At 47.1% G+C, this 288358-nt stretch overlaps 2 protein-coding genes and 2 non-coding genes across 7 annotated transcripts in view; 1 reads left to right on the top strand and 3 right to left on the bottom strand.

The window, feature by feature from the left end:
- The window catches only part of LOC115098175 (cathepsin L1-like), a 21715-nt gene extending 3256 nt beyond the window's left edge, over positions 1-18459 (bottom strand). Inside the window, exons 1-5 of one of the 2 annotated variants that reach the window (XM_029614565.1) lie at positions 18326-18459; positions 12305-12440; positions 11097-11219; positions 10085-10234; positions 3165-3389 (exon numbers count right to left, since the gene is read on the bottom strand). In XM_029614565.1, coding sequence (XP_029470425.1) covers positions 3165-3389; positions 10085-10234; positions 11097-11219; positions 12305-12440; positions 18326-18456 — 765 coding nt within the window. In that variant the 5' untranslated portion in view covers positions 18457-18459. The remainder of the gene's footprint in view (positions 1-3164; positions 3390-10084; positions 10235-11096; positions 11220-12304; positions 12441-18325) is intronic. The other variant, XM_029614566.1, reaches the window with a different exon arrangement.
- An 8132-nt stretch (positions 18460-26591) lies between these two features.
- Positions 26592-226290, bottom strand: DPP9 (dipeptidyl peptidase 9). 3 transcript variants are annotated; one of them, XM_029614571.1, is made up of 21 exons: positions 226109-226290; positions 222463-222552; positions 218040-218293; positions 193934-194046; positions 162358-162531; positions 161859-162027; positions 161670-161783; positions 150286-150414; positions 123613-123674; positions 123287-123387; positions 122541-122718; positions 122244-122409; positions 122071-122150; positions 93660-93812; positions 93377-93512; positions 92696-92841; positions 92046-92192; positions 91766-91918; positions 76554-76696; positions 40151-40262; positions 26592-27922 (listed from the first exon to the last, which is right to left on the bottom strand). In XM_029614571.1, the coding sequence occupies exons 2-21, from the start codon at positions 222516-222518 to the stop codon at positions 27830-27832; spliced, it is 2679 nt and encodes an 892-aa protein (XP_029470431.1). In that variant the 5' UTR covers positions 222519-222552; positions 226109-226290; the 3' UTR covers positions 26592-27829. The 3 variants fall into 3 exon arrangements, with proteins under 3 accessions (XP_029470431.1, XP_029470432.1, XP_029470433.1); XM_029614572.1 differs by lacking the exon at positions 226109-226290 and adding an exon at positions 225818-226089; XM_029614573.1 differs by lacking the exon at positions 40151-40262.
- A 301-nt stretch (positions 226291-226591) lies between these two features.
- Positions 226592-226663, top strand: TRNAG-UCC. Its single transcript has one exon. It is a non-coding gene; the product is annotated as a tRNA-Gly (tRNA).
- A 280-nt stretch (positions 226664-226943) lies between these two features.
- TRNAV-CAC lies at positions 226944-227016 on the bottom strand. Its single transcript has one exon. It is a non-coding gene; the product is annotated as a tRNA-Val (tRNA).
- Positions 227017-288358: the final 61342 nt, after the last annotated feature.

A 288358-nucleotide genomic window follows, 5' to 3' on the forward strand; every position in this document is an offset into this window, starting at 1 on the left:
TAAAGAGCAGGCAGCAAAACACTGCACGGAGCGGCAGTAGCCAGAGGCATTCACGGAGCGGGATGCCAGAGGCCAGTGGTTGGTGTTCCACCTTCACGGAGCGGAAGGATGGAGGGCTGCCATCTCCCAATTAAAAAAAGAAAAAAGAAAAAAAACAGGGATGGGTTCATGGGCTATAGGTATTACCAATTATTAGGCTTATTCAATTACCAATTATTAGGCTTTTCAATATTTGATAGTTAATGTGACTTTCAAGGCATACTTCACTTTCAATGCATATCCAGCATAGCTCCCTGCTTCAATAGCAGGGGAGAAGAAAAACTAATACTTCACGCATATCTCTGCTTCAACGGCAGAGAGCTATGCTGCCGCTTACCCAACTAATCAAACTTAACATTTCACTTGGAAGCAGCTCCATCACTGCTCTCTACATTAATAGTGGGGGTGAAAGGGAAATAGAACCTAAGGTTACTAAGAGCCAAGAGAAACAGATAAGTATGAGAAAAAAGAAGTGTGAAGCTTGCTGGGCAGACTGGATGGACCGATTGGTCTTCTTCTGCCGTCATTTCTATGTTTCTATGTATTATATTTACATGCATTGCTGTGGTGCCAACCAGAAAACACTGCAAAAAAAAAAAAAAGACACTTGGAGCTCCTATGTAATTAGACTTTTTGTAATGCATGCTACATGTGGGCTTGGCCCTCAAAAAGCCATGAATAAACAAAATTACCACTACAACCATAATAACCCTCCCATACCAAAACAACCCTAATTGCCAACACTCAAAAGTAACAACCTCATCTATGAAAAGGCAATACTGCACATATTACACCAAGACCTAGAACACTAATACACCTTCTATTAGGAAAACAGCACAAATCAGACTGCTACAGATCCCTACAGATAAATTATTTAGTAGCAGAATACTTCACCTCAGTCACACATGGAGAACAGAGAGACCCTGACCAAATACAGACTAAAGAGACCAGAAAGATAAATAAAAATGTGCTGAAAAAAACTGAACTGGAACCCATAACAAGCCAGCTTCTGTGAGCAGAGCAACAGTGGAAAAACAGAAACATTACATTCTTCATAAAACATTAAATAATAAAATCAAGAAATAAATTATAGTAAAATCATAGTCATAAAAAGAATATTTCAAACCAGTTAAATAGAATATCCAAAATTTCCCCAAACACCAATAAAATATTTCAAAACATCTGACGAATAAAAAGAACATATTTTAGTTATTGGATTTATTTCCCAAAAGCACAAAATATTCAAAATAGCAGAAACATCAAATTACATCCAATAATTAAAACTAATAAGGATTAAAAAATCTCCTGCTCTCCATACTTGAGATCTTATGATTTCCAGTCACGCTGATATTGTCATGCATTGGGGGAGGTAGGGCCACACAAACATTATCGTCAGACACACACATACATGCACACATTAATTCTCACACCATCTCTCATATACATGCCTATGCTCTCACACACATTCCCTCTCTCTCCCTCACAGATACATTATGTGTGTGCCTGCCTGTGAGAGCCTATATGTGACCCACAGGCTCTAACAGGTACACACAAACACAAGCTCTACACAAGACAAATACATGCACACAAGCTGACAGACACACACAATCACAAATGACAGGCACACACTCAAGCTCTCACACAGACACACATACACATGATCACAAATGACACAGGCACACAGACATGAACACAAGCTCTGATACAGACACATGCACACAGGTTCCTTCACACAGTCACACACACATGGCCTCCTTTCTCCAGGCCACAATGTGATGGGCTCCACCGCGGCCCCCTCCATCCTCCTCTTCACATCAGGCTGTGGTGGGATGAATTCCACCACAACCCCGCGGTCTAGTCTTTCCTTTGGCTCTGCTGACCTTCTCACGATTGAGGGTAAGGGTGGGGGCAGGAAATCTGTGAGCGTAGACGTGCAAGCTAACAGGGAAAACTGCCACGGCCTCTCCTCACTTTTAGCCGCCAGCAGGTTGAGCTCTGCCGGCGGCCCACCCCTCTTCTTCCCAGCCTTTTCTCATTTTCAGCCACCAGTGGGTTGAGCTCCGCCGGTGGCCCCGGGTCCTCTCCTGCTGCCACCACCTCCTCAGGTGTGCCGCCCCGTGCAAATGCATAGTGTGCATACCCGGTCGGGCCTGGCCTGGCCAGCCTCGGGGTCTTCAGGTACTTCAGCGAGGCTCTCATGCACCACAAAATTCTTAAAATTCCACAGAATCAAATGAAACTAATAATTTCAAGATTGCAATGAAGGGAGTATGTGAATGGAGCTCCTTAAGATCCAACTCATTGTTAAAATGTCTTATGGAGAAGTAAAGCCTGAATGCCTTGTAGTTATATAGACCTTTCCACCCTGTGATTGCATATCTTTAGGATTTAAAGCAGACTGACTGGCCCAGAACTGCAGCCCTTTCTAGTGCTCTTCTGTTGTCAGGGAATGTTTAAAGACTTCCCATGTGTAACAATTTGAGCCTTTCTGGCTTTTGCTGTGGGCTTAATTAGGCACACCTGAACAGATAAGAAGCCCTTGGCTTTACCTTTGCAAGTAAAAACCAAATCCCCCAGTGCACCCTGGTAAACTCCTGGTAAAAAAACAGCCTGGCTCAGACTGCAGCAGGGAGAAACATTACGTTTTTACATTTGGCTAGATTTGTCTAAAAGTATCATGACATTCCCTCACTGATTCTGTAAACAGTTCAATTCTTGGTCAGACCTAAGACAGCAAGGATCCCAACACCTCCTGTGGCTGAAATTGTCAAGAACATTCAAGCCATACAGAGGCATCACTGCTTCTGCATTGTTACAAACCAGCATTTGTGACAGACGAGAAGGAATATATTTTCATGATGCAACCTTAACCAGTATTAAAATTATTGTGTGTGCCGGGGCTTTATTTGTACAATAAATCCATTTACAGCAAACCTTGGTTTGACGTTATAAATTATAACAAACTGAAGCCATGACCTCCAAAGGGAAATCTGGTACAGCATTTGTTTCAATAGTCAAATTCTGCTGTAATAAATCTGTTTAATCACATTGGATAGTTTCAAGCCTGTTGTACAAAGGATTCACTCTTACATTTATTACTGTCACAAGAAGATGTAGTATCTTACCCTTTCTAGGTAGGGGTAGGCGGCTTCTGAATTTATACCTCCATTACTTTGTACATACATGAAAGCTTTAGTTATGTATCCACCACAGCAGCCATGGTTCCCCTGTGGCTTGGAGCAATCCACAAGGTTTTGTTCACTCAGAGAGGTCAGTTGGCCTGTTTTCTTGAAGACCTGCCCCTCCAGAGCACCAGTGGCACTGAAAGCCCAGCAGGAACCGCAGTGACCCTGGAAACAGCAGCAGAAAGATGTGAAAAAAATATATCTATATAGATAAGATATACCTAGATATTTATAATTTTTCCCTGCTCTTAGGAAGAAATAATTAGAGGACCTGCCAGAGTAAATCCTGGAAAGAGCCAAATAGAACAGAATAGTGTATTTAATGTTGAGATTACTTACCTGATAATCTCCTTTTCCTTAGTGTAGACAGATGGACTCAGAACAAGTGGGTATAGTGTGCTCGTGCTAGCAGTTGGAGACGGATCTGACGTCAGCACGGGTACATATACCCCCACAGGAAGTGAAGCAACTCAGTAATCTTCCTTGCAAAAGCTGTTATGGATATATGTGTACTGACCGATCAATGATTTAGTGAAACAGGATTCCCCTGACCGATTGATAGTAGCTGGAGACCGCCAGCGTTCCCAACCGGAAGGCGTCGACACCTGGCAGAGTGGACGCTCTCGTGTAAGAAAGGACATGGCTTACCTTGAATCTGTGAAACCCATGTATACTGGCAGCCGGGTGGGATGCTGAGTCCATCTGTCTACACTAAGGAAAAGGAGATTATCAGGTAAGTAATCTCAACATTTCCTAGCATGAAGCCAGATGGACTCAGAACAAGTGGGATGTACAAAAGCTTTACTCCCGGACTGGGCGGGAGGCTGCCTGAGGACCGCGTAGCACTGCCCTCGCAAATGCTGTGTCCTCCCTGGCCTGGACATCCAGACGGTAAAATCTGGAAAAGGTATGGAGGGAGGACCATGTCGCCGCCTTACATATCTCCGCGGGCGACAGCATCCTAGATTCTGCCCAAGAGGCCGCCTGCGCTCTGGTGGAATGAGCCTTGACCTGCAGAAGTGGTGACTTCCCGGCCTCTACGTAGGCCGCTCTGATAACTACTTTGATCCAGCGGGCGATGGTGGGCCGAGAGGCCGCTTCCCCTTGCTTCTTCCCGCAGTGAAGGACGAACAGATGGTCCGTCTTTCGTACTGCTTCTGTCTTTTCCAGGTATCTGGGCAGCAACCTGCCTATGTCGAGATGGCGCAGCAAACGCCTTTCTTCTGATTTCTTTAAACCCACCGTGGTTGGCAAAGATATGGTTTGGTTGAGGTGAAATTGTGAGACTACTTTAGGTAAGAAAGAGGGAACCGTGCAAAGATGGATAGCCTGTGGAGTGATTCTGAGAAAGGGATCACGGCAGGACAGCGCTTGTAGCTCTGAGATGCGGCGTGCGGAACACACTGCCAGCAAGAACACCATCTTCAAAGTTAGTGAACGGAGAGATAGGCCCCGAAGGGGTCTGAAGGTGGATCCTGCGAGGAAATCCAAAACTATGTTGAGGTTCCACAGGGGCACTGGCCACTTCAATGGCGGACGAATGTGCTTGACTCCTTTCAGGAAGCGGGAAACATCTGGGTGCGTGGCAATGGTCTTGCCATCCCTCCTGGGACCGTAGCAAGACAGCGCAGCCACCTGAACCTTGATGGCCTCTGAAGCCCATCCTGCAGGAAATCCAGAACAATAGGGATTGTGGTCGCATGTGGATTGGTGCCATGAGTGTTGCACCAGGCTTCAAATACTCTCCAGATCCTTATGTAGGTAAGGGATGTGGAAAACTTGCGAGCTCGGAGGAGTGTATCTATCACCGGCTCCGAGTAACCTCTTTTCTTCAGTCTAGCCCTCTCAAGGGCCAGACTGTAAGAAAGAATTGAGCCGGATCCTCGTGGAGGATGGGACCTTGACATAGCAGGTCCCTGAGAGGAGGCAGGGGAAGAGGGTCCCCTGTCAGTAGTCTTCTCATGTCCGCGTACCTGGGTCTTCTTGGCCAGTCTGGTGCCACTAGAAGAACTAGGCCTCTGTGCCTCTGAATCTTGTGTATAAGAGCGCCCAGCAGGGGCCATGGAGGAAAGGCGTATAGCAGGGTCTCTGGAGGCCATGGCTGAAGCAGGGCGTCGATCCCGTGCGAGAACGGATCTCGCTTGCGGCTGAAGTATCTGGGTACTTGCGCATTGGACCTGTCCGCTAATAGGTCCATGTCCGGAGACCCCCACTGATCCACAATCATCTGGACGGCTGTGGGGGACAGCTGCCATTCTCCCGGATTTAGGCTTTCCCTGCTGAGGAAGTCTGCTGCGGTGTTGTCTCTTCCGGCAATGTGGACGGCGGAGATGTCCTGGAGATGCACCTCTGCCCAAGCCATCAGCGGGGCTATCTCTAGGGACACCTGTTGGCTTCTGGTTCCGCCCTGTCGGTTGATGTATGCCACCGTGGTGGCGTTGTCGGACATCACTCTGACTGCTCTGTTCCTCAGTCTGTGAGCAAATCGCAGGCAGGCTAATCGGACTGCCCGTGCCTCTAGGCGGTTGATGTTCCACCCAACTCTTCTCTGTTCCACCGCCCTTGGGCGGTGAGCTCTTCGCAGTGTGCTCCCCATCCGCTCAGGCTGGCATCTGTGGTGAGCAGAGTCCACGTGGGGGAGGACATCTTCGACCCCCTGCTCGTGTGGTTGGACTGCAACCACCACCGTAGCTGGGTCCGCAGTCTGACTGGTAGAGGTAGATGCACGGAGTAATTCCGGAAGCGTGGGCTCCATCGAGAGAGGAGGGAGCGTTGTAGTGGTCTCATATGGGCCCGCGCCCAGGGTACCACTTCCAGGGTGGATGCCATGAGACCGAGAACCTGCAGATAGTCCCAAGCTATGGGCCGGCTGGCTCCCATCAAGGACCGTAGCCGGGTCTGGAGCTTTAACCTTCTCTTGGTGGTTAGGCTGACTTTGTCTGCTGGGGTGTCGAACCGGACTCCCAGGTATTCCAGTGATTGGGAAGGCTGTAGGCAACTCTTGCTTAGGTTGACTACCCATCCCAGGCTTTCCAGAAGGGTGATCACTCTGTTGGTTGCCCGATGGCTCTCCTCTCGTGATTTCGCTCTGATCAGCCAATCGTCTAGGTAGGGATGGACAAGGATTCCTTCCCTCCTGAGCGCCACTGCTACTGCTACGATCACCTTGGTGAAGGTCAGCGGCGCCGTGGCTAACCTGAAGGGCAAAGCCCGGAATTGGAAGTGTTGTCCCAGAACCTTGAAGCGTAGGTAGCGCTGATGATCCCGATGGATCGGGATATGCAGGTAGGCTTCTGACAAGTCTAAGGCCGTGAGGAATTCCCCTGGCTGTACTGCGGTCTTGACTGAGCGCAGAGTTTCCATGCGAAACCTCGGGACCCTTAAGTATCGGTTGACTGACTTGAGGTCCAATACGGGCCGGAAAGTGCCCTCTTTCTTGGGTACCATGAAATAAATGGAATAGTGCCCAGAATCCATTTCCCATGCAGGTACTGGGACTATGGCTTTCAAGGACAGGAGCCTCGCCAGGGTAGCTTCCAATGCTGCCTTCTTGTGGATTGGACACGGAGATTCCACAAACCTGTCCGGAGGGATGTGATGGAAGTCCAGATAATACCCCTCTCGGATGATGGCGAGGACCCACTGGTCCAACGTAATCTCGACCCATCTGGGGTAGAAGAGGGTTAACCTGCCCCCTATGGCTTCGTCCCCCGGATGGATCGGCTGATTCTCATTGTGGGGTGCGGCCGGGACCCGAACCCGAGCCGGCTCCCTTCTTGTGCTGCTTGGTCCGAAAGGACTGGTTCCTGGCCTGAGGACGAGGTGCCTGATAGCGACTCCTATAGGGAGTGAAGCATTGGGAGCTTCTACCTCTGGAGGGCCTCGGAAAGGTGCGCTGGTTCCTCTTGGACCTGTCTTCCGGCAGTCGAGGTACTGGAGAGGCGCCCCATGTGCTGGCCAGTTTATCTAGGTTGCTGCTGAACAGAAGAGAACCCTTGAACGGCATTCTAGTGAGACGTGTCTTAGAAGGGGCGTCGGCTGATCAATTCCGAATCCAGAGCTGCCTCCTGGCTGCTACTGAGGATGAGACCCCCTTGGCTGTCGTACGGACTAAGTCGGAGGCAGCATCCGTAAAGAACGAAAGAGCTGACTCCATGTCTGCTGCCGGCGCATTGTTCCTGACCTGTGACAAACAGGAACGCGTTACCACTGTGCAGCAGGTTGCGATTCGCAGAGACAGAGCTGCCACCTCAAAGGTTTGTTTCAGGATGGTGTCCAGGCGGTCATGAGCCTCCTTGAGGGCCGCCCCACCCCCTCCACTGGAATGGTAGTGCGCTTGACCACAGCGCTAACCAAGGCGTCCACCTTAGGGCATGCCAGCATATCCTTGATTGCCGGGTCCAGGGGGTACATGCCGGACAAGGCCCGACCCCCTTTGAATGAGGCCTCCGGCGCATTCCACTCCAAATCGATCAGCTGTTGCGCCGCTTGCAGGAAGGGGAAATGGCGGGCTGTGGGACGAAGACCCTCCAGCAGGGGGTTCTGCGCAGATGCCTCCATGGTGCTGGGACCTGGAATAGCCAACTCCGTCAGGCACTGAGAGACCAGGTCGGAGAGATCCTCCTTGGGAAAGAACCGCCTCATAGTTCGATATGGCTCTATCCCCGAGGGAAGTTCCCCCTCTTCGGGGGGTTCGGACTCGTCCTCCGAGACATCAGGGTCCGCAGGAGCCGGACTGCCCGGAGGTGGGTGCCCGCGGTAAGGGCGAGAAGGCCCGGGGGCAGGGTCAGCCGGGGCAACAGGGCCTGGACGGGAAGCCGACTGCATCTGTACAAAGGCGTGAATCCCCTTAAATAAGTCCACCCAGGAAATGGAAGCGGTTTCTAGCCGTCGGGGTACCAAGTCCCCCGGAATTCCTGGCTGTTCAGGACACCCCGCTAAATCCGGGGTGGCCCCTGGGGAACTGTCGGTAAACCTCGGTTGAGACTGGTCCTGGCCCGAGGCTCCCACGGCCTCCTCACATTGGGCACAAAGGGAGTCTGGCTCCTCGCTCTGCGTGACTCTAAGCTGGTATGCTGAGCACAGGCCAAGAGCTTTCATGCCGGAGTCAGGAGGTGCCGCCTCTGGAAACGCCGGGGCGTTCAAGTGTTCCATCGCGTCTTGCGAATGCAGGGCACCGGCTTATGCCAATAATATGCGCTTAATAATCTGCGTTCAGCAATATGCGCTCAATAATATACAATATGCGCTCAAGAATATGCGTTCAGCACTATGCGCTGAGTAATATCCAATATGAGCTCAAATATACAATATGCGCCCAAGAATATGCGTTCAGCACTACGCGCTCAATAATATACAGTATGCGCTTAAGAATATGCGTTCAGCTATATGCGCTCAATAATATACAATATGCGCTCAAATATACAATATGCGCTCAAGAATATGTGTGCAGCACTATGCGCTCAATAATATACAATATGCGCTCAATAACATACGCTTAGTAAAGTATATGCTGCGTTGTGCGCCCATCCACAGGCGCCTATCCGTGGGCGCTCAATACCTTAACAAGGCAGACAAAATGGCAACGCCGCCGATCCTCGTACCTCGGAGACCAAAAGGAAGAGATGTACGCCTTACCTGATCTTCGGCGCTTCCCGGCTGTAACCCGAGCGGTCTCCGGCTGCGGGGGGAGAGGGGAAATACCTTCACCGCCTCGCTCGAGGAGGTGCACCCGCTGCCTCTAAGCCGCCGAACTCGTCTCGCTCGGGGCTAAGTCCACGCCAGGACCGAGGCGCCTCTCAGCCAAGCCCGAGCCCTTCTCGCTCGGGGGCTAGATCCCTGCCACGACTCAGCCACCGGACCGAGGCCTAGACCTCCGAGGGATCACGGAAATCACCTCGGGAAACTCAACTGGGGGAGGGACCCGAGGGTATCACCGCAGGAGTGCGGGGCTCGTCTTCTGGTATCTTCTTAGAAATTTAGAAAGTAGAAAGTAGATTTGGAAAACACGCTCAGCGAGCGTGCAGGAGCTCCAAACTGCTTTGGAGATGGAAATTACTGAGTTGCTTCACTTCCTGTGGGGGTATATGTACCCGTGCTGACGTCAGATCAGTCTCCAACTGCTAGCATGAGCACACTATACCCACTTGTTCTGAGTCCATCTGGCTACACGCTAGGAAATGTCCATTTTATCCCTGAATCTGTTTTCAGGCTCTTCTGTCCTCCATAGGCAGGAGGATCTGAGAGATGCTCAAATATGCTTGAAACTGGTGGATTTTTTAATGCAAAAAACAAAGTAGTCAAAACCATATGTGTGAAATTTGCAGCACTTTTCAACTTCTTCCTGATATGGTTCTGGTGAATTTCCACAGGTTAGGGTAAGGTCCAGAATGACAGCTGACCTTCACTCCAAGTTTGAACCTGATCAGTTGTTGCACCTCTGCCTAGACCAGATGACTGCATTTAACCACCATATAAGCTCTTTCCAGACAACATTTCAAGCGGTTTTCAAGGTAACTTCCAAATGCACTCAAAACAAAATCACAAATAGCCCAGGGAGAAGACTTTAAACATTGTCAAAAGCCAGATGGTATCTGCTGCTGCATCCATCAGCAGATTGACACCATAACATAGCACTCCTGCACGTTCCTCGTGACCTTGAATAAGACACTTAACCCTCCCTGCACATATATATAGCTTGTAAGCATTTTGTGGGTAGAGGCATTCAGAGGGTGTTAATGTTTAAAACTCTTAAGACAGTGCTGACAATGTACACAGCACTATTTAGGTAGAAATCTTATGGGGCAGTTTCATAAGGTCTGCTGCCCCGTGGGATTTACGTACGTATAGCCTCTGCTCACCTGGTTCTTCACGGGTGTTACGTATCCCTTCGTACGCCAATCCACCTCCTTTGGAACTTCAAAAGCACCTGATTCCTGGAACAAGGGCACCTTTTCCTCCTCCCAGTGCTGGAGGAAACCGTTTAGCAGCTGAGCAAACTCCTCATCGGTCTAAAGACAGTAAATGGAGTTTTCAGCAGGTGAGGCATGCGCAGGGCCTCACGCTTTTGTTTGTGCCCCTCTAACGCACAGAGAAAAAGAATTCCCTAAGGGTATACTATGGAAAATAGGTCAAGTCTGGAATCCGTATTGTGACTGATTAACGGGTTCATACTAGACAGTCAAGAGAAATACAAAAGCAGCTCAGAATAAAAAGGGTTGGGTTTTTTTTTTTGGGGGGGGGGGGGGGGGGGTTGCCATCTATGCTTCTTTATCTAAACTCCACAGATCAAGTCCCAAATATTCATATTACACAACCAAGAGGTGAATGTGAAAATCATTTAGCACAAAGTCTTAACATCTATAAACGTGCAAGCATTTCCATCTGTAAGATTGTAAGATCTGTTTTCCATGTTAAAAAATAAATAAACTTGCTTGACAGGTTTTGGCCAATGCACTGACCTGCATCAGGGGATTATGCGGGACACAAGAACGGGTAGAAGGACTGAGCTGGGTTTTGTGACCTTTGTGGAATTTTTTATGGCCCCGTCGAATAAGTTTGGTGCTATCCCCTTCGTGTTTGTCAGAAAGACGCTTTCATAACTGCTCTGCCCTCCATAGGAAGGAGTGGCCTAGGGGTGAGTGCAGTGCTCTGCACACCAGGGTGCAAGCACTGCTCCTCCCACTGACATTCCCTGTGATCTTGGGCAAGCCATTTTGTCTCCTGTTGCCTCAAGAACTTACTTAGATTGTAAGCTCTTTAGGGAAGGGACTTATCATACCTGAAAGAAATGTTGTAAATCGTCCTGTGCTAAAATTGGAAAGGTAGTCTAGAAATACAAAAGTTATGATGACGTTTTAAGGCTTCTGTTACCATGTCACCAAAGTGGTTCATCTCCAGGAGGTAGCTGTGCTCTCCCAGCGAATGCTCCAGGTTGTGCTGTTCAATCTTCCACAGGTTCTTCTCCCAAACCATCCTGCGGAAAGCCTCCAGCGCCTGCACAAAACAAAAAAGGTCAGAAGCCTGATAATAGTTTCTTCCATGTGTAGTACCCAACGAGAAGGATGGGGTGAGTATGGCTATCGCCAGGGAGACCTGAAGAAGGCAGGCCTGATGAACTGTAAGACAGAACAGTCCAGCCAGTGAAGACTGTTCAAAAACACCTTCTCAAAGTTTTTGCTTGGTTACAGTGACACCTTGTGGGTGTTTTCTTTTATTTTTCACACATAAGTAATAAGATTCTATATCATCTGTGATGGCTCTTTGACCCTTAAAGTAAGCTGATTGACTGGGCAATGCCTTATAGGGCATTACAGATGGCACCCAGACAAGAGGAAGTGGGATGGACACATATTGCACAGAATTTCTGAAAAATAAAGGGATAAAACTTACTGACATTTTTAAACTCTGTTTAAAGCTTTTTCTCAAATCTTTTTAACACTCCACGTAAATGCCCACATCACAAACTGAAGGGTTTCATATTTGATGTTTCCCAGTTGATTTTTTTTTTTTTTTAGTGCTTTTCAACTTCAGACTGGAAAGCACTAATGTAATGGTTATATGGCCATCTGGAACTACCAGAGTGAAATATGGGGGCAAAGTTGACCATTTATTTTTTTTATTTTAAAGAATTTATCAACCATGGCTATCCAGGCGTGGAAAAATATTTAGAAAACTTAGGTGCCAGCTAAAATTCTTAGGTACTGGGAGGAACCTTCATCATCATAATAATAATAATAATAAAAGTTCAATGAAATTTAAATTTTTTTCAGAGATTCCAAATTAATGTACTGTATGGGGGAAGTTTTGGCTTTGGTTTCTATTTACCTGAGAGAAACTTGCTTCAAAATGACTTTGATCAACATCCTGTTGCTTAACTAAATAACCATCCAGCTTGAATGACCATATAATCCCTGCTCTGAGCCTGTGGGAGTCAGTCCCCAAGCAAATATTTCTATAAGCCTTCCCTCCCTCCCTCCCTCTACTGGTAATTTGTCCTCAGTGCCTTAACTTTGCTCAGTGATTCAGCCTGATAACACTTTTTCTTCCTTTCACTCTCCTCCCTCTTCAGGCCTACTTACCCCGGGATACTTTTTTCCATGGAAGGTCTTCCAGTTTCTCCATCCTTCTTCCAAGGCTGGATCTAGAGCAACAGATGGAGCCACCAATAGTACCACAAAGGCAAAAGCCAAATCCAGCTTCAGCATTGCCTTCAGTCTAGGCAAGGGAATAGTTTTAGTGAGAAAAGGAGTTGTTCTAGGTTTTCTCAGTGATTTGTTTCTAGATGTGCAATGCATTTTTGCACTGCTTCTAATAAATGGACTAATACACATTGTGCAGCTGTCATAATAATTGTGAACCTAAATGCTGTCATGTACTCTAATCTGAAGTATTGGTGTCATTCAAGCTTAGAGATTCTCATATCTGTGTAAATAATAAAATACATTCTTTCAGTTAGTCGTCTTAGACAAATATTTGAAAATAGTTATTAAACATTTTCTTCCAAAATGGAAATATGGGTACTGTACCATATTCAGATTGTTCCAGGCCACAGCCACACCCATTCTTTTAAATCCTGGAACATACAGTATGTTCCCATTGCCTAACCAGTAAGGATGAGAAGAGAGAGAGAGTAGAAATGTGCCAGAGAAGAAATGGAAAGGAACCTGGCAGCTCCAGAACCAGACCTCCGTGGAATGGACCAGGGAAAGAAAAATGCTCCGAAATTAAACCCTAGGAGGCCCTTGTGCATTGAAAATAGACCATACTTTTAACCAATGAATAAACCATGGCAGAAAAGTTTATTCACTCTTGGGCAGGGTTTCCTAAACCTATCCTGGCCGCCCCATAGCCAGGTGTGCAGGATATTTGCATATACTGGAAACCCTGTAGAAACAAATTTATCTCATGCATAGTTATTGTGGATATCCTGATCACTCGACTGGCTATGAGGTGGGGGTCACCAGGAAAGGTCCAGGAAACCCTACTATAGGAAGTGCCTTATTTGGGGGAGTCAAGCCCGGTTCTTGGAAGGCAATGTCTCCCTCCTATGTCCTAGGCCTCATGTAACAGCAATTTTGGAATTTGAACCTTTTAAACTTGCAGACTTAATATATAGAAACATAGAAATGATGGCAGAAGACGACCAAATGGCCCATCCAGTCTGCCCAGCAAGCTTCACACTTTTTTTTACTTCTCATACTTATCTGTTTCTCTTGGCTCTTAGTAACCTTTTGGTTCTATTTCCCTTCCACCCCCACCATTAATGTAGAGAGCAGTGTTGGAACGGCATCTAAATGAAATATCTAGCTGAATTAGTTAGGGGTAGTAACCGCTGCAATAAGCAAGCTACACCCATGCTTATTTGTTTAACCAGACTATGTAATTCAGTCCTTGTTGTTGTTGTCTGTATATAGATCCACTTTTCTTCATGCCCCCTGCCATTGAAGCAGAGAGCTATGCTGGATATGCATTGAAAGTGAAGTATCAGACTTATTTGGTTTGGGGTAGTAACCACCGTAACAAGCAAGCTACTCCCCGCTTTTTTGTGAATGCAAATTCTTTTTTCCACATTTCCTCTTGCCGCTGAAGCTTAGAGCAATGTTGGCGTCATATTAACCATGTGTATATGTTTATTGAATAAGGTTATTATCTCCTGGTAGTAGCCGTCATTCCTGCGAGCCTACAGAGATGCACAAGACTCTAATCTTGTGCATTTCTGTAGGCATCTCGATATGGCAGCAATACTCTCAAGCCACAGTTTTAGCTTTACCTTCCTGGGCTGTTCCTGTTTGCCATGTGCAGCAGATAGCACATCCACCCACACTGTTGCATTAGCCCACAGCTATTACCGCCCTTCTGAAACCCTAATGATGTGTGCAACAATGGAAAAACTGAGAAAGCTTGAGGAGAGCAGAGGTGTAGTGTGTCTGCTTATTTTGGGGGCAGAAAGAGGGGTGCCCAATTCAGCACTAGCACCTGGAGCATTTGGGGGTCACTACGTCCTCCAGATCCCCTGCTCTCATCCCCACCCCCAAACTGCTGCAAAAGCAAGGCAGGATGGTACATATAACCATGGCATGTACCAGTCTTAAATAATTTTGTCAGCAAAGGAAACACGTAGATGGATCGGTGTAAAACAAGGTATTTATTGAAGCTTGCCCAATACTTCAATAAATACCTTGTTTTACACCGATCCATCTTCGTGTTTCCTTTGCTGACAGCCATCTTGGATCGGCTACCGGTTTGTTTTCTTAAATAATTTTGTTGCAATAAAAAAACACTGTATAAAGATCTTTTTTTTTTAATCATGGATTTCCAATGCAATTAAAATTACTTACCTTGCACATATTGTAGATTAACATTGGTTCAGTCAAGCATAAGCTATGGCGGATCTGCCAATTGCTGTAAGTTGCATATCTGGATCTATGAATGGTAAAGATGCCAGACTAGCAGTAGAAACACGCTGGCTTTCAATATCTGCCTGACATGGTAGTGTTTTGGCGATTAGGCAGAGACAAAGCCAGCATGCTACTACCGCTAGTTTGTTGCCTTTACCATTCATATAAGACAGCTTGCCTAAGATTCAAATATGCATCTCACAGCAACTGGCAGATCAGCTGTGGCTTATTATTGACTGAACTAATCTTAATCTACAATATGTGCAAGATAAGTAATTATAATTATATCAGAAACTCATGATAAAAAATACAATCTTTATACAATGGATTTTTAATGCGACAAAATTATTTAAAAGACTGGCACCTGGAGAATGGAAAATAAAACAGATCATCATAATGCCTCTGTATCACTCCATGCTGCAACCTCGTCTTGAGTATTGTGTGAAGTTCTGGTCACCTCATCTCAAAAAAGATATAGCAGAATTAGAAAAGGTACAGAGAAGGGCAACCGAAATGATCAAGGGGATGGAACGATTCCCAGTGAAGATTCCTATTCAGGCCTCTCTTCGGTATCTCACACCAAAAGGCTATCCCCTTCTCTACAGGTACCCCTAGCAAAAAGATTCAGACCATCATCAGTCATTCCACCTTCACCTCAACTCAAGCGAATAATGCCTCAAGACATATTATTGCCTGCAATACCTGCGAGGTGGATGGTCTTCATCAAATCACTTATGAGGAGAGATTGGAGAATCTAAATATGTATACCCTGGAGGAAAGGAGGAGCAGGGGTGATATGATACAGACTTTCAGAATGTTAGGAATTATTAGGAAGGGAATGGTTAATAAAACGGAAAATGTCATAATGCCTCTGTATCCTCCATGGTGAGACCGCACCTGGAATACTGTGTACAATTCTAGTCGCCGCATCTCAAAAAAAAATATATTTGGGATGGAGAAGGTACAGAGAAGGGCAACCAAAATAATAAAGGAGATGGAACAGCTCCCCTATGAAGAAAGCTGAAGAGGTTAGGGCTGTTCAGCATGGAGAAGAGACGGCTGAGGTGGGGATATGATAGAGGTCTTTAAGATCATGAGAGGCCTTGAAAGAGTAGATGTGAATCTGTTATTTACACTTTGAATAATAGAAGGACTAGCTGGCATTTCATGAAGTTAGCAAGTAGCACATTTAAAACTAATCTGAGAAAATTATTTTTCACTCAATGCACAATAAAGCTCTGGAATTTGTTGCCAGAGGATGTGGTTAGTGCAGTTAGTGTAGCTGGGTTCAAAAAAAGTTTGGTTAAGTTCTTGGAGGAAAAGTCCATTAATGGCTATTAATCAAATTTTCTTAGGGAATAGCCACTGCTATTAATTGCATCAGTGGCATGGGATCTTCTTACTGTTTGGGTAATTGCCAGGTTCTTGTGGCCTGGTTTGGCCTTTGTTGGAAACAGGATGCTGGGCTTGATGGACCCTTGGTCTGACCCAGCATGGCTGAGGAGAGATATGATAGACATCTATAAAATAGTGAGTGGAATGGAACGAGTAAACCGTAACCAGTTGTTTACTCTTTCACAAAGTACAAAGACCAGGGAATACACAATTAAGTTATTGAGTAATACATTTAAAACTAATAAAATATTTTTTTATTCAATGCATAATTAAGCTCTGGCATTCATTGCCAGAGAATGTGGCGAAAGCTATTAGTGTAGCTGTGTTTAAAAACAGTTTGGACAAGTTCCTGGAGGAAAAGCCCATAAACCATTAAGGTGAAGTTGCAGAAATCCACTTCTTATCCCTGGAATAAGCAGCTTGGAATCTATCTACTCCTTGGGATCCTGCCAGGTACTTGTGACTTGGATTGGCCACTGCTGGAAACAGGATACTGGGCTTGATGGACCTTTGGTCTAACCCAGTATGTTAAATTCTTATGTATTATAATTTGTGCCATCCAGCCTTGTCTTATGAAGCCAGTTTCTTTGTACAAATGTGTTTTAATGACTTCATGGTATTGTTGCACAATAAGAAATAAGACAAGTATATTCTGTTCTGTTTGATTGTAGCTATAGGGAGGAGTTGGGCTTGTTTTGGGGTGTGGTAGTATACTAAATTTCTTATCGATAAGGGGCATTCCCTGTTAAGCTCAGGCAAGAAGCAACAAGAGCAGCTTGAGGGCAGAAGCCAGATGGACATAGGGAAAAATGGAGATATTCAAGAGCAGCTGCCAATGGTAATATTTTGGTACGGAGGAAAATAAGTAAGACTCAGGCATTACATAAGGATTGCCAAACTGGGTCAGGTTTCTAGTCATAGGTTTCTAGAAGTAGGTCATGTATACAGTGGTTCATCTCAACATACATTTCTTGTTTGTAGCAGTTAAGGGTCAGGGATGTACTGAACCCAGGCTGACATCCACAAATGGTTTGTTAAAGAGCCTGGGGCTTGATCTCTCTTCCAAACATTCATCTCATTCTTTTTCAAAGTTATAGTGTTTGCCTCCATCTTGTCAGTTAACAATAAGCTCTATAATTTAACTTGCTGTCTGGATTGTCATATACAGAACAAGGAAGTAGCAGCTGTAAGGCAGAGGTGGCATGGATAGAGGGAGAAATTCTTACAGCAAGGAATAGGGAGATCTTTAGGTGACATAATGGTTCTTGTCACAGAGGAAGAAGAGGCTGTTCAGGACAGCAAGAGTGATGTAGCAAAAGTTTTGTTTGCTAGGGCTTATGCACAAAAAAATAGAACACAAGATATGGCATGCTGAGTCAATTCTGTTGTACCTATATAGAGTCTACCAACTGGTACTGAAGAACAAAAGCACTGCCTGGCAGCAAGAAAGGCTATGGCTCTAGCAGAGGTGCATTAGGGTGTAAGAGATTGAACTGTCTTATTTGTGATGTGCAGTTTGCTTACTGTATTTTATGTTACTTTTTAAGTAAATTTAGATGGTCATAAACCACGTAGGGCATTTTATGATACAAGTCTAGAAATCCCAATGAACTAAACATGTTCACAGCAGATTGTACTAGCTTGTGACAATTTATCAATTCCTACTTACTCCATTCTATATGACATACTAAACATATGTGACATAATAGATGTAAGCAGAGGACCACGTAGCCCACCCAGTCACCCCTGCCTATGCTAGCTCTGGGTCAGGATATCTCCCAGCTGTACAAGCTTAACTGCCCACAGATACAGGCTTGCCCTATCTCATCCAACATGCAGGATTCCCTGCTGCGCTTCCCCCAACCCATTTTGTACCCCGTTTTCCCATCTGGTCTTATGACTACCCTTTGCATCTGTCCCAAATACGCTCAAACAAGGTCACAATTTTCTTACTGCCCATTTCTACTGGCAGCTATTCCAGACATGGTAAAGACGTATTTCCACAGATTTCTTTTGAGCCTCTTCTCCCTCCAATTTCATGTCTTGAATCCTTTTCCTTGAATTACTTGTGTGCAATATTACAAGATGGGCAAGTTATTACTTAAAAAATGCTAGCTCCTGCTGTAATCTCTTGCTTAGAGAAAATCCTGCAGAAAATGCCTGGAGCAGGAGCACTTGTAACCTAATTTTTTTTTTTTTAACTGATCCTTTTTTGATCCTCTGTCCTATGGGGAGGAATAGAAGAGCAAAGGCAAACAAAGCTTCGCAGAAGACTAACAATTAGAAGCCATCACCCATCCCACCTACCTTTTATTGACCGCCTCTGCAGAGGACGAGCTTGTCTTCAGAGCTGTGGTCTCCTCTACTGTGATATGGGTACAGAAGAGAGACCTGGCCTCTACACTCAGAAAAACAGTTGTATATACTTCCCCCATCATACCACAAACCCTTTCCTGCTTGTCAACTACACTGACAAGCCTTTGCAGCAGAGCAAGAACTTCCTGTCTTGTTCCCCCCACCACTCTCTCTCTGCCAAAGAAAAGATGAAAAGGATGCAGAAAAAGATAAGCATGATGCCATCCTGGACTGTCTGAATAGAAGATTAGTGGCTTTTTCTTATGACACCTTCCCTTACATCTTGCTTATAACAAAATAGGAGCTTTATCCCCTCTGCCCCTACATATAAACATTGTACAGTATTTATGGTAGTCAAATTTCACTGTACTAATCTGTCCAGAGAGGCCATAGCATAAAGGCACAGGCTGAGGCAATTCAGATCTCATCCTTGTTTCATCTTTGGACTTGTACAGTTTGTGCTTCTCAGAGAAATTGGAACCGCAACTCCACTGATGTAATAAGGTAAAAACCAGGACCGGCTCAGCCTACTGCTGCTTATGACATGGGGATATCTGATCACTTTATGAAGGTGACAGCACAGGAGGATTGTAACCATTTCAGGAAAGTTATCTCATGATGCTAGGGCTATAGTAAAGTTTCAGGGCGATGACTTCTCAGCATGGAGATGTATAACCAGGCAATATGGAGTTAGTATAGTTCTGGTGTTTAGAAAGGAGTCCTTTATGTTGCTGAACCAAAGTTAGAGAGAGAAAATGTAGGCATATACAGCACAGATATACAGGGGGCAGCGACCAAGGTACCAAGCATTTTACAAATAGAGGCAGTGTTTCGTCTCTTAAATTCTTTTCCCGTGCACACAAAGGAGCATTCACAGCCTCTGGGGGGCAGTGGGGTGTGTGCGCCAGTGGATTCCAGGTCATCATTAATGGCGATACCAGATGGTTGGATTTAGAGCCAGGGTCCTGGTGAATGGCTTCCAGCCTCAGGACTCATCGCTGCAATGACACTAGGAATAATGAGGGGTTCTATTAAAACAGGGGAACCCCCCCCAGATAATTGTGAACAAAGTCTCATAGTACCAGAATCCTGGCACTGGTTTCGATTGAATCAGAATAAAAAATAAATAATTAAAAGGAGAAAGGAGGAACTACCGAGTGAATACAATGGAGAAATTACCTGATAATTTCATTTTCCTTAGTATAGACAGATGGACTCAGGACCAATGGATTGTGCTCCCAACAGATAGAGATGGCGTCAGGTTTCAAAGCTGACGTCACCCTAGACACACCCCTGCAGTGACCTCAGTTTTTCAGTACTCTCCTCAAAAGCCACTGTGGACATACCATTGAAAAAACGTTATTAAAAACCTTGATTAAAAACTGATAACCGTACGCAAACACTGAACCTCCGTAAGATTATAGATGCCCTGATCAAGGGACTGGATGACGGCCTACTCGTAATCTCTTGGAATTGATGTCCACTCCATGGGTGAACCCTTGGCACTATTCTTGGGCAGCGTGAGGCGGGATGCCGAGTCCATCTGTCTACACTAAGGAAAACAAAATTTTCAGGTAAGTAATTTCTCCATTTTCTAGTGTGTAACCAGATGTACAAATCTACTCCCAATTGGGGCGGGAAGCTGCCCACGGTCTGGTTCATACCGCCCTTGCAGAAGCTGCGTCTTCTCGGGCCTGTACATCCGGGTGATAGAACCCGGAGAAGGTGTGTAAGGAGGACCATATTGCCGCTCAGCAGATATCGATGAGGGACAGCAATCTAACTTCCGCCCATGAGACTGCCTGAGCCCTGGTGGAATGAGCTTTAACCGGAGAAGGTAAAGGCTTTCCAGCCTCCACACAGGCTTCTGTGACTACCTCCTTAATCCAGCGAGTTATGGTAGCCCGTGAAGCTGGTTTGCTCTTTCTTCCACTGTAAAGGACAAACAGTCTTTTGGACCAGTTCTGAAACTTCCAGATATTGCACCAAAAATCTACAGACATTCAAATGTCCTTCATGTCTCTGTGCTTATCTAGGAAAGGCAACGAAACAGACTGATTCAAATGAAACTCTGAAACTACCTTCTGACTAAAACAGAAATTACAGTGTTGGAGAGAAAAACATCCGATGAACTATTACCACCTTTGATACTGGAGGACAAGCAAACAAGAATTCAGCCTATGCAACAGGTCCGTGATTTGGATTTCATTGTTGACAATGAAGTAAACTGTAAAGCACATATTGCAACCAAAAACAAAGAAGGGTATCACAAATTATCAATATTAAAACAATTAAAACCCCTCTTGGATCAAAATGATTTTAGAACTATCCTTCAACTACTAATTTTTGCTAACCTTGATTATTGTTTCTAGGCTTGTTTCTAGGATTACTGTTAACAACAATACGTCCACTACAAATTCTCCAAAATACAGCAGCAAGAATTCTTATGGAAACAAAAAAGCATGACCACATCACGCCAGTCTTAATATCACTGCACTGGATTCCTATAAAATATAGAGTTGAATACAAAATTCTAACAATAACTCACAAAATCATCTATGGAGATAAAACAAACTGGCTCAATACAGCCATAAAAATACACATACTACTGCGTAATTTATGATCTACGAATCAAGGACTTTTACCTATTCCCTCTATAAAAACTGCCCAATTAACACAAGTAAGAGAGCGAGCAATCTCATTAGCAAGCGTGAAACTATGGAACTCACTACCTACTGAAACTCTCTTACAACAAAACAAAAAGCTTTAAAAAAAAAAAAAAAAAAGATAAAACCTGGTTGTTCAGGAAGGCATACTCAAACTGACATTCACTCTCAAGCAATATACCGTTCAGTTAATTCTTTTATGAGCAAAAAGATTACTGACTCATTTTATCATTGAATTGTCTTAATTTAAATTAAAAAACTGCACTATTTATTAGTTTTATACAGAAATTTTATTTGACCATATATTTTTTATCTCTGATATTTAATTGAGTTTATATTTCATTTATGTGCTATTAATATTTTTTTATATATTTTACTGCTTTATGTATGATTTATGCTTTATGTATTTTATGTATGATTTTAGGAATTGAAAATGTATTAGAAGTTTTATGCAAATGTTGTAAACCGTTATGATGGAACCCACCAAATGGTAAACAAAAACTTGTAAATAAATAAATAAGGAAGGAACGGTACGAAGCTGTAACGCTCTTGGAGTCATCCGGAGGAACGGTTCACAACACGAAAATGCCTGCAGTTCAGAGATGCAACGCACTGAGCATATAGCCACCAGGAACACGTTTTTCAAGGTTAATAAACGCAAGGAAAGACTGCGCAGCGGTCGAAAGGAGGGCCCTGCCAAAATTCCAATACTACATTAAGATTCCACAAAGGAACCCTTCACCGTAAGGGTGGCCGAAGGTGCTTCACCCCTTTCAGAAAATGGGCTACATCCGGATGAACCAAAAGGGAGGCTCCGTTCACCTTGCCCCTGAAACAGGAGAGCCACTACCTGCACCTTCAAGGAGTTAAGGGCCAAACCTTTATTCAAGCCATCCTGCAAAAATTCCAGAATAAGTGGGATTTTGACTGCCCAAGGGGGAACACAGTTTTCCTCACAGCAGTCCTCAAATACTCTCCAGACCCGTGCATATGCTATGAAAGTAGAGAACTTCCATGCATGGAGTAAGGTGGCAATTACCGCCGCAGAATATCCTCGCTTCATCAGGCAAGCCCTCTCAAGGGCCAGACCATAAGATAGAATCGAGTTGGATCCTCGTGAAGGACCAGTCCCTGGTGTAGCAGGTCCCTGTGCGATGAGATGGAACAGGGGGTCTCCACCAGAAGTCTCTGCATGTCCGCATACCATGGATGCCTGGGCCAATCTGAAGCTACTAGTAGGACTAATCCCCTGTGGTGCTCGATTCTGCGAATGTTCCTGCACAGCAAAGGCCACGGAGGGAAAGCATATAGCAACTCTTCTTCTGGCCAGGTCTGAACGAGAGCGTTGATATCCAGGGACCACAGATCTCTTCTGCGACTGAATAATCGGGGAACATTCGCATTGTGAGATGCGGCCAGCAGGTCAATGGATGGGAGGCTCCAGCGATCTACTATCAGTTGAAAGACTTCGGCCGACACCCACTCTCCTGGATCCAGACTCCCCCTGCTTAGAAAGTCTGCTCCAACGTCTTTTTCTGCGATGTGTGAGACAGACTGTCTGTAGATGTATTTCCGCACATTCCATAAGGAGGTCTTTCTCCTGAGACACCTGCTGGCTCTTGGTTCCTCACTGGCAGTTGATGTAGGCTACCGTGTTTGTGTTGTCCAACATTATGTGGACTGCTTGACCCTGGAGTCTGTGGCTGAATTGCAAGCATGCCAGCCTCACTGCCGGGCTTCCAGGTGATGTGTGTTCCAGAGGGCCTTTTCCTCAGTCCAATGTTCCTGTGCTGTGAGTTCCTGACAGTAAGCTCCCCAAGCCCTGGAGTCTCGCATCCATTTTAAGAACCAGCCAGTTCAGGGAGGACAGGTACAACCCCCTGTTCAGATGAGCCTCCTGCAACCACCACTTGAGGTGAGAGCAGACTCCCATCAGTAAGTGGAGCCGAATTGAATAGTATTGAGACTGTGGGTTTCAACGTGTCAGCAGCGAGCGTTGAAGTGGGCACAAGTGTGCTCTCAACCATGACACTACTTCCAAGGTTGCCGCCATCAAACCGAGAATTTGGAGATAACGCAAAACCATCGGGCGTATTGTGTTCATCAACTGACGCACCTGGGACATCAACGTCTGTATCTGTGTGGTCGGGAGGAAGACCTTGCCCTTCCAGATGTTGAACCAAACTCCCAGATACTCCGACTGGGAAGGCTTGAGACTGCATTTGTCCAGGTTTACTACCCAACCGAGTTCCTGAAGCAAGGAGGTCACCCTAGTGGTCACCCAGAGACTTTCTTCCACGGACTTCGCCTGGATCAACCAGTCATCCAAGTGCGGGTGTACCAGGATTCCTTCTCAATGCTGCCGCCACAACCACCATAATCTTGGAAAATGTTCTTGAGGTGATGGCTAGGCCAAAGAGCAGTGCCCGGAACTGATAATGGCAACTCAGTATGGCAAAGTGTAGGAAGCATTGGTGTTCTTGACGGATTGGAATATGTAGATAGGTCTCGGATAGGGTCCAGGGAGGTTAGGAACTCTCCTAGTTGTACGGCCATTATCATGGAGGGTAAGGTTTCCATGTGGAAATGACTCACTTCTAGGTGATGATTGACACTCTTGAGGTCCAGGATGGGGCGAAAAGAAAAGAACCTTCCTTCTTGGGTACAATGAAATAGATGGAATAACGCCCCGTGTTTTCCTGGAGTGTAGGTACTGGAATTACAGCCCTCATCCTGACAAACCTTAAAAGAATAGTCTCTACTGTCTGCTTTTTGTGCAGGGAGTGGCAAGGAGACATTATGAATACGTTCCTAAGAGTGCTGCGAAATTCCAGTGCATATCCTTCTCGCATGACTTCCAGTACCCACTTGTCTGAAGTGATCTCGACTCACCTTTGGTAAAAGAGAGACAGTCGACCCCTCCTATCTCTTCGTTCCGAAGATGGGTTGGTAAAATTTCATTTGGAGATTCGGGATGATCCTGAACCCAAACCTGTCGACTATGAAAGAATAGAGTTCTTCCAAAGGGCCAAGACCTCTGAAATATCGAGTTTCTGTAGGGGCAGAAATGTTGAGAGCTCCTGGACCAGCCCCTCGTAGGTGAGAAGCGCTGCAACTGCTTCCTCTTATCTTCCGGTAGCCAGCGGACTGGAGATTCGCCCCATTTACTGGCCAGTTTTTCCAATTTATGTTTCCGAATAGGAGTGATCCTTTAAAGAGCATCTTTGTAAGGTTGATCTTGGAGGTTGCGTCGGCTGTCCAATTCTGCAGCCATAGCTGTCTTCTGGCTGCCACCACTGAAGCCACTCCTCTGGCTGAACTACAGACTAAATCCGAGCCTGCGTCTGCTAAAAAGGCGGCATCAGGTTCCATAGCCACTCCGGGGTTCACCCTTGAGTCATTCACCTTCTGAGAGAGAAGTAGACACAACCTCGCTACCAGAGTACAACAAGAAGAAATCTGTAAGGTCACTGATACTGTGTCCAAGGTTTGTTTAAGGATAGACTCAGTCTATCATGCGCATCCTTTAAGGCCGCTCCTCCCACCACTGGGACAGTTGTTCTCTTAGAGACAGTGCAGACCAGTGCATCCACTTTAGGGAAATACAAACGTTCTCTCACTGCTGGATCCAGCGGGTATACAGCTTCTAATGCCCAGCCCCCTTAAAACTTGCTTCTGGGGCATCAAATTCCAGGTCAATCATAAGAACATAAGAACATAAGAAAATGCCATACTGGGTCAGACCAAGGGTCCATCAAGCCCAGCATCCTGTTTCCAACAGTGGCCAATCCAGGCCATAAGAACCTGGCAAGTACCCAAAAACTAAGTCTATTCCATGTAACCATTGCTAATGGCAGTGGCTATTCTCTAAGTGAACTAAATAGCAGGTAATGGACTTCTCCTCCAAGAACTTATCCAATCCTTTTTTAAACACAGCTATACTAACTGCACGAACCACATTCTCTGGCAACAAATCAACTCCTGGATGGCTTCCAGTATTGAGAAATAGCAAGAGGCTTTACTTCTTCTTTGGTTCTGTCGTTCCGTCACAGATTCTGCTCCAGGAACTCCCAGCATTTTCAGTGTCTGGGAAAGCAAGGCCGACAACTCATCTCTATGAAAGAACCATAACATGGTTCGATATGGTTCTAATCCTGGAGGAATTTCACCTTCTTCCAAAGGATTTTGCTCTTCATCTGTGCCATCAGGGTCCCCCACTAGGGATACCCTTGGTCAGGCAGGGTATACCTCGAGGTCTGTCATCAGGAATGGGAGAGGGAGAGAGGGCCAGCTGGGGTTCCATCCATCCGGAGTTTTCCTCTTCCATGGAATACCCAAGCCAAGGGGTTACTCAGATCCAGAGTACTTCCAGTTAAGGCTGCCAATCCATCATATGAACGGGAGGAGCTGGGCTCAGGGAGGCCAAAACCCCTTGGCTTCCTCACAGTGCTGACAGATGTTGGAATCCAGGTCAGGCTAAGAAGCCCTAATATGACAAGCAGCGCAGAGAGCAAGGCGCTTACGCTTCTTGGCTGCCGGCACCATTGGTGGCGGTAACTGTGCATTCGATTGGCTCGCGCTTAAAAATTTATGCTCACAAATTTTGAGCTCCTAGGCGAATCGAGGTGCACGCACCCAGTCTGTGCGCCCGGCTTTTCCTGTATTCTGTACTTACTTTATTGCACACGTGAGTACGTGCATTACGTTATCCACGCAGCGCGTGCGCAGAGCCGATGCACCACACATACTAACATCCTATGGTGGGCAATAAGACGCACAAAGATGTGCGCAAGATGGCACCGCAGTGGCCTACCACATAGTGTGCAGACCAAGCTTAAAGCGAGGCCAAGCCCACCTGGGGGGGCCACTCAACCCACTCGCAAGCCCACTTCCCTATGCCCTAATGGGATCGGGAATGACGTCGGTACGGCATGCCGAGCAAAGAGACAGGAGAAAGTCTTACCAAAGCCCCTCTTCTCTAAAGATAAATCTTCATTTTTTTTTAAACTTGCCTGGGCTCAGCGCTTACCAGCTGAGTACAGAGACAGTCTCCAGCTGCGGGAGGAAAGGGCTTTGGCTGTCATTGCCATGCTCAGCTTCCTGCACCCACTGCCTTTCAGCTGCTTGAGCAGCAAAATCCACACCAGGAACCAGCTACCTGACCAAGGCACACTTCTGAGAGATCTCGGAAATCACCTCAGGAATTCTCAACTGGGGGGAAGGACTTTTAGGTATCACTGCAGGAGAGCAGGGCTCAATCTTTTCTCCATTTTAAAAGTAGAATTTCTTCTTCCAAAAGGTGCACTAATCCCCATAGAGAAAGCATGTCTACATCTGCTGGAAACGGGGAAATATTGGAGGGTTGAGGTCACTGCAGGGGTGTATCTAGGGTGATGTCAGCTTTGAAACTTGACTTCATCTCCATCTGCTGGCAAGGGAGCACAACCCATTGGGTCTAAATCCAACTGGCTACAGGCTAGAAAATACAATTTTAACCTCCTTTACAAGTTATATTTAAAAACTGAGAAAAACAGCCTCTGAAGAGATGCACATTCAGTTTCCAATAGTTTAATGAGTTGCTACATTTTACACTCATAATTACAAAATAAGAATCCATAAAAATATTTTCTTTTCATAATACGCAATTAAAATACTTGGGCAAGTGGGTGTAGTTTGTTGTGACCCCAGTAAACCCCTTGCTGGGGATGGGCAAAGAAAAAGGGGGACTGATGAGGTGAAATTAGCTGAGCTCCCCACCCCCAAAAGCAGAAGTAAATAAATTTGAAATCTGAAGGTGCAGGGAAGGGTAGCAGTCACTGACCCGCAGAGAACTGAGACGGGGATTCTTCAGAGCGCATTCAAAAGCTAAGGGGAGGAGGTGTAAACCACCTTAAAGCCTAGGTAGAGTTTGGGAATATGGATATTGGGGGGGGGGTGGGGGGGGGTGGGGAAGAGGTGGCGGTATTTAAGTGGGGTGAGGGCTGATGCAATTAGCCATCACTCAAAACCTAAAATAATCCTTGCCACCAGAAACGGATGCTGGGTTAATGCTGCTGCAGCCACTGGATTCAAACACCATGCACTCTACTGGCACAATTTTGTCCAGACTGGACTACAAAGGAAGTGGTACGGACATCTTGCTCCTCTTTCTATAGCGGATATGACCATTGCCTCTAACCCCTACACCCATGTGCTTTTTCTGCTCCACCACTCTCTCCAACCTCTAGACTGGCCCCCGCTTAGAACATCCTGTTAGATGCCACAAACGCTGGGCTCAAGACCAGTAGATGGGAATCCTAGAGAAGAAGGGGGGTGTGGTGGATAATTCTTCCCTGCCTCTTTCCTCCCACCTCTCTTTCATTAAAACCTGTGCAGCTTGTACATGTCTTAATAAAGGCTCTTTAAATTCTTTCTGCTAATGGCAGAAAGCAGAGTGACGAATGCCACACAGAGCTCCACCTTCACATAACAATGTGTTACAGAAGAACATAAGATTTCCCAGTCACAAGGGAGCAGGAGCAGCAGCAGCTGAACAAGCAGGCCACAAGCAATCTGACTGCCAGCATGGGAAAACGGAGGCATCTGACCCAGGTGGAAGAAAGCACAGCGCTACAATCCAAACCAAGGGAACTGTATGCCCCCACTTGTCTCAAACAATTGTGGCAGGGGGAGGACAAAATGCTCTGGGCACATTGCAGTTTATGTTCTGGATAAGAAAGCTGTGGAAGGATAGGGGTGGGGGTTCAAAGATGAGCTGTCAGTGTCCAAAGGTTGGCCAAGGCTCGTATTCTCAGAGGTATTCTTGTAGAAAGTGCAACAGTGTTATCTCGTAGTGCTCGCCCGACTCTGGGCAGCGAATACTGTGCCTCTCGTTGGGGTAGATCTGTGCAGGAGAAAATAAGAGAAGCATCACCTGGAGACCAATGTTGAGTATCTTTCTCTTTCCCCCATCCCTGGATGAATTTTGGGGCTCCCAAGGGAGACCCAAACTAATCATCCCAAATCATGGTAATTACTGGCTGCCAGTTCACAGCCTGACTAGAAGCCCTATTGTATAACCCTGTATAACTAAGCTATACTCAGCATAAGCACATATAACACGAACATATCACTGCAGATTTCTTCTCTTCCTTGCAAACCCTTAGCTTCTTCAAGACAATTCATTGCTGTTTACAAACTAGAAAGACTGAAAGAATCTCAAAGGCTCTCTTAGTACAATGAAGAAATAATATAACATGCAGAACCCATGATTTGAAGTTTCAGGGAGATAGGAAAATTGGTTCTTACCTGATCATTTTCATTCTGAAAGTACCACAAATCAAGCCAGACTCCTGGGTTTTGCCTCCCTTCCAGCAGATGGAGACACAAAATTTCGCAGACACTGTCACATAACCTAGTGTGCCACTTGAAGTCCCTCTGTATTGATAAAGTACCCAAGCCAAGATAACAATACTAATAGCAACAACTAAATAATATCCCTCTGAACGAGTAGCGGGAAATGGAAACAGATCAGATAAACTTATCCACATTAAAAATGTGAAGGATTAAACAAAACCTGTGCCATTCTTCAGATTAATTACAATAACATGTTATGACTGTCTGTCGCAGATAGCTGCAACCGCGTGTACTTACTGACTGCACTGCTTTCCTCCCCTCCCTGGGACTGCTCGCGGTTCGGGCCAGCTTTCACCACCGCATTCCCCGAGACTCCTCATGTCAGCCTGGACGCCGCCGCCATCTTCCTAGACTTCGGGCCTTCCTAGGCGCATGCGCGCCACCAGGCCCTCCTTTCGAGCCTCCTCGGCAGGAACCTCGGGGGATTTTCTGGTTGATGACATCATCAGACCGGTGTATTTAAACTCCACCTTCGCCCTCAGCTAGCCAACTTGGCAACAAGTTCCAAACATCTTCAACTACTGCTTCCTGTTCCTGAGACTACACTTCGTGCCTTGGAATTGAACCCTGTCTGGTACCCGCTCCTCGGGGGCCAGTGCACGCACCGGGGACTCGCTCCCCTTGCCGACACTGCTCTTCAGGCTGACTCCGCGTCTCCTGGGTTCTTTCCTGCAACAAGACTTCTCATTCCTCAGGACCACCTCTGGGACACCAACTATTTGTGAGTTCTAAGGGACTTTCCCGCTCCTTGGGGTTGCATCCGCTTCCTGAACAGGACTGGCTGCACCTCCTGCTCCTCAGGACCGCGTCTTCATATTACAGTGATTGCCAGAGCTCCCCTCTTCCTTGGGGTAGTGCTCTCCGGCTTCCCTGGGACTTGTGCGCTTCCTCGCTCCTCGGTACCCCTACGAACAACATTGGGACTGCTACATCATCATTAGAGGCTCCGCTCGGGCTTCCCTGTCCTGGGGGCTGGCCTACGGCATTACATCATCATCCTAAGCTGTGCAGCTCCTCCCTTTGGGGTTACCCTCTGGAGTACCTCCTGATTGGTCAAGCCTCACGCCCCCTGCTCTGCGGTCTGTCTGGTATCCCTTCCCTCAGGGTCCCTGCCCAGGTATTGCCTCCAGTCTACTCTCACGGGGGTCCTCTCCTGGTGCCGCGGGATCTCTATTACCTCACCCAGAGCTCTCCACTGTCTCTGACCTCGCCTCCCGACGGTGCAGACCTGTGGGGGACCTCCCCACAGTTAGTAACAACTTGCATCTCAGGCCAAGGGCCCACATACCCACAAATCATAACATAACAGTTCAAGCAGACTCTCCAAACCTCCCTACCTCAACTGGGCGGGACTCTGGACTGATCTGTGGTACTACAGGAACAAAAATTAGCAGGTAAGAACTAATTTTCTTTTCCCAGTACGTACTTAGATCAGTCCAGACTCCTAGGATGTACCCAAGCTTCCCCTAAATGGGATGGGACTGTGAGAGACCAGCTCGCAGCACACTTTCACCAAAATCAATGGCCTCTGGGGCCTAGACATCCAAACGATAATGCCTGGTGAGTGTGTGCAAGGTCTTCCAAGTAGCCACCCGACAAATCTCTTATGGAGACATATGCTGACATTCTGCCCAGTCGGCCACCTGAGAATGAGTGGAGTGAGCTTTTAGCCCCTCTGGAACAGATGATCCTAACAGATATACGCAGAACCTAAAGCTTCCTTCAACCAACGTGCAACCGTAGATTTTGCCGCCTTATGACCCTTTTTTGCACCACTCCAAAGTACAAAATGATGGTCCGACAACCTGAAGCTATTAATGACCTTAAGATAGCGCAACAACGCCCGCTTTACATCCAAAAATCACAACTCTCTCGTATGAGGCACTGTAGCCTCCAAATTCAGAAAGGCCAGGAGCTCGACAGATTGGCTTAAATGAAACGACGACACCACCTTCAGAAGGAAGGAACCGTCCTCAATGAGACTCCCGAATCTGTAATTCTCAAAAACAGGTCCCTACAGGACAAGGCCTGAAGTTCCGAGATTCTTCTCGCAGAGCAAACTGCCACCAAGAAAACCACTTTCAAAGTGAGATCTTTCATAGAGGCTCTTCTAAGAGGCTTGAATGGCATCCTTAAGGACCAAGTTAATCTTCCAAGTGGGATATAACTTCCAAACCGGAGGACGCAAATGTTCTGCGCCCTGTAGAAAACTTACCACATCTGGATGTGCAGCTAGGATAACTCCTTGCACCTTGCCTCAAAGACAGCCCAAGGCTGCCACCTAAACTCTGAGGGAGTTAATGGCCAAACCTTTCACAGACCTCTCCGCAAGGAGGACAGGGTATTTGCTATGGATGCCAGAGTAGGATCAACTCCCTGCTCCGTGTACCAAGTCTCAAAAACTCTCCAGACCCTCACACACGTCAAGGAGGTGGAAGGTTTCCTAGCTTGCAAGAGAGTAAAAATGACATCCTCAGAATATCCTCCCTTTTTTTTTTGTATTTAACATTTTTATTTGGATAATGCAAGATATTATTACAAGCCATGTATTTCTTCATACAGCTGTGTCTCCCCAGAGACATCCACATTATCCAGTTTTTCCTGGTATACCCTTCCCCCTCCCCATTCCCCCCTTTCCCACAACATTCCTACAGTATGTAACATCGAAAAGTATACAAGTGATACCACTTAACAAGAAACAATAAACAAAAAAATCATATCCAAATAATGTCTGTGCATTATTGTACTACAACAGCTGTCTAGCCGTGTCCCCCTGGGGTGGGGGATCCCCCATTTCTCCCATAACAAGTTATGTGTAATGATCTCATGTCCACTTTTCAAAAGGGTCCAAAATCTTGCCATACTTAGAGTCTCGGCGATATGCTGTGATTTTTTCCATGGCTTTGAAGCCCACTAATTTGGTCACCACCAGACTCCGAACCGGTGCTTCCCTCCTTTTCCACCACCCCGCCACGACCAGCCTGGCCGCTATAGCCAGGTATCGCACGCACCAGTCTCGTGTAGGATAAGTGGATATCTTCATTCCATACCCCCAAGAACCACAGCTCCGGGAGCAAGGGTGGCTCCTCCCCCAACATTTCCTTGGCCAGCACCTGAATTTGTACCCAAAAGTCATGAATCATTGGACAAGACCACCATATATGGAGGAAGGTTCCAGGAGAAGTATCACATCTCCAACATATATTAGGAATTGTAGGGTACCATTTTGCCAATTTGTAAGGGCTCAAATACCACTGGAACAGTTTATATTCATTCTCAATCATCGCAGCGGACATTTGAGTGCCTCCCCAAGACTTGAAAGCAGTCGTCCCATCTTTCTTTATCCCATTGGCCTCATAAGTCCGCTTCCCATGCCCGAATGTGTGTGGCTGTATAATCTCTTCACCATCTAGTAGTTTATATACTTTAGACATTAATTTGGGAGGTTTCTTAGCAGCGACACAGAAGCCCTCCATCAAGAAATGCCTTTCACGATATCTCTATGAACCTTAGAGCTTTGTAAAAAGTGTCTTAATTGAGCATATGCTAAAAAGTCAGCATTAGGAAGAGCATACTCCCTGCAAGATTGGAAAAGTCTTTATAGTCCCGGCAGTCCAGATTTGGTGCACCTGAGTGAGCCCCTTCGCTTCCCATGTTTGAAAAACCAGAGATTCTCGTCCTATTAGAAAGTCAGGGAGTGAGCGGAACCTCGCTGGGAAGAAATAAACTTTTTTTTCCTGTCAAACCCTCCCTCCATTTGTACCACAGGGTCACTGTACATTGCAGAGCTGGTATGATGTGCTACCCCCGAAGGTCCGGTCTCTTTCTATCCCAATATAATTCCTCAAGAGTTCCCCTCCCTAATCTGCATTGTTCAATATTCGTCCATTGCTTTCTACTACTTGGGATATGGCACTCCACCACCGCTTGAAGTTGGGAAGCCCTTCCTTACTCCTAGTTCTATAAAGGACTTGCTTGGCCACTCTAGGGAGTCTTCTTTTCCAAATATATGAAAAGAATCATTTTTGTAGGGACTGAAACCACTCATCCGCAATCAGACAAGGTAGTACTTGAAACATATAGCTGAATCGTGGAAACAAATTCATTTTCACAACTGCAATCCTACCCATCCAGGACAATTGATATCTTTCCCATTTCAGCATATCTTTGTAAATATTGCGAAGTAATGGATCAAAATCTGCCTTAAAAAGATCTTTCTGGTTTAATACTATATTAACACCCAGATAATGTACTGGACCTTGCGTCCATCGATAGGGGGAAAGCTGTGTTAATCTAGAGCGTTGCTCTATTGTGAGGCCAATAGGTAGAATCTCAGATTTATCCATATTGACACGAAATCCGGAGACCACACCAAACTGCTCTAACGCTCTCGTCAGCGTCCTTAGTGACACATCAGGGTCTGTGACTGTGAAGATAATATCGTTGGCATATAAGGATATTTTATATTGGTCCGTGCCTAGCAGTACTCCGTGTATATCCTCTGAGTTTCGTATCAGTTCAGCCAGGGGCTCCACACTCAGCGCATAGAGGTGAGAGTGGGCAACCTTGCCTAGTTCCCCGATGGATAGGAAAAGCATTAGTATATCCTCCATTTATCTTAATACGTGCTTTTGGTTCCCTATAAAATTCTTTTACCCACCCCAAAAAATGTCCTCCCAATCCCATCTTCTCCATTACCGCAAACAAAAAGGGACAGTGGACTCTATCATATGCTTTTTCTGCATCAATAGTCAGTAGTACTGATGGAATCTTCTCCTGTTGCACCACAGAGATGAGATTTAGAATCTTACGAATATTGTCAGAGGTGGTCCTCCCCGGCATAAACCCTGCTTGATCTTCCTTAATCAACTCTCAGATCACCGACCGCAGTCGGTTGGCTAAAATCTTGTCCAATAATTTTAGATCTATATTAATCAATGATATGGGGTGATATGACCCACATGTCTCATCTTTCCCAGGTTTCGGAATTATCGTGATCCCGGCTGTATTACCATTGGGTAGTAGTTGTCCTCCCTCCTGCAAGGCATTAAACATATCCCTAAGAGGATTTGTCAACACTCCCTTATATTTTTTATAAATAAGGGTGTAAACCCATCCAGTCCGGGGGCTTTCCCTGTTTTCAGGGCTTTAATAGCCTCTTGAACTTCCAACACCGAAATTGGGAGTCCCAGTGTTTCCTGTGCATGCTGTGGGACAGAAGGTAATGTCACCCCTCTCAGATATCTAGTGATATCATCGGCTGATACCTCATGATCCATAGTATATAGGGCCTCGTAAAATTTTGCAAAGCAGTCCTTGACTGCAGGAGATTTGACTTGCATCTGTCCTTGCTGATCCTTAATTCTATGAATATGGGATCGTGTCCTTTGTCCCTTAAGTTTGTGTGCTAATAATTTGTTCGGTTTATCACCCTGCTCATAATATTCCTGCTTCACTAAATCTAACTGATGTGCAATCTGATCTGCATTTAATTCTTTCAATGATTGACGAGCCTCATCTAATTTTATGATTGTTATAGATCCCGGATTCTGTTTATGAGCTTGTTCTAGTACCTTTATTTGGTTTAGTAGCTGAGCTCTTATCACGCCTTTCTGCATTTTATGGTAAATCCCCAGACTGATGAGGTTGCCCCTCATAGTTGCTTTCAACCCTTCCCAGATTGTCACAGGGGAAGCATCTTCCATAGTATTAAACAGTATATACTCCTCTATCTGTTTTTCACCTTGGGGGTATAATCTTTATGCTTAATTAAGCTGTCATTTAGCTTCCAAAACCTCGAACCGGGATCAAAGTTCAGCATTTCCACCTCCCACCAGATAGGGGAATGGTCGGACCAAGTAATACATTCGATATCAGCTTTCCGAGTGTGATCGCACAGAGTTTTATCTATCAAAAAATAATCAAAACGAGAAATCCTCTCTCCCTTAAGCGTTTCCTCTCAAAAGCCAAGCCGCGTGATAGAAGCGAGCCACCTGATCGGAAAATATGGGGCCTTGATACAGAAGCTGTGGTAGATGAGCGAACCTCAATGGCCTGTCTCGGCCACTCTGGCGCTACCAGAATCTCTTCTCCCAGATGGATCTCTATACGTCACAAGATTTTGCCCACCAGTGGCCACAGTGGAAACATGTACAGAAGAATGCCCCTCAGCCAAGGCAGAACCAAGGCATAGACCTCTTCTGCTCCACGCTCCCTTCTTTGACTGAAGCAGCACGGGACCTTGGCTTTTCAGCGAATTGCCATTAAATCCATGAGGGCCTGCCCCATCTGCAACTGATGAGGCACATTGCTTCCTCCGACAACTTCCACTCTCCAGGATCCAGCCTTTGACAGCTGAGAAAATCTGCTTGAACAGTGTCCGTGCTGGCGATATAAGAAGCCACTGATAGCGCCAGACCCTGCTCTGCCCACTGGATTAGTTCCTGGACTTCTTGAACCACTACACGACTCTTGGTGCCAATTCTGTCGGTTGATTTAAGCCACTGAATTGTTGGACAAGATCCTCACTGGCTTCCCCTGCAATAGAGGTAGGAATGCATTTAGCATCTGCTGCACCGCTCGTCTCTAAGTGATTAATGGACCACGCCGCTTCCTCCGCTGACCACTGGCCCTGCACAGACTGGTCCTAGCATACCACTTTCCACCCAGAGAGCCTGGCATCAGTGGTAACAATCACTCAGTCCAGAACCTCCAAGTCCACTCCACGTCTCAACTGATCCCGACCAAGCCACCACAAGAGACTGGACCTGGCTAACCCCGTAAGGGGTAGAGGAAGTTGAAATTATTCCGATAATGAGTCCCAGCACGAAAGCAATGCTGACTGTAGAAGACACATATGAGCAAACACCCAAGGAACTGCTCCAAAGTGGACGCCATGGACCTGCAAGTAATCCCAAACCCTGGGCACCTGCTTCTCCAACAATCCACGAACTTGCATCTGCAATTTCGTAATGCGCTCCTTGGTAAGAAAAATCTTCCCCACCTTGGTATTAAAATGCGCCCCCAGAAATTCCAAGACCTGAGTAGGGGAAAGATGACTCTTGGGCAGATTTACTATCACCCCAGGGTTTTCAAGCTTTGCAGTATCAAGTCCACTGCCTGCAAAGGACTCTGACTTTACATGAATCAGCCAGTCATCCAGGTACAGGTGAACCAGGACGCCCTCTCTCCAGAGGGCCGCCGCCACCACAACTATCACCCTTGATGAAAGTCTTGGGAGCTGTCGCCAGACCGAAAGGAAGGGCATAAAATTAAAAATGAGTTCTGAGGACCATGAATTTTAGATATCACGGATGACTGGACCCTATGTGCAAGTATGCCTCAGTCAAATTCAGGGAAGCCAAGAACTCCCCTTTGCGCACCATTGCAATTATATAGTGCAGGGTCTCCATCTGAAAACAAGGAACCTTGAGAGCCACATTTACTCTTTTTAAGTTCAAAATTGGGCAGAATGTTTCTTCCTTTTTGGGCACGATGAAATAAATGGAATAGCGACTTGTCCCCCATTCCTCCAGGGGGACGGGAACAATGGCTCACAGCATATGTAGGCAGCTGCACCACCCGCCTTTTTTCCTCATAGGCGCACTGGGAGACCATGAATAAGTCTCTTAGGGGACGAACAAATTCTAAAGCGTAACCTTGTCTTAAGACGCTTAAGACTCACTGGTCAGATGTGATCTTGGCCCACTCCTAGTAAAGAGAGTCAACCGAGCCCCTATGTCCAGAACTGGCCTCGCTTCATTTGGCTCCACCACCACCCTGGCCAGAGCCATCTCTGCTCAGCTTCCACCCACGAAAGGACTGGTTCCAAGACTGCTTCTTCCCAGAGGACTGCGTCTGGATGCCACCTGAAGCCCTGTTCGGCCAAAAACAACTATTCCCTCTGAAACAAGAGTGTGAATTAAAGGACCCTTTTACCTCCTTTAGGTTTATCCTCAGGCAATTTATGACCTTTATTCTCCCCCAGATGTTTGATCAGCTCCTCCAAGTCCTATCCAAAGAGCAGCTTCCCTTTAAAAGGTAATGCTCCCAACTGAGACTTAGAGGAAACATCCGCCGACCAATTTCTCAACCAGAGAAGCCTCCTGGCTTATACCGCTGACATCCTCATTCTGGAAGAAGTCCTAATGATGTCATATAGTGCATAGATTCCATAGGCCACTACAGCCTCCAGCCACTCCACCTGCTTTGCCTCTGAATCAGACAGATGTGTCAAACTGCTGCACCCATCGCAGGCCAGCCCTCAGCATAAAATTACTGCACATTGTGGCACGTATACTAAGGACAGACACCTCAAAAATCTTCTTGAGGTGAACTTCGAGCTTCCTATCCTGATGATCCTTCAGCGCTGCAGAATCGGCCACCAGAATGGTCGTCTTCTTAGTAACAGCAGACACTGAGGCATCCATCTTTGAGACATTCAGGAGCTCAAGCGTGTCCTAAGGCAAAGGATATAATTTATCCATCGCTCTACTAACCTTCAAGCCAGTCTCAGGAGTACCCCACTCCCTGAACACAAATTTTTTGACTGACTTATGGAACTGAAAGGCCTAAGGTTCTTCGAGAGGAGTCAGATCAGGAGGATCTATATCCTCCTGATCTGACTCCTCTCGAAGAACCTTTATCTCCAACTCTGCCAGGACATGGGGAATCAGGGGACCCAACTCCTCCCTGTGGAAAAGACAAACCACCTTTGGGTCATCCCCTTCCACAGCCAGGACTTTCCCCAGCCCTTCTACCAGGTCCTGGTCCATCAGAGCTGGATCTGCGTCCTGGGGGGTCCTGTGCAAGTGGATCCTCAGCTTCTGAAGCCTCAGAGAAGTTACCGCTCTGTTAGTCTGTGCAGGCATCTCCAGGAGTCGCCGAACCCTTGTAGCCCATAAGGGTCTGGCCCTCTTCCCAGGCCATGGACCTATTTAAGCCCCCTGCTTGGCCCTGTGCCCCACTGTGCAGCAATAGGCCAAAACTGGAGAAAAAAGATGAATCGTCAGAAGCCTCCCCCCAGGACATCCTCTTCTCCTCCTGACTGAAGCCCCCGAGCCTCCTGGTCTTTTTTTTATTTTTTTTTATTTTTATTGCATTTTAAGTTATTTACACAACATATCATTGTGAAATGAAAATTTAGAATGATACATAACAATTATACCAGCAACTTTAGAAAAACCCCCAAAAAGGTAAACTAAATAAACTGTTTATATCATCCTACTAATAAGAAATTATGGGGGGGCAGATACATATACATTCTCTGAGCGAGAGAATCTTAGGAAAACTGAAACAAGAATTTAATGGCGAATATGAGGACGCCTACTTATTCCTACTGCATTGCTGGTTCAGCTGCCTTATGTGAGTCTATGAAAAATCTTAATTGAGAAGGTTCAAAAAATACATAAACCAAATTTTGAAAATTTACTACGCATTTACACGGGTAACGTATAACAATTTTAGAGCAGATAGTTAAAGCTTCATTTCTTAATTCAATGAACTTTTTTCTCCTCTCCTGGGTCGACCGGGTAATGTCGGGAAAGATCCAGATTTTCTGGCCATAGTATTTTTCCTGTCGTTTCCGAAAGAACATTTTCATCACATTTTTTTCTGAAGCAAAAGCGAAGGTCACAAATAATACACCTCTATTTGTAACAGTGTCCTCTGTGGATAATTCTAACAAGTCTGATATATTCATCTGTGCCGAGGGCTCTTCTTCCTCCTGGCCAACCTCACTTTTTTTCTTTGGAGGTAAATAATAAGCTTTAACAATTAACGGCAAAGCTTCCGATGGAATTTTCAATATCTCTGTCAGATATTTCTTAAATATATCAATTGGAGGCAATATAGGTATAACCGGGAAGTTTAGTACCCTCACATTTAAACTCCTAAGAGAATTCTCAATGTTTTCCACCTTTTTATTTAGCACGGTCTCGTATTGCATCATAGTTTGCTGTTGTTTCTCTATATTTTTCATCTTATTTTCCATCTCACTCATTTTATTTTCTTGAACCTCCATCTTTTTCTCATTTTCAATACTTCTTTTGTTTGAATCCATGCATACTTTAGACAATTTCACAATGGCAGACTCAATGGCTGCCATTGCTTCCCAAAGGCTTTCCAACGTTATTACCCCTGGCTTCACCAGAAAGGGAGTTATTTCTGGGTTTGACTCACCCTTTTCAGCTGCTGCAAATGCAGTGTCCCTTTTTGCGCTCTGCGATGGAGACTCGGGGCTTTCTCTCAATATCGGAGGTATATACCCTCCTAACTGAGCAGTTCCTCCCGTTTCTACCAGGAACTCTCCTCCTTCAACTTCCCGGTTCGACGGGGGGCTTTTTGGTGTTGACTCCCGATATTCACCCTCTCGCCGGGGCGGAGTCCAAGATGGCGTCTGAGTGAGCAGCAGAGGAAGTCGCGCTGAGGAGCCCGAATTTTTCAGCTTCTGAATTTGATTCCTCTTACCGATGCTGCATACGAAACGGAAGGCCCGACTCCGAGAGAGCCAGGCAGATATGGAGGCTCGACAGAGTACAATCCCGACCTTCTTTGCTGCGACGCCGAATTTGCCGGGAGCGAGTGCCACGACGGTTCGGGGTGAGGAGCGAGCGTCCCCGCCCCAGGCAGATGAGATATCGCTCAGCCCTGGCGCTCCTGAAACGCCGTCCCCGCCCCGGCGAGAGCCTCCTGGTCTTCTATGGGGCTCATATCTGCTGGGGTACAGTGGAAGAGGGAAATCCTCCTCCCCCCCCCCCCCCCCCCGGGGCCCGCGAAGCAGCCGCAAAGGTAGACAATACGGCTACTGTTCCCGCGCTAACCAGGAAGGGAGTCTGCTACTTCCACTACAGCACTGGAGAGCCTCCTAGACCTGCGCTGCTTCCCAGACATCTCCGCCACTGTCTCCGAGCTGCCCTCTCCCCTCTGGAGAGGCAGCGAGAACATCTTTTGCGAGAAATACACGCGCACTGTCACGTGCCATGCAGCTGGAGCCACGTGGCATGCTGTCAGGATGCCGGAAACGCAAGTGCAGTCAGCTGCCTTAGGAGCGCCAAAGAAAGAGCCCTGAGATGCTTAAGCACCCCTGCTAACCAAATAGGAAATCATTTCACAAAACTACTTTTTTTTTTTTTTTTTTTTAATTTACCAGAACAGATAAAGAGGACAGAAAATACTTCCCTGCAAAATGAAGAGTGGCAGCAGGCTCAGCACATCCTCCTGAGGGAGCAGGCACTGGCTCCACCAGCTTTTTACCCCCGGTGGTGAGGGACTGAGCAAGAAAAGGGTCCCCAACCCCCTGCTCGTCTGCCTCAAAAACCAAGGGGGATGGCCCCACCAGGACCTTCCAAATCCCCTGAGAGGCAATCTTGGAGAAACTAAATTACTCTCCTTCTCTTTCTTGTCTATTTTTTTTTTTTTTTTTTTTAACGAGTCTCAGACTGCAGGTTTTGCACCTCCATCTGCTGGAGACAGAAATACTGAGGAACTGCAAGTGGCACACTAGGTTATGTGGGAGTGTCTGTGAAACTTTCTGTCTCCATCTGCTGGAAGGGAGGCAAAAACCCAAGTGCCTGGACTGATCTGGGTACGTACGGGAACTGGAAAACAACCTAAAATAGCATTGATGAGCAACTGGAAAGATTGGATTTTCTGACAAAGTACCCATAAATCACACTAGTTTACAAGACTTGCCCCTCCCTTCCAGGGAGCCTCCTACCTGTAGCTGATAAGGTTTCCCAGCCCTGATCAATTGGGAGACCAAGAAATTGGTGTGAAAAAAGTGCACGTTTTCATCCAGGAATCCGTGGAGGATAAGCAAGCGGTTTGGCCTGCAAATGAGATGAGAGAGGACACGATGAGCTCACACATCATTAAAATTTCCAAGAAGGCCTATCACTATGCAAGAAACTCAACCTGCTTCTATCGCTTCACACCTAAGCTCTTAATCACTGCCACCATAACCTGCCAGATATCAGATGATATAGCTCAGCAAGTCTTCCATACCTCAACACTGTCCATTAAGGCCCTGGCTCCAAAGAGAATTTGGGAAAAGCAGCTGGTGGTAATCTAATGTAGTGTTTCCCAACCAGTGGGCCGTGGCAAATTACTGTGCCATGGCTGATGTGCAGGTGTACCATGGCTGCAGGCTTTATTTGCCTTTCCCTCTGGGCCTGCAGGATGTCCTCCCACCAGCAGGGGGCTTAAGAGAGCAGAGCTTATTGGCAACTGCTCTCGATTTCTCTCTGCTGGCTCTTTGCAATGGAAACTGCACGTGGCTCCCATAGGCTTGTGAGACCTGCTGGCCCCTTGCAGTTCAGATTGCAGAGGGAAACTGGCAAAGGTGAAAGTAGCAGCACTAGGTAAGTCAGCTCCCAGACTTCTGCATTGGGGGTGAGGTGGCATGGGGAAAGGGACAGCTGAATGTGCCAACGGGTCTGTGGGAGAGAGAAAGGAAGCTGATGCCAGGAAATCAGGGAGAAGGAAGATGATGATGCTTCAAAGAGATGAGGAGGAGAGGTGGAGGGAGAGGGAAGACTATGATGCTAAGGGAGTGAAGTTGAGGGAAGGTGATGCCAGGGTGTTGGAAAGAAAAGGAAGAAAAGATGAAGACAGGGGGTGGGGAAGATGATGATATTGGTGGGGGTGGGGGAGAGAAGGAGAGAGAAAGGAAAATTGGTTCTTACCTGCTAATTTCCATTCCTGTAATACCACAGATCAGTCCAGACCAGTGGGTTGTGCATTCCTACCAGCAGATGGAGTCAGAGAACATAGCACTGCTACTTAACGAGAATGCCACCTGCATCCCCTCAGTATTAATCTGTACCCAAGCCTAAACAACCAAACTTTACTTACAAGTTTAAGGGGGTTGGAACCAAAAAACGTAACCACCAACCTCTTGCCCAGAACAGATAAAACAAAAATACCACTAGACCACCTCGGAAATTGCCCCTTCTGGAGCATTTGCAAAAAGACCAAATTGTTTCTTTAAGAAATATCACCTCTCAAGGTAGTCTTTCAGAATCTGAAAAGGGGGACGGGTCTCTGGACTGATCTGTGTATTAGACACCAGAAATAGTCCAAACATTTCTTTATTTGAGTGGAGACAAGAATTCATATAAACGCCCGACTCGGGCCGAGTTTCGTCCCACTTGGGGCTGCCTCAGGGGCTAGAATGACAAATACGACATGTAAATAAACATACATACACAAATGGTTAAAATTAATTAATTACAATCAAGAAATCATGAGGTTACCACAGAAATAAATGAAACATAAATGCCACTTGATGAATAAATTATATACATTAAATTGCAAAGATGTTTGTACCTGTGTGCAGATGTTCTCTTTTTATAATAAAAAGGTATTCTTATATTAGACTTCGAATATATGGTAGTCTGGAAATAAATGTATAAAGTGTTATGACTTACAAGTTCAATAATACAGACAAAAATGTACATAATATTGTACATAAATTATGGGCAACATATTAGGTATTGAATGCATGTAACTAAACCATATTTCAATACATCAACATAAAACTATGCAAAGATAGGTAAAGAAGAACAGTACACAAAAGAAGCTTATTTAAGCAACTAAAACAACTAAAATAACTCTAAAGTATTATTTTAATAAAAGACCTTTAACGTTGCTCGATACAAGCTTACCTCTAACCTGGCATTTGGAAAATGTTAACAAAAAATTAAATTAACACGAGATACATGACTTGGATTTGTAATGGTTTGAAAATACCAAATAAGTCACTCCATGTTAATTGAGGCATTAAAATATTGCATATAATTACATTGGATAAAAAAATGGAACTCCCTTTAAGTATATATGCAGTGCTGCTATGATAATTAGAATCTGAAATCTGAATCACAAATTAATCTAATTTATGACTTAATACACAAAATCGAAATGGACAATATTTCTGCTGTAATATAGTTCTAATACTAGTTTTATGGTAAATCTTATTATTTTTATTTCAATTAGCACTGTAACGCGGCAAATACTTAAGATACATTTATCACTGATACGCAAATTGCGATGCCAATATACATGTGGTCTGCTTAAAAAAAGGAAAATTAGTTTCTTACCTGATAATTTTCGTTCCTGTAGTACCAAGGATCAGTCCAGGACACCTGGGTTGTGACCCCGCACCAGTAGATGGAGACAGATTAAAACTTGTGGGCGGAGCCATACATGCTCCTGTGCCAGTCACAGCCCCTCAGTCATACGTAATGTCAAAGTAGACAAAAAACAGAACAACCAAACTAAATAACTAACCTTAACAGGGAGCTATTCAAGGACCCCCAACCGGAACAGAACCCCAAAACGAGGGAGCAAAGCAATAACCGGAATAGTTAACAAAAGAGATGAGCGGACTCTCCGATTCTTCACAACAGCACGGGCGGGATCCTGGACTGATCCTTGGTACTACAGGAACGAAAATTATCAGGTAAGAAACTAATTTTCCTTTCCCTGTACGTACCAGGATCAGTCCAGGACACCTGGGATGTACCAGAGCTAAATTACCGAGGGTGGGAAGCAGAGAGTCCCGCTCGGAGTACCCTCTCTCCAAAACCCCCGGAATCCGCAGCCTGAACATCCAACCGATAGTGTCTAATGAAGGTATGTAAGGACTTCCAGGTAGCTGCCCTACAAATCTCTTGAGGCGAAACCTGAGAAGATTCCGCCCAAGACGCAGCATGAGCTCTTGTCGAATGAGCCCTGAGACCGTTCGGAATAGGCTTTCCTCGTAACACGTACGCTGAGCCGATGGCCTCTTTAAGCCACCGTGCGATTGTCGTCCTGGAAGCCGGACCTCCTTTCTTTGGGCCCGAGAATAGAACAAAGAGATGATCCGACACCCGGAAAGGGTTAGTGAATTCTAGATAACGGAGGAGAACCCTCCGCACATCCAACTTCCGCAATTCTTTCCATTGCGGGTCCGAATATTCAGCACCTGCGAAAGCAGGAAGCTCAATAGACTGGTTCAAATGAAACGGTGACACCACTTTTGGCAAAAAAGACGGAACCGTCCGCAGGGAAACTCCCGTATCTGAAATCCGCAGGAATGGCTCCCGACAAGACAAAGCCTGTAATTCAGAGACTCTCCGAGCCGAGGTAATCGCAACCAGGAAAACGGTCTTTAAAGTAAGATCCTTAATAGTAGACCGTTTTAAGGGTTCGAACGGAGCCGTAGACAAAGAAGAAAGGACCCAATTAAGATTCCAGGAGGAACATGGATGATGTAGTGGTGGACGAAGATGTTTAGCCCCCCCGAAGAAAACGAGAGACATCGGGATGCAGGGCCAGAAAGGAACCGCGAACCTTACCCCGCAGACAACCAATCGCCGCCACTTGTACACGAAGGGTACTACAAGAAAGCCCTTTGGCTAGACCGGCCTGAAGAAAAGCCAGAATATCAGAGACGGAAGCGGAAATGGGATCTAGCCCTCGGCTGATACACCACTCCTCAAAAACTACCCAGACACGTACATAAGCCAAGGACGTAGACTGCTTTCTGGACCGCAGTAACGTGGCTACCACCACATCTGAATAGCCTTTTTTCTTTAGACGTTGCCTCTCAAAAGCCATGCCGCGAGACAGAAGTGATCCGCATCCTCCAAACAAACGGGGCCCTGACGAAGAAGCCCCGGAAACCCCTGTAGCCGAAGGGGAGCATCCACCGACAGCTGAACGAGATCCGCAAACCAAGGGCACCGTGGCCACTCCGGCGCTACCATGATCACGTTGGACGGGTGCAACTCTATGCGCCTTAAGATCTTGCCTATCATTGGCCACGGAGGGAATACGTACAACAACACGTTGGTTGGCCAAGGAAGAACCAGCGCATCGACGCCCTCGGCACCTCGCTCCCGACATCGACTGTAAAACTGAGGAGCCTTCGCGTTGTGCCACGTGGCCATTAGGTCCATGTGGGGCAGCCCCCAGCGATCGCAAATGAGATGAAAGGCATCTTCCGTCAGCTCCCATTCTCCGGGGTCGAGGTGGTGTCGACTGAGGAAGTCCGCCTGAACATTGTCGACCCCGGCTATGTGAGATGCTGCTATGGAGTTGAGATGGCACTCTGCCCAACTCATCAGAAGCTTTGCCTCTTCCGCCACAAGTGGACTTCTTGTCCCTCCTTGGCGATTGATGTATGATACTGTTGTTGCATTGTCCGACAACACACGGACCGCCTTCCCTTGGACCAACGGGAGGAAGGCTTGCAGAGCCAGGCGCACCGCTCTGGTTTCCAGACGGTTGATGGACCACTGCGACTGGACGGAGGACCATCGGCCCTGTACCGACTTGTCTAGGCAGACCGCTCCCCAACCGGAGAGACTGGCATCCGTCGTCACCACTGTCCAGTCGGGGACCAACAGAGACACTCCGCAAAAGAGATGGCCCGGATCGAGCCACCAGTGAAGACTCTCTCCCGCGCCTGAGTCGTGAGTGGAAGTGGTAGGTGGAACTCTTCTGATACCGGCTTCCATCGGGAGAGCAACGCAAATTGTAATGGTCGCAGATGAGCAAAAGCCCAAGGAACCAACGCCAGTGTGGACGCCATAGATCCCAGAACCGTCAGATAATCGCGAACCAGCGGCAGCTGAAGACTTAATAATCGACGCACTTGACACTGAAGCTTGCGTGCACGATCCGCGGACAGAAAAACCTTGCCCTGCTTCGTGTCGAAAAGAGCTCCCAGGTATTCCAAGGACTGGGTAGGAACAAGCTGACTCTTGTTGAGATTGACAACCCAACCTAAGGTCTGCAACAACTGGAGGACTCTGGCCACCGCCTGACGGCAACGGGTCTCGGACTTGGCCCGAATCAGCCAATCGTCCAAGTAGGGGTGTACCAGGAACCCCTCTCGTCGAAGATGAGCCGCCACTACTACCATTACCTTTGTAAATGTTCGCGGAGCTGTGGCGAGGCCGAAGGGAAGAGTCCGAAATTGGTAGTGTCTGCCCAAGATGCAAAATCTGAGGAACCTCTGGAAAGACGGCTGAATTCCGACGTGGAGGTACGCCTCCGTGAGATCTAAAGAGGCCATGAATTCGCCTGGACGAACTGAGGCAATCACTGACCGAATTGTTTCCATCTTGAAGTGTGGAATGCGCAGACATTTGTTTACCCCTTTGAGATCCAAAATTGGCCGGAACGTGCCGTCCTTCTTTGGCACGATGAAGTAGATGGAATAACGACCTGCGCCTTGCTGATCGGGAGGTACAGGGACGATTGCTCCTAAGTCCTCCAGACGCCTGAGAGTGCTTAGCACTGCCATGGTCTTTTTTTGGGGCACTTGCAGGGCGACATCAGGAACTTGTCCGTTGGAGTCCGTACAAAATCTAACGCGTAACCGTGCCTTATTACATTGAGGACCCACTGATCGGATGATATTTTGGTCCATTCCTCGAAAAATAAAGTCAACCTCGCCCCTACGTTTGGAACGGAGGTTCTTGGTTGCCTTAAGGAATGGACCCGCCGTATCTCATTGAGAGGCTTTGGGACCCGTGCCGGACGGGGTGCCTCCCTGTCTGCCGTAACGTTTCCCACGAAAGGACTGTGGCCACGAAGAGGCCCGGGAAGAAGTCGAGCGATAAGAAGGAGCCGAGGACCTCTGAGGACGAGATCTCTTGTTACCTCGAAACCGGGACCTGGACGGATAGGAGGATCGGGCTCTGGACCTGTCTTCTGGGAGTTTAAAAGCTCTGTTCTCTCCAAGAGAAAGCATGAGATCATCCAACTCTTTGCCGAATAACAACTTCCCCTTGAAGGGCAGGGCTCCAAGGTGAGCCTTGGAGGATCCATCCGCCGACCAATTGCGAAGCCAAAGTAAGCGACGCGCCGAGACTGCAGAGACCATGGATCTTGCTGAAGTACGTAGTAGGTCATAGAGAGCATCCGCACTATAAGCAATGGCAGCCTCTAGGCGATCCGCCTGCGTGGCCTCTTCAGGAGAAAGACCTGCATTCGCCTGTAGAACTTGGGCCCAGCGCAAACTAGCCCGCATGGCATAGTTGCTACAAATGGCAGCCCGGACTCCCAACGCTGAGACCTCGAAGATCTTTTTGAGCTGCACCTCAAGCTTCCTGTCCTGTATGTCTCTAAGGGCTGTGGCCCCAGTGACCGGAATCATGGAACGTTTAGTTACCGCCGACACCGCTGAATCCACCTTTGGAAGCCGAAGAAGTTCCAGTGCGTCTTCTGGCAAAGGGTAGAGCTTATCCATTGCCTTAGATACCTTCAGACCTAGTTCAGGAGTATCCCACTCCCGAAACAAAATGTCAGACGCCGAGAAATGGAATGGGAAGGCTACCGCTGGACCAGTGAGTCCTAGCAGGACCGGGTCCATAGTTGCTCCGGGGCGCGAGACTGTCGGTGGGGGCTTCAACCCCTAACTCGCTGAGGATTGCCGGGATAAGCGGGGACAGCTCGTCCCTTCGGAAAAGGCGTACCACCTTTGGGTCGTCCCCATCACCGGCTTGCGAAGGTTTGCTCAGCCCTGTTTGGGCAGAATTGTCCCCTGACGCGCCATCGGCCCCCATCAGGGGCTCGTCGGGCGGATCTACCTCATCTTGTGAGGTGGACTCTGATTCTGTATCCTGCGGGATACCTCTTGGTGTCCGAGTTCCTGTCGCAGAGTCATCCCGAGATTTTTTCTTCCTTGGAGTATCCTTTTTAGAGTGTCCATGAAGTTCCTTGCGCCTGCGGCCCTTATATTTTAAAACTTTTCGCAGCAGGAGGGCAAAATCCGCCGAAAAAGACGACCCCGAATCTGAGGAGTCCGATTCCTCGCCAGCCTCATCCGGGGACTCAGCCCCCCCAGCGGAAGCCCCCCCCGAAGGCCGTTGTTGAGGAGATAACTCGGGAGGCGCGGCAGAAACCCCTGCAGGTTCCTGCACAACTTCGTGAACTGATGCCAAGATGGCCGCCGCTCCTGCACTAAGTGGGAAGGAGTCAGCTGGCGCGATAGAAGCGGCGGGAGTGCACGACGGCGAGCGCACCGACCGGGAACGGACCCCCTTACCTGACTTAGACGGTCCCTCCCCGCCCGGGACGCATGCAGAACAAATTCCCTCACGAGAGAGCCGCGCGCGCGCAGAGCCGCAAGCGCGGCAAGTTGTGCCTCTAGGCATTCTCGCGGCCGCGGCGGGAAAACGTGAAGAAAAAATGAAAAATAAAATTAAAGAATTGAATGCCAAAAAACTCCCCTCCCCTTGCCGAACCGAGGACCTTTTCTCCCCCCCCCCCCCCCCCCCCCCGGCGAAGAAGAAACGGAGAGCCGGCACAAACAAAAGAATTTAAAAACACTTTTTTTTTTTTTTTTTAATCAAACCTGCCGCTGTCCAAGGTCCTGGGGTTCCTGCTCCTGTTGGGGGTGAGTGAACCGGGCTCCCCGGTGTCACCCCCGACGCTGCTGCTTTAGTAGTTCGGGTCCTCGACCCTCAGCAGCGGCCTCAACCAGGGGGGGATGGTCCTCTCAGAACTTTCCCACCCCCCTGGGAGGCAGGACGGACAGCTTTTTTTAAACTACTCTAAGCAGAAGTAGAATCAAAAATACAAACTGAGCTTAAAATAACCAAATTAAGTAAAATAACCCTGACTAAAACTAAGTATCAGTCCTCAGGGCACCCAGAGGCTGTGACTACACCTGCACCACCTACTGGAGACAGAGTAAGACTGAGGGGCTGTGACTGGCACAGGAGCATATATGGCTCCGCCCACAAGTTTTAATCTGTCTCCATCTACTGGTGCGGGGTCACAACCCAGGTGTCCTGGACTGATCCTGGTACGTACAGGGAACAAACATTAGTGTACTCGACCACGTAAAGACTGCCATAATTAATCATGAGAGGAACATCATTTGGTATCTATATCGGCATATTTAAAAGAAACTGTGGCTGAAAACCACAATATATAAACCGATATTGTTGTATTTTACTAGTACCGAAAATGAAAACCTCACTTCTCTATAAGAGCACTTGTACTTATGCATTTTTACCAGATGAATTTAAGTGCCACAAATATATAATATTAAGATTATGAAACGCCTAGCAAATAAATAAAGCACTTATATAACTCCACTGCAACATTTCATGTTAGCCACTACAATAAAAGGATCTATAGAACTGTTTCTAAAAAACATTTACTCGCTTAACTATCAAGATGGATGTGCACGGTCTCCGCTCGAATGCATAACAACTCGCTACACTGCAACGCCGTGAAGGCTGTTTAAATATGCAGGAGACCGCGCCAAAAAGCGCCGTGTTACAAATCCAAGTCATGTATCTCGTGTTAATTTAATTTTTTGTTAACATTTTCCAAATGCCAGGTTAGAGGTAAGCTTGTATCGAGCAACGTTAAAGGTCTTTTATTAAAATAATACTTTAGAGTTATTTTAGTTGTTTTAGTTGCTTAAATAAGCTTCTTTTGTGTACTGTTCTTCTTTACCTATCTTTGCATAGTTTTATGTTGATGTATTGAAATATGGTTTAGTTACATGCATTCAATACCTAATATATTGCCCATAATTTATGTACAATATTATGTACATTTTTGTCTGTATTATTGAACTTGTAAGTCATAACACTTTATACATTTATTTCCAGACTACCATATATTCAAAGTCTAATATAAGAATACCTTTTTATTATAAAAAGAGAACATCTGCACACAGGTACAAACATCTTTGCAATTTAATGTATATAATTTATTCATCAAGTGGCATTTATGTTTCATTTACTTCTGTGGTAACCTCATATGATTTCTTGATTGTAATTAATGAATTTTAACCATTTGTGTATGTATGTTTATTTACATGTCATATTTGTCATTCTAGCCCCTGAGGCAGCCCCAAGTGGGGCGAAACTCGGCCCGAGTTGGGCGTTTATATGAATTCTTGTCTCCACTCAAATAAAGAAACGTTTGGACTATTTCTGGTGTCTAATCCATATTTTTGCCTACATGGCGTTCTTAGACAACCTACCCTCCTGCTTCATCAGTCTGATCTGTGGTATTACAGGAACGAAAATTAGCAAGTAAGAACACATTTTCCTTTCCTGAACATACCCAGATCAATCCAGACCAGTGGGACGTACCCAAGCTAATCTACACTGGGCAGGAATCCAAAAGACCCTCTCTCAGTACACCCTCCCCAAAGGACAATTCATCTTGCGCCCTCACATCCAATCAATAATGCTTGGTGAAAGTGTGCAAGGAGGACCAAACCGCCGCTCTGCAGATCTCCTGAGGAGACAGAAGCTGACACTCAGCCCAGGAGGTAGCCTGGGCTCTAGTGGAATGAGCACTCAGACCCACGGGCACCATAAGCCGCAGCGATAGCCTTCTTAATTCAGTGTGAAATCGTTGCCTTCGAAACCTTGTCACCCTTCTTAGGACCCCCAAACAAGACAAACAGATGGTCCAGACACCGGAAGTCATTAGTAACCTCCAAATTTATTTATTTATTTATTTTGAATTCTTATATACAGATATTCTTGTAGGATTTACAAATCATATCGGTTTACAATACAACAGAACAATCGCGTCTAAGGCGTTACATTAAAACATAGCGTCAAAAGAATAAAATAACAGAACAATCGCTGCTAGGGCATAACATTAGAACATAACATCTAGTAGAATATATAAATATGAATACATAAGAATACTTCGAATAGGGGACTTTAAGGAACATTGGCACGTTAGAACATTTAAATCATTAATAGTAACCTTAACTTTAGCACTTAAGTAGAATAGTTCGGGTTACCTTAGAGCAGAGCTTTCCAAACTTTTCATGTTGGTGACACACTTTTTAGACAAACATAATTTCGGGACACAGTAATTCATCTACTAGCAAACCAGAGGTTAAAGGTTAAACGAACGAAATATATTTCGACAATTTATGTATGTTTCCTTAAATATATACATAATAAAATGTTTCACGACACAACCTATCTTGTGAAAACCTTTCATTTATATTAAATATATATAATATTCCAAGATTAATGTTATTGTTATAATTTATGAGTAACAATAATAAAACAAAGTTATTGTGTTATTCAATTTACCTCTTTAATGAGATATATGAGCTTGATGGGATGAACACAGATTTGAATATTTGGTGTAATAAGAAAGTCCAAAGGGTCTTCTGCATAATTTTAAAAAGCTGGCCAGTTTCACACTATATAATTATTTGATAGCCTCATTCAACTAATTCTATATGGCTATGAGAGTGAAGACTGGAATTTATAGGAAGGGACAGAATGTCAATATAAATCCTGCACCTCCAGTTCTGTAACTCTGTGCATCCACTGAAATTCCCCCAAACAATGGAGCTTGGATGTTTCCCTTACAGCTCATCATACTAAAAGATATTTTCAAATTCTGGTGTCACCTCACAGTAACAGCAGCACAAACACCTTCCACTGCCAGGCCTAACACAAAACCCCGTAAAAAAGACCCTCAAAATCTATACTGCAATCCCATCATAACGTAACAGTAATAACACCAAGGACTCAAACAATAATAACCCTACCTGTGAAAAAGCAAGGGTAAATATTACACTGGGTCCTAGAATACCAATATACCACCTACTGAGGAAACAAAACAAACCAGATTGCTATAGATCCCTATGCTAGCAGAATCTCTCATCATGGTCACACACACAGAGCAGAGACAGACCCTCACCAAATACAGACTACAAAATAAAGGAGCGCAAATTAGACAAAAACTGAAATGGAAATCCCAAGAAGCCAGACTCTGTGTATTAACAATGGAAAAACAGAACCACCATTCCTCATAAAACATAAAATCAAGAAACATAAAGCATCAGTTATAATAGTAAAACCATACTAATAAAAGAATATTTTAAAACTATTGATAGAATTTCTATTAATTAAAATCATATACATTTTTTACAATTTCCCAAACACCAATAAAATATTTCAAAACAGCACATTTATCAAATAACACCCAATAATTAAAACTAATAAGGATTTTAAAAAGCCCCTGCTGTCCATACTTTGGAGCTCTTGATTTCCAGTCACCCTGATATTGTCAAGGATTAGGAGGTTATCCTCTCTCTCTCACACACATATTCACATGTCCATTCTCTCTCACACATACACTGTCACATACATACACATTCATGCTCTTATATCCACCATAACCTCTCGCTCTCACAAACACTGACACACTCTCAGGATCTAAGACACTCTCTTCCCCTCCACACACACACCCCACACAAACTCTTACTCCCCTGGATTTTCTCATACACACTCATGCTCTCACTCTCTCTGGCTCCCTCACATACACACACACATACCCAGGCAAGTTCCCAATCATTCTCATACAAACACACACACCCAGGCAAGCTCCCAGTCATTCTCACACACTGAAACTGACCCCCAGGCAGGCTCCCATTCATTTTCACACCACTCCCTCACCATCCCCCAGGCATACACACATTCATTCTCACACAAACAGACCCCCAGGCAGGCACCAATTCATTCTCACACACACAGACCCCCAGGCAGGCACCAATTCATTCTCACACACACACATACACCACACACAGGCAGGCACCTCTTCTCACACATACAAACCCCAGGAAGACACCCATACATTCTCATACACAGACACACCCTCAGGCAGGCACCCATGCATTCACACACATACACCCCCAGGCAGACTCCCATTCATACACATGCACACTAAAGGCAGACCCCCTCTCTTTCTTTTGCCAGCAACCTTGGAGCCTCTCTCATTCCTCTGCTGCCACTGTCACTGATGCCGCATGGCTACTGGGGTGGCGCTGATTGCTGCTATTGGCACTGAAGCCCATTCTGCTGCCTCCTCTGTGCAGGCCCCGTGGGGTTCCACTTCCTCCAAGTTGATCTCGTACATTGTGAGATCCACATAGAGAAAGTGCTACTCTTGCACATTACCAAAGATTACATGTGCCAATCAGTAAAAAGTAATTTATTATTATTTTTTTTACCTTTGCTGTCTGATCTTAGTTTTCTAATCGGTTGGTCCCAGGCTTTTTTGTTCCACCTCCCCCCCCCCCTTTATTATTTTTTTGCCAATTCCTTTCATATTGTCTTTTTTTCTATTTCTTTTCTCTCCATCTATCTTCTTCCCTCAAACATACAGTCAGGTTCTCATTCTCACATGCATTTCTCTCTCACACACACACAGGCTCTCACTGTCACATGCTCTCTCTCATACAATCATTCATACACAGTCTCTCTCTTGCACATGCTGTCAGACTCACACACACAGGCTCTCTCTCACTCCCACATGCTGTCTCACACACACACAGGCTCTCACATGCTGTCTCTGCAAACATTCAGGTCCTCATTCCCACACACAATCTCTCAACTCATCTCATACACGCAAACAATCTCTCAACTCATCGCATACACGCACTCTACGGGCCCTCAGCTTCTCTCTTACCTCTGGGCCTCCTCTTCACGGGTCGCTGCAGGATGGGCTCTGCAGCGGCTGCCCTGCTCTTCTCGGGCCAATCCGCAGCAGCCCTGCTCTTCTTGGGCCGATCCGCGGCAGCGGCGGCCCTGCTCTTCTCCAGCCGATCCGCGGTGGGAACCCTGCTCTTCTCCGGCCGATCCGCGGTGGGGACCCTGCTACCGGGCCTCCTCTTCCTCTTCTTAGCTGGCAGCAACAACGCTGCTCCTCTTCTGCACGTGGCCGACGCTCCTCCCCCTTCCTGCCCGTGCGGCTCCTTCAATATTTTTCTTCCGGGGCCGCATGGGCAGGAAGGAGAAGGAGCACCTGCACGTTTAGACGTCACCTTTTTCTTCTGGCCGTGGTGACGTGAGCTCCACCACGGCCTTGCCGATCTTCCTGCTGTGTGTCTCCGGCACACAGCACAGTGATTCTTCAGTACTAAGCCGCCAGTGCGATGAGGTCCACCGGCGGCCGCATTGGCTCCCACTTGCCGGTGTGTCACATGCACCGGGCTTGCGCGACACACCGGCACACTGCAGGCGACACACTAAAGTGTCGCGACACACACTTTGGAAAGCTCTGCCTTAGAGTAACAGATGGCACAGGGTGTGGAGAGAGGGACTGAGCAATGGGTAGAGATAAGAGGTGGGGCGGGGACAAGAGATAAGAGGGAAGGGGGGAGAAGAATTAAGGGCTGTAAGTCAGGAAGAAAAGTGAGGAACAAGCTAAAATAGTTGGGGAAGGGGAGATCCTAGAACCCAATTATGTCCTGTTATGTCCTTTAACCGGTGTCAGAATGGTCTTGGGATTCCGGGAAGGCTTGTCTGAAATGTTGAGATTACTTACCTGATAATCTCCTTTTCCTTAGTGTATGCAGATGGACTCAGAATAAGTGGGTATAGTGTGCTCGTGCTAGCAGTTGGAGACGGATCTGACGTCAGCACGGGTACATATACCCCCACAGGAAGTGAAGCAACTCAGTAATCTTCCTTGCAAAAGCTGTTATGGATATATGTGTACTGACCGATCAATGAATTAGTGAAACAGGATTCCCCTGACCGATTGATAGTAGCTGGAGACCGCCAGCGCTTCCAACTGGAAGGCGTCGACACCTGGTAGAGTGGACGCTCTTGTGTAAGAAATGACACGTCTTACCTGGAAGTGGCAAAAATCCATGTATACTGGCAGCCGGGTGGGATGGTGAGTCCATCTGCATACACTAAGGAAAAGGAGATTATCAGGTAAGTAATCTCAACATTTCCTAGCGTATAGCAGATGGACTCAGAACAAGTGGGATGTACAAAAGCTACTCCCGAACTGGGCGGGAGGCTGCCTGAGGACCGTGTAGGACTGCCCTCGCAAATGCTGTGTCCTCCCTGGCCTGGACATCCAGACGGTAAAATCTGGAAAAGGTATGAAGGGAGGACCATGTCGCCGCCTTACATATCTCCGCGGGCGACAGCATCCTAGATTCTGCCCAAGAGGCCGCCTGCGCTCTGGTGGAATGAGCCTTGACCTGCAGAGTTGGTGACTTCCCGGCCTCTACGTAGGCCGCTCTGATAACTTCTTTGATCCAGCGGGCGATGGTGGGCCGAGAGGCTGCTTCCCCTTGCTTCTTCCCGCTGTGAAGGAAGAACAGATGGTCCATCTTTCGTACTGCTTCTGTCTTTTCCAGGTATCTGGGCAGCAATCTGCCGATGTCGAGATGGCGTAGCAAACGCCCTTCTTCTGATTTCTTCAAACCCACCGTGGTTGGCAAAGATATGATTTGGTTGAGGTGAAATTGTGAGACTACTTTAGGTAAGAAAGAGGGAACCGTGCAAAGATGGATAGCCTCTGGAGTGATTCTGAGAAAGGGATCACGGCAGGACAGCGCTTGTAGCTCTGAGATGCAGCATGCGGAACACACTGCCAGCAAGAACACCATCTTCAAAGTTAGCGAACGGAGAGACAGGCCCCGAAGGGGTCTGAAGGTGGATCCCGCGAGGAAATCCAAAACTATGTTGAGGTTCCACAGGGGCACTGGCCACTTCAGTGGCGGACAAATGTGCTTGACTCCTTTCAGGAAGCGGGAAACATCTGGGTGCATGGCAATGGTCTTGCCATCCCTCCTGGGACCGTAGCAAGACAGCGCAGCCACCTGAACCTTGATGGAGCTTAGGGAGAGACCCTTCTGAAGCCCATCCTGCAGGAAATCCAGAACAATAGGGATTGTGGTCGCATGTAGATTGGTGCCATGAGTGTCGCACCAGGCTTCATATGTAGGTGAGGGATGTGGAAAACTTCATATGTAGGTGAGGGATGTGGAAAACTTGCGAGCTCGGAGGAGTGTATCTATCACCGGCTCCGAGTAACCTCTTTTCTTCAGTCTAGCCCTCTCAATGGCCAGACCGTAAGAGAGAATTGAGCCGGATCCTCGTGGAGGATGGGACCTTGACGAAGCAGGTCCCTGAGAGGAGGCAGGGGAAGGGGCTCCCCTGTCAGTAGTCTTCTCATGTCCGCGTACCAGGGTCTTCTTGGCCAGTCTGGTGCTACTAGAAGAACTAGGCCTCTGTGCCTCTGAATCTTGTGTATAAGGGCGCCCAGCAGGGGCCACGGCGGAAAGGCGTATAGCAGGGTCCCTGGAAGCCATGGCTGAACCAGGGCTTCGATCCCGTGAGAGAACAGATCTCGCTTGTGGCTGAAGTATCTGGGTACTTGAGCATTGGACCTGTCCGCTAATAGGTCCATGTCCGGAGGCCCCCACTGATCCACAATCATCTGGAAGGCTGTGGGGGACAGCTGCCATTCTCCCGGATTTAGGCTTTCCCTGCTGAGGAAGTCTGCCGCGGTGTTGTCCCTTCTGGCAATGTGGACGGCGGAGATATCCTGGAGATTCGCCTCTGCCCAAGCCATCAGCGGGGCTATCTCTAGGGACACCTGTTGGCTTCTGGTTCCGCCCATCTCGGTTGATGTATGCCACCGTGGTGGCGTTGTCGGACATCACTCTGACTGCTCTGTTCCTCAGTCTGTGAGCAAATCGCAGGCAGGCTAATCAGACTACCCGTGCCTCTAGACGGTTGATGTTCCACCGCCCTTGGGCGGTGAGCTCTTCGCAGTGTGCTCCCCATCCGCTCAGGCTGGCATCTGTGGTGAGCAGAGTCCACGTGGGGGAGGACATCTTCGACCCCCTGCTCGTGTGGTTGGACTGCAACCACCACCGTAGCTGGGTCCGCAGTCTGGCTGGTAGAGGTAGATGCACGGAGTAATTCCGGAAGCGTGGGCTCCATCGAGAGAGGAGGGAGCGTTGTAGTGGTCTCATATGGGCCCGCGCCCAGGGTACCACTTCCAGGGTGGATGCCATGAGACCGAGAACCTGCAGATAGTCCCAAGCTATGGGCCGGCTGGCTCCCATCAAGGACCGTAGACGCGTCTGGAGTTTTAACCTTCTCTTGGTGGTGAGGCTGACTTTGTCTGCCTGGGTGTCGAACTGGACTCCCAGGTATTCCAGTGATTGGGAAGGCTGTAGGCAGCTCTTGTTTAGGTTGACTACCCATCCCAGGCTTTCCAGCAGGGAGATCACTCTGTTGGTTGCCCGATGGCTCTCCTCTCGGGATTTCGCCCTGATCAGCCAATCGTCTAGGTAGGGATGGACAAGGATTCCTTCCCGTCTGAGCGCCACTGCCACTGCTACGATCACCTTGGTGAAGGTCCGCGGCGCCGTGGCTAACCCGAAGGGCAAAGCCCAGAATTGGAAGTGTCGTCCCAGAACCTTGAAGCGTAGGCCGGAAAGTGCCCTCTTTCTTGGGTACCATGAAATAAATGGAATAGTGCCCAGAATCCATTTCCCATGCAGGTACTGGGATTATGGCTTTCAAGGACAGGAGCCTCGCCAGGGTAGTTTCCAATGCTGCCTTCTTGTGGTTTGGACACGGAGATTCCACAAACCTGTCCGAAGGGATGTGATGGAAGTCCAGATAATACCCCTCTCGGATGATGGCGAGGACCCACTGGTCCGACGTAATCTCGACCCATCTGGGGTAGAAGAGGGTTAACCTGCCCCCTATGGCTTCGTCCCCCAGATGGCACTAAGGTGCACTCGGATAGATGTCTGGAGACCAGATTCCGGAGAGGTGCCAGAGATAATCCAATAGACTCGATGTGGGGCAAGAAAAAGGATCCAAGCCCTTGTGTGCACCACAAGGTAAATCTCTTCCATTTAAAGTGGTAGGATTTCCACATGGAAGGCTTCTGTGAAGCTACTAGGACTTGAGATACGTCACCTGAAAGGTTGAATGGTTGTAGTATCAGCCTTTCAATATCCAGGCCGTCAGAGAGGGGGCCCAGGAGAAGGGGGTCCTGGACAGAAAGGTCACGAAGTATGGGAAACCAAATTTGGCGCGACCAGTACGGGGCTATGAGAATCATTAAGCCCCGGTCCTGTTGTAGCTTCACGAGAGTCTTGCTTATTAGCGGAATCGGAGGATACGCATAAAGCAGGCCTTTGTTCCAGGGACGGGCGAAGGCATCCCTGGCTGGTACATGCCGGTCCCTGTGCAGGGAGCAGAAGCTTTCCACTTTGTGGTTCTGACTGGACGCAAAGAGTCGATGGTCGGATGACCCCACCAGTGGAAGATTCTGCTCGCAACCGAGGGATCCAGAGACCATTCGTGGGGCTGGAAACGTCAGCTGAGGCAGTCTGCCAGTGAATTCTGTGGCCTTGGACGTGGACTTTCCAACCTAGGTTGGAGGCATCCTTACTTAAGGTCGCCTGAGGAGCCGGTTGCTGGAAAGGAAGACCCACTTGTAAGTTGGCATTGTGTGTCCACCAGGCAAGGGACAGACTAAGATGGCTGGTTATATGTACCATGGATGACAGCAGCTGAGTAGCTTGTCGCCACTGGGATTTCAGAGTCCATTGGGTCACTCTCATGGCAAGGCGTGCCATAGGGGTGACATGGACAGTTGATGCCATGTGGCCGAGCAACCTGAGTATCTGGCCAGCTGAGGCTCTTTTTCGACTGCGGATAAAGCTGGCAAGGTTGGACAGTGTAATCGCACTGTCGTTGGGTAAGAATGCTCTGGACAGTGTCATGTCTAGGTCTGCTCCTATAAAGGCGTGAAGATGAGACTGTGTCAATTGGGATTTGGGATAATTTATTAGAAATCCCAATGAGTTTAGAAGCCTTATGGTGAGATCGAGAGAGTCGAGGGCTCCTTGTTTTGATTGGCTTTTTATGAGCCAGTCGTCCAGGTATGGGAAAATGTATATGCCTCTGCTGTGTAACTGCGCAATCACGACTGCCAGGCATTTCGTAAAGACTTGAGGCGCTGAGGCTAGGCCGAATGGTAGTACCTTGTATTGATAGTCACTGCAGCCCACCACAAATTGCAGATATTTGCAATGAGGAGGGGAGATCGCAATATGGGCGTATGCGTCTTGAAGTTCCAGAGAGCAGAGTCTTGAAGTTCCAGAGAGCAGAGTCAATCCCCTTGTTGAAATAGAGGAAGCATGGTGCCGAGGGATATCATCCTGAACCGTTCCTTGCAAAGAAATGTATTCAAGGCACGGAGGTCCAGAATAGGCTGGAGGCCGCAGTCTTTTTTGGAATAAGGAAATATCTGGAGTAGAACCCTTTTCCCTGCTGATTCGGTGGAACCGGTTCCACGGCTCTGACCAACAGAAGAGTTGAGAACTCTGACTCAAGTTTTCCTGTGTGGTCATCCCAACTCCAGGATGGATTGGGTGGGAAGTCCAGGGGTAGTTTTGAAAAATTTAGACGGTAATCACGGGTTACGATGGACAGTACCCACTGGTCCGTGGTGATTGGATGCCAATTTGTTGCAAAGTGACACAGGTGGCCCCCCACTGGAATATGGCTGCTGCTCACTGGGAAAGAGTCAAAATTCAGAAGCGGGGCCAGCTTGTGGAGCTGGCTGTGGTCTAGATGTTCTAGTTTGGCGCGCATGTCCCCTCTGAGGTGCCGGAGCCGGTCGTGCACGGGATGCAGGAGGGTAATATCTGCGTGGCCTGTAGAATTGTTTCTTGGGTTCTCTACATGTGGCCCTGCGGGCTATGGAGGGAACTGAGGATTTAAAATAGTTAATTGCTGCTTTAAGAAAAACTGCCCCATGTTGACTAGTAACTGAATACAAGGTCATGGCCAGCCCAGAGACAGAAAAGCAGAAGCTATGCAATAGTGTGGAAAAGAATGAGTCTGCAGAATGAATGTGAGATAAGAGTCTAAAGTGCCGGAGAAACTACAAGAACAATGAACAATTGAATAAGCAGGGGCACATGAAGGAAAATTACCAGCAAATGTAGAGATGAGAAAGGGGAGGGACATGCAAGCCTTGTTACCAGTGCTTAAAAGACAAATTTAAAACGATGAGTAGATTGGCATGGCTAGGTGAAGTTTTAAATTCTGTGATACTTAGCTCCTCTACTCCCATAAGGAAACACAATCTTGATTCCTTATCATTTCTGCTGTCTTAACTTTGAATGCATGCATGAAAAACAAATCCTGCCAGCTCTTATAAGATCTCTAAGCTACTTAATAAATGTTGTTTTGAAACTGAAAGTCTGTTTTATCACTATGGGGAGGAAACCAGGCAGGGTAGGTTTCTAGGTTTTAACATTTTGGTAGCAGAGGATGGTTTGAGCTCAGCAGGTCCAGTCAGGACCGTGGATATACGGCTGGAAGATCTGGTCGGGACCGTGGTGTACGGCCAGATGACCTAACGGAGCCACGGGCACGATTAGGCACCACGTGAGGTTCATGAGACCACGTGAGTATATTTTTCATGCATATACATGAGTATTTTCATTTACTTTTTGCTGAGATTTTTATTTCATTACTATTACATAGTAGCTTAAAGTTGGCAATTTGTTTTTTGTTTTTAAGGCATTCTAAGCTTAATTTCATTATGTCAGAAGGTACAGGATCCCCCAGTCCCCTAGCATTAGTTTGTGAATTATTCCCACATGAAGTTAAAAGCATTACTAAGCATTGTAAGAAATGGGCAGTGTGGGAGGACTGATGGCAGCTTTACAGCACACAGCACTGGTTCTGCAACAATTGCTGTAATTCATTAAGCATAAAAAGACAAGACATCTAAGACGACATTTGCATTATTTTAACATGTTTATGGTTACACGGGTGCGAAGGATATGCACTGGATTAGATTCCCAGAGTTCAGGATCGGTTCCATGCTATATACGCTCCCCTCCCCCTTATGAGAGCAAATAATCAGGATTTAACTCTTGTTTGGGCTATAGTGCAGGGAGCCTTACATTTACAGCCTTGGATTGCTTGTTTTTATAGTTTGTAATAAGATTTGTATGTTGCTCACAATAGCTAGTTTTGTTTGAAGACTGTAGTTTCTCAGCCCCTGTCTCTTACAACTGTTAGCAAGTAAAAATATTTTCTTTGACCAATTGTCCAGCATACTTAATGAAAACTTATTAAGAAGTGATACTAGTTCGTCTGCCTGTATAGAGTTAAATTTGATATTTTATCCCTATTATATGTAATGAAATACTATAAATACTGTTTATTTCGGGAAAGAACCTATATGGCAGGATGAGGTGAAACATGCAGTTAGTTTCTGAGTGCCCTTCTCTCTAAACAAAGCAGATGTTTGAAATTGTTTATACAGAGATCTGATAAAGATGAGATAAGATTCCTTTTTACTTTTCTGCTTTAATAAATTAAAAATCACGTGGTTAGAACAGATTAGAATTTCTTTCTTTAGGTAAAATATTCACAGTAGTTTCTTTAGTAAATGAAAAGGTCTTCCCAGGTGATTAGACTTACAGAGAAAGCATTTCTACTATTTACTACTATATTGGATACTATATTGGATATTATCTATTGGCATTCCTGCTTCCTGCTCTGCACTATAGAATTGAGAGACATGTTTGTGCAAAACGTGCTCATTTGAAACTATTTTCATATAATAATTGGATTTCGAAAGGCTATGAGTATTTGATTTATTATCAGAAAAGGATATATTACTTTTCCTTGTTTCAGAATTCCTAAGGGAGTTAATTACTAGTGTTAAAGTTTAAAACTTGAAAAGACACTGGCAGTTAAGGGGGTTAACAGCCGAGAGAAAGGGGGGTGAGTGGGTGATGCAGGAAGACACAAACGGAGGAGAAAACTTCATTCAATGAATTAATCTTTCAGTTTAAAAAACAGATTGGTGAAGAATTAAAAGATAATAATAATAATAACCTTGATTTAGCAAGAATGTTTAATTTTGTTTGCAGTGAATAAAAATCTGTATCTTGTCAGTACAGGGAATACAGGATTGAATGAGCTCTTCCTTTTTGGAAAGAGTTTTGTTTGTTTGAACAGATTACTGTAAGGTTTGTTTTTTGTTTTTTTTTGAAGGTGCACGCAAGTGTAACTAATGGAGTAAGTTATGGCATGGTAATGTTATTCAATGTTAAAGTATGTTAGTTAAAAATATGTTATATCCTAATGATGCCAAATCACATCCCTGTTTTCCTAAGTGTCTGTAATAAGAGTTAATCACACAAAAACAAATCCTGGCCAGTATTAAATGACTACCGAGAGAATTGAGGCTGTTTTGAAAGTACAGCTTGTTGGTCTCAGCAGTCAGGGTTCTGGCTATTATAAGCATCCAAAGATTTGGTCATCACACCGGCACACCTAAAGCACCCCTCTAGGCCCTTTCTTGCAAACCCAAATTGATTTTTTTTTCAAAACTTATTGCATACTTCTTTCTTACCTGGAGACCGGGGTTGAGGTAGGCAATCTCATTTGATCCAAAATTTTTTTTAATTGGTCAGGGACAAAAAATATAAACATATCCTCTTGTCTTTTTAATATACATTTACAAGGGAAATGAAGGAGAAATGAAAAACCCAACGATATCACCTCTTGGTGAAATGCTAAAAAAAACTTTACGCCACAATTGAGTAGATTATGCCAAATCAGGAAAAATTTTAATTGATTTCTCTAAATAAGTAATTGGATATTTATTAAAATATTTTTTCATTATTACCCAAATTGATTTTATCAAATTGTTTATGAATTGCCTTTATGTAAAAATTACAAGTACACACTAACAATGATTTGCTGTTTCTCAGAGTGGAGGAGGCTTTCCCAGTAGTGAAGGCAGATATCTCTGTAGCTAAGATACTGCTGTGAGAATTTATTCCAAGGTTAAAAACTAAAACTGGTATTATTCTACACCACAACTTGTGGTAGTGCCTCCTTGAAGCATAACAATAGAAACAAGAAAGTAGCTTCATGACCGCTATTTGCTGAATTAAGGCATATCAATCAATATCATATCGCCTTGAACCTTGCTTACGGACTTTCAAGAAAAAGTTGGTGTAGAATAATACCAGTTTTAGTTTTTAACCTTGGAATAAATTGTTGTTTGTGATTCTGACTATTGCATGTTGTTTGTGATTCTGACTATTGCATGTTACCTAATAATAAAGTGGGAATATTATAATAATAGTATATATGTACAGATTACTAGATGCAGGGAGTTATGGTCATAATGGAATCTTCTCACTGATTAATTTGAATTTGTTTTGATCTTATATTAGGTTTTGATCCATAACATACACATCTCACTTAATAATGAATTAAGAGGCTATGCTTTCTTGTAAAAAAAATACACCATACTGGAGAACTGTATGTGTCATATGTCATTGATTTCAGAATCATCCCATCCTTTGCCACAGAAGCCATCTTCCACCCTTCATTATATGAACTGAAATGTTTACACGTCTTGACTGATTTTCTCTGTTTGTTTTGTTCTATACCTTACCTAGAAGCTGTTTTCCTTGTTTTATGTGTCAATGTACCCTTATTTGACAATTGATAACTGACTGTCATAACAAAAATATTTTTATGATATACCAAGTCAATACCTGGTTAGGTACCTATTTGCAGATGCCATTATTTAGATTTTCAAATTAATTATACAGTCTGAATTAATGCAGTTTTTATTAGTCCCTACATTCCAAGCATTTTGTAGCATTTTCCAGTCCTAAAACTTCTAATACGTATATGCATTTGCTTGCTGAGTCAGCTAAATGATTGCTTGATATGTTCTCCTCTATCTTTATCTATGGAAGCTAGTCTGATCACATTCAAGGTTCAAGAGGGAATTATAATTCTCTCTCCCTTAGTTCTTGTTTTTATTTTCCTGATTTCCTTCACTCTCCTGTGCAGGGACTTGCCCAGGTGGTTTGGTAGCCCTACAACGACATTATTTTGTATGTGGACACAAAGCATACCAAGCACTTCAGTCCAAGTGTTTTATCCTACACACACATTATCCGAATTTGTTTGTAATTCCAAATGCTAATGATTCCCGATTGAAGAGAGAATTGCAACAGTCGTTAGATCTCCTTAATTCTAACAAAACCTCCCTATTTACTGAAGGCCAAAATGAAGGATTAGCCATTACAGGTGTCATTCTATTAGTTACAGGGATTCCTTTTTCAATTTATGGTACAAAAATACAGCACTTACAAGCAGTTTTAGAAGTTATGGCTTATGAGTATGAGCATACTTTTAACTAAACTATTAATGAATTATCACAGCCATATGCAGAACTGAATGATTATCTGTTATTATTGTAAAAGACAAGGTTGTGTTTCCGTTGATAATTCTGAGTTAGTAATGGATTTGGTCTACTTGGTGGGAACAACTGGTAAACTGGCTCACATCCCTAGGGGAAATTGCAGGGGTTTCTTGTGGTTTGTTCTGATCCTTCTTATAGTTGTGATAGCAGTGTGAATGTGTTTGCCTGTTTATTGTTTATGGGCCCAAACAATATCAAACGTCTCCTATCACCTTGAATACAGTCAACATTCAGGGGGTCAAGTATGACACAGAAACTCTATGCTTCCCTCGATACAGCAGCTTCCCTGGAGAGGGACCTTCTCAGGATAAGTCATGTTGACAATGACTGGTAAGATCAGAGTACGCCCTCTGACAACCTAAGACAGTCGCATGGCCCTGAGGGTGATGATTGTCACAATCATCAAGAGGGAAATGAGGATTTTAGTTAGTTGTTAATTGCTGCTTTAAGAAAAACTGCCCCATGTTGACTAGTAACTGAAATACAAGGTCATGGCCAGCCCAGAGACAGAAAAGCAGAAGCTGTGCAATAGTGTGGAAAAGAATGAGTCTGCAGAATGAATGTGAGATAAGAAAGTGTCTAAAGTGCCTGAGAAACTACAAGAACAATGAACAACTGAATAAGCATATGTAACATCTGAGGGGCACATGAAGGAAAATTACCAGCAAATGTATAGATGAGAAAGGTGAGGGACCTGCAAGCCTTGCTACCAGTGCTTAAAAGACAAAGACAAATTTAAAACAACGAGTAGATTGGCATGGATAGGTGAACAGTTAAATTCTGTGATGCTTAGCTCCTCTACTCCCATAAGGAAACACAATCTTGATTCCTTATCATTTCCGCTGTCTTAACTTTGTATGCATGCATGAAATAAACAAATCCTGCCAGCTCTTAGAAGATCTCTAAACTACTTAATAAATGATGTTTTGAAACTGAAAGTCTGTTTCATCACTGGCTATCTCTGGGGAGGAAACCAGGCGGGGTAAGTTTCTAGGTTTTAACAGAACATCTGGGGAGACAGTTGACAACTGATGCAGGGTCTCATGATGGTCCCTTTAACTGGGCCACTGCATCCTGGATCTTATCCCCGAACAGGTTGTCTCCGGTACAGGGTAGATCTGCCAGTTTGTCCTGAATTTCCGGGCGTAGGTCTGAGGCCTTAAGCCAGGCCCAGCGTCTAGCACTGACGCCCACTGCCGAGACTCTGGATGCTGTTTCAAAAGAATCGTAGGCAGCTCTGAATTCATGTTTACCTGCTTCCATTCCTTTTTGTAGGACGGAAAACAAGGATTCTTGTTGTTGCTGTGGTAGTGTCTCCGCATCTCTTGGACTTGTTTCCAGAGATTTCTATTATATTGGGTCATGTATAGTTGATATGCTGCAATTCGCGATATCAACATGACCCTTGGAAAATCCTTCGTCCTAACGCATCCAATGTTTTCTGTTACTTACCAGGAGAGGCAGAAGAATGTGGACGCGACCGTTGAGCCTTTTTCTGAGCTGATTCCACAACTACAGAGAGGTGGGGCAGCTGACTCTTTTGAAAACCAGGGGCTTGTTGAACAAGGTAGGTAGCATCTGTCTTTTTATTTACTGGGAGTACCATACCTGGATGTTCCCACAGGCGGTGCATGAGGTCCAAAAGATCATCATGTACCAGTATTGCCATTATTTCTTTTGGAGCATCTATAAATTGTAAGACCTCCAACATTTTATGGTGAGCATCTTCCTCCGTGACCAGTGTAAAAGGCATAGTCTCAGACATCTCTGACAAAACTGGCAAAGGAGAGGTCTTCTAGAGGAGATCTTCGCCTTTCCTCCAGCAGTGAAGGCTCTGAGAGTTAGGTCCTCGGATGTCTGTGATGAATCATCTGAGGATGCATTGCCCCATGGATTAGAGAGACTTTTGCCTTCTCCTGGTGGAGCTCCTGACAGAGGAAGCATGCCAAAGTCGAGAGGGAGGGAAGGCATCGATGGAAGTGGCTTTGGCATCAATGGAATCGGGGCAGATGAGGTGCGATGGCCCTGGCATGGGCTCCAGCATAGACGGTTCCCATGGAGGGAACCTGGTACTGGAATCAGGACCTATGGAGGCCTCGATGGACGACTCAATGCCAGCGTGTTCGGTGGCAAATGAGTCGATAAGGCACAGATGAGCGAATCGAGGCTCTTGTGGAGCGGTGCCACCATCGAGGGAGCCGGTTCCAGGGCCAGTATGAGGGCCGGTGCCGGCAGCGATTGGAAGCCTCGTAAGGCTTTAAGCACTGCCTCTTGGACCATGCGGTCCAATTCCTCCCAGGAAGCCGGCATGGGTGGCATGGCGATCAGGGTAGGAGGCAGGCTAGGCATCACTGAGCCTCCACGTCTCCGAGGTTGATGGACCCTCCATGATCTGTGGGCACTTGAACTGGCGTCGATGGAGCAGTCTGTTTTGAAGCAAACAACTGCTCTATTTTGTCCAGGCGATTGCGACGGACTTTCGGAGTAATCTGTGCACAACTACGGCATCAATGAACGTCGTGAGGGGGGACCTAATCACAAAATACATAATTCATGCGGGTCCGTTATGGACATGGTCCTCGGACTCTCGGGACATTTTCTAAACCCGATCGCCATGGTAAAATTTGGCAGGCACGTGGTCAGTGACCATCTGGCACCGAAGCAGTAAGCTGCCAGGAACCGACCCCAAGTACCGGAAAAAACACTTACCGAGCGTCAGAGGGAACGGAGTGCGACGGGGGGCCCCCACTGAGGGATTTTTTGAGAAGATAAACTTCAAATAGTTCCGTGAGGAAAGTTGTGAGAAATTTCTCACAGAGCTTCTAAACTGTGAGGCAACTGCTGCGCGGGGAAAAAAAAAAAGTGGCATGCTGGCAAGTGTTCCGTGACAGGGCTCCATATGATGATGTCACCCATATGTGAGGACTACCATCCTGCTTGTCCTAGAAGAAAAGGTGATTGGCATGGGGGGAGTGGACAGTGAAGTTAATGATACCAGGATGAGGGTCAGGGATGGAGGGAGAGGGATGGTGATGATGCCAGGGGGTGAAGGTGATGGAAAAGAAAATCTTCGTTCCTGTAATACAGCAGATCATTCCAGACCAGTAGATTGTGTATCCCTACCAGCAGATGGAGTCAGAGAACAAAAACTTTGGACACTGCTACATGAGAGAGAGAGTGCCACCTGCAGTCACTTAATATCAGCATGTATCCAAGCCCTTGAAACTAAACTTCAACCAAGAGCGACTGATTCCTCCCAACTAACCAGAGGTCTAGGTCACCCCAAACCAACAAAACACACACCGGTAAGCCACCGGCCCTGCTGTTTAATAGAAATCCAATCATTCCTTCAGAATACTAAAAGCTAAACAGACTGTCTTTCGGAGTCAGAACGGGGTGGGCCTCTGGAATGATCTGCTGTATTACAGGAATGAAAATTAGCAGGTATGAACTAATTTTCCTTTCCTGTACATACTCAGATCATTCCAGACCAATGGGATGTACCCAAATCACCTTATACTGGACGGGCCTCCAGAAGAACATTCACCGAAGGATGCCTCCCTCCTGCACCCTGACATCCAAATGATAAAACTTGGTGAAAGTGTGAAGGGAAGACCAGACAGCCGCCCTACAAATCTCCTGCGGAGAAAAGTTGACACTCCGCCCAGGAGGCTGCCTATGCCCTTGCGGAGTGGGCTCTCAACCCCATAGGAGCCTGCTTTCCTTTAGAAATGTACGCGGAAGCGATAACTTCCTGAATTCATTTAGAAATGGTAGCTTTCGATGTTCTGTCTCCCTTCTTGGCCCCGGCAAATAAGACAAAGAGATGGTCTAACCGTTGAAAAGCAATAGAAACCTTCAGATAGCGGAGAAGGACGTGCCGCACGTCCAACAAATGCAGCTCCCTCTCCCAGGAGGAATCACGGGACCAGTCCGGAAAAGCTGGAAGTTCCACAGTCTGACATGGAAAGAAGAAACCTCTTTGGGCACGAAGGAAGGGTTCACAAGGATACCCTGTCCCGGTAAATTCCCAGGAAAGAGTTTCTACAGAATAAGGCTTGCAGCTCCGAAATCCTCCGTGCCGAACAGATAGCCACCAGGAACACCGTCTTCAGAGTCAAATCCCTCAATGATGCCCTCTTCAACGGTTCAAACGGTACTTCGCATAGAGCGCAGAGTACCAAATTTAAGCTCCACTCCGGGCATACTTTGTGCACTGGCAGACGCAAATGCTTTGCTCCTCTAAGAAACCTGATGATATCTGGATGCATTGTCAGCTTCTGACCCTGAGCAACATCTCGGAGGGCTCCCAAAGCAGCTAACTGAACTCGAAGCGAGTTAACGGCTAAACCCTTAGCTAACCCCTGCTGTAGAGAATCAAAAATCTAGGACACCCCCCCAGTCACAAGGCTCAGGTTCCTCTGCAAGCACCAACCTTCAAATGCCTGCCAAACCCTGGCATACGTCATTGATGTAGCAGGTCTCCTAGCCTGAAGAAGAATGGCAATCACTTACTCAGAATACCCTTTCAGACGTAACCTTCGCCTCTCAAAAGCCAAGCCGCAAGACAGAAGTGATTGACCCGATCTGAGAATATAGGCCCCTGATGCAGAAGGCGCAGAAGATGAGCCAGACGAAGAGGGCCGTCCTTCGCCAGTTGTACTAGATCCGCGAGCCACTCCGGAGTCACAAACAGCACGGACCTGTGATATGACTCTATCCGCCTGAACGCAGCCTATGAGAGACCACGGGGGGAAGACAGAGAAGAAATCCCGTGGGCCATGGACATACCAGAGCATTGAGCCCAACTGATCCGTGTTCCCTCTGACTGAAAAACTGAACCATTTTCGAGCTGGCTCGAGTCGCCATCAGGGTCAACTGCAGAGCCCCTCATCTGGCACAAATGTGATTCCACGCCTCGGAGGACAAATCCCACTCTCCAGGGTCCAAGCGCTTTCGGCTGAGGAAGTCCACTTGCATGTTTTCTACTCCCACGACATGGCGATGCCCCTGAGATGAATCTCTGCCCAGGCGAACAAACATCGCACCTCCAGCGCCACTGCAGGGCTCCTAGTTCCCCCCTGCCTGTTGATATACACCACTGTGGTCGCGTTGTCTGACAAGACGCACACCATCCGACCCCTGACTAAGGGCATGAACACATGAAGGGCCTGGAGAACCGCCCGGGTTTCGAGTCTGTTTATGGACCAAGATTTCTCCGACATTCGCCACAGGCCTTGAGCAGTCTTGTCTTGACACACCGCTCCCCATCCGGAGAGGCTGGCATCTATAGGGTCATCCACCCAAGTCAGGGGGTCCAAATCCACCCCTTTTCTCCAGGTTGCGATGCAAAAGCCACCAAGTGAGACTGTGTCTGGGTTCCTGAAGAAGAGGCAATGGAATATGGAACTGCTCTGACACAGGACTCCACCCTGACAACAGCACATGCTGTAAAGGTCTCAAGTGCGCAAAAGCCCAAAGCACCAGCTCTAATGTGGATGCCATGGAGCCCAGTACTTGGAAATAATCCCAAGCTGTTGGCACCGTCAAGCAAAGAAGGCCTTTCACCTGAGTCTGTAACTTCCGCACTCTGTCTGTCACTAGGAAGACCTTGCCCTTTTGCGTGTCGAACCATGCACCTGGGTACACCAGGCACTGAGTGGGCACCAACTGGCTCTTCTTTAGACAGATGACCCAACCAAGAGACCGTAGGGTGGTCATCACTCTCTGGAGAGATCTCTCGCAGTCCTCCTGAGACTTCGCCCGGATGAGCCAATCATCCAAATATGGATGCACCAAGATCCCTTCTTTGCGCAGAGCTGCTGCTACTACTACCATCACCTTGGTGAATGTGCGAAGAGGCGTGGCTAGCCCAAAGGGAAGAGTCCAAAACTGAAAATGCCGACCCAGCACCTTGAACCTCAGGAATCTTTGATGGTCCTGCCAGATCGGAATGTTCAGATAAGTCTCCGTTAGATCTAAGGACGCGTGGAACTCCCCTTTGTGCACCGCCGCAAACAAACACTGTTCGGAGCGTTTCCATGCGGAAATTGGAAACTCATAGGCACCGGTTCATCTTCTGCAAGTCGAGGATAGGATGAAAGGACCCTTTCTTCTTGGGAACCACAAAAGTACACAGAGTACAGACCCTGGCCCTGCTCCGCCGGAGGGACTGGACAAATGGCGTAGAGATCGAGTAACCTCTGGAGAGTCGCCCACAAGGCCTCTTGCCTGCCACGAGAAATTTACAAAGGCATCCTGAATTGGAAACAAGAAATCTAGAGTGTAACCATGCTGGACTACCTCCAAGACCCACCTGTCTGAGGTAATCTTCTCACACACCTTGTAGAAGCTGGATAATCTGCCTCCTACAGCTTTTACATGAGAATGGGGTCCCTGGCCTCACTGGGGAGGCTTACTGCCTCCTGAGCCTTGACCTGTACCATCTCTGGGAGTCCGACGACCTCCACGAAAGGACTTCCGACGACCAGAGCCTCCCAGGGGGGAGGAACAGGTTTACTAGAACGAAAATGCCAAGAATCACTAAAACGAGCTCGTGAAAGAAAAACCTTCGTACTCTGCTTCCTATCTTCCGGCAACCTATTGCCCTTAGTCTCCCCCAATAGCTTCACAAACTGGTCCAAATCCTCCCCAACCAGGAGTTTTTCCTTGAAGGGGAGATTACAGAGCTGCACCTTAGAGGACAAGCCCACCGATCAGTTCTGTAACCATAAAAGCCTGCGAGCCACCACAGAGGAAACCATACTACGCGCAGAGGTGCGAACCAAATCATAGAGAGCATCTGCCACAAAAGCCACTCTCGCCTCAAGGCATGCCGCTTGCAAGGGCAAGACGTCGCCCACTGCTACCACCTCTGCAACCTTCTGGACCCAACACAGACAGGCACGCTGCATCATGCTGGCACACACTGCCGCGAGCAGGCCAAGCGCAGAAATCTCTAACGCTTCACCTGAGTTTCCAGTTTGCAGTCCTGCATGTCTTTCAAAGCAGCTGCCCCAGCCACCGGGATTGTTGTCTTCTTGGTAACTGCCGAAAAGGCCGCATCTACCCACGGCATTTTAAGAAGGTCCAAGGTCTCCAGAGAGAGGGGGTACATTTTTGCCATCGCTAGGCCCACCTTCAAACCAACTTGTCACCAACTTCCTGATCTTCTTGGGCAGAGGAGTTGCATATAGGGAAAAATAACCCTTGCTGTAGTTACACAATGTTAGGTTCCATATTAGGAGCTACCACCCAGGAAAAAGATCTAGGCATCATAGTGGATAAAACTTTAAAATCGTCGGCTCAGTGTGCTGCAGCAGTCAAAAAAGCAAACAATGTTGGGAATTATTAAAAAGGGAATGTTAAAACGGAAAATGTCATAATGCCTCTATATCGCTCCATGGTGAGACCGCACCTTGAATACTGTGCACAATTCTGGTCACCGCATCTCAAAAAAGATATAGTTACGATGGAGAAGGTACAGAGAAGGGCAACCAAAATGATAAAGGGGATGGAACAGCTCCCCTATGAGGAAAGGCTGAAGAGGTTAGGGCTGTTCGGCTTGGAGAAGAGACGGCTGAGGGGGGATATGATAGAGGTCTTTAAGATCATGAGAGGCCTTGAACGAGTAGATGTGACTTATTTACACTTTCGAACAATAGAAGGACTAGAGGGCATTCCATGAAGTTAGCAAGTAACACATTTAAGGCTAATCGGAGAAATTTCTTTTTCACTCAACGCACAATAAAGCTCTGGAATTTGTTGCCAGAGGATGTGGTTAGTGCAGTTAGTGTAGCTGGGTTCAAAAAAGGTTTGGATAAGTTCTTGGAGAAGAAGTCCATTAATGGCTATTAATCAAGTTTACTTAGGGAATAGCCACTGCTATTAATTGCATCAGTAGCATGGGATCTTCTTTGTGTTTGGGTAATTGCCAGGTTCTTGTGGCCTGGTTTGGCCTCTGTTGGAAACAGGATGCTGGGCTTGATGGACCCTTGGTCTGAACCAGGATGGCAATTTCTTATGTTCTTATTTGCTTAGTCTTGAGGTTTGTTATCCGAGGTTCTCCTTTTCTGGGGCAGTCGTGGGCGGGATGCTGAGTCCATCTGTCTACATTAAGGAAAACGAAATTATCAGGTAAGTAATTTCTTCATTTCTTAGCATGTAGCCAGATGGACTCAGGACCAATGGGATGTACAAAAGCTACTCCCGGACAGGGTGGGAGGCTGCCCGTGGCCCACTTAATACTGCCCTTGCGAAGGCTGCATCTTCCCGAACCTGAACATCCAGGCAATAGAGCCTGGAGAAGGTGTGTATGGAGGACCACATCGCCGCCCAACAGATCTCGGCAGGTGACAGCAGCTTGGTTTCTGCCCAGGAGACTGCCTGGGCCATCGTAGAATGAGCCTTAACCTGTAGAGATAAGGGCTTTCCAGCCTCTATGTAGGCCGCCTTGATTACTTCTTTGATCCAGCAGGCTATGGTCGCCTGCGAGGCCGCTTCTCCTTGTTTCTTCCCGCTGTGAAGAACGAATAAGCAATCCGTTTTGCGCACCGGTTCCGATCTTTCCAGGTATCGCACCAGGAGTCTGCCAACATTCAGGTGGCGAAAAAGGCACGAGTCTTCTGAGTCCTTATGTTCATCCAGAGCTGCTAGCGAGATGGTTTGATTCAAGTGAAACTCGGAAACCACTTTTGGAAGGAAGGAGGAGACAGTGCGCAGTTGTATGGTTCCAGGTGTGAACCTGAGGAACGGATCTCGACAGTATAGAGCCTGTAGTTCAGAGATGCAACAAGCTGAACATACTGCCACCAGGAATGCTATCTTCAATGTTAAGAGGCGCAGTGACAGATCGCATGTTGGTCTGAAGGAAGCCCCAGCTAGGAAGTCTAATACTAGATTGAGATTCCATAAAGGCACCAGCCACTTTAGGGGTGGTCAGAGTTGTTTAACCCCTTTCGGGAAGCGGGACAAGTCCGGATGGGTTGATAACCGGATACCGTCCACTTCTGCTCTGAAGCAGGTCAGTGCAGCTACTTGGACCTTGAGAGAGTTGAGTGACAACCCCTTCTTCATACCATCCTGTAGGAAACTCCAGAATCATGGGAATCTTGGCCATCCACGGTGGAATCCCGTGGTCCTCACACCAGGCTTCGAATATTCTCCAGATCCGTATGTATGACAGGGATGTGGAGAACTTGCTCGCTCGGAGTAGGGTGTCAATCACGGCCTTTGAGTAACCGCGCTTCTTCAGGCGAGTCCTCTCAAGGGCCAGACCATAAGAGAATCGAGACAGATCTTCATGGAGAATCGGGCCCTCCCTGTGTGGAGGTAGGCACAAAGGGTTCCCCGCAAGGAATCTTTACATGTCTGTGTACCATGATCATCTTGGCCAATCCGGGGCCACTAGTAGAACTAGTCCCCTGTGATGTTCTATCTTGAGGATGACCCTGCCCAGTAGTGACCATGGGGGGGGGGGGGGGGAGGCGTACAAGTAAGTCTTCCTCTGGCCAAGTCTGGATGAGAGTGTCGATTCTTTGGGATTGCGGCTCTCGTCTGCGGCTGAAGGACCTGGGGACTTGGGCACTGAGACGGGTGGCCAGTAGGTCCATGGCTGGGAGGCCCCAGCGATTTACTGAGGGCTGTGGTCCAGTCCCCTGGGTCCAAGCTCTCTGGAGTTATTTGCCTCTATCGAGAGGAGCAAGCAGGAACGTGCAACCAGTGCACAGCAGGAAGCAATCTGCAGTGTCATTGCTGTTGCGCCGAAGGCCTGCTTAAGGATGAATTCCAATCGTCTGTCCTGAGTGTCCTTCAAAGCAGCCCCTCCCTCAACGGGGATCATTGTTCGCTTTGAGACGGCACAGACCATGGTGTCCACTTTTGAGAAACGCAGGCGTTCCTTGGTCGCTGGTTCTAGGGGGTATAGAGCTTCCAAGGCCCGACCCCCTTTGAAGCTGGCCTCCAGGGCATCCCATTCCAGGTCAATCAGTTCCTAAATGGCTTCCATCATTGGGAAGTAGCATGAGGCCTTATGAAGGAACACCAAGATGGGGTTCTTCTTTGATTCCGCCATTAGGGTCCGTGCCAGGAATACACAGCGTCTTCAGAATCTGGGAAACAAGGGCTGGTAATTCGTCCTTGTGAAAGAAGCGAAGCATGGTTCGGTATGGTTCCATTCCTGAAGGGATTTCTCCTTCTTCCAGGGGAGTCACTCATCATCTGAGGTGTCTGGGTCCCTGTTAGGGAAGTTCTTGGTTAGGCAAGGCATGTCTCGAGGCATCCAAGCAGGACTGGGAGATCTTGTGCTTCCAGCAGGGGTTGAGCCTGGGGCGCAGCTGGGGATGATTGCGCCTGAACGAAGGCTTGCAGCCCTTGGCCAACCAGGAGAAGGTCCCTGGGTCCATGTTAATCCCACGGGGGGGAAGGTGGGGGGGGGGGGGGGTGGCCGGAGTAGGGGCCCCCCAAGGGCATCTCGGAGATGCAAAGGTCCGGGGAGCTATCTTTAGTAGTTCCGGAACCATTTCCCGACAGTAAGGGACTAGTAAGGTTCCCCTTGGGCTTCTTCACAATGTTGACACAGGTAGGACTCTAACTCAGGCTGTGTGGCTCTTATGTGGCAGGCTGTGCAAAGAGAGTGCCTTCTGGGGCACCGGTACCATTGTTTCTACGTGTTTGCACGCATGCAGTTGTAAACGCGGCTGTGCGTGTAGTTATGCGCACCGGGTGCTATGAGCGCGTCTGTATTGGACGCGCGCAAGTTAGGCACATCGGCCGCCCAGCCTGCCCTGCGCATACCGCCGGCGAGAAGGGAAGATGGCGACCCCCCGAGGGTCTCCACATGTGTGAACCCTTGCACTGGAATGGGGCTTAGCCTAACCAAGGCTGCTCAACCCGATCGGTGCTGCCTTCTAACCTCGCCGGGACGGATTCGGTATGGCGATTCGAGCTGTGGAGACCGGAGACCTGAATTTAAAGATTTTTTTTTACCTGGTCGGCGCTTACCAATCGTGTGCCGGACGGTCTCCAGCTGCGGGGGCGGGGGGTGGGGGGTGGAGAGAGGGAATTACCTTCACAGCCGCGCTTGTTTCTGCACCCGCTACCTTTCAGCCACACTGGGGGGCTAAGTCCACGCTGGGAACAGGCTACCAGATCAAGGCACACTTCTGAGGGATATCTGAGATCAACCTCAGGAAGTCTCAACTGGGGGAGGAACCCTTAAGTATCACCGCAGGAGAGCGGGGCTCGATCTTCCTTAAGGTAAATTTTGTTTCTTCTTTGCTGTAATTCTTAACACTATTCTAGTGTGTGGGATAGTGTCCGCATCTGCTAGGAAATTGAGAGATACTGAAGAGCTGAGGTTACTGCAGGGTTATATCTAGAGTGACGTCAACTTTGAAATCTGACTCAGTCTCCCATCTGCTAGCAGAAGAACACAATACCCATTGGTCCTGTGGTCCATCTGGCTACACGCTAGGAAACTACACTTTTTTTTTTTTTTTTTTTTTTTTTTAAACTAAACCCTAGACTGCAGGTTTGCATCTCTATCATCTGCTGGAGTCAGAGAGATACTGAGGGACTGCAAGTGGCACTCTCTCTTATGTAGCAGTGTCCAAAGTTTTTGTTCTCTGACTCCATCTGCTGGTAGGGATACACAACCCACTGGTCTGGAATGATCTGAGTATGTACAGGAAAGTGAGAATGATGGGGGTGAAGGGATAAGAAAGGTCCTGATGATGCGAATGGGTGGGGGGAAGAGGTGGTGGAAGGTGATGATGATGCCTGGGGGTTGGGGAGAGGGATGGAGGAAGAGGGAAAGTGATGATGCCAGGGCATGGGAGAGAAGAGAAGAGGGGTAGAAGGAAAAGGAAGGTGGTGATGATTCCAAGGCTGAGGAGGTGGGACAGAGAAGGTGATGATGCCAGGAAGTGAGGTGGAGGGGGAAGGGGTAATGGGAGAGGGATGGTGGTGATGATGCCTGGGGATGGGGAACAGAGATGGAGGAAAAGGAAAGGTGATGGTAGGGAGCAGAGGAGGGGAAAGCATGATGATGATAGCAGGAGAGATGCAGAAGATAGGGAGGGAGAGAGAAAGTGATTATTCCAGGGGGTGAAGGAGAGGGGCAAAGGGAAATGGAAGGTGGTAATGATGATTTCAGGGACAAGGAGAAGAGATGGCGGGAGAGAGGGAATGTAAAGATGATGCCAGGGGGTGGGGGAGAGAGGTAGAAGGAAAGGGAAGATGGTGATATTAGGGATGAGAGAGAAGGGGGATGATAATTCCAGGGGGTGAGGGAGGGTTGGAGGGAGAGGGAAGGTGATAATGGGTAGGGGTAGAAGGAGAGAGAAGGTGATGATAATGCGAGGGAAGGGGAAGAGATAGTGAGAGAGAAGGTGATGATGCTAGGGGGTGGCAAGGGGAGAGAATGAGAGCTAGAGAAAGTGATGATGCCAGGGGGTCATGGAGAGGGAAGGGAAGAAGATGATGCCATGGGAGAGGAGTGAATATAATGGTGGGGAAAGAGGGAAGGGAGAAGGTGATGGTGCCAATGGGATGGGGGACAAGGGAAGTTGTTGGTGTGCCACAAAGTGAATCCTGTGTTAGTTGTGTCTTGAAACAAAAAAGACTGGGAAGCACTGATCGAATGTCTACTAGTCTGAGCAAGACTGGTAGCCTTCTGGCTAACAAACTACAAGTGTCAAGACAATGCTTCATTTACATGTAATGGGTAGCGCTTCCATCCAGATGCCCTGAACAGAACACACCGATAAGATCTCAGGACACACAGTAAAACATTGCCAGCCCACAACATACATTAAACATTCTGACAACTACAACACTCGGCATAAAATGTGTTACGCACCTACACAGTCTATCAGAATTCAGTATTCAGAAAACACTCCTAAATCTTTTCCTCTACCAAAGGTTAGAGAACTGTTCAACAATAGAAGGCAGACCCTCTCAATAAGGGCTGGTAAGGCTGAGATCTAATGGTCATAAAATGAAGTTCCAACTGTCCCAGTACTCACTCATTAGGCAGTTTATCCACATGCAGTGCCACCGAGCCAGCCTCATAGCCTTGCTGGTTGTTCTCTGGAACATCCATGTACCGTTCAGTGTACCCAGTATCATAGGCCATCCACACCGTCACAGGGGCACCAGCGATGGCAACCTGCCAATCACAGAGAAAGACTGCATTACCGTGTCAACAATCCTCTCTCCACCCCACCACCACACTGCAAGCACATTGAGACAGCAAAAGTAAAAGCAGAGTCTGGAAGCCAGCACACTACCCTAGTCCAGGGGTTCTCAACCCAGCCCTCAAGGCACACCTAACCAGTCAGGTTTTCAAGATATCCACAATAAGTATGCATGAGATAAATTTGAATATAGTGAAGGCAGAGCATGCAAACCTATCTCATTTATATTCACTGTGGAGATCCTGAAAACCTGGCTGCTAGGTGTGTCCTGGATTGAGAAGCACTGCCCAAGTCTATGCAGCTCATATCACCAGGACACTTGAATTAACTTGATTAGCAGAACAAGATGCTGCACAAGCAGAATGCAGCAGAGCACTCATTAGGCACAGCACAGAGGAAAATTGGTTCTTACCTGCTAATTTTCGTTCCTGTAGTACCACAGATCAGTCCAGACTCCTGGGTTCATTCACCCCTGCCAGCAGATGGAGACAGAGAGTTTCACTGACACTGCTTGATAAGCTCTGGTGCCACCTGCAGTTCCTCAGTATTGATATGTACCCAAGCAAAACATTGTGTGCAAAATTGGTAAAACTGTGAATAAACTTGTATCCCTTAACCAAAAAAAAAGTGTGTACCAAAAAGATTACAGCTGAGCGGAGGATTCTCCACCTCCATAAATCGGGTGGGTTCTGGACTGATCCGTGGTACTACAGGAATGAAAATTAGCAGGTAAGAACCAAATTTTACTTTCACTGTATGCATCTGGATCAGTCCAGACTCCTGGGATGTACCAAAGCTCCCTACAGAGGGCGGGACCTAGAGAGTCCCGCTCACAAGACACTTTCGCCAAACGACACAGCCCGGATCCCCAACATCCAGTCGGTAAGGCCTCGCAAAAGTATGTGACTTCCAAGTTGCCGCTTTGCAAATCTCCTGCGGAGAAACCAACTGAGTCTCCACCCACGAAGTCACCTGAGACAGAGTTGAGTGGGTCCGAAAACTCTCAGGAACCTGATGGCCCTTGATAATATATGCCGACCCAATAGCCTCCTTAAGCCACCATGCAATGGTAGCCTTGGAGGCTTAGGCACCCTTTTTTGAACCACTCCATAAAACGAAAAAATGATCAGACCTCCTAAAATCATTAGTGACCTTAAGTACCACAGCAAAGCCCTATGGACATCCAATAGCCTAAGCTCTCGTGCATGCGGCATAGAGGCATCCAATTCTGGAAAAGCTGGAAGTTCCATGCTCTGATTGACATGTATAGCAGAGACCACCTTCGGAATGAATGAAGGAACCGTCCGCAAAGAGACACCTGAATCCGAGATCTGAAGGAATGGTTCACAGCAAGATAAAGCCTGAAACTCAGAAATCCTCCTGGCAGAACAGATGGCCACTAAGATTACCTTGAGAGTTAAGTCCTTAAAAGTCGCCCTATAGATTGGTTCAAATGTGCCTCACACAGCCCTCGAAGAACTAGATTAAGGTTCCAGGAGGGATTTATTTATTTATTTAAAATCTTTTCTGTACCGTCGCTAAGTTATCTACCATCGCAACTGTTTACATGCTGGCACATAAATTACTGTAGGGAAATTGTACTATCGTACATTCTAACAGGTGCCGTCAAAGGTTTAGTTACAATAAATCATTAAAGACAAATAATTGTTTAGTTCATTCGGGGAGTTAAACATTTGCGCACCAGAGGGCGCAAATTCTTAACTCCCCGAATGAACCTAAGCATATCGGGATGGGAAGATAAGTTGTACCTTTCAACTTTTCCCTGTAAGCAAGCCAGAGCCTATACCTGCACCCTAAGAGAGTTAAAGGCCAGTCCACTCTGACATACAACTCAAAAGTAACAGAACAAAACAACCTAATCACAATCACATACTGTCCTCCTTTTGATATTGAAACACTTCAACAAAAACTTCAACCAGAACTCACAAACAGCGAGAGGGCATAAGAGCACTTGCAGAGGACAGGGGCCATCTCCAGATAACTATCTACTACTGGTAATACTTACCTGTACCTCTCTGAAGGCTGGTTTTAAATTTTAAGTGTTTCTATTGCTTTTCTCGTAGGCCTCCTGATCCTGGAAGTCCCGCGGTGCTCCGTCCCCCTCTCGGCCGACGTAAGCGCTTCGCCAAAGCAACAAGAGGGCATAAGAGCACTCGTGAAGCGCCAGAGGCGCCGCACGCCAGCGTCGCACACCTAAAAAGCGCGACCAAGGGGCATGTCCCTTGGTTCTGCCCCTTAGTTTTCCCCCCTTAAATATCTTAGTGTTAATACTAAATACTAACATGGAAACTAAATACATTCCTATCATCTCCCTCACCAGAGACAGACGAACAACATATAGACAAAAACATCCAAAGTCGGTAAGACAATTAATCTCGATTCCTTTAATTCCTAGGACTAAATTACTAGCTCGCTCTCTCTCATATCACTTCTTTTGGTTAATGTGCAATCGTTAGTCAAGAAAATGCCAGTCCTCTCCGATCTTCTTGTAGAACGCAATCCAGATATATGTGGAATCACTGAAACATGGTTTAAAAAAAACTATGTTCTTTTGAATCAATTGCCAAAAAATAAATATTATATTGTTTCTATTCCTAGGCTAAACAAATGAGGCGGTGGTATAATATTATCAAAGAAAGAATTATATTTAAAAATGCAGGAAATTAATGCTCCACCCAAATTTGAAATTGCCTTACTAAAATCTCAATTTTTGCAAATATGTTTAATCTATGCACATCCAAACTTATTAGAACTTAATGTCTCACCTTTAATTGAATTTTTTGTCAGTAACCTAAACCTGGATACTCCAACCATCATATTGGGCGACTAACTTACATGAGGATAAAGACCCACTATCTCACAACTGTGAGGCCTTCCTAAACTCTATGTCAGCATTAGGCTTTCAACAAATAGTAAATCAAGCAACACACAATGCAGGACACACATTAAATTTGATATTTATCAATTCTTACATCTATAGCCCTCGCAGTCCCACTATTAACGCGATACCATGGTCTGATCATAAACTAATAACCACTGAGATTAATGTCCAATACCCAACTCTAGTACCACCAGCTACAAAGACTAAAATAGAATATAGGAAACCCTGTCAGACACCCAAATTGAACATCTCACTAATGTACTGAAGGAATTAGATTTATCAAGTAGTAATAACGCAATTAATTCTTGGATCTTACTAACAAAAAAGTAGCAGAAAATTGCTGTCCACTTACTAAAAAAGTTATTTCTATTAACAAAAAACAACATTCCCCATGGTACACCATCGAGATGAGAACTCTAAAAAGAACCCTGAGAAAGGCCGAGAGACAATGAAGAGCATCTCCTACGACTGACTTATTAACAAAATATAGATCAATCCTACATAAATACAACAAATCCACCAATAAAGCAAAGAAAGAATTTTATTCCAACAAAATAATTTTCAATATAACCCAAGAGCCCTATTTACCTATGTAAAAGATCTGACCAATCCCATCAAAATTCCCACATCAGACAATTCTATTAATTGTAATACAATTGCCCAATATTTCAAAGATAAGACTTTAAACACTCTATAAAAAAAAACAAAAAAAAAAAAAAAACAAACCACAAAACATCTCCTCGTATGATTCAAATCAAATTGTACTACCAAGCAACCCTAAAGATCATTTAACGTCCTTTGAAACAATTTCATCTGTTGAAGTAGAGGGTATAATAAAAAATATGAATCCAGCTTCCCACCCAATTGACCATATTTCAATAAATCTATTAAAAACAGTCACCACTATAGTTTCCAGACCCATTGCGGATATAATTAACTTATCTATTAATGAAGCAAATGTTCCAGACATCTTAAAAATAGCCATAGTAAAACCAATCATGAAAAAAACCACAATCCAATTCTCTCGACTTGACAAATTTAAGACCAATTTCTAATTTACCATGTATATCCAAGATTTTGGAGAAGGTAATTAACAAACAACTAACAGATTACCTTGAAACCCATAGTACACTATTCCCTGCACAACATGGATTCAGAAAATATTTTAGTACTGAGACCCTGTTAGCAACTTTACATGATATTATCCTTAGAGGGGCCGATAACAGCCAAACTTATTTTCTGATTATGCTGGATATATCTTCAGCATTCGATACAGTTAATCATAAAATTCTCTTAGATAGATTAAATGAAATAGGTATTAAAGACTCTGCACTGAAATGGTTTGACTCTTAAAGAATAGATCTTTTAAAGTAAAATTTCATAAAGAATCTCAACCAATTGATCTTCAACATGGTGTACCACAGGGATCCTCTCTGTCAGCGACCCTTTTTAATAGAGATGTGAATCGGAACTGATATCGGATCCGATTCTGGTTCCGATTCACATCTATAGAGATGTGAATCGGAACCGATATCGGATCCGATTCTGGTTCCGATTCACATCTATACTTTTTAATGTTTACATGCTTCCTTTATGCAGAATTTTATTTGGTTTCAGTCTTACGCATTTTATGCTGACGATGTTCAAATTTTAATTCCAATCGAAAATCAATTGGGATATATACCAATCTGCCATTCATAAAGTACTAACCAAAATGAATCTCTCTCTGAATGCAAAAAAGACAGATTTTATATATCTCCCCTAAATTAACCCAGTCACAAGAACTTGAAATTCAGGAAGCTGCCAAAAATTATCCCATTTCTCTGGAGGTACGAGATCTTGGGATCCTCCTTGATTGTGAATTCACACTAAAAGCATGCATAAAAAAAATCATTAACGTGGGTATACTAAATTGAATGTACTTAAAAGATTGAAGCCTCTCTTATTTCCAAAAGATTTTAGAACAGTTTTACAAGCTGTTTTGTCAAAATTAGATTATTGTAATTTGATGCTTTTAGGCCTACCAGCGAATGTGACAAGACCACTACAACTACTGCAGAACTCAGCAGCTAGACTTTTAACAGGAACTAAAAGATCTGATCACATTATGCCAATATTGAAAGACTTTCATTGGTTACCTGTTAAATACAGGGCGCAGCATAAAGTTCTATCGCTAATTCATAAAACCCTCTACAACGAAAAGATAGAATGGTTAACCTCAACATTACATTTTCATATCCCATCAAGAATTACAAGATCAGCAGGTACAGGGATGCTACCCATACCTTCTCCTAAAATTGCTCATTTAAATAATGTCAGAGCAAGGGCTATTTCCATTGCAGGGCCCCAAGCTGTGGAACTCTCTATCCCAGGAACTAAGGATGGAATCTGACATTAAAATATTTAAAAAGGGTATTAAAACATGGCTATTCAATCAAGCCTTCCAAGAGCTTTAACCTAAGGATTATATTCCCCTTTAATATAAACATTTAGTTAATTATATTATCTCTGCTCTTACTGTTCTGCTTCTTTAACTGTTTAAATTTTGTTTAATTATTTTACTATTTTATTTATTAGTTTATTATGAAACTTTGTATTTACTTCTCTTCATTTAATTTTGGAAATGCAAATATTTTTAAATGAACATTTGTTAACTATTGTAAACCGATGTGATATGTTCTCATGAAACTTCAGTATATAAAAATTAAATAATAATAATAATAATAATAATAATAAAAACACTGAAAAGGCCCCCACCTCATGGCTGAATATTACCAAATCTATTGCAGACAACATAAACCCAACCATCAAAAAAACATTAAAAAATCCAAATCATCAAAACCAATGGTACAACAACATAAGAGCAGCCAAACGTGAACTTAGAAAAAAAAGAGAAAACCTGCATAGGAACAAAACAACCCAACTTCTCAACGCCTATCGAACCCTCCTAGCCTACTATAAAAAAACTTATCCCCAATGCCAAGAAAGAATTCTACTCGGGCAAAATAAATACCAACATAACCCCATAATGCTATTCTCCATTGTGCAGAACCTTACACCAAAGCATCAATTGAGCCGAGAATACCACCCGACATAAATAAATGCAACGAATTTGCAGACTTCTTTAACGCGAAAATCAAGAATCTAATACAGGGGTCAGGAACCCATGGCTCGCGAGCCAGATATGGCTCTTTTGATGGCTGCATCTGACTCGCAGACAAATCTAAATCAGTGTGTCGCCACACTTTCCAGTCCCCCGCTGACCCAGCTGCTCCCCGGTCCTCCTCCGCCCGGGCTTAAAATGCTGTCAGCCCGGGCGGAACGCGGCAGAATAGCTGGAGTCAGCGGCACCGGCATGCTCTCTTCTTCCCGCCCCCAGCGGCCCAGAAGAGGAAGCGGCAGAATAGCTGGAGTCGGCGGCACCGGCATGCTCTCTTCTTCCCACCCCCAGCGGCCCAGAAGAGGAAGCGGCAGAATAGCTGGAATCGGCGGCACCGGCATGCTCTCTTCTTCCCACCCCCCTGCGGCCCGGAAGAAGCAGCGGCAGAATAGCTGGAGTCGGCGGCACCGGCATGCTCTCTTCTTCCCGCCCCCAGCGGCCCAGAAGAGGAAGCGGCAGAATAGCTGGAGTCGGTGGCACCGGCGTGCTCTCTTCTTCCCGCCCCCTCCCCCAGCCCGGAAGAGGAAGTGGTGAGCAGCGGGTGCGTGCGCGGGAAGAAGAGACCACGCTAGTGTGGTCAGCGTCGGTCCGACGAAAAGAAGACTGTGCAGCGCGGCTCAGAGGAAAATGAAGAGCTTCAAACCGCGGCCCATGGGACTCCTCCTCCGCGAGGGCTGAAAATGAAGGAGGTTAGCGTTGGAAGGAGGCTGCTGCTGTTGCCGCGAGTTCCCGGGGTGGGGGTGGGGGAGAGAGAGAGTGAACGAGCGAGCAAGCATGTGTGTTTGAGATCCTGTGTGTGTGAGTGAGAGATTGCATATGTGTGTATGATTGAGAGCCTGTATATGTGAAAGAGAGTATGTCTGTGATTGAGAGCCTGCCTGTGAGAGAGAGAGCATGAATGTAAGTTTACGATTGGGAACCTGTATGTGTAAGTTTGTGATTGAAAACCTGTTTGTGTGAAAGAGTATGTGTGTATGATTGAGATCCTTTGTGTGTGAGAGAAATCATGTGTATGTATGATTAAGAGCCTGTGTGTATAAGTAAGAGAGAGATCATGTGTGTCTGTGTGTGATTGAGAGCTGGTTTAGGTGATGGAGCATGTGAGTATGTGATTGAGAGCCTGTGTTTAAATGAGAGAGAGAGACCATGTGTGTCTGTGTGTGATTGAGAGCTGATTTAGGTGAGGGAGCATGTGAGTATGTGATTGAGAGCCTGTGTGTAAATGAGAGAAAGAGAGGACATGTTTGTAAGCATGTGAATGAGAGTCTGTGTGTGAGAGAAAAAGACAGCATGTATTTATGTGATTGAAAGCCTGTGTGTGTGTGTAAGCGTGAAAAGATAGACAGCATGTGTGTAAATGTGTAATTAAGAGCCTATATAAGTTAAAGAGAAAAAGCATGTGTATATGTGAGTGACAGAGCATGTGTGTATAGGTGCGTAATTGAGAGCCAGTGTGAGAGAGCGCGCTGGTATGTGACTGACAGGTCGATACTGTAAGGCAGCGTTAGAAAGAGTGCGGCAGTGCCGGGCGCACCCTCGTTCCCCGCACGCACAGTTCTCTTTACATACCGCTCGATACTCTATGTAAATTGCTTGCAAATGCAAGCCGCGTCTGCGAAGCATTAGGGAAGCGTTAGGCCCGCGCAACCAATTTTACTGTATAGGCGCTTAATACAGCGCCTATACAGTATCCTGGGTGCACTGGTACCTGTCATTTCAAATGTCATTTCAACTGACATTTGAAATGACAAGTACAAGGAAGTGGATGGTTCCCCCCCTCCCGAAGCAAGGCGCAGGGCGAAAATTAAAACAAAAGGGAATAAAGTGTAAAAAAAAGTAAACTTACTGGCGGGAACCGGCGGGCGCGCATTCGATCCAGGCAGTGGCGGGAGCCGGTGGCCGGGTGGGCTCCCGTTCATCCAGGCGGCGGCGGGAGCCTGCGCGCGTTCGATCCAGGCGGCGGCGGGAGCTGGCAGGCGGGTGGGCGCCCGTTCATCCAGGCCGCGGCGGGCACGCGTTCATCCAGGCCGCAGCGGGCGGGCGCGCGTTCGATCCAGGCGGCAGCGGGCGGGTGGGCGCCCGTTCATCCAGGCGGTGGAGGGAGCCGGCGGGCGGGCGCGCATTCATCCAGGCGGAGGGAGCCGGCAGTGAAAGCGGCCTCCAGCAGCCCCCGCCAGCAGTGAATGAATGCACGCCTGTGTACGCCCGTGCGATTTCGGCTCTCAAGGCAGTCACATGCGCCGAAATCGCACGGGCGTACACAGGCGTGCATTCATTCACTGCCGGTGGGGGCTGCCGGAGGCCGCTTTCGCCGCCGGCTCCCTCCGCCTGGATGAATGCGCGCCCACCCACCCGCTCCCGCCTGGATCGAACGCGCTCCCGCCGCGGCCTGGATGAATGGGCGCCCATCCCGCCCGCCGGCTCCCGCCGCGGCCTGAACGGGCTCCCGCCGCGGCCTGGATGAACGGGCGCCCACCCGCCCGCCGCCTGGATCGCACGCGCGCCCACCCGCCCGGATATACGGGCGCCCACCCGCCCGTGTGGAGATGGGGAATTCGGAAAGTGACAGGTGTGTATATATACATATATATACATACATATACATACATATATACACACACCTGTCACATATATATATATATATATATACTTATACATATATATATATATATATACTTATATATACTTATATATATATATATACTTATATATATATATATATATATATATATACTTATATATAATTATATATATAATTTATTTATTTAAACATTTTTATATACCGGCATTCGTTGTGGACATCATGTCGGTTTACAGTAAACAGGTTAAGATTGGAAAGTTACATTTTAACAGGGAAGTCAAAAACTGGGAGAGGGGGTAACGATAGGCAGCTAAGAAAGACAGGGTAAACAAAACAAGGTTCCTCACGGTGAGGAGATGGAGTATAACAAACATAGTTCCTCAATATGAGAAAAAGGGGGAGTAGACGTATTGTGGTCTACATTGGCACGGGTTGATATATATATCAGTTGATTATATATATATATATATATATATATATATATATATAACAACTTTACGCTGCAAATGTTAGTATATATGGAGGTCGTCCATGGTGCAGTCCGGTACGTAGCTGTTCAAACACCACACTAACACCAGGTAGAGGGTAGGCGGTAAACTAACAGGTTAAGGACGCGGCAAAATAGCGGGTTACAAAGGAGATAATTGGAGCGCGCGTCACAGTATCGGAGGGCAATAGCTAATTCGTTCATTTATATATCATATACATGCTGGGTGCGGAAAGGGTTACGGGTCGGTTTCAAGAAGCGCTAAGGACGCGTGAAACTGGAGACTGTATCGCAGGATTGCCTTACGTGTCCGAATTGTGCGCCCTCAGCGGGTTACAGACGGGGAATCTCCAACCGCACGTTACAGTATCGAGCTGTGAGAGAGGAGAAAGTTCCAAGCAAACCACCCCTCCTCCTGCTAATGCAGAACAATCTCAGGACACCTGGATATCAAACGTTCCCAGGTATGCAGAGCAAAAAAATTTTTGTATCCTTATTATTTTTCATTACTGGGTCTTTGTGTCTGCTATTTTGAAATATTTTGTTGGTATCTGGAAATTTTTTATATGAGTTTTTCATTATTGGATATTCCACTCATCAGCTGTTTCGAAATATGTTCTTTTTGTTAGTACAGTTTTACTGCTGATGATTTTATATTTCTTGATTTGTTTTATAAGGATGGGTGATGTTTCTTTTTTCCTTTGTTACACTGCATACAGAGACTCTGGCTTGTTGCAGTTTCCAATTCAGTTTTTTCTGCATGCTTCTAGTTATGCGTTTTGGTCTCTTTATTCTATGTTAGGTGAGGCTCAGTACGTGATTCAGGTGAGGTTTTCTGCTGGCGTGTAGTTTCTGTGTAGGACTCTATTGCAGCCTGACTTGGTCCGTTTTCCTAATAGGAGATGTATTGATGTCTTAAGGCCTGGTGTAATATTTTCAGAGACTTATTTTACTTTAAAAGTGTGATCTTACATAAAATGCACACATTTACTTGTATTTAGTTTTAAACATATTGTATGGCTCTCATGGAATTACATTTTAAAATATGTGGCATTTATGGCTCTCTCAGCCAAAAAGGTTCCTGACCCCTGATCTAATAAATAACAATCTCAACACAAACACCCAAAACATAATAGTGACACAGAAAACAACAAAGAGGTCGAACTTCGACCCGGTCTTCTCGCTGGAAATCCAAACAATCATCAAAAAAATGAATCCAGCAAATCACCCCATCGACAGCATCCCCATACCAACAATCAAATTGATCGAGACCTCAATAACCAAAACGATAACTGACATAGTTAACCTATACCTCACTGAAGGAAATTACCCGGAATGTCTAAAGTCAGCAATAATCAAACCCTTAATAAAAAAGAACCACCTAGACCCTGAAAAACTACTAAACTACCAACCCATATCCAACCTACCTTTCATTGCCAAGATCATAGAAAAAAATCATCCACTCCCAGCTCACCGATCACCTAGAAATGAACAACATACTACACCCCTCACAATTTGGCTTCAGGAAAAACCTAAGCACAGAAACACTACTCCTCATTAAACGACACCATACTCAGAGGATTTGACAGCAACCAAAGCTACTTGCTGATTCTCCTGGATTTATCAGCTGCATTCGATAAAGTAAACCACACAATCCTTCTCCAAAGACTGTCTGAATTAGGAGCATCTGGCAAAACTTTAATGGTTTTCATCCTACTTATCACACAGAAGCTTCCAAGTAATATTCAACAATACCTTCTCAAAGAAAATAAACCTCAGCACAGGAGTTCCCCAAGGATCAGCACTATCCGCAACACTCTTCAACATCTTTCTCCTTCCAGTATGTGACCTGCTGGATCACCTTGGTCTGACCCACTTCCTATACGTAGGTGATATACAAATACTTATCCCAATAAATAACACCTTGGAAGAAACTTACAAAAAAATAGCTATGTACCTCGTAGAAATTAAACAGCTATTAACTGATTTAAAACTCGTTAACAGACAAAACAGAAATACTCATCCTTGACAGAAACAACAAATCACCCACACCGCCACTTAAAATTGAGAACCAAAAACATCCATCTCTCCAGTCACGCATGCTCGAAACCTAGGATTCATCATTGACGGCGAGCTATCCTTCAGGATCCACATAACTAACAAAATCAAGGAAGGATACCACAAGTTACTAACCCTTAGATGACTTAAATCTTTCCTCTCACAGGACGACTTCAGAACAGTGCTACAACTACTCATTTTCTCCAACCTTGACTACTGCAACTCCTTACTTTTCGGCTTACCACTCTCGCAACCATCCGTCCACTCCAAATCCTACAGAACACAGCTGCCAGAATCTTAGCAGGAACAAAAAGACACAATCATATTACTCCAACTCTCATATCGCTACATTGGCTCCCAATAAAATACCGCATAGACTACAAAGTACTAACATTACTACACAAAATAACCCTAGGACATCAAACCAACTGGCTAAGTAAAACAATTGAACTCCATGCCCCAAAACAAAACCTCAGCTCAACCAACAAAGGTCTCCTGAAAATTCCACCCGCCTGAACCACACAACTCACCACAACTCATGAAAGAGCCATATCCATTAGAAACCCCAAACTATGGAACTCCCTTCCAATCGAAATAAGAACACAACCCAACCTAAAAACCTTCAAGAAGGATCTAAAAACCTGGCTATTCACCAAAGCCTACTCTAATATACACTGACAACCATACAACTAGTCACCTATCTAACTCACCCAAAAGGAACATGCCATCCACACCATCCCCATGAGAACCTTTCGGAAGGAATCTTATATAACTAACCCGAAATGTGTATCTAACCATACCATTGCTGTAACTCTACCCTGAGCCTATCATAAATAAATAGTTACTAACTTACTCCTGTAACCCTATCCTATCACTCTATCCTCTAACCCTACCCTGTAACCTCTTCATGTAACTATCATGTAACCCTACTATAAACATATTGTATTTGATAACCTGTTAACATCGATAATTGTAAACAGTTATGATGGCGAAACCGAATGACGGCATATAAAACTCGATAAATAAATAAAATAAACCTTCTTGCAGGAAAGACAAAACATGAGACGAGGACAGTACAGCCTGCACCCCTTTAGACTTGCACCATGCCTCAAAAATCTTCCAGACCCGAACATACAACAGGGAAATAGACATCCGCCTAGCTTGTAGAAGAGTAGTGATCATCGCTTCCGGCTATCCTTTCCGTCTCAAGCGTCACCTCTCTAAAGCCAAGCTGCTAGACAAAAGTGATCTGCCTGGTCTGAAAATATGGGGCCCTGGCGGAGAAGACAAGGAAGGTGACTGAAGCGTAATGGTCCGTCCACTGCTAAATTGACCAAATCAGTGAACCACGGTCGACGAGGCCACACCAGGGCTACCAGCACCACATCCCCCAGGTGCTTTTCTATCCGACGCAAGACCTTGCCCACTAGACGTCAAAGATGGAAAACAAAGCAGGATCCCCTAAGGCCAAGGTATCACCAGAGCGTCGACCCCCTCGGCCCTGTACTCTCTTCTTTGGCTGAAAAAACAAAGTGCTTCGCATTGAGATGAGTCTCCATCAAATCGACATGGGGACAGCTCCACCATTCTCGGATGAGCTGCATCGCTGAATCCGCCAATTTCCACTCACCTGGATCCAACCTTTTGCGACTGAGAAAATCGGTCTGGATGTTCAACACTCGCGATATGAGACGCCGCTATCTGAACCAAGTACTGCTCTGCCCAGAGAAACAACTCTTGAGTGTCCAGGGCCACCCCCCAACTCTTGGTGCCGCCCTGTTGATTGATGTATGCTACAGTCGTCGCATTGTCTAACAAAACCCTGACCGAGCGACCTTGAACCAGAGGTAGAAAAGTGAGTAATGCCAGCTGCACTGCCCTGGTCTCCAAATGATTGATATTCCATGAGGTTTCTTCCAAAGACAAGTGCCCTGGGCTGCCTGTCACTGGGCACATCGGCATCGGTAGTACCCAATTTGGAACCTCCAGATCGACACCATGCTGTAGATCAGACGGCTGTGGCCACCAAGAGAGGTTGTCCTGTGTCAAAACATCTAGAAAGACAGGTTGATGAAAGGCCTCTAACAACGGATTCCACCTCTCCTACAGAGCCCATCTGAGCGGCCGCATATGCGTGAAGGCCCACAGTACTAACCTCCAGCGTGAAAGCCATCAACCCCAGTACCTGCAAAAAATCCCAGGCTCGAAGTACCCTCAACGCTAACAAGCGCCGAACTTGCTTCTGTAACTTGCACATTCTCTCCTCCTTCAGAAGTACCTTGCCCTGCCTCGAATTGAATCGAGCTCAGAGGTAGTCGAGAGTCTGATATGGGTCCGGGTGACTCTTCACCAGATTGACCACCCAGTGAGCGATTCTAGAAAATGAATCACCTTCTGCACCTCGGTGCGGCACCCGTCTAACGACTTTTCTCTGATGAGCTAATCGTCGAGATAAGGGTGCACCAGCACCCCCTTGCGCCGAAGACTGCCGCTACCACCACCATAACCTTGGTGAATGTGTGGGTTGCTGTGGCCAGCCCGAAAGAAAGAGCTTGAAACTGCAACAGCACCAAAAATCTCAGGAAGCTTTGGTGATCCTGACAAATGGGAATGTGCAGATACTCCGTCAAATCCAGGGAAGACAGAAACTCTCGGCTGCGCAACGCCACAATCACTGACCGTAAAGTCTCCATGCAAAACTTTGGAACCTTCAGTGCTACATTTACTTGCTTCAAGTCTAGAATGGGGCGAAAGGTGCCTTCCTTCTTTGGCACTACGAAATAAATGGAGTATCAACCCTTGCCCTGTTCGACTGGGGGAATCGGGATTACGGTCCCCAAGTCACGCAACCTATGCAAAATATTCCGAACTATGCAATGCTTTTCCAAGGACCTGCAGGGGGAGACTAGAAACAGGTCGCGAACGGGGCACACAAACAAACAAATGCGTAACCGTCTCATTACACTGAGAACACACTGATCCTGAGTGACTTTAGTCCACTCCCCATAAAACTGCACTAGGTGAAGAACGACAGGGAACGACTGAGTGGACCAGTCTCACCTCATTGTGAGGATTTGGCCCCCATAGCTCCACTGCCCGTGGGTGCCCTGAAGGGCCTACAACGTCCACAAAAGGACTGACCCCCAAATCGCACCTTGAGACGGAAACTGCTTTGAAGCCTCTCCAGGGGACCCGGGTGGACAGGGGAAAGTCACGGACGGAGATCCCCCTCAGAACATGTTGGTAAACACGAACTGGGGCCCAAAATGACCGCTGTTCCCGCCATGAGGAAGCCAGCAGGCTCAACGCGATTGGAGACAGCAGTACCGGGAACTTTTGCGGCCGCCACAGGACGATCAATTTTTTGGCGCTTCACGGCCATTGGGAGGACCCTTCCCCCGAGATACAAGCAGAGCAAAGCCCGGCACAGCTGAGACACACCGGGACCGCACCACAACCTCCAGCTCGTCCACCTCGACCAAACAGGGAAAGGGTCCTTCGGGATCCAAACCCCTGGGGAGGAAGGCTCACCCAAAAAAAGAAAAGGAACCGAAAACTGCAGGTTTATGCACCGGCCATCTGTTGGAGACAGAGAAATAATGAGGAACTGCAGGTGGCACCAGGGCTTAACAAGCAGTCAGTGAAACTTTCTCTCTCTCCATCTGCTGGCAGGGATGAATGAACCCAGGAGTCTGGACTGATCCGGGTACGTACAGGGAACAGTACTGAATCACTGCAATGCAGTCATGCAGAATAAAACCTAAGTGAGTAAGGGTTTCAGAACACAGCAACAGACTGGTTCAGAGTGCCAGTCATAGATAGGAAGAAAGTGAAAAGGCTTATTATAACCTACCTTAAAGACACTAGGTTTATGAATAAGCCCCATAAGGGAGAGGAAACCTCCATAAGACCAGCCATGTATTGCCACACGATTCAGGTCCACAAACCCATATTTCTCTGCCACAAAATGTAAACCTTCCACCTGGTCTTCAATTTCCACCTGACCCTATACAGAACAAGTGAATAAAGATCAATATTTCTCTATCCAGCAGAGCGAGGAACTCAGCATAGACAGCTACAGAACTCTCTGAAAGCAGATAGAAAAAGGAATAAGGAAAAACAAGCAATATTACCATTTGGTTTTTAAGTGCTCCTTCAAACGTGAGACCTCGCTGGCATGACCCCCTGCCGTCTATCACTACCACTGCATAACCAAGATGTGCTAATGTGTTCAGCCTCAGGTATTTGATGCCCTTAAAGGAATTATTTACTAGCTGGACCTGCAGAGAGAGACAGAAAGAGAGAGAGATGAGGCAGCCACCAGGGTTCCTACTTGGAAGTCTTCTGCTGTAGAATTAGCTCTGGTAGCTTGGATCTGCAGCACCTGAATGTAGGTGGTTTCATGCTGGTGTGGACAGGTTCATCCTAGGCTATCTTGAACAGAGTCTCAGAATTATCGGGTGGGTAAGGTAACATTCATGCTTCTTCTGAGACGCTAGCCAGACAATCTAACAAGGGATGCTCAGAAGTTATGTCACATAGGTCTGCTAGCAAAAATCATATGAAATCGGAGTAAGGAGAGGATGATCCATGAGAAGTGGCACAGATCATCAAGGCAAGTGCAGGATGGTCAATGGATTGTACAGACTGCACAATCTAAATAATTTATAATGGTAAAGAGGGACATAAGCAGGGAGGATAAAGGAAACAAAGGAAAGATGAATCTTCTTTTCTACACAGAAAGGAGAAAGCTGTGGGCAAATAACCTTGGACACTTTCCTACCTGGGGTCCTCCATACACAAAGAGCACCGTGGGATGCTTCCTGCCGGGAAGGACATTGTGAGGTTTGTAAACCATCCCATAGAGCTTTACATCAGATTGTGTGTGGAAATCAAAGACTTCAGGGGGAACATAGTATGGGGGGCAACCTGGAAATGAAAAGAATGTCAGAAAAGACTTCCCCAAAGCAGAATGCTGTAAACCCGCCCAACCTCACAAAAATACAGAACAAGAGAAAAATGAGCAGCTCTAGCAGCAGCAGCAGCATCATCTGGTTACAAATGAGAGGAGGGCAAAGCTTGAAACTAGAACTAATCTGCTGGGTATTAGGTGTAATTGGGCTGAAACACAACAGAATCAAATCCACAATTCACAGATATTTTAATCATGCCTCCCTCCATTATGAAGGGACAGAATGCTCAAACCTCAGGGAGGTCTCAGACTATGAAGCCGCAGCATAGGGAGCGACGCTTGTATCACTCATCTGGGAGTATCTAGGTATCATATGACGACAGGAAAAGTAGATCTCTAGGTTCAGGTAATATTGTGAATTCTTCAAGCTTTGCTCTTCTACTTTAGGCAGTGCCACCAGAACCCTCAGTGTACTTAGCATCCTGTAGTGAACACACACTATCCCCATTCTTCCCGAGTTTTCTGCTTGCTCTTGGAAGCAAGGATACTAACCGGCTGCTTCCATCATGCTGGCCCAGAACTCTGGCTGTTTGTGCAGCGGGTCATCGTCAGAACCACTCAACCTATAGACGTGCACACAGGGAGGGGCACTAACACTGCTGTAATGGCTGATGAACATGTCAAAATTCTGTGGACAAAGAACAGACAAGTAAAAGCAGATAAGAATTCAGCATGAAGCATTGTTGCCCACAGAGGAATGAAATGCGCAGTATGGAAAGCAAACAAATAGGGGAAAAAGCTCTTCTCCCCTCATGTCCATGGTTCCACACACTACCTGACTCATAGAGCAGCTGTGAGAGAATCCAGGTGTGGTGAGCCTCACTGTCTCCCCGGGAGACTCATAACTAGCCACATATAGGTGATGCTCCAACGGCGTATCCATAGTGCCTTGGAAATACACCAGTTTTGTTCTCTCATTCACCCAGATCTGAGGGAAAAAAAATCCAGACATTGCTCAGGGCTGTGAACAATAATTTCAAACCTATACAACTCTCATACAGAAGTTTGCTTTGGCTGCTGTTGAATCCCCATCCAGGTTTGTTTTTTTTTTAAATTTATTTTAGCATGATCACTGGTTTTAAGAGTCTTTAAATGCCCCCATCATGGACAAACTCTGAATAACAATACCTGCTCTTAACTTTTCTATATTTACAGATTTGTACTTAGATAAAGTAAAGTAATGTGGTTGCCATATTAATTTGCTTAAATGTATGGAAATAAAGGTCTGGAAACAGATAAGCATGGGGGTAACCTGCACAGAGAGGAAAATTCGTTCTTACTTGCTAATTTTCTTTCCTGAAATACCACGGATCAGTCCAGACGAGTGGATTGATGCAACCCTACCAGCAGATGGAGGCAGAGAATAAAGCTTTGAGGCACTGCTACATAACCGAGGGTGCCATTTTATTTATTTATTTATTTAGAGCTTTTTTATACCGGCATTCATGATACAATCATATCATGCTGGTTTACAGATAACAAGGGGTGCAGTAACTTAGTACATATAACAAGTGCATAAGAAACAATAGAGTTACAATATAACAGGGTTGCTAGAACTGGTAGAGCAAGGAGAGAATAATTAAAGACAATTATACAGAGGTAAAATATTTACAATAAGACGTATTTACATTATGCAGCAGTGGTCTGTTAATGGGTATTGGACTCGGGAAAAGGCTTGTTTAAATAGCCAAGTCTTAAGCCTTTTTCTGAAAGTTAATAAGCATGGCTCTAGTCTGAGATCAGGTGGTAATGTGTTCCAAAGAGAGGGGCCCGCCGTTGAAAAGGCCCGATTTCTGAGTTGTAGATAGTATGTGGATTTGGTAGGAGGGATGAGCAGGGATCCTCTGTAGGCTTCTCTGATGGGTCTGGATGATGTGTGTAGTCTGAGGGGGATTTGGAGGTTGAGAGGGGCTTGGGAATGGATGGTTTTATGGATGATGGTGAGGGACTTGTGTAGGATTCTGAAGTGTATAGGTAGCCAGTGTAGATTTTTTAAAATAGGAGTGATGTGGTCTCTTCTTCTTGAGTTTGTCAGGATTCTGGCTGCCGCGTTCTGGAGCATCTGAAGTGGTTTTATAGATGAGGCCGGGAGACCCATCAAGATAGAGTTGCAATAATCTATCTTGGAGAATATGACGGCTTGAAGGACTGTTCTGCAGTCATGGAAGTGTAGGAGAGGTTTCATTCTTTTTATTACCTGTAGCTTGTAGAAGCAATTTTTGGTCGTATTGTTGATAAATGTTTTTAGATTCAGGTGATTGTCTATTATTACTCCAAGATCTCTTACTTGTGTGACAATGGTATTAGAGGGGGCAGTATGCAGGGAGTTGCTGTGTTAGGGAGTGATGAGGAGGAGTTCTGTTTTGGCTGCGTTTAAAATTAGGTTTAGGTTGGCAAGGAGACTATTTATCTCTCGGAGGCAGTTATCCCAGTGTTTCAGTGTTTTGGTGATGGATATCAGAATTTGCACGTCATCGGCGTATAAGAAATGTTTTAGTTGAAGTTTGGTTAGCAATTGGCATAGAGGAAGAAGGTAAATGTTGAATAAAGTAGGGGATAGGGAGGAACCTTGAGGGACTCCTAGCGAGGAATTGTAGCGGGGGGATTCTTTGTTATTGATTCTCACTTTGTAACCTCTGTTACAAAGGAATGTTTTGAACCATGTGTGTGCCAAGCCTGTTATTCCAATGTCTGATAGGCGATTGAGGAGAATGGAATGGTTTACAGTATCGAATGCCGCCGACAGGTCTAGGAGAATTAATAAGAAGGATTGTCCTTTGTCCAAGCCCATGGCGAGGTGGTCTGTTAGCGATAAGAGTAAGGTTTCAGTGCTTAAAGCCTTGCACAACCCATATTGGGAGGGGTATAGTATTTCGTGGTCTTCAAGGTAGTCTGAGAGTTGTGAATTTACCAGTTTTTCCAAAATATTTGCAACGAAAGGCAGGTTGGAAATTGGGCGGAAGTTGTTGGGATTCTTTGGATCCAGGTCTGGTTTCTTCAGTAGAGGTTTAAGAGAGGCAATTTTTAGGGCGTTGGGGAAGATTCCCTGTGTAAAGGAACAGTTTATGATGTCTGCTAGTGGTTTGGAGATGGTTTCAGGTATTAGCAGGAGGAGTTTGGATGGTATAAGGTCGAGGGGATGGGAGGAAGGCTTCATTTTCTTTAATAGAGACTGGATCTCTGAGGCAGTGGTAGGTTCAAATGCATCCAGCGAGGTTCTTTTGCAGTGGAGGTGGAAGGTGGTGGTCAGCGATGTGGGGCTAGGAGGTAGGGAGGTTAGGAGATTGGCAATTTTGCTTTGGAAGAATATGGCTAGTTCGTCGGCTTTGGCTTGTGCTTGTTCATAAGGGATAGGTGGTGTGTTATGTTGAGTTAATTCGGAAACAATAGAGAAGAGTGCTTTTGCGTCAAAGGTAAAGTCGTGAATCTTGTGGGCGTAGAAATCCCTTTTTGCCTTTATGGTTGAGTTCCTGTAAAGATGGAGGGCAGTTTTGTAGGCGGAAAGTGTGTTGGGACAAGGAGTTTTGCGCCATTTGTTTTCCTTTTTTCTGAAGACTTGTTTGAGTGTCCGTAGATCATTATTGAACCATGGTTGTCTCTTTGGGGAATTTAGTTTGAGTTTTTTTGTTGATAGTGGACATAATTTATTTGCTATTTCCTCTGTGATATTGTTCCAGGATGACAGGGCTGAGTTGGGATCTGAGAGGTTTAAGTGTGGAAGTTCTTTAGTCAGGTGGATGCTGAGGTCAGCGGAAGAGCAGGATCTTCTGAAGGTGAATGAAGATTGAGGGGGGTGAGGGTTACAGGATTCAGATATTGAGAAAGTACCGGATATTAGTGAGTGATCCGACCAGGGGACCGGTGTACATTCAGGGGGGGGACGAGTGCTTGATGCCAGCGTTTATGAAAATGAGGTCCAGGGTATGGCCTGCTTTGTGGGTAGGTTTCTTGATAATCTGTTGGAAGCCCATAGCTGCAAGTGTGGAAAGTAGGGATTCACAGTTGGTTGTGAGTGTAGTGTTGTCAACATGTAGGTTGAAGTCTCCTAGTATCAAGGCTGGGGAGTCGAGGTTTATGTATTTTGCAATTAATTCTACTATGGGGGAGGCATCTGAGTCAAGGAGTCCTGGCGGGGCGTAGACTAGGAGGATTTGGAGTTGGTCTGTTTTGAAAAGGCCCGTTTCTAATTTTGAATCTGATCTTACTGGAAGTTGGGAGACTCTCAATTCTTTTTTGGTTGCTAGAAGGAGGCCCCCGCCCCTTTTCTTTGGTCATGGGAGGGAAAAGAAGTCGTACATCTGTGTGGGGAGTTGATTTATTAGGGCTGTGTCTGTTGGTTTCAGCCAAGTTTCTGTTACGGCGCAGATGTCCGGTTTGGCATCTAGGAGATAGTCATTGAGGATCGTAGTTTTTTTTGTGATGGATTGTGCGTTGAAAAGAGTCAGGGAGCCATCTGCAGTCCCCTCAGTATTGACCTGTACCCAAGCCAAGATGATTACATTAACCAACCTTCACCCACACCAAGGGCGAACAGAGACAAAGTTGGAGACGCTGGAACTAGACCCTCTTGAGTTAACAGAAAAAACATATCCAACTATGTACACGTCTCATTACTCTGATTACATCAAACCTCAGCTCAGCAACATCCAGAAGCGAGGAAGTCTTTCGAAAGACAGGTCTCTGGACTGATCTGTGGCAAGTCAGGAACGAAAATTGGCAGGTAAGAACCAATTTTCCTTTCCTGTTCATACCCTGGATCAGTCTAGATGAGTGGGATGTACTCAAGCCCCTTTTTTCTGGGCAGGAACCCGAAAGACCCGTGAGCAATATGCTCTCCCCAAACATTGCCTCGACTGGAGCGTGTACATCTAAGCGATAATGTTTGGTAAGGGTGTGAAGAGAAGACCACATCACCACACGGCAGATCTCCTGCAGAGAAAGCAATTGATACTCTGCTTACAAGGTCGCCTGTGCCTTAATGGAATGTGCTTACAACCCCTCCGGCACCGGCCAGCCCTTGCAGATGTAAGCCAAAGCTATTGTCTCCTTTAATCTGCGAGCAATAGTGCCTTTTGGAAGCCTTATATCCCTTCTTTGCTCCACTGAACAGGACAAACAGATGATCTGAAGTCCGATAGGGATTACTCACCTTCAGAAATTGCAAGAGGTTATGACATGGCTTGAGAACTTCACTTATTGGATGTGCTTGTCATATGCCTTCTGCACCCAGGACAAACAGGCTCTCTGCATCAGACTTCCGCACAGCGCTATTCAAAGGGCCAAAGCTGAGACTTCAAAAAGCCGCTTAAGCAGAATCTCCAGCTTCCTATCCTTGACAGCCGCCGCTCTCATCACCAGGATGGTAGTCTTCTTAGTAACCGCCAAAACGGCTGCATCCACCTTGGGAATTCTCCATAACTCCAAGGTCTGTTCCGGCAAAGGATATAATTTACCCATAGCTCTTGCGAACTTCAGGCCTCTCTCGGGAGATTCCCATTCCTGATCCACCAACTTCATCTGCTTTGGCAACGGAAAAGCGGTAGAAGGCCTCCCGCAATCCCTCCAGAAGCAGATTCACTCCTTCTTTGCCCGAGTCTTCCTGGACATCTTTGATGCCGAGCTCCTTCAATACATGGGGAATTAATGGACCCAGTTCCTCTCTGCAAACAGCCGAACCACACGTGGGTCATCACCTTCCGCGACCAGGAACGTCTCCAGGTTCTGAGCGTCCGTATCCTGCATGGGATCCTCCAAACCCACCAACGGGTCTAGGTCCAGGGTCTGTGCTGGATCTCCCAGGGTCCTTGCCTGGTGCCACCGGACCCCCCTGGAGCTGGTCAGGACCATCCATGCTATCTGACGAATCACCCTACTCTGGGGCCTGCCCGAGACCCAGCATCTGCAGAATCCCTCTCGACTCCACAGGCCCTCTAGCCTTCTTGGTCATCCGCAACTTCCTAGGCAAAGGACTCTCTGCCCCCAACTTCTTCCGGGCTAAATAAGCCTTATGAAGGAGAAGCACAAAGCCTGTGGAAAAAGCCTCCAGCTTTGAGGAGGAAAAGTCCTGGTCGACTCCTTCCCAAGCCCCCCGTCCTCTGCAAGCAACATGGTCCTTTGCCACCGGAGAAAGCATGGGTGGGGAATCATGGGGCTCCAAAATGGCAGCCTGCACTTCGGTATGTGCTGTCAAAATGGCCGCCGGCTCCTCTGACCCACCCCCACCCCCCAGGGCCTCAGGAACTGACCCAGCTGCCTGCACTTTGTCACTACTCCCTGGGGGAGCCGCCGAGGTCCCGCCCCCACCACCCCCGACGCATAATCACGCAAAATAAGGCTGCATTGAGGCGAGATCGCCTCAGGCCGCAGCAAAGTCTGCCGAGCTGCGTGGGAGCAGACACATCAGGGCAGTCGGGCCTAAAAATAAACTGAGCCTCAGCGATTCCACTGATCGCTGTCCAGGTGCTGAAAAATACAGCACTAACCCTGATAAAGGCAGGCAATTTGGCCCGCTCCTTCCTGTCTGCCTGTCTCCTGGCAGACAAAAAAACAAAAAAAAAAAAACTTACCTGCTCCTCAGTCCTGCACTGAACACTGCTGAGGCCTCCCTCCTCCTTTTTTTTTTTTTTTTTTTTAAAGAAACTGCACCAGAACAAAAAAGACAAGGGGACTACTCCCCTGCTTCTGGAGGCTACCTGCTGAGAAACCAGGTACACCGAGGGAGTGAAGGGCCTAGAGGAGGAGAGGGAACCAGGGTCCCTAGCTATCTACCCCTCTGCCAAAAAAAATGGGCCAGGTCCTGACAGGGATTGCCAACCCCCCCCCCCCCACGAAGGAACCGAACACCTCAGTGAGCTGAATCCTCTTATTTTCTTTTTTTTTTTTTTTTTTTTTTTTTTTAAAAACCACCTCCAGACTGCAAGTATGAGCCTCTAACATCTGCTGGAGACAGAGAAATACTGAGGGACTGCTAGCGACATTCTCAGTTATGTAACAGTGCCTCAAAGTTTTGTTCTCTGCCTCCATCTGCTGGTAGGGATGCATATACCCACTCATCTGGACTGATCCGGGGTACAAACAGAACAGCAGTTACTATCCTTAACAGAAGGCATGGGATTACTACCCTTAACCAAGAAGCCTTGATGCTTTCGATGCAACTGCAACATCGCTCTCTGCTTCGAAGGTATTTTGATTCAGAGACAACCCACACGAGACATGACTTTTTGAAGTCTGGGATACTGATACACAGACATTAAGGGAAAAACACAGAACTGCTTCTACGGCCCAGTACATAAGCAAAGCATGTCAAGCAAAACTGAAATGTAGGGGGGTAGCTTGCATGATGTGGCAGATACTACCATGGCAAGCTGGGCAGACTGGATGGACAGCAGGCGCGCAGGAAGGGAGAGCCCGATCGCACAGAAATTCAAGAGCAAGTTTTTGTTTTTTCCCCCCCCCAAACCTGCCCGGTCCTTAGTCGTTCCTGGTCCTGCTGGGGTGAGTGAGCTGGGCTCCCCGGTATTACACCCAAAGCAGCACTTACTAGGCAATAGGGCCCTCGACCCCTAGCCTTCACAGCCTCTATCTCCAGGGGAAATGGTCCCCTCAAGACCTAGCAACCCCCTGGGAGGCTCAAAGGAATCTTCTTCAAGCAGCTGTATTATTATTATTAATTTTTTTTTTTTTTTAAAGAGGTATGCTAAGTCAAACAATCTGCCTGTCTAAACTGCCTATGCACACTTTTTTTTTTTAAAGAACACCTCACTAACTAAACAGACTGTAGGTTTTTCACCTCCACCATCTGCTGGAGACAGAGAAATACTGACGGACTGTAGGTGGCACCACAGGAATTAGGGCAGAGTCTGTTAAAATTTCTCTGTCTCCATCTGCTGGAGGGGAGGCAAAACCCAGGAGTCTGGACTGATCTGGGTACGTACAGGGAAGGAGTTTTGCAACCATATGATATTTCTGGCAACTTTATAAGCAACTATATTTCACACAGAGAAGAGACTGTTTGTTTCTTTACATCAGAGAGTTGTCAACACCTACCAAATGAGAAGAAAGAACCTTGGACCAGAACTGAGAACAAGCTCTTGGTAAACTTTGTATCTAGCATGAAGACCAGCTATGACTTGGGTATTGTTTTAAAGGAAAATTGGTTTTTACCTGCTAATTTTCATTCCTGTAGTACCATGGATCAGCCCAGATGCCTGGGTTCCATCCACTCACCAGCAGATGGAGGCAGAGAAAGTTCCAACTGACTCCGCCCCTTCCGTGAAGTGCACCTACAGTACACGTCAGTATTTAAATGTATCAAAGCAGAAGAACTAAAAAACCCAACTAAGTAGCTAACTGCTAAAAACTGGGAGAACATTCCATAAGATCCAGACTCACTGACCCAAACTGCAGCAGAGCACCTAACAACATAGAACATTTTATTTGAAAAATACTTATCTACAAATTAAATAACAAGAACGAGCGGACTCTCCATTATCCCCAAAATGAAATGGGGGCGGACTCTGGACTGATCCATGGTACTACAGGAACGAAAATTAGCAGGTAAGAACCAATTTTCCTTTCCCTGTACGTACCCGGATCAATCCAGACTCCTGGGATGTACCAGAGCTCCTTTACACAGGGTGGGACCCCGAGAGTCCCACTCGGATCACAGCTTCACCGAAGCTCCAGATCCTGGGCCCTGAACATCCAGGCGATAATGTCTAGCAAAAGTGTGTAAAGACTTCCAAGTCGCCACCCTACAAATCTCTTGGGGAGAAATTTGTTGACACTCCGCCCAGGAAGTTGCTTGTGACTGAGTAGAATGAGCACGAAGGCCGGACGGAAGCGACCCACCATGAAGTAAGTATGCCGAACCAATAGCTTCTTTTAGCCATCAGGCTATAGTAGCCCTAAATGCTTTGTGCCCTCTCTTGGGGCCGCTCCAGAGCACGAAAAGATGGTCTGACATGCAGAAACTATTTGTGACCTCGAGGTAACGCAATAGACTCCGCCGAGCATCTAGCTTTCTTAAATCTCTAGACTGAGGATCTGAAGACTGTGAATCAGGAAAAGATGGCAGATCAATCGACTGATTTAAGTGAAAAGAAGAAACCACTTTTGAAAGAAAAGACAGACAGTCCTCAAAGGAACTCCAGAATCTGTAATTCTTAAAAATGGCTCCCTACAGGATAAAGCCTGAAGCTCAGAAATCCTTCAGGCCGAAGAAATAGCCACCAGAAATCACCTTTAACATAAGATCTTTAAGAGTAGCCCTTCTCAAAGGCTCAAAGGGCACCGCACAAAGAGTTTTAAGAACCAAATTTAAACTCCATGAAGGGCAAGGATTTTTGAAAGGAGGACGCAAATGCTTTGCTCCCCGAAGAAAACAAGCTACATCTGGATGAGAAGCCAGGGTGACTCCTTTTATCTTCCCACGGAAGCAACCCAGAGCTGCTACCTGTACCCTGAGAGAACTGCAGGATAAGCCCTTAGCCAGACCAGCCTGCAAAAATGACAAAATGTCAGGAATCAAAGCCCGAGTAGGAAGCACCTGATTCTCCTCACACCAAGATTCGAAAACTTCCCAAACCCTGACATAAGCCAGGGAAGTACAGGTTTTTCTTGACCTGAGAAGAGTAGCAACTACCGCATCAGAATAGCCCTTATCCTTCAAACGACGCCTTTCAAAAGTCAGGCCGCTAGAGAGAAGCGACCTGCCTCTTCCAAACAAACAGGACCTTGGCAGAAAAGATTCGGAAGGTTCCGAAAACGACGCGGACCATCCACTATGAGGTTGACAAGGTCTGCAAAACAAGGACGTCTCGGCCATTCCGGAGCTAGCAGAATCACCTCTGATGGATGAGATTTTATGTGCCGAAGAATCTTGCCTAAGAGAGGCCAGGGAAGAAATACAAAGCAGAATGTTCATTGGCCAGGAAAGAACCAAGGCATTGACTCTTTCTGCCCCTGGCTCCCGACATCGACTGAAGAAGCGTGGAGCCTTTGAGTTCTGGAACGTTGCCATCAGGTCCATGCTCGGCGTGGACCATTTTTCGCATATTAGATGAAATCCTGCTCAGAAAGTTTCCACTCCCCGGGATCTAGATGATGGCGACTGAGAAAGTCTGCTTGAATGTTGTCAAGCCCGGAGATATGAGATGCTGCAATGCGAAGGAGATGTTGTTCCGCCCATGCTATCAATAGCTGAGCCTCGAATGCCACCGATTGGCTCTTGGTTCCCCCCCCCCGGCGGTTGATATAAGACACTGTCGTCGCACTGTCGGAAAGGACTCTGACTGACTTCCCCTGAAGAAGCGGTAGAAAAGCCTGTAAGGCTAGCCTCACCGCTCTGGTCTCTAAACGATTGATCGACCAACTAGATTCCTCTGGAGACCATTGGCCCTGAACAGACTTGTAGAGAAACTGCTCCCCCAACCGGACAGACTGGCATCCGTAGGGACTACTGTCCACACTGGAGCCACTAGGCCTACGCCACGACGCAAATTCTGCAATAGGAGCCACCAATCGAGTCTGGAACGAGCAGAGTCTGTAAAAGGAAGGGGAAGGTGAAACTGAAACTGTTCCGACACCAGATTCCAGCGGGAAAGCAATGCTGATTGAAGAGGTCTCATATGAGCAAAAGCCCAAGGAACTTCCAAAGTGGAAGCCATAGAACCTAGAACCTGAATGCCAAACTCTGGGGGGAGACTTGGACAACAGTACCCAAAACTGACACTGTATTTTGCAGATTCGTTCGTTCGTGAGAAAAACTTTCCCCAACCGGGTGTCGGAACAGGGCTTCCAGGAATTCCAAAGACTGGGATGGTACAAAGTAACTCTTCATTGGGTTGACCACCAGCCTAACGACTGCAGCAGCTGAAGAACTCTAGAAACAGCCGAGCGACAGAGATGTTCTGATTTTGCTCAAATGAGCCAATCGTCCAGGTAGGGATGAACAAAGAATCCCTCCCTTCGAAGCTGAGCGGCTACTACAACTATTATCTTGGTGAAAGTCCTGGGTGCCGTGGCGAGACCAAAAGGAAGAGCGCAAAATTAGAAATGATCCCCCAGAATCGAGAATCTCAGAAACTTCTGATGATCGGAACGAATTCCTATATGAAGATAAGCCTCGATCAGGTCAAGAGAAGCCAGGAACTCGCCTTTGTGGACTGATGCCAAGACAGCTCTCCATATGAAACCTTGGAATTCGTAGACACCTACTGACTCTTTTTAAATCTAGAATGGTATGAAAAGTGCCGTCCTTTTTGGGCATGAGGAAGTAGATGGAATAACAACTCTTTCGCCTTTCTGGTGGAGGAACTGGAACAATGGCCCCGAGCTCGCTTAAGCGATGTAAGGTGTCCGTACTGCCTGACTCTTGAGTGTAAGAGCATGGAGAGCCGAGAAAACGGTCGCGGGGGTACCATGCAAAATCTAAAGTGTAGCCTTGTTTTATTACAGAGAGAACCCATTGATCTGACGTTATTTTGGCTCATTCCTCAAAATAGAGAGACAATCTGTTTCCCTCTACCGGAACCGAGGAACGGACCGGCTTCATCTCATTGAGTTTTTCGCTTCACCAGAAGATAGGGAGGGTCCAGGTCTCCCACAGCGACGTCCTCGAAAGGACTGAGGCCAAGACTGCTGTCTAGTTGGCTGTTGCCGAAAAGAAGAACCTGAAGAGCGGGAGGAGCGAAATCTGCAATTTCCTCAGAAACAGGCTCTGGAAGGTAATGACCCCCTTGTCTTGGGCCTATCCTCAGGCAGACGATGTACCTTATTTTCTCCTAAGGAACGAATCAAGTCCTCAATATCTTTCCCAAAGAGAAGTTTACCCTTAAAAGGCAAAGATCCCAATTGAGCTTTGGAAGAGACATCGGCAGACCAGTGTCTTAACCAGAAACAGCCAAAACCATTGATCTGGCTGAGGTACGCAACAAATCATAAAGAGCGTCAGCACTGTAAGCAACAGTGGCTTCCAAACGCCCAGCTTGAATAGGTTCGGACTCAGAAAGAGAATAATTATTCTGCAGGAGCTGAACCCAGCGGAGCCCTGTTCTTAAGGCGAAACTGCTGCACACAGCGGCTTGGACTCCAAGAGCCGAAACTTCAAAACTTTTTTTTACTTGAACCTCTAGCTTACGATCCTGAAGATCTTTGAGAGCTGTAGTACTGATTACCGGGATAGAGGTCTTTTTGATAATAGCAGAAACTGCTGCATCAACCTTGGGAACCCGTAAAAGGTCCAAAGCATCCTCAGGCAGAGGATATAGCTTATCCATGGCCTTGCTGACCTTTAATCCCAAGTCAGGAGAGTCCCATTCGCAAAATAATAAGTCTGTGACTGAAAGATTAAAAGGAAAAGACCGAATTGGACCACGAAGACCAACCATGACCGGGTCAATTGAACCCATACGAGAATCCTCTGGCGGGGAATCAATTTCCAACTCCTCAAGAATAGCAGGAATGAGAGGAATAAGCTCATCCTTCCTAAAGAAGTGGACAACCTTAGGATCATCACCTTCGACCACATGGGTATCCTCACCAGCAGCAGAATCAGGATCTTGCGGAGGAATGTTTGCTTGGGTCACCCTGGTCTGACTGAGGTGTCCAGTAGAGGTGTCAGGTAAGGGCCGAGACACCGGAGTCTTAAGAGAGAGTTTAAGTTTAGGAACGTCCATCCCCCACTTTATGATACAGCGGTACTGAAAGAGAAATCCCCTCAGGATACTTTTTAGAGGACTTTTTGGCCTTGTAAGCTTTATGTAAAAATATAATGAAGTCAGAAGAAAATGAAGAAGAGGAGTCTGAAATCCCCCCCCAGGACTCTTCTCACCAGCAGCAGCTGAAATAGCAAAAAAATCACCTCCCTTGGAGGCTAATTTCTGTGGAGAAAGAGGAGGAGGAGGAGGAGAACCCCCCCCTCTCCCCCCCCGATGCAAGGGTAGCAGCGCGAAGAGAGCCCGAAATAGCTTCCGTTGAAGCTGTAAGCAGGAAAGAGTCTGCAGCAGAAAGATGCGGGCGTCCTGGTCTAGCAGAGCAACGGAGAGAGGAAGAAATGGGACCTCCAGCTGCCCCCAAAGATCCCTTCCCCCCCCCCCCCCCCCCGGGGAGGCAGGAGGAGCATAGGCAGTCATGAGATGCACGCGCAGCATTCCTAAGAATGAGCCAGCTGAGGACAAAATGAAACCAAAAGAAAAAAGCTTGCTGACCGCCCAACACAGCGAAAAGGTAATGGGGATTCCGACCGGCAAAGCAAAAAGGCTGTAAAAATTGTTTACTTTGGACAGAAAACATATCATTATTTATTTTATGCAACCTGAGAAGAAGCTGGGTCCTCTGCTCCGTGGGACTCACCCCACAAGCTGCAGCAAACTGAGGCCAAGGGTTCTCAACCCCTAAAGCCAAGAGCCTCAAATACCAGGGAGGATGGTCCCCTCAGGACCTGCCAACTCCCTGGGAAGCTAGTCTCCGCTTACACTTTAACAAAAAAAAAAAAAACACTTTTTTTTTTTTTTTTAAACTGACTAAGAACCTGACTGTAGGTTTTGCACCTCCACCATCTGCTGGAGGCAGAGAAATACTGACGTACTGTAGGTGCACCTCACAGAAGGGGCAGAGTCAGTTGGAACTTTCTCTGCCTCCATCTGCTGGTGAGTGGACGGAACCCAGGAGTCTGGACTGATCCGGGTACGTACAGGGAATACCTGTTTTGCTGATGGACTTTAATCACTAATTGGCCATACAGTAGGCTTGACAAACAGTTGCATTCACTTTAATAAGCAACTGTGCTGAGTAGCACTAAATCTTAGCTTACAAGTTAGTGTGACAGTGAGTGGCACAGTCAGTTCTAGCAGCACAGCTCTCAGACCACTTTCCTGAAGTCCGTGAAAGGAAAATTGGTTCTTACCTGCTAATTTGCGTTCCTGTAGTACCACGGATCAGTCCAGACAGTGGGTTGAGCCTCCTGTCCAGCAGAGGGAGACAGAGAAAAACCGAAAAGGTATCCTATATCAGGACAGTGCTCACCCTGCATCCCTTCTGTATAATCAATATCAAAGCCACTCCAGCTACTGCAAAATACGACAGCCTCACAAACAGCAAGCGTTCCACTCACATCACCCCCATACTGAAAGACCTCCACTGGCTCCCCATAACCCACAGAATTCAATATAAAACCCTCACTCTCATACACAAATCCCTCAACAATGAAAAGACTGACTGGTTAAAGAACAAACTTCATCCATACAACTCTCAAAGAAACCTGCGTTCTGAAAACACTGGACTCCTAACTGTCCCTTCTATCAAACAGACACACCTCACCTCTATGCAAGAACGTGCAATTTCTACAGCAGGCCCCACACTGTGGAACAAACTACCAGCAAAACTCAGAACAGAACCCTCTTCACAGAACTTCAAGAAAGCCTTAAAAACCTGGCTATTCCGCAAAGCATATCCTGACAACAATTAACGCACACTACTGGGCTCCTACCCCAAGCAACCACCCCTCTAACCCCCTCACGAAATCCACCAAGAGAACCCCTTAACAGCACCAAGGTTCCCTCAATCTTGAAAACGTCAGCTATTACAACGATAATGCCAAGAAACTAAATAGTGTTTGTCAGTCAATGTTTTGTTAAAATGTTATAACTGTTAAACTTTTCACTTAAATGTAAGTTTCACAATGTTACAATGTTGCAATGTTACAATGTAAAGATAATTTGACCGCTGTCACATTATCACTCAAGTTCTCATGTAAACCAATGTGATACCCATGTTTGAATGTCAGTATATAAAAATAAATAAATAAATACATAAATAAAGCGGCCAAAATAGCATAGAGAACCAGGATAAGATCAAGCAAGTAAACAACTGTAACTATCAAAATGAAACAAGAAATTCAAACATATATGAAAAATGCTCTTACACAGCTATCAATGTATATAGAGCAGATACCTCCAGTGCCTTACAATTCGGATGAACTTACAGTGTCTTAAAGCTCAAATAGGAAGTAGAGAATCCAAAAAAGAACCTGTAAAAGACAAACGCCGAGCGGGCGTAGCAATGTAGATGTAGTCAGGGCGGGAGTCTGGACTGATCCATGGTACTACAGGAACGAAAATTAGCAGGTAAGAACCAATTTTCTTTTCCCCTGTACTTACCCGGATCAGTCCAGACAGTGGGATGTACCAAAGCTTCCCTAAGCAGGGTGGGTCTGAGACAGACCCGCTCAAAGCACCTGTCTGCCAAAAGAGCCAAAGACTGGCACCTGAACATCGAGGCAATAATGACGCGCAAAGGTATATAGGGATTTCCCAAGTAGCTGCTCTGCAGATTTCTTGCGGTGAGACTGACTGACTCTCCACCCAAGAGGTAGCCTGAGAACGTAAAGAGTGAGCTTTTAAACCCTCCGGAACAGACCGGTCCCGACAAATATACGCAGACGCAATCACCGCTTTTAGCCAGCGAGCAATAGTAGCTTTAGAAGCCTTATTCCCCTTACTTGGCCCACTCCATAAGACAAAGATGATCAGAGACTTGAAAATCATTCGTCACCTGCAAATATTGCAGTTGGACCCTCTTCACATCAAGGCGCCGTAGATCCGCGCCAGGCGTGTTCACAATGTCCTCTGGAGAAAAAGCAGGGAGCTCCACTGACTGATTTACATGAAAGGAGGACATAACCTTTGGCAGGAAGGATGGGACTGTTTGGAGGGAAACACCTGAAACAGAAAAGCGAAGGAAAGGCTCCCTACAAGACAGGGCTTGGAGCTCGGACACTCTCCTGGCTGAGCAAATAGAGACCAGAAAGACAGTATTAAGGGTCAGATCCTTAAGTGTGGCTCGCCGAAGGGGTTCAAAGGGCGCCTCGCAAAGAACGCGGAGAACCAAGTTACAGCTCCATGATGGACAAGTGGCCCAGACAGGCGGGTTCAAGTGCTAAGCCCCTCTGAGGAACCGAATGACATCCAGATGGGTCACCAATGCGTAACCATCGACCCGCCCAAGGACAGAGCGCCGCAACCTGTACCCGCAAGGAATTGAAAGACAAACCTTTGGAGAGACCATTCTGCAGGAAGGAGAGAACCTGGGACATCGAAGCCTTATGCACCGGAACTCAGCGCACATAGTCTCAAACACTCTCCATACCAGAATATAAGCCAGAGAGGTAGAAGTCTTACGGGTCCACAACAAAGTGGAGATAACCTCCTCCTTATAACCCTTCTTCCTTAGTCACTGTCACTCAAAAGCCAGGCTGCTAGACAAAAGCGAACCGCTTGATCGAAAAATACTGGACCCTGTCGGAGCAGGTTTGGTCGAGGCAGAGAGGACCGTCCATAGCGAGGTTCACCAGATCCGCAAACCACTGTCTCCGAGGCCACTCTGGCACCACGAGGACGACCGGCCCCCTGTGGAGTTCTATTCTTCTGAGTACCTTTCCCACCAAAGACCAAGGTGGGAACACAAAGGATGACTTCGTGAGCCCAGGGTAGGACCAGTGCATCCACTCCTTCCAAGCAGTGCTCTCTTCTGCGGCTGAAGAAGCTGGGGGCCTTTGCATTGCTCAGAGTAGCCATCAGGTCTAAGTGAGGGACCCCCCCCCACTTGTGCACGATCAAATCCATCGCCTCTCTGGACAACTCCCACTCTCCGGGGTCTAGATGCTGACAATTCAGGAAGTTGGCTTGAGTGTTCTCCTTCCCCGCAATGTGGGAGGCCGCTAGCCGTTCCAGATGGCGCTCCGCCCAGGCTAGCAGCTTGCTGGCTTCCAGGGCAACAGGACGACTCCTGGCCCCCCCTGGCGATTAATGTAAGCTACCGTGGTGGAATTGTCAGAAAGGACTCGCACAGCTTTGTGATGGATCAAGGGCAGAAAGGTCTTGAGAGCCAGACAGATCGCTCGGGTCTCCAGACGATTGATGTGCCACTGAGACTGGATTGGGGTCCATCGTCCCTGGGTAGACTGATTCTGACACACCACTCCCCAGCCGGAGAGGCTGGCATATGTTGTCACAACAATCCACTGAGGTGTCTGCAAGGGCTTCCCCTTCAACAGGTGGGCGAGAGGGAGCCACCACTGCATGCTGTCGATAGTAACATCGGAAAGTGGTAAGGGTGTCTGAAAGTCCTCCAAGACCGGCTTCCAGCGGGATAGCAAAGCTTTCTGCAAAGGATGCATATGCGCAAAGGCCCAGGGAACCAAACCTATAGTTTTAACCATACTGCCCAGAACCTGGAGATAATCCCAGGCCGTGGGGACTGTGAGAGATAACAGATGTTGGACTTGACCCATGAGCTTGAGTGCACGGGCATCAGGGAACAGAACCTTTGCCCACACGAGTGTCGAAGTGTGCTACTAAGAATTCGAGGACCTGAGGGGGCTTGAGGTTGCTCTTTGAGAAACTGACTATCCACCCGAGGGAGGTGAGAACTGACAAGACCCGGTTGACCGCTATCACGCACAGGTCCTCCAACTTTGCCCGAATGAGCCAGTTGTCCAGGTACAAGTGGACTAGGACTCCCTCCTGCCGGAGGAAGGCCGCCACTACCACCATGATCTTGGTAAATGTGCGTGGCATGGTGGCAAGACCGAATGGGAGTGTTCGAAACTGAAAATGTTGTCCCAGGATGTTAAAACAAAGATATCTCTGGTGTTCCTGGAGGATCAGGATTTGAAGGTAGGTCCCCGTCAGGTCGAGAGAGGCAAGGAACTCCCCTGTACGAACTGCCACTATGACCGCCCTCAGGGTCTCCATCCGAAAATGGGGAACCTTGAGGGCCATGACGACTCTCTTGAGGTCCAGGATAGGTCGAAAGGAGCCGTCCTTTTTGGGGACAACGAAGTAGATGGAATACTGGCCGGATCCCTGTTCCTGGAGGGGGACCAGGACTATGGCACCGAGCGCTTGAAGCCTGTCGGGAGTCTGGCACACCGCTGGGCACTTCTGAGTTCCGCAGGGAGAGATTAAGTAGAGGTCTGGGAGATCCCGAGCAAACTAACGCATAGCCTCTTTCGATTACTTCGAGGACCCACTGATCCGAAGTAATTTTGGCCCATTCCTCGACAAATAGGGACAGCTGACCACCTAAGTCTGGAACGGAGGAATGGGCCGTCCGTATCTCATTGTGAGGACTTTGCGGCCTTGATGGGTACCATCTCGGCAGGGCTGTCTGCCCTGAAAGGAGTGAGACCATGCTGGAGACCTAGAGGAGGTGTTTTGTTGAAAAGCGCCAAGTGGCTTGTTGTACCTGCGCTGCCCCTGGAAACGAGAGCGTGACTGGAAAAAAAAAAAAAGATCTGGACTGCTTGGGGCGGTCCTTCGGTAGCTTATGAACCCTGTTGTCACCCAAGGATTTGATAAGCTCGTCCAGGTCCTCGCCAAAAAGTAACTTACACTTGAAGGGTAGAGTGCCCAACTGTAATTTAGAAGAGGAGTCTGCAGCCCAATTGCTTGGCTGACACCATAGCTCTGGCTTACACCCTGAGGAGGTCATAGAGAGCATCAGCGCCATACGCAATCGCGCCTTCCAGCCTTTCTGCCTGTTCCGCCTCTGCAGACAGGAGGTCCTGGGTGCTGAGTAATTGTTGAACCCACCTGAGGCTTGCCCGCTGCATGAGATTGCTATAGACCGTGGAGATCGAACCCCAAGCTCCGCCAGGACTGCAGGAATGAGGGGTTCCAACTCCTCCCTCTGGAACAGATGTACCACCTGAGGGTCATCACCCTCCAAAGAAGCCTGTCTGGAGCGGCAGAACCTCCTGAAATCACCGCGCCTTTTACCTTTGCAACCCTTAGAGACACGGAAACATCGGCACGCTTGGCTACCCCTTGGGGGGCAGTACCTGCGTAGGTCCGACTGGCAAGGAACCACCTTGCAGAGACCTAGAAGCCAAAAGGCTTTATGCATAAGGAGGACAAAATCTAAAGAAAAAGAATCAACATCCTGATCTCCTGGAAAAGCAGGGTCCTCCTGTAAAAAAATCTGATCCTGATCTACATTCTCATCAGGAGTTGCAGGGAATGGATACAATGTTGGAGGAAGCTCCCCCTCCCCCACAGCCCTTGTCTGAGCTGCAGCACACGTGCTTAAGATGGCTGCCGTCCCTGCACTGAGGGAGAAAAGATCAGCTCTGAGCTCCTGCAGAGCCTGACGTTTTTGAGCCCCACGAGGCTTGGCTGTTACTGCAGACCCTGAAAAAGAGCTGCCCCCCCCACGGAAGGCCCCCGAGCAAATCCGTCCTAGAAAACTGCACGGCTGATTCTCCACATGCTATGATACACCAGGATGGCTGCGGCATGGTGGGGGGAAAAAACAGCTCAAAAAACGAAGAAATCGGCCAAAAACACAGCGATTCAGGTGGGCAGGGGTACTGGATTGCAGCTGTCCAAAAAAGAAAAATTGTTTTTTTTGTTTGTTTTTTTTCACACAGTGCTCAGACACACACAGGTGAAGAGAGGGACTGGACCACCAGTAATCACTTCCCCGGCTGCTTACCTTGCTGGGGCCTGCAATGAAAAGCGTGGGTAAGCTAAGCCTCCGATGGTCTTTTTTTTTTTTTTCAAAGAAATGAGCAGAGGAATGGGAGCCTCTCTGCTAAAAGACCTTAGGCAGGTGCGAAAAGGGGGAGTGACTGGACCACCAGTATCACCCCTTTAAGCCAGGTAAGTTGTCACCGGGAAGAGGGGTCCCAGGCTGAGTACTCAAGGGGAAAATCCCCCCTGGGACTCTGTAAGAGCTGTGAGACAGAGCTGTCTCACATAGACAAGAAGTTTGATTTCCTTCAAATTCCTTTTTTTTTTTACATATAGAAATTAATCAATATTTGCTTGATCCTGGAAACAATCAGGAGAAAGAAAGAAATCACCAGTGTGGAAAACAGAGAAAGCTAGGGAACCGCAAATTCAACTGCCTGAATCTGCTGGGAGATAGAGAAATACTATCCTGATATAGGATACCTTTTCAGATTTTCTCTGTCTCATCTGCTGGACAGGAGGCTCAACCCACTGTCTGGACTGATCCGGATACGTACAGGGAAGACTCTTTTAGATAAAATCTGAAGAAAGTTTGTTCAAATGATGTTTGGCATAAAAAGTTATCTGTTTTGTAACTCAGAGTCTCTCTTGAATATTCAGCTCCATAAGGTTCCAACATTGATCCGAATTGGATGTTGCCACCTCCTACAGACGCAGGATTGGATGTATGCAAATGTAGACATCTATACCTCAATGCATAGGACTATTCTCATCTGCTCATTCTTATCCTTTTCTGTTGTTATACCCCACATAGACATTTGTGAGGTTTTTGGATGTTATCTGTCATCCACTAAAAGGAATTCAGATACATCACTGGGTGTCAGAGACAAAATCCTGATACAGGAGACCCTGGACTGATGCGATACATTGAAGGGTGAGATTTAAATTATTTTACAACTAGGATAATTTAGATGGCAATTGCTTAATACTTAAGTGCAAGTTAAGCTTAAAGATAAAATTTAGCCTCCTTTTATCTTACCTGACAGTGCTTACACTGTAAAATAAACTGTAACAAACCAAAAACTAACCAAAGAAATAAATGTACATTACCCTTTTCACATATGCTGCTAACAAATTGACTACCTCATAAAAGTGTTTTGTATCTGCTACCTAAAGCTAATAAATTTGTATCGTAAGGTTATTGATTAAATCTGATAATCTACTGTAAGATTATCTACACCAGATATATTCCCTACAGCTGGCGCTTCTACCTGAGATACAGTTGGATTCCACTGCGAATATTTGGGGTTACTCAAGATATTTCCTCAAATTCAATGGAATCTGATATTTCTTCCTGGAGCGGGGGGGGGGGGGGGGGGGGGGGGAGTGATGCAGGGGAGTTAGGGGTTTGCTCTTACTGTTGGTGTTTGAACTAAGAACAAAGACACCAAGCCTGTTTGCCATTACATATATTTGCAGATGTGTGTGTTACATATTTCTATAAAGTTAATAAACAGATTTAAACATAAGGTGATCCCTTTCTAATGGACTAAATACATTTCTTGACTGGCTTTCAAGAGTTAACATTCTCTTCCCTCAGGTCCAAACAAGATGAGTGTATGACTGATGTGTACCTAAAGCAGAACTTGCTAATGCAAACTGCTTTACCAAGTACAACATATTAAAAATTCAGAAACTTCCTGCACCCAGTCATCAAATAGCAAAATTGCTTACCTTGAATAGGTGTTATCCCAAGACAGCAGGATGTAGTCCTCACAATTGGGTGACATCATCAATGGAGCCCTGATACGGAAAACGTCTGTCAAAGTTTCTAGAAACATTTGACTGGCACACTGAGCATGCCCAGCATGCCATGATATTCTCAGCCACAGGGATCTCCCTTCAGTCTCATTTGTAGCAGTAAGCGGAAGCGAAAAAAATAAAACATATCGGACCCAACTCCGCAGGGTGGTGGGTGGGTTTCATGAGGAAACATCCTGCTGTCCTGAGATAACACCTATTACAAGGTAAGCAATTTTGCTTTATCCCAGGACAAGTAGGATGATAGTCCTCACATATGGGTGATTAGCAAGCTATAGGCTGAGTCATTCTTGTATTGGATCAACAGCATACAACTTGTGCAAAGGCATAACTAGTGTACTGTTGGAAAAAATGAGGCAGCCTGAAATCACAGTAGGACAGATGTAGAAGGAGTTGGTACTATACTGGAAATAAGTTCTTTAAGACAGATTGTCCAAAGGCTGAATCATGTTGTCCTTCCTTGTCTACACAGTAATGTGCTGCAAAGGTGTGAAGAGAACTCCAAGTTGCAGCTTTACATATATCAGCAATAGGCACTGAACGATAGTGTGCTACTGATGACATAGCCCTTACTGAGTGCGCTTTTACTCGCCCCTGGAGAGGAATGCCTGCTTTATTTTTTTTATATTTAAATTTTATTAACCATAGCATAATAAACATCAAATCCCTTACATCATAGGGTATGAAAAGACAACATGAAAATGGTACAGACACATGTTACCAGTACATATCGCCGTAATGAGTTAGCAACTACCCCTTAGATAACAGTATAGTAAAATAGAATGGGGATTCACCACCAGCACCGTATCCTCAATGGTTTTTCTGTCCCTAACCCTCCCCGCACCCCCCCTGCCTCGTATATGCCTGATTTTTTATAGCAGAATTCGATACAGTCTGCTAGCCAGTTGGAGAGAGTTTGTTTTCCCACTGCAACTCCTGGTTTATTTTTATCAAAAGAAACAAAGAGTTGGGTGGATTTTCTATGGACTGCCGTGCGGTTCAGGTAAAAAGCTAGCGCATGTTTACAATCCAAGGTGTGCAAAACTCTCTCGCCCTGGTGAGAGTGTGGCCTTGGAAAAAAAGTAGGCAAGACTATGGATTGATTGAGGAGAAAATTCGTTACCACTTTTGGTAGGAATTTGGGGTGAGTGTGAAGGACTTCTCTGTCATGCAGGAATCTTGTGTAGGGTGAGTATGTGACAAGTGCTTGTAACTCACTGACCCTCCTAGCAGATGTAACTGCTACGAGAAAAAATACTTTCCAGGTAAGAAATTTTTCATCACAGGAGTGCAGAGGCTCAAACGGGGATCGCATGAGCCTCACTAGCACTAAATTTAGGTCCCATTCAGTAACTGGTGTTCGAATGGGAGGCTTAAAGTGGAGTAAGCCCCTCATAAATCGACTCACTAGGGGTTGCGCTGTTATTGGTGCATCCTCTAGTCTCTTGTGGTACACTGCTATGGCACTTAGGTGTAACCTTACAGAAGATGTCTGTAGACCAGAATCCGAAAGGTGGTACAGGTAATCCAATAAAGAAGGAGTGGGGCAAGAAAAAGGGTTAAAACCGTTTTGCGTGCACCACTTGGTAAATCTGGTCCACTTAGAGTGGTAAGATTTACATGTGGAAGGCTTTCGTGAAGCTACAAGAACTTTAGAGACTTGAGTTGAAAGATTAAGTGGTTGCAGAATTAAGCTTTCAACATCCAAGCAGTTAGGGCAAGAGTTGGCAGGTTGGGATGATGCAACTTGCCCTGATTCTGAGTTATGAGAGTGGGCACTGTGCCCAGGCAAATTGGTTCTCTGATCGAGAGGTCGAGGAGTATGGGAAACCATACTTGTCGAGGCCAGTACGGGGCTATGAGGATCATTGTCCCTCTGTCCTGTTGTAGCTTCACAAGAGTTTTGGATATGAACGGGATCGGTGGATACGCATATAGAAGTCCTGTGTTCCAGGGGCAAGCAAAGGCCTCCCTGGGGAATGCTGGTCGACGTCCGTGGAGAGAGCAGAACCTTTCCACTTTGTGATTCAGTGTGGACGCAAAGAGGTCTATGGCTGGGTGACCCCAGCACTGAAAGATTGTGTTCGCTACGTCTGGATCCAGAGACCATTCGTGGGGATGGAAACGTCGACTGAGATAGTCTGCCAGATAAGTTGCTCGGAGATGCATGGAGTGCTCGAGAGCCCAGGCCCAAATCTGTACTGCTTCTTGACAGAGCAGATAAGAACCTGTGCCCCCCTGTTTGTTTATGTACCACATTGCTACTGTGTTGTCTGTTTGCATCAGCACAGTCTTGTTCGAGAGGTAGTCTTTTATTTATTTATTTAACAATTTTCTATACCGACCTTCATGGTTAAATGACCATATCAGATCGGTTTACATCGAATTGGGGAACTGTAACAAAAACAATAGATTGAACAGGAAGAACAAAGTTACATTCAACAAGGATGGTAAACTTGGAGGCATAGACAGCTGGAAAGAGAGGCCTAAGAACACAGTAAACAAGGAGTGTAAACAATTGATGAATCAGGGGTGGCTCTTATGTACTTGAAGGTAGTACAGAGATCCATTGTTCATGAAGGATGTTCGGTCGTCTAGTGTGTATCAGGGGGATATGAGAAGGCTTGGCGGAAAAGCCAGGTCTTAAGTTTTTTCCTAAATGTTAAGAGGCAGGGTTCCAGCCTAAGGTCTGAAGGGATGTTGTTCCAGATAGCTGGGCCTGCTGTTGAGAAGGATCGGTCTTTGGTCGAGGTGAGGCATAAAGGCATAACGCATTGCTCGAAGTTTTAAGAAGTTTATCTGACACTTCATTTCGAGCATAGTCCACGAACCTTTCATTTGAAGATTGTTGATGTGTGCGCCCCATCCCAAATTGGAGGCATCTGTCATTAAGATGACTTGTGGAATTGATTGCTGGAAAGGGAGACCTGCTTTTAAGGCAGCTTGATTCGTCCACCAATGGAGTGAAAGGCGTAATTGGTAGGTGATTTGAACTGTGCACGACAGTGGTTGGAAAGCTTGGAACCATTGAGATTTCAAAGTCCATTGAGTTCTTCTCATGGCTAACTTCGCCATAGGGGTAACATGTACTGTAGAGGCCATGTGTCCTAGTAGCAAAAGAAGTTGATGGGCAGAGGCGAACTGGCAGTGGATTATTGAGTTCGCCAAGCGTGCTAGATTGTTGGCACGGTCATTTGGAAGAAAAGTTTTCGCCACTGTGGTGTCAAGGTCTGCTCTGATGAAAGTGAGGAGCTGAGACGGCTCGATTTTTGATAGTTGATTAGAAATCCCAGGTAGTGCAATAGTCTTATTGTGCTTTTTAAGGCAGACAGAGCTCTCTGTCTGGATGGACTTCTGATTAACCAGTCGTCTAGGTGGGGAAAAACATGAATGCTGTTTTTTCTTAGATGTGCAGCAGCAACTGCTAGACATTTTGTGAATACTCGAAGCGCAGAGGCGAGTCCGAATGGCAGGACTCGATACTGGTAATGATGTTTCCCCACGACAAATCGTAGGTACTTGAGATGTTGTGTGGAAATGGGTATGTGTGCATAAGCGTCTTGAAGATCTAGATAACAGAGCCAATCTCCCCGTTGAAGCAATGGCAGGATGGTTCTCAGAGATGCCATCCGAAATTTTTCTTTTTGAAGAAATTTGTTGAGATTGCAGAGGTCTAAGACAGGGTGAAGGCTGCCTGTTTTGTTTGGAATTAGGAAATAGCGGGAATACAACCCTTTGCTTTGTTGAGACCAGGGAACTGGTTCAATAGCCCTGGTGGTCAGCAGAGTTGAGAGTTCTACTTGAAGTTGAGATGTGCTGACAGTTCTTGTCCAAAAAGTGATGGGTGGCGAATGTGGGGGTATTGTTTTGAATTTGAGACGGTATCCCCGATTCAGTATAGCTAACACCCATTGATCTTTGGTGATGAGACTCAACTGGTGTTTGAAATGATGGAGTCTACCTCCTACTGGTAAGTGGGGCATAGGATTGGTGGAGAGGCTTCTGTTCTCTTGATGTATTTCAAAAACCAGCTACTGGACCAGTTTGTGGAGGTGGCTGGGTTTTTGTTTGCTTTGGTTGGCATGTACGTCCCCTTTGTGGTTGACGGTAGGAATGCACTGAAGAAGCAGGTGGATAGTGCTTCCTAGGCTTATAGAAAGGCCTTCTGTTATCTCTTCTGTTAGCTTTTCGTATGGAAGAAGGCTGATCAGATGGTAATCTGGAGAGCTGACGGAGTGTCTCATGGTGATCTTTGAGTTGGGAGACAGTGTCTTGAATTTTTTCTCCGAAGAGATTGTCTCCAGTACATGGGAGATCTGCCAGTCTCTCTTGGACTTCTAACCTGAGGTCAGAGGCCTTGAGCCAAGCCAGCCTTCGCGCGTTGATTCCAGCTGCTGTTAGACGAACGGATGACTCAAATGAGTCGTAACCTGCTCATACTTCATGTTTGCCAGATTCGAGGCCCTTGGCAATGAGAGTATTTAGAGCCAGCTGCTGTTGTTGAGGAATGTTATTGGCAATATCTTGAACTTGTTTCCACAAGTTTCTTTGATATTGCGTCATATAAAGCTGGTATGCCGCAATCCTAGATACCAGCATGGATCCCTGAAAAACATTTTTTTCCTAATCCATCTAAGAACTTCTGTTCTTTCCCTGGTGGTGCAGAAGAGTATGGTTTCTGTTTCCTGGCTTTTTTCTGAGCCGATTCGACGACCACTGAGTGATGTGGTAACTGCAGTTTTTGGAAACCTGGGGTATGTTGTACCAGGTATGTTGCATCTGTTCTTCTGTTTACAGCCGGTACAGAGCAAGGATGTTCCCATAACCGATGCTGAAGTTCCAGAAGCACTTCATGAATGGGTATTGCCATCACCTCCTTTGGTGCATCAATAAATTGTAATACTTCAAGAGTCTTGTGTCTTGTATCCTCCTCAGTAAGCAATTCAGAGGGAATTGTATCTGCCATTTCCTTTATGAAATTTGCAAAGGACAAGCCCTCAGGAGGGGACTTCTTTCTCTCTTCTGGTGGAGAAGGCTCTGACTGTAAATCTTCTGTATCAGTGTCAGTGTCTACATCCTCCCAAGGACTGTAGTGAGGTTGATAAGGTGACCCAGAAAGATCTAGTTTGTGTTTTTGAAGAGGATGCTTTGTTTTTGAAGCAGACATCGATGGTTGAGTTGGAATCTGCTTTGGTATCAAAGGAAACACCTATGGTATAGTCACACAAGGGTCAAAAAGCAAACTACCTCTTCCTTACTGTAATACACAATATACACAAGAAGAGGACATATCAAACATTTAATCTCATTTATTAATGTATACCCCTATTACCTATCTAACATTAAAATTCTCTCTAGCACACTCATCCATCACACACACACACACATCTAAAATCAATTATCCAATATTCATCAATAACATAAGATATTCTTTATAATATACATATCTTATAGTATGACTTCTAAATTTTAAGAATTTTGAAAAACACTGATGTTAGTCCTAATGTCCAACAAAGATCTTCGTTTCACCCATTTTATCTTAAGGGCTTCCTCAGGGATGGACTTAAACATCAAAAAACATCCAGAATAACACATCACTTCCGGATGGTGAATTCCCATTTGGGATTAGATATACTGATATGAATGAACAATACAGATTGATGGAGTAACCATCTGCCGTTTGAAGATTTTTGAAGAATTGGACATCAATTGGTGTTATAATCATTAAATGTAGTGTATGGAGAGTCAAGAGCTGGTATTCGTGCTTTTGAAATAAGAGTAATAATATTTATGATTTTGCAGTACATCAAATTCATGTGAGGCTGATGAAGATACCAATGATGCTTGATGGAATTAATTAAGAAGATACAACATTGATTGGGAAAGTTATTCTGGATGTTTTTTGATGTTTAAGTCCATCCCTGAGGAAGCCCTTAAGATAAAACGGGTGAAACGAAGATCTTTGTTGGACATTAGGACTAACATCAGTGTTTTTCAAAATTCTTAAAATTTAGAAGTCATACTATAAGATATGTATTTTATAAAGAATATCTTATGTTATTGATGAATATTGGATAATTGATTTTAGATGTGTGTGTATGTGTGATGGATGAGTGTGCTAGAGAGAATTTTAATGTTAGATAGGTAATAGGGGTATACATTAATAAATGAGATTAAATGTTTGGTATGTCCTCTTCTTGTGTATATTGGTATCAAAGGAGGCAGTAAAGGCATTGATGGGGATATCAAAAGGCCTCAATGGTATTGATGGCAATCGATGGCCGGCGTCACCCGATGGACCGGGTCGAGATGGCATCAATGGATCCGGGAGTGGCATCGAAGGTAATGTCAGTGCCCGGAGGTGTTGAAGGCCCGATGGCCCCGGGAAGGAATCTGAGTCCCTCCTATTGTCCTCCAATGAGCCTGGAATTGGAATCGAGGGAATCATCAGTGGATGTTTTGGCATAGATGGTGTCGATGGCTGCATCGGGGGAGCTGTCGGCATCATCGGTATCTGTGCAGGAAAAGCTCCGATTAATGCGTCAATTCTTTTCAGTAAAGGTTGAAAAATTGATGGCTCTGGCGTCGGTGCAGGTACCGGTGCTGGCATGGAAGGAGGCTGGAATTTTTGGAACGCCTCGACGATCGCTTGTTGGACCATGGAAGTCACTTCTTCCCTGGAGGGGGACTGGGTCCACTGTCACAGGAGAAGGTAAGACTGGTGCTACTGGCTCTTCCACGACTGAGCGTGGTGGCACAGTCTCTAACACCAATCCCAGTGGACAGCACCTCGGTATTTCAGGTACAGAGGGGCGTGGTGGCTCTAGTACCCGGACATGCTTCGGCATCGGCTCGATTTCCTTCGGTGCCGATGCGGAAGTCGTTCCCTCCGATGGATCGGAGACAGAATGGTGTTGGTGGCGTCTTTTTTCAAAATGTTCTCTAGTAGATGTCGATGAAGACGCTATGGAAGATCCGGATGGGGGTCTGACACGGGTGGTCATCGGCCTTTTTCTTACCTCGATGTTTTTCAACAGAGGATGATAATTTCTTCGGTGACAAAGTCGAAGATGACGATGGAATGAGTTTTTTAAACAGCTCCTCCATTTTATCCAACCAGATATGCCTGCCTTTCGGTGTCATCTGGGCGCAAGATGTACAAGCACAGACATTGTGGCCTGATCCCAGGCATAAAACGCAAACATTGTGCGAGTCGGTTATCAACATAGTTCGGTTACAATTTGGACATTTTTTGAAACCCGAGGCCATGGTGAAAAAATAGGCCGGGTAACGGTCGATGGCCTGCGGGTACCGATTAAAAGGTGACAGGAATCGACCGAAAAAGTGATTCAAAAAGTACTCAGCAAATAATATGTTGAAGGGAGACTCGAGTAGATAATTTTGTGACTGAAAAAGTTATATTTTCCATGAGGAAAATCTCAGAGCTCCTATCACGCGAGGCTTACAGCAACGCGGAAAAAAAAGAGACTGAAGGGAGACCCCTGTGGCTGAGAATATCATGGCATTCTGGGCATGCTCAGTGTGCCAGTCAAAAGTTTCTAGAAACTTTGACAGAAGTTTTTCATATCAGGGCTCCATCGATGATGTCACCCATATGTGAGGACTATCATCCTGCTTGTCCTGGGATAATTGTCTCTCTCTGCCTGCCATTCAGAAGATGGCATGAGGTATTTTGTTCCTTGGATCACATCCTTCCTCAATAACTAGAATTGTTTTATATACTGGAGCTGCAATTTCCAAAAATTATTTTTATAAATTTTCTTCCACAAGTACGTGCAAATGAAGCCTTCTGATAGTCAACAGCGACTAATGCTGATCCATGAGCTGAAGAAAGATAGTGCACCCCGAGTGAAGTGAATAAAAGATGAGTACCTTTGATCCATGCCGAGCCAAAACCTCCCATTCGCCACTGGTTAGCGCAATTTCCTCTGTGATAGGACATTTGAAATCATCTGGAAGAGAGGACAAAAAAATGAGGGGGGAGCCAAAGGCCAGCTCGGAGTGATAACATGAACCATTAACAATAAGGACATTGCAGATCTCACCTTCCCCGGGGAGATACGGCTGCGTCCAATCATAACCGCCCTTTTTTAAGACAGATGTGACGAGGTAAAGGTGGCAGAAACCGGTTTTACATTCGTTGGCTCGGATGAAGCGAATCTCCTCGTCCTCCCCATCAGGTTGGATAAAAGGATAAAAGATATCATGAACCTGTACAGAAAGACAAGTATAGTCAGTATTGATGGACAGGTTAGGAAAGGTTGAGCTACAAGATGAGACAAGACAACAGTGATAGAGTCACACACCACTGTGCCCCTAACACAGCCTTTCTTTCTCCTTACATTTATCCACACGTCAGTGATTTCTTCGTATATGACATGCGGCTGGATGTCTTCTGGCACAGCTTTAGCAAACTCTAGGCGCTGCTCCTCACTGTCAGGGACTGGGATGAAGAGTGCTGGAGGGAGGAGGACAAGTTGCAGCCGCTGTTGAGGTCGGTCAAGAAACATGGCCCAGGCACTAGGAAAGGGACAGCAACAGACACTGTGAAACAGCACAAAACTCAGCATCGCACCCCCATCCCACAGATGAAACAGGAGAACCTACCCTACAGAAGTTTCTCGAGGTTTTACACACAAAGGATCTCTGTACAAAAAAAAAAAATCCCCAAAGTTCCTGGTATCCTCATTACTCAACTTTTGGGGTCCTAGGATTACAGCATAGATGGGGTCATAATGCAGAGGAGACAAATAGATGCTGAAGAACAGAAGTGAGTAGGCATCAAAGGAATAAAGGGTCTATGGAATTTCTTTCAATGAAAGGAGGTAATTCATGGAGCACAGTGATCATTAACAAATACATTTATAGTTATGTAAATAAAGTACATTATAGAGTCCAACAGCTTCTTCATTTTTTCTTGCCTAAGGACATCCGATTCCTGACTCACCTAAGCTACATCTTAAGTCACCTCTGTGCTTGATGAGAAGGACACAGCGGGTCCCGGTCCAACAAGAGCAAGACCTGACAATTATTACAGAGCATAGGGAACCTGACACTGTATACACAAATGGATGAAGGGAGCACTTACTATTTGCCATCCCGTGTCCAGCCAGCCCGTGCAATGTACTCCACGGTGGGGAAGAGGGTGGTGAAGGGCAGTACCAGCTCCTTATCCTGAGCATATACAATCTGCACAAGTACAAAAAAATTGGTAGTAATCAAATGGTGGGTTCCAGACAGCAAGCTATATGAGCACTCAAACTATGAAATATTAAATGGTATAAGGACAGAAAGTACAGATAAGATCCTTTCCCTGGATCTGAAGAAATTCATAATCCAGTGAGAGAGATATTAGCACAAGGAAGCAGTGCCGAACCCCCCCACTGCCCAGTCACCCAGAGACTGCTCACTCACCATCCCCTGGCTGTCCTTCTGAAGCTCTGCAAGTTTTAAGGTGATCTTGGGATTCTTACTACCTGCAGGGTAAAGCATAAGAGAGGGACTAAACATATATGTGTGGGGTGTGAAAGCATAAGACAGTGCTCTCTACAGGAACAGCCACTGGGCTGAATACACTTCGACCAATCAGCTACATGTGCCAGGTCACAAAATTAGTACAATCATCAGATCTAGTCAAATAAAGTCCTATTTCAACAGAAGTGCCTTTTAAATATATTTATTTTAGAATGCATGCTGAAAACAAGTCTGAAGATATACCATTCTGTTCATATCCCTGATCAGTCCAGACAAATGGGTTTTTCATCCCTACCAGCAGATGGAAGCAGAGAAAAACTTTTCAGACACTGCTACAAAATCGAGTGCGCTACCTGCTGTCCCTCAGTATTTCTCTGTCTCCAGCAGATGATAGAGGTGCAAACCTGCAGTATGGAGATTAAAAAATAAAATAAAGAAAAGAAAAAGGAAGAAAGAAGATAAGATTTGGCTTCCTAAGATGCTAGGTTCCTTTATGGGCGATCCCTTAGGTCAAGCCGGAAGAGGGGAGGTTGGAGATCCCTGACTGTCTCAACCCGAAGCCATTAGAGGGCTTAAAAGACAGGGGTCCTGACTCCCTCGATTCTTCTGAATCCCCCTCACCTATTCCTGGCTGCAAGTCTCAGAAATGTATTCCCGCTGCTGTCTTATTCTGTCTAAGTGTACTGCTTTGCGTTTTATTTTTTTGTGGTGTTGAACAAAAAAGAAGAAAAAAAGGTGCAGGGATCTGCCAGTGCGTGAGGTGTTGGCTCTGTTGGAACGGAGTGAGGCTGCAGCTGCACAGCAGAAGTCTGGGAGGGCTTAGCGAGGTTTGGCACAAGTGGTACAATGCACGTCAGGAGGCCGTATTAGAAACAGCCAGGGTACGGGAGGGCTCAATGATATTGTGTGTGATCGTTGTGGTGCATGTCAGGAGGCAGCATTTGTCCACCTCAGGTTCTGGAGGGCTCAGAGAAGCAGGGCGCTGTCGGTGCGGCGAGCATGTGAGAAATGGCACTGGTCACGGAGTGCGCCAAATCTTGCAGTCCCTCAGTATTGACCTGAACCCAAGCCAAGATGAATCCTGCCAGAAATAACATCACCCCCTTTACAAGGCGAGCAGTAGAATGAGCAATAGAATTAAGGGATGGAACTCCCTAACTGGAGCCCACAAAGAACTTGAAAACCTGTTCTGCACTATGTACAACCAGCAATATTACAGGTCTTTTGCAATCAAGGGAAAAAGGCCTCTGGACTAATCTGTGGTATTCCAGGAACGAAAATTTGCAGGTAAGAACAAAATTTTCCTTTCCTGTTCATATCCCAGACCAGTCCAGACAAGTGGAATGTACCCAAGTTCCCCTATACTGGGCGGGAACTCAAAATGCCAGCTTGCAACACACCTTCTCCAAAGGTCACAGTCTCAGGCACCCTGACATCCAAACAGTAATGTCTGGCAAGTTTATGAAGCAAAGATCATATCGTCACATGACAAATCTCATGAAGACATCAACTGAAACTCTGCCACTTGCGCCCGTCTGACCTTTACAGATGTATGCCGAATAGATAGTTTCCTTTAACCAAAGCGCGACTGATGCCTTAGAAGCCTTTGCACCCTTCTTTGCTTCACTAAACCAGACAAAGAGATGCTCTGATCTCTTTAAACTGTTAGTGACCTTAAATGTCAAACATCTCGTAAATGAAGCCCCCATACCTATTGCATTTCAGCTATCAGGAGTCGAAAAGCAGGAAGCTCCACTGCATGATTGACGTGAAAAGTGGAAACAATCTTAGTCAAAAAAAAAAAGACACAGTTGTCCGTGATCCAAAGAAAATGATCTGTACATGACAAAGGCTGTAACTTTGAAATCCTTCTGCCCACACAAATCGCCCCAGGAAGCAAACATTTGCAAGGTAAGGAAGCTTGAAGGGAGGGTCATACAGGACTTGTAGAACCAAATTAAGGTTCCAAATCAGAGACAACTTATGGAACAGAGGACGGAAAATCATAGCCCCCTTCAAAAACCGAATAACATCTGAATGCAAAGTCAAAGGCCTCCCTTAAAATGTACTTCACAGACATGCCAGAGTTGCCACATGCTCTCGTAGTGAATTGTAAGCCAGCCCCCTTGGCCAAAACCATCCTACAAAAAGGCCAAGATGTGAGAAATTTCCACCCGCAGAGGATAGACACCCTGTTCCAGACAACACGCTTCAAACACCTTCCTCATCTGGACAGAAGCCAAAGAAGTGGAAGGTCTCCTAACCTGAGGCAAAATAGCAATCACGACTTCAGAGTACCCCTCTTCAAGCGCAAGTGTCTCCTCTCAAAGGCCAAGATGCAAGACAAAAGCAATCTGTTCGATCCGAGAATATGGCCCTTTGATGAAGCAGCTCCTGCAGTTGCCCAAATCGGCTTGGTCTGTCCACTACTAGACACAGCAGGTCTGTGGCCATTCCAGCACAATGAGAACTACCCTTCTCGCAAGCTGCTGTATCTGCCTCAGAATTCTGCCTACAAGAGGCCATGGTGGGAACACATACAGCAGCACTTCCGTGGGCCACAGCTTGGATGAAAATATTAGCCCCCTCAGAACCAAACTCTCTACTGCGACTGAAGAACCTGTCTGCCTTCGCCTTAATGCGTGACACCATCAGAATTTTTTTTAGCTCAGGTGAGTTTTTAATTACAGGCACTTGGACTACTTTTCTGATTATTGGAACCTCACTGTCGGGATGCCCTAATTCTAATGCATCATTAGTATCCTTTGAAGATACCTCCCTCTGAACTATGTGCTGCTGAGCGACTGTCGGCTTTCCCCTTTGTTCTAGTTTAAAAGCTGCTCTATCTCCTTTTTAAAGGTTAGCGCCAGCAGTCTGGTTCCACCCTGGTTAAGGTGGAGCCTATCCCTTTGGAAAAGACTCCCCCTTCCCCAAAAGGTTCCCCAGTTCCTTACAAAAGTGAATCCCTCTTCCTTGCACCATTGTCTCATCCACGCATTGAGACTCTGGAGCTCTGCGCGTGGAACAGGGAGCATTTCAGAGAATGCTACCCTGGAGGCTCTGGATTTCAGCTTTCTACCTAAAAGCCTAAATTTGGCTTCCAGAACCTCCCTCCCACATTTTCCTAAGTCGCTGGTGCCCACATGTACCACGACAGCTGGCTCCTCCCCAGCACCATCCAGATATGAATGTACCAGGTTGCCTTCTTTGCGCAGAGACGCCGCTATTACCATCATGACCTCTGAGAAGGTCCCAGGAGCAATTGCAAGCCCAAAGGGCAGAGACTGAACATGATAATGATAATCTACACATTCGCCAGGAAACGCTGATGTGCCTGGTGAATGTGTAGATATGCCTTCATCAGATCTAAGACATGAGAGACTCCCATGTGTGTGTTGCCAGTATTACAGAATGCAGAGTTTCCATCTGAAAATGAGTCAAACACCAAAGCCAATTAACTTCCGTAAGATCCAGGATGGGTTGAAGGACCTCACCACCTTCTTGGGAATGACAGGAAAAAGGAAATAGAGGCCTACAAAGGCAACAGCCTCCTGAAGCTAGCCTCCACCGCCATTCTCTTCTGCAGATAATTGCATGGAGAATCAATAAAAGGCATCCATAGGAAACTGGAGTAATTCCAGGGCATAGTTGTCATTATCACCTCTAGGACCCACTGATCCATTACAATCTGCACCCACCTCAGTAGGTGATTTCCTGCACCTTCACTGCAAAGATGGAGGAGCCCTGGTTCTGGAGCTTGCAACCTTACAAGGCTTCTTAGATCAAAAGCACTGAGACTTTCCAAAGGGACGAGACTGAGTAGAGGCTCCTCCATAAGGGTAACCTTGAAAGATTGGACTTGCCAACTTTGTCTGCCGACCAATTTCATAATCGCATCTGGCGACTAGTCTGCACCAAGTCACAGCCTGCATCGGTTAAGAATGCGGCCCCCAGTTCTATACTAATCTGCCATCGGATCCTAATCCTTGCATCTCGAGAGCGAAGCAAACCAGTCCAAGCTACCAGGGAGCAACAAGACGCAATCTGCAAATTCATCGCCATGGCCTCAAGGCCTGCATAAGGATAGTCTCAATCCACCTATCCTGAGCATAATTTAGAACTATCCCTCCTTACCCTGGGATAGTGGTTTGCTTGGTAATAGCACCTACCAAGGTAGCCACCTTCGGGAATTACAAATGTTCCCTCGACTTCGAACCAAGGAGTACAATCTGGCTAAAGTGTGCCCCTCTTTGAAGTTAACTTCAGGTGCACTCCCATTCAAGGTTGATCAACTCTTGAATTGCATCCAGGAGAGGAAGAAACATGACCAATATGGGGTCCTCTTTGGCACACCCAAAGAGTCATCCCCAGTCCCGCCAAGCTCATCAGCGTCTGAGACAATCTCTCTGTGAAAGAATCAGAGCACAGTCCCATTTAGCTCCAAATCCAGAGTAATTTCCGCCCCACTCCCCTTAGTCTGAGGGGGATGGCCCAGCGTTGGCCAGATCTGTAATAGGAAAATCACCTTATCTAAACAGCGCTGACACAGGCTTAGAGAAAGTGATGGCTGTATTGTCCTTATATGGCAAGCCTTATAGAGGACTAGACTCTGGGACCAGAATGTCCCCTGGCGCTATAGATGTCTGGCACCATGTTCTAGACAGCCACCTGCACACACCAACCATGCTCGGAGTATAAACGCAGCTGACAGCATGTGCTCAGACAGCCTACGCGCACAAACCCCCCCCCCCACTCAAGAACACGCACATGTGCGCACTTACGTTCATACACCGCCACGCAGCGCACTCACCCACTGGTGCCCAGGAAAACAAATGCAGCCTACCATGCAAGCTGAAGAAACCGAGCCTTTGGAGTGGGGCCTAGCCAAGGGCTGCTCAACCCACCAAGCCCGTGCTACCTCTGCTCCACACTAAACTCTGCAGAGAAATGAGGGAAGGGGGGGGGAAGGATGCTGAATACCCAGCACCAAGGGAAGAGACCCAGTAAGAAGGAAACTAAAGCCTCCCTACACCTTTTTTTTTTAATGTATAAATTCCATGACTGACGTAGGTTCCCGGAGTGTGTCATCTCAGGAGTTCAATCGGTGTCTGAAAATCTTCCATCTTCTCCTCGTTTCTCTTTCTTTTTTTTTTTTTTACCACAAGCAATCCCCAGAAGGGAAATTGCATGTCCACCATCTGTTGGATATGGAGAATTCTGGCGGGCTGATGTTGGGTCAGGGCTACATGTCCGTGATATCAGCTTTTACTCTGTCTCCATCTGCTGGTAGAGGTGCACAACCCACTTGTGGGGATTGACCTGCCTGAGTGCAGAGGAACTAGTATTTTTTTTTTTTTTTTTTAAAGCATGAACCACTTAACTAACTCCTCAGAGACAACCCGTTCCAATAAAGAGAGATAAATAATATCCTTAAGATGGGATACAAAGTTGCCCAGCACTCTTTTTTTTTTTTTTTATCCCAAATGGACAAGGCTCAATTTGGCAAAAAGCAGATTTCAGTTTAGAATGGAGAAATTACTTACCTGATAATTTCATCTTCCTTAGTATAAAGAGATGGATTCAGGACCAATGAGTTTATGCTCCCCAGCCAGCAGATGGAGACGAAATCAGGTTTCAAAGCTGACATCAACCTAGATACACCCCTGCAGTGACTTCAGCCCTTCAGTATTCTCTTCAAAAGCCACTGTGGACATACTATCGAAAAAAAAAATTGATTGGAAACTTGATTAAAAACGGATAACCGTAACTGTACTCAACCAAACACTAAACCCCAGTAAGATTATAGATGCTCTGATCTAGGGACTGGATGATGGCTTAACTGTAATCTTTTGGAATTGATATCCACTCCATGGGAGAATCCTTGGCACCGTTCTTGGGCAACATGGGGCAGGATGCTGAGTCTATCTGCCTACACTAAGGAAAACAAAATTATCAGGTAACTAATTTCTCCATTTCCTAGCATGTAGCCAGATGAACTCAGGACCAATGGGATGTACAAGGCTGCCCGCGGTCCGGTTAACCCCGCCCTTGCAAAGGCTGCGTCCTTCCGAGCCTGAACATCCAAGCAATAGAACCTGGAGAAGGTGTACAAGCAAGATCACGTCGCCACTTGGCAGATGTTGACGGAAGACAGCAGCCTAGCTTCCGCCCATGAGACTGCCTGTGCCCTGGTGGAATGTGCTTTAATCTGAAGGGTAATAGCTTTTCTGCCTCCACATAGGCTCTTGTGACCACCTCCTTAATCCACGAAGCCGGTTCACCCTGCTTCCTTCCACCGTGAAGGACAAACAAGCGGTCCATCTTTTGGACCGGTTCTGAAACTTCTGAAACCACACCAAAAGCTTACTGACATTCAAGTCCTGATGAAGGCGATATTCTTCCACATCCTTGTGCTTATCTATTAATCCTTAATCTATTATCCTTAATCAAAACAAAACAGAATACCTACTCATTTCTCAAGATGGAACTTACTCACTCCCCAGCACCAACCTCTCCACGCAAATAACATTGTCACCACAAGTCAGAAATCTTGGAGTTATACTTGATACCCAAATGAATTATAGAGCTCTCATCAATAATATAGTAAAGGATGGATTCTTCAAATTACAAGTCTTAAAAAGACTTAGACCACTCCTCCATTTTCAAGATTTCAGACTGGTTCTGCAAGCAATCATACTCACAAAAATTGATTACTGCAACTCTCTGCTAATGGGACTCCCCGCAAACGCCTTAAAACCACTACAGATGTTGCAAAACGCATCGGCAAGGATTCTAACCAAGACCAACAAAAGAGACCACATCTCACCCGTTTTAAAGGACCTGCACTGGTTACCAGTCAATTTCAGAATACTCTTCAAAGTGCTTTCATCAATACACAAAGCACTGCACAACCTGGCCCCACTCGAGCTCAAAATCCCTTTACAACTGCACACCTCCACTAGACCAGTGAGACAAGCCTACAGAAACAACCTCCAAACCCATCCAATGAAATCAGCGTTAAGCAAAAGAGCATTCTCCACAGCTGGCCCCAAACTCTGGAATACTCTCCCACCTGAACTCAAATCAGTGCAATGCCCCATTGTTTTCAAAAAAAGACTTAAGACTTGGCTCTTCCACCAAGCTTTTCCATAATTTCAGCTGGCTGAATTCATCTCTGCCAAGGTCCCCTTTAGGTCTTTTTCAATCAATCTATAAGAGAACTACTTAAAAACTCAGGTTTTCAAACAACCGACAAGAGATCTATATAAGAAAGAAACAAGTTCAACTCTAAACATTCCTCGAACCCCAAAGAATACCCCAATGAATAACACAAATAATACCCCAAAGAACTCAATTCAATTCAAATCCTTGGCAGTCCTTGTGCCTATGTTTTTATGCCTTTGCCTACTTTAGGCTATATATTGTATCTATGTTATAATCCCCATACATTTATTTCCAAGTTATTTCTTCCTGTTCATTGTAAGACAATTACTTGTCACTGTTAAAGTTTAAAATGTAAACCGAATTGATCAGTAATTCTGTTATTGGAAAGTCGGTATAGAAAAGCTATAAATAAATAAATAAATAAATAAATCTAGGGATGGCAATGAAATGGACTGATTCAAATGAATGTCCGAGACTACCTTGATTAAGAAGGATGGAATGGTACGAAGCTGTAATGCTCCTGGATTCATCCGTAGGAATGGTTCCCAACATGACAATGCCTGTAGTTCAGAGATGCAGCTTGCAGAGCATATATCCACCAGGAACACCATTTTCAGGATTAATAAATGCAAGGAAAGACTGTGCAGCGGCCAAAAGGAGGGCCCTGCCAAAAACTCCAATACTAGATTAAGGTTCCACAAGGGAACCGGCCACCGTAGGGGTGGCCAAAGGTGCTTCACTCCTTTCAGAAAACAGGCCATGTCCGGATGAGCCGACAGACAGGTTCTGTTCACATTGCCCCTGAAACAGGAGAGTGCCTCTACCTGGACTTCAAGGAGTTAAGGGTCAAACCTTTATTCAAACAGTTGCAAAAGTTCCAGAATTAGTGGGATTTTGAGCTTCCAAGGGGAAACACTGCATTTCTCGCACCAGGCCTCAAATATTCTCCAGACCCACATATATGCTAAGGTCATAGAGAACTTCTATGTGCGGAGTAAGGTGACAATTACTGCCCCGAATATTCTCTTTTCATCAGGCGAGTCCTCTCAAGTGCCAGACTGTTAAGACAGAATAGAGTTGGATCCTTGTGAAGGACAGGTCCCTGCTGTAGCTGGTTCCTGTGCGGTGAGAGGTAGAATGGGGCCTCCACCAGGAGTATCTGCATATCCACATACTATGGACACCTGGGCTAATCTGGAGCTACTAGGGCTAATCCTCTGTGGCGCTCAACTCTGCGAATGACCCTGCCAAGGAGGGGCCACGGAGGGAAGGCATATTAACAGCCCTTCTGGCCAGGTCTGAATGAGAGTGTCGATCCCCAGGGTCAACTGATCTCTTCTGTGACTGAAGAATCGGGGAACTTTCACACTGTAAGATGTGGCCAGCACATCTACTATTAGCTGAAAGGCTTTGGCAGACAACACCCACTCTCCTGGATCCAGACCACCCCGCTTAGAAAGTCTGCTCCAATGTTGTCTTTTTCCTGCGATGTGGGAGGCTGAGATCATCTGTAGATGTATTTCTGCCTATTCATAAGGAGATCTATAGCCTGTGACACTTTCTGGCTTTTGGTTCCATCCTGGCGGTTGATGTAGGCTACAGCTGTTGCATTGTCAGACATTACGTGGACCGCTTGACCCTGGAAAATGTGGGGAGGAATGACAGAACTGTGCGTAACTGGATGGTTCCCAGGGTGAATCTGAGGAATGGCTCCCGGCAGGACAGTGCTTGTAGCTCGGAGATACGGCAGGCCGAACAGACCGCCACCAGGAAGGCTGTCTTCAATGTTAATAGTCGGAGAGACAGGCCGCGAAGAGGTCTGAAGGAAGCTCTTGCTAAGAAATCTAGGACCAGGTTGAGATTCCAAAGAGGCACCGGCCACTTTAGGGGTGGTCTGATCTGCTTGACTCCTTTCAGAAAGCGGGAGACATCCGGGTGAGAGGCTATGCTGCCGCTCTCACTCTTGGTTCCGTAGCATGACAATGCGGCCACCTGTACCTTGATGGAGTTGAGAAACGATCCCTTCTGTAGGCAGTTCTGTAGGAATTCCAAAACCACAGGAATTTTGACTGAGCGTGGAACGAAGTCGTAGTCCTCGCACCAGGCTTCGAATACTCTCCAAATCCTTATGTATGTTAGGGATGTGGAGAACTTGCGTGCTCAGAGTAGGGTGTCAATTACTACCCCCGAGTATCTGCTCTTCCTCAGGCGAGTCCTCTCAATGGCCAGACTGTAAGAGAAAATAGAGCTGGATCCTCGTGGAGGATCGGTCCTTGTTGGAGCAGGTCTCTGTGTGGAGGTAGAGGGAGGGGGCTCCCTGAAAGCAGTCTTTGCATGTCTGCGTACCACAGTCTTCTTGGCCAGTCTGGGGCCACTAGAAGTACTGGTCCCCTGTGGTGTTCTATCTTGTGGATGATTGCGCCCAATAGGGGCCACGGCAGGAAGGTGTATAACAGAGTCTCCTGTGACCACGTCTGTACCAGGGTATCGATTCCCTGGAACTGGGGTTCCTGCCTGCGGCTGAAGAAGCTGGGCACTTGGGCATTGGACCTGCTTGCTAGGAGGTCCATGGTTGGTGTTCCCCAACGGTTTACTATCAATTGGAATGCTGTGGTCGACAGCCTCCATTCTCCTGGGTCTAGACTTTCTCTGCTGAGGTAATCCGCAAGGACAACGACTTTCCCAGCGATGTGGACGGCCGAGAAACTTCTTTGTTCCATTGTCCCTGAGCGGTCACAGCTCCTGGCAGTGTGCTCCCCCATCCTCGTAGGCTGGTGTCCATGGTGAGCAGGATCCAGGATGGTGAGGATAGTCTCGCTCAGATGGTCTTCTTGTAGCCACCATCGTAGTTGGGTCCAGACTTTGTCCAGGAGCTGAAGACGTATGGTGTAGTTCTGGGACAGTGGATTCCATCGGGATAGTAGTGAGCGCTATAGGGGTCTCATATGAGCTCTTGCCCATGGCACTACTTCCAGTGTGGATGCCATGAGGCCGAGGACCTGTAGGTAGTCCCATGCTCTGGGGTGAAGCTCAACAGGGTTCGCAACTGGGTCATGAATTTCGATCTCCTTGTCGGTGTCAGGGTGACCTAGTCTTGTTTGGTGTCAAATCGGACACCCAAGTATTCTAGAGATTGGGAGGGCTGCAGACAGCTCTTGTTTGTGTTGACCACCCATCCAAGGCTCTCCAGTAGCGTTTTGACTCTGTTGGTCGCCTGATAGCTCTCCTCTGGGGATTTCGCCCTGATCAGCCAATCGTCTAGGTAAGGGTGTACGCGGATTCCTTCCTTCCTCAGTGTTGCTGCCACCACCACTATGATCTTGGTGAACATCCGGGGTGCTGTGGCTAACCCGAATGGTAGTGCCCGGAACTGGTAGTGACGGTCCAGGATCGTGAAGCGTAGAAAACGCTGATGCTCTTGATGGATCAGAATGTAAAGGTAGGCTTCCGACAGATACAGGGATGTAAGGAACTCTCCCGGTTGTATCGCCCTTATTATCGAGCATAGGATTTCCATGCGAAAGCGAGGAATCTTCAGATGACGGTTGACAGACTTGAGGTCCAGGATGGGCCTGAACGTTCCTTCTTTCTTGGGAATGATAAAATAGATGGAATAATGTCCAGTATTTACTTGTTGTAGAGGCACCGGTGTTATAGCCTCTAAGGCTAGTAATCTGGTCAGTGTAGCTTCCACTGCCATCTTCTTGGAAGTGTCGTGGCAGGGGGATTCCACAAACCTGTCCGGAGGGAGGTGGTGGAAATCCAGGTAATATCCCTCCCGAATGATGGCTAGGACCTACTTGTCCGAAGTTCTCTCGACTCATCCTTGGTAGAATAGGGCAAGCCTGCCCCCTACGACTTCCTCCTTTGGATGGGTCGGCTGATTTTCATTGTGGGGTGCGGCTGGGGCCTGGGCCCGAGCTGGCTCCCCTTTTGTTGTGCTTGTTCCGAAAGGACTGGCTCCGCCTCCGGGGCGGGTCGCTTGATATGTGCTTCTATATGGGTTGAAACGCTGTGATCCTCTGCCCCTGGAAGTTCGGGGGAAGGATCACTGGTTTCTCTTATTCCTGTCCTCCGGAAGCTGCGGCTGTGGGGACTCGCCCCATTTATTGGCTAGTTTCTCTAGTTCGCTTCCGAACAGGATCCATTGAAGGGCATTCTTGTGAGTCTCGTTTTGGAAGATGCGTCGGCCGACCAGTTTCAGAGCCAGAGTTGTCTTATGGCTGCCACGGCGGATGACACTCCTCTAGCTGCGATGTGCACCAGATCAGGATAGGCATCCGTGAGGAATGATACTGCTGGTTCCAGGGCTTCCCCAGGAGTGTTGTTCCTGGTCTGTGATAAGCAGGCGCGTGTCACCACGACACAGCAGGCAGCGATCTGTAGAGACATAGCGGCGACATCAAAGGACTGTTTGAGGATAGATTCCAGATGTCTGTCTTGAGCATCCGTGAGTGCTGCTCCTCCCTACACTGGGATAGTAGCCCACTTTCGGACATGCCAGGAGATCTTTGGTGGCTGGATCCAGATGGTACATGGCTGCCAGAGCCCGCCCCCCTTTGAACGTAGTTTCCGGGGCATCCCATTCCAAGTCAATTAGTTGCTGGACAGCTTATAATAGTGGAAAATGATGGGAGGTCTGACGGAGTCCCTCTAGTAGGGGGTTCGTCTTAGGTTCCCCTGAGGCACTTGTGCCCGGGATAGCAAGCTCTTTTAAGCTGTGTGTGACCAGGTCTGGAAGCTCGTCCTTGGTGAAGAAGCGTCTCTTGGTGGGGCTCTGACCCCAGAGGGAGTTCCCCTTCCTCCAGGGGTTCTGAATCCTCAGAGTTGTCCGTATCCCCGAAAGTGGGGCTTCTGGGCAGTGGGATCACTTCCCTGGGCATAAAGGGTTGTGGGATGTTGAGGTCCTCTGGTGGAGCTTGTGGCCGTATTATAGGAGGCCCCAGTTGCATGTGGACGAAGGTATGCAGACCTTTGAAGAATTCCACTCAGGAGATAGATGCTGGTTCTAGACTAAGGGGCGCCGTGTCCCTAGGGAGCCCCCGCTGTGCAATGCTAGGTCCAGCGTATTGTTCGAGAGGCTGGAACCTGGTACCGGCTGGGGAGGGCTATGAGTTGGATCCCCTAGGGCCTCTTCGCACTGTATACACAGGGCCGTGGCCTCCTCATGCTGGGCAAAGGCCCTGAGCCTTGAGTTTCTTTTCCGTTGGTGCCATAGCTTGTGCGCGTAAAATACAGTTGTGCGCTCTGGTGCGTCTAAGTTGTGCGCACAGATCGAAGTTATGCTCCCGGCACAGTAAGCGTGTGGCTATGCGCGTCGCTTGTGCGCACAGTACTTGGACGCGCGACGTTGTGCACACAAGGTGTTTGTGCGCAAGGATCAGAACAGCGGACAGAGCGGCGAACAGATCAAAATGGTGACGGCGACCACGCGGACAATATGGCAACCACCTCGGAGGGTCTCCACGTGGGAGGACCCTCGGATCTGACCGGAGTCTAGCTCTGCTAGGGCAGATCAACCCGGTGGCACTGGTCCCGGCTGGCGACCGGTGCGACTCCTCGAGCTTCGGAGACCGGAGACTTTTAAATAGATTTCTAGCTTACCTTGTCTCGGCGCTTCCCGGTCTGGTTCCGGGCGGTCTCCTGCTACGGGGGGGGGGGGGGGGGGGGAAAATACCTTCACCACCGCACTCTAAGTTACATCCGCTGCCTCTCAGCCTCACCCGATGTCGGGGGCTAGGTCCCCGCCGAGGGTCGGCCGCCGGTCCAAGGCTTACCTCCGAGGGATCGCGGAAATCACCTCGGGAATTCTCAACTGGGGGAGGGACCCAATGGGTGTCACCGCAGGAGAGCGGGGCTCGTCTGTAGAGGTAAGATTTCTTCTTATTTTGGTTTTCTTTGGTAAAATTACTCTAACGCTGTGCGAGCGTGGATAGAGTCCCTAACTGCTATGGAGACGGAAAATACTGAAGAGCTGCACTTCCTGCAGGGGTATATGTACTAGGGTTGACGTCAGCTTTAAATCTGATCAGTCTCCAACTGCTATCAGGAGTACACTATACCCATTGGTCCTGAGTCCATCTACTACACACTAGGAAAGTAAATTTAAACAACCAATGATTAGATCAAGAGAATTTAGCTGAACAATAACCTGTGAAAACTATGTACAGGACAAGAGTACGGATTGAAATGCTTCCATGGATAAGCCTGCTTGAAAATCTTCAGATTCGTCTAAAAACTGCAGAGAGAAAAAACAAAACCAACCGAGTGGACTCTCCTGAACACTATACCCCTGGGTGGGCGACTGGACAGATCCTTGGTACTACAGGAACGAAAATTAGCAGGTAAGAACCAATTTTCCTTTCCCTGTACGTACCCAGGATCAGTCCAGACCGCTAGGATGTACCCAAGCCGTCCTAAATGGGGTGGGACCTGGAGAGTCCCGCTCGAAGCACACTGCTGCCAAAAGGTTCAACATTCGGAGCCCGGACGTCCAAACGGTAATGCTTAGCACACGTGTGCAAAGATTTCCAAGTAGCTGCCCTGCAAATCTCTTGTGGCGAAACACATTGCCTCTCTGCCCAAGATGCCGCTTGAGATCTGATTGAATGAGCCTTAAGACCATCTGGCACTTGACATACGTATGCCGAAGCAATAGTGACCTTCAACCATCAGGCAATAGTAGACTTTGAAGCCTTACACCCTTTCTTAGGACCGCTCCGATAAGACAAAAAGATGATCTGACAATCGAAAAGCATTATTCATTTCCAAGTACCGCAGAAGTATCCTGTGGACGTCCAGTCTCCTCAAATCCTGAGCCTGAGGAGAATTCCTATCCAAATCTGGAAAAGCTGGTAACTCAACTGACTGATTTACGTGAAACACCGATACAACCTTCGGCAGAAAAGAAGGCACCGTGCAAAGCAAAACCCCGAGTCTGAGATTCACAAGAACGGTTCTCTGCAGGACAACACTTGAATCTCCGAGATTCGCCTGGCTGAACAGATAGCCACAAGGAACACCGCCTTGAGTGTGAAATCTTTCAACGTAGCCCGCTTGATAGGCTCAAAGGGAGGACAGCAGAGCCCACGGAGAACCAAATTTAAACTCCACGAAGGACACACTGCACACACCAATGGATGTAAATGTTTGGCTCCCTTCAAAAAACGCACCACATCCGGATGTCCTGTAATGAATGTATCATCAACCTTACCTCTTAAACAGCCTAACGCCGCTACCTGAACACAGAGCGAGCTATACGCCAGTCCTTTCTTTAAGCCGTCCTGCAAGAACGCGAGAATGTGCACAATAGTGGCCTGGCGCGGGGACACCTTCAACCCACTGCACCAGGAATCGAAAACCTTCCACACCCGAATGTAGGTGAGAGAAGTAGAGGTCTTTCGTGCGTGTAGTAGAGTGGTAATCACCACATCTGGATAGCCTTTCTTTCTCAACTGTCTCCTCTCATAAGCCAAGCCGCTAGACCAGTGGTTCTCAACCTTTTTTTGGCCGGGATACACCTGACAAATGGTTTTCACATGCATGACACGCTGAACATGTGACCATCACGGGGTTAAATGTAATCATGCACTCTGCATCCACAGCAATCCCCTCAATCCCCAGCAATGAGTACAGAACAGATCTAGGGCATTACCCTGTACAACTTGCCATACAAAAAAAATATTCTGGTTCTGATGACATCCCAGTAAAAGCAAAACAAACTTCTTTTACTACCAGGCAAAATAGCCTTCCTTATGACTGCAATCCCTCCTTTTCGGCAAGATAGACTACTGCAACGACCTCCTAACTGGCCTTCCCGCATCCACCCTCAAGCCCCTCCAGCTTCTACAAAATGCTGCCACATGGTCACTAACGAATAAGAAAAAAAACAGATCACATCACGCCCGCACTCAAACTACTCCACTGGCTGCCCGTCCCGTTCAAATCACAATACAAAACACTCATGCTCATATACAAAGCAATCCATAATGACAAAGCCAGCTGGTTACAAGGACCCCTGACCCCCCACAACCCCACTAGAAATCTCCGCTCAACCAACATAGGCCTACTTCCCCATTCCCCTCGCCAAGGAAGTACATAGAGTCTCCACTAAAGAACGCGCTGCATCCATAGCAGGTCCTCACCTCTGGAACAACCTTCCACCCGCTCTCAGAACCGACCCCTCTATACCCACCTTCTGAAAGAACCTCAAAACCTAGCTCTTCCGGAAAGCCTTCACACTAGATAAATAATCCCGCCACAGCCCCCCCCCTACCCCACCAAATAACATTCCCCCACCACCCCACACCCCTTGCCCCACTAGTTCCCCCACCCCCCCCCGCCACTGTACATAGTTAATTTAACTCTTATTATATTCTGTAAAACGTTATGCTAATAAACATGTTATATTATAATAATACTATCCTGTAAAACAGTTATATGTACTTAGCTAGTTACTCAATTAAACTGTTACATTGTATCATGTCATTATAAGGCTAGCCTTAGACATCTTGTTATATGTAAACTGATGTGATATGTCAAATCGAATGTCAGCCTAAAAAAATAAATAAATAAATAATTTGCCCCTAATGGATATCCTATTGAGAAAACACAAATAAGATTGATACAAATGCCTACATGCTAGTTAAATACTTCACCACGGTCACACACCCTTCACCAAGTACAGAAAAACCACAAATTATAAATATGGAGACAAACTGGAATGGAAAACCAAAAAAGCCACTCTGCATGCAGTGCGAACCTGGAGAAATGGAAAGAGAAATATAGCACCTAACAGACTCTCAGGATTTGAAATAATGCACACAAAGTTACAGCTGTATTATGGAACACACTCAACAGTAACAATCCTGTCTAAGAAATACAACTATTAAACCAGCCCTAAACACTAATACATTTCCTGTTGGGAAAACAGAATAAGCCAAGCTGTTCTAGAGCCCCACACAGAAATAATTGTAAAGCTATTCTAAAAATGTTACAAAACAGCTGCTGAACAGAATAACCAACAATTAAAAACTCATAAAAATTATTAAAACATGTCCAAATTTCAATAAAATATTTCAAAACAGCAGACATTGCCTAATACCCAATAATTAAAATGGCAGTCAATCAAGAAAAATAAATTTAAAAAGCCAGCTTTACTCACCCTCTCCAGCAACTCTCCTACTCCTTTCCCTTCCAGGCCAATAGCACTCACCAGAAGCAGCAAGGGCTGCTGAAGCTCTGTCCTCACAGTCCTCTTCCTTAGCGCCCACAACCAGTCACTCACACACACATACCCAATTAGACCCCACGACCAGTCTCGGTCTCTCTCTCAATCACATTCATGGTCTCTTATATAAAAGCTCTCAATCACACACAAATGCTCTCTCTCACCCATTCACAGCAGCTCTCACCCTGGCACCCATTCACACCCACAGACACAAGCTCTCACCCATGCATCCATTCACACCCAAAGACACAAGCTCTCACCCTGGCACCCATTCACACCCACAGACACAAGCTCTCACCCATGCATCCATTCACACCCACAGACACAAGCTCTCACCCTGGCACCCATTCACACCCACAGACACAAGCTATCACCCTGGCACCCATTCACACCCACAGACACAAGCTATCACCCTGGCATCCATTCACACCCACAGACACAAGCTCTCACCCTGGCACCCACAAGCTCTCACCCAGGCCTCCATTCACACCCACAAGCTCTCACCCAAGCACCCATTCACACCAGCTCTCACCCAAGCTTCCATTCACACCCACAGACACAAGCTCTCACCCAAGCACACATTCACACCCACAAGCTCTCACCCAAGCACCCATTCACACCCACAAGCTCTCACCCAAGCACCCATTCACACCAGCTCTCACCCAGGCTTCCATTCACACCAGCTCTCACCCCGGCACCTATTCACACCCACAAGCTCTCACCCAGGCTTCCATTCACACCAGCTCTTACCCAAGCACCCATTCACACACACACACACACCAGCTCTCACCCAAGTACCCATTCACACCAGCTCTTACCCAAGCACCCATTCACACACACACACACACCAGCTCTCACCCAAGTACCCATTCACACCAGCTCTCAGCCAGGCACTCATTCACCCACAGACACCCAGCTCTCACCAAAAACTTCTTCTTCCTTCACTGCAGGGATGGACTCCAGTTCCGCCATGGCTTTACTCCGGCGGGCCTTCTTTTTTCGCCACCACGGGAATGGGCTCCCGTGGTGGCCTTGGTCGGGTTTCCTCTTCGCCGCCACGGGACCGTGGCGGCCTTGCTTGGTCGGGGTTCCTCTTTGCCACCACGGTCCCGTGGCGGCCTTGCTTGGTCGGGATCGGGTTTCCTCTTCGCCACCACGGTCCCGTGGCGGCCTTGCTTCATTGGAGTTCAACACTTGTATTCCTCCCACCACACCCCCGGGTATTCTGATGCCTGCCTCACCGGCCAATCAAAGGCTTCCTCCCTTCTTTCTACTCCCACTGGTAGGTAGAAGGGAGGAGGCTTCGGATTGGCCTGCGCGGGGGGGGGCAGGCAGAATGAAGGAGGTTTCCCATTGGGCAATGGGGGTAGGAAGAAAGGAGGCTTCCAATTGGCCTGCGGGGGCTGGAAAAAGGGAGAAGGAAAGTAGAACAGGGTAGTGGGAAACCAGGAGACGCAACACACCTGCCGGTGTTTGGCCTCTGTTGGAAACAGGATGCTGGTCTGACCCAGCATGGTAATTTCATATGTTCTTAACTTGCCAACGTTTATGCATTATCCTATTTTCTTCTGTTGGATCCTTCTTCCAAATTTTGAATGAAGATCTTTTGGCTAAAATAGCTTCTTTCACCTCCCCTTTTAACCATGCCGGTAATCGTTTTGCCTTCTTTCCACCTTTCTTAATGTGTGGAATACATCTGGACTGTGCCTCTTGCACACTTTTCACTTTTGTAGCTGCTCCTTTCAGTGTTTTTCTAACAATTTTTCTCATTTTATCAAAGTTTCCTTTTTGAAAGTTTAGCACGCGAGCCATGGATTTGCATACTGTTCCTCTTCCAGTCATTAATTCAAATTTGATCATATTATGATCACTATTGCCAAGCGGCCCCACCACCGTTACCTCTCTCACCAAATCCTGTGCTCCACTGAGAATTAGATCTAAAATTGCTCCCGCTCTTGTCGGTTCCTGAACCAATTGCTCCATAAAGCTATCATTTATTCCATCCAGGAATGTTATCTCTCTAGCGTGTCCCGATGATACATTTACCCAGTCAATATTGGGGTAATTGAAGTCTTCCATTATTACTGCACTACTAATTTGGTTAGCTTCCCAAATTTCTCTTAGCATTTCACTGTCTGTCTCACCATCTTGACCAGGTGGACGGTACTATACTCCTATCACTATAGTCTTCCCCGACACACAAGGGATTTTTACCCATAAAGATTCAATTTTGCATTTAGTCTCATGCAGGATGTTTATCCTGTTGGACTCTATGCCATAAGAACATAAGAATACAAGAAAATGCCATACTGGGTCAGACCAAGGGTCCATCAAGCCCAGCATCCTGTTTCCAACAGTGGCCAATCCAGGACATAAGAACCTGGCAAGTACCCAAAAACTAAGTCTATTCCATGTTACCATTGCTAATGGCAGTGGCTATTCTCTAAGTGAACTTAATAGCAGGTAATGGACTTCTCCTCCAAGAACTTATCCAATCCTTTTTTAAACATAGCTATACTAACTGCCATCCCGGACATAAAGCGCCACACTGCCTCCTGGGTGCTCCTCTCTGTCATTGCGATATAATTTGTACCCCGGTATAGCACTGTCCCATTGGTTGTCCTCCTTCCACCATGTCTCTGAGATGCCAATTAAGTCTATGTCATCATTCACAGCTTTCTATCCTGGAGGTCCTTGAGAGCTGCTCCTCCCGTTACCGGAACCGTGGTGCGCTTGGCGATGGCCGAAACGGCCGCGTCCACCTTAGGGATCTTGAGAAGATCCAAGAACTTGTCCGGCAGTGGGTAAAGTTTTTCCATGGCCCTACTAACCCTTAGGGTGGCTTCAGGCGCATCCCATTCCCGGGTCATAAGCTGTAAAAGCATCGAGTGGAAAGGAAAACTTCTAGGAGGGGCCCGCAGGCCCAACAAAACAGGATCCCCTGAAGAAGGATCCGTCATCGGCTGCGGAGTCTGAATATCTAGTTCCTGTAGCACATGAGGAATCAAAGGGTCTAGCTCCTCCTTACGAAATAACCAGAGCACCTGCGGATCATCCCCCTCCACTGGAGCGGCATTGTCCCCCGGTGGGGAGGGGTCTGGAAGCACGGATCCCGGAGGAGTGGAAGGCGCCGGTAGCTCAGCGTCAGGAGCGGGCCGGGAAGGCCGGGTCCTAGGAGCCCCTTGATCCTCTGCAGGCCTGGGGATCTTAGCAGGAGGAGAATATTGCCCATCCAAGTCTGCCTCAGCCTCCATATAAGCTTTGTGAAGCAGTAAAATAAACTGAGAAGAAAATGGGTGCTGTCTCTTTAAGGGCCCCCCCCCCCCCCCCCAGAGGCATGGCAGGAGGAGGAGGAGGAGGAAAAGAATCATGTCCCAAATCACGAGGCCTTTGGGGGCTTAACATAGGTGGAGAAATCGGCGGGAAATCCCCTCCCCCTGAGAAGCATCGGGGCACGAATTGGGCAAAATGGCCGCCGTTCCCGCGCTTGCCGAAGATGGGGGCAGGCCTCTCCTTGTGATCTGACTGCGGCCTAAGCCACGCGATCGCGGCAACGCTGATCTTTTCCCTGCAATCGGCAGCTGCGAAGGTCCCTTGCCCCCAGGGATACAGCAGGAACAGAGGCCTTCGTGAGAGAGCTGCGCTGCTGGCTCTCCACATGCTGCACATCGCGATCCTTGCGACATAGCAATCTAAGCCGTAAGTAGAAAATCAACTGAGTGAAGCAATTCACCCCCTCCGGAGCCCCAGGAGATTTCAGCAGGCTCGCTCTGTTTAAAAGGCTTATCCTTTGTCTTTTATTTATGTGGGTTGTTTTTTTTTCCCCAGAGCTACTCAACCAGGGGAATGTATCTCCCTGGGCTTAATATACAATTTGTAGCTCCTATCAGAGGAATTAAGACGTCTCTGGCACTGTATGGGGGGGGGGGGGGGGGGGGGGGGGAGGGACTGGGCCACAGCTAAATCCCCCCCAACTCACCAGGCTGTGTCAATATTCTCCGGGTATTAAGGCCAAGGGCAGGAGCCCAGCCTTGCCTGCTATTACAAAGTGATCTCAGTCTTCCTTTTTTTTTTTTTTTTTTTACTACTTACTACAAGTTGATCTAGTCAAAGGTACTAAGGTTAGGATACCCCCTTCACTTACTAATCAATCAAATAAAGGATTTTGCAAAGGATCAGGAGCGCAGGTTATGCCATCCTTCATCTGCTGGAGTCAGAGAAATACTGAAGGATCGCAGGTGGCACACTGGGTTATTTAGGGGTGCTTTTCAGCTTTTCTCTGACTCCATCTGCTGGAAGGGAGGTATAACCCAGTGGTTTGGACTGATCCTGGTACGTACAGGGAAGTAGAATTTCTTCTTCCAAAAGGTACAGCAATCCTCATTGGGAAACCACATCCTCTAACTGCTAGAGACGGAGAAATACTGAAGGGCTGAAGTCACTGCAGGGGTGTATCCAGGGTGATATCAGCTTTGACACCTGACTCCAACTCCATCTGCTGGCAGGGGAGCTTAAACCCATTGGTCCTGAGTCCATCTGGCTACACTCTAGGAAAACTAAATTTTTTATTTCCAACTGAAATATAGGCTGAAATTGAGTCCATATTTCCATATAATTACCAGTATCTTCTTTACCAGGAACATTTTTCCTATACAGCATTCAGGACACAGACATGAAATGTGTGAGCTAAGCACTGTGCTTAAAGGTGTCTTTAAAAATGGTTGCCTAAACTTCAACTCTCTCCACACACCTCTCCTTCAATTTCCAGGTTTTAGTGGGTTCGTAACATTCGTTCTAGATTCAAAAAGCATCTGGCAACATTGAGGACTGTGGGGCTGAGTAATAAGGATTTCTGTAACAAGAACTGGATCAACTTGGAATAATGCAATCTCCCTCTGTAAAAGCTGTGATAGCCCATTACCGTGTGCGTTAGGCCATTATCGCATGTGATAACGCCCTAAGGCATACAATAATGGGCTTAACGAAGCGGTAAAATTAAAATTAGGGGAAGGGGTGGCGGCACTGCTGCCGGCAATAATGTTTTGGACATTATTGCCGGCAGCAACGCAGGAAATAGCACCACCCTTTAGCGTGGCGTTATGGGGGTGATAGTGTGCGGCACGGGCGCACCGCCGCAGGCAAAACCGCACTGCCGTGATGCGGCCAGCTGCACACTAGCGCCCTCCCGCCCCTGTTTTCGCCCCCCCCCCCCCCGCCCCCTTTATCAAAGCAGATCATTCTGCAACGAAAGTGCACGCATCAGTCCAGGCTGTGGGTTAAGCCTCCCTTCCAGCAGATGGAGACAGAGAAAAACTTGAAGGGCACCCCCTTCTGTGACTGAAGAAGCGAGGAGCTTTGGCATTTCCTTGCGTAGCCTTGAAGTCCAGGTGGGGACACCCCCATCTGCGCGAGATGAGGTTCATTGCTTGGTTTGAAAGCTCCCACTCTCCTGGATCTATCCACTTCTGACTCAGGAAATCCACTTGTACGTTGTCGGTTCCGGCGATGTGAGATGCCGCAAGCAGGGCGAGATGCCTCTTCGCCCAAGTCATGAGTTGTTCCGTTTCTGCGGCCACCGCCTGACTTTTGGTGCCGCCCTGATGGTTGATGTAGGCGTCCGTCATCGCATTGTTGGACAGGACTTAGACTGCTCGATTGTGTAGCAGTGGGAGGAAGTGCTGCAGCACCAACCAAACTGCTTTGGTCTCCAGGCGATTGATCAACCAGCTCACCTCCTCCGATGACCACCGGCCCTGAACTGACCGAGACTGACAGACCGCTCCCCAATCGCTCCCTACCTAAACTCTGACAAGTGTAGCCTATACACTTATGCCTCTTCTCATCATATTATTGTATTATCTAACTTGTTCAGTTATGCCTTCTATCGCTCCGGCTATCCTAGCCCTCCAGGTTAATACCCCTTGTTATATGTAACTTTCATTTCTTGTTATATGGTTGACTTTGTTATTCCCCTCATGTTATTTGTAAACCGATCTGATATGAATTTCTTTCATGAAGGTCGGTATATAAAAATGTTAAATAAAATAAAAATAAATAAATAAAGACTGGCATCCATGGTCACTACAACCCACTTTGGAACTTTGAGTTCCACTCCGCGAGTCACGTGTTCCGGAACAAGCCACCAGCCAAGTCTGGATCTGGCGGGATCGGTGAGAGGCAGGGGGACCTGAAATTCCTCTGACTTCGGATCCCAACAGGAAAGTAATGCTCGTTCTAATGAACTCATATGAGCAAAAGCCCAGGGAACCAACTCCAAGGTGGACGCCATGGAACAGAAGACCTGCAAATAGTCCCAGGCTTTGGGGAGTGATAGCAACACAAGAAGCGATGAACGTGCTGCGTCAATTTGGCAATCCGATCAGGCGGAAGGAACACCTTCCCCACACGAGTATCGAACCGGGCACCCAAGAAGTCCATCATCTGTGACGGGAGAAGGTTGCTCTTGGCCTGATTGACAACCCATCCGAGCGACTCCAGAAGACTCACGACCCTGATGACAGCCTCCTCGCAGCCAGTCGTCCAGGTACGGGTGAATCAGAAGTCCTTCCCTCCGAAGGGCCGCTGCCACGACCACAACCTTGGTGAATGTGCAAGGTGCCGTAGCCAGACCGAAAGGTAGGGCACAGAATTGGAAATGCAAGAACGCCTCCATCAGATCCAGGGAAGCCAGGAATTCGCCCTTGCGGACCGCCGCAATAACTGAGCGCAAAGTTTCCATCTGGAAATGCGGGATTTTGAGAGCCCTGTTTATCTTTTTCAGGTCTAGGATAGGACGAAAGGACCCCTCCTTCTTGGGGACCACGAAATAGATGGGAGTAGCACCCCTTCATCCACTGCACTCGGGGAATGGGCATTATTGCCCCGAGAGGTGTCAGCCAGTTGAGGGTCTAGTGGACAATGTGCGCTTTGCTTCGTGAACTGCAAGGGGAGGCCATAAAGAGGTCTTGGAGAGGCCGAGCAAATTCCAAAGCGTAGCAGTGTTCTATGATGCTTAAAACCCATTGATCGGAGGTTATCCTGGCCCATTCCTCATAAAACTGATACAACCGGCCCCCTACATGAGGAATCGAGGGATGGGCTAGCCGTATCTCATTGAGAAGACTTGGATCCAAGCGACATGGAAACGACCCCAAAAGGATGAGGCCCAGGTTTACGGCCTGCCCGTTGGCTGCCTGTGCTCTGTTCTGACAAAACCTCTATTGTCCTCGAAAACAAGAGCGGGCCGATGGGAAGCCCCTGGAAGGCTTCGGTCTATCCTCTGGGAGCTTGAGGACCCTATTTTCTCCCAGGGACTTTATCAGCTGCTCCAAGTCTTCCTCGAAGAGAAACTTTCCCTTGAACGGTAACGCACTCAACTGGGCTTTGGAAGAGACGCCTGCTGCCCAGCAGCGAAGCCACAGGAGCCACCTCGCAGACACTGCGGACGACATAGTGCGAGAGGAAGTGCAAAAGGAAGTACGGAGAAGATCATACAGGGCATCCGCCCCATATGCAACCGCCGCCTCAAAGTGCTCGGCTTGCGCTGACTCATCAGGAGGGAGATCTCTGGACGTTAACAATTGTTGCACCCAACGGAAGCTCGCCCGGAGCATGTAGGTACTGCACACGGCTGCTCGGATTCCCAGGGCCAAAACTTTGAATATGCACTTGAGGAAGACTTCAAGTTTTCTCTCTTGAAGGTCCTTGAGAGCCGCCGCTCCTGCGACTGGGATTGTGGTCCTCTTTGTCACAGCCAACACTGAGGCATCTACCTTAGGAGACCACAAGAGCTCAAGGGACTCCTCGGGCAAAGGATTAAGTTTGTCCATAGCCTGACCCACTCGCAAGCCTGCTTCTGGCACATCCCACTCCCGGGCCATCAGCTGCTGGAGCATAGGATGAAAAGGAAAAGCCTTCGCTGGAGCCCACAATCCCGCCAGGACCGGGTCCAGGGAATCCTGTGGCAGGATTTCCTGGGGGAGCTCTACCCCGAATTCTGATAGGACCCAGGGAATAATAGGGTCCAATTCTTCCCTGTGGAACAGGCGGACAACTTTCGGGTCATCAACGTCCAGAGTCGCCGCCTTTCCCAGGTCCTCCTCTGACCCCGTTCTGGGTAGGGGCAAGGGAGTCACGAGCAGGTCCGGAGCACAGATGCCAGCCGCATCCGGAAGGGCAGACTCGCCTGAAAGCGAGGAGCCCCGCAACTTAGCAACACGCAAGGACGCCTGGGGGTCTAGGCGCTTGGCAACTTTCTGGGGAGGTCCTTCAGAACGACCCAAATGCGAAGCACCGCTTTGCTGAGTCTGTGCAGCCAAAAAGGCTTTGTGCATTAGCAGCACAAAATACAGAGTGAAGGCATTAGTGCCGGCCCCTTCCCCCTCCAGGGGATCGGGCTCACCGTCAGAAATGTCCTGGTCTGGATCTAAAAGATCCTCAGGAATGGCAGGGACCAGAGATAAATCGGGAGGGAGATCCCCTCCCCCCGCTGCTCTGGCCCGCTCTTCAGTGAAGGAATTGAAAATGTCCGCCGTTCCCACACTGAGCGGGAACGCATCGGGCTGAGCCTCTTGAGGTGCTGATCTTTTTACTGCACCTCGGGACATTGTGAAACTCCCCATTTCCCGAACACAGCTAACTTCCCCTCCGGAGAGGCACCAGGTGCAGAGGCCTGAACGGGAGAGGCGCGAAGCAGACTCCCTGCAGGCAATGCAGCGTGATGGACGCGGCATCGGGGAGGACAGGGGGCGCCATCAGGGCAGAAGGAAAATTTGCGGCTGTAAAAGAAGCGGAGAGCCCCGCTGACAAAAAAAAGAAACTGCCTGGAATCAACCCAGACCCTTTATTGCAGAGCAGCCACCATAGGAAGCAAAAGAAATGCCAGAAAAGGGCTGACAAGCTGCCTCTTGCTTTTTTTTTTTTTTTTTTTTAAATCAGGCCAGGGATAAGAAGGGGGGAGAGGGACCGGACCACCGATAATCCTCCACAGGCGCCTTACCTCTCAGGAGCCCCGCGGGGTCACCAACCCCAGCTCCTCAAACCTGCTACCAGGGGGGATGGTCTCACCAGGACCTTCCTACCCCCTGGGAGGTTAGGCTTTTTTGTCCTGCTTGATTCCCTTTTATTATTTTTTTTTTTTTTAGGAAGAGACTGCCTTAACCCCAAGATCAGGGCAAGATTGCAGGGTTTGCATCACCTCCATCTGCTGGAGACAGAGAAATACTGAAGAGATACAGTTAAGAGGGGGTGCCCTTCAAGTTTTTCTTTGTCTCCATCTGCTGGAAGGGAGGCATAACCCACACAGTCTGTACTGATCCAGGTATGTACAGTGAATGATGAATCTAGCCCTTGGCTGCTCCCAGGTGATTTCAGTAATTGAAGTTCTTTAAGCTGTTCCTATGCAAAATGAAATTTAGAAAGAATAATTTCCAAATAGTTCAAACAGAAAGTTTGGCGCTCAGTGGGGTAGATTTTCAAAGGGATATACGCGTAACCCCCGAAAAGCTGCCCCAAGCTGCCCCTGCGCGTGCTGAGCCTATCTTGCATAGGCTCGGCGGCGCGCTTATGTCCCGGGGCTTTCAGAAATGTGCGGTCTGGGGGCGGGGCCAGAGGCATGGCGGCAGTCCGGGGACGTTTGAGTCCTCCAGCACTGCGGCAGCCCACCGGCGCGGGCAGGTGTAACTTTTGAAACAAAGGTAGGCAGGGGGATTTAGTTAGGGGTGGGTTAGATAGGGGAAGGGAGGGGAAAGGTGGGGAGAGCGGTTGAAAAGTTCCCTCTGAGGCCACTCCAATTTCGGAGCTGCCTCGGAGGAAACGGAGGCAGCCTATGTGGCTTGGCGCGTGCAAGTTGCACAATTGTGCACCCCCTTGTGCGTGCCGACCCTGGATTTTATAAAATGCGCGCGGCAGCACGCACATGTTATAAAGTCAGACATAGATTTGTTCACGCCAGGTTGGGCGAACAAATCTGCGCCCGCGCGCAGGTTTTAAAATCTGCCCCAGTGTGTGTGGTTTTGAAATACTGCACAATGCATACAAATATTTGACAATGTATGACCTAGGACACCACTATTAACATGGAAATGCTAAGCAGTCCCAAGTTAGCCATAGACTACTCATTGTCATGAGGGGGATGTCAGCTCTTCCCCTTCAGGATGAAGTCAGAATTGTGCTATACGACCGTTTATATCAAGTGTCCTTTTCCTGGGTACATCACTCACCTGTCCTGGGATAGCGATAGGAATCTGTTTTTCTCTCCTCCAGGGCTGGAGAAGGAACATGAATCACCTCCACCTCAGACTCATCCACTTCCTCGTACAAGATTCTCAGCGTCTTCAATCCACTGGAACCTGAAAGGACAGAGCACAGGCAGGCCTGCTATCACATGCACTGGTTAATACATTTTTCAAACTGGGGCTGCTGTTACTGCCCTGCTTGTCTGGCTCTTTTACAGACATTTGTGGTTTAGATAAATGAAATTGTATACCCTATTTTTTTTCCATCTTGTTTATTTACAGATTTCTTTAGCCAACATACAAGAACAATAACAAACATAATAATGGTCAACATTACATAAACTGGTTTCAACAATACTCCCGTACCAAACATCCAAAGGAAAATTGGTTCTTACCTGCTAATTTACGTTCCTGTAGTACCAAGGATCAGTCCAGATTGCTGGGTTGTGTCTCCCTTCCAGCAGATGGAGTCAGAGAAAAAAGCTGAAAGCACCCCCCCCCCTTACACTGGTGTGCCATCTGCGATCCTTCAGTATAATCCATACTGTAGCAGAAGGAAACATATCATAACCTCAACATAAGAACCAATGGCTATATCAAAAAACTGCATAACTTCTGGAACTTATGTACATGGAGGGAATACGTCCATATGCAACGCGAATGCTGTCCACTTGAGAATATTCTGCAGGAGAGGATCACCTTGCTGGTGGCTGAAAGGAATCAGTAAGTTTTGTTTCTATTTGCTTGGGACATTGTCTTTTTAAAAGTATTGGGGCAAAGTTAACTATTTGGGAATATTATTTGGTGTGTTTGTGCTTTTAATAGTCAGTAAGGCAGTGAATAAACAAGTTAGACTGTTTGTATTTTTAAATAGTCAATAAGGCAGCTAGTAAGCAGTAGGTAGTGTGTTTATTTTTAAAAGTCTGTAAGGCAGCTAGTAAGCAGAACTGAGTGTATTTAAAAAACAAAAAAAACCACTCAAAAAAGTAGCCAGAAACTAGAAATAAACTAGGAGCAGTGTACACCTAAGTAAAAAGGTTGAAAAGTTCAGTTCAGTTACTCACCTTGGAAAGGTGTTGAGGTAGTGTGACTTGGTTTGAATAGGTACCAACATTTGTTAATCAAGAGAGCAGTGAGTCACTCTGGCTGACTAACTGAAGTTAGACTGTTTGTATTTCCCCACCCACCCCTAGCTCATCCTTTAATTTATAGGCAGGTGCCACTTTCACAAAAAAAAAAAAAAAAAAAACTTTGAGGGTCTGATCAGACCCCTGTAGGCCACTACCAGACATATAGTGAATTCACTAATACATTTAAAAGACGTTAATTAGACACATTCCTACTCCCATAGCAACCTAAAACTTAACTAGGAACTGAACAAAATTGAGATGAAGGCAGCAGCCCAGCAGCAAGAGGGGGGCTTCCCAGTCTTTTGCATCGAGTGTCACATGTATGATTTTTTACCCGCCGGTGAGACGTTGTAAATGTGCATGCAATGCAAAGAGTTCCTGGCTCTCAGAGAACGAGTCCGATCTCTGGAGGCTAGAGTGGCAGACCTGGAGGAGCTGAGGCAGACAGAGAGGTATATAGATGAGACCTTCAGGGACATAGTAGCCAAATCCCAAATTCAGACTGGCAGCCCTGGTGCTGCCTTGGAGAAAGAAGGTCTCATGACTGGAGAGCATCAACCAGGTGCAGCAGGAAATGATCCTTTAGCAAGGACCTGCTCTCCAGGTGATGCATTGTCCTTTCGCACCGAGGATATCTCCCCAAGGCCTACTGCCCAGGAGGGGACGGGTTAGGTCGGCCGTCATAGTTGGTGATTCGATTATTAGGAATGTAGACAGCTGGGTGGCTGGTGGGTGTGAGGATCGCCTGGTAACATGCCTACCTGGTGCGAAGGTGGCGGACCTCACGCGTCAGCTAGATAGAATTTTAGACAGTGCTGGGGAGGAGCAGGCTGTCATGGTACATGTGGGCACCAACGACATAGGAAAATGTGGGAGGGAGGTTCTGGAAGCCAAATTTAGGCTCCTAGGTAGAAAGCTTAAATCCAGAACCTCCAGGGTAGCATTCTGTGAAATGCTCCCTGTTCCACGCGCAGGTCACCAGAGGCAGGCAGAGTTCCGGACTCTCAATGCGTGGATGAGATGATGTTGCAAAGAAAAGGGATTCAGTTTTGTTTGGAACTGGGGAATCTTTTGGGGAAGGGGGAGTCTCTTCCGAAGGGATGGGCTCCACCTTAACCAGGGTGGAACCAGACTGCTGGCGCTAACCTTAAAAAAGGAGATAGAGCAGCTTTTAAACATAGAAACATAGAAATGACGGCAGAAGACGACCAAATGGCCCATACAGTCTGCCCAGCAAGCTTTCGCACTTTTTTTTTCTCTCACATACTTATCTGTTTCTCTTGGCTCTTAGTAACCTTTTTTTTATTCTATTTCCCTTCCACCCCCGCCATTAATGTAGAGAGCAGTGTTGAAACTGCATCTAAGTGAAATATCTAGCTTAATTAGTTAGGGGTATTAACCACCGCAATAAGCAAGCTACACCCATGCTTATCTGTTTATTCAGACTGTGTAATTCAGTCCTTGTTGATTGTTGCCTGAATATAGATCCACCTTTCTTCATTCCCCCTGCCGTTGAAGCAGAGAGCCATGCTGGCTATGCATTGAATGTGAAGTAAGTCTTGCTCCCCTGCTGTTGAAGCAAAGGGAGCAAGACTGTTACTAGAACAAAGGGGAAAGCAGACAGTCGCTCAGCAGCGCATGGTTCGGAGAGAGGTATCTTCAAAGGATACTAATGATGCATTAGAATTAGGGCATCCCGACAGTGAGATTCCAATAATAAGAAAAGTAGTCCAAGTGCCTGTAACTAAAAACTCACCTGAGCTAAAAAATTTTAACTTATCCCTATCAATTAAAAAGCAGAATGAAAATACAAACAAAAAACAAACTTTGAAATGTTTGTATGCTAATGCCAGAAGTCTAAGAAGTAAGATGGGAGAATTAGAATGTATAGCAGTGAATGATGACATAGACTTAATTGGCATCTCAGAGACATGGTGGAAGGAGGACAACCAATGGGACAATGCTATACCGGGGTACAATTTATATCGCAATGACAGAGAGGAGCACCCGGGAGGCGGTGTGGTGCTTTATGTCCGGGATGGCATAGAGTCCAACAGGATAAACATCCTGCCTGAGACTAAATACAAAATTGAATCTTTATGGGTAGAAATCCCTTGTGTGTCGGGGAAGACTATAGTGATAGGAGTATACTACCATCCACCTGGTCAAGATGATGAGACGGACAGTGAAATGCTAAGAGAAATTAGGGAAGCTAACCAAATTGGTAGTGCGGTAATAATGGGAGACTTCAATTACCCCAATATTGACTGAGTAAATGTATCATCAGGACATGCTAGAGAGATAACGTTCCTGGATGGAATAAATGATAGCTTTATGGAGCAAATGGTTCAGGAACAGACGAGAGAGGGAGCAATTTTAGATCTAATTCTCAGTGGAGCACAGGATTTGGTGAGAGAGGTAACGGTGGTGGGGCCGCTTGGCAATAGTGATCATAATATGATCAAATTTGAATTAATGGCTGGAAGGGGAACAGTATGCAAATCCATGACTTAGAAAATAGCCACTGCTAGTACTAGCAATGGTAACATGGAATAGACAGTTTTTGGGTACTTGCCAGGTTCTTATGGCCTGGATTGGCCACTGTAGGAAACAGGATGCTGGGCTTCATGGACCCTTGGTCTGACCCAGTATGGCATGTTCTTATGTTCTTACTCTCCAGATTCCATGGGCGGCCGCTCTGCAAATTTCCTGCAGTGAAACAAACTGACTCTCCGCCCAAGATGCATCTGAGATCGAATTGAATGCGCTTTCAAACCATACGGTACTGCGTGCCCATCGGGCAATAGTGACTTTAGTTGCCTTATGTCCTTTCTTAGGGCCACCCCATAAGACAAACAGATGATCAGACAAACGAAAAGCATTAGTGACCTCCAGACAGTGAACCAGAATCCGCCGTGCATCTAATCTTCGCAAGTCGCAAGCCTGAGGCAAATTCTGATCCAAATCCGTGCAGGCAGGCAACTCCATGGTCTGATTCAAATGAAACTCCAACACCATCTTCGGTAGAAAGGAGGGCACCTGAATCCGAAATCCTGAGAAAAGGCTCTTCAGTATTCTCCTCGAAAAGCATTGTGGATATATGTATGACTTACTAATTTGAATAACTTGAATTGGCTATATCTGGAGACCGCCATTGCCCTCAACCGAGAAACATCGACATCCGGTAGGATGGGTGTCCTAGATGAAGGAAAGCATGGCTTACCCTTGAATCACTCACTCCCGGGGATGTCCCCCGAGATTTCCATGAGTAACGGCAGCCGTGGGTGGGATGCTGAGTCCATCTGTCTACACTAAGGAAAACGAAATTATTGGGTAAGTAATTTCTCCATTTCCTAGCATGTAGCAGATGGACTCAGGACCAATGGGATGTATAAAAGCTACTCCCGAACCGGGTGGGAGACTGCCTGTGACCCACTTAGTACTGCCCTTGCAAATGATGTGTCCTCCCTATCCTGAACATCCAGGCGGTAAAACCTGGAGAAGGTGTGGATGGAGGACCATGTCACCGCCCTGCAGATCGCCGCCGGGTGACAGCATCTTGGTTTCCGCCCAGGACACTGCCTGGGCTCTTGTAGACTGGGCCTTGACTTGTAAAGGCGGTGGCTTGCCTGCTTCCACTTAGGCCGCCTGATGACTTCTTTGATCCAGCGGGCTATGGTTGCTCGCGAGGCCGCTTCCCCCTGCTTCTTCCTGCTGTGGAGAACGAATAGATAGACTGTCTTTCGTACAGATTCCGACCTTTCCAGGAATCGGACTAGGAGTCTGCCGATGTTGAGATGGCGTAGACTTCGAGCCTCTTCTGAATTCTTATGCTCATCTGGTGATGATAGCGAGATGGTTTGGTTGAGATGGAAGTGGGACACCACTTTGAGGAGGAACGACAGAACTGTGCGTAACTGGATGGTTCTAGGGGTGAGTCTGAGGAATGACTCTCGGCAGGACAGTGCTTGTACCTCGGATATACGACGGGCTGAACAGACTGCCAGCAGGAAGGCTGTCTTCAATGTTAATAGTCGGAGAGACAGGCCGCGGAGAGGTCAGAAGGAGGCTCCTGCTAGAAAATCTAGGACCAGGTTAAGGTTCCAAAGAGGCACCGGCCACTTTAGGGGTGGTCAGATGTGCTTGACTTTCAGGAAGGGGAGACATCCGGGTGAGAGGCTATGCTGCCATCTCGCTCTTGATTCCGTAGCATGACAAGGCCGCCACCTGTACCTTGATGGAGGGACAATCCCTTCTGTAGTCCCCTCTGTAGGAATTCCAAAATCGCAGGAATTTTGACTGAGTGTGGTATGATGTCGTGGTCCTCGCACCAGGATTTGAATACTCTCCAAATCCTCATGTATGTTAGGGATGTGGAGAACTTGCGTGCTCAGAGTAGGGTGTCAATTACTGCCCCCAAGTATCCTCTCCTCCTTAGGCGAGTCCTCTCAATGGCCAGACCTTAAGAGAGAATCAAGCTGGATCCTCGTGGAGGATTGGTCCCTGTTGGAGCAGGTCTCTGTGTGGAGGTAGTGTCAGGGGGTTCCCTGCCAGCAGTCTTCGCATGTCTGCATACCACAGTCTTCTTGGCCAGTCCAGGGCCACTAGAAGTACTGGACCCCTGTGGTGTTCTATCTTGTGGATGATCGCGCTCAATAAGGGTCACGGCGGGAAGGCGTATAACAGAGTCTCCTGTGGCCAGGTCTATACCAGAGCATCGATTCCCTGGGACTGGGGTTCCCGCCTGCGACTGAAGAAACTGGGTACCTGGGCGTTGGACCGGTTCGCCAGGAGGTCCATGGTTGGTTTTCTCCAACAGTTTACTATCAATTGGAATGCTGTGGTTGACAATTTCCATTCTCCTGGATCTAGACATTTTCTGCTGAGGTAGTCCGCTGCGACACTGTCTTTCCCGGCAATGTGGACAGCCGAGATCTCTTGAAGATTCACTTCCGCCCATGACATTAGGGGGTCTATTTCCAGAGACAACTGTTGGCTTCTGTTTCCTCCCTGACGGTTGATGTAGGCCACTGTTGTGGCGTTGTCCGACATTACTCTGACCGCTTTGCCTCGGAGTCTGAGACGGAACCTTAGGCAGGCTAGTCTGACTGCCGGGCTTCTAGGCGATTGATATTCCATCCCGACTCTCCTTTGTTCCATTGCCCTTGGGCGGTTAGCTCCTGGCAGTGTGCTCCCCATCCTCATAGGCTGGCATCCATGGTGAGTAGGATCCAGGTTGGGGAGGATAGTCTCGTTCCCTTGCTCAGATGGGCTTCTTGTAGCCACCATCGTAGTTGGGCCCAAACACTGTCCGGGAGCGGAAGCCATACAGTGTAGTTCTAGGACAGTGGATTCCATCGTGATAGTAGTGAACGTTGTAGGGGTCTCATGTGAGCCCGTGCCCATGGGACTACTTCCAGAGTGGATGCCATGAGGCAGAGGACTTGTAGGAAATCCCATGCTGTGGGGCGAAATTCACTCAACAGGGTTCGTAACTGGGTCATCAATTTTGATCTTCTTGTTGGTGTCAGGATGACCTTGTCTTGTTTGGTGTCGAACCGGACTCCCAAGTATTCTAGTGATTGGGAAGACTGCAAGCAGCTCTTGTTTGTGTTGACCACCCACCCGAGGCTCTCCAGTAGAGTTTTGACTCTGTTGGTAGCCTGGTGGCTTTCCTCTGGGGATTTTGCTCTGATCAGCCAATCGTCTAGATAAGGGTGCACGCGGATTCCTTCCTTCCTCAGTGTTGCTGCCACCACCACCATGATCTTGGTGAACGTCCGGGGTGCAGTGGCTAACCCGAAAGGTAGTGCCTGGAAGTGGTAGAGACTGTCCAGGATCGAGAAGCGTAGAAAACGCTGATGCTCTTGATGGATCGGAATGTGTAGGTAGGCTTCCGACAGATCCAGGGAGGTAAGGAACTCTCCCAGTTGTATCGCCCTTATTACCGAGCATAGGGTTTCCATGCGGAAGCGAGGAATCTTCAGGTGACGATTGACCGCCTTGAGGTCCAGGATAGGTCTGAACGTTCCTTTCTTCTTGGGAACGATAAAATAGATGGAATAATGGCCAGTATTTATTTGTTGTGGAGTTATAGGCGATATAGCCTTTAAGGCTAGTAATCTGGTCAGTGTAGCTTCCACTGCCATTCTCTTGGAAGGGTCATGGCAGGGAGATTCCACAAATTGTCCGGAGGGAGGTGGTGGAAATCCAGGTAATATCCCTCTCGAATGATGGATAGGACCCACTTGTCTGAAGTTATCTCGACCCATCTTTGGTAGAATAGGGCCAGTCTGCCCCCTATGGCTTCTTCCTTTGGATGATCTTCATTGTGGGGTGCGGCTGGGCCCAAGCTGGCTCCCCTTTTATGTGCTTGCTCCGAAAGGACTGGCTCCAGCCTGTGGGGCAGCCCGCTTGATATGAGCTTCTATATGGGTTGAAGCGCTGTGATCCTCTGCCCCTGGAGGTCTGGGGGAAGGATCGCTGGTTTCTCTTATTCCTGTCCTCCGGTAGCTGCGGCAGTGGGGACTCGCCCCACTTGTTGGCTAGTTTCTCTAGTTCGCTTCCGAACAGGAGTGTTCCCTTGAAAAGTGTTCCCTTGAAAAGCATCCTTGTGATTCTCGTTTTGGAGGATGCGTCAGCTGACCAGTTTCGGAGCCAGATTTGTCTTCTGGCTGCCACGGCGGATGAGACTCCTCTAGTTGCTGTGCGTACCAGATCCAAAGCGGCGTCCGCGAGGAACGATACGGCTGGTTCCAGGGCTTCCCAAGGAGTGTTGTTCCTGGTCTGTGCTAAGCAGGCGCGTGTCACCACAGCACAGCAGGCCGCGATCTGTAAAGACATAGCAGAGATGTCAAAGGACTGTTTGAGGATAGATTCCAGACGTCTGTCTTGAGCATCTTTGAGTGCTCCTCCTCCCTTCACTGGGATAGTAGTGCACTTCGAGACTGCGCAGACCATGGCATCCACTTTCGGACATGCCAGGAGATCTTTGGCGGCAAGGTCCAGAGGGCACATGGCTGCCAGAGCCCAGCCCCCTTTGAACGTGGTTTCTGAGGCATCCCTTTCCAGGTCAATTAGTTGCTGAACGGCTTGAAATAGTGGGAAATGGCGGGAGGTCTGACAAAGTTCCTCCAAAAGTGGGTTCCCCTGAGGCATTTGTGCCTGGAATGGCAAGCTCTTTTAAGCTGTGTGTGACCAGGTCTGGAAGTTCGTCCTTGGTGAAGAAGCGTCTCATGGTTCGATGGGGTTCTGTCCCCGGAGGGAGTTTCCTTTCCTCCAGGGATTCTGACTCCTCATCTGAGATGTCTGTGTCCCCGAAGGTGGGGCTTCTGGGCGGTGGGATCACTTCCCTGGGCATAGAGGGTCCTGGCATGTTGAGGTCCTCTACTGGGGCCTGTGACTGCATTGTAGGAGGCCCCGGTTGCATGTGGACAAAGGTATGCAGACCTCAAGAATTCCACCCAGGAGATAGAGACTGGGTCTAGACTAGGGGGCGCCGTGTCCCTGGGGAGCTCCGTTTGATAGGGAGGTCCCGCTGTGTGATGCTAGGTCCGGCGTACCGCTCGAGAGGCTGGGGTCCGGTACTGGCTGGGGAGGGCCATGAGTTGTGTCCCCTAGGGCCTCTTCACACTTTATGCGCACAGGGCCATGGCCTCCTCATGCTGTGCAGCACTAATGGGGCATGCTGGGCAAAGACCCTGAGCTTTGAGCTTATTTTCAGGCGGTGCCATGGTTTGTGCGCGTACAATACAGTTGTGCGCTCTGGTGTGCGTCGAAGATACGCGCCTAGGTTTGGTGCTCACGTGCAGAGCGATGTGCGCGTAGTTGTGCGCACGGGTCGAAATCATGCCCAGCACAGTGAGCGCGTGGCTATGCGCTTCGCTTGTGCGCCCAGCACTTATGCGTGCGCCGTTGTGCGCACAAGGGATTTGTGCGCACTGCTTGCCTCTCTGCGCACGGATCGAGATGGCAGACAGAGCAGCGAACAGGGCCAAAATGGTGACGGCGACCACGCGGACAATATGGCGACCACCTCGGAGGGTCTCCACGTGGGAGGACCCTCGGATCTGACCGGGGTCTAGCCCTGCTAAGGCAGATCAACCCGGTGGCACTGGTCCCGGCTGGCGATCTATGCGTCTCCTCGAGCTTCGGAGACGGAGACTTTTAAATAGATTTCTACCTTACCTTGTCTTGGCGCTTCCCGGTTTCGTTCCGGGCGGTCTCTGGCTGCGGGGGGAGAGGAAAAATACCTTCACCGCCACGCTCAAGGTTGCACCCGCTGCCTCTCAGCCTCACCCGATGTCGGGGGCTAGGTCCCCGCCGAGGGTCGGCCACCGGTCCGAGGCTTACCTCAGAGGGATCGCGGAAATCACCTCGGGAATCTCGACTGGGGGAGGGACCCAACGGGTGTCACCGCAGGGGAGCGGGGCTAGTCTGAAGAGGTAAGATTTCTTCTTAATTTGGATTTCTTTGGTAAAATTTACTCTAACGCTGTGCTAGTGTGCAGAGAGTCCCTAACAGCTATGGAGACGGAAAATACTGAAGAGCTGCACTTCCTGCAGGGGTATATGTACTAGGGCTGACATCAGATTGAAATCTGATCCGTCTCCAACTGCTATCAGGAGTACACTATACCCATTGGTCCTGAGTCCATCTGCTACATGCTAGGAAACTCACATTTTGCAGTTCGAACCCAAGCTTCTAAATGTAGGATCACTATTTGTTCGTTCGTTTCTTTCTTTGACTCACAAAAGCAAGGATTTCCCCACGCATAACCACCTTCGCAGTTTCCCAAAGAAGTTGCGGTGTTTTCCCATGGGCTTGGTTATGAAAAATTCCTCCCATTTGTTTTCCAAGAAGGATTGGAATTCCACATCTGTACTTAGAAAACTCGGGAATCTCCAAGAGTAAGATTTTTCTTGACCTGCGAAAGGGAAAAGCTTGACCCAAATGGGGCCATGGTCAGATATCACTTGTTGGCCAATACCTGCCTGTTTAATTGTGAAAAAGGAGGATTAGAGACCAGAATGTAATCTATGCGTGAGAGGGTTGCATGAGCTCTCGAAACATGAGTGTAATCCCTTTCGTCCGGATGGAGGGTAATTGTATACCCTACTAACCTCATATTTATTTCTCTTCCTGGGTTTCCTTGAAACAAGGCAGGCCATTTCCTCCCCTCCTCCAGCTCCCTTTCGGGCCGAAACAGTAAAAGTCGCGGGAGAGCAGGCGAACACCCGCTCTCCCGGCATGCGCACAGGTCACTCTCCTATGCGCGCGATTCTGTATTCAAATGAGAGCCTGCGGCAAAAAGAGGCACTAGGGACACTAGTGTGTCCCTAGCGCCTCTTTTTGGACAGGAGCGGCAGCTGTCAGCAGGTTTGACAGCAGACGCTCAATTTTGCCGGCGTCTGTTCTCAAATCCGCTGACAGCCACGGGTTCGGAAACTGGACGCTGGCAAAATTGAGCGTCCGGTTTTCAACCCGTGAGCCGATTTCAAATTTTTATTTTTTTTTTAAACTTTCGGGGCCTCCGACTTAATATCGCCATGATATTAAGTCAGAGGGTGCACAGAAAAGCAGCTTTTACTGCTTTTCTGTGCACTTTCCCAGTGCCCAGAGAAATTAACGCCTACCTTTGGGTAGGCGCTAATTTCTGAAAGTAAAATGTGCGCCTTCGCTGCACATTTTGCTTTCTGAATCGTACGGGAAATTCTAATAGGGCCATCGACATGCATTTGCAAGTTGCGGGCGCTATTAGGTTCGGGGGGTTGGACGCGCGTTTTCGACGCGCTATTACCCCTTACTGAATAAGGGGTAAAGCTAGCGCGTCGAAAACGCACATTCAATTGCAGGTTAACAGTACGCTCCGCCGGAGCGCACTTTACTGTATCGGCCTTTCTGTAAGCAAAAATTCTAGTGTCACTGTATTCACTTCACAGAGCCAAGAAGCCCTTATAACTGATGCTATAAAATCCAGAGCCTTAAAAAGAAAGACCATGGAATTCTTTGATGATAAATAAAAATCTTACAAGGCCACAAACGTCACCACTGAACAATACCTAAATATTCATTAAAAAATGTATTAGACACTTTATTGCAACAAAGCTCCTACCCTAGCAGGAGAGGTCCCTACATGAGGAAATTTTATGCACCTGGGACCTGCTTTTGCATCCAAAGAACAACATATCAATAAGGTAAGACTGGCTTGTTTGGCTAGTGAACAGATGGGGCACAAACCTTCTGTAGAGGCAGTGGGACACCACCAGTACCCTGTGAAGCGATCAAACTCTTCCTGGATTACAAAGGTGGCAACGCCTGCAGATCTGGGATCCTCCGTCACACTGTCTAAACCTGCGAGAGTAGCAGAGTGTTAGTGTGCAAGGTACTATAGTGGGGGTGGGGGAGCAGTTAGTGGACAGGACTTACCTTTGTGGCAGTAGGTCAGGCGTCTCTCCTCTCCAGTCTCAATGTTTGCTACCCACAGATCATTATTATTGATAAAGGAGATAAAGACAGGATCAGCAGGACAGATCTTAGGATCCATGCGAGGGCCAGAACAATCTGTCTTGATTTCCACAGGTTTCATGGGGGACATCTGAGAATAAATAAAATGGAGAGCCCACAACTAAGAAACAAAACGTGAAAAGTTTAAATTCCAAGCCTCAGCTGTCAGGCTGACATCATAAAGGGCGCAGAACAGCTGTGCTGTAACATCAGTCTAAGTAAAATCTTAAACTCGCGGGTTTAAATCTTGACCTAGTCAATTACTTTTTATCCTTCTGAGACTGTTAAAAATGAACAGATGCAATGGGACGATCATACTTAACCTGTTTCTTAAAGCAGTTAAAGCTTTTGGCACATGGGACACCAAGCCAGCATGTCACTATTATACAAATCATAATTCTTCCACAAACTGGTCGCTCACCATGAAACCATTCCTGCCACCATCTCGGCAGTAGAAAAGGCTGTTGCTGGCCTGGAAGAGGAAAAGGCCACTCTCACTGTGGAAATCATATGAGGTGATGCCAAAGACGCCCAGCCGCTTGCGTTCTCTGAGGAGCTCTTCTTCTCTGGAGTACATGCCATGATGAGGGGTTGCCTGTTTAGAAAGGCCAGAGTATGGCAGGCAATGAGCAGACTTGACAGGAACGGTGCACATAAGTTAAATCACTTGGGCTATAAGACCACCCCTAATGAATTCTCCAGCTTTGGGATTCATGTATTCAAACCCATTTGGATGGGCAGGGTTTCGTCCAACATCCTGGAAGCTTACCCCTGCATGTAAAGGGCCTTGGGACAATGTTGCTAATAAATTTCCAAGCCTGCAGGAGATTTTGTCCAATGCACCAGACTCCTCTCACCCTGTTTAGGCAGAAAACCCTTGGCTAAACCCCTGGCTACATGTTCTGCTAACAGTAGCAATCCAGCCAGAACAAAAGAAAGGAAAATCAACACCTACTTTAGCAGGAAACAGAAACAAAATTATACTCTGTCACATCACAGAAGTAGGAGACTGTTATAGAGGGCACAATAAGGCATGTTCTCTGCCACCATCACCGCGCTACTCTGACTTCATAATGAGCATATCAAGAGATGTGAATAAGATTTCAGGACGAACATAGTGAATTGTTATGTAACATCATATATACACCATTCTTTGGAAGAAATTTCCCCAGGACAATATCATTAGAAGAACGCAGGGCACAAGAAATATTTGTGATTTTTCAGTTTCTGTGGCTATGCACTGGAGAAATGACTTATTTCGTTTTCCTTAGTGTAGACAGATGGACTCAGGACCAATGGGTATTGGGCTCTTCTGCTAGCAGATGGGAGACGGAGTCAGATTTCAAAGCTGACGACACTCTACATATACCAGTGCAGGAAGCATAGCTTTTCAATATTCTCCTTTAAAAGCCATTGTGGATATATGTTCGCTTAAATAACTTGATTAAACTTGTTTGAACTCGAATTGGTTCAACTGAATTTTTTTTTTATTTTGTTTTTTTTTTAAAACTGGAGACCACCAGTGCACTCAATCAATCAACGTCGACACCAGACAAACTGTAGGCGTCTTGAACTAGAGGTAGGCCATGGCTTACCCGTATTAGCTTAGTCTCGAGGTTATTATCCGAAGTTCTCGTTTTCTGGGGCAGCCATGGGTGGGAAGCTGAGTCCATCTGTCTACACTAAGGAAAACGAAATTATCAGGTAAGTAATTTCTCCATTTCCTAACGTGTAGCCAGATGGACTCAGGACCAATGGGATGTACAAAAGTTACTCCCAAACAGAGTGGAAGGCTGCCCATGGCCCACTTAGTACTGCCCTTGTGAAGGCTGTGTCCAAAGAAACAGATCGGAAATTGATCCAATATTGCAGTAGCAACCAAAGAAGAAGGATCAATAGACACCAGGAAATCTTTATTGAGCACCATACATAAATAAATTATATAAAATTATATACAATAAAAATTAAAAAATAAAGAATGAATAAAAACAAACTTAAGACAGACATGCATCATTCAATCATGATTATACTTTTTTTTTATATATTATGTGCGATTATTAAGTGTTCCCATATTGAACATGCTTAAGTAATGTGCAGTCTATCTAAACCATTGGTGCAATCTATGGTATCAGAAAATTCAGTGCAACAGATTTTTACCTATTCATTCTAATGCTGATAGTTAGTCTCCATGTGTCTGGTAAGCTTCGTCAGTGTGCTGAAAGACCAGACATAATTAACATAAGACACATTCCACTGAATGTGTATAGAAACAAAGTAACAAGTCTTTTAAACTAAATGGCAATGTATAGTCTGTATATAATTTCATATAATTTATGTATGGTGTATATGTTTTTAAATGTTTTTATTTGTATTTCTAAGTATTTATATGTTTTCACAAATGTTTTATCTCTGCTAGCCCCTGAAGCAGCTCTACGAGCGAAACTCGGCCTGAATCAGGCTTTTATTCCGTTCTGTGCTCAATAAAGATTTCCTGGTGTCTATTGATCCTTGCGAAGGCTGTGTCCTCCCTGGCCTGAACATCCAGACGGTAGAACCTGGAAAAGGTGTGTATGGAGGACCACGTCGCCGCCCGACAGATCTCGGCAGGCGACAGAAGCTTGGTTTCCGCCCAGGAGACTGCCTGGGCCCTCGTAGAATGAGCCTTAACCTATAGAGGTAAGGGTTTTCCTGCCTCTGTGTAGGCTGCCTTGATAACTTCTTTGATCCAGCGGGCTATGGTCGCTCGCGATGCCGCTTCCCCTTGTTTCTTCCCGCTGTGAAGGATGAACAGATGGTCCATTTTGCGCACAGGTTCAAATCTTTCCAGGTATCGGACCAGGGTCTGCCGACATTCAGATGGCGAAGAAGGCGTGAGTCTTCCGAGTCCTTATGTCCATCTGGAGATGGTAGCGAGATGGTTTGGTTCATGTGAAACTGGGAACCCACTTTCGGTAAGAAGGAAGGGTCAGTGCACAGTTGTATAGTTCCAGGCATGAACCTAAGGAATGGTTCCCGAGAGGATAGTGCCTGAAGTTCAGATATGCAATGAGCTGAAAATTTTGCCACCAAGAATGCTGTGTTTAAGGTTAAGAGGCGCAGTGACAGACCGCGTGTTGGTCTGAAGGAAGCCCCTGCTAGGAAGTTTAGTACTAGATTGAGATTCCATAGAGCAGCGGTTCTCAACCGGTGTGTCGTGGCTCCCAGTATTCTACTGCCCCGCTTGTGTTTCCCTTCTCCCTAAAGAAGAGTGGAGAGATCTGTGTGCCACTGCCGGAAGCCAGGCCAGCGGGGCCGAAGAATCGGCCAAAGAATGGAGAGATGCTGCGCACCACCAGTGGAGGCCAGGCTGGCGGGGGCAGAAGAGTAGAGAGATCTGCCGGCGGACCGAAGAATGGTGAGACACTGCGCACCGCCACCGGCAGCTGAAGAGTGTAGAGATCTGTGCGCCGCCGCCAGTGAAGCCGAAGAATGGAGAGATGCTGCGTACCACCGCCGGAGGCCAGGCCGCCGGCTGAAGAGTGGAGACCCTTGTGCGCCGCCACCAAGGCCGAAGAATGGAGAGACGCTACACGCCTCACCAGTGGCTGAAGAGTGGAGAGATCTGTGCACCGTCGCCGGAGGCCAGGCCAGTGGGGCCGAAGAGTGGAGAGACCATGTGCAGCGCTGGAGGCCAGGCAGGCGGCAGCTGGAGAGACACTGCATGCCACCAGAGGTCAGGCTAGCGGCGGCTGATAAGCGGTGGCCAGGCTTATTGGGTCAAACAATGAGAAGAGGCTGTGTGAGTGTGGTAGAATGGGTGCATGAGTGGCACCTTTGTGTGTATGGTAGAATGGGTGCCTGGGTGCGTGAGTGCAGAGGTGTGTGTGTGTGTGTGAGTGATAGAATGGGTGCCTCGGTGTGTGTGTGGTACAATGGGTGCATAAGTGGCAGTGTATGTGTGGTTGTAAGTGAGAGTATGTGTGAGCTTGTATGTAAGTGACAGAGCATGTGTGTGATAGAGAGAGACTGGTCAGGAAGGTGACTGGTGTGTGTGTGTGAGAGAGACTGCTCAGGGAGGTGATTGGTGTGTGTGTGAGAAAGACAGAGACTGGTCAGGGAGGTGACTGGTGTGTGTGTGTGTGTGTGTGTGGGAGAGAGACAGAGACTGGTCAGGGAGGTGACTGGTGTGTGTGTGGGGAGAGACAGAGACTGGTCAGGGAGGTGACTGGTGTGTGTGTGTGTGTGAGAGAGAGACAAAGACTGGTCAGGGAGGTGACTGGGGTATGTGTGTGTGAGAGAGAGAGAAAAAGACTGGTCAGGGAGGTGACTGGTGTGTGTGTGTGTGAGAGAGAGAGAGAGACAAAGACTGGTCAGGGAGGTGACTGGTGTGTGTGTGTGTGAGAGAGAGAGAGAGACAGAGACAGGTCAGGGAGGTGACTGGTGTGTGTGTGTGTGTGTGTGAGAGAGAGAGACAAAGACTGGTCAGGGAGGTGACTGGTGTGTGTGTGTGTGTGTGTGAGAGAGACAAAGACTGGTCAGGGAGGTGACTGGGGGGTGTGTGTGTGTGTGTGTGAGAGAGAGAGAGAGAGAGAGAGACAAAGACTGGTCAGGGAGGTGACTTGTGTGTGTGGGAGAGAGACAGAGACTGGTCAGGGAGGTGACTGGTGTGTGTGTGTGGGAGAGACAGACTGGTCAGGGAGTTGACTGGTGTGTGTGGGAGAGAGACAGAGACTGGTCAGGGAGGTGACTGGTGTGTGTGGGAGAGAGACAGAGACTGGTCAGGGAGGTGACTGGTGTGTGTGGGAGAGAGACAGAGACTGGTCAGGGAGGTGACTGGTGTGTGTGTGTGGGAGAGACAGACTGGTCAGGGAGGTGACTGGTGTGTGTGTGTGTGTGTGTGTGTGTGTGGGAGAGAGACAGAGACTGGTCAGGGAGTTGACTGGTGTGTGTGGGAGACAGAGACTGGTCAGGGAGTTGACTGGTGTGTGTGTGTGGGAGAGACAGACTGGTCAGGGAGTTGACTGGTGTGTGTGGGAGAGAGACAGACTGGTCAGGGAGGTGACTGGTGTGTGTGAGAGAGAGAGAGAGACTGGTCAGGGAGGTGACTGGTGTGTGTGAGAGAGAGAGAGACTGGTCAGGGAGGTGACTGGTGTGTGTGAGAGAGAGAGAGACTGGTCAGGGAGGTGACTGGTGTGTGTGTGGGAGAGACACAGAGGTCAGGGAGGTGACTGGTGTGTGTGTGGGAGAGACACAGAGACTGGTTACTTAGGTGACATGTGTGTGTGTGTGTGTGTGGGAGAGACAGAGGTCAGGGAGGTGACTGGTGTGTGTGGGAGAGAGACAGAGACTGGTCAGGGAGGTGACTGGTGTGTGTGGGAGAGATACAAACTCGTCAGGGAGGTGACTGGTGTGTGTGTGTGAGAGAGAGAGAGAGGGAGAGAGACTGGTCAGGGAGGTGACTGGTGTGTGTGTGTGTGAGAGAGAGACAAAGACTGGTCAGGGAGGTGACTGGTGTGTTTGTGTGGGAGAGACAGACTGGTCAGGGAGGTGACTGTGTGTGCGTGTGTGCGGGAGACAGAGACTGGTCAGGGAGGTGACTGGTGTGTGTGTGGGAGAGAGACAGAGACTGGTCAGGAAGTTGACTGGTGTGTGTGGGAGACAGAGACTGGTCAGGGAGGTGACTGGTGTGTGTGTGAGTGAGAGAGAGAGAGACTGGTCAGGGAGGTGACTGGTGTGTGTGTGTGTGTGTGTGTGGGAGAGACAGACTGGTCAGGGAGGTGACTGGTGTGTGTGTGTGGGAGAGACAGACTGGTCAGGGAGGTGACTGGTGTGTGTGGAGAGAGACAGACTGGTCAGGGAGGTAACTGGTGTGTGTGGGAGAGAGATAAACTCGTCAGGGAGGTGACTGTTGTGTGTGTGTGAGAGAGAGAGACAGAGACTGGTCACTTAGGTGACTGGTGTGTGTGTGTGTGTGTGTGTGTGGGAGAGACAGAGGTCAGGGAGGTGACTGGTGTGTGTGGGAGAGAGACAGAGACTGGTCAGGGAGGTGACTGGTGTGTGTGTGGGGGGAAGACAGACTGTCAGGGAGGTGACTGGTGTGTGTGTGGGGGGAAGACAGAGACTGTCAGGGAGGTGACTGGTGTGTGTGTGGGGGGGAAGACAGAGACTGTCAGGGAGGTGACTGGTGTGTGTGTGGGGGGAAGACTGTCAGGGAGGTGACTGGTGTGTGTGTGTGGGGGGGGAAGACAGAGACTGTCAGGGAGGTGACTGGTTTGTGTGTGTGTGGGGAAGAAGAGACTGGTCAGGGAGGTGACTGGTGTGTGTGGGAGAGAGACAAACTCGTCAGGGAGGTGACTGGTGTGTGTGAGAGAGACAGAGACTGGTCACTTAGGTGACTTGTGTGTGTGTGTGTGTGTGTGTGTGTATGTAGGAGAGACAGAGGTCAGGGAGGTGACTGGTGTGTGTGGGAGAGAGACAGACTGGTCAGGGAGGTGACTGGTGTGTGTGTGTGGGAGAGAGACAGAAACTGGTCAGGGAGGTGACTGGTGTGTGTGTGGGAGAGAGACAGAAACTGGTCAGGGAGGTGATTGGTGTGTGTGGGGGGGAGAGAGACAGAAACTGGTCAGGGAGGTGACTGGTGTGTGTGTGTGTGTGTGTGTGTGTGGGAGAGAGACAGAAACTGGTCAGGGAGGTGACTGGTGCGTGCATGTGTGGGAGAGAGACAGAGACTGGTCAGGGAGGTGCGTGTGTGTGTGGGAGAGACAGAGACTGGTCAGGGGTGTTCGTGTGTGTGTGTGGGAGAGAGAGACAGAGACTGGTCAGGGAGGTGACTGGTGCGTGCGCGCGTGGGAGAGAGAGACAGAGACTGGTCAGGGAGGTGACTGGTGCGTGCGCGCGTGGGAGAGCGAGACAGAGACTGGTCAGGGGTGTGCGTGTGTGTGTGTGGGAGAACGAGACAGAGACTGGTCAGGGGTGTGCGTGTGTGTGTGTGGGAGAGCGAGACAGAGACTGGTCAGGGGTGTGTGTGTGTGGGAGAGCGAGACAGAGACTGGTCAGGGGTGTGTGTGTGTGTGGGAGAGCGAGACAGAGACTGGTCAGGGGTGTGTGTGTGTGTGGGAGAGCGAGACAGAGACTGGTCAGGGGTGTGTGTGTGTGTGGGAGAGCGAGACAGAGACTGGTCAGGGGTGTGTGTGTGTGTGGGAGAGCGAGACAGAGACTGGTCAGGGGGGTGTGTGTGTGTGGGAGAGCGAGACAGAGACTGGTCAGGGGTGTGTGTGTGTGTGGGAGAGCGAGACAGAGACTGGTCAGGGGTGTGTGTGTGTGTGGGAGAGCGAGACAGAGACTGGTCAGGGGTGTGTGTGTGTGGGAGAGAGAGACAGAGACTGGTCAGGTGTGCGTGTGTGTGTAAGAAATACTAGTTAGGAAGGTTACTGGTCTGTGTGAACCAGAGACTGGTTGTGACTAGTTATGGGTCCTAAGGAAGAGGACTGAGAGGACAGATCTTCAGCAGCCACTGCTGCTTCTGGTGAGTGCTATTGGCTTGCAAGGGAAAGGAGAAGGAGAGTTACTTGAGAGGGTAAGTAAAAGCGGCTTTTTAAGTTTATTTTTCTTGATTGACTGCCATTTTATTTATTGGGTACTATGTGATGTATCTGCTGTTTTGAAATATTTTATTGATATTTGGACAATTTGTAATAATTTTTATGAGTTTAATTGTTGGATATTATTCTGTTCATCAGTTGTTTGTAACATTTATTAGTATAGTTTTACAACTATTTCTAAACGGGTATCTATCTATAGCAGCTTGGCTTTCTCTGTTTTCCTAATAGGATGTCTATTAGTGTTTAGGGCCTGGTTAAATATTTGTAGTGGTAAATTACTATCTTTTCTTAAGGAGGGTATTGTGCCTGCCAGTAAAGAGAGTTTGTTTTGCTTTTACTGAGATGTCATCAGATCCAGAATATCTTTTTTTGTATGGTGAGTTGTAAGGATAATGCCCTAGGATCTGCTCTGCACCCATTGTTGGGGGTCCAGGGGGTTCCTGAGGATGCAGAGTGTGATGGTCACATGTTCAGTGTGTCACGCATGTGAGCACCACCTGTCAGGTGTGTCCCGGCCGAAAAACGTTGAGAACCACTACCATAGAGGCACCAGCCGCTTTAGGGGTGGTCGGAGTTGTTTAACCCCTTTCAGGAAGCAGGACACATCTGGATGAGTTGATAGTCTGAAGCAGGCCAGTGCGGCAACCTGGACTTTGAGGGAGTTGAGTGACAACCCCTTCATCCCTTCCTGCAAGAATTCCAGGATCATGGGAATTTTGGCTGGAAAGTACCGCAGGAGAATAACCCTTGCGACTTAGGCGGTGCCGTTCAAAAGCCATGCCGCTAGACAAAAGCGATCGACTTCTTCCAAACAAACAGGTCCCTGAAGTAGATCTGGGATCTCTGGAAACTGCAACGGACCTGCCACTGCTAGACTGAGAAGGTCCGCAAACCAAGGGCGTCTCAGCCATCCCAGTGCTACTAAAATTACTCGCGCTGGATGACGCTCTATCCGCCAAAGTACTCTGACGATCAATGGCTAAGGCGGGAATATGTACAGAAGAACGTCGATGGGCCAGGGTAGAACCAGGGCATCTACCCCTTCCACTCCTGTCTCTCGTCAACAAGCGTAGAACCTCGGAGCCTTGGTGTTCCGAAACGTTGCCATGAGATCTATGCTGGGTCTGCCCCAAGCTACACATATGCGTTGAAAAGCGTCGTCTGCCAATTCCCATTCTCCAGGATCGAGATGGTGCCGGCTGAGGAAATCCGCTTGCACGTTTGTCCACGCCTGCAATGTGAGATGCCGCGATGCTAACTAAATGTTGTTCCGCCCAGCTGATCAACTGTCTCACTTCCAAGGCCACTGGGTGGCTCCTGGTTCCTCCTTGGCAGTTGATGTACGCCACCATGGTCACATTGTCCGACAACGCCCGGACTGCTCTCCCTTGTAGAAGAGAGCAAAAAGCTTGTAACGCTAACCGTTCTGCCAGAGTCTCCAACCGATTGATTGACCACAGAGACTCCTCGGGAGACCACAGGCCCTGTACCAATCTCCTCTGGCACACTGCTCCCCAGCTGGAGAGACTGGCATCCGTGGTGACTACCGTCCATTTGGGCACCTCCAGAGGAACCCCATGGGATAGATTGTCTGTCACCAGCCACCACGCTAGACTGTCCTGTGCCGCTTCAGTTAGTGGCAGAGGTAGAAGGAACAGTTCTGACACAGGGTTCCAACGGGGTAGTAATGCGTACTGCAAGGGCCGCATATGAGCAAAAGCCCAGTGTACCAGCTCTAATGTTGAAGTCATGGACCCGAGAACCTGTAGATAATCTCGGACCCTGGAAGTACTCTTGAGCAACAAGCCTCTCACCTGGCCTTGTAACTTGGAGATGCGCTCCGTGGTAAGAAAAACTCGTCCCTGCTGAGTGTTGAAAAGAGCTCCCAAATACTCCAAGGACTGAGAGGGTATGAGCCTGCTCTTGGAGAGGTTGACCACCCAGCCCAGTGACTGAAGAAGCTGAAGTACCCTGTGAATCGCGTCCCTGGCCAGAGAGACTGATTTTGCCTGAATCAGCCAGTCGTCCAGATAGGGATGGACTAGAAGACCTTCCCTCCGGAGATAAGCTGCTACCACCACCAAAACTTTGGTGAACATCCTGGGCGCGGAAGCCAGCCCGAAGGGTAAAGCCCGAAACTGGAAATGCTGGCCCAACACGCAGAACCGAAGAAACCTCTGGTGGTCTGGACAGATGCCTATGTAAGATCCAGCGACGCTAGAAATTCTCCCTTTCTTACCGAAGCAATGACCAACCGTAGACTCTCCATGCGAAAGCGAGGAACCTTTAGAGATTTGTTCACGTTCTTGAGGTCTAGAATGGGACAAAAAGCACCTTCTTTCTTTGGCACCACGAAGTAAATGAGTAGCAACCCTTTCTTTGTGGCTCTGGAGGAACTGGGACGAAGGCTCGTAACTGCAGAAGCCGCTGCAACGTCTCCCGCACCGCTGCTCTTTGTCGCATACCCGCAGGGGGAGACGAGAAACCGATCTCGGGGCCGCCGTGCAAAAATCCAAAGCGTAGCCTTGTTTTATCACGGACAGCACCCACTGATCTGTAGTCACCTTGGCCCACTCCTCAAAAAACAGGGACAGTCTACCCCCTACCACCGGCACCGAGGAGTGGACCGGCGCCCCTTCATTGAGAAGACTTGGACCCTGGGGAAGGCTGAGCCGAACCAGGTCTGCTGAATCTTCGGCCCCTAAACGGCTGGGACCAAGCCTGCTGCTTCACAGGAGCAGAACAAAAGGAAGAGGAGGGCGCCTTAGTTGGCTGTTACCACCGATTCCCTCTGCATCTGGCCCGAGACGAAAAAGAACGCCTTGAATGAGGTCTGTCCTCCGGTAAACGATGCACCTTATTATCTCCCAGGGATTGAATCATATCTTCCAAGATCTTTCCAAAAAGCAGCTTACCCTTAAAGAGCAAAGAGCCCAGTTGAGCCTCAGAGGACACGTCCGCTGACCAATTTCATAAACACAAGAGCCTCCGGGCGGAGACCACAAATACCATGGACCTGGATGACGTCCGCAAGAGGTCGTGGAAGGCATCAGCGGAGTAAGCCACTGAGGATTCCAAACGGTTCGCTAGGGCCGCTTCCTCATCAGAGAAGCCCACATTGGCTTGTAATTGCTGTACCCAGCGGAGCCCCGCTCTCATAGCAAAATTACTGCATATTGCCGCCCAAACTCCCATGGCAGAGACCTCAAAAATCCTTTTGAGCTGCACCTCCAACTTTCTGTCCTGTAGGTCCTTGAGCGCAGTCGCTCCTGTGATGAGAATCATGGCTTTCTTGGTGACAGCAGATACAGCTGCATCTACCTTAGAGACCCGCAGCACAGAGGATACAGCTTATCCATGGCCTTACTGACTTTTAATCCAAGATCCGGAATATCCCATTCCCGGAACAACAAATCCATAGCCGAGAAATGGAAAGGAAAAACTGTTGCAGGACCCCTCAGGCCCAACAACACAGGATCCATCTTACCGAGTTTGGATTCCTCAGGAGGGCTGTCTATACCCAGCTCAGTCAGGATAGCTGGAATAAGCAGTGCCAATTCCTCCTTACAAAAAAGGTGTACCACCTTAGGGTCATCACCCTCCACAGCCTGAGAGCCTCTCTCCGCCTGTTGCGGGTCCGGATCATCCGCCCCATGCGGGATCTGGGGTTAGGAATCCGGATCCCCGGATCTGTGTCCAGCGCAGAAGAATCCGTAACTCCCTGCGGACCCCTAGTGTGGAGGGGACGCTTAGGTTTGACTGGCCCTGCACCCTTATGAGCTTTTGCGGGCTTGGGAGCCCGGGACTTAGGCCCTAGAGAATCAAGCTTACCCCTTCCTGCAGCTTCCCTGCTTTCCTTGCTTTAAACGCTTTATGTTAAAAAATAATGAAGGAGGACAGAGGAGGTATCAGAAGACCCCTCAGGACTGACCTCCGAGCCAGGAGAAGCAGGCTGTAATGAATCCCTGGCGTCAGGGAGCCTCGGCTTAGGAGAATGCTCAGAGGAAAAGACCCCTCCCCTATGGCTGCCTGAGTAGCAGAGCGGAACAACTGTAAAATGGCCTCTGTTCCCGTGCTTAATTGAAAAGGATCTTGTGCAGTCTGAGCAGCCCCTGCTGCCAGAGGAGACTCGCGGTGCCCTGTTTTTTTTGCACTTTTCTTGCTTAAGAACATAAGAACATGCCATACTGGGTCAGCCCAAGGGTCCATCAAGCCCAGTATCCTGTTTCCAACAGTGGCCAATCCAGACCATAAGAACCTGGCAAGTACCCAAAAACTAACCACGTTACTGTTGCTAGTAATAGCAGTGGCTATTTTCTAAGTCAACTTAATTAATAGCAGGTAATGGACTTCTCCTTCAAGAACTTATCCAATCCTTTTTTAAACACAGCTATATTAACTGCACTAACCACATCCTCTAGCAACAAATTTCAGAGTTTAACTGTGCGTTGAGTGAAAAAGAACTTTCTCCAATTAGTTTTAAATGTGCCACATGTACCTTCATGGAGTGTCCTCTAGTCTATTATCTGAAAGAGTAAATAACCGATTCACATCTACCTGTTCTAGACCTCTCATGATTTTAAACACCTCTATCATATCCCCCCCTCAGCCGTCTCTTCTCCAAGCTGATAGGGTCCTAACCTCTTTAGTCTTTCCTCATAGGGGAGCTGTTCCATTCCCCTTATCATTTTGGTAGCCCATCTCTGTACCTTCTCCATCGCAATTATATCTTTTTTGAGATTCGGCGACCAGAATTGTATACAGTATTCAAGGTGCGGTCTCACCATGGAGTGATATAGAGGCATTATGACATTTTCCGTTTTATTCACCATTCCTTTTCTAATAATTCCCAACATTCTGTTCGCTTTTTTGACTGCCATAGCACACTGAACCCATGATTTCAACGTGTTATCCACTATGACGCCTAGATCTCTTTCTTGGGTAGTAACCTAATATGGAACCCAACATTGTGTAACTATAGCATAGGTTATTTTTCCCTATATGCATCACCATGCACTTATCCACATTAAATTTCATCTGCCATTTCAATGCCCAATTTTCCAGTCTCACAAAGTCTCCCTGCAGTTTATCACAATCAGCTTGTGATTTAACTACTCTGAACAATTTTGTATCATCTGTAAATTTGATTACCTCACTCGTCGTATTTCTTTCCAGATCATTTATAAATATATTGAAAAGTAAGGGTCCCAATACAGATCCCTGAGACACTCCCCTGCCCACTCCCTTCCACTGAGAAAATTGTCCATTTAATCCTACTCTCTGTTTCCTGTCTTTTAGCCAGTTTGTAATTAACGAAAGGACATCGCCACCTATCCCATGACTTTTTACTTTTTCTAGAAGCCTCTCATGAGGAACTTTGTCAAACGCCTTCTGATAATCCAAGTACACTACATCTACCAGTTCACCTTTATCCACATGTTTATTAACTCATTCAAAAAAGTGAAGCAGATTTGTGAGGCAAGACTTGCCTTGGGTAAAGCCATGGTGACTTTGTTCCATTAAACCATGTCTTTCTATTCTGTGATTTTGATATTTAGAACACTTTCCACTATTTTTCCTGGCACTGAAGTCAGGCTAACCGGTCTATAGTTTGCCGGATCACCCCTGGAGCCCTTTTTAAATATTTGGGTTACATTAGCTATCCTCCAGTCTTCAGGTACAATGGATGATTTTAATGACAAGTTACAAATTTTTACTAATAGGTCTGAAATGTCATTTTTTAGTTCCTTCAGAACTCTGGGGTGTATACTATCCGGTCCATGTGATTTACTACTCTTCAGTTTGTCAATCAGGCCTACCACATCTTCTAGGTTCACCGTGATTTGGTTCAATCCATCTGAATCATTACCCATGAAAACCTTCTCCAGTACAGGTACCTCCACAACATCCTCTTCCGTAAACACCGAAGCAAAGAAATAAGGCCATCGCAGAAAGATTAAATTATCTTCTCTAAGTCCAACTGACTCCCTCACAGGCTTTCTGCTTCGGATATATTTCAAAAAGATTTTACTGTGAGTTTCTGCCTCTACGGCCAACTTCTTTTCAAATTCTCTCTTAGCCTGTCTTATCAATGTCTTGCATTTAACTTGCCAACTCTTATGCATTATCCTATTTTCTTCTGTTGGATCCTTCTTCCAATTTTTGAATGAAGATCTTTTGGAATACATCTGGACTGTGCTTCTAGGATGGTTTTTTTTTTGTTTAGTTTTTTTTTTTTTTTTTTTTTTTTAACAATGACCACGGCTCTTGCACACTTTTTACCTTTGCAGCTGCTCCTTTCAGTTTTTTCCTAACTATTTTACTCGTTTTATCAAAGTTTCCTTTTTGAAAGTTTAGCACGAGAGCCATGGATTTGCTTACCATCCCCCTTCCAGCCATTAATTCAAATTTGATTATATTATGATCACTATTGCAAAGCGGCCCCACCACCTTTATCTCTCTCACCAAATCCTGTGCTCCACTGAGAATTAGATCTAAAATTGCTCCCTCTTGTCGATTCCTGAACCAATTGCTCCATAAAAATGTCATTTATTCCATCCAGGAACTTTATATCTCTAGCATGTACAGATGATACATTTACCCGTCAATATTGGGGTAACTGAAGTCTCCCATTATTACCGCACTACCAATTTGGTTAGCTCCCCTAATTTCTCTTAGCATTTCACTGTCAGTCTCACCATCTTGACCAGGTGGGCGGTAGTATACTCCTATCACTATAGTCTTCCCCGATACACAAGGGATTTCGACCCATAAAGATTCAATTGTGCATTTAGTCTCATGCAGGATGTTTATCCTGTTGGACTCTATGCCATCCCGGACATAAAGCACCACACCACCTCCCGGGTGCTCCTCTCTGTCATTGTGATATAATTTGTACCCCAGTATAACACTGTTCCATTGGTTGTCCTCTTTCCACCATGTCTCTGAGATGCCAATTAAGTCTATGTCATCATTCACTGCTATACATTCTAATTCTCCCATCTTACTTCTTAGACTTCTGGCATTAGCATACAAACATTTCAAAGTTTGTTTTTTGTTTGTATTTTCATTCTGCTTTTTAATTGATAGGGATACGTTAGAATTTTTTTTAGCTCAGGTGAGTGTTTAGTTACAGGCACTTGGACTACTTTTCTTATCATTGGAACCTCACTGTCGGGATGCCCTAATTCTAATGCATCATTAGTATCCTTTGAAGATACCTCTCTCCGAACCATGACTGCTGAGCGACTGTCGGCTTTCCCCTTTGTTCTAGTTTCAAGCTGCTCTCTCTCCTTTTTAAAGGTTAGCGCCAGCAGTCTGGTTCCACCCTGGTTAAGGTGGAGCCCATCCCTTCGGAAGAGACTCCCCCTTCCCCAAAAGGTTCCCCAGTTCATAACAAAACTGAATCCCTCTTCCTTGCACCATCGTCTCATCCACGCATTGAGACTCCGGAGCTCTGCCTGCCTCTGGTGACCTGCGCGTGGAACAGGGAGCATTTCAGAGAATACTACCCTGGAGGTTCTGGATTTAAGCTTTCTACGTAAGAGCCTAAATTTGGCTTCCAGAACCTCCCTCCCACATTTTCCTATGTCGTTGGTGCCCTCATGTACCACGACAGCCGGCTCCTCCCCAGCACTGTCTAAAATCCTATCTAGGTGACGCGTGAGGTCCGCCATCTTTTCCTGCACTGGAGGATCCCTCTTCCCCCGGTAAACATTCTGGAGCACAAGCCCTCACGTGAGAGCCACATGCGCGACCCACGGCCGACCGCAGCATCGGAAGAGCCAGCAAGGAACCACAATTCACACACACAAAAAAAAAAAAAAATCTAATTTAAGGCCCCCCCCCCCCCCCCCCGGGAGCAAAAAACATAGCAACCTCCCCCCCCTCCCTGCGATGAGAGAAAGAAGGGGAAAGACAGCCCGACCAAACCGAAAGTAAAAAACTTTTTTTTTTTTTCTTTTTAAATCGAGACTTGCCTAAAGTGGTCCAGGGTGCTGATCTGCCTGGGTGGAGTGAGCCGGGCTCACCGGTATCGCATCCATGCTGCCCAAGATTAGAAATAGGGTCCTCAACCCTCGTTGGCAGCTGCCTGAAACCAGCAAGGGATGGCCCTCTCAGAGCCTGCCAACCCTCTGGGAGGCTGACCACAGGAAAACACCCTTAAAAAAAAAAAAAAAAAAAAAAAAAAAAAAAGAGAATCTCCTAAATCCAACCAGAAAATAAAAACTATCAGCTAATCTGACTATCCCCAAAATTAAGATCCTGAGCAGGCTGTAGGTTTTGCACTTCCACCATCTGCTTGGAGACAGAGTAATACTGCCGGACTGTAGGTGGCACTCTCCTATATAAGGCAGAGTTTTGTTTTAAAAACATCTCTATCTCCATCTGTTAGAAGGGGGGGGGGGGCAAAACCCAGCAGTCTGGACTGATCCGGGTACGTACAGGGAATGGGAATCGTTGTTCGCTTCGAGACTGCACAGACCATAGCATCCACTTTCGGGAAACATAGGCGTTCCTTGGCCACGGGTTCCAGAGGATATAGGGCTTCCAGGGCCCGCCCCCTTTGAAGCTGGCCTCCGGGGCATTCCATTCCAGGTCAATCAGTTCCTGGATGGCTTCCATCATAGGAAAGTAGCATGAGGCCTTATGAAGGGACACCAAGATGGGGGGTCTTCTTTGGTTCCGCCATAGGGTCAGTGCCTAGATTGCCCAGCGTCTTCAGAGTCTGAGAAACAAGAGCTGGTAATTCGTCCTTGTGGAAGAATCGAAGCATGGTTCTATATAGCTCCATCCCTGGAGGGATTTCTCCTTCTTCCAGGGAGTCACTCTCTTCATCTGAGGTATCTGGATCCCTATTAGGGAAGTTCTTGGTTAGGCGAGGCATGTCTCGAGGAACCCGAGTGGTGCTGGGAGGATCTTGTGCTTCCGGCAGGGGTTGAGCCTGCTGCACAGCAGGGGCTAGTTGCGCCTGAACGAAGGTTTGCAGCCCTTTAAAAAATTCCACCCAGGAGAAAGTCTCTGGATCCATTTTGATCCCAGGAGGAGTTAGAGTAGGGACCCCAGAGGTGTCTTCCTGTGGGGGGCCAGAGTCGGAGATACATAGGTCCGGGGTACAATTGACAGTGGTTCCAGACCCCTCTCCTGGCTGTAGGGGACCAGGCTTTGGTTCCCCTTGGGCTTCTTCACACTGCCAGCACAGGAAGGACTCCAATTCAGATTGCGCAGCTCTTATGTGGCAGGCTGTGCAAAGGAAGTGTCCCTTGGCCTTCTTGGATGGCAGTGCCATTGTTTGTGCGCATGGAAAACCTCAAACAAGACTGTGCGTGTAGCTATGCGCACGGATGCGCTTAGTTGAGTGCGCCGGATGTGCTCAGTTTATGCGTACGGGCTGTGAAAGTTGTGCACATGTCTCAGTTATGTGCACCGCTGCGCACACAGCTCTGCATGTGTCTCTATGGCTGACCGGCCTGCCTCACACGTACCGCCGGTCGAGGAGGGGATAAGGCGCCGCCGACCACGCTCGCAAAATGGCACCCCCCCCGAGGGTCTCCACGTGTGTGGACCCTTGCACCAGATCGGGGCCTAGCCCAACTAGAGCTGCTCAACTCTATCGGTGTCCCTTTAAATCTCGCCGGAAGAAACGCTCGGTACGGCTATTCGAGCTCTGGAGACCGGAGACTTACCGTATTTTCCGGCGTATAAGACGACTGGGCATATAAGACAACCCCCCCTTTTTATACACATTTTTAAGAAAAAAAATAATTTTACACTCAAACAGGAGCAACCCTATCTATGAAAGGGCAACACTACAAATACTGTATATCAGGCCCTAAAAACCAATACACCTCTTATTAGGAAAACAGAACTAGCAAGCAGCTAGAGATCCTCACACAGAAATAATTGTAAAACTATACTAATAACAGAATAAATGTTTCAAAACAGCTATGAACAGAACAACATCCAATAATTAAAAACTCATAAAAACTATTAAACATTCTCCAAACACCAATAAAATATTTCAAAAAAGCAGACATCACATAATATTAAATAATTAAAATGGCAGTCAATCAAGAAAAATAAACTTAAAAAGCCACCTTTACTTACCCCCTCCAGCAGCTCTCCTATTCCTCTTCCTCTTCCTTAGAGCCCATGTCTCTCACACACACATCATACCAGTCATGTCCCCATGACCAGTTTCTGTCTCTCACACACCAATCATTTCCCAAACAGTCTTTGACACACACACCAGACACCTTCCTGAACAGTTTCTCTCATGCCATACACACACACAGGCTTCCCACTCCCGTGTTCTGCTTACCGTACAAATACGGGCTTCTCACTCTCATAATCACTTTCTCTGTCTCACACACACACACACACACACCAGTCTCTCTCTCATTTCCATGCTCGCTCTCCACGTGCACAGGCTTCTCATTCCCTGAATCATATTCTTTCTCTCACATTCAAACACACCAGTCTCTCTCTCACACACCCCGTCACCTTATCAACCAGTCTCTCTCTCATGCACGCACACACACACAGCCCTCCCACTCCCATGCTCTCTCTCACATAATTAGGCTTCTTACTCCCATGCTCTCTCTCACATAATCAGGCTTCTTACTCCCATGCTCTCTCACATAATCAGGCTTCTTACTCCCATGCTCTCTCACATACCCAGATTTCTCACTTCCATGCTTTTTCTCTCTCTCACACTCACATACACAGCAGTCATCTCTCTGAGCAGTCACTTTCATTGTCTCTCACATATACACACACATGAGCTCTCTGACCAGTTTCTCTCAATCACACACATGCTCTCAATCAAATGCATTCTCTCACTTACACACAGGCTGGCTGGCTGCTTCTCTCTCTCTCTCACTCACTTCCTCTCCCCTCCCCCCGAGCACAAATGGTAGGTGCTGCAGCCTCCTCCTCCAGCCCCCGCAGGCCAAGAAAGAAGAATCCCATCGGCCGCAGGAGGCTCACGCTGCTATCTCCTTTCCCTATTATCAGCTGCTTCGATTGCTCGGGGGCCAATGCTGCTGTCGCCGCTGCTATTTTTTCATGCGGCACGGCTCTTTCTCCTTCCCGCACACCGCGTATCACTTCCTGTTCCGGGTCGGGGGGCGGGGGGGGCGGGAAGAAGAAAAGGCCAGCCGCGGATGCCACAGCTTTTTTTTTTTTTTTGCACCGCTGCCGTTCCCGCTGGGTTTGAACATGCTGATAGCCCAGCGGCAACAGCAGCAGGGAAGGAAGAGCAGCGGGAGCACATGACAACCTGCCGGTGCTTGGCGACACACCGGTGAGAAGCGCTGCCCTATAACAGAATGCTGGGAATTATTAGAAAAGGAATGATGAATAAAACGGAAAATGTCATAATGCCTCTGTATCGCTCCATGGTGAGACCGCACCTTGAATACTGTGTACAATTCTGGTCGCCGCATCTCAAAAAAGATATAATTGCGATGGAGAAGGTACAGAGAAGGGCTACCAAAATGATAAGGGGAATGGAACAACTCCCCTATGAGGAAAGACTAAAGAGGTTAGGACTTTTCAGCTTGGAGAAGAGACGACTGAGGGGGGATATGATAGAGGTGTTTAAAATCATGAGAGGTCTAGAACGGGTAGATGTGAATCGGTTATTTACTCTTTCGGATAGTAGAAAGACTAGGGGACACTCCATGAAGTTAGCATGGGGCACATTTAAAACTAATCGGAGAAAGTTCTTTTTTACTCAACGCACAATTAAACTCTGGAATTTGTTGCCAGAGAATGTGGTTCGTGCAGTTAGTATAGCTGTGTTTAAAAAAGGATTGGATAAGTTCTTGGAGGAGAAGTCCATTACCTGCTATTAAGTTCACTTAGAGAATAGCCATTGCCATTAGCAATGGTTACATGGAATAGACAGTTTTTGGGTACTTGCCAGGTTCTTATGGCCTGGATTGGCCACTGTTGGAAACAGGATGCTGGGCTTGATGGACCCTTGGTCTGACCCAGTATGGCATTTTCTTATGTTCTTATGTTCTTACCCGGCGTATAAGACAACCCCCGACTTCTGAGAAGATTTTCAGGGGTTAAAAAGTCGTCTTATACGCCGGAAAATACGGTAAGTTTAAAGGTTTCTACCTTACCTGGTCTCGGAGCTTACCAGTCGCGTGCCGGGCGGTCTCCAGCTGCGGGGGGGGGGGGGGGGGGGGGAGAGGGAAATACCTTCACCGCCATGCTCTATTCTGCACCCTCTGCCTTTCAGCCACCTGGGGGCTAAGTCCATGCCGGGAACCGGCTACCGGACCATGGCTCACCTCTGAGGGATATCGACAATCACCTCAGGAAATTTCGACTGGGGGAGGGACCCTTAGGTTTCACCGCAGGAGAAGCAGGGCTCGATCTTTTTTAAAAGTAAATTTTCTTTCTTCTTTGTTGTAATTGTTACACTATTCTAGTGTGTGGGTTAGTGCCCACATCTGCTGGGAGACCAAGAAATACTGAAGAGCTAAGCTTTCTGCACGGGTATATGTAGAGTGACATCAGCTTTGAAATCTGACTCAGTCTCCCATCTGCTAGCAGAAAAGCACAATACCCATTGGTCCTGAGTCCATCTGGCTACACGCTAGGAAATGTCCTTGTTCCTAAAAGGATTGTTGAGTATGAGAAACGCCATTGAATCATACTCCTAGTCCCTCCCTCTCTTCAATACACACACAAATTCTTTAGGGGACAAAAAAAAAAAAAAAAAAAAGGCAACTCCACCGTCCCCCATTACATACACACTCTGCCCACACCAGGCTAGCTAATGATTAATGCCACCAGCCAAGCAAACGCTTCCCATTATTCAAAGGAAAATTAGTTTACCACCTGATAATTTTCGTTCCTTTAGTACCACGGATCAGTCCAGACTGCTGGGTTTGGCCCCCCCCCCCCTCTAGCAGATGGAGACAGAGCAGTTACCATAACAACGCTCCGCCTATAAACAGAATAGTGCCACCTACAGTCCGGCAGTATTACTCAATGTCAAAACAGAATATCTCATCAAAACATCTTGAACTATATACAATAACCCTTTAACAAGAAAAAGAAATAATTGGTCCACTTAACCCTCCTGAGAACCGAACCTGTAGAACTACTTGAGAACAGACAATCGCAAATTTCTTCAGACCTAAAAATTAATTACACGATAACCAAGCAGACTCTCCCTTACTTCCATGCCTCTGACAGGCAGGACTCTGGACTGATCCGTGGTACTACAGGAATGAAAATTATCAGGTAAGAAACTAATTTTCCTTTCCCTGTACGTTCCCGGATCAGTCCAGACTCCGGGGATGTACCAGAGCTACCTTACCTGGTATGGGATCCGGAGAGGCCCGCTCAAAGCATACCTTCTCCAAAACCACTGGAACCTGGTGCTTGGACATCCAGTCTGTAATGTCTCGCAAAACGTATGCAAGGACTTCCACGTAGCCGCCCTGCAAATTTCCTGTGGAGAAACCATCTTACCAAGACACCGCATGCGAATGAGTAGAGTGAGCCCTTAAACCAACAGGAAGAGATCTACCATGAAGGAGCTAGACCGAGCTAATAGTATCCTTCAGCCAGCAAGCTATGGTAGTCATGGAGGCCATCTGACCCTGCTTGAAGCCACTCCAGAGCACAAAAAGATGGTCGGAACCACGAAAGTCATTTGTAACCTCCAGATAATGGAGCAATGCTCTGCGAATGTCCAGCTTTCGCAAATCCCTGGACAAGAGATCCGAATGGCCTAATTCCGCGAAAGCCGGAAGCTCCACTGATTGGTTGATATGAAAGGAAGAAACCACTTTTGGGAGAAAGGAAGGCACTAACCGTAATGAAACCCCCCGACTCCGAAATCTGCAAAAAAGGTTCTCTACAGGAAAGAGCTTGGAGTTCCAACACTCTACGAGCCAATGTAATGGCCACCAGAAAGACTACCTTCATGGTAAGATCCTTCATAGTCACCCTCTTGAAAGGTTCAAAGGGTGCCGAGCATAGAGCCGTGAGAACTAAATTTAGACTCCAAGACAGACAAGGATGCCTCAGCGGAGGACACAAGTGCTTTGCTCCCCTTAAGAAACAAGCCACATCTGGATGTGCTGCTAATGCTACACCTTGCACAGAGCCGTGCAAACAACCAAGAGCCACCACCTGCACACGGAGGGAACTGCACGACAAGCCCTTGGACAGACCAGCCTGAAGAAAACATAGAATATCCAAACACCGAGACCTGGGTAGGAGAAACATCTCTGTCTGAACACCAAGCCTCAAAAATCTTCCATACTGTAACATATGCGAGGCTGGTGGACGTCTTACGCGATCGCAGGAGCATAGCCGCTACGGCTGGAGAATAGCCTTTGCCCCGTAACCATCACCTTTCAAAAGCCATGCCACTAGACAAAAGCGATCAACTTCCTCCAGACAGACAGGCCCTTGATGTAGCAGACCTGGACTGTCTGGAAACCATGGGCGCAGATCTGGAGGTCTGCAAACCATGGGCGTCTGGGCCATTCCGGGGCTACGAGGATGACCTCCGCCGGATGGAGCTCTATTCGCCTGAGTACTTTGCCGATCAACGGCCAAGGTGGAAAGATGTACAGTAGAACTTCGGTGGGCCAGGGCAAGACTAGGGCATCCACGCCCTCTGCGACGAGTGTAGAAAATGCGGAGTCTTGGCATTCCAAAACGTCGCCATGAGATCCATGCTGGGCATACCCCACGTGTTGCAAATTATTTGAAAAGCTGCATCCGCTAACTCCCATTCCCCGGGATCTGGGCGATTTCGGCTGAGAAAGTCTGCCTGCACATTGTCCACGCCGGCAACATGAGATGCTGTTATGCTAAGTGCTGTTCCGCCCAGCTGATTGACGAGCCTCGACTGCCACTGGCTGACTTCTGGTCCCTCCTTGACGACTGATGTACGCTACTGTAGTTGCATTGTCCGAGAGAACTCTCACGGACCTCCCCTGAAGGAGAGGACAAAATGCTTGTAACGCTAACCACACCACTCGGGTCTCCAGACAATTGATCGAACACTGACTCCTCTGGAGACCAAAATCCCTGTACAGATTTCCTCCGCATACCGCCCTCCAACCGGAGAGACTGGCATCCGAGGTAACCACTGTCCAGTCGGGCACCTCCAGGGGATCTCCACGAGTCAGATTGTCTGTTACCAGCCACCAATCGAGACTGGACCACGCTGCATCCGTCAGTGGGAGAGGAAGAAGAAACAGTTCAGAGACGGGATTCCAGCGGGAAAGCAACATGGACTGTAAAGGCCACATATGAGCAAAGGCCCAGGGAACCAGTTCCAAGGTTGAGGTCATCAAGCCGAGAACTTGCAAGTAATCCCGGACTCTGGGAGGATGCTTGAGTAACAAGGCTCTTACTTGAGCCTGCAATTTGGAAATGTGTTCTGTGGAAAGAAATACTCTGCCTTGCTGTGTGTCGAATAAAGCCCCCAAATACTCCAAGGACTGAGAGGGCACAAACCCGCTCTTGGATAAATTGACCACCCAGCCCAGCGACTGAAGTAGCTGGAGTACCTTGTGAACCACCAACCAGGCCAGTGGTTCTGACTTCGCTCGAATCAGCCAGTCGTCCAGGTAGGGATGTACCAGCAACCCTTCCTTCCGGAGATGGGCTGCCATGACTACCATTACCTTGGTGAACGTCCTTGGGCACGGTGGCCAGCCCAAAGGACAGCGCTAGACACTAAAAATGCTGACCCAGTATCGCAAAACGAAGGAACTTCTGGTGATCCGACCAGATGCCTATATGAAGGTACGCCTCCGTGAGATCCAGGGACGCCAGAAACTCTCACTTTCGCACCGATGCAATGACTGACCAGCGCGTTTACATGTGAAAACGTGGCACCCTGAGGCATCTGTTCACTCGTTTGAGATCCAGAATGGGACGAAAGGATCCCTCTTTCTTTGGCACCACGAAGTAAATGGAATAACAGCCCTTCCTTCTTGCCTCTGGAGGTACTGGGATGATGGCTCCTAACTGCCGCAGGCGCTGCAGTTTCCTGGACCGCTCTTTGCTTGGTTGCATAACCGCAGGGAGAGATGAGAAACCTGTCCCGAGGACGCCGTACAAAATCTAAAGCATAGCCTTGTCTTATCACAGCCAGCACTGAGAAGTATGCCTAAACAGACAACCAACATGGAGAAGGAAATACCCAGATGCCTCTGCTATTCTTTAGCCTGCCTGAGCTGAATGAACTCTGAGTGACTTTCTGAGCATCTCTTGCAGAATGTCCCTGAGCAGGCCGACAAGCTGGCACCAGAAAGGGGAGGCCTATTCATTGGGTCACAAAGAAGAAACCAACGCGGGAGCTTCAGGCACTATCTCACTGGACAAGATAATTAACAGAACAAAAGGATTATCTGGAGAGTGAGGGCAAATGGGCTACATCTGGGAAGACTGGTCAGTGCAGTTCAGAGATAGGTTGTCATGTCAACAGCATGATGTGACTCTGTAAATGAGTCTTTGGGCAGTCACGTAAGTCTAGAAACTTCCACAATATTGTATGTTTAACTATAAAAGAAGGGTCACTTCCTGTATCCAACGAGATGCTGGTCAGATTGTAAGACTAAGGGCACCCAGTATCCAGCATCTCCCAAGAACACTTATAATGCCTAATAAAAATACTTTATACTTTTTGCTGAGTCTAAGTGTTCTTGTATAACTAGCCCTAAGCACAGAGTATTATGTACAGCACCCACTGGTCCATTGTTACCTTGGCCCATTCCTCGAAAAATAGGGATAGTCTGCCCCCTAATGCAGGCACCGAGGAATGGACCGGCGCCCCTTCATTGTGAAGACTTAGCCCCCAAAGTAGACTGGGAATTCCAGGCTCTGCCGAATTTTCTGCCACAAAAGGACTGGGACCAGGACTGCTATCTAGTTGGTGCCTGACGAAAAGAGGAACTGGACGCTCTAGCTGGCCGGAAATGACGATTCCCTCTGAATCTGGCCCAAGACGAGAAAGCACCTCATGACTTAGGTCTGTCCTCTGGCAGCCTATGGACCTTATTCTCTCCCAGAGATTGAATCAAATCTTCCAAGTCCTTTCCGAAAAGCAATTTACCCTTGAAGGGCAAAGAACCCAGCTGTGCCTTGGAGGACACATCTGCCAACCAGTTTCTTAACCAAAGGAGTCTCCGAGCAGAGATTGCGGATAACATGGACCTCGCAGACATCCGCAACAGATCGTGAAGTGCATCAGCACTGTAGGCCATTGAAGCTTCTAGCCGTCACATGCGAGCCCCTCGCTGAACCCTGCGGATGCACATCAGCGTCAGCATCCACCCCCTGCGGGGGGGGCTTTGACTGAGGGTATGGGTCCCCAGGGTCAGTATCTTGATCAGAGGTATCTGAGTCAGTCTGAGGGACCCTGTTCGGAGAGGGTGCTTAGGTCTCGATAGGTCAGCAGCCCCCGAGACCTAGAGCATTTCTTGGAAATAGGCTTGGACCCCAGAGAGACTGATTTTAAGCCAGACTGCTGCTTCCCTAATTTTTTTGCTTTATAAGCTTTATGGTGCAGTAAAACAAAGTCAGATGAGGAAGAGGAGGAGTCAGAAACTCCCTCGGGGCTATCCCCGTTGCTGGCAAATCATGATGCAAAAGGTCCCTTTCACCTCGGAACCTCTGCTGAGGAGAAAGAGGCGGTAAAAAACCCCTCCCCCATCACAGCACAAGTGGCAGCTCTTAAAGACTGCAAAATGGCATCCGTTCCCACGCTGAGCGGGAACGGGTCAGCAACAGCTTGACCTGCAGTATCTGAGCCCGCAGTCACTCGGGTAGATTTAGTTTTCACTATTTTGACAGCATTAACGGCCCCGGAGGACCCCTCCCCCCCGGCAAACACGCGGAGCAGAGGCCCTCCCGTGAAAGGCGCACACGGGCCGAGAAGAAGATCGCGGCATCGAGAGAAAACAGAAATTTACACAGAGAAGAAAAAGTTTCAAAAATAACTCACCCCCACTCCAGGAAGGAGAGAGCCGCTGCGATACTGCCAGCCAAATGAAAAGTTAAACTTTTTTTTTTAGAAACTTGCCCAGCAGTGGTCCAAGTTGCTGATTCCTATAAGGGTGGAGTGAACCGGGCTCCCTGGTATCACACCAAGAAAGAAATTAGAGTCCTCGACCCTCTTATGCAGCTGCCTCACGACCAGTGGGGGATGGCCCTCTCAGGACCTCACAACCCCCTGGGAGGCTGAAGACAACACTGCTATGACTAAGGTTTTGTTTTGTTTTTTTTTAAACCAAATTGACTAAGAAATAAGAAAAGGAACCAAAAAAACCACCTGACTAACTCCCAAAACAATCTACCACACAGACCAGACTAGGTTTGGCACCACCACCATCTGCTGGAGACAGAGGAATACTGCCCGACTGTAGGTGGCACCCATCTATTTATAAGCGGAGCGTTGTTATGGTAACTGCTCTGTCTCCATCTGCTAGAGGGGGGGACAAACCCAAGAGTCTGGACTGATCTGGGTACATACAGGGAACCTACTTTATCCTGCCTAGTATATATATTAAGGAACTAATTATACTGTTAACTTATGCTTATTCCTGTTACATTAATCTTTCTTTCCACGCTGCTCCTTGTTATCCCCCTCCTGGTTCACTTTCCTTGTTAACATGTATTTTCAAGCCTTTTGTTCAAATGTAAACCAGTATGATGTCCCCACTAATACCGGTATATAAAAGTTTCTAAATAAATAAATAGTGCATGTAAAGTACAATGTAGAGATTACTTACCTGATAATCTCGTTTTCCTTAGTGTATGCAGATGGACTCAAAACAAGTGGGTATAGTGTGCTCGTGCTAGCAGTTGGAAACGGATCTGACATCAGCACGGGTACATATACCCCCACAGGAAGTGAAGCAATTCAGTAATCTTCCTTGCAAAGCTGTTATAGCTATATGAGCACTGACCGATCGATTAATTAAACAGGATTACCCTGACCGGTTTATGGTAGCTGGAGACCGCCAGGATTCTCAACCGGAAGGCGTCGACACCCGGCAGGGTGGATGCCCTATGTAGTAAAACATGGCTTACCTTGAGCCTGTGAAATCCCATGAATATTGGCAGCCGGGCGGGATGCTGAGTCCATCAGCATACACTAAGGAAAACGAGATTATCAGGTAAGTAATCTCTACATTTCCTAGCGTGTAGCAGATGGACTAAAAACAAGTGGGATGTACAAAAGCTACTCCTGGACTGGGCGGGAGGCTGCCCGAGGTCCGTTCAGGATTGCCCTCGCAAATGCTGTGTCCTCCCTGGCCTGGACATCCAGACGGTAGAATCTGGAGAAGGTATGGAGGGAGAACCACGTCGCCGCCTTACAGATCTCAGCAGGCGACAGCATCCGCGTTTCTGCCCAAGAGGCCGCTTGCGCTCTGGTAGAGTGAGCCTTGACCTGTAGAGGCGGTGATTTTCCCGCGTTTACGTAGGCTGCCTTGATAACTTCTTTGACCCAGCGGGCGATAGTTGCCCGTGAGGCCGCTTCCCCTTGCTTCTTCCCGCTGTGTGGAACGAACAGATGGTCCGTCTTTCGTATTGCTTCGGACACTTCCAGGTATCTGGACAGTAGCCTGCTGATGTCGAGATAGCGTAAAATTCGACCTTCTTCTGACTTCTTCAAACCTTCTGTGGTAGGTAAAGAGATGGTTTGGTTGAGGTGGAAGTGCAAGACTACTTTGGGTAAGAAGGAAGGAACTGTGCGAAGATGGATGGCTTCTGGCGTGATTCGGAGAAATGGATCACGGCAAGACAGTGCTTGTAGCTCTGAGACGCGGCGTGCGGAGCAAACAGCCAGCAGGAACACCATCTTCAAGGTTAACAAACGGAGGGACAGGCCTCGAAGTGGACGGAAGGCGTGTCCCGCTAGAAAGTCCAAAACTAGGTTGAAGTTCCACAGAGGTATGGGCCACTTCAGTGGCAGACGAACGTGTTTGACTCCTTTCAGGAAACGTGAAATGTCTGGGTGTGTGGCGATGCTATTGCCGTCACTCCGTGGACCGTAGCAGGAAAGTGCTGCCACTTGGACCTTGATGGAATTGAGGGACAGACTCTTCTGAAGACCATCTTGCAGGAAGTCCAAAATGATAGGAATCTGAGCGGCATGTGGATTGGTGCTATGAGCTTCGCACCAAGCTTCAAATACTCTCCAGATCCGTATATAAGTTAGCAATGTGGAGAACTTGAACGCTCTGAGGAGTGTATCTATTACCGGTCCTGAATATCCTCGCGTCTTCAGTCTAGCCCTCTCAATGGCCAGACCGTAAGAGAGAATTGAGCCGGATCCTCGTGGAGCATGGGACCTTGTCGCAGCAGGTCCCTGTGCGGCGGCAGGGGTAGTGGAGTCCCTGCCAGCAATCTTCTCATTTCTGCGTACCAGGGTCTTCTTGGCCAGTCCGGGGCCACTAGAAGAACTAGGCCTCTGTGCCGCTGAATCCTGTGTATAATGGCGCCCAGCAGGGGCCATGGCGGAAAAGCGTACAGCAGGATCCCCTGGGGCCATGGTTGTACCAGTGCATCGATCCCCTGAGACAGGATCCTGCCTGCGGCTAAAATATCGGGATACTTGAGCGTTGGACCTGTCCGCTAGTAGGTCCATGCCCGGGGTCCCCCATCGATTCACAATCATCTGGAACGCTGTGGGTGACAGTTGCCAATCCCCGGGATGTAGACTTTCTCTGCTGAGGAAGTCCGCCGTGGTGTTGTCCTTCCCGGCGATGTGGACGGCGGAGATGTCCTGGAGATTTGCTTCTGCCCAAGTCATCAGGGGAGCTATTTCTAGGGATACCTGTTGGCTTCTGGTTCCGCCCTGTCGGTTGATGTATGTCACCGTAGTGGCGTTGTCTGACATCACTCTGACTGCTCTGTGTCGCAGTCTGTGGGCAAATCGCAGGCACGCTAGCCTGACTGCCCGTGCCTCTAGTCGGTTGATGTTCCATCCCAACTCTTCTCTGCTCCACCGCCCTTGGGCGGTGAGTCCTTCGCAATGTGCGCCCCAGCCGCTCAGGCTGGCGTCTGTTGTGAGCAGGGTCCAGGTCGGAGAGGACATCCTGGACCCCCGGCTCCTGTGGCTTTGCTGCAGCCACCATCGCAGCTGATTCCGTACCCTGGCTGGTAGAGGTAGGTGTACGGTGTAAGTTTGTGATAGCGGGCTCCACCGGGATAAGAGGGCACGTTGTAACGGCCTCATATGCGCCCGTGCCCATGGTATCACCTCCAGAGTGGATGCCATCAGGCCGAGGACTTGTAGGTAATCCCACGCTGTGGGCCGGACGGCGTGCAGCAGGGCCTGCAGCCGATTCTTGAGCTTTTCTCTTCTTTTGGGAGTCAGGCCGACTGTCTGCCTGACTCGTGAGACGTGTCTTGGAAGAGGAGGAGTCAGCCGACCAGTTACGTAGCCAGAGCTGCCTCCTGGCTGCCACTGAGGATGACACTCCCTTGGCTGCCGTACGGACGAGGTCGGAGGCTGCGTCAGTAAGGAATGACAGCTGATTCCATCCCTTCTCCCGGGGTGTTGTTCCGAGCCTGAGATAAGCAGAAACGCGTCACCACCGTGCAGCAAGTCGCAATTCGTAGGGACATGGCTGCCACCTCAAAGGCCTGCTTCAGGATGGTGTCCATATGCCGGTCATGTGTATCCTTGAGGGCCGTCCTTCCTTCCACCAGGATGGTGGTGCACTTCACAATTGCGCTGACTATGGCGTCTACCCCTCTCCTTCTCCCCCCCCGTACCCCCCCTTGTTCAACCTGATCTTTGTTTCATCTACCTACCCCTTACAAGTCGCTCTTTGTATAAATCCTCTGTAAATACTGTAATCCAAGCTCACGTTCATTGCTTTAAGCTAAGTTTTTGTGTTTGTATTTATTCTTTTGCAAGTTACATGTTTATATGACTAGTTCCCTGTAAAGTGCTACTATGCCAAGTTCATGTTTTATGTAAACCGATGTGATACTCAGTGTATGTCGGTATATAAAAATCTTTAAATAAAATAAAATAAAAATAAATGTCCTTAGTTGCTGGGGCTAAGGGGTACATGCCAGCCAAGGCCCGACCCCCCTTGAATGGAGCCTCCGGTGCAGCCCATTCCAGATCAATTAGCTGCTGTGCCACTTGTAGGAGGGGAAGTGGTGAGAAGTTTGGCGCAGGCCCTCTAACAGGGGGTTCACTCTAGGTTCCCCTGGGGTGTCATGGCCCGGAAGGGCCAGTTCCGACAGGCATTGCGAGATCAGGTCTGGAAGATCCGCCCTGGAAAAGAAGCGCCGCATGGTCCGATAAGGTTCTACCCCCGAGGGAAGCTCTCCCTCCTCGGGGGGCTCCTCTTCTTCTGCCGGGTCGTCTGAATCCCCATAATTGGGGCCATCAGGTGGCGAGTGGCCGCGCCTAGGCCGCGAGGGTCCAGGGGCCGGGTCATTCTGGACGTACGGACCTGGTCGGGGAGCTGACTGCATCGTGACAAAGGTATGAATCCCTTTGAATAATTCCACCCAGGAGATCGAAGCCATATCTGGCCGCATGGGCACCAGGGCCCCCTGGTTCACTGGCTGCTCCCCGCTGCTTGCTGGCTCTGGAGTGTTCCTTGAGGAACCGGCAAGAACGCTGGACTGTGACCGGCCCTGGCCCGGGACTCCCAAGGCCTCTTCACATTGGGCACATAGGGAGTCTGCATCCTCATTCTGTGTGGCCCTGAGGTTGCATGCAGAGCAGAGATTGATGCCTGAATCTGGAGGTGCCAGCACTGCCGAAGCCTGGTCACTCTTATGCTCCATGCCGCCGGTGAACCCAATAAGAGTCTGCATTGTGCGCGAAAAGCAGGTGCCTGAAACCAGCGTTCAGCAACGTGCACCTAACAATGTGCACCTATTGCAGTGCGCCTATAACGGGCGCCTAAGAACTTGCGCCTAGCAATGTGCGCCTATGAACGGGCGCCTAGCAATGTGCGCCTATGAACTTTGCGCCTAGCAATGTGCGCCTATGAACGGGGCGCCTATCTATGGATGTGCGCCTATCGCCGTGCGCGTAGCAATAGGCGGGACGCTTCAGGTAGAAGATGATAGTGAGCAGGCAGACGAAATGGCGGCCTACTTAACTGGCCACCCCAGGGGCACACTCTGCTTCTCCTCGGATCCTCGGAGACCAACAACCATACGCCTTACCTTGTCTTCGGCGCTTCCCGGCTGCAACCCAGGCGGTCTCCGGCTGCGGGGGGAGAGGGCGAGTACCTTCACCGCCGCGCTCGAGGAGATGCACCCGCTGCCTCTAGGCCGCGCCCGAACTCGTCTCGCTCGGGGGCCAAGTCCACGCCGGGACAGAGGCTGCCTCTAGGCCGCGCCCAAGCCCTTCTCGCTCGGGGGCTGGGTCCCTGCCGCGAGTCGGCCACCGGACCGAGGCACTTACCTCCGAGGGACCACGGAAATCACCTCGGGAAACTCAACTGGGGGAGGGACCGACTGGTATCACCGCAGGAGTGCGGGGCTCGTCGTTAGTAGATATCGTCTAGACATTTAGTCGTTAGAATTTGGAAGAACGTTCAGCGAGCGTGAAGGAGCTCCAAACTGCTTTGGAGACGGAAATTACTGAATTGCTTCACTTCCTGTGGGGGTATATGTACCCATGCTGACGTCAGATCCATCTCCAACTGCTAGCACGAGCACACTATACCCACTTGTTTTGAGTCCATCTGCTACACGCTAGGAAAACAAAAATTTATCTGAGCCTGGCACCTATGATATGAGCTTACAATTATCCAAAATAAACACTAGAATGTGTACACTGGGTCACGATGGTGGTATTAAGTGTAATACTGCCTGTAAGGCTGTCTGATTTTGAGCAAAGATAACATTTACCTAGACCTTGAAAAAAATGCCAGAAAATGTCACCTCAAGAACCCAATGACCTTTAGCAGGTAATTGGTTACCCCCAAGGTCCCTCTTATCACCCTGACCTGTCCCAGATATTCTCAACTGTCCAATTCCCCATGGCCCGAGATCCCTCGCTATGGCACAGATAAAGCAAAAAAGTGCAGTCACTTAAGAATATTGCATGCCCTCTCAGTCAGTTTACAGCGTTCTGCAAGAGGGAATGGCAACAAAACTTTTCTTGTGCCTAAGAATAAAAGGCAGTTTGTTTTCCACCCAGTGAGTTTCCAGTTTACAAAAGATCATACAACAGCTAGCTAGGTAGTATTTAGAGCAGAGAGTATTCTGATTTTCTCTAATAATGATATAATTAGGAGGCAGGAGCACTCAGAATTGACAGTTCAAATAATAAAAGGCAACCCTCACTGCATCCGTTAACTTATTACTATTCTCTTTACATCCTGGCCACCCTCCCTCTCTTAGGTCCATTTCTGCTTTCCTCCACCCTCTCACCTGAAAATGCTCCAGCATCTGTTTCCATGACAACAGTAGCAGTGTCTCCTTCCGCACCTTCTTGGGGATCTCCGAGTAAAGGAGAGAATTCTCCCGACTACCGTAAGGCATCCCTGCAGGCATGAGGAGCACATCATGAAAGATGCTGCAGTTGTGGTAAGGGCAGCAGGTGAGAGCAGAGAAGCAACAGGCATGGAGGCATTTCAAGCTGCAAAGACTCTAATGAATGACATTTCTCTCCATGGCAAGATACGACATCATGCAAACCATGCAGCAAGTACCTCTTACACAGACAGGGACCCAAGCAATGGGAGAAGAGTTCAAGACCAGATATATGCATATATACTCTTCAAATTTATTTTCAACACAAAACATTTCAGCAGTGATCAAAGGACATAACTATGCATCATTGTGAATTACATCACAACAGCACTGTGCAATAAGAAACATAGATCATGAGGTCAGATAGAGACCATATGGTCAATCTAGACTGCCCATCAGCATCCCAAAAGGATCACAGGGAAGAATCCCCAGTGAACATGAGGAAGATAAAAAGAAAATCAGGAAAGCAAAAAATCAAGTGGAAGAAACAATTGCCAAAGAGGTAAAGCGAGATGACAAAACATTTTTAGATATATTAGAGAAAGAAGGAAGGTCCAAAGTGGTATAGTGAAATTGAAAGGCAACAAGGAGCAATGTGTGGAGAGATGATCTGGAGAAGGACCATTGTTGGTTTACAAGAACAATGATGGGGGAGAAGTAGACAAAATTCCATTTATAGAAGAGAATGTATGTGAAGAGCTAGAAAAACTGAAAGTGAACAAGGCCATGGGGCTGGATGAGGAACATCCCAGGATACTGAGGGAGCTGAGATGTGCTAGTGGGTCCGCTAAAAGACCTGTTCAATAGATCCCTGGTAACAGGAGTGGTGCCATGAGATTGGAGAAGAGCAGTGGTGGTCTCACTTCACAAGAGTGAGAGCCAAGAGAAGGCTGGAAATCACAGACCAGTTAGCCTCACCTCGGTGGTAGGAAAATTAATGGAGACACTGCTGTAGGAAAGGATAGTGAACTACCTACAATCAGGGCCAGTGCAAGGGTCTGTAGTGCCCTAGGCAGAACAATGTAACACCAGCCCCTGTCCCCCACCCCAAACCCACCCTGAATTGAATGTGGCCCTCTGACAGTGGTAGATATATAGTGTTATGGTCTCCATCTTACAGTGCTCTCACTCTCTCTAATTGCAAACACACACCATGTTGCACAAACCTAGTGAGTTCTCTGTGACTGCTGTCACCCCTCCTTTCATATTTTGAAAATGGCACCCTCACGTATCCCAGCGATGCCCTGCCCACTGATGCCGCCCCTAGGCAACTGCCTAGTCCTGCCTAATGGTCACTCCAGCCCTGTCTATAATCTGGATTCACGAGGGGGAAGATCTTGTCAGACAAATCTGAATGATTTTTTTTGATTCGGTGACTAGACAACTGGATCAAGGAAGTGCACCAGATGTGATTTACTTGATTTCGGCAAAGCCTTTGATATGGTCCTCCATAGAAGATTAATGAACAAAAGGAGAAGCTTGGGAGTGGGTGCTAAGGTAGTGGCATGGATTGCAAACTGGTTGACTGACAGGAGATAGTGGGTAATGGTAAATGGAACCTACTCTGAAGAAAGAACGTTGTTAAGCAGAGTGCAATAGGGATCCATTTTGCTTAATATTTTCATGAGAGACACTACAGAAGGGATAAAAGGTAAAGTTTTTCTATTTGCAGATGATACTAAGATCTGCAACAGAGTGGTCACGCCTAAAGGAGTAAAGAGAATTAAAAGTGATTTAAGAAAGCCTGAAGACTGATCGAAGATTTGACAGCTGGGATTCAATGCCAAGACGTGCATGTTAAAGTTATGGACACTTGTGCTGGATTGAGGTTGACACCACCTACTGGGAAGGCCCAGGAGCTCCTCACTACCAGAAGATGATGCAGATACTTAGCAGGGACTTTGCATATACCAGCCACTTTCCATGCAGGTTGAGCCTTTGGGTTCCGGAGGCCAGCACTTCATAGGTAAGTGTCTCTGGCGAAAATTAAGAGAGGTTCCATAGTCAGGCTGTAATCAAGGCAAGTGGTAGGCAAGGGTGGTCAGGTCATAGGCCATGGTCAAGAAAGGCAGCAGACAAGAAAGGTCAGGGCACAGGCTATAGTCGGTACCAGGATTCAGTTCAAAGGAGGCAAGGCAGGGCTAGAGACATGGAAGGCTGTACAAGGCTAAAGATGAAGGCAAGGCAAAGCTGAAGACATGGAGCGAGGAAACAGCAACTCACATTACTGAAAAGGTAGTCGACCCGTTGTTGAGGTAGTGAGGGAAAGGCCGAGGAGGCCCTTTATAGAGCTAGAAGTGTGATGTCTTCTGAAGGTGCCGCCAGCCCTTTAAATCTGCCCAGGTTCTGTGCGTTGGAAGGAAGCAGGAGCGGTGGTGTCCAGTTGCTCATCAGCAGCATTCTGCTGCGCTTCGTGGGGGGCCTGGGATTAGGTGAGTGAGCTGGCTTGCAGGACAGCCAGAGAGCCGGCAAATGTAACAGTGTAGTCATGCATCTGGGGTGCAGTAATCCAAAAGAACTGTATATGAGGGGAGGTAAAGACTATTGTGCACAAACTGGGAGAGGGCCCTTGGAGTGATAGTGTCTGCCAATCTGAAGGCAGCAAAGCAATGTGACAAGGCAATAGCTAAAGCCAGAAGAATGTTGAGATGCATAAAAAAAGGAATAACCAGTAAGAAACAAAAAAAGAGATAGTGATGCCCTTGTACAGGTCCCTGGTGAGGCTTCACCTGGAGTACTGCGTTCAGCCAGGACCCCCACAGCCTCTATTACCAGGGAGGATGGTCCCACCAGGAGCTGACAACCCCCTGGGAGGCTTAAAGTACCTTAGTTCCCTTTTTTTTTTTCCCATCAGGCTAAGTCTTAAAACTAATCTAAGTAATGTAAAGAATTCTAGCTAATCCAGACTGAAGGGATTTGCACCTCCACAATCTGCTGGAGACAGAGAAATACTGACAGACTCTAGGTGGCACCTCAGGATATAGGGCAGAGTCACTTCAAAACTTCTGTCTCCATCTGCTGGAGGGAAGGCAAAACCCAGGAGTCTAGACTGATCCGGGTACATACAGGGAACAAGGCAATAGCTAAAGCCAGAAGAATGTTGTGATGTATAAAAAAAGAAATAACCAGTAAGAAATAAAAAAAAAAAGAGAGATAGTTATGCCCTTGTACTCCTTGGTGAGGCTTCACCTGGAGTACTGCGTTCAGCCAGGATCCCCATCATATTGGTGAACATGTGCAGTACCGGCCTAACCCAACAGGAGCACAAGAAAATACACACACACTCTCAGCTGCGTGAAGCGGAAGAATCCCTGATGCACCTTCCTGAAGGGAATAAGTATATATGCATCTGTGAGAACCAAAATAGCCAGAAAACTCTCTCCTTTGCGGACAGCTGCAACCACCAAGCAAAGAGACTCCATTTGGCAATGTGGCCCTCACAGAGCCACCTGCATCTCCTCAGACACAGAAGAGTCTTCTGCCTTCGGGCTTCGAATTAGATGGAATATCATCTCTTGCCCCACTCCTCTAGGTAGTTGAGCGAACCACCTCTAGTTTGGAGGGGCGGCACATGGAGAGCTCATATAGGCCCCATGGTCCTCCTGAGAAAATTCTACAACATAACCACATCCGATGAGAATGAGGACCCACTGGTCCACTGCTATCCAGATCCCTGCCTCAGAAAAGCAGGCCAACCGATACCGGCAGAGCCCTGGACTCCACATCAAAGCGTTGTTCCCTCCCCAGTTGCTGGCTACGTCATCTAAGGGCGCTGGGGAGGCCATAAACGCAGCACAGGGCCACCAGTATAAAAAGGACTGCCCGTACCTGCACGATCACCTTTCTGACTCGAATCCAGCAGAGGCGACATGAACTACCGCTGTTCTGTTCTACAAAAAGCACCACCAATACCAGCAGAACCCCAGACTCAACATCAAAGCATTGTTCCCTCCCCAGTTGCTGGCTACGTCATCTAAGGGCACTGGGGAGGCCATAAACGTGGCGCAGGGCCACCAGCGTCGCCACCAGGTGACGCGTGCCAAAGGGGTTTGCCCTTTTGTTCGCCCCTTCGTTTCGCCACGAATAAAATCTATTGATATCTAACTTTTTTCTTCACAGATATTGATCCTATTTTGAATTACCATACCGACAAGTGAACACGCTATTACTACAACTATACACCACAGTAGCTAACATGTGCTACTTACAGGACAGAAGATACCCACCTGTTTATACAAAGGAGCATATCAACTAAAGAAAACGGCCAATAGTAAGTAAGTAAGTAAGTAAGTAAATCATTCAAAGCAAACAAAGAAATATAGTCCTATGTACAATCGTATGCTTACCCCTGTACCTACCATGGATCAACATAAATGTAGTAATTTGTTTCTCCTAACATTCTTTCTTGTTAATATCCAAGCATTAACCAAAAAAACTATTATTGATATTTTGCATGAAAAAAAAGCCAGATTTTGTTGCAATTACTGAGACATGGCTTAAACCCCATGACTCAGTAATTGCAAACTATTTCTGACAACGTATACACAGCTCATTCTTTTCCCAGGAGTAGACATAAAGGAGGTGGAATTATGCTCATTACTAAGAATGAACTTAAACTAAAATTAAAACCAATACATATTGACGAACCTTATGAAGTTGTAGTTTTCGAATCTGCAACGTTGCAACTATGCCTAATTTACTGTCCCCCAGGCTTGCTTGATCATAATATTTCACCATTGATCGAATTACTAACCATAACACTGCAACCTAATAAACTATCCATAATTGTAGGAGATTTCAACATGCATGTTGATGAGAAACCTCTAAACAATACGTGCTACACTTTTTTTTTTTGGAGTTTATGTCTAGTCTCGGCTACGAACAACTAATTGAAGGTCCTACCCATAGAGCCGGCCATACGTTAGATTTAGTTTTAATTAATTCTACCAAACTTCATTCTCATGATATCTCTCAAGTACCTGTTCCATGGTCTGACCATTTTTTGATTAATTGTACCATTCAAAGCAGATCGGCTAATGATATAACAAATCAAGTAAAACAATTGATCACTTATCGCCCTAAATTTCAATCCGAGATACTAATAACAGAATTTGAAGAGCAATTTTCTACTCTTGATTTAACTAATTCTCAAAATGCCATATCCTCTTGGACAAATATGACAAATGCGATTGCTGATCGCATTAGTCCTTTGAAAACCAAAATATTAAAAGTGACCAAACACTCTCAGCCATGGTATAATGACACAATATGTAAAGCAAAAACTGTCTTGAGGAAATTTGAAAAAACATGGAGAAAAACAAAAAATAATCAAACGTTAGGGATGTATAGATCCCAACTTAATAAATAAAAAAACTTGATTAACGAAGCCAAAAAAAAATTATTTCAAAAGTAAATTTGAGAACTTTAATAATAATCCTCGAGCACTGTTTACATTAGTTAAGAACCTTACAAAAGCCCCCAATGCTGAATCAACTATTCTAAACGAATCTAAATGTAACGATTTTGCAATTTTTTTCCAAAAAAAAGTAGAGAATATTGTCGCCGCAATACCTAATATTGGTAATCAAGAACTTAAAATGGTAAAAAGGGATGTACCGGAATGGTCCTCCTTTGAGGAAGCTTCTATCGTTGAAATAGAAAATGTCATAAAAAAATTAAATCCTGCGATATATCCATTAGACCCAATTCCACCGTCAGCTTTGAAACAGTTAGCATCAATCATTGCTCCAATAATAACTAAGATCGTTAACCTATCCCTAAAGGAAGGGTATATCCCTGAGATATTAGAATCTGCTATAATTAAACCAATCTTAAAAAAAAATCAAACCTGGATGCTGAAGCGATATCTAATTATAGGCCCATATCTAATCTTTCCTTCATATCAAAAATTCTTAGAAAGATTGTACATAAACAATTATATGAACACTTAGAGGATAACATCCTATTTTCAAATCAATTTGGTTTTAGGCAACTCAATATGGAAACTTTATTAATATCACTCACAGACAGTCTTGAAAGGTTTCGACATTGGTCAGAGATATCTTCTTATCTTGCTTGATATATCAGCTGCGTTCGATACAATCAATCATGATACATTAATAACCAGATTGAAAGAGATTGGATCAGTAAATGATACACTTAAGTGGATGACTTCCTTCCTCCAGCAAAGATCTTTGCAGGTAAAAATAGGTGAATCAAACTCTGATAGGTATGAACTTAATACAGGAGTACCGCAAGGCTCGGCGTTGTCTGCCACTTTATTTAACATCTATCTTTTGCCAGTCTGCCATATCTTCTAGCTGGGTTCAGTTTAAATTTCTACATCTATGCCGACGATATACAGATTCTTATTCCCATAGTCGATACCCTTGAACAAACCTTCAAAGAAACAAATATTTACTTATCTGCAATTAAACAGTTATTAACACACATGAAACTTGCCATTAATATGGAAAAAACCGAAATCATCCTTCTTGAAAGAAAATCTAAACCTGATATTAAAAAAGTTTTTTCCGTATCACATATCAGAATCGAATTAGCTGACTCAGTCAGGGACCTAGGGATAACCATAGACTGTGAACTAAATTTTAAAAAGCATATCTATATGAAAACAAGAGATGGATACTATAAAATTTAGTCCTTAGATGTCTAAAACCACTACTAGAACTTAATGATTTTCGATCCATATTACAGGCCCTTATATTATCATCACTAGATTATTGCAACTCTCTTATTAGGACTTCCAGAGTCAACTTTGCGACCATTGCAGGTGTTGCAGAACGCGGCCGCACGGGTACTAACAAATTATAACAGGCGTGAACACATCACTCCAATTCTGATTAGTTTGCACTGGCTTCCCATTATTCAAAGGATTCGGTATAAAACTTGCTGTATCATTCATAAGGCTATTTATGCTCAAAAAACAGATTGGCTAAATTTTTCTATACGAATGCACATGCCACACCAATCTTTAAGATCTGCTAACAAAGGTCTGCTTTCCATTCCTTCACTAAATACTGCCCACCTAACATTAGTACGGGAAAGAGTTCTCTCTATAGCAGGCCCAAACACATGGAACACTCTACCAGCTGAGTTACAGCTTGAATCAGAGTTCAGGAATTTTAAAAAGGGACTGAAAACTTGGCTCTTTGAACAAGCTTTTGCAGCCAGCCCTTAGAATAATTTTTTCAGTATGACTTAAAACTGTATGCTATATGATTTGTATTTTTTTTTTTTTTTAGATGTTTTAAGGTTGTTTTATATTTTATTGTATATTTGATTATGTGAATATCTTTTTTAGATGCAAAACATATTGTACACCGTTGTGATGTAACTATGAATGACGGTATATAAAAATCTTTTAAACAAATAAACAAACAAACTGTCCAGCCATGCTACCCTGAGCACCTTTACTCCAAGCTGCCACGGGAATCCAGAAAGGACAGCAGACACCTGCCTCCGAGAGGAGGATCCTTTGTCTGGCCATTATGGAATTTCTAATCTGTCCTCTTGGACCCACCCAAGCACTTCCCCTGGCAGTCACTAAACCAAGGCCTCTCATGAAGGGAAGACTGCCAAATTGTGAATCGGAGCTGAAGAGACTTCTGTTCGAAACAGTGAACCTCACATTCCTTGTCGACATATGCAGCCGAACATCCAAAGTATCTGCAGTGTAAGCCACTCTGGCCTACTCGCTCTCCGACTGTTGCGTATCCACGGACAGTACTGTCTGTGAACCCTGGAGCTATTGCATCCCGCTCAGATGCCCTGCATGAATCCGCTGCCAACTGCAGCTCAGACACTCCACAATGAGACCTTGAACACCCGGACCCGGGTGTTCTTCAGTGCCACTGACCCTGCCACCAGAATGGTGGTCTTTATAGTCACCACTGAAACTGTTGCATCCTCCTTATGTAAGGTTGAACAACTCTAGAGCATCCTTGGTCGCAGATAAAGCTTGGCTATGGCCCCGCCAACTTTCCTCCTCAAAGGACCCTCTCAACTAGCCAGCAGAAAGGACACATTTTAGCCGGGACATGGGGACCCTCCATGTGAATCAACTGCCCTAGCTCCAGATTACTGGGGGGGGTTAAAGGAAGGAGTTCCATCTTCCAGAAGAGCTAGGTCTCCCTGAGGACATCAGCCTCTGAACCAGTGGAGCCTTACCACAATCCTGCCATTTAGGGAAAATCCTGGATTTACCCTGTGTCAAGAGAACTGTGAGATAGGGTCCACCTACAGCAGTATCCCTTGTGCCAGAGAAGGCGTTGTGCAATACTAGCAAACACTGCGGAAAAAAAAAAGTCCTCCCAGGATCAGAGCTCCTTCCCGGAGACCCATTTTTTCCTGGAATCCATCTATGAGGCTGAACAGACACAGTTAAGCCAGGCCTTCCCCCCACATCCTCCAGCAACGCAGAAGCTGCATCTAAGATGGCCACTGTTCCCCCACTACAGAGAAGAGAGGCCCTGCTAGCCACTGCTGCTCTAATTTTCTCTCTCTTGGCACGATCCCTGTGGCCCAGTCCATGCCACTTAACTAGCACCTGTCCCATCGGCCAGCCGCGGACACCCTAATGCTTCTCCTACCAGAGTGGCAATGTTCGATGCCATGCCACTTTTGCCGCACATGCAACACTGTTCCTTCCCGCATCTGCAGCACCACTAGCACCCTTTACGGCTACCAAGGGAACAGTCGGTGCTATGGAGCTAACACTCGGTTTCCTCCGCAGGCAGAGAAGCTGCTGAAAAACCCCATCGCTGAGCTCTCCGAGCTGCTAAGGTAGCACCCCCAGAACCCCAATGCTGCACAAATTCCTCTAACTGGTTTCTTGTTCTCCATGTTTGTTTGTTTTTTACTCTCTAAGAACAAATAAAGATACATAGAAGCCAATATTTTCTTTTGGTACAGAGGTTCAGGTTCCAGAAGCACAGACCACATGGCAGATCAGAAGAGAGTCAGACCACTGGCTATATCCATCTCCATTCCTTTTGCCAAACTTTAGCAAACCAGTCCAGGACAAACCATATAAAAGGATACTTCCCTGCTCCACTGGGCTTACAGTACAGAACTGCCAGCAGGTTCCAGCACTGTGTCATGGGGGATGAGGATTCTGGATCACCAGATGTCCACCCCATGGACCTCCAGACTGAGCGACCAGAAGAGTCACCAGCTCCCTGCTCATCTGCCTCAAACCAGAGGGGATGGTCCCACTAGGACCTCACAACCCCCTGAGAGAATGCAGAAATTGTGTCTTTTAATTTTTTTTTTCTCTCTCTCGACTGCAGGTTTTACACCATCTACTGGAGACAGAAATATCGAGGGGTTGCAGGTGGCATACTTGTTTATGTACAGTGTCAGTAAAACTTTGTCTCCATCTGCTGGCAGGGATGCAAAACCCAGGAGTCTAGACTGATCTGGTATGAACAGGAAAAGAATATTGGTTCTTACCTGCTAATTTTCGTTCCTGTAGTACCATGGATCAGTCCAGACTCCTGGGTATATATGCATTGCTTTGCAGATAGGCTCAAAATGAACCTCACACAAACTTCGGAAGAAGAGATTAAGGTTCCAGCAGGGACAAACTTTCCTCGCTGGAGAGTGCAAATTTTTGACCCCTTGGATAAATCTGAGCATGTTGGGTTGAATGGACAAGCCGTACCCATCAACCTTAACTCTTAAGCAAGCCAAGGCCGCTACCTGGACTCTGATACAGTTGAAGGCTAGGCCTTTGATCAAACCTTCCTGCAGGAACGACAAAATGTGAGACAAGGAAGAGCATAAAAGCCTGTACACCCTTAATCAAACATCAAGATTCAAAGGCCTTCCAGACCCGGACATACGACAACTAAGTCAAGTTCCATCTTGCTTGCAGAAGGGTAGTAATAACCGCCTCTGAGTACCCTCTGTCTCTCAAACGCATCCTCTCAAAAGCCAAGCCGCTAGACAAAAGCGATCTGCATGGTCGGAAAATATGGGGCCTGGAGAAAACTGAATCGCAACGGTCCGTCTACCGCCAGGTTGACCAGATCTGCGAACTACTGCCAACGAGGCCACTCAGTGGTTACCAGCACCACATCCCCCGGTTGCCTCTCTATCCGACACAAGACCTTGCCTACCAGAGGCCAAGGGGGGAATATGTAAAGTAGAACTCCACGAGGCCAAGGCAACACCAGAGCGACCACGCCCTTGGCTCCGTACTCCAGCTGTCTCCTGAAAAGTGAGGAGCCTTCCCATTGTGACGAGTCACCAGATCGACATGTGGATGGCCCCATTTCTCGCAAATGAGCCGAACTGCTAACTCCGACAATTCCCATTCTCCTGGATCGAGAAGACTGACTTAGAAAATCTGCTGCTTTCTGAACTAGATGCTGCTGCGCCCAAAGGATTAACTCCTGAGTCTCCTGTGCCACTGAATGACTCTTGGTTCCTCCCTGCCAGTTGATATAAAAGGAAAATTGGTTCTTACCTGCTAATTTTCGTTCCTGTAGTACCACAGATCAGTCCAGACTCCTGGGATTTGCCTCCCCACCAGCAGATGGAGACAGAGAAGTTTTGACAGACTCTGCCCTATACCCTGAGGTGCCACCTACAGTCCATCAGTATTTAACTGTATCAAAGCAGAACAAGATAAAACTCTCATAACAAATCAACGGCCCCGCAAGAACCGGGGGTTAAAAAACCTGTAACCGCAGGCAACCTGCTCACTAAGTCCAAGACAAACAGAACCTGTGAGCGTGTAAAAGGAAATGATTTTGTAGAAAATTAAATCACTGATCAAGCGGACTCTCATCATCCGAACACAGAAAATGGGTGGGACTCTGGACGGATCCATGGTACTACAGGAACAAAAATTAGCAGGTAAGAACCAATTTTCCTTTCCCTGTTTGTACCCAGATCAGTCCAGACTCCTGGGATGTACCAGAGCTCTTCTAGCTAGGGTGGGACCCTGAGAGTTCCACTCGTATCACAGCTTCACCAAACCAACCGGTAATGCCTCGCAAAGGTGTGAACTGACTTCCATGTAGCCGCCCTACAAATCTCTTGCAGCGAAACTTGTTGACATTCTACCCACGACGTTGCCTGCGAACGGGTAGAATACGCTCGTAGCCCAACCGGGAGAGTTCGGCCTTGAAGCATTTACGCAGACGCAATAGCTTCCTTCAACCAGCGAGAAATTGTAGCCCTGGATGCTTCGGGAGGGGCACTCCACAACACAAACAGATGGTCTGACATACGGAAACTGTTAGTAACCTCCAAATAACGCAACGCATGTCCAGCTTCCTCAGGTCCCTCGACTGTGGATCGGCCCGATCGAAGTCAGTAAAGGAAGGGAGCTCCAGCGATTGATTCAAATGAAGAGGATACAACTTTTGGGAGAAAAGATGAAACCGTTCGTAAAGAAACTCCCGTGTCTATAATCCTCAAAAAGGGTTCCCTGCAGGATAACACCTGAAGCTCAGACACTCGACAAGCTGAGGAAATAGCCACAAGAAAAACAAAACTGTCTTTAACGTAAAATCTTTTAGCGTTGCCCTCTTCACTGGCTCAAAAGGAGCCCCACACAGAGCCTTGAGAACCAGGTTCAAACTCCACGATGGACAAGGGTTCCTGACCAGCGGAAGCAAATGTTTGGCTCCTCGGAGAAAAGTGCCACATCCAGATGTGCCACCAATGCTACTCCGGCAACCTTACCGCGGAAGCAACCGAGAGCCGCCACCTGAACCCTTAACGAACTGCAGGAAAGGCCCTTAGTGAGTCCAGCCTGCAAAAAGGACAAAATATGCAAAATCGAAGCACCAGCAGGAGCCACCCCCTGATCAATACACCATGACTCAAAAATCCCCCAGACTCTGGCATAGGCCAGAGAAGTAGAAAGTTTCCTAGACCGCAAGAGAGTAGCCACAACCGCATCAGAGTAGCCCTTAATCCTTAAGCGTGCCTTTCAAAAGCCATGCCGCTAGACAAAAGCGATCTGCCTCTTCTAAATAAACAGGCCCCTGACGAAGAAGGTTCGAGAGGTCTCGCAGCCGGAGGGGTCTGTCCACTAGATCCGTGAACCACAGACGTCTCGGCCATTCCGAAGCCACCAAAACCACCTCTGATGGGTGAGATTCTATGTGTCTCAGCACCTTGCCAATGAGAGGCCATGGAGGAAACATATACAGAAGAAGGTCCTTTGGCCAGGCGAGAACCAGAGTGTCCACGTCTTCCGCTCCTGGCTCTCGGTGACGACTGAAGAAACGAGGAGCCTTGGCATTGCGAAACGTTGCCATCAGGTCCATGCTGGGTCTGGACCACCGTTTGTAGATGAGGTTGAACACCTCTGGAGAGAGATCCCACTCCCCAGGATCGAGCCAGTTCCGCCTGAGAAAGTTGGCCTGAACATTGTCGACCCCCACGATATGAGAGGCCACCAGGCTGACCAAGTGATGTTGCTCCCAGATAATCACTGCTACGCCTCACTCGCCACTGGACAACTCCTGGTTCCTCCTTGTCGATTGATGTAAGCCACTGTGGTCACATTGTTGGCCAAAATCCTGACAGACTTCCCTTGCAGCCTCGATTGTAGGGCCTGCAGAGCCAATCTCACTGCTCTGGTCTCCAGGCGATTGATTGACCACTGGGATTCCTCCTTCGACCACTGGCCCTGCACAGACGTCTCCTGACACATCGCTCCCCAGCCAGAAAGACTGGCGTCTGTAGTGACCACAGTCCAATCGGGGACTTCCAGGGAAACCCCGCGGCTCAAATTGTCCAAGTTGAGCCACCAATCTAGACTGGAACAAGCAGAGTCTGTAAGAGGCAGAGGAAGATGAATTGCTCAGACACCGGACTCCAACGGGACAGCAATGCTGACTGCAGAGGTCTCATATGAGCAAAGACCCAGGGAAACAACTCGAGGGTGGACACCATTGATCCAAGGACCCGCAAATAATCCCAGACTTTGGGAGGATGCTTGTCCAATAACCCGGCCCAGCCATGTATCGAACCGGGCCCCTAGAAATTCCAAGGACTGAGAAGGAATCAGCTGACTCTTGGCAAAGTTGATCACCCATTCGAGTGATTCCAATAAATTAACCACCTGAACTGCCGCGCGGCATAGCAATTCCAATTGCCTGAATTAGCCAACCATCTAGATACGGGTTAACGAAGAAACCTTTCTTCCGAAGTTGTGCCGCCACAACGATCATCACTTTGGTAAAAGTCCTGGGTGCCATGGCGAGGCCGAATGGCAGGGCATAAAACTGGAAATGTTGTCCTATGATGGCGAACCTCAGGAATTTCTGGTGGTCGGACCGAATGCCGATGTGCAGGTAAGCTTCCATGAGATCCAGAGACACCAGGAACTTTCGCACCAATGCAATGACGGATCTCAAGGTCTCCATGCGAAAACGTGGAATACGAAGGTGCCCGTTTACTCTTTTTTTTTTTTTGTTTTTTTTATATTTTATTCAATTTTGTTAAGTACATGTAACATCAAAACATTGCATTATACAACAATAAACTATGAACTGACAGTTGGAGTATGACGTTTGTGAATCATTGCTTACAATTATGAGCAAATAGAAAGTATTAACTCCATTCCTTATTTCCTAATCTTTATTTCCCCGTCCCTTCCCCCCCTAACCCCCCTCCTGCACAGTCCCATCAATGTCCATCCATAGCTAGTGGTAGCGATTAGTGATCTTTGAAGTCGCTTGACCGTTGCTCTAGCACACTTGAAAAAACAGTTTTCTATATATGATTAATGCTGGGTAAGTCGTCCTTGTCCTAAAAAGTGTCCAGCACACTAAGACTTTTAAAGCAAGAAGTAATGAATAGCAAATAATGGAAAATAGCATAGAATGAAAGTTGGGAACACAATAGACATTTATGTTGTCAGTATGATTGTTCACATCGATACCAGATTTGTCATGGCTAGTTTTATACTCAAATTAGGGATAAATAATAGTAAATTTCAAAGAATACCACTAGGTGGTTGTAACGGCTTCTAAATCAAGGTTGTATTGCAGTCAAGAAGTCCAAGCGCTTATGATATTGTAATTTCATTAGTATCTCTCCTAATGTGGGTATTTTATCCGATTTCCATTGTTGGGCAATAGATACACATGCAGCTAGTAAGATGTGCATACTTAATTTTTGTTCAGTCCCATTCAACAGTTCTATGGGGGCATTCAATAATGCAGATATGGGTGTTAGTATAATGTTGATTCCAAATATCTGTATCAACCACGGATTCATAGCTTTCCAAAATGGAAGAATCTTCTTACATTCCCACCATATGTGGTAATAGAATCTGATGTCCCCGCAATCTCTATAATGATGGATATATTTATGTAGTATAATGATGGATATATTTATGTAGTTTTTCTGGATCTAAGTGCCACCGATATAGCATTTTGTAACTATTTTCCTGCAGGTGGGCAGAAATTGAGAATTTGCTTGCTTTTTGAAATATCAGATTTCTTAATTTAGGAGGGATTTGTTCTTCCATATCTGCTTCCCATTTTAACAGGTGGGGTAGAGGTGGTTGGTCTTAGTAATGAGCATAGAGTATAATTTGGAGACCCCCTTTAGAAATTGCATCTGCTTTGATACACATGTTCTCAAAAAGAGATCGGGTCTCTCTCATGCTCTGGTTTAAACATATTTCAATAAGGAAATGTCGAATTTGGGCATAAGGCAGGAAACTTTCCTGCGATAGGTCATATTTGTCCAGTACTTGTGCCATGGTCGTTATTTCCCCTCCCTGGATCAAGTGACCAAGGGCTGTGATACCCTTATATTGCCATTCCCGGAAAATCTTGGATTGGTATCCAATTGCAAACTTTGAATTATGTGCTAGGGAAGTTTGATAGTAGTAGAGATGGTTTCCCACTACCTTCTCTCTCCATCGATCCCAGATCTTAAGAGTGGTTTCTAAGGACCACGGTATACATAGAATATTTATCCAAGTATTTCTTGGTTGCCAAGGCAAGGCTGTCATAGGCATTGTGCCAATCATCAACTGACCGGCTTTGACCCATTGTTTGGGATGAGCGACCCGATTCATGACTATTACTGCCTTCAATTGAGCAGCTGTATAAAAAAAAGGTATGACTTACGTATGGTGACGGCGGCGCTGCGGCAAGCCGACATTAAATACAGATGGAATTTTCCATTCGCATTATCATTTCAACAGGTGGGCAAAACATACCGAATAAAAACTGTTCCAGATGCCATACCGGCTTTCCTGGGTGCAGGCATTCCGCTAGAGCTCCCTGAGCAAGCAAAAGAGGCCCCTAAGCCACGATCCACCACAGCTTCAAAATGGCAACGGGCTGAATGGCCTAAAAGGAGGGCAGCTCACAAATCAAGTACGCCATCAGAGACTTTATCGGATCAAGGATAGCTCAGCATAGCAGCGTGGGCTTCAGAGGCTGAATATACTGCCGAATGCAATGTGATTCACACTTCAATTTGGAGGAACCTTTCAGCGGAAAAAGGACTAACAAAATCTCAGGTTTCATTGTTGATTTTTTACCATGTTAAGTGAACGGGGCACAGATTATAGTTTTTCATTAATACTAAGTTCTGGCATGGGATCTTCTTAGTGTTTGGGTAATTGCCAGGTTCTTGTGGCCTGGTTTTGGCCTCTGTTGGAAACAGGATGCTGGGCTTGATGGACCCTTGGTCTGACCCAGCATGGCAATCTCTTATGTTCTTATGCTTGTAAATCTGGTACGCCTAGCCCACCCTGTTTTCTATGCTGATAGAGAACACATCGGGCCACCCGTGGTAGATGCTTGCGCCAGATGAAATCAAAGATTTTCCTTTGAGTCTTATGTAGGAAGGTTGTCGATAGGAAAATAGGTAAGGTAGTAAATAAATACAGAAATCGAGGCAAAACATTCATTTGGATTATTGCAATTCAGCCAAGCCATGTAAAAGACCCCTTGTACCACTTATCCAAATCTCGATCAATAGCTCTGGAAAGTAGAGTGTAGTTAAGAGCGTGTAGGTCATCTATATTAGCGTTGATATGAACCCCTAAATATTTCAGCGATTTTTTAGCCCATCTAAAAGGGAGTGTATTAGATATTTGGTGTATATCATTCTGTGATAAATTTATACTCAACAACTCAGATTTTTCCAAGTTTACTTTAAATCCGGAAACATTGCTGAACCGGTATAATTCAGTTTCCACCTCCACTAGTGATCGGGTGGGATGCGAGAGGGTGAACATGATGTCATCTGCAAAGAGTGATAGTTTAAAAGTGCTATCCTTTATAGGTATGCCTAGAATGCCCTCAGACCTGAGAATTCTAGTAGCAAAGGGTTCAAGAAAAATGGCAAATGCCTCTCCTGATGGCAAATCTGTCTCCATATCCTCCATTGACCTTAACTGCTGCTTGCGGTGCTGTATATAGTTGGTTGATCCAGCTTAAAAAGAAAGGCCCAAAATTCATTTTGGACAATGTTTAAAACAGAAAAGGCCAATGGACCATATTGAAGGCCTTCTCCGCATCTATAGATAACAGTGCTGCGGGAATACTCTCCTTCTTTGCCCACCGTACCAAATCTAATATTTTCCTCACGTTGTCTGCCGCCATCCTATGTGGCACAAATCCCACTTGATCCAGGTGTACTAGGTGCAGTAGGTATTTGTTTAGCCTAAGTGATAGTATTCTGGATAAGATTTTTAAATCTTGATTTATTAGTGAGATTGACCTGTATGAGCCGTATAATGTGGGATCTCTACCAGGTTTAGGCAGGACTGTGATACCAGCTGTGTTGGACTGGGCATACAGGGAGCCCAGTCTAACACAGCTGGATGGGGGGGCCATACAGGGAGTCCAGTCCATACAGCTGGATGGGGGGGCCAAGCAATCAGATAGCATTTTATAATATTCCCCAGGGAAACCATCTAACCCAGGTGATTTGCCATTTTCTAAAGATTTGATTACCATTATCACTTCCACAGTGGTTATAGGTCTATCTATATCTTGTTGGTTTTGATTAAGCATTGGGAGTTCCATATTCTCTAGATAAACAGTTATATCCTGATCTTTAATCTGGGTATTAGAGCTATACAGGGAAGCATAGAAGTCTGTGAAGCATTTTCTAATATCAGTAGAGTTCCTGGAAATTTGGTCATTGGATGTTTTGATTTTTGTGATTATGCTGTGTGCTATACGATCCTTCATCTGTTGGGCTAAAAGTTTCCCTGCTTTATCGCTGCCTTCATAAAATTTTTGTTGCATTCTTTCCAAATTGAAAGCTAATTGAGTACCATCTAGGGTGGTTAGTTGGAATCGAGCCTCCATTAATAACCGATAAACTTTAGGGCATTGAGTTTGGTAGTGTTGATTAGATAAGTTGCTGATCTCTGTTAGCAACTGTTGTCGCTTGCTTTCCTTGTCTCGTTTAACCGAGCCGTGTCCTCTAGCTACCGCTTTCGAACATTCCCACAAGCAGCTCGGAGAAGTCGCTGAATTTTTATTAAATTGGGAGTATTCGGTTAGCTGTTGAGTTAAATGTTGGACAAAATCTTTTTGTTTTAATAAAGAAGTGTTAAGCCGCCAAAAGGACTGTCCCCTTTGACCTCCCTGGGTCTCTAGTTCAAACCAAACCATCCCATGGTCGGACCAGGTAATCGGTTCTCTCTCGCTTAATTTAATTTTTGGTGCCAAACATTTGTCTACCAGAAAATAATCAATGCAGGAGTAGGTATTATGTGGTTTTGAGTAAAAGGTATATATTCTGGTTTTTGGGTTATTATGACGCCATATGTCCACTAGGTGCCCGCCTCTCATAGTGGCCCTAAGTATAACTCTTGCTTTCTAACCTTGAGAAAAAGACATGGAGAAGCTGCTAGAATGTGAGTTATCGAGGTCTGGTTGTGGCATGAGATTAAATTCACCCCCACCCCCCCAAATAATATTCCCCTCACCATGTTTATCTATTAGGAGTTGTATTTTGGGTAAAAACTCTGCTTGATTATGGGTTTTGGCATGGGTACCTACCCATAAGTTGCATAAGTTGACATAAGTGAATAGATGTCACTGCCTACCCTGATTTTAAGGAAGACATATCTGCCCTTATCATCTATAATATGTTCCAACATATCAAATAAGATGGTCGATGAGATTAGAATACCTGTCCCAGTATATTTGTTAGCTTTTCCAGCAGCCGCTAAATAAACATGAGGGAAATCGTGGAAGGATATCAGGCGCTCATGTCTTTTCTGAATGTGTGTCTCCTGCAAAAATATAATATTGATCTTAAGCCTCTTAAGATCCTTCTGCAACAAGTATCTTTTTCTATAGGTGTTGAGGCCTTTAACATTTAGTGTGGCTATTCTAATTGTCATGGCGTTTAATTTGGTAATAGGTATTGCGAGGAATTAACAGACATGAGTTTTATTCTATCCCTCCAGATATCCCCTCTGTAATAATAAAGAACAAAATATGTGGCATGACTAGATCTAGTACGGTCAACTACCACTATTATAGTATCGTTTCCTTTCTGTGGCTGCAAGGTTGTGTGTCCCCTTTGATCTTGCATGATCCGTTGCTTTACTTCCACGGATCCCCTGATATGGGAACTTGCCATGCCATGCAAGAGACTGATTTCTCCCGCCCCCCTCCCACCCAAAAAAATACAATAGTATTGTTTTAAATTTAGCAAATGTACCCGAAGCCAGAACTTAGTATTAATGAAAAACTATAATCTGTGCCCCGTTTACTTAACATGGTAAAAAATCAACAATGAAACCTGAGATTTTGTTAGTCCTTTTTCCGCTGAAAGGTTCCTCCGAATTGAAGTGTGAATCACATTGCATTCAGCAGTATATTCAGCCTCTGAAGCCCATGCTGCTATGCTGAGCTATCCTTGATCCGATAAAGTCTCTGATGGCGTACTTGATTTGTGAGCTGCCCTCCTTTTAGGCCATTCAGCCCGTTGCCATTTTGAAGCTGTGGTGGATCGTGGCTTAGGGGCCTCTTTTGCTTGCTCAGGGAGCTCTAGCGGAATGCCTGCACCCAGGAAAGCCGGTATGGCATCTGGAACAGTTTTTATTCGGTATGTTTTGCCCACCTGTTGAAATGATAATGCAAATGGAAAATTCCATCTGTATTTAATGTCGGCTTGCCGCAGCGCCGCCGTCACCATACGTAAGTCATATCTTTTTTTTTAAAGTACTCGCGGCTAGATCTTGAAATACGGCGACAGTTTCTTTTTCCATGCGATGGTTAACAGTTGCTCCTTCTGTGAGTAGCTTTGGAAATTTAGGACTAAATCTCTGGGTTTGTTGTCTCTTCATGCCCCCAAAGCCCGATGAGCGCACTCAATTAGAATGGCAGCTGTGTCTTCGTCCCCTCTCCGCTCATGCCCGGTAGATAGCTGGGCCCAAAGGAAGCTGCAGAAAGCTTTAGCGTTAGCCATGCTGTCCTCGTATTCTTTAGTTTCTGGGATCCCGCGAAGTTGGATATTGTGGAGCCGCGATCTGTTCTCCAGATCTTCTAGCTTTTCCGATATTAAAGTTATCTCTTGAATAGTCTCCTATGTATGTTTGTCCAGTTCTTTTATGTTCGTGTTGTGGTCCTCAATGCGGGTATCAAGCTCGTCAACTCTATGTCCAAGAGTTAAAAAATCATCATCTCGGAGCTCCGCAAAAGAGGCCAACAGTTCGCGCTTGTTATTTTTTATTTCAGAGCGGAGATCTATAAACCACTCTCTCATTTGATTTTTAGTGGGTAAATCCGCCATTGTTGGAGTGGTTTCCACCGTTTGCTGTGGGGGTAGTATCAGGATCTCTTCCTCATGCCCTTCCCCCCTCTCCCGCCGTGCAGTCAGAGAGCTCAATCCCAGCCTTTCTGGAATCTACTGCCATTCTCGTGAAAGAGAACTTCTGTAACTCACTTTTTTTCTTCGTAGTCATCTGTCAGCGTTGGGCACACTTTTATTTGAGCAGTGCAGCCGTTTTCAGGGATTAGATATGGGTGATATCAGGAGCTATGGAATTAAGCAGCCATCTTGTCTCATGGCAAACAGCGCGCCCCTCTGTTTACTCTTTTTAAGTCGAGAATGGGCCGGAAGGCGCCGTCTTTCTTTGGCACCACGAAGTAAATGGAGTAACTGCCCCTCCGCTGTTCCACGAGCGGAACTGTTACAATCACCCCAAGATCGAGAAGATGCTGTAATGTGTCCTTTACCGCTCGGCGCTTCTCGACATACGAGCAAGGGAAGACGAGAAATCGATCTGGAAGGCGCTGTGCAAAATCTAATGCATAACCTTGCTTTATCACATTGAGGACCCACTGGTCAGACGTCAGAGTGGCCCATTCCTCGTAAAATCGGGACAGTCTGCCTCCCCCATTGGAGCAGAGGAATGGGCCGGCCTCACATCATTGGGAGGATGTGAGTCCACTGGAGGGCTGCTCAGCACCTGGTCTGCCGAAATGCCGGCCTCGAAAGGACTGGGACCAGGACTGTTGCCTTCCCGATGGTTGTCAAAAAGAAGATCCAGAAGATCGGGACGAACAGAATCTCCGATTTCCCCACGAAAGTGGGCGAGCCAGAAATGCGCCCCTCATCTTTGACCTATCTTCAGGCAGACTGTGTACCTTGTTCTCACCCAAGGACTGAATCATGTCCTCCAGGTCTTTCCCAAAAAGCAGCTTTCCTTTAAAAGGCAAGGAGCCCAATTGAGCTTTGGAGGAAATATCCGCTGACCAATTTCTCAACCAGAGAAGCCTGCCGGCGGAAACTGCTGAAGTACGCAAAAGGTCATAAAGGGCATCCGCACTATAAGTGACCATCACTTCGAGACATCCTGCTTGCGCAGCTTCTTCCTCAGTTAGAGCGGTACTATGTTGTAGCTGCTGAACCCAGCGAAGACCTGCCCGCAAGGGGAAGCTACTGCACATGGCAGCCCGGATGCCAAGCACGGAAACTTCAAAAATCTTCTTGAGCTGCACCTCAAGCTTACGATCCTGGAAATCTTTGAGCGCCGTCACCCCCGTCACCGGGATAGTAGTCTTCTTTGTGACTGCTGAGACCACCGCATCCACCTTAGGGACACAGAGAAGATCCAAGGCCTCTTCCGGTAAAGGATACAACTTGTCCATTGCCTTACTTACCTTTAAGCCCAGATCAGGGGTATCCCATTCCCAGAAAAGTCCATAACAGAGAGATGAAAGGGAAACAATTTGGTTAGACCCCTTCAGGGTCCTCCTCTGTCGGCTCAGGTAGTTTGCTCGGCTGACAGCCCCCCTTGGGAGCTGTATTCTGTAGAGAAAGAGGGGGGATCCCCTCCAAGGTTTGCGCTGCCGTGCGAAATGTGGCCAAAATGACCTCCATTCCCACGCTCAGCTGGAACGGGTCCGCCAGCTGAGTCCGCAAGCGCCCGGACACCAAAGAGCCCCTCTGCGGCCAAGACACGCCTGCCCCAACAGCCGCCGGAGTGCCTTCCACTCCGGGAAGGCAGGCCGAACATAGTCCTTCACGCGTGTCCCCACATGCTTTGCAGGCCGCACCGCGAGGCAAAGCAAAGCCGCCGGAGAAAACAAAATGTTTTGGGGTTTGTTTTTTTTTAAACGTTCCCGTCGAGGACGGATGCCGAACTCCACCGCAGCGGTCCTACTTACAGACTTCTCGGATGCCGGAGCAACAAACAGGTCCCGACTGCCCTGGGGTGAGTGAGCCGGACTCTCCGGTATCACCCCTAACTAGGAACCGTACTGAAAAACAGGGTTCTCAACCCTTAGCAGCAGAGCCTCGATACCAGGGGGGATGGTCCCCTCAGGACCTGCCAACCCCCTGGGAGGCTAAACAGAAGTGCTCTTGCCAGCCGACTAAACAAAAGAACCTGCCCTTTCTTTAAAAAAAAAAAAAAACCCAGTAATCCTGTCACTAACATCAAGAATTAAAAACTAAAACCTGTGAACCACTCTATCTAATTTTTATTTTTTTTTTAAATTACCTACAGACTGTAGGTGTTGCACCTCCACCATCTGCTGGAGACAGAGAAATACTGATGGACTGTAGGTGGCACCTCAGGGTATAGGGCAGAGTCGGTCAAAACTTCTCCGTCTCCATCTGCTGGTGTGGAGGCAAAACCCAGGAGTTCTGACTGATACGGGTACGTACAGGGAACCATGGTTGTCACATTGTCAGACAGGACTCACACCAAACGCCCTTGAACCAAAGGTAGAAAGGCAAGCAATGCTAATCGTACTGCCCTGGTCTCCAAGCAACTGATAGACCAAGAAGCTTCCTCTGCCGACCAAGTGCCCTGGGCCAATTGTCGCTGGCATACTGTTCCCAACCAGAAAGACTGGCATCGGTAGTATGACCCAATCCAGAACCTCCAATGCGACCCCCCCGCACCAGGTTGGACGTCTGAAGCCACCATGACAGACTCTCCCGTGCATGAAGATTGAGAGAGACAGGTTGATGAAAGGCCTCTGAAAACGGACTCCATTGCGCCAAAAGTGCATTCTGTAGTGGTCTCATATGTGCAAATGCCCACAGTACCAACTCCAGCGATGAAAACCATCGAACCTAGGACCTGCAAGAAATCCCAGGCTCTGGGTACTCGCAACGTTAATAAGTGCTGAACTTGAGCTTGTAACTTGCGCACTCTCTCCTCCGTCAGTTGTAAAAACAACTTTAAAAACAGTTCTGCAAAGCGCTCCCCACTCCTGAAGCTGAAGAGAGCTGTCCAGCTCAGTTCAGTCAAATTTAAACAAGGAGAGGGAGAGACTGCAGCAAAAAAGAGGAGCTGCAAACCTGAGCCAAAAAGCCAACAAAGTGGCCTCGTGAAGGGGAGGGGATCTGGACCCCCAGATTTGCACCCCATGGTCAAAACTGGACCGAGTGTACAAACAGGTCATCAACCCCCAGCTCGTCCACCTCAACCAAACAGGGCAGGGATCCCTCTCCGGGACCCCGACCCCTAGGAAGGTTGGCTCACAAAAAAAAAAAAAAAAGACAAAAGTACTTGGCAGGTTCAAGAACTGCAGGTTTATGCACCAGCCACCAACTGCTGGAGACAGAGAAATACTGAGGAAATGTAGGTGACACCAAGGTATATGAAGCAGTGTCAGTTAAACTTTCTCTGTCTGCATCTGCTGGCAGGGATGCATAAAGCCAGGAGTTTGGACTGATCCGGGTATATACAGGGAACTACCTGTTAGACCCCCCCCTCAGGTTCGTCATATATGATCATCCCCAGAACGTGCTCGTTTTGTGCCAGAACTTCACCCCCTATACTGTACTGCTCCCTTGGGATTTTTCAACCCAAATGCATGACCCTGCATCATTTTGCATTCAATCTTAGCTGCCAGACTCTAGAACATTCCTCAACCTCCATTAGATCCCTTTTCATGTTTTCCACACTTTCCAGGGTGCCTACCCTGTTGCACTCTGGTATCATTCACAAAAAAAGCAAACCTTTTCTCATAGCCCTTCCACAATATCACTTAAGAAAATGTTGAACGAAACTGGATCAAGGACAATCCCTTGCACTACACCACCGGTTCATTTGAGTGAACTTTGTTTCCCACTACCTTTTGTTGTCTCCCACGCAACCAGTTTCTTACCAAGTTAGTCAGTCATTCCCTTTAGAGCCCATACCTATGGTGCTCAGCAGAGGATGAGGGAAAACTGGGGCACATTATCATTTTGGATCACTTATTGAACTCTCAGTCAGATTCCTAGCATTGAGATAGAGTTAAGTGTTCAAATCAATGCCTTGTGTGTATATGGCCACATAGAAGCAGTAAGGCCCGAGTGTAAACTAAGAGTAACCACAAGACGACAACTGATCAAAGAAACCTTCAATTATTTATATCTGCAGAGATCAAGAAACCGCACATTAAAGAAAATATCCAGGAAAAGAGAGTGAACTTCCTCGGCCACAAGAAAAAGCCAGTGAGGGAGCTGCTCAGAGACACCAGGAGAGAATGAAGTGAAGGAACAAGAGGAGCAGTCTCACCGAGGTAGTAGAGTCGATGCGAGTGAGGGCTAGACTCGTCTGTTTTCTGGACAAAATGGAAATCATGGGGTGCCTTGTTCACGATCATCCCGGAGTACTTCCTGCTGCTGTGAATGATTTCGCGGAGCCCATCCCACGAGTGCTTTTCCACAAAGAAATGTGAGGGCACATCCTCCATCTCAACAACTTCAGTGCTGTCTGACAGAACCTCCACTGCAGTCATCCCGTCCTCTCCTTCAATGCTTGTGGAGCAACTGTGAGAACAAATGTCTCCAATTAACAGAAGAAAATATCCAAGAGAAATAAAGTATAAACATTTTAAGGTAATTCACAAGGCAGAAGCAAGGTGAAACCTTTCAAACTAATCACTGAACAAGTCAGAGGGCTTTTCATGAAAAAAATTTCCTATGATCTCCATTGTGGCCCATTTTCAGGACAATGCAATACTGGTGCACATTAAAAGCGGGCGCTCAAGACTGAGCGCCCGCTTTCAACATGCACCAATCCACCTCTCCCGAGCGTCTGATTTAATATTTAAATGGGCTGCTGCGGTAAAAAAAAAGAGGCATTAGGGAAAACTGTGTGCCTTTAGCACCTCCTCAGCATCGGGCACCCAGGAGAGGTGGCTGTCAGCGGGTTAGGAAAACAGATGCTTAGTTCTACGAGCGTCTGTTTTTCTAACCTGTGCACATTCAAGATTTAGGAAAATGGACGCTTGTTAATTCGGCATCCGTTTTCCTAACCTAACCATTGGTGACAGTTTTTTTTTTTTGTCAGTTCTCCTTTTTTCGATTCCTCAGACTTAATATCACTGCACAATGTAAATAAGTTACCTCTGTAAATATTTTTTACTCCGCTATCCTTGTCTCCTTCCTCCCCCTGTTCTACAACCCTGTTTTATTGTAACTTTTGCTTCCTCCGCACTTGTTAAAAGAACAAAGTTTTTTGCACCCCCTGTTATCTGTAAACCGGCATGATATGATCTTATCATGAATGCCAGTATAGAAAAACCTTAAATAAATAAATAAAGCCACAATATTAAGTCGGAAGAAGTACAGAAAAGCAGTACTTTCTGCTTTTCTGTTTACTTTTGGGGCTCCTCAAGAATTAATGCCTGCTTCGGGGCAGACGTTAATTTTTCAGAGTGAAAATGTGCATCAGGCGTACATTTTTTTTTTTTTTGCATCAGGGTGTAATAGCTAAAAGCCTCATCAACATGAATTTACATGTGATGAGCGCTATTAGCTATGCGCTAGTTTGGATGCGCTGATCCCCTTATTGCATGAGGGATTGTGGACGCGGTACATCCAAACACATGTAAAGCAGAGCGTGCTATATTGCATCAGCCTACAAATCTTTCTATGCCTATTCCTTTTAAAGCACTCAGGCCAAACCTTTGAGAGTCCCAGAAGGGATGCAGAGAGAACCAGGAAAAACAGGTTGCATTTCCCTAGCTGGCTCAGTGCTGGGGAAGTATTCTCTCTACAACAGTTTTGTTCAGCTTGGTCTACCATCTCAAGTAAGTTTCTAGCCTGCATGTTTTGCAGTTTTCTGTAAAACTGCAATACATAGACTCTCTCAGCAGTGAACTGTTTGCCTACTAGGAGTCATAGCATAGCAAATGATGGCAGATAAAAGACTAAAATGACCCTATCCAATCACTCAGAAACCACATCTCAGATAAATGTTTTCTAAATAGATCCCCTTTGTTGAGAAAGAAAGAGGGATATCATTTTGCCCTAAAAAGTTGGTTAAACAACATCTCTCAAGAGACAAAGGATCAGATTTAAATTTGCACAATAGTTCGTGCAACATATTAACACTGACTTGTATTAATGGTCTGTAATAAAAACATATGACGAAGGGTCAAGAAGATTTGTGACATGCCCCAGCACACTTCACTTGGAATATGAGGTTCATTAATTTGTTTAGATTCAAACAATATAATTTCTGGACTGCAGAAACAGCATGAAGAAAACCTCAACATCCCCATTTATTCTGAAACATTTGAAGCTGCTCATAAAACGCTTAGGTACCATGATTTTTTTTCCTCTCTCTCCTCTCATCAGTCTCTATACCAGTGGTTTTCAACAGGTATGTCATGAAGTCCTGGGAGGTGTGTCACAGGGCCAGCAGATGACTGCCTCCTTATCATCCCAGGTGGGAGTTGGTTGACTTCTCTTACACTGGGCCTGATGGGAGGTTACTCTAACTTCCTTCTTTCTGGCCTAGTGGGAGGCTGTTTCCTCCTTCACTCAGATCAGAGCACGACATTGCCAGTTCCTGCTGTTCTGGGCCTGATGAGATGCAAGCTTTATCTTCCCCTGCTGAGTCTGGGAGTGATGCTGCTGATGATCTCTTCACCCCGTGGAGGGTGGGGAAAGGAGGTTGGGAATGCTGAAAAGAGGACGGTGGAACGGAGAGGGAGTGTGGGGCCTGCTGAGTAGAAAGGGGTGGGAGTTGTTGGGGTAGTTAGGATGAAAGGGGTAGGCAGAGTCAAGCAGGAGAGAGAGAGCACAGGGAAGAGGATGTGGGGAGTCAGGAATGCTGGGCAGAGATTATGAGCGTGAGCAGATGATTGAAAGGGAGTAACTGGGAAAAGTGAAGGATGATTGAGGCATGGAAGGGGAGTGACGGGATGCAAGAGCCATAATATGTCAGTTTTGGGATTGTGCATTTCTTCTATCTTTGTATTTTACCTAGTGTAGGAAGATATGTATTTCTGTTTCTAGCTCTCCAGTTTTGCATTGCATAGAGTGGCTTTTTGAGGTTTCCATTCCAGTTTTTGTCTCCGTGTTTGTAATTTGTGGTCTTTTATTCTGTATTTGGTGAAGGTTGGATCTGTACATGTGACTGAGGTGAGGTATTTTACTAGTAGGTAGGAATTTGTATCAATCTTCTTTGTTGTGCTTTCTCTCTCTCAATTAGACATGCATTGGTGCTGCACTGCTGCCCTGTCATAGGAAGGGCTATTGCTGTTTGAGTTCTGGGAATTAGTGTTGCAATGGTATGGAAAGTTTGCTACACATGTGCTAAGTGTTTAGTTTTTTTTTTCAGGTTTTGTATTTTACAATGAGCCTGGTAGTAAGGGAGTTTGTGTTTCTGTTACTGAGATAGCGCCAGAATCAGAATATCTTTTTTATACAACGAGTTGTATTTGAAATATCCTAGTTCTGCTCTGCATCCATTGTTTGGGAGCGGGTTCCTGTGCATGCAGAGTATATGTTTACATTTAGCCTGGTGATGGTCAAGGGTTCAGTGTGTCACGCCTATAAGCATTATTTGCCAGGTGTGTCCCAATAGAAAAAAGGTTGAGAGCTCAATACATTCTCATGGTGGATAAGATTGGATGGGGTTTGATAAGATTAACCACATGGCCTTCAGATATACCCACCCCTAACTGCTCCTTCCCCAACAGCTACCACAACTTTATAAGGACAAATCTTTATATTAATTCGTAGGGCAAAAGGCATTGTACTATGAGCTAGACCAAATATGACCCTTGAACATTCTCCTGCCCCAGTAGGTGTGTGACTCAGTTCTGTTGCTGCCAAAAGCACATTGCGCTAAAGAGATGCTCATCACTAGTGCCAAAATAGAAGTGACTGACAGCGCAGCCTGTCCAGGTTGGGGTGGTGATTGTGACACTGGTCTGTTTCATTTGTCCCTCAGTCTAGTACACCATCCACCCCTTCCAGGTTAGGAAAGTCTCACTGGTATATTTGCTACAGAGAGGAAGACAGGCCACATGCATGCTTCTTGCAGCAAGTATGATTCCTCTCATTATTTAAAGTCTCAGCCCTCTGGTGGATTTTTCCAAAACACTATTATGCTTTCACAAAAAAAAAAAAAAAATTCAAAGAATGGAGGCAAGCTTCTGCATTAGGTCTGATCCCTGAAGAAATCTCTTAAATAGCAATCCTACATCTGGTGCATACTTTTTAGGGCAAAATGCTATTCCCCCCCTTCTTTCTCAACAAAGTGGATCTATTTAGGAGACACTTATCTGAGATGTAGGTTCTGAGTGAGCAGGAGTCCTTTATGCTAGAATCTACTCAACATAACATACAGGAAGTGAAATAATTACTTGCTAGCACTTCCAAAACAAGCAAGCAGGTAAAAGCACCCACTTAAACACTACCAAGGGAAATCTAATGAATACTTTTGTTTACCTACAGCAAAATAAATTCCCAAGTTTGTCCAAAAACAATATCATTAGATTATGGCCTTTCAAATCCTACCCTTTACTGCTAGCAGGCATGTGTTAAGTAAAAGCAAGACATGCAAGCAGAAGTGGCTTATAACTTCCTAAATTATATCAGATTTCGAATTTGCTTCAAATCAGTTGTTGCACTTCTGACTTAGGTTGGCTGGGTTGGGTAACAGGGTTTAGACCACAACAGTCTCAGGAAAGAAACGTTACCTTCTCCAACTCCCTGCAGTCGTGTTTTCCAGGCGTTGCCGCTTTACTCTCTGCATTAACTGTCCAAGGGGCCTAGGGCAGCACAGGAAACTAGAGAGCAAAAGGAGGAAGGAAAGGAGAAAAAGAAAACCCAGACAATGGTGGAGTAAAGAGACAAGGACAAAGGGAGAGGCAAGAGAGAAAAGAAAAAGGTGGAAGAAAGAAGAAGAGTTGTGTTATTTCATTTTTCTGAGGTGGAAAGATGCATTGCGAGACACACATACAGAAACACTATCCAATCTACTTCCTATTTTGATAATATAAGCCATAGTTGATCTCTCATTCACAGGTCGATCCAGTAAGGTTCAGTTGAAGATTTCTCGTCTGTAACGAGCTCGCTGCGCACAATTCGGACGCGTAAGGCAAACCAGCGATACAGTCTCCAATTTTGCGCATCCGTAGTGCTTCTTAAAACAGACGCGTAACCCTTCCCGCACCCGGCATGTAAATGAACGAATTAGCTGTATAATGAAGGAATTAGCTATTCCCCTCCGATACCGTAACGCGCGCTCAGGTTCTCTCATTAGTAACGCACTGTTTTGCCGCGGCCGTAACGTGTTAGTTTACCGCCTCCCCCTAGTAGGAGTTAGGACTGTGAGTCTAGTAATAAATCCATCGACACCGCTTAAGATACTCAAAAACAATAAAACACAATTTAAAAAAAAAGCGATACAGAGATGATCGAGAAAATGTAATGATGTGGGACACATAAAACCTGTCAGAAGAAAAAATAAAAATTTTTAAATACCTGTCGGAGGGCCGCGTGGGTCCAGGCGGCCGGCGTGGGTCCAGGCGGCGGGAGCCGGGTGGTCGCGTGTTAAATCTAGGCCGCGGGCGGGTGGGCGCCTGTTCTGGGCGGCGGCGGCAGCGGCAGCGGGGGGACACGCGTTAGTTCGAGACGGCCGGCGGGAGGTCGCGTGTTAAATCTAGGCCGGGTCCGCACAGGCGCGCATTCACTGCCGGTGGGGGCTGCCTCTCCCGGCAGCCCCCACCGGCAGTGAATGAATGAATGCGCGCCTGTGCGACCCCTGCGATTGGGCGCTCAAGGCGTGACGTCACGGCATGTGACTGCCTTGAGCGCCGAATCGCAGGGGTCGCACAGGCGCGCATTCATTCACTGCCGGTGGGGGCTGCCGGGAGAGGCAGCCCCCACCGGCAGTGAATGAATTCATTCATCCAGGCGGAGGAGCCGGCTGCTTTCGCCACCGGCTCCTCCGCCTGGATGAATGAATTCATTCACTGCCGGGAGAGGCAGCCCCCACCGGCAGTGAATGCGCGCCTGTGCGGACCCGGCCTAGATTTAACACGCGACCACCCGCCGGTCGTCTCGAACTAACGCGTGTCCCCCCGCCGCCGCTGCCGCCGCCCGGAACAGGCACCCACCCGCCCGCGGCCTAGATTTAACACGCGACCACCCGGCTCCCGCCGCCGGCCGCCTGAACCCACGCGGCCGTCTGAAACTAACGCGCGTCCACCCCCCGCCGCCCGGAACAGGCGCCCACCCGCCCGCGGCCTAGATTTAACACGCGACCACCGGCCCCCCGGATCCCGCCGGCCGCCTGGACCCACGCGGCCCTCCGACAGGTATTTAAAAATTTTGATTTTTACACTTCCTGGTACCTGTCATTTCAAATGTCATTTGAAATGACAGGTACCAGCACACCCTGGTTACTGTATAGGCGCTGTATTAAGCGCCTATACAGTAAAATGGGTTACGCGGCCATAACCCTTCCCTACCGCTTTAAAGCCGCGGCATGCATTTGCATGCGATTAGAGGAGAGTATCGGGGAGTTAGTGAAGAGAACTGTGCGTGCGGGGAGGAAGGGTGCGCCTGACACTACCGCACTGTTTCTACCGCGGCCTTACTGGATCGACCTGTCAGTTCTCTGCAATTAGGAATCCTCTGTGCCTATCTTAGGATTTCTTGATTTCTATTACTATATTTGCTTTCACTGGAAAGTTAATACATGCACCCACCTATCCATTTTGCAACAAAAATGTTTTAAAAATATTACTCCTGAGTCTAACCACCTATAAGCCTCATATCTTGCTCTAGAACATCCTTTCCGCTGAAAATATTTGCTATTTATATCTTGAAGGTTTTGGGATCTCTCTACCTACCTGGCCTAACTGCTAGGTTTTTGGAATAGGTGTGCCTTTCTTTTGCAGATCAGCTCTACTACATCTTAGACAAGTAATATTCTCATGCATGCCAACATTTAAAAGCTTCCAATAGGGATATATGGGGTATGAAGGAGGGAAATGTCAAAATGCCCCAGAATTGGGGAAATTTTAAGAGGCTGGAGATCTGGTAATATTTTCAGTCAAAACGTGGCAATTTGGCACCTGCCATTCTGAACACTGAATCATAGGCACTACAACCATAAACTGGACCAAGGATCCTTATTTTTAAGCAAGTAAAATGTGTAGGTACTTTACAATAAATGAATGTGTGCCACTAAACACCTCTATTTCCAAAATTTTGATATTCCACTTTTTTCCCAAGACAGGTCTCAAAATGGATTTCAATAAATTAGAATGAATTAACAAAATTACCATAACCTGAGCCTTGAACAAAATAACTATTTGTCCTCCAATGCAAAAAGTTATTCATGGATGACAGAACTTAAGATATTTTAATAAACAGTACATAAAATCAGTACCAGTATAGTATCTCTGGCACCCAATAGTCTTCCTGTTCAAATGTGGCAAGGTCCAGGAGCACTAGTTACTCAACCAGGTTTTGTTTCCCTTTTCTCTTGCAATTTTAGGAGAGCATTGCACCCTTACACAGGCACTCCTGAACTAAGTGACTTTATTGTCGGCACAAAAACATTAGTACTATTTGGGGATCTGTATTGCGTTAGAAGGATTAATCCCAAACGTATTTAGCCTTTTGCCTTTTTTTTTTTCTAGATGCAACCACATGCACATGTGGGAAGGAACAGGTGGTTCCCCCTCTCCAAATCCATGCGATAGACATTAAAACCATAAATTGGGTCAGATTATAGGAAGCGCTCTCAAGAAGCAGTTTATTTGTCCACTTTTACTGACCGATGATCCTTTGGAGGAATGGGGATGGGTGGAAAAAATGAAATCGGCCTCACAGAAATGCCTCGATGCATTTCTGGATGTCAAAGGATGAGTCCAAACAGGATAGTGTGTTCTGATTTTATAAAGATGCAGATTTCTACAATTTATTTAAAGGACAGGTGTGAGGCCCAGCCCCGGATTCATATTTTTGGGGAAAGGATGGGAGGCCTGGCTCCAGATTTTGGGTAAGGGGCGGGAGATGATAGTGAGAACTTGGACTGACCTCGGGCCTAGGGGAGTGAGGTCCTAGTCGAGATTACAATATGGTCCCAGTAGGGGGACCTCCGGGACTGCTGGGCCCGTTCCATGGGTGTGTCAGGGGCGCGGCTCGGCGGCGGCAGCCCGGCCTCGAAGAAGGGAAGGTTCCCGGGGGAATGTAAGGCGCGGCAGTCCTCTTCGCCACCGGGTTCTCAGGCCGTCTCTCTTTCTCTCTCGCAGTCCCTCCTACCGCGTGTATGTATGTGTGGAGAGGGGGAGGCTTCGTCTCGCGGGCGGGCTGGCAGCCGCTACTCACCCCGAGCTGTACGTAGGAGAGGCGGCAGCGGATCCAGCCAAACTCCGTCACTCTCGCTCCATGGCCCCGCACCGGGGGGGAAGGGAAGGGGGGAGGGGATAGGGGAGGGGGGAATAATCAGTCAGCGAACAGCCCGGAAACAGGCGAGCAGAAACCGGCCACCCGCTACCTTTGACCCGGACACAGTCCCCGGGGCCATGACACCGTCAGCCCTGTAGGGCGGGAAGATTCCAAATCAAAGATCGGCGGGGGGAGGGAGAGGCTGGCACAAAGAAAGCTTCCAAGTTTTCTAGGGGCAGAAACTCGTTGAAGAAGGGGTGCTATAGTACCCAGAAGAGACAGCTGGGAAATTGGACGGAGAAGGAGAGTTTATCGGAGTTTTCTGGAGCCGATAAAAATTGGAATATTTCCCGAATTTTTCTGAATGGAAAAGTCCGGTGGAGAAACTTTACTAGCACGTCTGCAGAATATTGTCTACACAAGGCGTTGGTGGTATAGTGGTTAGCATAGCTGCCTTCCAAGCAGTTGACCCGGGTTCGATTCCCGGCCAACGCATGTCTGTTTTTATTTTTTATTTCAGGTTATTGTAAAACGATATGGATCATATTTTTTACTGCTGCTCATTACCTAAATATTCCCTGAAGATCTTTCCTGAAGATCTTTTCTCTTTGATAATCACTAATCAGAAACCATTGCACCATGCTTTAACATTTTCTTGAGTGGATAGTGCTAGGCAGCGTCGAATGAGAAGTTGGGGTGCATCCTAGAATGTGTGTAATTTCTAAGCCCTTTTGCATTAAATAGTAAATTGACACTGTATAGACCAAAAAAAAAATGTTTCCGCCCGGGATCGAACCGGGGACCTTTCGCGTGTGAGGCGAACGTGATAACCGCTACACTACGGAAACTCAGATGGCTATTACTTTGGAAGCACCCCACTCTACAAGAAAGACTCGAGGTGATTGAGTCCATAAGAGTAATATTATCCCTACATATAAAATCGAGCTTTAGGGACATTTTGGCAGCTATAAGGATGAATAGAGGAAAACAATTTCAAGTTAGAAAAAAGGAATTTGCCATTACAATTGTAGCCTGTGAAATAAATACTTTTTAAAAAATTAAATTTAGATGAATGGATTTCTTTATTTTATTTAAATTCTTTTAATATACCGATGCTCAAGACGAGGTCTTATCGTACCGGTTTACAATGGAACAAGGGAAAACCAATTAACAACAATATAGAAGGTAAAGTTACATTGAACAGGGAGCATAAACATGGGCATTGGAAGAAAGAAAGATTTCAAACTAATACAACTAGAGAGAACTAAAATAGTAGGGAGACATATGAAGATTAACATAAGGTTGCTGAAATTCGGTTGGAGATTTATCTTAGGCAGAGGTTAGCATGACATTTCCAGAGGGTAGGAGGAGCAGGGGAGGTAACGGGGGGGGGGGGGGAGGAAAGGGTAGGTAGGTGAGAGAGTTAATATAGGTTGAAAGGGGCTTCTTCAGCTGTATGCTTGGGCGAACAGCCAGGTTTTCAGCTTCTTTCTGAAGGATAGATGGCATTGTTCCTGGCGTATATCAGGGGGAAGAGAATTCCAATGGAGCGGACCCGCTGTCGAGAGTGCTCGTTTATGAATGGAGTTGTGGACCAAGGATTTGCTTGGGGGAACCTGGAGAGAACCTTTTTATGCTGATCTGATCGGCCTTGTAGAGGCATGAAGTTCAAGAGGGTTGGAGAGTTGGAGTGAGGATTGTTGGTAGACCGATTTGTGAATAATAGTAAGAGTCTTGAAGAGTATTCTATAGTGGATGGGAAGCCAGTGTAGGATTTTTAGGACTGGAGTGATGTGATCCTTACGACGTGAGTTTGTAAGAATCCTGGCTGCTGCATTTTGTAGCATCTGTAGAGGTTTAGTAGAAGAGGCAGGGAGACCGAGTAGTAGAGCATTACAGTAGTCAATTTTTGAAAATAGAATGGCGTGGAGAACTGAACGGAAATCGTGGAAGTGTAGGAGTGGTCTTAGCTGTTTTAGGACCTGTAGCTTGAAGAAGCATTCTTTAGTTGTTGTATTAATGAACTTTTTGAAGTTTAATCTTGAGTCTAGGGTTGCTCCAAGGTCTCTCACCTGGGTTGCTAGTGGAATGGATGCGTTGTTGGCGATGGGGTTATTATCGCTAGGGGAGATGACAAGGAGTTCTGTTTTGGAAGTATTGAGAACCAGGTTGAGACTTGAGAGAAGGAGGTTGATGGAGTGCAGGCAGTTGTTCCAAAAATTTAGTGTAGTGGAGATGGGGTCCGAGATGGGGATTAGTATCTGCACGTCATCTGCGTATATATAGTAGGTGAGGTTGAGGCTGTTGAGTAATTGGCATAACGGAAGTAGATAAATATTAAACAGGGTAGGAGAAAGAGACGAATCCTGTGGAACTCCTTGTTTAGAAGGGACTGGGTGGGGTTCTTTGTCATTTATTTTGACTTTGTAGTACCTGTTGTAAAGAAAGGATGTGAACTAGAGAAGTGCAGAGCCAGAAATGCCTATTTCCTTTAGACGGTTGATGAGGATTGAATGATTTACAGTGTCGAACGCGGCTGAAATGTCGAGGAGAGCTAGAAGGTATGATTGGCCTTTGTCCAGGCCCATCAGGATGTTGTCTGTTAATGAAAGGAGATATTCTGTGTTAAGGCGTTTCCTGAATCCGAATTGGGAAGTGTAGAGAATATTGTGAGAGTCCAGGTAGTCTGTGAGTCGGATGTTAACTAGCTTTTCCATTAGCTTGGCTATGAAAGGTAGGTTTGCAATGGGGTGGAAATTTCCAGGGTTGGCTGGGTCCAGATTGGGTTTTTTCAGTAGAGGTTTCAGAGAAGCAATTTTTAATGAGTCAGGGACAGAACCTTGAGAGAGGGAACAATTAATGATGTTGGCCAGAGGTTTAGCAATGGTGTTGGGTATGGTGAGAAGGAGTTTGGTAGGTATTTGGTCCAATGGGTGCGATGAAGGCTTCATATTCTTGATAATCGATTCAAGTTCTAAGGATGATGTGAGTTCGAAGGATTCCAGTTTCTGAGTGTGGATAATTGGGGAGTAGTTTTGGCTAGGTGGAGGCAGGGTATTTGAAGAGGAGTTGGATGATGCCAGAGGAGCAAGAAAAATCTTGATTTTGCTGTCGAAGAAGATTGCCAACTCTGTGGATTTGTTTTGGGCTTCTTCTTCTGGGATGGTGGGGGGAACAGGGGTGGTAAGAGCTGCAACATATGAGAAAAGGGTTTTTGGGTCGTAAAGGAAGCCGTGTATTTTTTTGGCATAGAAATCCCGTTTGGTGCGAAGAATGGCTGTCCTATAGTAGTTCATTATGGTTTTGTAAGAAGCATGAGAGGTAGGGGAGGGATCCTTCCACCAGCGTTGTTCTTTGTGTTGCAAGTCTTGTTTGAGTTTTCTTAATTCAGATGAAAACCAGGGTTTTTTGTTGGCGCGGGCTGGGTTGATAACTTTGGAAGACGTGGGGCAGATTTTGTTTGCTATTGAGTGCGTGATATTTAGCCAAGAGTTAATAGCAGTGTCGGTGTCTGAGAGGTCCAGGTTAGTTAGGACTTTGGTAAGGCTATTGCTGAGAGTATCCGTGGAGCAGGGTTTTCTGAACTGGATAGAGGATTTGGTGACAATGGGAGTCTGCATTTGTTTTATTGATAATTCCGTAACTATCAGAGAGTGATCTGACCAGGGGATGGGGGTGCATGTAGGCGGGGAGGTTGGCGAGATGGTTTCATTCGTGAATATAAGGTCTAGCGTATGGCCAGCCTTGTGCGTGGGATTGTTTATAATTTGTTTGAAACCCATAGCCTGGAATGAGGAGAGAAGGGCTTCGCAATTGGGTGTAGGAGAAGGGGCGTCAACATGGATGTTGAAGTCTCCTAAAATAATAGCTGGGGAGTTAGTGTTGATGTGTTTGGCTATAATTTCGATGAGTGGAGAGGGGTCTGATTCTAAGAGCCCCGGGGGGGGCGTATATAAGGCAAATTTGAAGCTGGGTGGATTTGAATATACCGATTTCCAGTTTGGTCGTCGATTTGAAGGCTTTTTGGGATAGTCTCAGTTCTTTTTTTTTTTTTATAAAGGAATCACCTGTATACAACTTTTGTGATGCATTTTTGTTGTTGGTGTTTAACCAAGTTCATATAAAAATGAATTGTAATACTCAGTAACAGTATAGCAATCAATTAGCCCTGCTGAAAGGACTTGTGGCCTCCACATTACAAGTTCCTTTACCTGGATTAAAAATAATATATTCTGAGGGTGCTTAGGTCAGGGAAAGAAAATAACATGCATACATTAGATTTTCAATTTTAAATGTACTATTTTGCCCCCAGTCAGCCCCAAAATTGTACTTTAAATTCAAATTGCTTGGACTTTTGTCCATTCCAACAAAATGCTAATTATCAATTTAGTCAATGATCAATTTTAAAATATGCAAAGGCAGTGGTACCCTTCTGCACCACTGCAGAGCATATGGAATTTTGTGGAAATCTCTGACAACAATCCATAAGAACATAAGATTTGACAAGCTGGATCAAATCAAAGCTTTCATGTGGTATCCCCAGGCCAGGGCTCTGTTTTATCACCCATGCTCTGCAATATATATCTCAGCCCTCTTATTTATCTTACTGGCCATTTTAAGATTGCTGTTGTATATATGTGAATGACATTCAGCTGTGTGTCTCCTTTGAGGTGACCAAGTCAGTGCAATGAAGCCTAGAATCTAGAAGCCTGAATCTTGAAAGTGACCATAGGATTGGCTAAACTCAGTTTAAATCCAAAAAAAGCAGGGACTTTATGGATAAATAAGGAGACAGGGCGTTGACATGTTTTGTTATGAGTGTTTTTGCTTTGTTTATTTGAAAATTAAATAAATGAAAATAAATGAAAATAAAACAAAAACATTACACAGTTCTCTTAAAAAATAAAAGAAAAAAGGAAACACCTTTCATGCCCTTCCCCAATGCCCCCAGCCTCCCATGGGCCCTCTTATCCAATGAAGTCTTTAAGATCCATTTAAAATGCGCATGGGGCAGGAGAGATCCCTGTGCTCTCCTGCCCCACTGCTTCCACTATTTTAAATGTCATCAGCAGACTGAGGCTGGTGCCATTATTACTTTCCTCTGTACATAATGCTGCACCATGACTCTGACTGGCATCATTTTACACAAAAGACAGTAATAGTGGCTCAGGCCTCAGTCTGCTGGTGCCATTTGAGACGGGGCAGTGGCAGGGCAGGTGTGACTGGGGATTGCTCCTAATCTGTGAAGAGTGAAAGGCTTTGTGGGATATGGGGCTCTTGGGATGCTTTGAGGAGGAAGCTGCATTTCCAAGGAACTCCCACTCAATCCATGTTTCTCTGTCATTTTTTAAATCATTTTTTAAGCCAAAATCCTTTATCTAAGATGTCTAAAGAACTTCTCAAACACTCTACAGCATGAGTGTGGGCAGCTAAATCTGCTAGGTTGCAGGATTTTGCAAACAAACAAGTGAATGGAAAGCAGACCTCTGCGTGGAGTGGAACTTCATCCTCAGAGGAAGATGACTGGCCTTTTTTCACCTCAATACCTGAGTCTGGAGACTTTCTAAAAAGGTACCTAGACAGATTTTCAGAGAAGAACAATCTGAGGGCTAGATTTATCAAAATATCACGTGATAGAGAGACAGACAGACACTGACTATCTACAAGGCCCTTGTAGTAGTTAGCTATTTATGCTACTATAGGAGCCCCACCTAGTAACACGAGGTGAGGTTTAGGTAGTAGTGTAGGGATTAGGGGCCACTTTGACATGCAGAGTGAGTCGTACAAATAGAACAGTGCACGCTTGTGAAGATTTGATGTCTTTCAGAGTATGGGAACTCGCACAACGATGAGATTTGTATAATGTTCTCTCAACCTAGCTGCTTACTATGGTACCAGCCCCAGAGTCAGTCTCTCTCTCTCTCTCTCTCCACATCTCAGGCCCTTCCCCAGCCTAAAAATACCCAAAACAGAATTTGCGAAAATGGGCATATCGCACAGCTTAATGCTAATGAAAAGGTATAATTATTTTCTGTGTGATATCATGCATTATGGCTTCACACTTTGTGAAGCCTGCCCACTTTTACAAAATTCTCTCCCCTTTTAAAAATTAGCATCACACCAAGCATTATGGTGCTTTTCGCATGCGTTAAGGCTTTTTTACATGTGAACATACCTTAACGCATGCGAAAACGCCAGTGTGAGCACACAAAGAGAAAATCACTTCTCTGGATTCAAGAATGAATGTTTTAGAGATTACCCTCACATCTTATGGGAGCATAATGGAGCTTATGGAAAGAAAAATCAAGGCTCTTGAAGAAAAAACAAGACAATCCAGAAAATCAAAGCCAGAGGAATAACATTCTATTTATTTAGACATTTTATATACCATCATTCTATGTATAGATTACAATGGTTTCCAAAGTGACTTTCATAGTTATAACTCATAAGAACATAAGAAGAACATAAGAACATGTCATTCTGGGTAAGACCAAGGGTCCATCAAGCCCAGCATCCTGTTTCCAACAGTGGCCAATCTATTCCATGTTACCATTGCTAGTAATAGCGGTGGTTATTATCTAAGTCAACTTAATTAATAGCAGGTAATGGACTTCTCCTCCAAGAACTTATCCAATCCTTTTTTAAACACAGCTAACTGCACTAACCACATCCTCTGGCAACAAATTCCAGAGTTTAATTGTGCGTTGAGTGAAAAAGAACTTTCTCCGATTAGTTTTAAATGTGTCACATGCTAACTTCATGGAGTGCCCCCTAGTCTTTCTATTATCTGAAAGAGTAAAAAAACGATTCACATCTACCTGTTCTAGATCTCTCATGAATTTAAACACCTCTATCATATCCCCCCCTCAGCCGTCTCTTCTCCAAGCTGAAAAGTCCTAACCTCTTTAGTCTTTCCTCATAGGGGAGTTGTTCCATTCCCCTTATCATTTTGGTAGCCCTTCTCTGTACCTTCTCCATCGCAATTATATCTTTTTTGAGATGCGGCGACCAGAATTGTACACAATATTCAAGGTGCGGTCTCACCATCGAGCGATACAGAGGCATTATGACATTTTCCGTTTTATTCACCATTCCCTTTCTAATAATTCCCAACATTCTGTTTGCTTTTTTGACTGCCGCAGCACACTGAACCGATGATTTCAATGTGTTATCCACTATGACGCCTAGATCTCTTTCTTGGGTAGTAGCACCTAATATGGAACCTAACATTGTGTAACTATAGCATGGGTTATTTTTCCCTATATGCAGCACCTTGCACTTATCCACATTAAATTTCATCTGCCATTTAGATGCCCAATTTTCCAGCCTCACAAGGTCTTCCTGCAATTTATCACAATCTGCTTGTGATTTAACTACTCTGAACAATTTTGTATCATCTGCAAATTTGATTACCTCACTCATCGTTATTTCTTTCCAGATCATTTATAAATATATTGAAAAGTAAGGGTCCCACAGATCCCTGAGGCACTCCACTGCCCACTCCCTTCCACTGAGAAAATTGTCCATTTAATCCTACTCTCTGTTTCCTGTCTTTTAGCCAGTTTGTAATCCACGAAAGGACATCGCCACCTATCCCATGACTTTTTACTTTTCCTAGAAGCCTCTCATGAGGAACTTTGTCAAATGCCTTCTGAAATCCAAGTACACTATATCTACCGGTTCACCTTTATCCACATGTTTATTAACTCCTTCAAAAAAGTGAAGCAGATTTGTGAGGCAAGACTTGCCTTGGGTAAAGCCATGCTGACTTTGTTCCATTAATCCATGTCTTTCTATATGTTCTGTGATTTTGATGTTTAGAACACTTTCCACTATTTTTCCTGGCACTGAAGTCAGGCTAACTGGTCTGTAGTTTCCCGGATCGCCCCTTGAGCTATTTTTAAATATTGGGGTTACATTTGCAATCCTCCAGTCTTCAGGTACAATGGATGATTTTAATGATAGGTTACAAATTTTTACTAATAGGTCTGAAATTTCATTTTTTAGTTCCTTCAGAACTCTGGGGTGTATACCATCCGGTCCAGGTGATTTATTACTCTTCAGTTTGTCAATCAGGTCTACCACATCTTCTAGGTTCACCGTGATTTGGTTCAGTCCATCTGAATCATTACCCATGAAAACCTTCTCCAGTACGGGTACCTTCCCAACATCCTCTTCAGTAAACACCGAAGAAAAGAAATCATTTAATCTTTCCACGATGGCCTTATCTTCCCTAAGTGCCCCTTTATCCCCTCGTTCATCTAACGGTCCAACTGACTCCCTCACAGGCTTTCTGCTTCGGATATATTTTTTAAAGTTTTTATTGTGAGTTTTTGCCTCTATGGCCAACTTCTTTTCAAATTCTCTCTTAGCTTGTCTTATCAATGGCCTACATTTAACTTGCCAATGTTTATGCATTTTCCTAATTTCCTCTTTTGGATCCTTCTTCCAATTTTTGAATGAAGATCTTTTGGCTAAAATAGCTTCTTTCACCTCCCCTTTTAACCATGCTGGTAATCGTTTTGCCTGCTTTCCACCTTTCTTAATGTGTGGAATACATCTGGATTGTGCTTCTAGGATGGTATTTTTTAACATTGACCACGCCTCTTGCACACTTTTTACTTTTGTAGCTGCACCTTTCAGTTTTTTTCTATTTTTCTCATTTTATCAAAGTTTCCCTTTTGAAAGTTTAGCACGAGAACCGTGGATTTGCTTACTGTCCCCCTTCCAGTCGTTAATTCAAATTTGATCATATTATGATCACTATTGCCAAGCAGCCCCACCACCGTTACCTCTCTCACCAAATCCTGTGCTCCACTGAGAATTAGATCTAAAATTGCTCCCTCTCTCGTCGGTTCCTGAACCAATTGCTCCATAAAGCTATCATTTATTCCATCCAGGAACTTTATCTCTGTAGCGTGTCCCGATGATACATTTACCCAGTCAATATTGGGGTAATTGAAGTCTCCCATTATTACTGCACTACCAATTTGGTTAGCTTCCCTAATTTCTCTTAGCATTTCACTGTCAGTCTCACCATCTTGACCAGGTGGACGGTAGTATACTCCTATTACTATAGTCTTCCCCGACACACAATGGATTTCTATCCATAAAGATTCAATTGTGCATTTAGTCTCATGCAGGATGTTTATCCTGTTGGACTCTATGCCATCCCGGACATAAAGCGCCACAACGCCTCCCGGGTGCTCCTCTCTGTCATTGCGATATAATTTGTACCCCGTTATAGCACTGTCCCATTGGTTGTCCTCCTTCCGCCATGTCTCTGAGATGCCAATTAAGTCTATGTCATCATTCACTGCTATACATTCTAATTCTCCCATCTTACTTCTTAGACTTCTGGCATTAGCATACAAACATTTCAAAGTTTGTTTTTTGTTTGTATTTTCATTCTGCTTTTTAACTGATAGGTATAAGTTAGAATTTTTTAGCTCAGGTGAGTTTTTAGTTACAGCCACTTGGACTACTTTTCTTATTATTGGAACCTCACTGTTGGGATGCCCTAATTCTAATGCATCATTAGTATCCTTTGAAGATACCTCTCTCAGAACCATGCGCTGCTGAGCAACTGTCGGCTTTCCCCTTTGTTCTAGTTTAAAAGCTGCTCTATCTCCTTTTTAAAGGTTAGCGCCAGCAGTCTGGTTCCATCCTGGTTAAGGTGGAGCCCATCCCTTCGGAAGAGACTCCCCCTTCCCCAAAAGGTTCCCCAGTTCCTAACAAAACTGAATCCCTCTTCCTTGCACCATCGTCTCATCCACTCATTGAGACTCCGGAGCTCTGCCTGCCTCTGGTGACCTGTGCGTGGAACAGGGAGCATTACAGAGAATGCTACCCTGGAGGTTCTGGATTTAAGTTTTCTACCTAAGAGTCTAAATTTGGCTTCCAGAACCTCCCTTCCACATTTTCCTATGTCGTTGGTGCCCACATGTACCACGACAGCCGGCTCCTCCCCAGCACTGTCTAAAATCCTTTCTAGGTGACGCGTGAGGTCCGCCACCTTCGCACCAGGTAGGCATGTTACCAGGTGATCCTCACGCCCACCAGCCACACAGCTGTCTACATTCCTATTAATCGAATCACCTACTATGACAGCCGACCTAACCCTTCCCTCCTGGGCAGTAGGCCTTGGGGAGATATCCTCGGTACGAAAGGATAGTGCATCACCTGGAGAGCAGGTCCTTGCTACAGGATCCTTTCCTGCTACACCAGGTTGATGCTCTCCAATCATGAGACCTTCTTCCTCCAAGGCAGCACCAGGGCTGCCAGCCTGAAGTTGGGACTTGGCTACTATGTCCCTGAAGGTCTCATCTATATACCTCTCTGTCTGCCTCAGCTCCTCCAGGTCTGCCACTCTAGCCTCCAGAGATCGGACTCGTTCTCTGAGAGCCAGGAGCTCTTTGCATCGCATGCACATGTACAACTTCTCACCGGTGGGTAAAAATTCATACATGTGACACTCGATACAAAAGACTGGGAAGCCCCCCCTCTTGCTGCTGGACTGCTGCCTTCATCTCAATTTTAATCAGTACCTAGTTAAGTTTTAGGTTGCTATGGGAGTAGGAATGTGTCTAATTTGTTAAAAACTACATATTTGTACTGAACAATTCATTGTAAATCACACACTTCCATTTTTGGAAATTCTACCACTCTACGGGTTTATACATTATGTTAAAGTTACTATCTTTTCTTCTTCTTGCTCCTAGTTGTACGACTCCTTGTTTATTGTAACTGCATCTATAATATGTATAGCACATATTATTTCGTTCTCTGTCCCGGTTATCACCCCATTGTTTATTGTAAACCGGCTTGATGTGATATTATCATGAATGCCGGTATAGAAAAAATTAAAATAAATAAATAAAATAAATAATTAACGTCCTTTAAATGTATTAGTGAATTCACTATATGTCTGGTAGTGGCCTACAGGGATCTGATCAAATTCTCAATAAAGTTTTTGTTGTTGTTGTTGTTTTTTGGTTTGTTTTTTTTATGAAAGTGGCACATGCCTATAAATTAAAGGATGAGCTAGGGGTGGGTGGGCAAGGGGTGGGAGGGTTGGGAAATACAAACAGTCTAACTTCAGTTAGTCAGCTAGAGTGACTCACTGCTCTCTTGATTAACTCAACAAACAATAATTGGTTACAGCGATAGTATTCCTATACAGGCATTAATATCTATCTAGTGAATTTTCTATTACATATTAAAAACTAGAGATGTGAATCGTGTGATCGATCATCTTAACGATCGATTTCGGCTGGGGGGGAGGGAATCGGATCGTCGCGGTTTTGTTTTTTTAAATATCGTGTAAATCGTAAATCGGGGGAGGGCGGGAAAACCGGCACACTAAAACAACCCTAAAACCCACCCCGACCCTTTAAAATAAATCCCCCACCCTCCCGAACCCCCCCAAAATGCCTTAAATTACCTGGGGTCCAGTGGGGGGGTCCCGGTGTGATCTTTTACTCTCGGGCCTCTGGTGCGTTGTAGAAATGGCGCCGGCGCTACCTTTGCCCTGTCATACAGTCATACAGGGCAAAGGTAGAGCCGGCGCCATTTTGTTTTTTGTCCCCCAACGTCAGGAGCGTAGGAGATCGCTCCCGGACCCCCGCTGGACCCCCAGGGACTTTTGGCCAGCTTGGGGGGGCCTCCTGACCCCCACAAGACTTGCCAAAAGTCCAGCAGGGATCCGGGAGCGACTTCCTGTACTTGAATCGTTTTGCCGTACAAAATGGCGCCGGCCATACGGCGTATGGCCGGCGCCATTTTGTACGGCAAAACGACGTCAGGAGCGTAGGAGATCGCTCCCGGACCCCCGCTGGACCCCCAGGGACTTTTGGCCAGCTTGGGGGGGCCTCCTGACCCCATTTTGCAGGCGCCATTTTGTACGGCAAAATGATTCGAGTGCAGGAGGTCGCTCCCGGACCCCCGCTGGACTTTTGGCAAGTCTTGTGGGGGTCAGGAGGCCCCCCCAAGCTGGCCAAAAGTCCCTGGGGGTCCAGCGGGGGTTCGGGAGCGATCTCCTACGCTCCTGATGTCGTTTTGCCGTACAAAATGGCGCCGGCCATACGCTGTATGGCCGGCGCCATTTTGTACGGCAAAACAATTCGAGTGCAGGAAGTCGCTCCCGGACCCCCGCTGGACTTTTGGCAAGTCTTGTGAGGGTCAGGCGGCTCCCCCAAGCTGGCCAAAAGTCCCTGGGCGTCCAGCAGGGGTCCGGTTGCGATCTCCTACGCTCCTGATGTCGGGGGACAAAAAACAAAATGGCGCCAGCGCTACCTTTGCCCTGTCATATGACAGGGCAAAGGTAGCGCCAGCGCCATTTCTACAACGCACCGGAGGCCCAAGAGTAAAAGATCACACCGGGACCCCCCTCTGGACCCCAGGTAATTTAAGGCATTTGGGGGGGGGTTCGGGAGGGTGGCGGATTTATTTTAAAGGGTCGGGGTGGGTTTTAGGGTTGTTTTAGTGTCGGTTTTCCCGCCCTCCCCTTCCCCCGATTTACGATTTTTGACGATAAATCGGGGGAATTCCTATTAAATATCGCCTCTAACGATTTTTGACGATTTAAAATATATTGGACAATATTTTAAATCGTCAAAAAACGATTCACATCCCTATTAAAAACTAAACTAGTACATAATGCAAGGAGTACGAGGAATAGAAATGATAAGATAATTTTCACATCATATAATCTCTCGTTAGATTTGTTTTCGTGTTTTGATTATTGTCTTTTGTCTTTCTTGTCTTTGTGGCTCTCTATTTTCTGGTGTTTTTTAATTTAATTTATAAGGATTTTTGAATAGCTATGTTTTTAGCTCGCTTTTAAATCTTTCTGTCAGGTAAAATACATAACGTCTCGGGCACAGAATTACATAGCTTTGGGCCTACTACAGAAAACACACCATCTCTTATTTGCATCAGATGTGTGCTCCTTATTGTTGGAATAGTCAATAGTCCTTTATTTTGGGATCTTTGTGTTCGCTGAGGTGTGTAAGGTTGTAGTGTCACCCCTAACAAGCTTGTGTTATTGGAATGAATGATGTTGAAAATTATTGTTAGTAATTTATAATAAATTCTGGATTGTATTGGTAACCAATGCAGTGAGATCAGTGAGGGTGTAATGTGATCATATTTCCTGGATCCTTGTAGGAGTCTTGCTGCGGCATTTTGTAATAGTTGTAGTGGTTTTAAATGACATGTTTGCAGACCTAGTAGTATTTATTTATTTAAAATCTTTTCTATACTGTCGTTAAGTTATGTACCATCACAACGGTTTACAGTAAGGCACAAAATACTAATGAGTAGTATGTTTTCAAAAGTTATACAATTATAGAGAGTGCCTTCAGGGTTCCGGTTACAGAAAATTTCAATATAAAGGCTATTTGATAATTAATCTCATGTTTTGTCCATTTGAAACATGTATCCTTGGAAATTTACATGTCACTCGTTCTTGTTCTATATTTAACGTTAAGAGTGCATATTAAAATAAAATCAACTAGAGACTTGATGCCGAGTGCTGATGTTATATTACTTACTTTCTTTATCTCCGTTTTCTTTATAAAAAGCGTGTTTGTATAGCCAGGTTTTTAAACTTCCTTTAAATAATTTAAAATTTCTTTGCAATCTTATCTCCAGCGGCATTGTGTTCCATAGTATGGGACCGGCTAGTGACAATGCTCGCTCTCTGACCTGAGTCAGTCTTGCTGTTATGACAGAGGGTACAGTTAGTAGTGCTTTGTTAGCCGATCTTAGGTTTCTATGTGGCACATGTACACTCAGAGTTGTGTTAAGCCATTATCATCATGGATTAGTTCATGTATTGTGCACAGTGATTTATATTGTACTCTTTGTTTTATGGGTAGCCAGTGTAGTTCAGCTAGTGTTTCGGTAATGTGATCTCTTTTCCTTTTGCCAGTGAGTACTCTAGTGGCAGAGTTCTGAAGTATTTGGAGTGGTCTTAAGGTTGTGTATGGTAGCCCCAAAAATAGGGCGTGCAGTAGTCGGTGCTTGCAAATATTAGAGCCTGCAGTACTGTTCGAAAATTATCTCGTGTTAATAAAGGTTTTAATAGTAAGGAGTTGCAGTAGTCTAGGTCTGAGAATATTAGAGTTTGCAATACAGTATAGAAGTCTTCCATTGTTAATAATGGTTTCAACCGATGTAGTATGTGTAACTTGGCGTAACCTGTTTTGATTAGTTTACTGATGTGCATTTTCATTGTTAGGTTCTCATCTAGTTGTAATCCTAAATCCTGTACTTGATCTGAGGGATTTATTTGAAAATTGCCTAGGTCCAGGACAGGTGATTTAACTATCGAGGTGTTTCTACTCAGCAGATGATTTTGGGATTTAATGTTAGTTTAAGTTGTGAAAGTTCTTGCTGTATTGCTTTCATATAGTTAGAAAGTAACAAGCCTGTATTTTAATATGATTTGAAGAATGGTATTTAAAACTGTATGTTGACAGCATGCAAGAAGAAGGATATTCCTAGATTCGTTAGTAGTTTACATAAAGGGAGCATGTAAATATTGAAGAGTGTTGCTGAGAGGGCTGAGCCTTGAGGGTCACCTGTATCACACTGGAAGGTGTCTGATATATGGTTGCCCAGTTTGACTTGGAATGTTTTGTTAGATAGAAATGAATAGAACCATCTGAGAACCTTGTCATCGATCCCAATGTTTCTCATCTGATGGCATAGCAGGTTATGGTCCACTGTGTCAAAGGCTGCTATTAAGTTGATTAGTACAAGGCACTAAGATTCGTCTCCATCTAGCCCTGGTAGAACTGAGTCCATTAGTGAGAGGAGTAATATCTCAGTTGAGTGATATTTCCTAAATCTGAATTGATTAGGGAATATAATATTTTGATCTTCCAAGTGATTATCAAGTTGGGATAACACTGCTTTCTCAAGAACTTTTGCTAGAAATGATAGGTTGGAAATTGGACAGTAGTTGTCCCAATCATTCGTTCTGCCAGACTTGTTTTTATGATTGGCTAGATACTCATAGTGGCCGTCTCGGGTATTGAAGGCCGTCTTCCATTCATCACCCTGCTTGATATGGATCAAGTTGTAAGCCCCTCGGAGATTCAACTTAGAGAAGATCTTCGCACCTTGCAACTGGTCGAAGAGCTCGGAGATGAGGGGCAAGAGGTAGCGGTCCTTGACTGTTATAGCATTCAGGCCCCGATAGTCAATGCAAGGGCGAAGGCTTCTGTCCTTCTTTGCGACAAAGAAAAACCCAGCCCCTGCTGAGGACTTTGATTTCCGAATGAAGCCTCTCTCCAGGTTTTCCTCGATGTACTCTTTCACGGCCTGCGTCTCGGCCAGCGATAGGACATAGGTGCGCCCTCGAGGAGGCTCAGTACCTGGGAGGAGATTGATGGCGCAATCGAAGGATCGATGAGGTGGAAGTATCTCGGCCTTTTGTTTAAAGAAAACATCCGCGTACGAGGCATAGGAGGCCGGCAGGCCTGGAAGGTTGGTGGAGGCGATGGAGCATGAGACTGGAATCACAGACTGGAGGCAATTGCCGTGACAATTCGGCCCCCAACGAGACAGTTGTAAGTTCTCCCAGTCAAATTGGGGACCGTGTTCCTGGAGCCAGGGTGGATAGAATGCTCCAGGACATGAAAAGCCATCTGTTTGTGATGAAGGAGCCCAACCCTCAGCTGGATGGATTCTGTCATATGAGTTACACGTCCCGGGAGGGGTTTCCCTTGAATCGAAGAGATGACCAGTGGAGCTGGAACATGGACTAGTGGAATCTTTAAGTGCTCCACCAAACTCTGCATAATAAAATTGCCGCCGGCGCCAGAGTCTACCAGGGCTAGCGTGTGGAATTCCCCCACTGCCGACGTTAGAGCCACTGGTAGCGTTAGTGGAGGTGCTGGGGAAGTTAGGCCCAGGAAGAGACCTCCTTCAGGTCCTAGGCCCGGGAGTTTTCCGGTCGTGCTGGGCAGGCGGCTATTCGGTGGCCTGCTGCGCCGCAATAAAAGCAAAGTCATTCCTTCGTGCGCCGCCAGCACTCTTGTGGAGAGACTCTCCCACGACCCAACTCCATGGGCTCCTTGACGGGTGCTCGAAGGGCTTCTGGTGCCCTCTTGGAGGAAGGCGAGGGCCTTCTCACTGCCTTTACTTCTGGAAGGCGAAACCGCATCCGACGATCCACTCGATAGGCCAATTATATCATGCCATTGAGGTTGTCTGGGAGTTCCTTCGCCGCTAGCTCATTCTGAAGGCACGAGGCTAGCCCTTCCAAGAAGATCCCGTGGAGGCAATCTTCTCTCCAATTCAGCTCTGCGGCCAGGGTGTGGAATTCTGTTGCATATTCGGCCACTGTCCGAGTACCCTGTCGCAATTGGAGCAATTCTGAGACAGCAGTGGGTTTGCGGACGGGCTAATCAAAAATCTGACGGAAAGCGGACAGAAACTGATTTAAGTTTCCAAACACAGGGTCTCTTCTCTCCCATAGATGAGAGGCCCAGATCAAGGGCTTTCCGTCGAGCAGGGACATAATGTAGCTGGTTTTGACCAGGTCGCTGGGAAACTGCGCAGGCAGCAAGGAAAAACAGACCCGGCACTGGCTGAGGAATCCCCGACACAAATTCGCATCTCCGGCGTATCGAGAGGGTGCCGGGAGTTGCGTGGAAATTACTTGCCCCAGATCGCCCACGGAGGCCTGGACGGCGCCTTGCTGAGTAGGGTGGCCTCCTTGAGCCCCAGGCGGGGATGGCAGCGTAGGGTTCATGGGTCCTAACGCCTCAAGGCATTGGGTCAGGCCCTGCACAGCAGAGACCAGGGCATCCAGGGTCTGTTGCTGATCCCTCAGGTGCTGGGCCATTCCGGGAATGGCCTGGCGGGCAGATACCTCCACCGGGTCCATGGACTTGGCAATCTGTTATGCTCAGGCTTATGAACCCTTGGGCCGACGGGAGGATGAATACCTTAGGAGGAAGATCCGTAGGTTCTCCCATCGGGTGGCGAGGCAGGAACAGAAGACATGACCAGCTGACCCTCGGCACTGGAGACAGAGGCGACTGTGGAGGCAGACAAAGAGTCGTGACGTCGAAGGAAGGAAGTGTGTCTTCACCACTGGAAATCCGCGGTCCCCCCAGGAGGAGCCCGTAGGGACCCGGACCGCTGGGACATAGGTGGACCCTTGAGAGATCAAGAAGTTCGGTGCAAGGGCTGACTGGAGCTTCACCCCTGGAAGCCTGCAGTCCCCCCGGGAGGAGCCCAAAGGGACCCGAGCCACTGGGACTTAGGTGGGCCCTTGGAGACGATGGTCAAGAAGAAGTCCGAGGTCAAGTGCCAGAGGGTCGTCGCTTACCAGTCCGAGGTCACACACCGAGGGATCACCACTTGCCAGTCCGAAGTCACACACCAGAGAATCACCGCTTGCCAATCCGAAGTCAATACCAGGAATCACCACTAGCCGATCCGAAGTCACACACCAGGAATCACTGCTAGCCGATCCGAAGTCAGGAACCAGGAACACCAAGAAGAACCAGGAACAAGGATCCAAAGCACAAGAACTCACCAAAGCAAGCAGACCTGACTAACCACGGAAGTTGCCAAGTCAAGGAATGAGCAGAGGAAGCCTCCTTTTATACTTCCTCTGCTCTGGATCATTGAAAGCAGCTGTAGGTAATTAAAGGGCTTAGGTCCCTTTAATTCTAGTGAGGAGGCGCGGCCTCGCGCCTAAGATGGCAGTGGCCATCTTGGATTCCGGCCGCGGGGGAGAAGCTGTAGCTGCCGTGCAGGGGAAGCAGGAATGGCTCCCAGCCCTGTGGATACCCCGGGGGCCTGCGCCGACACGCGGGAAACAGCGGCACCGGACCAGGGCTCCTCATTCTGTGTTTGCCACGGCGGGTCGCCGTCGCGGTCAGGTAGGGGGGCGCGCCCGCGGACAGCCGCGGGCGTGGAACACAACAAGCAAGAAACCTTGGAGAAACTTACTGTAGCATTTCATCAGCTTCACACACAGAAGATACAAGGCACAGCTTCTACACAAGAAGGTCAGTTACAGGAGGTAACTTTAAAGACAGCTGTTCCACTGGCGACACCTGTTCAATTCTCTGGAGAACTCCAGAAGACTTGGGGCTTTTTGAACCAGTGCAGCTTACATTTCACCTTACAACCTTCATTGTTTCCCACGGGCCTCTCTAGGACCAGCTACATCCTGTCATATTTGGATGAGATAGCCTTGTCGAGGGCATCTACCTTGTGGGAACACGAGGACCCTATTTTGCAGGACATAGAAGGATTTATGGACTTGTTTAAATCTGTTTTTGATCACCCTGCTCGTATGTCTGTTGCCGGGTTTGCTTTAGTGGACTTGAAGCAAGGCAACAGATCCCTGGCTGAATTTGCCATAGAATTTAAGACTCTTGCAGCGGAACTTCGCTGGGACCCCAGATGTCTCAAAACTCTCTTCTGCAGAGGCCTGGATACCCGCGTGAAAGACGAGCTGGCCGCTCATCAGACACCTGACTCGCTGGAAGAATTGATAGCCTTAGCTACTCGGATTGATTGTCGGCTCTGAGACAAGGTGAAGGAACTCCGGCCTAAGGTGTTACCTGGGTTGAAACAGGCCAGTACCCCTGCATTTCGGATGAGTCCAGCAATTCCTGCTGTTGATAAAGAGGAGCCAATGAAAAGTGGTCATGGTCATTTGACCTCTAAAGAGAGAAGATTCCAGAAGAAACGTGGCCTGTGCATGTACTGTGGTCAGCCCGGCCATGATGTCTCTACATGCTCCCTACGTCCGGGAAACAGATGGGCCTAAGTCCTGCGGGATGGCTGTTCTTGGGCCATACGACATTAACCCCTCCGCTCTCTCGTTTAGTCTCCGTGATCTCTGAACCAGCGATGGTTCAGACCCCTGCCCTGGAGGACTCAGGGGCAGGAGGCAACTCTAATCTCAGATGTCTTGTGGAAAACCTGAGGAGTCCCTTCGTCATATCAGAAGATCCATTATTACATTACATTTGAAGTGGGCCTTGGACGTTCCTTTACATCGCCACTTCTCTTGAAGATCTTATGACGTCCACAGCAGTGCCATTACTGGCTGCTGATTTTTATAGCGGTTGCTATGCTCACCATGGCTAGATGGCACTCTACATCCTTATTGTCTTCACAGACTATTATTGTGAGATATCTGCTTTGATTCTCAGAAGTCGTGCTTGAAGGATTACAGCATTGTTGATTCCAAAGAAGATATCTCTAACTACCAGCTTGCTTGTTTGCTGGTACTGCAATCAGTTCCGAAGAAGATGTCTCTAGCTACCAGCCTTTACGATTTGTTCACTCAGAAGTTGTACCTGAAGGATTACGGCACTGTTTATTCCGAAGAAAATATCTTTAGCCAACAGCCTGTTTGTTTGCTGGTGCTGTCATCAGTTCCGAAGAAGATATTTCTAGCTACCAGCCTTTACGATTATTTCACTCGGAAGTCGTGCCTGAAGGATCACAGCACTGTTGATTCCGATGAAGATAACTCTAACTACCAGCTTGTTTGTTACTGGTACTGTCATCAGTTCTGAAGAAGATATCTCTAGTTACCAGCCTTTACGATTGGTTCACTCGGAAGTCGTGCCTGAAGGATTACGGCACTGTTGATTCTGAAGAAAATATCTCGCGCCAACAGCCTGTTTGATTGCTGGTGTTGCCACCATCTCTCTCTTTCAGCATTCTACGGAAGAGTTATCCAGAAGTGGGTTTTGGACGTACATCAGCTTGCCTCTCCTGTTGAAGTTTCAATGACGTCCATAGCAGCTAAGATATTGCTGCTGAATTTCACTACTCAACCAGCATTGAAGATATTCCTTGTTGGACATACCCCAACATCGCCACTTTTGCTGAAGGTTCAGTGACGTCATAGCTGTTGAGCTATGGCTGCGGAATTCAACACTTCATCCAGTTACATGACTGAAGATATTACCCTGAGTAGTGGGGTTGGACGTCCACCAACATTGCCACTTTCGTTGATGGTACACTGATGTCATGGCAGCTGAGCTATTGCTGCTGTATGCAACAGCTAATTCCGTTATCACTGAAGAGATACCTTTAGACATGGGGTTGAACGTACTCTATCACCGCTACTTCCATTGAAGTTTTAGTGGCATCTATAAAAGTTAAACTAAAATGCTTAACAACGATCAATTCCAGTTCGGAACAGGTCATGGAAAATACAAACTCAACTAAATTGACCTCCTTCCTATTTCATACTTCATATTTGACGCAATTGAGCACCAATATATTGACCTTCATAATAGGTATCATAGTTTGGTAATTAAACCATAGTAACTCAACCTTATAAATAATCATTGGTCAGTACATGTTTTTTAAGATTTTTTTGTGCATAAATAATCCTCGTGAAAAATAAATCGCATAATCATAAAAATTCTTCTTAAGTTTTCTTCTCAATCAGCGTGTATCTTAACTGGCTGTTTATAGAAGCCCGTAAACCTGTAACATCATCTTCCAATCCTTAAGAGGAAGAAAGTATATATATATATATATATATATATATAAGTATACCGCTCGAAATCTATGCATAGCTCATACCTAAGTTAACTTTCTGAGTTTTTCACTCCTGGTTATAATAATATGTTTACCCTCTTTATGTTTTCTTTTAGGATTTATTTAAATATCCTTAGTATAATGATTGATTTCTGGAGATTGTTATTGATGGATTATATATGCAAGTGTGGGAATTGTTGAATGTTATAAAATTTAATTTAGAATTTAATGTATAGTATAATCAGTTGTGGAAAAGGATATTCAAATTGTAAAATGGAAAATGATAAATAAAGAATTAAAAAAAAAAATACTGAAGCTCCGCTGACGTCATCATCCAGGGCCGCGGCTAGGTTCCTGCCGCAGTCCTTACTTAAACATCAGTGATGCACGCGCGCGTGCCTAGGGAGGGGAGCAGCGCTGAGAAGGAGCGTCTCTCTGTGGGCCATGCAGAGAGGCCCAACGAGAAGAAATGGATGTGGTGGCTGGACTGGGAATGCCGGGGACTGCAGCAGGGCCGGAGGCACCAGGGGAGGCCCAAGGACGGAGCTGGCGGCCCACCGCCGCCAGCGAGGAGGAACCAGGAACTGGAGTCACTGTAGAAAGGTGAGGGGGCCGTGCCGCGGGTCTGCTGTGGATGGCATGCGTAACAGTAGCCCCCCTTTATGCCCCCCCTTGGAGGTCGGGGTTTGTCCGGATGGGCATGATGAAAGTTCAGGAGGAGGGTTTTGTCCAGGATATTTCGAGCTGATTCCCATGAATTTTCTTTGGGTCCATAACCCTCCCAGGAAAGGAGGTGTTCCCACCGGCGGCCCCTACGGCGGACGTCGAGGACTTCATGTACCTTGTAGGTCGTATCAGTCTCAGCCACCAAAGGAGGTGGTTCAGGAGCCTTTCAGGCTTATATTATATTCTTATATACCTATCCATAATCTATTAACAGAGACCAAAATGTAACTAGTTTTAGTTTTCTAGTTTTATTGTAAACTTGTAAATTTAGCATTCGGATGTGTTACATGTATTAAGTTGTTTAAAATGTAAACCGGAGTGAAGGCATTATGCTATACTTCGGTATAAAAAAGTCTCTAAATAAATAAATAAATAAGACCACTGGTTTTAGAAGAGATACGTGGAACGTATTATGTATTCCCAGCGTAGGAGGCAGCCGAAGCTGGTATGTAACTAGTCCAATGCATCGGGTGACCGTAAAACGTCCAATATACCTTGGAGCGAACCTTTGAGAAGGTATTTTGAGTTTGATATACCGAGTGCTCAACCAGACTTTCTAGCCAGGAAGGAATTCAGGGCCCAGGAAGCGACTTGACATAAGCGAAGGTTCATCTGTTCTCATAAAGCCTTGAGGGCATCTGCAGACCGCAGTAGCCTGCGCCGCAGGGGAAGGTACTGACAAAGGTATGGGAAGTGGTGGTCGTGGTTGCTTTCCATAGACAATGGAGAACGGTGATGTGCCTGTAGTTGTGGCAATGTGGGAGTTGTGAGAAAATTCCGCCCAAGGAAGAAGTTCAGACCAATTGTCTTGGCGGTCATTAATGTAAGCGCGTAGGAAGAGCGATTCGTTCACTCAGCTTGTCCATTGGCTTGAGAGTGGTAAGCAGTTGTTAGACTGATGTTAATGCCAAACTTTCGGCAAAGACCGTGCCAATATCTAGCAATGAATTGTGGACTTCTATCAGAGACAATGTCCTTGGGTAGGCCATGTAATCTGAAGATGTGACGGAAGAATAGGTGTGCCAATTGAGGAGAAGATGGTAGGCCCAGTAGAGGGACGAAATGGGCCATTTTTGAAAATCGGTCTATGGTTACCCATATAACGGTATTGCCCTTGGATGGAGGCAAGTCCACAATGAAATCCGTAGACAGGTGGGTCCACGGTTCCTCAGGAGCAGGAAGTGGTTGAAGTAGGCCTCAAGGTCGACCGACTGGGGGTTTTTGTTGCCCACAAGTGTTACAGGATTTGATGTATGCTTTAGCAACAGAGACCATAGTGCAGAGCTTTCCAAAGTGTGTGTCGCGACACTTTAGTGTGTCGTCTGCAGTGTGCCGGTGTGTTGCACAAGCCCGATGCACGTGACACACCTGCAAGTGGGAGCCAATGTGGCCGCCGGTGGACCTCATCCCACTGGCGGCTGAGCAGTGAAGTATTGCTGTGCTGTGTGCCGGAGACACACAGCAGGAAGATCAGCAAGGCCGTGGTGGAGCTCACGTCACCACGGCCCGAAGAAAAAGGTCACGTCTAAACGTGCAGGTGCTCCTCCTCCTCCTTGCTACCCACGCGGCCCCGGAAGAAAAATGTTGCTGGAGCCACACGGGCAGGAAGGAGGAGGAGCATCAGCCGCGTGCAGAAGAGGAGCAGCGTTGTTGCAGCGGGCTGAGAAGAGGAGGAGGCCTGGTAGCAGGGTCCCCACCGCGGATTGGCCTGAGAAGATCAGGGCCACCGCCGCCGCCGCAGATCGGCCCAAGAAGATCAGGGCCGCTGCAGAGCCCATCCTGCAGCGACCCGTGAAGAGGAGGCCCAGAGGTAAGAGAGAGGCTGAGGGCCCGTAGAGTGTGTGTATGAGATGAGTTGAGAGATGAGATGAGTTGAGAGATTGTGTGTGGGAGTGAGGACCTGAATGTTTGCAGTGACAGCATATGAGAGCCTGTGTGTGTGTGAGAGAGACAGCATGTGACAGTGAGAGCCTGTGTGTATGAATGATGTATGTCTGCATGTGACAGTGAGAGCCTGTTACTGTGAGGTGACACCAGAATTTGAAAATATCTTTTAGTATGATGAGCTATAAGGGAAACATCCAAGCTCCATTGTTTGGGGGAATTTCAGTGGATGCACAGAGTTACAGAACTGGAGGTGCAGGATTTATATTGACATTCTGTCCCTTCCTATAAATTCCAGACTTCACTCTGGAATTTATAGGAAAACATACATAAATTGTCAAAATACATTTCGTTCGTTTAACCTTTAACCTCTTGTTTGCTAGTAGACTGAATTACTGTGTCCCGAAATTATGTTTGTCTAAAAAGTGTGTCACCAACATGAAAAGTTTGGAAAGCTCTGCCATAGTGGGCCACCAGAAGAACCGCTGGAGCAGCGCCAAGGTTCGTGCTTGCCCTGGGTAACCAGCAAACTTAGAATCATGTGCCCACCGGAGGACTCTTTCTCGGAGTCATCAGGGCATGACAGTCTTCCCAGTAGGGACTGGGTGAGTAGCAGATAGGCAAATACAAGCTGGGTCTATTATATGACCAAGTTCTTCTTGAGTATCTTCAGGCTCAAAAGAGCGTGATAGGGCATCTGCCCGGAAGCTTTTCTCAGCTGGATGGTAGCCAAGCTCAAAGTTGAACCTGGAAAAGAATAAGGCCCATCGGGCCTGACAAGCGTTGAGACGCTGGGCATGGCTCAAATGTTCCAGGTTCTTGTGGTCAGTGAACACGATGAATTTGTGTTGCGCACCCTCTAACCATGGGCGCCATTATTCAAGGGCTAATTTGATGGCAAGTAACTCGTGATCTCCGATACTGTAGTTCTGCTCTGCAGAAGAGAACTTGCGAGAATAGAATGAACATGGGACTGTAGATCCGGAAGCGGTGCATTGGTTCAGGACCACCCCAGCCCCAATCATGGAGGCGTCCACTTCAACTTGAAATGGGCGGTTCTGGTCTGGGTGATGAAGACAAGACCCCACCTGGAAAGCTTCTTTCAGGCGGTGGAAGGCTGTGATGGCTTCCGGAGTCCAATTTCAAGTGTCTTGGCCCTTGCGAGTCAATGCAGTCAGAGGGGCAACCAGAGTGGAATAGTGTGGAATAAAATGGTGATAATAATTTAGGGATCCCAGGAAACGCTGGAGAGCTTTAAGACCCATGGGTTGCGGCCAATCCCGGATTCCTTTCAACTTAGCAGGGTCCATAGAGAATCCTTGTTGGGAAATAATATATCCAAGGAAAGGCAGACTGGATTTCTCGAATAAGCACTTATCCAACTTCGCAAATAAGTGATTCTCATGAAGGCGTTGGAGGACGGTATGGACATCAGCGCGGTGTGTGGCCAGATCCTTAGAAAAGACAAGGATATCATGCAAGTATGCTACAACCTTGGTATACAGCAGATCTCTGAAAATCTTGTTCATCATTCGTTGGAAAACTGTGGGCGCGCTACAGAGACCAAAGGGCATCACCAGGTATTCATAATGCCCATCTCGGGTGTTAAAGGTGGTCTTCCAAATGTCACTGGGACGGATCTGCACCAAGTTATATGCTCCGCGTAAATCCAACTTAGTGAATATAGATGCCCCATGCAAGCGATCGAATAATTCCGAGATCAGTGGCAGAGGGTACTTGTCTTTACGGGTAATGGAGTTTAGGCCACGATAGTCAATACAGGGCCTGAGTGATCCATCCTTCTTGGTCACAAAAAAGAATCCTGGCCCGGCAGGAGAGGTAGAGGGGCGGATGAATCTCTTTGCAAGATTTTCTTGTACGTACTCTGTCATAGCTTTTGTCTCTGGAAGAGACAGAGGATAGGTGCACCCTTGGGGAGGCATGGTCCCAAGTAGGAGGTCTATGGGACAATCAAACCTCTGGAGAGGTGGGAGAAGGTCTGCTTTTTGCTTAGAGAATACATCTTCGAAATCCGCGTAAGGAGCGGGTATACCTGAAGAAGTGGCAGCCAGAGGAACCACAGATTGCGGTACCACTTTCTGTAAACAGGTCTGTGGCAGGCAGGACCCCACTCCACCAGTTGCAGTGAACCCCAATCAAATTGGGGCAAGTGACGTTGGAGCCAGGGTAGTCCTAAGACTACCGGCTGGATGGATTTGTCCAATACCAACAGTTCAAGTTCTTCCTTATGGAGGGTGCCAGTGCGTAATTGAACTGGCTCAGTGGTGAGGGATATTCGACCGGGTAACGGTTCTCCGTAGATAGAAGCTATACACAAGGAGGTCTCCAGAGGATGGGTTTTTATACCCAGGAGTTGAACTAGATCCTTGAGGATGAAATTATCTCTTGCTCTGGAATCTACCAGAGCAAGAACTGGGAAAGACCGGGAATCCCAGATCAGGGTGACCGGTACAGACAGTCGAGGGACCAGAGAAGTTGCGCCCAAGTTCAGGACCCCTACTGAACTTAGGCCGGGAAGTTTCCCGGACGGACAGGACAAGTCTGTAGATGGTGGCCAGGGGCTCCGCAATACAGATACAGACACAGACCGATTTGTTTCCTTCGGAGGCACTCTTCCGGGGTCAGCCACCCATGGCCCAACTGCATAGGCTCTTCCGTGGAGGCCCTACTCAAGGTAGGGCTGGTGGTCGGAGGTGAACGGGACCGAACCCGTGAGGGCTTCTTGGGCATCCGACTCTCCCGGTGATGCTCTTGGAGTCGATTCAACCTGTCAAGTCTATAAGGACCTCGAGAGAGGAAGGGAGCTCCCTTGCAGCCAACTCATCCTTCAGCTGCAAGGAAAGTCCATCCAGGTAGATAGCTCATAGGCAGTGTTCCTGCCAGGTGAGCTCAGAAGCCAAAGTCCGAAACTCAATGGTATAGTCGAAAAGACTTCTTTGACCTTGATGAAGATGTAATAAGTTGGTGCTTGCCACGGCATGCCGCCCAGGATCATCAAATGTCCGTCGAAACACAGCCACGAAATGAGACAACTCCCTTAGGAGTGAGTCTGATCGTTCCCTTCAAGGCGAGACAGGATAAAGGTGACCTTGGTTAATTCGTTCTGGAAGATGGAAGGCTGCAGAGCGAATTGCATATAGCATTGGTTGATAAACCCTCTTCAGAGCTTGGCATCACCATTGAAGCGTAGAGGCATCAACGATGATGGCTGTGAATGAGGAGGAGCCGGTGTAGGAACCGGATTGCTGGTGAGGGCATGAAGCCAGGCATGGAGACGATCAATGGAGGAGGCCAGTGCCCCAAGAACTGCTGCTGTTCTTGTACCTTGGGTGCCAGGCCAGAAATGGCCTGGAGGGCACGCGGCTCCACGGAGTCCATGGCCTTTGCAACCTGTTGCGCTGGAGCAGGACCCTTGGGCCGAGGTGGGGTTGGCACAACCCGTAGGTAGGGACCTACGGGTTGAACCGTTGGCAGGTGGAGTGGGCTGATGAACAGAGACCAGCTGGAGCTTCACCAATACCAGCCCTCATTCCCCGCGGGTTGAGCTTTGGGTGCTGGGGCCGGCTGGACTTAGGTGGGCCTCTGTATGTAGTCGATGTAGAGATCGGTTCAGCCCAGAGACAGCAGGTGAGAGATGGTACAGTCTTACACTGGACAAGGTAGTGTCCTGGAGACCCGGGCGCCAGAGGAATGGAGGCAGACAGGGGGGGCCCGAGCAAGAGCAGGCCGAAGCCTGAATAGGCCAAGTCCAGGAGGTAAACTTGAGAAGCGTCGAGGAACAGGCTTGAGTCAGGGCTGGCGGCAATCCAGAGGCAGTGGCAAGCAAGGCTGAGGTCTGATCACAGAGATAGTCAAACGTAGTCACACAATGCGGAGGTCTGGGTCTGGAGAAAGGCAGTAACGTAGTCAGGTGAAGCAGAGGTCTGGGTCGGAGATAGGCAATAGCGTAGTCAGGCGAAGCAGAGGTCTGGGTCTGGAGATAGGCAGTAGCGTAGTCAGGCGAAGCAGAGGTCCAGGCTTGGAGAGAGTCAATGGTGTGGTCAGGCGAAGCAGAGGTCCGGGCTTGAAGAGAGTCAGTGGTGTGGTCAGGCGAAGCAGAGGTCCGGGCTTAGAGAGAGTCAAAGGCGTGGCCAGGCGAAGCAGAGGTCCGGGCTTGGAGAGAGTCACTGGCATGGTCAGGCAAAGCAGAGATCAAAGTCCATGAAGGCAATCCGAGGTATGGAGCAAGAAAGGAACAAGGAGACAGAAACCAGGAACAACGAGGAACAGGAACGTAGGAGTGAGACGAATCTCTAGGAGGCAACGAGTTCTCGACCAGCGAGGAGACCTGTTGCAAAGGCAAAGCTAGGGAGCAGAGCCTGCGCTTAAATACTGAAGCTCTGCCGCAGCTAGGTTCCTGGATCACATCACTGATGCACGTGTGTACGCACCTAGGGAGGGGCGAGGCGCCGAGAAGGAGTGTCTCTCTGCGGGCCACGCAGAGAGGCCCGACGAGAAGCAGTGGACGTGGTGGCTGGACCGGGAATGCCGGGGACTGCAGCAGGGCCAGAGGCACCGGGGGAGGCCCAAGGACGAAGCTGGCGGCCCACCACCATCAGCGAGGAGGAACCAGGAGCTGGAGTCACTATAGAAATGTGAGGGGGCCGTGCTGCGGGTCTCCCGCGGACGGCACGCGTAAAAGGGATAGTTCCTTTGTGTGCTCCTTCGTGTGCGTGCCAAGGACACGCGCCTCCTGGCACAAGCGCCTTCGGCGTCACTGCTGGGTTTAATTTGCCTGGGATGGTGGATGGGCAGAGGGCAGGTGGTAGGTAGGTTCATCTACCTGGCACCGGCAACTTTTCAGCTTCCTCCTCATTTCGTGGGGGTTGGAACGCCTGCAGCATAATTCTCCACTGCCCCCGGTGTCGGTGCACAGGCTGGATGTTGCTGTGTCTGAATAGGCCCTCCACCGTCTTCGGCGTTGCCGCCAGGTTTAACTTCCCTGGGATGGTGGACAGGCATTTAGTAGGCCTTCCAGAGCCTACCAAGGAAAGGAACACAGATGGCTTATATCAAATTGGCTGCCAGAGTTTCTGGACCTTGAAGCCTGAGAGGCCTCTCAAAATAGATCACGCACATAGAGCTTTAGCACCGAGACCTGTTAGTAATGGTAGATCAAGGATTCTCATCGTGCATTTGCATTACTTTACTGACAAGCAGTGAATTATGACAGCAGCTCAACATACCAGGGCAGGAAGAATTTTACATTCCAAGATTTCTTGTTGACGATTCAAAAGCAAAGGTAAGGCTTGTTAGAAGTGAAATGGCAACTGAAGCAGCATGTATCTTGTACTCCATTGCATATTTTGAAAGATGGCAAGCCAATCATTTTCAGTACCCCTGTGGAAGCCAACGATTCTAGTGATCCGCAGTACCCCTGTGGAAGCCAACGACTCTAGTGATCCCAGTCTGGAGCAAACCTGATTATTTAAATCGGGCACAGGTTTTACCTAAACTGGGCCAGGCAAGGCTATGGTGGTGTGACACCTAATGCACTTGTACTGCTTCTTTTCAGTTTCTTTGCATTGTCTCCTGTTTATTTTGTAGGACTTTCATGTATGCGGCGCTTTGGGATGTTCACTACTTTTTGACTGGCAAAACTTTGTTTTTGACTTCCTACAAAGTCTTTGGATTTCTGTTACATTGCCTTTGCTGGGAATCATGGACCAACACAGTTCTCTTTTGGGGCTTTCTGGTAGCAGTGCTGTGTGGTATTACAGATGACACTGTTTATTTGACCGGGAGGTGGATGAAATTCAATATAGCAACCTTGCTTTCAGGCCGATACGGTAAAAATCACGGGAGAGCAGGCAAGCGCCCGCTCTCCTGTGCGCGTGATTCAGAAAAAAAAATTATTCAAATTAGGGCCCGCGGTAAAAAGAGGCGCTAGGGACACTAGCGCGTCCCTAGTGCCTCTTTTTTGGCAGGAGCAGCGGCTGTCAGCGAGTTTCACAGCCGACACTCAATTTTGCCGGCGTCGGTTCTCAAACCCGCTGACAGCCATGGGTTTGGAAACCGGACGCTGGCAAAATTGAGCGTCCAGTTTTCAACCTGCGAGCTGCGGGCCGATTTTAATTTTTTTTTTTTAAATTATTTTTAATGATATTACGTCAGAGGGTGTACAGAAAAGCAGTTTTTACTAGGGATGTAAATCGGGCTTCGGACGATTGAAAATATCGTCGATATTTTCAAAATCGTCAGAAATCGGGGGCTCCCCCAAACGATAGGAAAACCCCACGATATTGTTCATGGGGGTTCTCTTATCGTTTTGGGGGAGGGTGGGAAAAACGGCACACAAAAATAACCCCTAAACCCACCCCGACCCTTTAAAACTTATCCCTTAGTTTCCCCCACCCTCCCGACCCCCCCAAAAACATTTTACAGGTACCTGGTGGTCCAGTGGGGGTCCCGGGAGCGATCTCCCGCTCTCAGACCGTCGGCTGCCACTAATAAAAATGGCGCCGATGGCCTTTGCCCTTACCATGTGACAGGGTATCCGTGCCATTGGCCGGCCCCTGTCACATGGAGGGAGCACTGGATGGCCCGCGCCATCTTTAAAAATGGCGCCATTTTGATTAGTGGCAGCCGACGGCCCGGGAGCGGGAGATCGCTCCCGGGACCCTCACTGGACCACCAGGTACCTGTAAAAAGTTTTGGGGGGGGTCGGGAGGGTGGGGGAAGCTAAGGAATTAGTTTTATAGGGTCGGGGTTGGTTTTTTGTTTATCGGCTCGGGTGCAGCCGATAAACAAAACCGCGATCGGGCCAGAAGAAAAAAAAAACACGATGTGAATCAGAACCGGAATCTGAACCAATTCCGGTTCCGATTCACATCCCTAGTTTTTACTGCTTTTCTGTACACTTTCCCGGTGCCGGGAGAAATTAACGCCTACCTTTGGGTAGGCGCTAATTTCTGAAAGTAAAATGTGCGGCTTTGCTGCACATTTTGCTTTCTGTATCGCGCGGGAATGACTAATAGCATTTGCATGTTGCGGGCGCTGTTAGTTTTGGGGGGGTTGGACACGCATTTTCGACGCACTATTACCCCTTACTGAACAAGGGGTAAAGCTAGCGCGTCGAAAATGCGCGTCCAAACGCGGGTTAACAGTGCGCTCCGCCGGAACGCACTGTACTGTATCGGCCTGTTTGATAGGTGTCTCATGCCACTATTACAGTGAACTTTAGTTGCTGCAAGTATTTTCTATATCAGCACCATTTTTTGCACAAACTTCAAAACATTATTTCTCATCTTTTGTACAAGACTGTGTTTATTTTTTTATCTTCTTTTTATTTTTCGTTTTGCTGCATATTCACTGAGCCTGGAGTATTTTCCTGCTCCTCGGTGGGGAGGGTTTTAGAGAAAGCTGCTGTTTTTTATTTCTTTCTTGGAATGAGTCAATCTGTTATTGAGCTGTGCAAGATTTCTCTCTTAAGAGCTCATTTACTAAGACTTTTCTCCCACTTTGTGTCTATGGAAAAATGCTTAGTACATCAGACCTTTAGTTGGGTTTTCCTGTATATTAGTTCTCAAGTGCTCCTTGGGATCTTTGCAGGGGGTATTTGTTTCTTATCTCACCTGGAGGAGATGCATCTGGGAAGTTTCAAGATCAAGTTGTTACAGTTTGGGGGTAAAAATCAAGGCACTGTGCCTTATTTGATACAGGGACGGAATGGTGAATAAAACGGAGGATGTCATAATGCCTCTGTATCGCTCCATTGTGAGACCGCACCTTGAATACTGTGTACAATTCTAGTCACCAATTCTCAAGAAAGATATAGCTGCACTGGAGATGGTACAGAGAAGGGCAACCAAAATGATAAAGGGGATGGAACAGCTCCCCTATAAGGAAAGACTAAAGAGGTTAGGATTGTTCAGCTTGGAGAAAAGACGGCTGAGGGGGGGATATGATAGAAGTCTTTAAAATCATGAGAGGTTTAGAAGAGGTAAATTTGAATTGGTTATTTACTCTTTCGGATAATAGAAGGTCTAGGGAGCACTCCATGAAGTTAGCAAGTAGCACATTTAAAACTAATCGGAGTAAATTCTTTTTCACTCAACGCACAACTAAACTCTGGAATTTGTTGCCAGGGGATATTGTTAGTGCAGTGTTAAGCACAACCTACGCTTAAACCCAGGGATACAAGAACACTTAGACTTTGTAGAAAGTATAATTTTGTTTTATTGATCAATATAAGTATTCTTGGGAGATGCTGGATGCCCTTTCTCTGACAAACTGACCAGCATCTCCCAGTATACAGGAAATGATCCTTCTTTTATAGATAACATACAATATCATACTAGGTTAGAAGATTCTAGAGTGTGTGACTACCCAAAGAATAATTTACATTGGTTGTCATGTCAACAGCATGATGTGATTATCCCTAAACTGTCCTGATTACTTCTAGCAGGTGGGGCCCATTTGCCATCACTCTCTAAATAATCCTTTGTTCTGTTAGAATCTTGCTGGTCAAGGCAATTAACACGTCTGAAGTTGTGTTTACAACTACTCCTGAGAATAGTGCCTCTTATTGTGACAGTATAGCCTGAAGTTCCCTCTATTGCCTTCTCCTTTTATGACCCTATAATTAGGCATCATAACTTGACGTCAGCTTCAAATGCTGTCCAGGTGTCCCTGGAATTTCTGTAAGTCAGGCTCAATAAGTCACTTACAGGCCGATATAGTAAAAGTCGCGGGAGAGCGGGCGAGTTTATATAGCCAGGACAGGCTAAGAAAGCAGAGGATTCTGGGTCAGTTGCCTTTCTCCATGTTGGTTGTCTGTTCAGGCACACTCATCAGCAGTTAGTGTAGCTGGGTTTGAAAAAGGTTTGGATAAGTTCTTGGAGGAGAAGTCCATTAACTGCTATTAATCAAGTTGTCTTAGAGAATTGCCTCTGCTATTACTGGCATCAGTAGCATGGGATCTACTTAGTGTTTGGGTACTTGCCAGTTACTTGTAGCCTGGATTGGCCACTGATGGAAACAGGCTGCTGGGCTTGATGGACCCTTGGTCTGACTCAGTATAGCAATTTCTTATGTTCTTAGATAGGGCTTCTCTTAGATATTTTCATTACTAAGCAGCCCAATATTTGAGAATTGTTTATTTATATATGCTTATCATGTATTATATTTCTTTCTGTATATTATTTATTTGTACCGTCATGTGCTCTAATGTAAAGAATATTTATTCCAATGTGAGGGATATGTCTACCCTGATAAAATATACAAGAGTACTGCAGTTTTGCAAATTACATAATGCTCAAATTGCATTTCTACAAGAAACCCACATAACAAGAGATGAATATAATAAACATAAGAGGGACTGAGTAGGTCAGGTGTATGCTGTCTCCTATTCCTCTAAAATCAGCAGTGTTTGTATTGTATTGCATAAATCGCTTTCCTTCTGTTGTAATCTGCTATGGTGATGGGAGGAGCAAGCAGATGGGAGTTAGCGGTCTGTTATGAATCGCTCCTCCAGAGGGGAGGAGTTAGCAATCTGCTAGAATCTGCTATGCTGATGGGAGGAGCAAGCAGATGAGAGTAGCAATCTGTTGTGCTCAGCTCCTGAAGTGGGAGGAGTGATCAATCTGTTGTAAATCTGCTGCTGGAACTCCTGTTGGGGAAGGAGGCAGCAATCTGTTATGAGTCACCGTGCGGCGTTAGCAATCAGTTAGGCACTGGCTCCCGTGGAAGGAGGAGTTTAGCAATCTGATATGCTCCGTAGGCGGAACTAGCAATCTTGTTATGATATAGACTGCTGAGTTGGCAATCTGTACCAGCGGAGTGCTAGAGAGGGTACTCAGCTGGAAAGGAATGTAAATAGGTGAATCCTTGGGCCGATGGCATATGACAGCGCCCCCAGGAGGATATCCTGAGAGGGACCACCGGCTAGGCTTGGATATGGAGACAGACACAGATAGTTCTTTTATTAGATAGGTTAGTAGAACCACCAGAGGTGGCAGTAGTGAGCTGATATGCTCGGCAGCGCTGAAGTCCCTCAGATACTGGAACTGCGATCCCAGGTTTGCTGAGCTGTAGAGAGACTATAGATAGTGAGTAGACAGGGTATGCTGTAATCATAGCCAGTAGTAGATGACAATCTCACTTAGATTCTTAAAGAGGCTCAGTAGCTGGAAAGGGTTAGGCCCTCGAGGAGCGAGTACCTGGTTCCAGGGAAAGCTCTGAGAGAGTGGTGGTAACTCACAATTGTCTGTATATGTGATAGCTTCCAGGCAGTAGAGAATCTTTATCTGCGATAGCTTCCAGACAGTAGAGAATCTTCAGAGTGTACAGGAACATGGGTCCTCGAGGAGCGAGTACCGGTTCTTATTTGTAATCTGAAATAGTAACTCACAAATGTCTGTATCTGCGATAGCTTCCAGGCAGAAGAAAATCTTCATCTGCGATAGCTTCCAGGCAGTAGAGAATCTTCAGAGTATTCAGGAACATGGGCCCTCGAGAAGCGAGTACCGGTTCCTATCTGCATTCTGAAATAGAGAAAAGAGAGAGTGGCCCCCGAGGAGCGGGTACCTCTGGTAAGTCCGAGGAGGCAGAGTAGCTTGGAACGAATCCCCACATAGAAGCGAAGACTATCTCCTTGCTAACTCAATTAGTAAGCGAATGTGAAGACCTTTTATGTTGGAAGCGGTTGACGCCAATACAGGGGGACGCCCCTGAAGGTTGCGCCCTTGCTGGTACATACTTCGGAGCGTGCGCGCGCCCTACGTCATCAGGAACATGGTGGATCCAGAGCGTCAAGCCGGTTCGGGGACGCCAGGGAGAAGAGGCATGGAGACTCCGCGGCAGCAAGCCATCCATCAGACATGGAGGGAGTCGCCACAAAGGTAGAGAGGGTGGAGCGAGGGCGAAGAGCAGCCACGAACGCAACACCTTCATTGTCATAAAATCACATCTTGACCTTTTGTTGTGGTAAAGGAGACTATTTATGAGGACATGCTGACCTTGGTCAATGTATATGGTCCTAATTGTAATGGTGGGAATATTTTCATTCCTTGTTTAATGTACTTGACTCTTTTTTTGTAGCTAAATTGATGAAGGGAGGAGATTGGAACATTCCTTTAAACTAAGGTTGCCAACTGGCTCCAGATTTTCAGGACAGGTTGATCCAGTCCTGGTTTTACCCCACTGCATGCAGGGACTTGTCTTTCTTTTCTTATGACCTGCAATAGGGAAATCAGAACTTTCATGCAATGGAGTAAAACCAGAACTGGATCACTTGTTCTGAAAATCTGGAGCCAGGTGACAACCTTACTTTAAACCCCTCCTTAGATAGATCTCATGGTGTACATTCTCATAATCAGATATCTGGTAGCCTTCTCAATGGGATTCAACTTTATACCTTTAAGGATGTTTGAAAGGAGAGATTTCCATCTAGTAGAGATTATACTTTTTTCTCCCCTCATCACAAATCTGTCAGTAGGTTAGATTATCTTCTTAGTGATCCATCACTTTTAACCCAAGTTAGTGACTGTGACTTATTGTCATGCTGCTTCTTGAACCATCGCCCTATCAACCTTTTTTAGACAGGGAAAGATGGAGGACATGATGGTGCCTTAATCTTTCTATCCTTAAAACCCCGCTTTTCAGAAGTTAGTCACTCAAGTAATAGCTGATTTTTGCTCACATCTCTCGAGGTCAGAGTCAAGTCTTTTGCTTTGCTAGGAAACTCTGAAAATGGTACTAAGAGTCTGTATCATTTCATACACCAGCCAAATGAAAAAGACTAGGCTTCTGTGCAACAGAATCTCATTATGTAAATTCGGGAACTACAATTAAAATACCAAAAGGATAGATCTCTGAAGGTTTTCAGGTCACTTAATGTGGCTAGGGACAAACTCAGAACCTTGCAGGTAGATTAAATTGAAAAATCCATGTGCTTCGCCAGGCAATGTTTTTATGAACCTAGATCCTGCTGGCGAGGATGGTTAGACAACAAGACACTAATTCTAACATCAGTGGTGTGCAGAACTCAGCAAATATTATGCATTATGTACCCTCCAAGATTGCCTGACTCTTTCAGTCTCATTTTCATTCTCTTTATGCTGACCCCAGGATAGAGATCTCTTAGACAATTTTTTTACCTCTGTGACTTTACCATCTGTACTGTGGGAGTTCAAAAGGCTTTGGCAGCTTCTATTAGGAAGGGGGACATTTTGCAAGTTATTAAAGATCTGCCATCTGGAAAGAGTCCTGGACCCAGTGGATTTCAGCTAGAGTTCTTTAAACAGTTCCAGAGTACTGCCTCAGGTTCCCTTCTAGATGCTGTTATAACATTGATCTATAAAAAAGGAAGAACTCACGGGAATACAATTCTTATAGGCCAATCTCCCTTATTAAACCTAACATCAAAATTCTAGCCAAGGTTCTTCAACTTTGGTTGGAAAACTTAATGAAGATATTGGTAAAGAAGACCAGACTGGTTTCAAGGGCCAACTTTCAGTGAATAGCACCAGTTGCTTGTTTAATGATTTACACTTGGCAAAAAGTACAGGACTCTTGGTCTTATCCTGTTACTGAATACTGATAAGGCCTTTGACAGGATATCTTGGAATTACATTTTATTTATTTATTTGACAGTTTTTTTATAACGTCGTTTGGAAATACCATCACAACGGTTTACAACTCGAACAATAAGAATATAAAATCACAAAATTCTAATACAAATTCTTACTAAAATAATACTAAAAAGTCAAATTAATAGTAAAATGATAAAATCAATATAAGAACTTAAAACAACATTACCTTAATATAAATTAGTAAAAAGGGCATAAATGGCAATAAAATACAAAATGAAATCATAAAATCATATATAGTAAGAACATGCCATCTATTTGCTCTGTGGATCACCTTCCGTTTGTTTAAAAGCCTGTGTATGTAACCATGCACCTTGCTGTTTTAAGGTGCATGGTCTTCCCTGAACCCTTTCTAGCTTGGATTAGGTTTCTCTATGCCAGGGCTTCCCAAACCTGTCTTGGAGACCCCACAGCCAGTTGGCTTTTCAGGAAATTCACAATGAATATGCATGAGATTAATTTGCATATATTGAGTGTTTTCTGGCAAATTTATCTCATGCACCTTCATTGTTGATATCCAGAAGACCCACCTGGCTGTGGGATCCCCAGAACAGGTTTGGGAAGCCTGCATTATGCCAATTCGAGGGCTTGGATTATAGCTAATGGTTGGCCTTCATCTTTCTTTCCCATTTGTAGGAGAACCAGGCAGGGTTGTCCCCTCTCACTGTTATTGTTTAATTCAGTTTTGAAACCTCCTGCGCAAAGGATTAGGGAAATGGATGATATGGTGGGTTTTCAATGTTGTGGTGTCACAGTGCAAATTGCTCTGTATGTGGATGATGTCCTTCTGTTTCCTACCCATGAAAAGACATCTGCTCCAGCTCTATTTGAATTCCTACAGAAGTGTAACTTGGTTTCTGGTTACACTGTGAACTACACAAAATCCATGGTGGTGAGATTTGGTCCCATGCATGATATCCTTAAGTGTCTATCTGACTTTTCTTCACAAACTCTGGGTTTAAGTATTTAGGGCTTCAAGTGCACACTAACATGGTTGAATTATACAATCTTAGCTATCCAAATCTCACAAAGAAGCTGAGATTAGATCTTACTAGATGGAGGTCTCTCCCAATTTTTTTTCTAGGCAGATTTTATATGACAAAGATATATGATGATCTCCCTTGTAATGTGTCTAGTAAGGTCTTTTCTGCACTTAGAGGGTTTATTATTTTGTTTCTTTGAGGGAGTCAGACACCTTGCATTAAATATTCTGCCACTTGATTGTGGTGGCTTAGGCATACCGGATCTTTTTCTTTATTATTTGTTGGCTAGGCTAGTGGGTGTAAGGGGTTGGTTATCACAGGACGTCACTCTATTCCCTTGTTAACGTTTGAGGAATCCCAATCACAGGGTCATCATCTTGCAGCTGAAAGAGTTAATAGGGCTAATCCAATAATTTCCCATACTGTGAGTTTTTGTATGCTGTGAATAATGGTTACCTCTCTCTCCCCTTTATCTCCTCTCCTTTGTAGCCCCTCTTCATCTCAAGCTACGCTGTTCTTAGATGCTGGCAGCTGGAAGGATGGAGGGGCTGCAATTCCTGGGTCAGAATTTGGTGTACCAGCTCACACTCACTCTCTCAGTTATGCAGGGATGTCTAATCCGAGAAGGTAGACAGACTCTTTACATAACAAAGATGGTCTTGAAAAGAATCTTTTACAACAAATTTTTAAGTCATTTATTTCTCATATTTATGATTTCATGATAGATGATGAAAGGAGCTGATGAAACAAGTGGTTCCTTGATGGCCAGTTGGACTGCTGATCTCTCCTTGCAGCTTAACGCAGAAGATTGGCGCACCATATGTGCTCTGTTTCAAAACTCTATATGTGTAATAAAAGTTGAGAGATAATGTTCAAATTATTATACCACACATATAGATATTCCAAATATTTCACTCAATTTAGTAAATCTAGTCCTCTGTGTTGATGGGGTTGCAGGAGAGAAGCATCCTATGTGGTGGGGATATAGATTTATTGAGGGGTTTAATCTGAGATAAACAGCTGGGCTCAAATTATTACTGCTTGATCATTATGTTTTTCAGCTCAGTAATATTTATTCAACACGTGGAAGTGGGATGGGGGATTCAATCAAAATGTGCATCCTTCTCTCTCATATTTTGTGAGCTGCTCATTTGACTATTGCTTATTACTGGAAATCTGTACCGTGGCTGGAACATTGTAAAACTATGTTTGCAGAAGTTGTATCCATGGAACGGATCACTTATCTTTTGAAAGAGAATTCTGAGCACTGTACCAGATTTGGGAGCCATACTGGACTTAATGCAGATCTACTGTTTGAACTCATCAGGTCTACAGCTTGGAGTGAACTACTCAGATTGGTTTATTAGATTCAGGTTGCTAGCTGAACATTGAATTACATTTAGCGGGCTGCGGGCTTGCCCCATGGACTGCCCGCTTGAATTACATTTAGCGGGCTGCACTTACCTCCAGCCCCAAGCCCAAGGGAGAAAACTGAGATGCCAGGGTAGGCCCCTGAATGGATGCGTGGCAGGCCGCCGTTGCTCTTCCTGGACTCTCCTAAGACATGCATACCCGATGTTGACTTAAAGGGCCCGCAGCAGGAAAAGGCCAGCAGCGCCCATTGATGACCTCACTATCAAAGGCCTATAAAAAGCCACTGCAGCAGCTCCTCCTTGCCTTAGCAATAGGTTCACTACTGTTTAGTAAGGCAAGTTGCCTCAACATTCCTAACTGTGTTCCTGGTCTCCTGTGTTCTGTGTTCCTTGTCTTCATCCTATGGCCAGTCTTCAGTTCTTCGGTGTCTTCTGTTGCCTCATTCGCTTGCCTGTGCTGTTCCTTGCCTTCCTGCCTGCCTATCCGTCCTTCCTTCCCTTGGACGGATCTCCAGTTCTGATTTCGACTTGCTTGGACTCTGTTTAAACTCTGCCTGCCACCTACCACGTCTGAACTCTGCCTGTAACTGACCACTGCCTGTTCTTCGACTATGTCTGATTTCCGCCTGTCCCGGACCCTGGCCTGTAACTCAACCATCTTTATGGATCTCCAGTTTGTCAGCAGAGGTCCCCACCTAAGACCTGCCGGCCCTGGCACCCAAGGGCTCGACCTAAGTGGAATGAGGACTGGTATAGGCAAAGCTCCTTTCGGGCCTCTGCCTCATCCAGTTCCACCAGCTGACGGTGGGGACTTGCAGGGCTGTACCCTGCAGGTTGCACTAACTCCACCTTGGCCCAAGGGTCCACACTCGCAACAGTTTCATAGTAATGATGGCAGAAAAAAAACAAAATAGTCCATTCAGTCTGCCCAGCAAGTTTCTTATGGCAGTAACTGCCACTCTGTACAGGTTATCCCCATGTTTCTGTTAAGGGTAGTAGCTGCTGTTGTGTGCAGATTACCCCAAAGCCTTGTGTTAAGGGTAGTAATATTTACAGTTAGGGGTGTGAATCATGTGATCGATCGTCTTAACGATCGATTTTGGCTGGGGGGGAGGGAAATCTGATCGTCGTGTTTTGTTTTTTTTTTTTTAAATCGTTAAAAATCGTAAATCGGGGGAGGGCGGGAAAACCGGCACACCAAAACAACCCTAAAACCCACCCCGAACCTTTAAAACAAATCCCCCACCCTCCCGAACCCCCCCAAAATGTTTTAAATTACCTGGGGTCCAGTGGGGGGGTCCCGGTGCGATCTCCCACTCTCTGGCCACGGCTGCGTTAAGAGAAATGGCGCCGGTGGCCCTTTGCCCTTATCATGTGACAGGGCAAAGGTAGCACCGGCACCATTTTGGTTCCTGGCTCCCGATGACATAGTGAGGGCAAAGGTAGCGCCGGCGCCATTTTGAATATTGGCAATACGGCCCGCTTGCAGGAGGTCGCTCCTGGACCCCCACTGGACTTTTGGCAAGTCTTGTGGGGGTCAGGAGGCCCCCCCAAGCTGGCCAAAAGTCCCTGGGGGTCCAGCGGGGGTCCGGGAGCGATCTCCTGCACGCGTGACGTCGGGAGCCAGGAACCAAAATGGCGCCGGCGCTACCTTTGCCCTGTTACATGATAAGGGCAAAGGGCCACCGGCGCCATTTCTCTTAACGCAGCCGTGGCCAGAGAGCGGGAGATTGTGCCGGGACCCCCCCACTGGACCCCAGGTAATTTAAAACATTTGGGGGGGGTTCGGGAGGGTGGGGGATTTGTTTTAAAGGGTCGAGGTGGGTTTTAGGGTTGTTTTGGTGTACCGGTTTTTCCGCGCCCTATTTAACGATATAATACAAATGCCCCTGATGATAAATCGGGGGCATTTGTATTGTATCGTGCACTCTAATGATTTTGGACGATTTTAAAATTATCTGACGATAATTTTAATCGTTCAAAAACGATTCACATCCCTATTTACAATCAACATGAAGCAACTGCCAAACCCATAACAAAATTACTGCTAGCAACACTTTTACAGGAGCTTTCTTGGTAATTCAGACAACGCTGCTTGAATGTGCTTTGCTTTTGGACTTGGCAATAGAAGCAGTCCTGTGCTTTTTCCCAAATGTATTTATTTATTTATTTATTTATCGAGTTTTATATACCGTCGTCGGTTTCGCCATCACAACGGTTTACAAAGTATCGATGTTTAACAGAGTGTTCAGAAGTTCACGTACTTGTTAATATTGTTATCGTAGTCGTTATAAGCATATGTCGTTATAAGTGTTATGACTCTGCACTTACTTTGCGGCAGGAGCCGTGGACTTTAAATCTTCAGTGTGGCATGGAGCCACGCCTATTGGGACCCTCTCACGACAGGGAGTGCCGCCGATGCCCTCTTCAGACTCGTAGCCCGGAGGCTGCGGTCCTCGGGCGCCCTTGTGGCATGGAGCCGCTCCCCAGCCTGCCTCCTGCAGCAGAGATCAGCCTCCGACGTCGGGGCCTGCTTCTCGGCCCAGCCCTGCTTCTCCGGCGTCAGCGGCAGCATGGCCGCTCTCCATGGTTCTGACTTCCTCTTCCTGTTTCCCCCTAGGGCATGGACCGCGCCTCCTTCATAGATTTAAAGGGCCATGGCCGGAAATGCCATGGGCCCCACTTGGACTCCTCCGAGGGCATCTCCTGATCTTCAGCCGTATAAAAGGGCCCAGCTTCCAGTCCTTAGTTGCCTTTGCAAGGAGTTAGTTCCTTTCCAGGACTTCTCGTCTTCGATCCTGCTGGTATTTCCTGTTCTTCGTGGGATCCCTCATTGTTCTTCATGTTTCTGGACTCTTCTGGATTATTCCTTGTCTTCCTGATGTCTCGTGGTCTTCCTGATGTTCCTTCCTGATGCCTCATCTCCACTTCTGCTTCCTGGACCCTTGGTTCCTCATTGCTACCTTCTCTGGCGAGAAGGCATGGGTCTGCCTTCTCGCTTGCAGCACTAGTCTCCGGAGGGTCATCTTCACTTGAAGCCAAGTCTCGTCTTGGTCCCATGTTTCATGCCTAAAGCCATGTCTCGTCTTGGCCCCCTACCCTATGCTCGAAGCCAAGTCTCGTCTTGGTCCCTTACCCTGGAAATCGTCTCGGCCCTCGGATGTTCTGGTGGCTGCTCTGTCCATGCCTAAGACTCTGACTGAACCTGTGCCATTTCAGCGTGGTCCGTGACCAGCCATCGGCGGCTGTGTAGGGCGTGCCTTGGTACAGGCTTCTACGGAATCTTCGCCATGTTCCGGCTTCTACTTTCACGTATTCGTCTGGAGTCTGCTTCGCTCTCAAGCGTGGTACGTAACCAGCCCATGGGGTCCACCCGTGTCGGTGGGCTGTGTAGGGCGTGCTGCGTGGCAGCTTCAAACCAGTACTTGACTTTGTTCCTAAACCTTGATCCTGAGTCTTCATGCTCAAGCTTCTCGTCTGAGTCTTCACATCCCAAGCTTCTCATCTGAGTCTGCACGCCCCAAGTCTCCAGTCTCAGTCTTCATGTTCCAGAGCCTTTGTCCACCCTTGTCTCCTGTCTGGCCTGCTGCCATTGCCGTTCCCAGCGGCAGGTTCAAAAGGGCTTGGAGTAGTCGGAGGACCACTCAGAGACCAACCAAGAGTGGTTGGTCTCACCGAGGTATGCAGGTCGGCAGGGGCCTGGGCTTGGCCTCGACCCAGACACGGATCTGTCTCACCAGCCTCGGTGTTTCTCCAGAGCTCCTCTCTGGGTTCACCGAGGTCCAAGGGCACACATCTCCTATTCTCGTGCAGCAGCTGCTCATGGTATCTTGTGCTACATCTAGCCAAAGCCTGCATGCGCATAACAGTTTGCGAAGGCCTCTCAAGGCCTCCTTTCACATAACAGTTTGCGAAGGCCTCCTAAGGCCATCGGTCACATAACAATAAGCATATTTTGTTATAAGCAAATGTCTGCGTATCAGTACCCTGGCTGTTGTCTGAATCCAATTCCCGTTCTCCCCTCCCCTCCCCCCATCATCGAAGCAGAGAGCGATGCTGCAGTTGCGCCAAAATCATGAAAGCTAATTGGTTAAGGGTAGCAAACGCCATGCCTTCTGTTAAGGGTAGTAATTTCCACTCTATGCTGGTTACCTCCCTGCACCCTTTTCTTCATTTATCCCATGACTTTTTTAAATTCATTTACTGTTTTCTTCCTCACCACCTCTTCTGGAAGGGCATCCATCACCCTCACCATGAAGAAATATTTCCTGATATTGGCTGAGAGTCATCATTCTTGGAGTGTCATTTCGTGATCCCTAGTTTGCTTTCTAACAGAAAAGGTTTGAAGTTAGTGCATCATTTCAACCTTTCAGGTATCTGAAGGTCTTCATCATATCTCCCCTGCATCTCCTCTTTTCCAGGGTGTACATATTCAGATCCTTCAGCCTGTCCTCATTCGTCTTCCGATACTGACCCCATGCCATTTTGGTTGCCCTTCTCTGGACAGCCTCCATCCTGTCTCTATCCTTTTTGAGATCTTAGCATCTGAAGTTTGGGCAGTCGCTAAGTTCTTGTATTGGATGTTCCTCTGTGTTACTTTCTGTTCCTTTTGTTTAAAAATAAGACTTCATGGAATAAGAGGGTCTGGGAGAGGCTGTGAGCATTAGGAAAGGGCTTGGAGGTGGGGAGAGGGGCCGATTTTTGGAAAGCCAGGACTAGACAACTTTTTAAAAAAAACAAATCAAAGGAAAACATGAAATTTTACTTGCTTTTCTTTTGTTTCATTTATTCCCACATTAAAGCAGGGGAGGCTAGTGGACACCAGGAAGAAAGCCTTTGGATTTTTCACTTCTGTACTCTGGAATGCAGATCCCTTAGAGATAAAGCAGAAGTCAGTCCTATCTCATCTTCAGGAAGAAAGCAAAATCCTGGTTGTATACCACCTTTCTAAATTAATTGTTTCTGCAGCTTGCTGGATGTACAATAGCTGATCGAAGTCGGTACACCTCATCTTTAGAAGATATTATAAGCTTGATTTTATATTCTTTTTCCCTTAATTTTTATTTTTGTATTGTTTGTTTATTTATTTATTTATTTATTTATTTAGCGGTTTTCTATACCGGTATTCAAGATAAGAATCACATCATGCTGGTTTACATTTAACAGGGGGTGTAAAATGAAAATAAAACTGTAACAAGTGAAGAGAAACTCTGAAGTTACAATAAAACAAGGATGTTCAAAACTGGGTGAAGAAGGAAAGGCTAAAAGGAATTTAACAGAAAGAGCAATTATTTACAATGTTCTATGAATGTCTGATTATGGTTGTCGCTGAATTGAGATTCAGTTGGGGTCTGGAAAGGCTTGTTTAAACAACCACGTCTTAAGCCTTTTTCTGAATGTTAGAAGGCACGGCTCTTGTCGAAGATCAGGTTAAATTTATGCTTTTGTTTAAATTTATGCTGACCTCATTTTTTGAAGAAACGTATTAGCTTGATTCTTATTAGTTTTCAGCTCATTTTATTTTGATATGTTATCAAATTAAAATTGTATTATTTATTTGTGTAATGATTTCATAATACCGCAGTCTTCTTCTTTGTGGCACTCTGGTATAGGTATGCAGAATATCAAACTGGAGCAAATAACTATCCAGTTATTTAGCATTGTTAGTCTGGTATTTCCTATGTCATGTTTCCTAGTCCTTTTTTTCTCTTTAGAAAAAGCATCAGTCCAATTGTGCCTAGTCATGGCTTCCATTAGGTGGCAGCAGCTACGCAGGAATAGCAACACCAGTCTTCTAGGATGAGACCAAATTCATCAATCTCCAGAGAAAAGTTTCCCCAGGAATGGAAATCTGTCCTAGGAGAGCACAGCACATCATGAGCTCTGACACAATTACTTCCCTCCAGCTGTGTGCGGCTGCAGATATTTGTGGGTTTGCCGTGCACAGTCATCTGGAAAATATGCACCACCACAGACTATTGCATTCATCTCTGCAGCTCCTGCTCTTTCTGTAGTGCTAGAAGCATTTATAATGTTATTGCAGCTGCAGGGTCCTGTACAGAGCACAGAAAAGGTTTGTCCTTTCTGTCCATCCTGGAGACAGCAGCATGCTCCTGGATCAGAACTGCCAGCTCTTCATTTTTTATTTTTATTTTAATGACACAAATTGTATCTTTTCTTTCGCTTTCTTTCCTAAAGATTCCCATATTTGATTTCAATGGGTGATCAGAAACCCTTAATTTCGCTCACTCACCAGCTCTTTGGCCTTTTCAGTCTTGGCCGGTGTGGCTGGGTGCTGCCTTTTGGGGGCGACATGTGGAAATTGCAGAGCCGTAGCCTGGACATTTGGCACCTATGGCCAAGTAAAACAGTGCGCCCTCATCCTGATCACGACATACAATACCACGAGCGGGGAGCCTCTGCTAAATGTAGGGGGCTTTGAGCTTTATTTTGACCCAGCAGTTTCCTCCTGCTCCTTTGGGCTTCCAGCTCAATCATTACCAATACAGAGATCCTGACGCCATGAGCCATCATTCACAAATACTGAGGATCTTTTTTCCCCTTATTTTATATCCTCTCCCAACTTATTTACTCCAATCGTTGCAGTATCAGTCCTGGGTTGGGGGCCATGCACCAGGGCTCCCTTCAGAACCCTGCAGTCATGGGCCCCCAATCCAACCACCAAGTGTCAGCCCCCTCCCAGTCACACGTTCCCCATGCACAATTAAAAATTATGCATTCATAATACCAGATTTTACATGAAAAAGGATATTCTGAGGTAAAAATATCACTTACAACAACATCTATATTATATTTGCATGCAGAAACCCCTGCAAACAATGTAAAAGAAAAAAAGGCATTTGGAACCCATTTGGTATTAGGCCGATGGTAACGCATGTTAAGTGTAGGCTCAGCCGTCAGAAAGCCATGAGTTATTGCGCTCGGCGGTCTATGGGTTCGGCCTGTGGACTGCCACTCTTACCTCCACCCATCCCAGCACCGGCCTCCTTCCTCCACCACTGCAGGCTGCGCTGCAGCCCGCAAACATGCCGCACAGCACCCACACCAGGATACCACTGTGCCTGGCCCTGCTTCTCTAGGGGTGAATGCGTACTGACTGCTGGCCTCTTAAAGGGCCAACAGCTAGAATTCAGCAGAGGAGCTTCCCGATTACATCAGAGGCTGCCCGGTATTTAAGGCTCTCCTGCACTCCACAGTTGCATCGCCAATGGGTTGACTCCTCCTGGAGTAGTGTATTGCCTGTGTTCCTGCCTTCATTGCCTCGTTCCTGTCTTCTGTGGTATTCCTGATGCAACAAATGAGTAGAAAAACAGCGAGTTCATTTAAATCTATTGACTATCGTATAGGCTACCAACATTTTTACTAGCTTTTGATTTATTATTGTTTTATTACGTACTTTGTTTTCAATACTTTTATTATGCTCTTACTTTGACTATGTTTTATTAATTTTATTTCATTTGTTTTAACAGCTAATTTATTTTCTTACTCTGCGTAGTTTTTAGCTGTTACTATTTTATGAATTATTGTATTTTCCTGTAATATTGTAATCTTTGTAAACCGGTGTGATGGTCCATCTGATACATCGGTATATAAACAACAATAAACTAAACTAAACTAAACTAAAACTAAACTGTCCGTGGTTCCTATCATCTGGCTGTCCCTGGATCTCCTTGTTGGTGGTCAGTCTTCCTCTCATCTATCTCCAGCATCTCTTCGTGCTCCTGTGGTCCCCGTTCTCCTCTTTGTCATTCTCTATGGATTGATCTTCTAGCTTGGATCCTAGACTGGATCCCAATGCTGTTTTAACTCCACCTGCCACATTTGCTTGGACACCGACCTTGATTCTTCTCCGTCTTCCACCGACCACTGCCTGGACACCAACCTTGATCCTTCTCCGCCTGCCTGGACACTATTGTTGCTAGTGCTCCACCTGCCCTGATATCAACTTGCTCTGGCCTGTCCTCCTGCTGCTTCCTCAGCACGCTGTCCTGCAGCACTTCCCGCCTGCCTGGATTTCCATCACCGCAAAGCCCCCCACATAAGATTAGCTGGCCCCAGCACCCGAGGGCTCAACCTAAGGGGAACGTTGGCTGGCATTGGCGAAGCCCCAGTTGGGCTTCTGCTCCCACCAGCTCTGCCTGCCGACAGTGGGCACCTGCAGGGCTCCTCCCTAGATGTAGCACCAAATCCCCCCAGCCCAAGGGTCCACATTCGCAACATAAGTAAACTGAATTACAATACAGTAAACCTCCCATACCAAGACAGTACTACATGCCAGCACTCAAACAGAAACAAACCTTCCTATGAAAAGGCAACACTGTAAATATTATCCCAGCTCCTAAAACACCAATACACCTGCTATTAGTAAATAGAACAAGCCAAGCTACTATAGACCCTACTCAAAACTACATGCTAGAAGAACATCTCACCTTGCTCACACATGCAGAACATTGACAGATCCTCACCAAATAATGAACAAAGAGATCATAAAGTGCAAGTATAAGCATTCAGATAAAAACTGAACTGGAAACTGCAACAAGCCATATATTGTATGCAGTGCATCAACAGAAAAACAGAAACATCATGCCTCATAAAACATCAAACAAAATCAAGAAATATAAATTATAATATTAAGATCATACTAATAAAAAATATAAATATTTTTAAAAATCCTGACAAATAGAATATCCAATAATTAAAAATTAATATAAAATGTTCAAAATGTCAATAAAATGTTCCCTTGTTTTCCCCGTCTGAGAACTTTAGATTTCCAGATGCCCTGAGATTATCATGGATTAGCAGGTGGGGTGGCGAGGGGGGGTTGTTGCACACAAACTTTCTCCATGCTCTCTCTCTCTCTCGCATGGTCAACCACACACAAACACACACATTGGGGCGGATTTTAAGAGCCCTGCTCGCCGGTGAACCTATTTTACATAGGCCTACCAGCGCGCGCAGAGCCCCGGGACTCGCGTAAGTCCCGGGGTTTTCGGAGGGGGGCGTGTTGGGGGCGTGTCGGGGGCGGGACCGAGCGCAGCAGCATTTTCGGGGCGTGTCGGGAGCGTTCCGGGGGCGGTCCGGGGGCGTGGCCGCGCCCTCCGGACCCGCCTCCAGGTTGCGTCCCGGCGCGCTAGCGGCCCGCTGGCGCACGGGGATTTACTTAAGAACATAAGAACATAAGAAATTGCCATGCTGGGTCAGACCAAGGGTCCATCAAGCCCAGCATCCTGTTTCCAACAGAGGCCAAACCAGGCCACAAGAACCTGGCAATTACCCAAACACCTAGAAGATCCCATGCTACTGATGCAATTAATAGCAGTGACTATTCCCTAAGTAAACTTGATTAATAGCAGTTAATGGACTTCTCTTCCAAGAACTTATCCAAACCTTTTTTGAACCCAGCTACACTAACTGCACTAACCACATCCTCTGGCAACAAATTCCAGAGATTTATTGTGCGTTGAGTGAAAAAGAATTTTCTCCGATTAGTCTTAAATGTGCTACTTGCTAACTTCATGGAATGCCCCCTAGTCCTTCTATTATTCGAAAGTGTAAATAACCGAGTCACATCTACTCGTTCAAGACCTCTCATGATCTTAAAGACCTCTATGATATCCCCCCTCAGCCGTCTCTTCTCCAAGCTGAACAGCCCTAACCTCTTCAGCCTTTCCTCATAGGGGAGCTGTTCCATCCCCTTTATCATTTTGGTTGCCCTTCTCTGTACCTTCTCCATTGCAACTATATCTTTTTTGAGATACGGCGACCAGAATTGTACACAGTATTCAAGGTGTGGTCTCACCATGGAGCGATATAGAGGCATTATGACATTTTCCGTTTTATTAACCATTCCCTTCCTAATAATTCCTAACATTTTATTTGCTTTTTTGACTGCTGCAGCACACTGAGCTGACGATTTCAATGTATTATCTACTATGACGCCTAGATCTCTTTCTTGGGTGGTAGCTCCTAATATGGAACCTAACATCGTGTAACTACAGCTAGGGTTATTTTTCCCTATATGCAACACCTTGCACTTGTCCACATTAAATTTCATCTGCCATTTGGATGCCCAATCTTCCAGTCTTGCAAGGTCCTCCTGTAATGTATCACAGTCTGCTTGTGATTTAACTACTCTGAATAATTTTGTATCATCTGCAAATTTGATAACGTCACTCATTGTATTCCTTTCCAGATCATTGATATATATATTGAAAAGCACCGGTCCAAGTACAGATCCCTGAGGCACTCCACTGTTTACCCTTTTCCACTGAGAAAATTGACCATTTAGTCCTACTCTCTGTTTCCTGTCTTTTAACCAGTTTGTAATCCACAAAAGGACATCGCCTCCTATCCCATGACTTTTTAGTTTTCGTAGAAGCCTCTCATGAGGGACTTTGTCAAACGCCTTCTCCCTCCGGGAGGCGTAAATCCCCCGACAAAGGTAAGTGAGGGGTTTAGACAGGGCCGGGCGGGTGGGTTAGGTAGGGGAAGGGAGGGGAAGGTGAGGGGAGGGCAAAGGAAAGTTCCCTTCGAGGCCGCTCCGATTTCGGAGCGGCCTCGGAGGGAACGGGGGTAGGCTGCGCGGCTCGGCGCGCGCCGGCTATACGAAATCGATAGCCTCGCGCGCGCCGATGCAGGATTTTAGCGGATACGTGCGGCTCCGCGCGTATCTACTAAAATCCAGCGTACTTTTGCTTGCGCCTGATGCACCAGCAAAAGTACGCCTATTCGGGGTACTTGAAAATCTACCCCATTCTCTCACTCATGCGCTCTCCCTCATATGCTCAAACATATATACACACACCCACTCTCTCTCACATGCTCAATTATATACACACAAGCATGCTTGTTTGCTTTTTCTCTCATGCTCAACTCTATACATACACACAATCTCGTTTCCTCTCTGTTTCACATGCTGAACTATATACACACATACACACACACACACACACACACACATACACACACCCGCTCATACGCTTTCTCTCTCTCATGCTCAAACATACATACACATGCTTTTGCAATCTGTCGCAAACGTGGACCCTTGGGCCAAGGTGGTGTTGGCACTACCTGTGAGGGAGACTCCACAGGTCCCCACCATTGGGAGGCAAGGCCGATTGGGAAGCAGAGGCCAGCAGGAGCTTCGTCACTACCAGCCCTCGTTCCCCGCAGGTTGAACCCTTGGGTGCTGAGGCTGGCTGGTTTTACGTGGGCCTCTGCACAGACGATCCCGTAAGGCACGGCTAGACGAGGTGAACAGTCACAAGAGACCAAAGGTCTGAAGCAGGCAGAAGAAGAATTGGTCAGGTCTGGTCCAGAGTTCAGAGGCAGGCGGCAGAAGACATGGTCAGGAAACAAGCCGGGTCAAGAGCCAAGGTCCGTCTGAGGGAAGAGAAGAAAGGAACAGGAACTGTAACATAGGATCAGGAACATAGGATCAGCTAAATGAGCACGCTGTAGAGACAGCGAGGAGACCTGTTGCCAAGCCACCTGCTGGGAGCCCGATGCAGCCTTAAAAAGGCTGGAGGTGGATACGTCATTGGAAAGGGCCAGCAGCAATTTCCCACCACTGGCCCTTTAAGACCCGGGAGGAGATGTGCGCGTGCGTAGGAGGAACCCGCAGGGGAGCGGCAGTCGGCAGTGTCCTGGCCGCCAGAGAGGAGGAAGAGACTCCGGCGGCCCCAGGGAGGGACGGCCAACGTCGGCAGTGGCTCCCCACTGCTACCAGGGAGCCCGGGCCTGCTGCCACGGCTGTGGAGCAGCCAAAGGTGAGCGATGCCGACCACAGAGCCCCACAGTCGGTGAGTGTAACAGTACCCCTCCCTTCAAGTTCCCCTCCAGGGGGTTTCGGCCTCCCAGGTTGGGAGGCGTGAAACTACTTAATCAGGTCCTTATCTATTATGTTGGAGGTGGGTTCCCAAGCATTTTCTTCTGGGCCAAATCCTTCGTAGTCGAGCAGGTACTCCTACTTTTGACCTCGTTGCCTTACATCCAGTACATCGCGCACCTGATAGGTGGTGTCGGGCTCAGAGGAGAGTGGTTGCGGTTCAGGTAACCTCCTAGAAGGCCAGGAGAATACCAGGGGTTTTAGGAGCGAGGTGTGGAAGGATGGAGGCAGGCGGAGCTGATAGCTTATGGAACCCAGTTGACGGAGCACCGGGAAGGGTCTGATTTATCGTGGCGCCAATCGCATGGACGGGAGCTTGAGGCAAATGGACATTGCTGGTAGAGTGGATCGCCATCTCCAGCAGCGGGATAGAGAGACTCGCTCAAGTCGCAGAGCCTCACCACACCTGTCTGCCTCCGCCAGAGCACCGGCTCCCAAGGTTCTTCCTTCTGCTATGCCTACGGGGAAACCTATGCAACTGGGCAGGTCTCCACTCACCCCGGAAGAAAGAAAGAGACGGCGCTCTCTAGGCCTCTGCCTCTGCCTCTGCCTCTATTGCGGGGGCAAAGGACATTTTCTTTCTTCATGCCCAGAGCATCCGGGAAACACTCATGCCTAGGTTATACTGAGGAGCTACACCTAGGCGCTACTGGATCAGCTCCTCTCTGCACGCTACCAGTAACCCTGAAATACCCTGGTGGGGAGATCCAGATTCGTGCCTTCATAGACTCAGGAGCTGAAGGGAACTTTATTGTGGCCGATCTGGTGACCCAACTTGCCCTGCCTACACTACAGAAGGTTCCTCCTCTGCGGATCTCCTCGATCCGAGGGACCTTGCTCCCGGGGGTTATCACTTGCTCCACGGCCCCAGTGACTTTGCAAACAGGTCTGTTCCACTCAGAAGAGATCTCCCTGCTCGTCCTAGAATGAGCAGTGCACCCGCTAGTGTTGGGACTCCCTTGGTTACGTCAGCATTCCCCCGTGATCCAATGGGATGACTTCCAGCTGGTCCGTTGGGGTCCTGCCTGTTTTGAACGCTGTCTTCACCTCCCACGTCCGCCTAGGCCTCTGCACCTCTGCTCTTCGCACCTCCTCCCTGAACCGTACCAAGACTTTCAAGATGTCTTCTCCAAGGAGATGGCGGAGATCTTTCCCCAGCACCGGCCTTTCGATTGTCCCATCGATCTTCTGCCGGGCACCACGCCTCCTCGTGGCCGAGTGTATCCTTTGTCACTACCTGAAACAAAGGCAATGTCCCAGTATATCACGGAGAACCTAGCCAAGGGGTTCATCCGCCCGTCTCGCTCACCAGCTGGCGCCGGATTCTTCTTTGTGGCCAAGAAGGATGGCTCCCTCCGGCCGTGTATCGATTACCGCGGCCTGAACGCCATCACCAAGCGGGATCGGTATCCTCTCCCGCTCATCCCAGAGCTTCTGGATCGCCTCCAGGGTGCCCGTATCTTCACGAAGCTGGATCTCAGAGGGGCCTATAACCTCGTCCGCATACGCCCAGGGGACGAATGGAAGACGGCGTTCAACACCAGGGACGGGCATTACAAGTACCTGGTGATGCCCTTTGGGCTCTGCAACGCCCCCGCCATCTTTCAACACCTCATGAATGAGGTTCTCCGGGACATGCTCCATTCACATGTCATAGTCTACCTGGACGACATGCTCATCTTTTCTAAAGATGTGGACTCCCATCGCCATCACGTCACGCAGGTTCTTCAGGTCCTCCGAGACAACCACTTGTATGCCAAGCTGGAGAAGTGTTTATTCGAGGTTGAGTCTCTGCCCTTCTTGGGCTACATCATCTCCTCTACCGGCTTCCGCATGGATCCAGAGAAAGTAGCGGCCATTACCAAGTGGCCCCAGCCCACGGGACTCAAGGCCCTCCAGCGGTTTCTGGGCTTCGCTAATTTTTATAGACACTTTATCCCGCGTTACTCGCACCGAGTGGCTCCGCTCATGGCCCTGACCCGCAAGGGAGATGACGCCAAGAACTGGCCTGACGCTGTGGTGGCAGCCTTCTCCGACCTCAAAGAGGCATTTCTCTCTGATGTTTGCCTCCGGCATCCGGATCCCTCCAGACCATTCATCGTGGAGGTCGACGCCTCCAGTATCGCGGTTGGGGCGGTCCTCAGCCAACACTCCGACTCTGGCCAACTCCTTCCCTGCTCAAACTTCTCCAGGAAGTTTTCTCCAGCCGAGAGCAATTACTCCATCGGGGACAAGGAGCTCTTGGCGATAAAGCTCGCCTTCGAAGAGTGGAGGCAATGGCTCGAGGGATCCCGGCATACCACTACCGTATACACAGATCACAAGAACCTGGAGTTCCTGTCACAGGCTCAACGACTGAACCCCCGTCAAGCCCGCTGGGCTTTGTTTTTCAGTCGTTTTGACTTTGTTCTACAATATCGCCCAGCAGCCAAGAACCTCCGAGCAGATGCTCTTTCTCGCCGAGGAGGATCAAGAGCCTCCTCAATTTATCCTGGACCCGACTAAAGTCCGCCTGTCTTCGTTAACAGTCCTCTCCCAGGATAGGACTGTACTTCCCCGCCGGGATCGGCTAACTGCCTTACGCTGGGCTCATGACTCCCTCATTGGAGGACATGCTGGACGCGAAAGGACCTTAGAGCTGGTCAATCGGTTCTATTGGTGGCCCAACATCCGGCGGGATGTCTTTTCCTATGTAAGTTCTTGCCCCACCTGCGCACGCCAGAAGCCCAGTCCTGGGTCTCCTTGTGGCCTTCTACAGCTATTACCGGTCCCCACCGAACCATGGACCCACATAGCTACGGACATCATGGTGGACTTACCCCCGTCTTGTGGGCATACGGTCATCTGGGTCACCGTTGACCGCTTCTCAAAGATGGTGCACCTAGTTCCTCTGCCGAAACTTCCTTCAGCGCCCGAACTGGCCCGTCTCTTTACCCAGCATGTCTTCAGGCTACATGGTCTTCCTCAAGACATAGTCTCTGACAGGGTTCCCCAGTTCGTTGCCCGCTATTGGAGAGCCCTCTGCAGATGCTTTAAGGTAAAGCTCAGTTTCTCCACAGCCTTCCACCCGCAGAGCAACGGACAGACCGAGAGAATGAATCGGACACTGAAGGCTTATGTTCGGGCCTTCATCAACGAGAGACAGGACAATTGGTCAGAACTATTGCCATGGGCCGAGTTCGCTTACAACAATAAAATTCACGCTCCTATCGGCAAATCCCCATTCCAACTGGTTTATGGGAAACTGCTGAGACCTCCACTGCCGCTGGAAGCCCCCAGCGCCTCACCGGCCGTTCAGATAACGGCTCGGCAACTACAGACATTGTGGCACATGATTCAGAAACAGCTACACCGCTCGGCCGTGTCCGCCAAGCAAGCGGCCGACCGCCACCGACGACCTGCTCCCACCTACCAGCCCAGGGATCAAGTCTGGCTCAGCACCAAGAACATCCACCTCCAGCTTCCATCACGGAGATTCGCACCCAAGTTCTGTGGGCCATTTCGAGTGGCTGAGCGAGTGGGTCTGGTGTCATATCGGCTAAGACTACCTTCTTCTCTCCGAATCCACAATGTCTTTCATGTGTCCCTGCTTAAGCCTGTGGTCCTCTCTCGTTATCATCGCACGCCTCCGGATCCTACGGCTACTGCCATCGACGATGACCCCACGTATCAAGTGCGAGAGGTTCTTGATGTCCGCTTCCACAACCGTAGATGGGAATACCTACTGGCGTGGGAGGGCTGCGGTGATGAAGATAACACCTGGGAACCCAGCCGCAATATCCTTGACAAGAGCCTTTTGCAACAGTTCCATCAGGACCATCCAGGAAAACCAGGTCCTCTCAAGAGGGGCCGTAAAGGGGGGGGTACTGTTGCGGTCTCCACCGCTTCCCCTTCTTTAGCTCTGAACACTGCTCACCTCCGCTGCTGGAAACGCCGCGTTCCGCATGCCCGGGACGCCTACGGCTCTGCCGGTTCCTCGTGGCGGCCGCCATTGCTTGCCCGTCTCCCCGCTGCCTCGCGCGCGCGTGAGGACGCACACTATGTACGCACAGTTCCCGGAAGTCTGGCCCCGCCTGTGCTAATGACGCCACGCCCTAAGCCTGATATAACCGGCGTCCGGACGCATTCTCTTTGCCTTGCAACGAGGTTCACTACTGCCTTGTAGTTCTGAGTTGCGCTTCGTCTGTTCCTCGTTCCTGACTTGACCTTTGGATTGCCTTTGACTTCGCTTCAGCCTGCCGCCTGCCTCTGACCTTGGTCCGTTCCTGACTTCGCTTCAGCCTGCCGCCTGCCTCTGACCTTGGTCCGTTCCCAACTCCGCTACAGCCTGCTTCAGTTCACAGCCAGCTACAGACTCCGTTCCAGTCTACAGCCTGCTCCAGTTCCACTGCCAGCTACAGACTCCATTCCAGTCTACAGCCTGCTCTAATCCACAGCCAGCTACAGACTCCATTCCAGGCTACAGCCTGCTCCAGTTCACAGCCAGCTACGGACTCCGTTCCAGCCTACAGCCTGCTCCAATCCACAGCCAGCTGCAGACTCCCTTCCAGTCTACAGCCTGTTCCAGTCCACAGTCTGCTATCGATTCTACCTCAGCCTTCAGCCTGTTCCCGGTCCAGTATTCTACAAACCCGGCCTCCCGGTCCGGCTTTCTACAGGTATCGCTGCCGCTCGCTGTCCTGTCATCAGCTGGCCCTCGACCTGCACTGCCGGCCTGCAGACTATCTTTCACTCTTTGGACTGTTTTTGCTACACTCCCTGCCCAGGCTGTATCTGCTAATTGACTCTGAGCTGATATCCCAAGTCCTAAGGTTCCAGGACCCTACGGGCTCCTCCTGGGGGGCTCCTGGTTCCCGGGTGAACACCGCCAGCCTGTGGCTCCGCCTCCCGGCCTACCCGGTCACCCTGGGTAGACTGGCCCAAGGGTCCACTATCCTGCTTGCAGCACCCAACTGCAACACCCTCCATGAGGAAGAGATCTCACTATACGTCTTAAAGCGTTCCATGCATCCAATAATCCTCAGCCTTCCATGGCTCCAGGTGCATGGTCCACAATTTGATTGGCAATCCCTACAGCTGATCCAATGGGGACCCCAGTGCCAACACCGCTGCCTACATCAAGTGTCTCCAGCAGTCACTGTGTTGAACTCCACAACCCTCACTGGATTGCCTGCTCCCTATACAGACTTCCAAGATGTATTCTCTAAACAGAATGCTGACATCCTACCTCCACTCTGGAGGTTTAATTACCCATTGAGCTCCTACCAGGTACCACGCCTCCCAAAGGCCGGACCTATCCTCTCTCGTTACCCTAGACTAAGGCAATGGCTGAGTATATTAAAGAGAATCTGGACAAAGGATTCATAAGGCCTTCCGACTCTCTGGCCGGAGCCGGTTTCTTCTTTGTGAAGAAGAAAGATGGCAGTCTCCGCCCTTGCATCGACTATCATGGGCTAAACGCTGTAACCCGCAAGGATCGTTTTCCTCTACCACTCATCAGCGAACTCTTTGATTGCCTCCAGGGAGCTCAGATCTTTACAAAGTTAGATCTCCAAGGGGCATACAATCTCGTCAGGATCCAACCAGAGGACATTTGGAAGACCGCCTTCAATACCAGGGATGGCCACTACAAGTACGTAGTGATGCCCTTTGGACTTTGTAATGCCCCTGCGGTCTTTCAACGCTTGATGAACGAGATCTGGGACCTACTATACTCGTTTGTCGTTATATATCTAGACGAAATACTGATCTTTTGCAAGGATCTAAAATTCCATTGTTCTCATGTTCAGACAGTCCTTCAACGTCTCAGGGACAACGGTCTCTACACGAAACTAGAGAAGTGTAACTTCGAACAGACTAGCCTTCCGTTTCTGGGGTATATTATTTCCAATCGTGGTTTTACCATGGACTCTGAAAAGCTCCAAGGAATCCGAGACTGGCCTCAACCTGTAAGCCTCCGCACCCTACAACGGTTCCTCGGATTCACAAACTATTACAGGAACTTCATCGCCAATTACTCCACGTTAGCTGCTCCACTTACCGCCATGACTAGGAAAGGCAGTAACCACAAGGAATGGAGTCCCAAGGCTCAAGCCACCTTCCAGGCCTTGAAAGAGGCCTTCTGCACTGGACCTTGCCTACATCACTCGGATCCTAATCGCCACTTCGTCGTTGAACTCGACACCTTCGCCATTGGTGCAGGGGCAGTTCTGAGCCAGTATTCCTCCAAAGGAGCCCTAGTACCCTGCTCCTTCTATTTGCACAAATTTTCTCCTACGGAGCAAAATTATACAATCGGGGATTGTGAGCTCCTAGCAGTAAAGTTAGCACTCCAAGAATGGAGTCCTTGGTAGAGGGAGCACAGCACAAATTTACAATCTTCACAGATCACAAAAATCTTGAAGACCTGAAGGAAGCTCAATTGTTGAACCCCAGACAAGCCCGCTGGGCGTTGTTCTTCAAACATTTTCACTTTGAGCTCCGATACCGCCCTGCAGCCAAGAACACATAGCGGATGCCCTCTTCCACTCTCTGGAACCTGAGGATATGCCTGACACCCCCAGGCATATCATCGACCCTGCCTGCGTATCCCTCACAGTCACCAATACTGTACCAGCAGGAAAAACGGTGGCCCCACGCCATCTCCACGAACGTGTCCTTCGATGGGCTCATGATTCGAAGTTGGCTGGCCATCCCGGTCAGGCTCGGACCCTTGAAATGCTAAGGAGGTACTATCGGTGGCCTAACATGCTGAAGGACTCCCACAACTATGTGGACTGCTGTCCCATATGTGCGCAACAGAATCCTCTGACTGGTCATCCTTAGGGACTCCTCCAACCTCTCCCGGCACCAACAGAACCCTGGTCAAGCATCTCCATCGAATTCATCACAGACTTACCTCCATCCAAGGGCCATACAGTCATCTGAGTCATCATTGATCGATTCTCGAAGATGGGTCACTTCATCCCACTCCAGAAGCTCCCCTCAGCTCCTGAACTGGCTAAACTCTTCCTCAAACACGTCTTCCGCCTACATGGTCTGCCCAAAGAGATCGTCTCTGACCTAGGTCCGCAGTTTGTCGCCAAATATTGGGGCTCTCTGTGTAAAAAATTCGAGATTATTCTGACTTCTGCTTATCAGCCCCAGGTGAATGGCCAAACAGAGAGAACAGGTTTTTGAAAACATTCTTACGTACTTATGTTAATGACCAACAGGACGACTGGTCCGACCTGTTACCCTGGGCTGAGTTATCCCACAATACGCACGTCGCTTCCGCCACCGATGTATCACCCTTCTCTGTGGTATTTGGCTGCCAACCATGTCTGCCTCTGCCAGTCCCACTCTCAGTACCCTCACCTGCGGCCCAGTCGACAGCCCAGATGATAAAGTGACTATGGACACAAGTCAAGGAAAGGCTGGGCCAGGCCACTGAGTGAGCTAAACGCTCTACCGATGCTCACCGCCGCTCTGCACCCCTGTTCCGACCAGGCCAAAAGGTCTGGTTAAGCACAAGACATATCAGGCTAAGGTTACCCTCTCATCGACTGGCACCAAAATTCATCGGGCCCTTCCCCGTTCTCTGCCGTGTCAGAGCAGTGACATACCAGCTCCAGTTACCTAGGTCGACGGGTGTCCACAATACCTTTCATGTATCCTTGCTGAAACCACTCATGCTATCCTGGCCTTCCCGGAGATATCCTGCGCCCACGCAACTTGAGGCCGAACCAGAGGACATCATGCAGGTAAAAGAGGTCCTCGATATCTGTTGTCACAAAGGCCAATGGGAGTACCTCCTATCGTGGGAGGGCTTCGGTCCGGAGGAGAACTCCTAGGAGCCCTCCCACCACATTTACGATAAGGACCTCCTCCTCGACTTTCATAAGGCCCATCCTGACAGACCAGGCCAGTAAGGGGGAGGCCTAAAAGGGGGGTACTGTTGCGCTTCCCAGCTGCGTTCGCTCAGCGGCCAGGCCTGCTCACCTCGCTACGCCTTCCACCAGCTCCGGGCACATCCCCTCCATGGCCACTCCCAGCTCGTAGCGTCTCCAGTACCCCTGCGCTCCCGCTCTGGACCAGGCCTCACGGTGGGGCTCGGCGTCCTCTGTGGTGTCGGCCCCACCCCTAGGCGCACACGCACGGACCACCCAGCCTTTTAAAGGGCTGGGGCGGATCCCAGCTCCGCGGTGCACCCTGATTGATCGCTGCTTAAAAGGAAGTAGTCTGACCCCACTTCCTTGCCTTGGCAATCGGGACGATCACGTTGTGATAGCAAGTTTGCCATCCTGCATCTCCTGTGTCTCCTGTTCCAGCCTCTCTGTTCCAGCATCTCCTGTGTCTCTAGCCCCAGCGTCTCCTTTGTCTCCTGTTCAGCGTCTCCTGCTCCTTCGTCTCTCCATTCCTGGTAGTACCCTTCGGACTGATCTCACGGTACTGACCTTTGCCTGTTCTTGACTACTTGATCGCTGCCTGACCTCACCTCTGCCAGGAGCATCGACGACTCTCTGATCGCTGCCTGACCTGACCTCTGCCTGGAACACCGACTACTCTCTGATCGCTGCCTGACCTGACCTCTGCCTGGAACTCTGACTATGCATAGACAGCCCTCTGCTACCGACCCTGCCTGGCTGACCATTCTACGCAAAGACTCTGGCATTGATTCTCGCTATACATTCGGACACTCTATTCTGGCCTCTTGCGACCTCTGGACTTACTTGAATACCAACTGTGCAGCCTTGTTCATAGTGGACACTCCCTTGAACTTTCTCTCTAGGAGATCCTGCGAGTAACCACCTAAGATCAAGCGGTCTGGGTAACCATGGGCTCAACCTGAGGGAACCCCGGGTTGCTATTTGTGAAGCTCCAGCTAGCCTCTGTCTCCTCCTGTGCTCCGCCTCCTGGTGGCAGGCGCTCTCCGGGTCCAACCGGAGGGCCGTACCAATCCTGCACCAGGCCAAGGGTCCACTCCCAGCCCAACACTACCCCAAGGGTAGAGGCATCTACCTCCAGGACAAAGAGGCAATCGGGATCTGGGTGTTGTATGCAAGGTCCTTGAGAAATGGCTTGCTTGAGAGCCTGAAAGATGTTGATAGCTTCGATGGACTAATTCCAGGTATCTGCATCTTTTCTGGTCAAGGTGGTGAGTGACTCTGTGAGGGTAGAATACCCAGGAATAAACTGGCGGTAGTAGTTAGTGAATCCTAGAAAATGCTGTAGTGCTCAAAGGCAGACCGGCTTGGGCCAGTCTAGGATTGCTTTCTGCTTTGCAGGATCCATAAGGAAGCTGGTCCAAGAAATGATATAGCTCAGGAAGGGAAGTTGCTCTTGGTCAAAGAGATATTTTTCAAATTTGTGTACAGATGATGATCTCGTAGTTGCTGTAGCAACTGTTCTTGGTGCAGCGTCAAGGATTGAGAGTAGATGAGTATGTCATCAAAGCAGACCACAATGTAGGAATACAAGAGATCTCAGAAAATTTCATTTACCATAATTTGAAATATTGCTGGTACGTTGCACAGTCTGAATGGCATGACAAGGTATTCATAATGCCCATCTCGAGTATTGAATATGGTTTTCCACTCATCACCCTCCCTGATGGGAATGAGGTTGTATGCTCCTCGTAGATCCAACTTGGTGAAGACCTTGGTCCTTTGCAGGAGCCAAGGTCAAAAAGCTCTGAGATGAAAGGTAGTGGGTACTGGTGCTTTTCTGGATGACATTGAGGCCCCAGTAATTGGTACAGTGCCTGAGAATCCCATCCTTCTTGCCCACAAAGAAAAAATCTACTCCAGCAGAGGAAGAAGATGGCTGAATAAAGCCCCTTGCCAGGTTCTCCTTAATATACTTACTCATGGCTTCAGTTTCAGGAACAGATAACAGATAAACCCTTCCCCGTGGGGCTACCTTGTCAGGAAGGAAGTTTATGCCCCAATCAAAAGAGCAATGCAGTGGCAGAGTTTCAGCCTGCTATTTAGAGAAAACATCGATAAAGTCAGCATACTGTGAGGGGAATTTGGGTATAGTGGCAGCCAGAGTCACGTGGACTGATGGCCAAACAGGTGTGAAACAGGTGGAAGAATAGGTGGGACCCTAACGTGCCAATTCCAAATAATGCCACTTGATAATTGTTTGGTGCTATTGCAGCCAGGGCAAACCCAGAAGAACCAAATTCATGGCTCAAGGAATCACATGAAAGGAGATGGTCTCCTTGTTGCGACTGGCGGTCCGCGGGCCCATCCCGCAAACCGCTGCTCTTACTTCTGGGCCCCTAAGATGGACATGGCAGCCAATTGGGCCTTTCCTGCTGCCCCCGCCTGACGCTGATGTGGTCCCCCTCACTCTTGCGACAGGCCGTTGTGCTCCCTGTGCCTCTGATGCCACACTGTTCATGGCCCTCCCTAGGAGCGTACTCACCCGAACATGCTCTTCTCAAAGGGCCAGTGGCAAGAATGGAGGAAGAGCCCCCTTGGATGATATCACTACCTGGGGACTATTTAAGGACCACTGCTGGAGAAGTTTTTCACCTCGGCAACAGGTCGTCTCCTTAGAGAAATGCATTGCCTCAGCGTTCCTGGTTCTAGTTACTGATTCCTGCTGTGTTCCTGAGTTCCTGGGTCTCATTCCTTGTTCCATTGGCAGTCTGTTTTATCTTGAGTTCTTCTTTTCCTGGACAGTTTTCCTAGTCTTGTCTTCAGCTTCCCTTCCTACTCCTCTGGTCCTTCATCCTCCTGTTCATTCCGTGTCTTTTTGGATTGGACTTCTGGCTTTGACCTCGAATCAGACTTCTGGCTTCAACTTTGGATAGGACTTCTGACTTGACCTCAGATTGGACCTTGATGCTGCTTGACCTCCGCCTGCCACTGACCACTGCCTGTTTACCATTATTGACTGAACTCAGCCCGGCCCAAACTTCTGCCTGAACCTTGACTCGACCACAGTCTGAACCTAACTCTGACTACCTGCCGCCTGCCCTGACTGCTTCTTGACCTGACTCCGCTTTCCCTTACTGTGCTGGCTCACTACTTCTTCCACATGACGGATCTTCATCACTACAGAGGCCCAAGCCTAAGTCCAGCCGGCCCTAGCATCCAAGGGCTCAACCTAAGGGGAACAAAAGCTGGTATTGTTGAAACTCCACTTGGGCCTCTGCTTCAGCCAGCTCCGCCTGCCAATGGTGGAACCTGCAGGGCTCCTCCTTGCAGGTTGCGCCAACTCCCCTTTGGGCCACGAGTCCACTTCTGCAATAGATTGCTGAGGCCATGGACCTGGCGAATGTCTTGGGCCCCCAAGCCATTCCAGGCCTAGTACACAGGGTCCAGCAGCAGCAGCAGTTTCTTGAGCTTCTGGCGAGCTCCATGACACTCACCGCCCATCTATTCATCACTGCGATGTCCTCTGTTTCTTCAGTTGCCGCAGCAGCCACAGCACCTCCAGCCATACCTACTTAATCCATGATTCATTTACCGGCTTGGCTCTGATATGCAGGGGACCTGAAACAGTGCAGGCGGTTCCTGAACCAATGCTTTATGCACTTTTCTCTTCAGCCGGTACTGTTCCCCAACGACATGGTCAAGACCACTTTTGTGCTCTCCTTATTGGATGGGAAGGCCTTGGCTTGGGCCTCCCCATTATGGGAGCAAGCAGACCCTCTTTTTCAGGATCTATAACAATTTGTTAAGGCCTTCAAACTCACCTTTGATGAACCTGGCTGGCTAGCCATGGTAGGTTCAGATCTCCTTCACCTACGCCAGGGTTCCCGGATCCTGATGGACTACTCAACTGAGTTTCAGACCATGGCTACAGAGCTGAACTGGGAGATGACAGCCTCCATAGTATTTTCATGGAAGGGCTGTCTTCAAGGATAAAAGACGAGCTAGCCATCCACAAGCTCTCAGAGCCCTGGACAGCCTTATAGATTTGGCGAGGAGAATCAACCTCCACCTTCAGCAATGGGCCAGGGAGCTCCACCCGCCATGCAGACCATTCCCTCTAGCCCTCCGTTTTCAGCATCCTCTCCACCACCAACCTCAACCCCAGCCCCAGCACACCCCACTGGGCTTGGTCATGGGCACCTCATCCCAGAAGAAAGGCTTCTCTGACTTCAGTTGGGGCTCTGTTTCTATTGCGCT

The sequence above is a fragment of the Rhinatrema bivittatum genome, chromosome 8 (assembly GCF_901001135.1).
Source record: "Rhinatrema bivittatum chromosome 8, aRhiBiv1.1, whole genome shotgun sequence".
NCBI lineage: Eukaryota > Metazoa > Chordata > Amphibia > Gymnophiona > Rhinatrematidae > Rhinatrema > Rhinatrema bivittatum.

What these genes read in the sequence shown, in the direction of transcription:
- DPP9 (XM_029614571.1), bottom strand. Translation starts at nt 222,518, where the DNA reads ATGCAGAGAGTAAAGCGGCAACGCCTGGAAAACACGACTGCAGGGAGT. An exon ending in ATAAACCTAGTGTCTTTAAG is followed by an intron (nt 76,697 to 91,765) that starts GTAGGTTATAAT and finishes TGTGATTGGCAG; the next exon opens with GTTGCCATCGCTGGTGCCCC. An exon ending in GTGGATAAACTGCCTAATGA is followed by an intron (nt 40,263 to 76,553) that starts GTGAGTACTGGG and finishes TCTCATTTGCAG; the next exon opens with GCCAAACCGCTTGCTTATCC.